Here is a 268,528-nt window from a genome sequence, read left to right as displayed (position 1 = left end):
GAATAAATCACAGACTAGATTACCAGAGTAATTAAATTCAGCAGCCACAAGGCCAAGAATAAAATTCCAATAAATTCTCTCCTGAACACAAAAAGAGTGAAAACAATTCCCGATTGGTTTCTGTTTGTGCCCTTGCCTCCGTGTTTCAACCGAGCTCTTAGGATCACTTAACCTTCAGGAGGGCAACTGCTCCTGGAGTAGCATCCATAGACCTCGGAAATTATAGATCCCTTAAGTAGCAGTGAAAGCGCTGACCCTAATTTATCAAATCACATTTTATCTTGCTCTCTCCATTTATCATATAGACATGGCAAAATTAAACCACAGTATTGATTGCTTGCAAAAAGTAAAGAGATGATAAGCTCAAGTATTGAGATGTACTACTACTCTGTTACTGTTCTAGGTGCATCATAGCTGTTGGATGGGACAGAAGAATAAATGTGTATTTTGTAAGTGAAATGTACAAAATGAGCTATTCAAAACCCTGCTTCAGATTGCTATCCTCACCCCACCAACCCTACCCTTGATTCTTTTCACACTAAAATCAGTTTGTAGTAGTTCTTTAGACTTCTGCTCTCTCTACAAGTGAAGCCATGATAGAGACAGAAGAATTTCCTCCCTCCCTCTCTTCCTCCCTTTTAGAAACCTTTTTTACTTTGGTTTTTGTTTCTGTTTCTTCCCTCTAGTTTTCTTTTTTTTAAGTTTATTTATTTATTTTTAAGATAGACATAGTGGGGCAGGGGCAGAGAAAGAGGAGCACAAAGGATCTGAAGCGCGCTCTGTACTGACATCAGAAAGCCCGATGTGGGGCTCCAACTCATGAATCATGAGATCATGACCTGAACCGAAGGCAGATGCTTAACTGACTGAGCCACCCAGGCACCCCTCTAGCTCTCTTTTATGGGAGGAAGTATAATGACTCTTCACCTAACTCTGGGAGGGCGCTGGTTCCCACATCAACAATCAATTCTCTGACACCAGCTGGTGTCCTGCAATTCAGCTCAATCCTGGCCCATCTACCCGGGGATAGCATCAGATCCACAGGTTACAGGCTCAGTCCCACAAGCCCGGTCTTCATGCCCCCCCACCAACTTCAGACACCCTCCATGCTCTCAGCACTTAGGGAATTCCAAGGGTTTTAGGAGCTATCTGCCAGAAGTGGGGACAGAGACCAAATACCTATTTCTTATCGTAAGTCGCAGTATCACGAAGCGTTAGCTAGAAGAGCTATCAGAGGCACAGAGGGCATCCCTGGGAATTCAAAGCAGACCGTGCCTGGAACGTGGAGCTCTCCACACTTTGCCATGTATTCTTACCCCTCGTACCCGGGCTGTCATGCTCCCTCCTCCCCGGGCACGCTGGGGCGTCAGCATATCTCGCATATCCTTGCCCCTAAGTGAGGGCTAACCACTCTGTCAATTGTCCAGCACTTACTTTCTCCCTTCTTCCTCCCACCTTGTCTTTATGCCCTGGTCCCTCTGTAAGTGGGAAGAGGAGATGAAATGCCGTCTATAAGCATCTCTGGGGGGAAAAAGTATTTTTTTATTGCTTAGAGATGGAGAAAGGATTCAGGGACAGGAGAAGTTGAAAATGCTGACTGAAACTAAGTTTTAAATCTACCTGTGACATTTTATTTCCCCTGCTCACTATGCTGGATGGTCATGGATTTCTGAAGGTCTTTAAACATTGTAAGTTCTTTATTCGTTTGAAGGTGAGCCGTATTTCACAGCCTAAGCCTTGCATCCCCAGATGATTTGAGAGACGACTACCTGAGAAGCTCTGGTGTTGAATCCATCCTTTGGTATTATAGGTTCCTGAGCTGACGGCTTTTGTTTTAACACATGCAGCGGCTATGGCTTCTTATTATGAAGGCAAAGCTATGCAGACCATCCAAGGAGAGTTTGTCAGTTGACATATGATTTGTTGAAATGCAATCACCCAAACGTCAGAAGTGGATTGCTTTTTATTCCCACTAGCACTAGAGGAATTTGCTTTGACATTTCGAAAAACTACATCACTGGTGGGGTGAGGGGTAGGGTTATAAAATGTGCCAACACCTTCTCTCTGAAGTTGTGAGTGTGTTGGCAGCTCATTTTACTGCTTATACAACGTCTCTTCCTTGGCTTTGCATACAGGATGCACCATGTGACTTTCATCACTTCTGGAAGCCGCAGCCACACTGGCAGGATGACCTGGTGAGCCCTGGTCCACACAGTCTGGCTCTCAACCCAAACAGTGGCACATGTTGAGGATATATGTCACTCAGAGGCTCACCCTGACTCTCCTGGGCCTGCCTAGGGTTGTCACAAGGACCTCAAAAGCCTCTGCTGTGGCAGGAATCATGACTGGGGTCCAGGCAGAGCCAGAAGTACTGGGCTCCAGGCAGCTGCTTCCCCTCCAGGAAGAGTGATGGCCTTGTGTTCAGATTGGGGCATGGGGCTACAGAAGCCAATCCATGCAGCTCTCCATGAGCTCAGCCAGGATTCGTGTAATACAGGAATGCCAGCCCAAGATGTGGTGGGTGTGACTTTCCTCAAAGAAGCATGTACTTCCTGTTTCTGCTTGGCACGCAAAATTGTATGCATTTGCTGTGTCACCTTTGGGCAGCCAGGGAGCCGAAGAGATGACATTCCTGCCCTGTGGCTTGTTGGGGGCCCATAACCGGGAGACTTCTTGTGATTCTCATTAGCAAAGTGCCCCAACTTTCTACAGCCTCCTATGGTTGAATGACCTCCCTCAAAATTGTCTGGATGCCAAGCCAATAAGACAAGTGCTAAGAAAGCAAAGTCACTGTGCCCAACCGTGTGCTATAGCTCAACCCTACCTTAAACCCCCATAAACATTCCAAAAGGTACAAGTCACTAGAATACAAACTCCATGAGGCCAGGCCTTGTCTGCCTTCACCATGGTATTCCCAGGACCTAGCCCACTGCCCACTTTATAGCAATGCCTAATTGATTTGATTCCATTCAACTAGCATATGCCAAGTGCAGATTGTGGACCAAGTGTGCTTTGTTCACTGAAGATGAAGTTATGATCAAAAGGGTCATCTCATGATCTCTGCCTTCCCGGAGTTCGCAGATTAGTGATTATTGAGTGAAAGAACAAAGTCATGCAGAAAATGCCTGGAAGTGAAGGCCATTACAAGGAGGCATTGTCAGACAAGTCAGTGAAGTGTTAGTGCATTCAAATATTTATTTATTCAACTATTAACTCACTCAACACGTATTTTTGGGCACTTTTATAGTGTCATGCTTAATGGATAGGCCCAGGAGATACAACGTGAATAAAATGTGATTCCTGGGGTGCCTGGGTGGCCCAGTCGGTTGAGCGTCCGACTTCGGCTCAGGTCATGATCTCATGGTTCGTGGGTTCAAGCCCCATGTCGATCTCTGTGCTGATAGCTCAGAGCCTGGAGACTGCTTCAGATTCTGTGTCTCCCTTTCTCTTTGCCCCTTCCCTGCTCATGCTCTGTCTCTCAAGGATAAATAAACGTTAAAAAAATATTTTTAAAAAACAATGTGATTCTTGGCCCAGAATCTCACAGCCTGGTGAGGAGATAAACTACGGAAATAATAATCATGCGATGTGACAAATGATATAATAACGTAAAAGATGTGGGAGAAGCCTAGAGGTGGAAACTACTAACTTTGCTCTAACATCACACAGGAGATCGAAAGATTACTAAGATTTTCCCAGGAGGCTGAGGTGAGGAAAGCAATGTAGATGATGGGAAGGGGGAAAGCATGAAAACATGAGCCAAGTCAGGAAGCATGCATGAAAAGCATGTTGTCTGGAGGGCTATGAAAAGTTTGAGGGGCTGGGGCATCAGACACAGGAGGGAAATGAGGTTGAAAAGTTAGAGCTTGACAGTCATGCTAAGGCATGTACACTTCATGGTGTGGGCAGTGGGGGATCACAGGAGGAGGAGGATCCCAGACATACATGGTCACAAGTCACAGAAGGAGACAGGATTTGGCAGAAAATTGTGGGAAAGAGAGAGCCATTGACCTTCTCTTTTCCAACTGTCTTATACCACCACCTTCCCAGCCACTTTCAGGCAGAAGGGACATCTTAGATGACATGGACAGGTCCCCAGGGGACACTCTGTGGAAAGTATGTGAGGGCAAGGGAGAAATGATGCCTCTACGGCACCAGGAGAAGCCAATTTTCTTCACATGGAAACTGTACCCCAGTGAGGATTTTTTTTTAAGCTCTCTGCAGCACTGCCCTCAAAAAACTCCATTTTGGTTTCTCATCTTTCTTAAGGATCCATATCCAAATCCTCCTTTCAAGGAGAGTAGGTGATCTAAATTCCTAACTGCATGTGTAAGCCGCAGATGGGAGCCCTGTAGGAATCAAGTCAAGGGACAGCACACTCTGGAGCTTAGAACTGAGCTGTTGGGAAGCCAAACCACCTTGGCCCAGAGCTGGTTTCCATTATCCCATTACCATCACCATTTCAGCCCCAAACAGGGCTCCTTGCAAACGCTCCATTTGCCCGCTGTGTGGGGAGGTCAGGAAGCTGCTAGGATTATCACTTCCCTGGGGAAGGTAGTAGAACTGACCCAAGGAGAGGCAGCACCTCTCTGGCTGACCTGTACACAGACTCCTGCCTGGAAGGATGCCCTGATCCTTGGGGCTGGGTCATGAGGTTCTAGGTGAGTCTCCATCGTGGGCAAGCACAGGAGGAGGAACCCGTCTGCATCCTCTGTCTTAGGGATCAGATGAAGGAGAACTAGCTATGGGTGATTGGGAATTTGATTTCTTACCCTGTCCCTCTCCATCTGTCTCCTTCTCAGAACCATGGGCACAAAGAGGACATCCTCTGTGTGGCTCAATGCCCACCTTTTCTTCTCATGACTTCCAGTTATGATGGAGAGGTCATCATTTGGAACGTCATCTCAGGCCACATTTACTGCAAGCTGAACACTCCCAGCCCCTCTCATGGTTGCAGAAGAAAGAAAAGGTAGGTGAGGGGCAGGCTCCATGGCCGTTCTGCACAGGCCCCAGCAGGCTTGGACTCCTGGCTCATCGGCTAAAGAAATCTCAGTTCTGGACAGCATCCAGGTGAGAAGGGATTAGCCTGGTTTCAGGTTTAACCTGTCAAATGGAAATTCCCAAAGCTGGGAGGGAGCTTAAGAGTTTAGCTAGCTCAGTCCATATCCCAGGCACTCATCCATCAGAGCCTATCTCACAGCCTTGCCCACTACCTTTGGGAGCCTTGTCTCATCCACTGTCCACATGAAGGATTGTCTCTCCTGCTGAGCCCCTTGGTCTCTGCTACAGTGCTGATTTTAGCCCTGTGTCTTTAACACCACTCTTTATGGGCTCCTTTTCCCAGCTATCACTCCTGTCCCCCATCCCACCTCAGACATCATCTCCTGATGTGTCACTCAGCTGTGTGCCCTCAAGCTTAATGCCACTCTCACCACACGCATTAGCCCTTCGGGTGCCCCCAGGGTCCCATGATCCCCCACACGCCCCCACATGGGTCAGTCCTTACTACTTGTATATTTTATTGCAAAACTTTTCCTCATTCTCCCACCCCATTCTCTCTAATTTCTCTGCCCTGGTTCCATTTCTTCAAGACCCCCTCTCTCTGCTAATGTGATCACGGGCCCATTCTTTCACATCTTCATTCAAAACATATTGATGAGCTCCTGCTATGCGCAGGTCCAGGGCTGGGTCCTGGGGCTGGTAACTACACCCCTCTCCCTCTAAGTCATGAACCATTTGAAACACACACTAATCTATCAGTTTCATGGCTGGCTGTGCTGGATGGAAAACCGTGGGAACCCACAGCCGCCAAAGGCTTCCTACCAGTCCTTGCCCTACCTCCAGAGTCCAGGCTTATTTTTCCCAAGTCGCAGTCTGCAGCCACTCATCTGCCAACAGCCAGGGGACCCACTACCTCATACCCATGGAGCCCCAACAGGGGAGACACAGGGCACTGGTGATTTTGCATAAAACTGGTAAGTTCTTGCATTTCCTGAAGCCCAAGCAGCAAACCCTCAGACAACCCTACCCTGCAATCCCTGCTTTTGGCATTTGATAACTTACTAGCCAAGGAAAAGTTCTAATGACTTACTTGATCAGAAAATATCTTTGAACCATTCCCATGGGTATAACCCTGAGGGAGATACATAGAAAAGATGAGAGAGAGATGCGAGGCCTGACCCTGCCTTCAGGGGGCTCACAGTCTAAATTCAGAGACAAGATATGAATGCCCAGTAAGTAAAATAATGGTAAAGCAATGTGATCAGCCTCTGGACTGCGAGAGAGACACTCCGGAAGGCAGCGGCTAGCAACGGAAACCACTAAGCACCATGAGATTAAAAAGAAATTCTTACCTATAGACTTATTATTCCTACCCCCTTTACTATAACAAAAAAGATTCTTCTATGAAGCTCTTTCCCAGAGTGCCTAAAAGTTTTAAAAACCTTTGGGGAAAAAGTGATGGCATTTCCTTCTGAAAGATTATTTTCATTGCCATTAAAATGAAAATAAAGTCACTGGCCAAGAATGCGATGTTGACCTTTCAGCCAGCAGCTCTAATTTAAAACCCTGTTTGCAGCAGCATTTATTGCTTCAAGTTATGTGACTGTTGGCTTTGAGAAACTCCTTTTCTGCTCCCCAAATGCAAAGCCAGCCATCGTTACCAATAATTCACATTTCTACATTGCAAAAAATGAGGTGAAAGTATGTGAAAGTTCCCCACCCTTCCAGGAAAGAGCCAAGAGCCAGTCCTGGCTCCTCTGGAAGGTCAAAGAACCCAGTGGTCTTTTTCACATGGGATTGGTTAAGAGGTCATCATCTTATTTGGAAAACTGTCTGGACAATTCTTCTGAAGTCGTTCTTAGTAGAGAGGGGAGCTGAGAGAGCAGGCAAAGCCAAATGAGCTGCAAACACATCCTTTCTGCTGACTTTCCAACATTTTAGCTTCGTTCTTCCTTATATTCGGGATCGTTACATCTTCCTTCACAACAAAGAGAAAGAATTTGAGAGTGAAAGAGAGAGGCAGATTTCAACCAGGCTAAAATCCAGGAAAGCAGTGAGCTCACTGGGAGACTAAGGCTTTTTCTCTCTGCTCCTCCGCTTCCCTTTCCTCCCCCTCCCTCCCCTCTGCCTCCTTTCCTCCTCCTCTTTGTTTATTGTGGTAAAACACACACACCAAAACTTAAAGATGGGTGGTATTAAACACAATCACGTGGCTGCGCACCATCACCACTTCCTGTCCGCAGAACCTTTCATCATCCCCAACCGAAACCGTCACCCCTAAACACTAACTCCCTATTCTCCCCTCCCGCATCCCCTGCAACCACTATGATACTTTCTATTTTTACGATTTTGACTACCGTAGGTCCTTCGTGTAAGTGGAATCATACGATATTTGTCTTTTTTGTGACTGCCTTATTTGACTTAATGTAATGTCCTCAAGTTTCACCCTGCTGTAGCATATCACAGAACTTCCTTCCTTTTTAAGGCTGAATAATATTCCATTGTGGATGTACCACAGTCTGCTTATCCCTTCTCCCATTAGTAGCCGCTTGGGTTGCTTCTGCATTTTAGCCACTGTGAATAGCGTTGCCGTGAGCATGGGTGTGCCGGTATCTCTTCAAGACCCTGCTTTTCAGTTCTTTTGGGTATACATCCAGAAGTAGAATTACTGGATCGTGTGGCAGTTTTATTTTAGATTTTTGAGGAACCTCTGTACCGTTTTCCACAGTGGTTCTGTCATTCTACATGGCCACCGACAGTGCACAGGTTTCCAAGTTCTCCACGTTCTCACCAACCCTTGTTATTTCATTTGTTTGTTTGTTTGTTTGTCTTAATAGTCATCTCAATGGGTATGAGGGGGTATCTCATTATGATTTTGATTTGCACTGCCCTAAAGATCAGTGATGTTGAGCATCTTTTCACGTGCATATCAGCCACTTGTATATCTTTATTGGAAAAACATCTGTTCAAGTCCTTTGCCCATTTTTGAATCAGGTTGTTTGGGGTTTTTTCGTTGTTGTTGAGTTTTAGAAGTTCTCTATATATTCTGGATATGAATCCCTTACCAGATATGTGATTTGCAAATATTTTCTCTCATTCTATAGGTTGCCCTTTTACTCTGGGTAGTGTCTTCTGATGTACATTTTTCAAAATTTTCACAAAGTCCAAATTGTCTATTTTTAATTTTGTCCCTGTGCCTTTAGTGTCATAGCCCAGAAATCATTGCCACATTCAATGTCATGAAATTTTTGGCCTGTGTTTTCTTCCAAGAGTTTTTCTCGTTTAGGTTTTACGTTTAGTCCTTTGATCTATTTTGAGTTAATTTTTGTATGTGGCGTTAGCTAAGGGTCCAACTTCATCCTTTTGCATGTGGATATTCCAGTTTCCCCACACCATTTGTTGAAAAGACTCTCCTTTCCCCATTGAACAATCTGGGCACCCTTGTCAAATATCATTTGACCATAAACGTCAGGGTTCATTTTGGGGATCTTTATTCTATTCCATTCATCTACATGTCTGTCTTTATACCAGTACCACACTGTTTTGATTACCATGGTTTTACAGTAAATGTTAAAATCAAAAAGTGTGAGTCTTTCAATTTTGCTCTTTTTTCTTTCAAGATTAGAAAAATCTTGAAAAATTTTTGGCTGTCCGGGGTCCTTGAGATCCCATACAAATTTTAGGATAGGTATTCTATTTCTGCAAAAATCATCATTGGGATTTTGATAGAGATTGCATTGAGTCTGTAGATCACTTTGGGTAGTATTCACAATATTAAGTCTGCCAATCCATGAACATGGATATGTTTCCATTTATTTAGGTTATCAATTTCTTTCATAACATAAATAAATGTTTTGAATTTATTTGTCGTTTTCGTTGTACAAGTCTTTCACTTCCTTAGTGAATTCCTAAGTGTTTTATTCTTTTTTATTCTACTGGGGTTGTTTTTGCAATTTCCTTTTCAGAGTGTTTCTTGTCTGTGTATAGAAATGCACAGATTTTTGTGTGTTGACTGTACCCTGCTATTATGCTGAATTCATTTATTAGTTCTTAGATACTAAGGCTTTTTAACTAGGAAAACAATATAATAATATTTTCTTGTTTGTAAATAATATTTGTCTATTATAACAATATTTCAGAAATATAATATAATATTTATTATATTAATATATATTATATATATTATAATCATAATAAATATAATATAATAATTATAATAATATTTCATAAATATAACTTAAATACTATCTACTATTTAATAATAGAATTATAATTAATATAACAATATACAAATATTATATAAATAATATATTTAATCCTGTATGTATTTTCCTGAGTGTTTTTAATATTTTACCTCATTTAGCATTCACATTAACCCTAAGAGATAGGTGCTATTGTACCCGTTTTCACAGATGAGGAAACTGAAGCCAGAGAGTTCAGTAACAATGATTATGAAAGCTACCATTTGTTGAGCGTCTCTGTGCCATGAACTGTAGGTTCATCGTCCCCATTCAGCTATCACTGCAAGGTCATGTAGCACAATTCACATAGTGTCTCACTTACTCCTGGCCAAACTCTATGAAATAGGAAGTATTGTCTCCATATCACAGATGAAGAAGATTGAGGTTTAGGGAAGTGAAATGCTCCCTGAGGAAAGTAGGGAAGTGACATGCAGACCCATTTCTTGGGACTGCAGGCCCTCTGCAGGACAAATGTGGGCAAAGTGAAGGGACTTTATCTTTGCTGCATATCCCCCTCTTTTACCTGCCCCCCCCTTGCCCCCCCCCCTTGTGTCAATAATCCCAAGGACCTGATAAACTGAGAGTAAGGTAACACTTAGCCTAATCATTATAGGTATATTCCAGGCATTGGGTACGGGCAAGAGCCATACCGCCATGTGGGTGGACCCTCCATCCTGCTTCTAAGAATCCTCAGCCTTCCAAAGACAACTACAACATCCAATATCAAGGGCATGGGCTTTGGATGTGAACACATCTGGGTTTGAATCTCAGCCCTTCTATGTGTTAATTTGTGTGCCTTAGGCAATGTAATTCTTTCTAAAACAGTCTCACCACCTGTCAAATCAGAAACATAATGTCTACCTAAGATTGTTGTGATGATTAAAGTACAGGAATGTTGAGAACATGCCTAGCTCAGTGCCTGGCACATGGAAAGTGTCCATTAAATAGATAATCCTAATTACAATCATTTTCTGCTTGAGGGCGTGGCCTGAGTCTATCATGTCCACTGTGGTGAGCTCAGAGGCCAAAATAAGTATTGCTGAATGATTAGCAGCCTGGTTCATGGGTACCCCCATGGTAGTGAGACAGCACCCCTTGTCTTTAACTTCAGCACCAGCCCCATTATTTATATAGCCCCTTATTTACATGAGACCATTCATGGCACCTTCAGTCTGGGCCACGTACCCCGATGCCCACAGACTCAAGGAGAAAAACGTAAGGAGAGCTCCTTGCCCACAACCTCAAGTAGCAACGTTCTTTGTGGTTCTCACAGGCTTCATCTAAGTCAGTTTGCAGGATTTTTATTTAACAGCAAATATTTGAGTTCTATGTAGTAAGCATGGTGAGAGGATTGACAGATAAGTGGCTTAAAAAAAAAAAGACAGATGTGGCTCCTGTGTCGATGGTGCTTAAAGTATAGCAGGGGGAGTGGAAGACCAGGAGGAAGCAGGGAGGTGGACTTAGAACGTATTCCAACCCTTGGCTGTACAGAGAAGATAGAGTTTGACGACTTTTCCTAGAGAGCCCTCTCTGCCCAGTGGCCGAGACATCTTTCAAGATTCCAGATTCAATGCCGCTTCCCCTCAGACGCCTTCTCTGACCTCTCCCTTCTCCATACACAACAAGCCCTGTCCTGCATGTGCCAGCAGCGTCCTGTTCGTTCCTGGGAGTAGTTCTTTTGCCTCAATGTGGCCTTCTGCCTCTCCTTCTATCCACTGCTGTCAGCACAATGTCAGGGCTGTACCAGAGATTTAACACATGTTGATCAAAAACAAGTGAATGAAAGAATGGACATATTTTTGGACTTGAGCAAGGCTTTTGACTTTTCTAAGTCTCCACTTTCTCTCTGACCATGGGACTAATAATCCAGTACCATAGGATTTCACATGGTTTTATACCTTGGTAAATGTAAGAGGTGACATAATGGTTAATTCATATTATTTCAATCCAAGAATTTCTAGGGAGTGGGGACTTCTTGAGAAGCACCTGTAAAGTCCTGGGCAAAGCCTCCCAAATCCTTGTTTCTCTCCAAAAGTCCTAGGGTCCTGGGCGATGGCAGGGCCATCTGCCTTCACACCTGACTTTACCTGGGTTGGTTCTTTTTATTTTAAAATTTTTTTAATGTTTATTGTTGACAGAGAAAGAGAGAGAGAGAGAGAGAGAGAGAGAGAGAGACAGAGCATGAGGGGGGAGGGGCAGAGAGAGAGGGAGACACAGAATCCGAAGCAGGCTCCAGGCTCTGAGCTGTCAGCACAGAGCCCGATGCAGGGCTCGAACTCATGGACTGTGAGATCATGACCGAGCTGAAGTCGGACGCTCAACAGACGGAGCCATCCAGGCGCCCCCACCTGGGTTGGTTCTTAACCAGCGAGGACGCCAGCATGTCCACGCCCCTGTGTGCACAGCTCCTGCTTCAGGCCCATGGTGCGGGAGGGGGTGTGCTGGGGGGCAGAGCTACAGAAGAAGGTGGGAGAAAGGGCTGTGAGCACACCCAAACTCTCCCTGGTGACCAGGCCCAGATCGGAGCGTTTCCTGTCTTGCCCTCTTGAAGACTCGAGCAGCCAAGTTTGAATCAGTGGCCACTTCCTTAATCACCAATGGGCCCCAAGGTAAGAATAGTTTCCCGCAGGGGCTGTGCTGCTCTTTTCTAATATTTGGCCACTGCAGGCCTGGATCTGGAAAGGGAGGGTCCCTAAGCACTCACTACTCCCCTCCACAACCTCTGCTATCTCTCCTTCCAGCCGCTCTGTCCTTGGAGCCCAGGCTGACTAAGCCCCTTACCCTACCTTCTCTGGCCCCGGTCCTGCCAGCCAGGGAGGTGATCACCCAGGGAGTGAGGGCCTGACTCCCACTTCCTCCAAATCAAGTTTCCTCGCCTCAGCTGCCCACTCAGAGGCCTCTACAAGTGAAGTGGGTCACCAAGGACATCATGTAGTCAGGCTAAATGAACACCAAGCACAGCCTTTTAAGGGGAGAGCCACGAGTAAGCACAGGCAGCCTGACGGAAGAGCCTTAAGAAGAACAAAGCATCCTAAGTGTAGATCATCTATGTATCCTGCTCGTTTTAGGAGGAAGAAGCCAGGGCTCCCCTGAGAGCCTGAGGATGAGCTTCTGAATCCAGATCTGCCACTAACTAGCAAGGCGACGTTACACAAATGACATGACCCTCAGGCTTTAGTAAAATGTAACAAGTGGGCCACAGTCCTGCTCCAAAGCTCCAGGATTTTAATTAAAATTATGAGTTGAAAACAGCCAGCCACCTGTGTTCCGGTTGCAAAGGGGAGGCTCAAGTTGTGTGTACGGATCCCGGGGTGGTCGTTCGCGTTCTCGTTAGGTAGTAAGGGAGGCTATGTCCTCTGGACTTTGGACCCATGGTGAATGAATCTTAATTTTCTTTCAGAAAGTTTCTATGCATATATATATACAGGGGCACCTATATCCCACTACATAATTTCCAGAACTTGTTTTTTACCTTTGCATCCCTTAGACAACTTTCCAAAAAAGCACATTTAACTCTGTTCAGCATATTTAGAATCTAACATATTTAAATAGCTATATAGAATCCCAACAAACACGTTTCTGGAAGGCCAATATAGAGGTAAATACAGACTTCCATTTAGTCACCTTTTCCTGTTCCCCACAGAAGTTTAAACGCTACAGCAAGAGAAATTGGAATTCAGAAGTAAGAGCCACCTGCCTAGCCTCCATCTTCTATTCCAAGTACTGGGTGCATAGCACTTGCCAGGCTACTTTACAAATCACTTTTGATTACTGGTCTACTCCTGCGTGCTTTCCAAACCCTAAGCACTGAGGGAAGCCATAGCATAAGCAGCTTGCAAGGGACCCATTTTATATGTCTTTGGACCTGGCATGGGGTCTTTCACATAGTTAGGTGCTCAATAAACACTTAGCAGTTAGTGTAGCAAAACCAATGACTGCCACACCGGTACCTCTCCCTTGCTGGACACTCATCCGGATCTGACCCCATCCCATGAAACTGCTGTATGGCATCTAGCATTGTGGTGATTAACTCTCCCACTGTACTCAGGTGTATTCTTCCTTTTGATTTAGATGTGACCTTCCGCACGGCCCATGTCAGTGTTGTGACGTCATGAGTACCATCTATTTTAGAGTTCAAGAACTTGTAAGAGTTAAAATACTTCCCATTGCTTTGATCAAATCAACCCTCTCAAAAGAGCTCTGAATTAGTCAAAATAGGAAAACCGGATTGTAATCCCGAATCCTACTGGTGGGGAAAACAAGATGTATGTACTGCCTGCACAGGACTAAAGGAAGCGATTGGAAGTCTTCATTTTTCTTGTAAATGGATCATCGTCTTCCGTGAATTGGTCTGGTATTTTCCTTTAAGTTTAGACACTTAGTAAATTTAATCTTTTTATTACTTTTTAAATTTTAATTTATTTTTTAATTTTTTGAGAGAGAGAGAGAGAGAGAGAGCACAGGTGAGAGGGGCAGAGGGAGAGAGAGAGAATCTTAAGCAGTCTTCACGCTTAGCGCAGAGCCTGATACGGAGTTTGATCCCACGAACCTGACTTGACTGTGACTTGATCTGAAATCAAGAGTCAGACACTCAACCTACTGAGCCACCCAGGTGCAGGTGTCCCCCCACCTTTTTTTCTTACTGAATTGAAAGGAGTCAGTGCTAAGGGCACAACCTGAACTCTGGTGGGGCTGTTCTTTACAATATCTTGATCTTTCCCCCAGACCCATCATCCATAAGATGGTTTTCGGTGTATCTTGTTTGATATCCTGGGACTGGCGCTGGAGAACTTGGAGGGTGTGATGTGGTAGGAGGTAGGGAGAGAATGGTACCAAGGATAATTCAGAAGATTGACCTGCCTTCTATATTCCAACCATCATTAATGGAGCATTCACATATTGATTCAATGTCCCTTTCATGCTGGAACAGCTTTGGAGCATCTTTCCTCCCTTTTTATCTCATTAGTTTAGAGCTGATAGAAGAACAGTTTCTGCTCTCATCCTCCCTTGACTGCACCATCTGCCTATGGAGCAGAGATGGGGCATACATAGGTATGGAATATCCTACCTGGCTGCCTCCTCAGTCTCAGTTCAGGGCTACATATGTTCTCTAAGGCCAAGTGTATTAGTCAGCTCAAGCTGCCTAACAAATACTGTTGACTGGGTGACTGAAACAATAGGCATTTCTTTTCCTACATCAGAATGGTTCTGGAGACTGGAAGTCTGAGATCAGGGTGCTGACATGGTCGGGTTCTGGAGAGAACTCTCTTCCTGGCTTACAGAGGGCCATCTTATTGTATCCTTGCGTGGCAGAGAGATGGCTCTGGTGTCTCTTCTTATCAGATCGCTGCCAGATCAGGGTCCAACCCTCATGAGCTCGTTTTAACCTTAACTACTTCCATACAGGCTTTATCTCCAAATATAGTTACACTGGGGGGTGGGGCTTTAACATGTGAGTTTTGCAGGAAACAAAATTCAGTCTATACCTTAACGTCAGCCTACGTTCACAAAGAATTGGCAAAATTAAAGACATTTAAACTTAGAGAGCTCACCTAGACTCAATGCAGTGAGTTTGGTAAGAAAATGTGTTATCATAGGGTCATATCTTGGTTGGAACAATTCAGAACACAGGGAAGGGCCTAGCCTGAGTGGGCTAAAGTAAGGAGATTCACCTGACTCACGATGTACAGAGACTCTGAACCTATTTCAGCAGGTCAGCTTGTCTCCCTAGCGGATATTCCTTGAAGCAAGTGCTAAAACTAGAATTTATCCTGTCTGTCCTTAGTTTAGTACTGAGTAACTTATGCACCCATGTGATGCATTCTGTAGGAGGCATTCCAGGCTCAAGTCTCCAGAGCCAACTGCCCTGGAGTTGTTTCTTACGGAACCACAGAAGCAGAACTAAATTTGATTAGGTTGACCTAACAACCTTAGCAGTAAGCTTTGCTCTGATTAGAAGATAGGTTAGCTTCCGTACTATGCTTATTTGTCTCTATTCCTCCAGGAACCTTTGGGCAGCATAGCCCCTGGGATATTTTCATTCCTGCCTCCCGGAGCCACCCTAGAGTGCCCTATGAAATTTTGACAGATCCCCAGAGCATGCCTGCTCCCCCAGTGGTGGAAGGGGATGTTGCTGCTATGCACAAAGGAAAGGAGGAGCGAGACAATGTGGTGGAGGAAAAGGCTAAGGTTGGTCCTGGTCCATCCAATTCGCCTGCATTTTCGGATTTTGTGGCTTCCAGGCAGATCAGCATGGAATACAAACTGCAGACTGAAAGAGTCAGGGGATGACCCAGAGAACAAGTAAACATAGAGATTTAAAGTGTGTCCCGAGATCGTGCTTCCGACCAGGTAGGGTGGGGGAGGGGGTGGTTGTGGGTGCATCTGTGGGAATGATTGAAGCTCATCCCCCTAGCGTGGCTTGACTTTGTCCTCCTTTGACTGATAAAAAGGCAATTATTCATGGCCTTGGAATGTAAGGAGACCCGGGATCATGCTCAGCCCGGCTGTCACATCTGAGAAGGACAGACACTGCAAATTCAGCCCAGGGCACACACTCTCTATTAAGAAATACACACAGAAGCTTGGCTTCCAAGTGAAAGGAAGAAATGAATGGGTTAGTGCCCCAGTCTATGAAAGTCAAAACTGGAGGAAGAGATTTTAAGAGGGCCCTGGTAGATGCAGTCTTGATTTAGAGCTTAGTGAAAATATATGGATTTCCAAGAAATGCTTGCCCTTTAATAAATTGAAAAGAAGGTCATTTCATGAGCTATTGCTCACTGGTTATGTTACAACTCAAAGCAGAACACCTGCTCTGCCAGCAAAATAATGTGTCTCGGGTTTTTCCTTGGCAGCCTCCTAGAATACTGATCACACGGTATGACCTCGTCGCTGACTTTTGTGTAGAGCCCCAAACACGTTCAAAATAGGAAATAAAGGGACTGGGCAGGCATAGATCAAGAAAACCTTCTGTCTTGTCAGAGGCCTCTCACATTTCCACGATCCTGTTCTCATAAGCATTCCCAAGGTAACAAAGAGGTGCGGTGGTAGCCCTCAGGAGATCAGAATGTGTCTACCCAGCACCATTGGGCTATTCAGAAATACAATAATTTCAGTGTGCATTTGATACGGAGCAAATAAATGCGTTCATTAATTTTGATAGGCCCGCCATTTGAAAACAAAAGCCCAGAGGGAGGAGGGAAGAGAGGAGGGCGAGAGGAAGGGAAAAATGCTGATGTGCTCAGAAGCCAGGCCAGTGCTTGGCTGGAAGGCAGTCTTAGAGAGAAATCCCACTGCAAATGTAATGTAGGAACAGGAAGGGAGCGGAGGGAGGGCAAGGCAGGAGGAAGAGGGAGAAGAGGAGGAAAAGGAAGAGGCAGGGTGGGGAGGAAGCCGCTCAGTTTCAGAAATCAAAACAGATCATTGACATGATGTTGGTTCTCTGAGGGTGAAAGAGAGTGGGGCAGTCGGTTCCAGGATGGATTTTGGTTTTCACTGGTAGACCATTAGGTGCATCTGTGTTTATTTTTCTGTCCAATTTGACTGCTGGTACCTCAGGAAACAGTCTGCAAATTCTTTCCCGGAGAAATACACAGGGCAAAAGGAAAGAACCTGAGCCCTTATATAGTGTATGTGGGTCATTCGATGGGACCCCAAACTGTGAAATTGCAGAATAAAGTGTTTATGAGGTAGGGTCGCCTGAGTTCTGTTGTTAAATTCACCTTCATTAGTTGCGTGACCTCCAGCAATCACTTCCATTAATCTGTGAAATGAGAGGCAGGATTAGCTGATCTGTGAGTTTTATTCCAGCTCTAAAAATGTTATGTTTCTCTGAACGTCTGTTTTGCAAAACTGAATGTGTTGATTGGATTCTGGGTGTCAGTAGCGATTCTTCCCGAATACCAGCATATCAAACACAACCACAACTGAAGTAAGTTGATGGACTGCAGAAAATCACTCACCTGGAAAATATCACATAGGAGTTGGTGGTTTCAAATTTGAGTAAAAGCTCGGGGGAAAATGCTCTTGTTTTGTAACGGATTCAGCCAGCCTGTGTCTTGTTCCAACACAGAAAAATGCATGTAACTGACAAGCTATCTCTGTTCCCTGTCACCATTATGATCCTGGGTTCCCATTCCCACAAGTGTTCCTTCTTCCAGCCTGAAAAAACCCCTAACCCTTGCTCTCCAGAAGACTCCATCCTTGAAGTTGAACTGAAACAAGACATAAATCAATGGTATGCATTTTGCAACGGCAGGTGAGCCGAACAGGAACAGCCAGGTCAAAGCGAGGGCCCCCTTGAAGTAAGGCAGCCTTTCCTGGCTGAGGCATCCTGGGCTACTCTGCCATCAGCATGAGTCACTTGTCCCTAAGCCCCGCAGCCTGTGAATATAATGAGGTCACCATTCAAATCTCACCAGTTTAACATCCTGCTTGAATGATTTAGATCTAGGCCGTGGGGCCATGTGAGTGACGACACCATCCCGACATGCCCAGTTCCTTGGTGCAGTGGCTCTAGGTCATCAGGAGCCCAGACCCCTTCTTCATACTTCTACCCACTATCTTGGCTCCGGTTTCTGTCTTCCCTATCACCTTATAGCTGCCAGGGCCTCCCACCTTCCAGACAGTGTGAAGAAACAGAGGCATGGCGAACAGAGGTCCAAGACAAAGGGGAGGCACCTCCCAGCCAGATCAGCAACCTTTATGGACTTTTCTAGGAGGTCCCATACACTGCTGCTTACATCCTGTTAGCCAGAATGCAGTCACGTGGGCCACACCTAGCTGCAAGAGGAGTTCAGAGTTCTGTAACCAAGGAGGAAAGGAACAAAGGATTTTTGGTAGACAACTAGCAATCTCTGTTTCAGGGGGTCACATAGGAACATGCCTCAGATGCTATCAAAATTGGAGAGCATCACACACAGAAACACCATCCATCATGGGCATCATTTAGCCACGAATCTAAAGTTGGCCTTGGGAGAATTTTTGGCCAGTTAGAAAATGACACGGACTAGGATTAGAGTTACAGGTCTGTCTTTGAAAACAGTGTGACCTCAGGCAAGTCACTTAAACTTCCTGTTATACACATGGAGATCTCCCACGTGGGTCTACGATCCAACGAGCTGGTGAGCGTGACAGTGTGTAGGTCCGGAGAGGGAAAGGGAGGGGATCCTCTGTCCTCAGACACGTGGGGTTTGACATCACCAGCGTCTTCGTCACTGTCATCGTGGGCAGCAGCAGAATCGGTGTCATTCTTTATTCACCTTCGCAGAACCTGCTTGGGTTTTAGTTTCCCCTCCTGGGAGCATTAGTCTGCTCAGGCTGCTGTCACAAAATATCAGACTGAGCGGCTTAAGCCACAGGCATTCATTCACATAGCTCTGGAGGGTGGAAGTCTGAGATCAAGGTTCTGGACAATCCAGTTCCAGGTGAGGGCCTTCTTGCTGGCTTGCAGTTGCCGCTTTCTCACCTCGTCCTCATGGGGTGAAACACGAACAATGTCTCTTCCTCTTCTTGTGAAGGCACTGATCCTATGACCTCATCAACCCTAATTACCTCCCAAAGACCCCGTGTCCAAATACCATCACACTGGGGATTAGGGCTCCAACATCTGAGCTTTGAGGGACACCTTGCAGTCTATCCCTGGAGACTGTTATGGGTGTGGGGCAGGGCAAGGCTTCCAAACAGCATAAGCCAGCAGTAAGAAGCCACCGACACTCGCTCCGTCCACTCCAAGTGGGGTGGCATGGAAGCTGGCTCTGGACACAGAGCTGATTCTCTACCTTTTTCTGCTGACTGGCCTCAAGAATGGAATGCAAAGGGGGAGCTGTGAACAGTGAAGGAAAGAGGCCAGAGCGGGGCTGCCTCGCAGGTCCCAACCAGGAAGGGAACCAGTGGAAATACTCTCATCCAACTGGATCAACACCTGTGGTTGTTGGGCTACTGAAAAATGTATGTTTTCTAAGGCAGGGAACCGACGTATGTACAGTAAATGTTTTATTTCAACTTGCAACAGTGAAATGTACACCCATTCCCCAATCTTTGGATGTTGGGCCAAGGCTTTTTCTTCAACTAAGAGATGAGTTCAGCACAGTCTTCCTTAAATCCATTACATATGACTTTCAGGTTTTGCTTTTTTTTTTTTTTAATGTTTATTTTTGAAGCAGAGAGACAGAACATGAGCGGGAGAGTGGCAGAGACAGAGGGAGGCACAGAATCCGAAGCAGGCTCCGGGCTCTGAGCTGTCAGCACAGAGCCTGACATGGAGCTCGAACTCACAATCTGTGAGACCATGACCTGAGTGGAGTCAGTTGCACAACAGTCTGAGCCGCCCAGGTGCCCCTTTTTTGCTTTTTTTAAGTACAGCAAGAACCTGAAGGTGTTTGCAAAACAATATGAGCACAGTGGACTCCTAGATTTTTTAGAATTTTCCGCCAAGCTTTAAAAGTTGTCCCATCTATCCTCAATTCAATATCACCCTTCCTCTAGTCTTTCCAAAGAATTCATCTCAGTTCTTACAAGGTTTTGGGCACATTTTCATCTCACTTAAATAAATATATAATTGCAGTAAAATGTCCCACTGGCATAAACAGGTCTGGGAACACACACAGCAGGTCCTTGTTAAGTGTACAACTCAACCCTCGACCATTGGGAGCAGACGTGCCATCTGCCAGATGTGATCGTTGGGAGGCTGCGGGCATCTGGCAGGTGTTTACAGAGTCAGTCAGTCAATCCGCGAGTTCCGTCAGGAGGGCGTCTGTTATATGTGAGCCTTGGAGCGGCAAGGATTCCCCTACAAATCACACTGACGCTTTCCCTGGACAGCTTGGCTGTAGCACTGAGGACAAGAAGGAGAGACCACGAGCAGCAAGGAGGAGGGAGAAGATCCTGTCACTGCTCTACCCGCGTTGGTGCTACCTCACCTACATTCTCTGAGTGGGGCCCGGCCTTCTCCAATAGCACACGCCTTACTCAACGCCAAAAAATGTTGAGGGTCTTCTGTCCGGGGCCACCTCTGACAGTCAGGTGGGAATCACGAAATTATTTTGTTTGGTCCTCACAACATCCTGGAGAGGTACGACGTGTTATCCACACTTACGGATAAGGAAACCGAGGCTTCGAGTTTGCCCAAAGTCAGACCACTGTTCGGTGGTGAGGCAGGCGCGTGGTGCCACTGCTCTGTGAAAGGCCATGCCACAGAGAAGGGCTCGGGTCTGAGCGCAGAAAGGAAAGCGTAATTGTAAAATGCTCCAGACGCTACGTATAAGCTGTTGGCTGGGGGCAGATTATCGTGGAATCAAGCGTCCTCCCCCGAATGCGGGCCCGAGTGACGGCGCTAGTGTTAACTTGCTGAAACACACGCTGGCTGGAGTTCACTTACACGGAGAGGGGTGGCCAAGTGGCCAAGAGTAGATGGCTCCCAGGCTGTGTAGGGCGAAGTGAGGCTGGGAGAGGCAGACTGGGAAATCATCTCCAGAGACACGGTACCAGGAAGGCGAGCGGATGACCCAGTGGCTGTGCATGGAGCGGAGAGAGGGAAAGGGTACCTTTGGGCTCTCAGAGACGTGGAGGGGGTGCCACCCGAGGCCACGGAATCCAGTAGAGAGACAGAGAATCGCCCCACAGAGACAACCATGCTCCAGCAAAGGGTAGGTGAGTGTACCTCCTGTCCCTGGTAGATCAAGAACATTCAGGCTTGGTCTCGAGATTTTTGCTGAAAGTCGTCAGTGAGTACTTCCAAGGAGTTTGTTCAGCATTCATGCTGCACTATTCGTTGAGCACCGCTCTGTGTGGGACACGGTGGGAGTAGGAGGGAGTCTGTGACCCGAAGGAGTCCACAATCAGGGAAGCAGCAGGTAGTCTCCAGGCTCCCCCACCCTTCACCGCTTAGCTGCCCCTTGACAGCAGGGGTGCACAGCATTGTGGGAACATCAGTGTGGGGGGCCCATGGAGGGGAGGGCTTCCTGGAGGAAAGGCATTCACACCCCGGCCTGAAAGTTGAATAGAACTCAGCCAATTGAAAGAGAACTTTTAGAAAAGGAATTGCCGCTACAGCACGGATGCACCTTGAGGACATTCAGCTGAGTGAAATCAGCCAGACCCAGGAGGACGAAGACTGTACGACTGCCCTTACATGAGGGACTGAGAGGAGTCAGATTCATAGGGACAGAGAGTAGGACGGTGGGTGCAGGGGCTGGGGGAAGAGGGGAGTACAGAGCTGTTGTCTAATGGGGATCGAGTTTCCATTTTACGAGATGCAAGAGCTCCAGTCATGGGTGGTGGTGAACGGGCTTAATGCCACCCAACTGTCCTGCAGTTAACGAAGGCTAAAATGGTCAATTTTGTGTTATGCGAGTCTTACCGCAATTAAAAGTGAAAGGCAGGGTGGAGGGAGGGAGGGAGGAGCATGAGGCAAGGCCCAGGGCAAGAGAGAAAGGTGGAGGAGTTCTCGGAGTGTGAGAAGCTCCATGTGCTGGCACAGAGTCTGGGGGGAGGTGACCGTGGGAAGGACTTGACCACGGAAGGAAGGATTTTGAGGGGCGGAAGTAGAAGGCTTTCCAAGGTGTTTCAAATTCAGCAGGAGGGAGAAGAGCTGGTGATAGAGAGTCAAATCGAAGAGAGGAGCATGCGCATGTTTTTGCTAATGGAAGCGGTGCTGTGATGGGAAGGACCACCGTGCTGAAGGGGGGGCTTCCGGTTAAGCGGGAGGCAGCAGGTGCCTGAGGAATCCGCACGCTCATCTGGTCCTTTTCCTGCAAGCTGCCGCTGGAGCGGAACCAGCCTTCCCGGAGAACGCCTGAGCTGGGGTGGCCCGGCATCTACCAGACCCTCCGGTGCCACCAGGTCGCCTGCATGTCGGCTGTCCGGGAGAAGCCAGACTTGCCTATTATCGGCTCGGATTTGTTGAATTTAAATTGTCCTGCACAGGAAAAAGAAGGAAGCGAAGCCGCCCAGAAGGAGCACTGATCACATAGCAGTTTCCGTGTCTGGGCTCTGAAGAGACCAGGGTGCTCTTTTCTTGGCAAATTCTTCTTCCCCAGTTAATCCAGTTGACTGACTCAGAGTAAGCTTTGCCCGACGGGGGCCAAGAAGAACAAAACAAGAAATGATGTCTGCCAATGTGGGCTTCCTCCCAAAACAATTAGAGCTTGAAGTGAAGCCCACGGGTCAGATTCGAGGTTTTTCTTCCTCGGAAGCCTCGATTTCACTGAGTGCAGACAGCACAGAGCCGATGGGCTGCAGCTCTGTCACGACCCAGGTGTCCCCGACACCTCCTGCCCCCAGGTGGGGCGGAACCATGGAGAGGAAAGGGACGCTGTTGGTAAGAAAAAATAACTAACAATTTTGAAAGTCTGTTTTGTGCCAGGCAAGCCTCAGTTAAGACCTTGGACGTATTATCTCCTTTATTCCTAAAAACACCCCTATGGATTATCCCATTTCACCAACAAGGAAAGTGAGGTTCTGGGAGTTTAAATGACGGCTGATGGTTATCAGTTAAGTAAACGGCACAAGAAAATTCAGAGGCCACAAGTTCTAACCAACAACGCAGACTCTCAGGGTAGAGAAGAGCAAGTTTCAGGAATAATATCAGAAGGCCAATTGCCGGGTCCTTTCCAAGCGTGGCTCTAAAGCAGCCATTTGAAAGCTCTCAGCCCCCTCAGAGATCCTAACAGCGGTAGAGAAAGAATAATGATGTGACTACAAGTTACAGAGCACTTGCTAGGCTGATCTCTTCATGGGCATCATTTAACCTTGAAGCAGCCTAGGGAAGGTGCATCCCTCCTTGTTAGATGAGGAAACTGGTCCTCAGAGAGATTACATTTTTTTTTTTTCATAAAGGCACCCAAGCCAAAATATCCCAACTTCAAACCTTAGTTTGGCCCCAGTCACTGGGCTATAAATCTCCACCCTTAATCCAAAGCCATCATTTTGCAAATGAGGACAGTAAGGGACAGAGTCCGTGACTGCAAACACAGGAAGTCTCTTGACCCTCCAGTCCGGTACTTGCCAGTACTGCTCACCTGCTCTTTGGTCAGCCCATGACCTTCTTCACACTGGGGCAAGCGGGGCGCTGTCCTGGCCGTGCCCCTCCCCGTAGGGCAAGGGGTCTGCGGGACGAAGGAGAAGCGTCCCTCTTCTGGACCATGCTGCAGGTCCTGGACCCTGGAGATGTCGTGCCCAGATGGCCCTGCGTCCGTGTCCAGAGCCATGAATGCCGTGTCCTCGGGGATTCATCCATCCATGGAGAGACCACACAGTCCCAGCCCAGCAAGGGGGCAAAGAGGTGGGTGTTTGCTGGGGTGCGGACACACATTGGGCATGCTTGGCTGGGGGTGCCATCCACGCCCCTCACGGTGCAGGAGGAAGCTAAGGATGGAGGGAGAAAGCGGGTGAGCTGGGGGCTGGGAGCCAGGGGCTGCCCTCCCTGCATTGTCACATAACCACGGAGCCACGAGGACTCCAAAATTTTACGTCCGTACTGGCCTTCTGGGGCCTTACGCACCGCCAAGGTGGGAGGATAGAACATTTGTCACCTGCTGAACATTTTATTGGACACTTTGTTAACTTGATATTTAACTTTTCAAGACTGAGCCTCCATCTGTACTCTTGCCCTGGACTCCCAATTAGAGGTGAGCCTGTGCCTACTTCTCTTTCACTTCTCCGACTCCTCCACTCCCAGACCTCAAGGCCCCCGTGGCCTTGTTCCCTATTCCACCTTGGCCAAGAATGCTGGATCCTCACTCGGCACGTTTTAGGAGCCCCGTCCCGTCCCCCACCATGACTGGCATTTCACACGTGTCTATGTCCAGCCACTCCCGGGAAGAGGCTGCTCTTTCCGGTTAAGTTGAATGATCGTTCCCTGGGATTTTTCTGACCCAACCACACAGGAACCTCCAGCTGGTGCCGGTGGAGAACCCTCACATCAGTGAAGACTCCTGGCTACCCGTTAGGCAATCCAAGCTTAGGCAAAATGAGAAATTTATTGGTTTGTAGAACCATGGGAAACATTATGACCAAGAACTTAAAAACCCCATCAGGGCTAACGTCCCATCCTTGTCCCTGTGATATTGTCTGTTCTCTCTCTGTCTGTCTCTCTCTCTGCAGACCAGTTCTGTCCACGGTGCAGGAAACATGGCCACAACAGTCTCTGGGTTTAATTTGTAGCCTGAACTCCACAGAGAGACTGACGTCAGGTTCTCTTGGGGTTCTAAGTCTCACATCCCTAGCAAAGGGACTTGCTGACATATCTTGAGTCGGCACTTACCTTGGCTCAGACCGAGTGAGGGCCGCAGCCTGGTTCCTTTAAAAATGGCTGGTCTCGTAGAGCCACAGTGATGCCAAGGACTGTTCCCTGGAGAAGAGGAGGGTGCTGAGTAGACAAACAATCCTCTCCGTGTCTCCGAAAGCTAGACAATTGATTCCCACTGCCTCAGACTAGCAAACTATGCCTATCTGCCTGCCTTTCCCCCACCTTCCCTCTCTCCTTCCCTCCTTCCTTCCCTTCTTCCTGACATGGATTTAAATCCCGAGTTTTCTCCTTCCTACTGAACCCAGGCTCCAGAGGCACAGAGAGGACCCACTCTCAGCTTTATCACCAGCTTGCGGATGGGCCAGAGTATATTACTACTTATCCCTTAAGCCTGAATATCTTCAGCTGCTACAAAGGGCAGGGGGAACTGTGTGCACCCCCACCCCCGGATTTTGCCCTTCTGTGTTGGAATCTTTGAGCCTCCTAAGCAACCAACCCACCTTGGCCGGACCCCTTTCCCCATCCTGCTTTATGTAAACCTTCAAACACTGGATCTCTCCCCATTTTAATGAAGTACTCATTTTTAATCCTTTATTTTTGGACCATAACATTTCGAGTTTAATCCTCAGGGTTCTAGCCTGCCTACTTGGTACTATTTTAAATTGAGAGCTCTGCATTAATGCTGTTTTGCTGAGGGCAGTGTTCCCTCCATTAACTAATCCCTTGAGGAAATAATGCCATTATATGAAGTCAGCGGCGTTCAAAACAAAACCCTATCTTATAAATCATGTCAAGCGGGGTTCCAGATACCTCCAGGTGCAACTTCCAGTGGGTCTGGACTTGTTGGAAGAAAATGGGGCAAAGCAGTGGAAGACATCTGCCCTTTTTTCTGACCCGGTTCTTCTTTCCCCCCTTCCCACTCTTCCTACCTCTGCAGCCAGAATCCTGCTTTCTCACCTGTCCACTGGCGGTCGCAACGGGAGCGGAGATAAGCCAGCCATTACCCACCAGTCCTTGCCGACATAAGTTTGGGAAATGCTGGATTCATGATCGTTAAGCAGATTTGTTTACCTCTGACCCCACATCAAGCCAATCACCTCCAAAAGGCAGCACCTCCCACCACCCCCACAGGGCAGCCAGGGCTTCAGCCTATGGATGTGGGAGTGTTACCAACACTCAGTCCATAACAGAGAGGCGACTTGCTCAGGATAATAAGCAAGAAGGTGGCAAGAGCCAGGTCTGGGACCGATGATGTCTCTAGATTCCTACATCTGTCCTCTTCCCTTTGTAAGTAAAGGACAGCGTGAGGCATTGTGGACCAGCAGGTGGGGTGGGCAGCTGGTAGGAAGGATGAGACTCGATCTGAGATGCTGATGATGCCTGGCATTCTCGAGCAGGGGCCCGAGGGGATCCAACCTCGGGGGAGGTTACCAGAAGTAACCCCCCCTTCTGGTGAGATCCCAGAGGGAGACCCACAACAGGCAATAATGGAAGATGGAAACAAGGGCCATTTTATTGCTAGCCGAGACGACTGGTTTTAGCCGAGACGACTGGTTTTAGCCGAGACGACTGGTTTTAGCCAAGATGACTGGTTTTAGCCGAGACGACTGGTAGTCCCTCAGACGGACTCTTCCAGGAAGCAGAGCTGGGATTATGACAGGCTCAGAGCCTGAGCGGTCTTCCCTTCTCCTGCCCAAGTCTTACCACCAGGTTTCAGGGAGCTGAGGACTCTGGACTGAGGGACCCACCGTGAGTGTGAAGCCCAGTCAGGACCCCAGTCTCTAACCAGCGGTATTAGAATAGCAGCACTGTCTTCTCTCCTCTGTTTGGGACAACTCAGCGTAGCACCACTTGGCTGAGCCTGGGAGCACAATCTGTCTGTCTTCTCAGGATGCTCTGGTAGAAGGTAGGGGACCATCAAAGAGGAACCGGGGTCTTTTCTCCACTCCAGGCGCTCACTCAGGGGAGGCCAGCTACAGCTCCTAGATACTTGGCCAGATGCCCGTGAGATTCAGGACGGGGACAGGAATATTCCTCCAAACCCTGGAAGCCACTCTGTCCTGCCTGAGTCCTGACTACTCCCAGGTCCCTCCCTGAGGCCAGCCTCTACCCTCCATCCCTCAAACCACCTCTTGCCCTTTCTGCTCAGATTAAACCTGGGCCTGCCCTCCCCTTCCCGTCAGTTCCAGGATCCCAAAGAGAATATTCTATAGATGCTAGTCTGAAATAATTTGTCTGGCTCAATGTGTCACGCCTTCCCGTACCTCCCATCCCGAAACACACTTTCCAGTCTCCCCTTTCATTTCTGCCTCCTGTTGTGGTGACTGTCATGAAGAAAGATGTCATTTGCGGACATCCTTATAACCATCAGAGGTATTTCTAAAGGCTTACAAATTTTAATTACCGGCTTCATATTCCTACACAACAACAAAGCAGGCACATTTCATCTGGGAGATTTCTCTCTGGTGTAACACAGACAGGAAAATATTGCAAGAAAGACATAGGCAATATTTTTTCTCCTCCACCGTGGGGCACGGTAGTGGGCTGAATGATGGCCACCCAGAGCTGGCAAGTTCTAATCCCCAGAGCCTGTGGATGTGACCTTATTGGGAAGTGGGTCTTTGCAGATGTGATCAAACTCGGTATCATGAGAGGAGATGACCCCAGATTATTCGGGTGGGCCCTAAATGCCATCACAAGTGTCCTTGAAGAGAGGTAAAAGAGATCAAGGGACACATGTGGGAAAGACGATGTGAAAAAGGGAGAGAGATGTGGCCACAAGCCAATGGAGCCCTGGAGCCACCAGAAGCTGGGAGAGGAAAGGAAGGATCTTCCCCCCCCCCCCCCACCAGAGCCCTCGGAGGGAGGGGGCGCCCACCCCCAGCCTGATTTCAGACTGCTGGCTTCCAGGCCAGTGAGAGGGGAGCAACAGATGGGGGACACTGAGTGCCACAGGGCCACCAGCAGAGAGGAGGCCCGAAAGATCACTCGACTTAGCCCCAGAAAGTTCACTAGTGATTTCTGAGAGCAGAGCGGTTGTAGCAAATGTAAGGAAACGACGGACATTGCGTTTGCAGAACGTTCTCCCACACGTAAACTTAGGAAAGTGAGCAGTAAACTGGAACCCTAAATTACCTCTAGTGACATGTATGCGTCCCACGAGAGCCTGCAGGCAGAGGTCCAGCGGTGAGCGTCCTGTGGATCAAAGGAAGTTGGGTTTCTCCTTGTTCGACCCAGGTCAGCCTTAACATACGTATCTTTTGTCCCACTGAGGACACAGGCCCTGGAAATCAGAAGCACCTGTTTCAGCCACGACCATGAAAACCAGAACGAACCCCGAGCATCCTGGGTGCTCCCTTCTGTCCATGTGGTGCCTCCCGGTCCTTGCCCCATTGCCTCCACCTGTTTCCTACTTGGGACCTTCCTGAATCTCAAGTGCAGCCAAGCATTGACTCTTTTCCCTTTCACGTGCTATCCAGAGTTTTAGCCAAGAGTGGATTTCAAACCCCGTTCCTCACAGAAACTGTTGTATGACACAAAGACCTCTTCGGAATAACAGGGTTGGGAGTGGAAATCCACACGCGCCAGTCCTGGCTTTGCTTTGTTTCATAGTGTCGGGGGGAGGGCACGTGCGGGGCGGGGGCTGCCACCAGCCCCCGGAAACGAGCCTACAAAGGGGTCTGTTGGGCCACTGAGAACAACCCCAAGCTGAAGCCCACACAGACCATGTTCCTGACAGGGCTCCTCATTTCTTACATAAGCTAATAAATCTTCACTTGCTTTTAAAAGGAGAGGTCAAGGGTGCCTGGGTGGCTCAGTCGGTTAAATGTCCGACTTTGGCTCAGGTCATGATCTCATGGTTCTTGAGTTTGAGCCCCGCGCCCCTCCCCGGCTCATGCTCTGTCTCTGTCTCTCTCTCTCTAAGAATAAATAAACATTAAAAAGAGAGGTCAGGATGTCATAGCCAGTTTGGGCAACCAAGGAGAGGAGTCTGAGGCTCTTCTCCTCCTCATGTCCCCCAGCTCTCCTCACGCCCCCCTCAGGTCCCCTCGTGCCCCCCTCAGGTCCCCCCACACCCCCCTCAGCTCTCCTCACATCCCCCTCAGCTCTTCTCACGCCCCCCTCAGCTCTCCTTTCGTCCCCCTCAGCTCTCCTCACACCCCCCTCAGGTCCCCTCATGCCCCCCTCAGCTCTCCTCTCATCCCCCTCAGCTCTCTTTCGTCCCCATCAGCTTTCATCACGCCCCCCTCAGCTCTCCTCACATCCCCCTCAGCTCTCCTCATGTCCCCCTCAGCTCTCCCCCACGCCCTCCTCACCTTTCCTCACATCCCTCAGGTTTCCTCACGCCCCCCTCAGCTCTCCTCACACCCCCCTCAGGTCCCCCCACACCCCCTTCAGCTCTCCTCATGTCCCACAGCTCTCCTCAGGCCCCCCTCCGCTCTCCTCTCGTCCCCTCAGCTCTTCTCACGCCCCCCTCAGGTCCCCCCAAACCCCCCTCAGCTCTCCTCACGCCCCCCTCAGCTCTCCTCATGCCCCCCTCCGCTCTCCTCACGCCCCCCTCAGCTCTCCTCACATCCCTCAGCTCTCTTCATGCCCCCCTCAGCTCTCCTCACATCCCTCAGCTCTCCCCACGTCCCTCAGCTCTCCTCACACCCCCCTCAGGTCCCCCCACACCCCCCTCCGCTCTCCTCATGTCCCACAGCTCTCCTCATGCCCCCGTCAGCTCTCCTCACGCCCCCCTCCGCTCTCCTCACGTCCCTCAGCTCTCCTCACGCCCCCCTCCGCTCTCCTCACGTCCCTCAGCTCTCCTCACGCCCCCCTCCGCTCTCCTCACGCCCCCCTCCGCTCTCCTCTCGCCCCCCTCCGCTCTCCTCACGCCCCCCTCCGCTCTCCTCTCGCCCCCTCCGCTCTCCTCTGGCCCCCCTCAGCTCTCCTCTCGCCCCCCTCCGCTCTCCTCACGCCCCCCTCCGCTCTCCTCTCGCCCCCCTCCGCTCTCCTCACGCCCCCCTCCGCTCTCCTCACGCCCCCCTCCGCTCTCCTCACGTCCCTCAGCTCTCCTCACGCCCCCCTCCGCTCTCCTCACGTCCCTCAGCTCTCCTCACGCCCCCCTCCGCTCTCCTCACGCCCCCCTCCACTCTCCTCTCGCCCCCCTCCGCTCTCCTCACGCCCCCCTCCGCTCTCCTCTCGCCCCCTCCGCTCTCCTCTGGCCCCCCTCAGCTCTCCTCACGCCCCCCTCCGCTCTCCTCTCGCCCCCCTCCGCTCTCCTCTCGCCCCCTCCGCTCTCCTCTGGCCCCCCTCAGCTCTCCTCACGTCCCTCAGCTCTCCTCACGCCCCCCTCCGCTCTCCTCTCGCCCCCCTCCGCTCTCCTCTCGCCCCCTCCGCTCTCCTCTGGCCCCCCTCAGCTCTCCTCACATCCCTCAGCTCTCCTCACGCCCCCTCCGCTCTCCTCTCGCCCCCTCCGCTCTCCTCTGGCCCCCCTCAGCTCTCCTCACGCCCCCCTCAGCTCTCCTCACGTCCCTCCGCTCTCCTCACGCCCCCCTCCGCTCTCCTCTGGCCCCCCTCAGCTCTCCTCACGTCCCTCAGCTCTCCTCACGCCCCCCTCCGCTCTCCTCTCGCCCCCCTCCGCTCTCCTCACGCCCCCCTCCGCTCTCCCCACGTCCCCCTCAGCTCTCCTCACGTCCCCCTCAGCTCTCCTCACGCCCCCCTCCGCTCTCCTCACGCCCCCCTCCGCTCTCCTCTCGCCCCCCTCAGCTCTCCTCACGCCCCCCTCAGCTCTCCTCACGTCCCTCAGCTCTCCTCACGCCCCCCTCCGCTCTCCTCTGGCCCCCCTCCGCTCTCCTCACGCCCCCCTCCGCTCTCCTCTCGCCCCCCTCAGCTCTCCTCACGCCCCCCTCAGCTCTCCTCACGTCCCTCAGCTCTCCTCACGCCCCCCTCCGCTCTCCTCTCGCCCCCCTCAGCTCTCCTCTCGCCCCCCTCAGCTCTCCTCACGCCCCCCTCAGCTCTCCTCACGTCCCTCAGCTCTCCTCTCGCCCCCCTCCGCTCTCCTCTCGCCCCCCTCAGCTCTCCTCTCACCCCCCTCAGCTCTCCTCTCGTCCCCTTCAGCTCTCCTCTCGCCCCCCTCAGCTCTCCTCTCGCCCCCCTCAGCTCTCCTCTCGTCCCCTTCAGCTCTCCGGCCTCCTCCTGTGGGCTCCATTTTGAGGCATGGCACCCTTTTTCCCTCTGATACCGAAGTCAGAGACCTGGGAGTCGGCCTGTCCCCGTCCCTGCCGTTCGCCGGGAGCGCACGGCACACGAGGGCCCAGAGGCGCTGAAGTGGCCCCGTGAGCGCGCCGAGATCTCAGGGGAGGCGCTCCTTCCGGGGCAAAGCGCAAGGGCCGAGTCCGCAGAAGGGGGTCCGTGAATCGCTCAGGTCGTTTGTGACGCTTCCCAGCACGGCCTGCTTCCCTGTCGGCACCCCGGGCCGGCCTCACTGTGTGGCAACCGGGGGGCCGTCGCTGCCAGGTGGACCCCACAGGCCCCGGCCCGCCAGGCGCTGAAGAAGCCCCCTGGCCAGGGCCCGTCCTGCCCCGTCAGGGTGACGCATCCGCTCGGAGGTGCGGGGAGAGCCCAGGGAGGAGGTAGGAGCCGGCAGCCCCCCGCGGGGCCGGGGGTGCCACACCTCCTTCCATTCCTTCTGGAGCAGCAGCCCCTGCCCCAGCAGCGCTCCTCCCTCCACTCCGCCCCTGGCTTGAACGTCAGGGCTCCCTCGTGGGCACCGTTCGGTCCCCGCCAAACTCCTCACGGAGAGGGTGCCCACCCCGACTCCTGGACACGGGGAGGCGCGGCTCTGCGTGCCCCCCTGCTCTCCTGGGTTTTATCTTCGTGGCTGTGGAGCAGTAGGGCCGTTTCGCCTCGCATGCGCATTATCGACTCATGGAGGAATGTTATGACCCTCGTCGCAAGATTAGGTAGCTGTTACTAAGACACACTTGGGACCAGCGGATGCAAGAACCTCATGAGAATTCTTTGACTCATAAAGAACCACCTTCTAAATTCCTCGAGAAAGCTCTCCTTCAGGCAAAACATTTACGTATAGCGTTGCTATAGAATGTCCGGAATCCTCAAACAACACTTAACATCGTTTAGAAACGGTCGGGCTGCTTATGACAACCAGATGAAGTGATGAGGCACGTCATCCTCGATCGGACGCTGGATCCAAACAACAGCCGTAAAGGACGTTTGGGGGACCGAGGTACCCGGTCGGGCTCTTGTGCCGACGAGGGGTTCCTTGGGCGCGACGGTGGACTTGAGGGGTGGGAGGACGAGGTCCCCGTTCCGAGAAGGTGTGGGCGGGAGAGGTGACTGTCGCTGTGACCGGTCAAGGGTTCACGGCACTGTTCTGCCAATTTTTCTAAATAAAAAGGGAGGGGCGTTAAAAAAAAAAAAAGCTGCTCTGGTATTTGTCATTTTGTGGGAAAGGGATAGTGTTAAGGCAACTCTCTCGGAGGTTTTTAGTGCCAGTAAACAGGACGATTCACTAATTTTGACAATCACCCCTTCTTTGGCCCTGGGCAAATAGTGTCCTTGGCCTATGGATTATAAAGTCATGGTCCCTCAGAGCCTTTTTTTGGCGCCATCTGGCTTCTAGAACATTCCCAAACCTGGAAGTGGTTAGCAAAGAGGTAGCCCTGGGCACCCAGTGATGATAAATGACTGAATTTCCACTCACCCCACAGCGGCTGGTTGGTTCACCGAGCAGGAAGACAGGCATGCGTTGACTGCCCATGTCTATTTCAAAAGCCACGCTTTTCAGAGAAAACATGAAAGAAATTAAAAAATATCGTGTGTGTGTGTGTGTGTGTGTACACGCACGCGTGTGTGCAGTGATAGCTGGTAGGAGTAAACAGTATATGCTGATGTTGGGAAAGAAACCTAGCAAAGAGGAAGCCCCTCCCTCCTCTTGGTGTCGCGAGCCTTCACCGCATACCTGCTCTGTGCCAAGATCCCCAAACACGTCGTCGTGTAGACCAACTCCTTTCGTCCTCAAGGACGACCACTTTGTAGAGGGAGAAACCGAGCTTACGGAGGAAATTGGCTGGGGGAGGTCAATGTCAAAGCCAAGCTGATTGTAAAATGTGGAGCCGGGATGGAACCCCCAGTATGTTTGACTTAAAAGCTATGGAAGCACTTAATTTGTCACCCAGTGCTATCCCCAACTGAGCTGGAGCCAGTACGGGGGATGTAGGGGGTTGTTTCCTGATTCTCTCCACTTTATTTGTTTTGTTTTTAATAATAAAAGACGAAAGCATTTAAAAGGGAGCACATTTGTTGGAAATCTCTGGGCTGCAGTATGTGTGCAGAGGATGTTGGGGTGAGGGGTGGTGGTGATGCAGGGGAGGAGCCCCTACGAGGACCAGAGTAAATAACTGCTACCATTCATTCAGTTGGCTGCACAGGGGGCTCATTCTCCATATGCCTCAAGCCTTAAGTGAGGAAAACAGAAACCATTAAAACGATACACACAGACCTACGGAAAGGTGCCGGTAACCACATCACATCAATCCCCAAGTCCCCCTAGGGGGAAGCGACAGGAGAGGAGGAGTGAGGAAGTTGGGTAGCTTAAGGGAGAATTGAACATCCATAGCCAAGGAGAAAAGGCTAAGTATAGAAAAATGTAAATGGATGGGCATATATCAGTTTATAGAATATAGCGTCACTGCTCAGAAAACGGAACTTCAGATACCTTGGCTGAAATATCAGCTATCACATACATCCTATGTATAGTCAATAGCTCAATGGTTCTTGAGTTTGCAGGTTACACTCACCTGGGAAGCCTTGCAAATCCTGATGCCCAGGCCCCATCCCAATCAGAATCTCTGTGGGTGTTTTCGTTTTTTGGTTTTTGGGTTTTTTTTGGTTTTTGTTTTTTGTTTTTTTAAAACTTCTGGCATCTTTTAACTTGTGGCCTGCGTTGCAAATCACTGTTTCTGGGTCAGCGTTTAATGGAGAGGCAAGCTCGTTTTTCGGTTTTTGTTAAATTGTCTTGTTGTTTTAATGAACACTTGTAATGGTCTAACAGAACCGGTCCTCATCTTGATTCTTTTTATACACAGATATCTTGCTTAATCTTTCTCTCTCTTCTCTTCCTTTCTCTCTCTGCCTCTCTGTTTCTGTCTCGGTCGCAACCGGGGATGCAAACACTGGATTAAGAGACTGTATTTGGTGGTGAAAAGTTTTGGTGTGTCAAAGAAGCATGGGCTTAGAAAGCTCTCTACAGCCTGGTGAGAAAATAACACATCTTAATACGGTTGCATTCAATGGATGATTGCAGAGAACAGATTCGGAGGCCTCTCACGGAGCGTTTGCAATGATGATAAAAGTGTATTTTCACCGCGCTGACCAACTTTTACCCCTGGGTGAGTACATGCTAACTTTTATCCCTCTGCTGCCATAGGGAGAACACTACCTTTGGAGTCAGTCAGATCGAAGTTCTGATGAACCTCTCAACTTGGTCGGACTGTCCTTCACCCCATTTCCCCACTGGTAAAATGGGAAACATACCCTCGGAGGATTGTGAAGCCCGAGTAGGAGCACCTAGCAGAGGGCTGAGGCACTCAGAGGCGGGTAAGTGCCAATATCCCCCCTTCTCTTTGTGTGCGATTTGGAAGGTCGTCGCTTTCCCTAGAGAGGCTCTCAAGGGGCAGGGGTCCTCTCTGGTTGTCACAACAGGAGCCCTAGTGGCACCTAGTGGGTAGAGATGAAGGATGCTGTTGAACACTGTATGAGGTGCCAGGCGGTCCCCGTAACACAGTGCCACCTGCCTTAAGTAGATTAAGAATCGTTAAGGGACCCATGCTGTACTACAGTTCTGAGAAAATGAAACCGCCAGAGACTGGAACAGCTAATTATTCTGAAGCTTTCAAATATGTCACACATGCTCATATTATTTACAAAACACATGCAAATACAGACTCAAAAATAACCAATTTCGACTGGTTGTCTTTTAGGAAGTACCCAATGCTAGCGAAGCTAGGCCACGGAGAGAAAACCATAGCACATTTGCCACAGCTAGCTGGAATGGCACGGGGGTAACTTTCTCCTCACCCTGCCCACTGGAGGGGCGGAACCACACCCACAGTACATAGTACTTTGGGAAAGTGAATCTCTCTCTCCAAATATCATTAGAAGACTCCATCTCCCCAGAAAAGCATGACAGGGTTGTTTTGTGTGGATTACATAGAGAGAGTGACGTATTCCTGCACAGCAAATACCATAGTCTGGATAGAAGTCTGGATGGAAGTGGTAATGTAAAAAAAAAAAAATTATATATATATATATATACACACACAAATGCCGCTGATAAAAGCGAGTCATTGGCAACAACCAAAGTTTATTTTTTGGACTTTCTGAAAGTAACTCTTGAAAGGCTTTTGAAACGAGGCATATTACATTTTTTTGATGGGGAATCAAGGACAATAAAAAGTAAACATTGGGGATTTGACCCAAGAAAGCTAATCATTGCTCAGACTTCACCAATGTTCATGATGAACTAGACTCCAGGGGTCTACAAGAGTAGACATTTTTTCCAAGTTTTTATTTAAATCCCAGTTGGTTAACACATAGTGTAATATTAGTTTTAGGTGTACAGTATAGCGATTCATCACTTATATACAATACCCAGTATATGATTACTAGTGCCCTCCTTAACCCATTACCCATTTAACCCATCCCAGGCCCACCTCCCTGCCAGTAACTCTCTATTCTTTATACGTGAAGAGTCTGTTTCCTAGTTTGCTCCTCTTTTTCACATGTTCATCTGTTTTCTTAAATCCCACATGTGAGTGTAATCATGATGTTTGTCTTTCTCTTATTTTGCTTAGCATAATACTCTATAGCTCCATACACATCATTGCAAATGGCAAGGTTTCATTCTTTTTGATGGCTTATATTTCACTGTATGTATGTATGTATGGGGGGTGTAATGTGAACTTTATTACATATATACATATACATGTGAGATATGTATCTCCCATCTTTATCCATCACTTGCTGGACATTTGGGCTCTCCATAATTTGGATACTGTTGATAATGCTGCTATAAACACTGAGGTTCATGTATCTCTTTGAATCAGTATTTTTGTGTCCTTTGGATAAATATTTATAGTGCAATTGCTGGATCATGGGGTAGTTCTATTTTTAAGTTTTTGAGGAACCTCCATACGGTTTTCCAGAGTGGCTGCACCAGTTTGCATTCCCACCAACAGTGCAAAAGGGTTCCTCTTTCTCCACATCCTCACCGACATCTGTTACCTGTGTTAATTTTAGATACTCTGACTGGTGTGAGGTGGTATCTCATTGTGGTTTTGATTTAGGTTTCCCTGATGATGAGTGATGTTGAACGTCTTTTCATGTGTCTGTTGGCCATCTGTAGGTCTTCTTTGGGAAAAATGCCTATTCGTGTCTCCTGACCATTTTTTAACTGATTACTTTTTTGGGGGGCAGGGGTGTTGAGTTTGGTAAGTCCTTTATGTATTTTGGACACTAACCCTTTATCAGATACGTCATTTGCAAATATATTCTCCCATTCTGTAGCTTGCCTTTTGTTTCCTTTGTTGTGCAGCTTTTTATCTTGATAAAGTCCCAATAGTTTATTTTTGCCTTTGTTTCTCTTGCCTCAGGAGACATATATAGTAAGAAGTTGCCACAGCCAATGTCAGGTTACTGCCCATGTTCTCCAGTGAGTAGATATTTTTAGGAATAATTGTCAGAAAGTGACCATTTAAGTTAAATATAAAATTCCATGTTTTGTTAAATAGAGCATTTATCCAAACTACTCCATGCCTTGAGGATTCTAAGTGATTGCTAGATAAATCATAATTGTGTGATATTATGATATATATTAGAATATTAACATGTATTATGAAGTAGTCAACATTGACAATGTTGTTTTCCGATATCCACAAATGCAATCTTGAGGTCTGCAAACTATAGCTAGTTGAGCCATTTAAAAAAAAAAAAACTTCAGCTTTACAGAAAAGTGATACTACAGAAAACTTCCCATCTTTAATACTGATTTAGGACAGGCTGATCGTTCCTGTCATCAGGTACTATTTGGGGATGGAAGAAAAAAGTTTTCCCATTCTTGTATTTTAAAATCTTTCATCTTTTATGAGCTTCCCAATTGTACACAGAACACTAACCTACCTTCACCTGTCAATGGGGAACTGTACAATGAGTATGTATTAGTGTGCATTAAGAGAACAGAAGAAAAACCACGAGATCAACTCTACATGGAAAAACAAAGTTAAAAGAAATTGCAAAGTGGGAAAATGTTTGAATGTTGGCAAATGGTTAAGATCCTCAATAGTAACATGGAAAATCAATAAACACTACAAATAAGAACGAGTAAAACCTTTATGAAACACACGTAGGCAAACAAATTCATCATGTCGGAAGTACAAGCCACACGTAACAAAGACAAGTTACTTAGTGCAGAATGACTGTCGAGTGTGGGATTTAAGATTGGGGTAGCTGGAGTGCCAGGGCTGTTTTAAGGACTAAACTCTGAAAAGCCTGACACACAGTAGCTAAATAGATTATTGTAACAGACTGGCAACACATAAAAGATGAATTCCGCCCCTTGGTGAGGGGAAAATTGGTCCTCATTAAAAGAGCATAAAACTGCTGCCCTTAGTGGGTATAGCGTGGTTGTCATCTATCCTAAATGAGCATGTCTTCCCCACCCCACCCCCGACACTTCTTGTCCTTAGAAAATACGCAGATAGAGACAGGATTCACCGCGGGATTGATTAGATTAAAAGACCCAGACAAACCGCTCTCCACCGGCACTGGGACTGGTTAAAGTAGTTTTACGTATGTCTTCACATTGGAACTCAGTAGAGCAGTAAAGTTACAACACCTAACTGTATTTCTCTCCTTGGTCACAGTTTTAGAAAACATCCTACACAACAGTGGAACACGTATACCCGTCCCCACACACACCCGTCATCAGGAGGAAAAGGCTCGAAAGATACGCAACAGGTTAATGTTTTCTTCTGGGTGTTGGGAGTTACATTCAACTTTATATTAAAGACAATGTTTAATATAATAAACATAGGCTACTTTTCTATCGGGAGAAAGCATATGTAAGGGGTATCAGAAAAGGGAAAATTGGGATTTTTCATACGAAAGAACTTCATTTCTGCTACAGTTTACATGCTTTTCCTCTCCCTCAGTCCCATTTAAGTTAGTGACAAAACCGTTTAGAAATGACACCATAAGATGAACTTTATTTTAAAGCTCATAAAGGCTTCACAATATCAGTGACAAACAGAATCCACATTTCTTCCAATTTACACCTTCACATGACAAATGTGCTGTATAACAAGAGATAGAGTTGAAAGTTTTTGTTCTGCATGCTGCTAACACATTTCACTAGCTTTTGCTTTACTCATTGGATTTTTTTAATATCAAAGCAAAAAGTCATATTCTATTGGACAGAATTAATATTAGAAAGCCCTTATGAAATCAGACTTAGTCTTGTTTATAAACATCCACACCCACACACGTGCTGAAATGGAGAGCAAAATGCAAGAAAACTACCTTGGCAGGAACAAATGCTTCAAGATTTTAATCACAGCCCTCTTGAACAAGCAGTACAGTTTATTTTCTCCAAAAGACAAAAGTCAAATTCATCCTCAGTGATGCAAATGGGAATACTGCACAGAAGCTTAGTATGAATTCACAATTCCACAGGAATCTGAGAGTTACCAAGGCAATTTTCCCTTTTAGGATCATAAAGACTACAGACTGAAGCTTTTTTCTCTTTCCATATAATACACAAAATTTCTAAACATCCTTAAAAAAGAAAATATAAATAGTCTCAGTATGTTATGTAGAGTCACATACTGTGGCAGAAACATCTACTGACTGAAGGACGAAGCCGACGTAGTGTGCTCTAGTCCAAGTCCATGTTAACGGGCCTCTTCTCGTGAGGGTAACACTCCCCGTTCTGACGTGGAGGCTCGGCACCCAGATTTTCTGTGCCTTCTAAATCTTCTTCCTTTTTATCAGTATTTGGGCCATTTGGAGTTCTTTCCAGTTTGGGTGACTCGATCTTTGGTTTGGGTTGTGTTACGACGGGTTCACAGGTGTTATTCAACTCCTAAGCAAGGAAAACAAAACTGGTCGTCAGGGTAACTCAGATCCATCCAGTCATTTTCAATTACTTTCATAACACACGTGAACGGGTACATTTCTACCAACTCCAATTATATACAGCTCAAGGAATTCATTTTCTCATTACACTTGCCCAAAACTATAGCCTGAGGCCTGATCAAGAGAGAAGAGAATATTCTTGTAGGATGTGTCAGGAACTTGCAAAAAAGTACTCCTATATCATATTACCCCACTTAATCCTCACAACAGTATTAGAAAGTAGGAATTATGATCCCCATCTAGGTCGGAGAGAGAAGATGGTTCAGAGAGGCTGGATAATTTAACCTCAAGATCAGGAAAACCAGCGAGTGAAGAGCTGGGATTCAAGTTTACAGCCCCCTGACTTCAAAGGCTCACGATTCTTTAACCTTCACTGTGTTTAAACATTCTTGCAGATGCAAAGCATTCTTTGGTTTTCTTCTCAGCTTTCTTTAAAGCCTCACACACTTGGCAAGTCCTTCCCTGACACGATACCAATCTGGGTCCTTCTCCAGTGCCCGGAATCCTAACACTCTACTTTCATTTGTGCCCGCAGCACCTGACACCATCTGATACACTTCCTTCCGCACTTGTAAGCTGTGAAGCCTTCCTCGAACCAGCAGGTGGACTGTGACAGGGCGGGGACTGCCTCTGTACACTCAGTTTCACCTGTGACCAATGGTTGCCACATGGTAGGCGCTCAACAAATGTATTTATTGAAGTAAATGAATAATGAAGAAAAGGAAATTGTACAGAAACATAAGGTCTTCTGTATTTTGAAGTATCAACAGCGAACTAATAAGAAATCTGGTTTCAGTCAGAATGAGGTAAAGACTGATCAAAGAAAGAATTGTCTCAAGTTCACAGGATTACAACTGGAGTCCCGAAGAAAACACAGGGGTAAACGTTAGACAGTAATGCTTACCTTTATTTTTGCTTTAATTTCCTGAGCACGTACAACTGGATCCTGGTCAAGACTCTTTTTAGCCTGAGCATTCATGAGGTTGTTCATCCACTCCATCACTTCATTAACAGACTTCTCAACCTTTTTCATCTCAGACTCATCGATATGATTGTATTTCTCATCCTGAATGGAAAAAAAGCAGTTATCCTGTGAAACGAAGTATTTAACAGTAACATCTCACCTGACCCAATTTTCCATGAAGTTCATACCTACCTCTGGTCTCAAACACGAAAACAAAGGTCTCACTTAGGAAGATGTGTTCACAACGAAGGTTCCTCAACTTAGTATTAGTTTATTAAAATCTAGGTTAACTTCCTTGCGATGTATAAAAAGACTTACATTATTTCTGAAGTCCGCGGCTATCTTGGCATAGTGCTGCAGTCTCTGTCCCAGTTCTTCAAACATTTTTGGTCGTTCCTCAGCTTCTTGAAACCGAACTTTAACTGGAGTGCCAATTTTCTAAAACAAAATGTAATAAATTAGCATTTGTCCAGCTGCATCTCAGAAGTCTGTAGTCTAGGGGGAGAGAAGGGCTTACCATTAACTCTTCCAACTTGTCAACATATGCTTGTTTAGCTTGGTCCTCTCCCTCTTCATAGAGCCAGTTTTCGGTCTCCGTGAGCAATCTCAAAAACTTTTGGTGATCCTGTACAGGAAACAGAAGAGAATCCGTATCAGTTGCAACTTGACTGCAAAAATTTTCACAGCAGAACAGTCATCCTCAGAAGTGTTAAACGCTAAGTAACCAATCTTACTTCTAGGAAGGCACTCTGATTAGCTGGATTCTCTTTACTGAAAAGTTATCAAGGAGCAATGAACACTATCCGTGCCATACGTTTTACATGAGGGATGAACAGTAATTCTTTGGCTTCTCTTTTACACAGGGACATCTGAGAATTTTTGGTAAGCTGCTTACTGACTTAATGATGTATCTCAGAAGTCCAGTGTTGGACAATCTCTACACTGAAATGTGGTTATGGAAGAGCAGTTCTCTTCCCGTTCTCCAAAGCAACTGGGCCCTGACTAAGGAACTTTCTATTCACTCCCACAACTACCGAATACTGAAAGGGAGATGTCAGACAAGTTGACAACAATTCAATCACTGAACCTAAATCATTTCCGAACCAATTCATGTAATTATTTCTACTCTAGCCTGAGGAGGTCTACCCTATTTTGGGTCATCTCTCCTTCAGGATCCAAACCATCTAAGAAATTCAGGAAGTGTCGGGGCAGAGCCAAAAACCAAACGTTTATTACAAGGTAGCTCAAGGATCTTAGAACAAAACAGACTCCTCCAAGTTTAAATTCTTGTAACTTCAGGATTAATCCCTAAACCATCCCAAATTTCTATCTAGCCAATTTTTTTCCAAGTCCCATCTTTCATAGTTGGGCTTCTGGGATTTACTCAGAGCCACACTGACTTTGGGAGCTTAGAAAAGGGCTAAGGGGAATAATGTGCTCAATAAACTTTGGAACAACTGCATGAACAAGTCTTATGGGATAAAACAATGACCACAGAGCAGGCAAGGGAACCAGTCATTAAAAAAAAAAAAAAAAAGGTCTGAGGTCTTTAAAAGCAAGGTTTTCTCCTCTTATTTATCCCTCTAGCCCCCATACCTTTAGTGTCACAGACTCTGAGTAAATGTTTGATAGGTTCTTTCTTGTGGATGGTAACAACTAAAGGGTCACTGGGATAAGTTAGAATGTAAAATTGCACATCACTAACGGGCCTCTTTCCGAGATTTTGTTTATACAATTTCTATTTCAAGTTTTCCGTTTTCAAAAAGCGTGTTACATAATCTAGTAGAGATTTAAATGTCAGACTTGAGATGAAACACTTGATGAGATTATCTGAATAAAAACAGAGCGTGGGGCACCTGGGTGGCTCGGTTAGTTAAGCATCCAAGTCTTGATTTCAGCTCAGGTCATGATCTCACGGTTTGTGAGACTGAGCCCAGCATCAGGCTCTGTGCGGACAGCACGGAGCCTGCTTGGGATTCTCTCTCTCCCTCTGCTCCTCCCCATCTTGTGAGCGTGCATGTGCGCTTTCTCTCAAAATAAACTCAGAAAAAGAAAACAACAACGCTCTACACATACCTGCTCACATATAAATTTTTCATATGGTCCACACAACTTGTCCCTGAACTCATACACATATTCCTCCACCGCATTTTTAGCATCGTTTCTTTCCTTTTCCAATTTATCTTGCATTATCATCTTACCCTGTCAGAAAACAGAAAAGGTCAATTCCAGTCTTCTGTTAACCGTAACTAAATTTTAACTAGACTCTGGTGTTAAAATCAACAATTATATACCCCGCCCCCAAAAGTGTTAACAGTTCTAACGTACACTTCATGAATCTTCCAATAAATCTTACAAAGTTCTTCATTTACTATGTACACATAGTAGGTTGGGATTTAAAAAAAAAAAAAAAAAAAAAAAAAATTAGGTAATAAATTACACAGCTTCCGCATCTCAGGTTTAATACCAAGGGGGGGGGGAAACCCAATCCGCTGTAATTATTTTTTTTAGGTAGTTATACGATCGTCTCATATTAGGATTAATATCGGCAAGCGTGTAATGGTCACACCATTCTGCCACCATATTTGAAATTAAGGACTATAAATTTATTTACCCACTTATGAAATATAAGTGAGGTATAATTATTAAATTTCTAAGCACAATGTTGCCATCTCAGCAAAATAAAACGGAATCTCAATTATGTTCACATATTCTAGACTACAAAGAAGCACAACATACTTTAACAGAAAAATGTAGTGTGGCCTGAAATACCAATTGTATTGTGTTCTGTACTAGGACATACTGGCATCCAATTTCTTCCAAGAACTTGGGCAATCAATTATATACCTGGCAGAATGATCTACGGTACAGATTTCTTTCAAAAGGATGCAAAACTATAAATCAAGCTTGTTAAAAACATTAAATTGGAAAACCATTAGTTATGGACTCATCCTATTCCTAAAACTGTATAGAACTTGGGAGTATGGGAAAGAAGTGTACGTATTTATCTATTAGAAATAAGGGTAACAGGGCCAAACAACTAAATACACAGCAGAATGAAAACTATTTACCTGAAGCACTTACCTCTGTCTCAATATACATGTTAAGAAGGTCTTTCCCTAACTGCCAGACCAAGTTGGCTTCAACAGGCAGCTCAACATTCACCACCTTTATTTTGGGTTTTTTAGCTTCTGGAGGCTGGTCAACTTTCTTTTCATTGACCTTAGGGAAGGGGTAAAAAAGAAGTGGAAAAATTCTTACATAATCCTTGAAACAATGACAACGGTATCTCCCTATCATACTTACTGATGACTTAGGCAAAAATAAAGTCCCTAAACTTTAGAAGAATGTCGAAGACCGTCTAATTCCCACCACACATTTTACACTGGGCTGCAGTTACAAGTTAAACATGTCATACTTTCCTTCAAGAATTCACCAGGATATTTTTCTCTTTGCATGGTAAATTTAATCTCTCCTGCTAAAGCTTTTCTTCATAGTTCTCTAATTTTTAACCCCCTTCAACAATATTTCAGACTCCAGAAGTCAAAAATATTATTAAATTGCCACATCTTTAAATCATAGTCTAGAACCTTAATAGTAACAAGATAGATTATGACCAATGCTAAGCATGTTAGGACCAATCTACTCCTGTAATATATACTTAAATCCCTGTATCCCACTATTATACCTGTTGCAATTATAATTAGCACTATACTGATGAGTGCCTTTTAAAGTTTCCTGCTGAATGCGGGGATTATATACATACACACACACCCATACATATATGTAAGTATATGTATAAGTATCCTTATTCCTATTATCTGTTTTTGAATGATCCCACTTTTCACAAGCAACTCTGTAAGGTAAAAACAGACAAAGAGCCTTAATATAGAAAGTGAAATGATGCAGCAAACACTAACAATTTACTGCAGTTTTTAAAAATATGTAAATACAGGGCTAAAGAAGTAAGTATCTCTCCTATTGCCTTTAATTTTCCAGGACTTTTCTGTGTTTCCATTTCTATAGGCTCCTACTAGCTGAGATGGTAAAGAACACAATTTAGGAAACTCAGCTGTGGAACAGATTAGAAAAACCAAGGGGTATAAAACATATACCCTGACTGGCTGGGATGGCCAAATAGGAAAGAATAGCCCATCGATACGGCAAACACCACCGGTGGATAATTCTGGGGAGTTAAAAAAAAAAAGGTTGAAGCTCTAGGCACTTCATAGAAGAAACTGGGACTTGAAAAAGGTTCAGCGGCTTGCCTAAAATGATGAAGACAGAGACGGGACTAGAACTCCTGTTTCCCAGACTTATTTCAGTATTCCTGAGTCACAGGTCTCAGTGCGGCCAGCTGCCTCACCCACAATGATCTTGCCAATCAGCCCGCAGTCCCCATGCCTTCTTCACTCTAGCGCACAGACCCCCCAACAGACTACGCATGCTCCGGGGCCACGAACCACAAGGAAAATGAATTAGATGACATCTACACCTAGCAAAACACAGGAGTACGACAGATATTTGGGAAACGAATGGATGACAGCACATGTGTGGCAGTGAAGTCAGCATAAGACTCTCTGACGGTCCAACATTAAACCAACTACTGACTAAACCAATACATCACAAAATGGCACTCGACAAGGCACGGATGAAGAATCTCCAAAGTAGTATGTGACAGTGTTCCAGAGGGTCTGCTGCTATCAGTCCCACCTACAACTAAGAATATGAGATGGTGCCCCATGTCATGTTCCAGACAGGTACTGAGACCATCAGCACAAGTCAGTTCATGCTCAACGCTACGTGAAGGGGAAGGATGGGGACGGCAGGGAGCTGTTGTGGCAAAGAAAGCAAAGCTGCTTCACCACCACCTCCACCACCACGCAACTCTGGAAGAGAAGAAAAAGGCGGCTTTCAGAGAGTCAGGAACTAAAGCTCATAGTAGGACCCCCCCGCCAGGACCAATCAGGGCATGAGATTAAAAACTGAAAGCTTTTACCAAGTGTATAATGTATTTTTGCCAATGAACAATTCTAGAATTCATCGGAGGGTAAGAGAAAACCAAATCACTAATGAAAGATTAATAATTTACATGCAACTTGCACAAAAAGTGGAAGTTCTGCAAAGCACAGAATGATCTGGAGTCACAATGGAAACTTCGCGGTATCTATCGGACCATGAATTTTAAAGGTTTGCTTATTAGGAGCTGTCATTTATTCAAGGGACACCACACAACTCATTTAGCTTCCAATACATACTGTGGAAGCATGGCAAAGAAAAATTACTTCGAGGTACGATCTGGTTGTTCCCAGATCATAGTTAATTTGACAGGTCACTTGAGAGGAGAAAAAAGTTTACTAGACTCCTATAGCCCGTGTATTTATCATCAGACTAATGCAAGCAAGAACTCATCACACAGCACTGGGATGTAGCTCTTTCTGCTCCTCACATTAGCAGATACGTCTGGCACCAGAGAAGACAAGAAATGCCATGCATTCATCTCTCGTTGCTCGGAGCAGCAGTTCATCAAGAGAAGCTGTCATGTTTAAAGCAGGATATTCAGTTTCCTCATTTTAATTGAAAAACACATAAAAAATTAACAGAAGAAAAATCCTACCCAGAATAAGATAACTTGGTGCTTGCTCTTGAAACTGCAGATTTAATGATATCATTAATGATCACATGTTGCAACATTGTCTAAAGGAATGAACTAGAAGAGTCACTCACTTTGTCAGCATCTGGGATTTTGTTTTCTTCTGAGGTAAGTTCAGGTGAAGGGGGAGACTGTGAGGTTTGTTGACCATCAGTTTGTACCTGGGGCTGTGTTCCAGCTTCACTGTTGTCTTGCTGGATATTTTTCTGAAATGAAAGCCCAGGCACAAAGGATGTAGAAAGCAGGTGTACTTGTATAACTTTAATAGGTTATAGGGCACCAAAGACAGTACACTCAATTTCTGAAATCTTAATAAGTGGGGGAAAAAAGAGACTGGATAAAAGCAAAATAAACACATGAAAACTCCTTACAAATCTTAAACCTGTAAGAAATTCTTTCAACGATAGCAGTTAATATAGTTAAATAACCAAGTAGTAGGCATTTTGATTGATGTGATGAGTCAAGAACTCTCCTTTAAGAAACTTTCACCTAGCTTTGTACAGCTCTTAAGCTCTCAAAAGCACAAAAAGTAGGTTGACTCCAGGCCTCTCTCCCAAAAACAAGATTCCAAAACTTAAATTTCACCAGCAGCTGTGAGCATCTCAACACAGCTCCATTTCAATGAAATGAACAGTTGCATAAAATAGCCAACTATCAGTCCTTCAGGGATGCATCATTTCAGCTTACAGATACCCAAGACCGCATCCGTCCCCACCTTCTTTTTGGGATCCAGCCATTTCCACCTCAGAAGATCTCAGGATAAAGAATATACGCTACATGTTAGTAGAACTCAATCCCCAATAATCAGTGCTTGCTACGCTCTTTTCCCATCTTCGGGAAAAGCCCAAAACATTCTAATTTAACTACTTTCTATCCACCCTGAAGCCTCTTAAAATTTTCTTTCAGAACTTCAAGATTCTAAGGCAGACACTGAAGTATTCAAAAACAAGGCACTCATGATGTAAATATACCCAAAAGGCACTAAGAGATTGATACAACAGGTATTAGAATAATGGTATCTGTCGCCAAATGGCAAAGTATATGGCACTGGTCATTTAACTCATTATTTTGAAATTTTTCTAAATGAGAAAATGAAGGCTCAGATGTAAATGTTCTCTAAACATTCTAGAAATGGTAACAGTGTTAACAGAGTTGTGTGGCCACAGGATACCATACTTTCTCACATGTTAACTAAAACATCACACCACCTGCCTCTTCACGTAAGCTATTTGTGATTATTATCCAAAAGGAAACTCTAACAGTTAATTTATCTTGAAGTTTCTTAAAATTCTTCTGCACTCATGCTAACAAAAGTCTAAATTAAGAACGTGAACAATAACAACTTTCTATTCTCTATGTAGATACTTCTCTTCCCTCCTCCCACAATACAGCAAGCCATGTAAACAAAAGTGCAAACCATGTAAATAAAAGCAAGTCCTGAAATACCAAAGTCAACTTCACAATTTTTAAAAATAATCTTTAATATTTGGTATATATTCCACCACATTAACTTTTTTAAGTCTTTTTTCTTAATCATCAGTTAACACCGCCTTCTCAATATGTGGTCGATGCCTTTAAAAAAATAATTCAGAGAAACTTTATGACTCTAGTTATATTGTAATGTGCCAGTTCAAATTAAGCGATATAGAGTTTAATCGATTATAAGTCATCAAATTCTGGGCTGTATATTATCATCACCTAGCAATTGCTATTATCACCCTTACCCAAAATTCTAATCAAAATTAAGAAACATGTATTTTAACCTTTCCCTACCCTTCTCCTATAGAATTAAATCAACTATATATTCAAACACAAAGGGTGATCCAGAAACTTACCTCGGTGTCTGAGTTTTCTGCTGGTCTTTGATTTGGACACTCCATGTCTGTTTCAACAGAAGATACTTCATTCTCCTCAGTTGGGACTTTCTCCACCATAGATGCTGTAGAGATGGTGAAAATGCCATGGGTATTGACTCGCACTTTCACTTTCACTCTAGATTTTTCTCCATCTTTCTGCGCAGAAACATTCTGAACTACGAAGCGGCCTGGAACAAAAAGAAATTGGCAATTTTAGAAGTGCATCTAAAGCTCCGTAAAGAAGTCAAAGGCCCGAAAATACAGCTTGAAAGTACACTAGTCCTAAATCTCCCCAATTTTCTCTACCAACTGAATTAAGAATCTTTTTCACTACAAACATAAAATAAACTTAGTTATATGGTATACTTCAGTGCTTTGAGATTAGTCTTAATATGCCATAAAACTTTCAAAAGCAAGGGCACTCTTGTGATCGGGTGTATTTAACATAGATATTGCACTGCTGACAAGCAGTCCCTGCCTCCTCCTACCCTGTTTCTCCAGATTGGTGGTAAGGGACAAACTAGACTGGAAAATCTGTTACCAAGTGTAAGGTAGACGGCTCTCAAGCGATATCAAGCACCAGATGCATTTTAATCCCACAGGGGCTTTAGGGAATACGGTTTTTCTGACTGAATAATCAAAACATTTCCCTAGGTCTTAAATACGAGAGGTTTTCATAACACCTGTTTATCAAAGTCTGAAATTACTATGCAAAATACAGTAGTTCCAGAGCCATTACTCAGGGGGGGTTAAGAGTGTGGACTCTGGCCTGGGCTTGAACCCAGGCTAAGTGTCCTAATTCAAGTTATTTAACCTATGTTTCCATGGACAGAGTTGCAAGAGTTTACAGTGAGCATGTAAAACTACAGAACCAAGTGCTAAGTGTTAGCTATCATCTCCACCAATAGCCTTATTCCAGAGATCACTAAACCAAAATTAAGTATTTTGAACCTCATATGTGCAAAGCACTATATGGGATTTAACAGCCCTATATTTAAGGTGCTGTCTACACAAACACAGAAAGTTACATATTTAATTACCAGGTCAGTGAAAGATGTTGGAATTGACATTCAATAATTATCAGATCACTAGAGGTCAGGAAATAATTACCCTAAGACCCATTTAAAGAAACAGCATTTACTATGGGGCATCCAAGACAAGTCACAGGAGAAAGAGAAATTCAAGACCATTCTTTAAGTATGTCTAAGCTTTTTGGTTTTGGTGGTAACATGTTAACTTGATGACATACTAAAAAACCTGGATTATACCCTGTGCATGATGGGGAATTAATGCATAGAATCCAACCTATTAAAAGTTCAGTCTCTATTCAACAATTTCTTAGCAATAAATTCGTAAAAACTGTTTAAAAACAAAACCAAACAATCTGTGCCAGTACACTTTTAGTCTTAAATAAGAAGAAAGAAGACACAACTGGTCAGGTCAGACTCCTTCAAACAACTTCATTACAAAAAGGTATGGGGCAAGGGTGAGTCCGGAACACATCTAGCGATGCTGGCGAATTTCGCCCTCAGCCTGGGAAAGAGACATGGCCACGCAGGAAGATGTATCTGTAGCTCTCCAACAGACTTCCAGTAACTAGGAGTCAAAACAGACAGCGCCAAACCTCTCCAAGAAAAGTGTACCAAAAAAGATGTACTTTTTTCACTGGGTTCTGAGGCAGGTTTTAAGTTGGAAGTAATGTTCCATCCAGAAGAAAGGTTAACAGTAAAAGTAGGTGCTGATGCTTTAAATAGAGACTGTATCAGAAGAGAAAAAACACTGAAGAGTCCCTAAGCACAAATATGTGGAAGTAACAGTGGCACCAGCAAGTCATTTCATCTCTACTGGCCAATTTCTTCATCCATAGAAGGAAAAGATTTCTCCATCACCATTATTCTAAATCAACGATGTCTTTACGTGGAATTCTACTCCACTCAACATCAAGAAAAATTTTTACATTTGTACACTAAGTCTTTAAAAGCATAAACACACAAAATTAACGGCTCACCTATTTTTGCTTCTGGATATGGAACTCCTTGAGGGTCAGAATAGAAAGCTTCTAGCTCAAAAGGTCCCCTTCTCAAGAAAGTGAGAACTTTGGAGAAAGGAGCAGCATGGTTTCGACTAAATACTTCATGCACACTAGAGGAAAGGAAAAAGCATTCAGTATTGCAAACATGTAAACTTACTGTGCTACACAAACTGAATCAACACTCTGAGATCTCTACCAATTCTAGCCCACCATTTATTAACACCAAAATGAGAGAAATATTTTGATCAGTTTGGTTGTTCAAAGATCCCAGTAATCAGACTCTCAACTGTAAAAGTCATTTGTTAATTTTCCTTGATATTAAAATACAGTATTTGAATAGTTATCTTCTGCTACCTACCCTTCAGTATCTTCTGAATCATGGTTCCACACCAGAGATATTGGAAAAGGAACTGCATCCGTGATGGAAAATTCTCTAACTTTGAATGCTGGGGAAAGAATTGCACACTTAAAAGGAAAAAAGAAAAAGGATTATCAGGAGGCTATGAATAAATAATTGCATTCACCCTTTAATTAAAATCGGATATCAAGTTTAAATTCAAAATCAAAACTGCTTACGGTACACACTGTCTTAAGTGCAAAGGATTTTCATCTAAATACTATGCCAATCACTAAATATAAAGACAGATAATACAATGAATCTTAGGATGGCAAAAGTTAACTAACAGCAAGTTTCATAGGAGCTTGGGAAAAAACATGGACCTTTCCAGAAATGTCCTGACAGCAACTTCAATTACAAGCTGTACCACTTTTGAACCTGTGTATATATCCACAAACAGCTCTGTCCACATCATCTTTCGAATGTCTAAGAAACTGAAAAAAGATAAAACCCCAAATATTCATATTTTCAAGGAATTTTATGAAGGAGGTGATGGTAAATTCACATTTGGGGTAGATGACACCCAACAGACAGGTGGATTTAGAGTAGTTACATAAAAATGACTAAATATGTGACTACGCTAAAAGTCAGTTTCTGATTAGCATAGGACCCTTCAAAAGAGAGACCAAAAGTGAGCTCTTCCTCTAAAGAAATGATACGCTTCCGATGTTCTGGGGAGTTGGGAGACTTCTTAGGTAAGGGGGCATACTCCATTATCAAGGAAAAAAGCAAAAGCAAAAACAAAAACCCCATGACAAATCATGATGATACAACAGATAATTAACAATGAGTACCTACATGTTCTTCTTTAAGTATTAAGTATAGTCCTTCTAAGTATCTTTGTGTATAGAATCTCTTACTTTGTTTTATATCAAAAATAACTGTACGAACTAGAATAAAATTTAAGGATTGTTAACTTGAAACTTAGTCAAAACTACTTACATCAAGACTGTGATATCCTAACTACAGATGCTGCTTTTCTTATCAACAACTTCTAGTTTTGGTGCTTTTGCTCCGCCAAACACACTTGAGCCTCTGAGCCACCTTCTTACTTGATAAGCAAGTTAAAATCAATTAGGGGGAAGGGGGTCAGCTATTTTCTAAAATCACTTGTTAACTAATACTCCTAGCCCAGGAAATTTCCCCCAAATCAATTCCTTATTGCACCACATTGTTATTCTAATCCCCCTGTGTGCTTTGTAACAACTGTCAACACCACACAACTGATTCATGCTTTACAGTTGTGTTTCCCGTGTCTCCTCAGAATCATGCCTATTCCTAATCCGCAGTTCAAGAAACATCAGCTGCAAATTTCTTTTAATCAGGAATTTCCTAGATGTTCCGGATCTGAAAATCCTGGTCTCCCCACAGCCTTAACAGATGTTTTTGGAAGTGTGCTCCCTTGTGATATCTATTAGACACAAGGCTCTCCTTACTGTATGACCCCACCACAATGAAACAAAGCAGAAATGGCTTAAGGAACGAGCAGCAAGAGAAAGGAGGGCTGAGAACGTAATACCTGCAGTGCACATCCTCTAGCTACTGCTTCATCCGCATTGAGTGTCGTGCTAATATCTTTTCCAAAGAATCGGGCAATTTTTTCTTTCACGGCTGGAATTCGTGTAGTGCCTCCAACAATCTCAACCGCACTCACATCTTCAACTCTGAGCTGAGTCTGTTCCAGAAGGGAATGAAGGGGAGCTTCTATCTTTTGCAGGAGGTCAGCACAGAGTTCTTCAAATTGTGCCCTTGGCAAATAAGAGGAACACTATAAATTTTTAGAAAAAGCATCTGAAAGCCAATACTGTGTTCTATTTTTTTTGAAAATAATATTAACCCAATGAATTTGTTTTTCCTCAGACAACCTCCATTCCGTATGGGCCAAATTTAACTGTACTGTAATTTGTTAACTTAAAAAAAAAAAAAAAAAAAAAAACATATATATACACATATATATATATATATATACACATATATATATATAGAGAGAGAGAGAACAGGTACAGAAAAGAAATGGGAGAAAAATTAGCTCTACCAGCATTAATAGGAAAAAAATCACTATTCAGACTGCCGTTTTACTCCTAAATGGTTTTTGTGAAACCATTATTCAATTACTAGCCCAGAAACACCGAGAGTTGATAAACACTAAAAAGATTTCATCATGAGGACACTTAGCAAAGATCTTTTTAAAAAACCTCTTTGTAGGGGCACCTGGGTGGCTCAGCTGGTTAAGTGTCCAACTTCCGCTCAGGTCATGATCTCGCGGTTCATGAGTTGAAGTCCCGCGTCAGGCTCTCTGATGTCAGCACAGAACCTGCTTCAGATCCTCTGTCCTCACCCCCCACCCCACTCTCTCTCTCAAAAATAAACATTAAAAAAAACCCAACAAAACCTATTCTTTAAAAAAATAAAAAACCTTTTTGCACAAGTGACCCTAATTCTAATGGTGTGAACAGTCCTAGTATATAGCATATAATCTTGAAAATGTGGACCAAGACTCTCAACACCACAGCTAGACTGACACCTGGGCTATAGTTTCAGCAAGAAGTTTCTTGTGTTTAATCTAGCAGAATTCAAGACGCACCTGTTCATCTTTCCGGAAACATCTTTGTCATTCATAAAGCACTCGATATTCAGTGGTAGGTCTGTGCTATTAGAGCTCATTAGCTTTTTCAATTTTTCACATTCTTGATACAGACGAAGCAGTGCTCGAATCTTGGATTTTGCATCCAACTTGTACTTAGTTTTAAATTCTGCACAAAAATGTTCCACCAACTTTTCATCAAAGTTTTTCCCTCCTAAGAAAGGATCAAAAGCTGTTCCCAGTACCTAATTTAGTTAAAACAACAAATAATCTGGTTATTTTCAATCATATTTTTAATCAGAATCTTAAATATTACTACACAAACAACTAAAGACTAATAAGATCAAAACTTTTATTTAAATTATAGTAACATGAAATCTAAGAAAAATGTTACTACCAAATCCAAATGAAATGCTGAATCTCTAATTTACTTTTAATGATTACATAGAAGATAATCTTAAAATGCTTCTCCTTCCTAAGCAAGAACACTTAAGGGTCTCCTAAAATAATCACGTCATCTTTATGGGGAGCAGTGTTAGGAATAAGTCCTTGTTACTATAGTACCCAAAATTCTGCTTCCTAAGAAGCACAAAGTCAAGAAGGCTCAGTAGCTTAAAGTAATGACAACTACAACACATTTAATATGTTTTGGTCATTTAGTTCAAATTTATGACTTTACCTTCAATTTTCCCTTGTTAAAGGCACAGGCAGACACTTGAAAAGCTGAGTGTCCCATATCAACAAAAACCACTATCCGAGGTTTCTCATCCAGGCTTGGGAGATCCTGCTTATAAATTCCGTAATTCAAAGCAACTACAAAAAAACAACTGTTTCAATTCCTTGTTTCACATTTTCTTAGGAATTTCATCATTACCGAAAGAATTATACATGCAGGAAACTTGGTGAACACGTTTCTTTCACACCTGACTTCATACTAATTTTCATGGCATAATTTTTTCCCTTTCCGATTTTAGAACAATGCTCTATTACTTTTCAATGAAGAGATGTGACAAAGAAAATGTACAAGGTGCAAATACAATGAAATGTAACCACAAACATTAGCAGGCTAATTACACCATACTTACATTTTAACCACAACCTGCCAGGAGAATGCTTATCCAAAAAAATTAAGAATTTAATATACAACTATAGCAATGGCAGTTCCTACCAATTTCTTTTTAGAGCCAAGGCAAATAACTGATGTACCTTAAGGAGACTGGGTCAGCTTTTTCTGAACTTTGAAGCCACCATATTTCTAAACATGTATAGCCTAAGAATACACCTTTATTGATACTTGAATTAAGAGTTTTAAAGAATACACATATTAGAAATATTCTGGAATAAAGTCTTACTTGCTTTGTCTGAATACACTAAATTGTAACTTGACTTTTTGTTCACCTGTAATCATAAAAAACTAGTAAAGGCTCTAGGAGGAAGGAACAGTGACTGGTCCGCTCACCACCCTATCCGTACCTAACACAACGTCTGGCAAATGGTACAGCTTAAATCAATATTTGATAGAAAATGAGTGATCAATGACTAAGGGGGAAAAATTTTTTTAACCTCATTAATACTCGTAGCCATGGTAGCTGTGAAACCCAAAATCCCAAGGTTTGGGGAAAATTTAACTATAAAAACCATGTGAGGAAATAAAAAACTAAATCTAACACACATAATACAAAGGACTGAAATATATACCTAGAAGTACTTCCTAATGACAACAGATTCATAAACTGACACAGTGACCATTTCTCATTAAACATAAGCATCTGAAAAAAAACAGAATTCCTGCTTTCAAATCTAACCCATGTCTTTTAATAGGCTATGTTTCTACGGGTACATGAACAAATGTTTGGCTAGGATATCTGACTTGTCTTAACTCAGTTTTGATAGTATATTCACTTCTACACAGAAGTAGCTTTTTTTTCTTACCAGCTGTCATGTCATTCATAAGTCGTAGGCAGTTTAGGCCAACTATTTGTGCAGCATCTAATACAGATCGCCTCTCAGCATCTGTGAAGAAAGAGGGGACCTACCAACAAGAAAACAAAGAACCTTAAGTTGTCTAGAGCACACACAAATTCCTCACGACCACTTATGACACATTAACAACAGTCTAGATAAATATGTGCCTATCAAAGTTATAAAACAGAAACAGACATTTACACTTAGTTTCTAGCAAGTTCCGTAACTTTCAGAAGAGTAGCTGTTTAAAAAAAAAAATGCCCCGAAACGGTATTATCAAAGTAATCTTTACTATAACCAAATTTTAACCCAAAATAAAAATTAATCAGGAGTCTTCACTAAGACATAGTGACAACTGCCTCTACCTAATAAAAGAAAGCTTTAAATCTAAGTGTATGAAATACCATTTCCAAGCCAGTCTGAAATTTCTTATTTGGAAACCACAATGCTAAGTCAACATTTAATGTTAAACGTAACTAAACTACAGACAATACTACAGGTACCTAAAGGTAACGCACAGCTAATTCTCGTATACACCACCGCCCTGCAGTTTGCTATTCACTGTATTCAAGCATTAATAGATGACGGGGTACCTTCTAATTCTGTAGACCTGTTAAGATCACAAAAACATTTTTTGGCAAAGCCTGTTGATATTCCTAAAAAGAAGAGCAAAAACAGCTCAAGGGATGGGATGAAATTTCTTATGGTGCTGACCTGTGCTTTAGCTAGGTTAATTCTTTTGATCACTTTCTAGGACAGCACTTTAACTAGGACACTCTTCAGGAGAATCTAACAATACATTCATAGCATCACTTAACTAGAAAGTACCTAAGAGAAAACTTAGTACAGTGGCTTTCATTTTTTTCCCCAAAGTATTTGTAGCTGCTTCAGAAAGAGAGGCAAGAGCAAAAGTGGGTCTCTGCTCACTTTTCCAATCAGGAACACTGCTTTCAGCAGTTTTTCCATATTAGCTTACTTAGGGAAAAAAAAAAAAAAAAAAGGAAAAATTACTGACATGTAACTTAATTCTTAATTTTACCAGAGATTATTATTTCTCCATGCAACAGCCAAATACTCCTTTTTAGTAGAACATATTCTGTCTTGCAAGGGCAAGACAGGGCTCTCTGCCTCATCCTTTCACATCCTAGGACACACAGTCACCAAAGCTTCTGACTGGTCTGGGCAGGCCACCCTGCTCATGTTGTAATGCAAAGACCACGCGTGATGTAGTCCGTTACAGACAGTCTTAGTGCGGAGCATAACCAGAGCAGACCAAAAGGTGACCCTACACATTTGGGAAAGCAGAATTTACAGCTGCTTTTTTGGCGTCCAAATAAAAGACTGACTTCTGTCCTTTTCAAATACCCCTAGATAACTTATCAACCGTCCACTGATAGTGGATTTTCCAGTGCTAAAAATCTTTTAAGTTTTGTCACTACTGGTAGGTTACATCGTAAAACTTCTAGTGAACTGGTTCACAACGGACAGAATTCTGAAAATCCCCGTTAAGCGTACAGGTTGTCTAACAGTGTTGTTAACGGACAGCATTAGAACATCTTCCATTTCAACCGACCAATTCAGTCTTTTCAAAGAGTCCCGCAAGAGATTGATTTGCACCTCCAGTCAGGAACTCCTGCAACTTCTTGCTAAAAATACCACTCAAACATACTCTGAATGCTCCTGAACACTCTGTTAATACAGTCCAGTAGGATTTTGATCCCTAGTAATAACACTTAAAGGGTAGGAAGAAAGGCAAATTAAAAGAAAACACACTGCCTTGTTGAATTCTACTTACTGAAATAACACAATCTGTTACTGGTTTCTTGAGGTTGTTTTCGGCGGTTTCCTTTAACTTCGTCAACAGCATGGCTGTTATCTGCTCCACACTAAACAGATGTTCTTCGTCCATGTACATTACCTGTATGAGGGAAAGAAAACATTTTAAACGTTGTAGTACTTAATGTTTATATGCTAATACTGACTTCCATATATTATTACATATCCTCTTCTAGAAAATCTTTATTGTTGCAGCTGTCATTAGAGAAGAAAGGAACAGGACACCAAAAACCAAACCAACCAAACCCAAAATGCAACAAAGAACTTTTCTCTAGAGATGAAGAGAAAACAAATCTAGGGTAAATTTTCCCCCTACCCAAAGTACTAGTGAAAACATTATACAAAGTAGTAAATTTCCATTCTAACTGAAGAGATGAATCACTGTGACAAATATCATTTTGTGTAGGTCATAACACAGGAATGCCTCCGCTGGTTTAAGAACAGATCTCTGGTTGCATTACACGAGTGCTCTTCAAACAATTGCAACTGGGCTGTAATGGAACAGACTTTTGTAACACAATGGAGAACTTTTTAAGCACCACTAAGTAAACCTAAATTTTAACAATTATAAAGAAGTCATAAGATATTAATTAAGTTATAGCAATATATGCCACTTAAACACTTTTTGGCCATTAAAACATATACCTACAGTTTAAAAGAACTTGACAAAAAAAAAAGATCATCTAATTAAGAAATTTGAGGTAAACATTTATTAAGAACTAGGCGTTTTTTTCTATAGGTGAATTTCATTTCCTATTAAGCACATTAAAGTTAGTCAGTTAGATTACCTTTATTCCAACTCCACCATTTTTCATGGGAACCAAATCGTAACTTAAGTTTCCCTTCTCCTTTTGAATGAAGGGGTCATTGAATGCTCGGCCATGAAACCTTTTGAAGTTAGACACTGTGTTGTTTGCATGAGTGATTTGCTGAAAAAGAAACGAGAAGTTAGGTTTTTTTTCTAATTGGAACATCGGTAATTATAATTTTATAAAAAGTCAATTGTACGACTCAAACCATAATATAAGTAACTTTCTCCGCAACCCTGGGAAATGCCAAAAGGTAGGAAATGAGAAGAAACAGGAGGCAATGCTGTCACTACAGACTTTTAAAAAGATTTCAAACCCTGCAAGATAAAATCAAAGATTGGGAAACGACCTCTAAAGCCCTGAACAAATCAAGAACTGCATCCCTTTATTTCATTCCTTTTTCCCCACTAAACTTAAGTTTTATATCCACCGAATACACGAATAAGGAGATCTAAAAGCACTACAAGTCAAATTACATTTTTTAAAAAAGTTAACGTTAATTGGTCAGGATAAACATTTTGTGCCATAAAATACACGGGCTGCTATAATCACGGAATGTCAATTATCGGTACCAAAAAGCAGAAGAAGCAAGGATCATTCAAAATTTCTAAGTGACTTTTAACTGCATATTTCTGATGATTAGACTCCGGATTAAAAAGTCCCACTTCATAGTATATTTCACTCAAAGCACTCAACAGTGAAAACTGTATTTAAAATACAGAAACAATTAAAATAAAAGATTAAAAACAGACTTCTAAAGTAATGAAAATACCAGAACAGTTTCCTATTTACCATTTTCTCTGGTCTACTTCTTTTAAAGGGAGGAATACAGCCTGGCAGTAGTAGTTTTTCAAACATGGAATTTAAGCATGTTTATGTACTAAAATTCCCTGTGATTCTGAAATGGAGTTGAAGTGTATCTAGTAATCTACAGGCTACATCTGAGCCTCCACTGAGTCTCCTCACAGAACCACAAAAAAACTGCAACAGCATTTTAAGGTCTGGCATATCAATATTCTAAATAGCCATATTGAGGGAGACAGTTCCTCCACTGATGTGTCCCTTTTCTTTTAAGTACACCATTTTGAGTGTGCATAGCTATTTTTCTCTCCTTTGCCTTGTATCTCTTCCAACTTGCCTTATTATAGCATTCCAGGGTTTAGAGTTTTGCTTCTTTTTCAGCAGTACTATTTTCTGTGTTTAAAAGAATTTTTTCAATCTCTTTCTTACAGCCTCTCCAAACAGATTTCAAATTTCATGTTCTTTTCCTTTATTTTTTTCCTCCCCAACCCTAAGGGTTCCTGGTTATAATGTGAGCCCTAAATGGAAGGGGCATACATAAATGTTCTAGTCACATTAATAACAAGTGAAGTTAATTTCAGTGATTTAGTCTAACAGATCCAAAATACTGTCATTCAACATGTACTCATGTTGAATATCGATGAGATACTTTACTTCCTTGTAAGACTTCAAAAGCTCATGTGTATGTCCTACTTACTTCCCATTTCAATGCAGAGGAGGCAAATTCAAGTGTATCTAACAGCTACCCTGAAGACGGCACACATCTAGACACAGTTCTCCCAGTCTTACCTAAGTAACCTGAACATGCTTTTAAAATATAGAACTTCTAGAAGAAATCTTCCTTAACTCTTAAATGAGTATCACAATTCCACATGAAAGAACTTCAGGTGTCTCATTTATAATTTTTAAAAATTAGATAAATTAGAAGGTAGCAAAATCACTAAAAATTAAGGTTGGCAGATTAGAAAGTTAAGACAGATCTTACTCACTGAAAGAGGAAGGGAACAAAGAAAAAAATAACCATCTAAGGGCTCTTAAGGAATACGTACATTACATTTCTAAAACTCAAACATAAACAGGCTTCAATATTTCATAACCTCTCCCTTAAAAACGTGACCAGAATGGTCTTAAAGAACATACCTGATTTTTGGCTGCAACTCCAATGGTTCTGTTTTTGGATCCAAATGATATGACTGATCTAGAAAATATACAAACCACAGGTCTCAAAATGTTGAAAAGCATAGACGAGAAAATAATACACCAGTTTCCTACCCATGGTCGGGGTGCTGGTGGGCGGCACAAGTACAGCACAATGTTGTAGTCTAAAGCTTTAGTCAGATACTTAGTAGAAGCCCACTTAATTGTTACTCTGAGAATGTAATCTAACGGGCAGTTAGCCAAAAAAGTCTGCTCATGGCTCAGGGGGCATTTTCCATTACTTCAAATACCCGTGTAATTCTCCAGGTCCCCAATTATTAGCAAAATGGACATTAACTCTGAAAATACTTTGAATGAAGGGAATAATTTTGGCCCTAGCCACATGATCAGCAAAATATATGGAGTGAATTCCACTCTCAGTTGGCAACTCTGTACAAATCTAAATATCACTGTCATACCGATTACTGTCCCGATGTACCTCCACCCCTTCAGGATCAACAGATTTATATGAATCCAAACAACTTGGCCTAAGTCAGGTTTCTGCAGTTTAAAAGCACAAAAGGGTCCTACGGGGAACTCTACTTAAGGAGGCCAAGTAAGTATGATGCAGAGCAAGTACCACAGCAAACAGAGTGTAATTGTTGAGGGAAAAGCATGAATAATTAGTTCCATTAATTAAGTCAGCTTTGAAGAGATGAAAGATGACCTCTGTGAGACAGCCTTCTCAGCAATGGAAACGGAACGGTAGCACAGAGCACAGATAAACTCAAGTCTTGTCAGGAGGAGCGCAAATCAGATTTTCAATCAAGGCGCAGGTAGGTGAACAAAGTGGAAATATGCTGAGGGCACTCAACACGGGGCTGCATCAAGTTTAAGGTTGCTCTGATACCGTAGACCCAAATTATCTGTGCAGGTGCTCTAAACAGCATCCTAAAAGCCGCAGAAGTGTTCAAAGGCTAGAACCTTCTGAAAACAAAGTAACATTCTAGGACTAGAGTAACCATTCACTTGCAGAACGACTTTACTCATTTTCCACTTGGAAATTAATAGTGGCCAATGCAAGTAGCCAAATATCTATTGTATCAACAAGATCACAGGGAACGCCAATGCTGCCCTCTGTTTACCTTTTCTAGGGACATACCTGCTGTCTTCAGTTTCACAGTGGTCACCACAGCCACGTATACAGTATTTTCCTAGTCTCATCTGAACAGCTTTTCTTTTTTATTGGATCAAAGAGAACAAAGATGTGAATTGTACCTAAGCATGAAAGCCTGACATACTGTCTTTCTTACCGTACTCCAATTATACAGACCTTTACATATCGAAAGAACAGACTGTAAATTTGCAAAGAGGTAGAATCGTGGAATAAGTCTTTCCAATGGTACTACCAATGTCAAACATTTGCTAATTTTCTGATTTTCCATTCACCTTCACAAATGGCCATCTGCACTCAAGCAGTGATACAAACAGGGTCATCCTACCTTTGAGCTCAAGGTATCATTCTAGGCTTTTTATCTTGGGTTTCAGACGTTGAAAAAATTACTACCTACATTAATTTTCCTGAGAAGGAATCAGTTGTTTCCATCAATGTACATGCAGGCGTGTTTGCATGATGATCTTCAGAAAACAAGCCCCTTGAAAAAGTTGCTTTAATAAAATGTTGCCCTTGCCCACCCCACGCTGCTGTGGAATAGAACATTCTAATTCTGACCACATCCATCCCCGAATTCTAGCACAAAAGTGTGCAATTTTCATCTTATCTCCTTTATTTAAACTGTGCAAAATTAATAAACTAGAACATGATTTAGGATTCCTCCTGAATGGCTCTCCTAAAACGAGCAAAAGGCCCTTTACATCTTCACAAACGATCCCAGGCACGAAGTCTGCTAGCGTTAGCAACCGAAAGTGCGCAAGAAAAGGCATCTATCAAAGGAGTGATTCTGCGGTCGCTAACAACAATCCGCCCGCTCACTGGACAAGCAGCAGTATCCAGGCTCTGGAAGCTTCTAGTTCATTTCGGAGACTCGATGCGGAAGAAAAAGCTCAGCAGCCCCGCATCTGCGGTGCGCAGAGGCATGCTCGGAAGGAGGGGGACAAGCTGGGGGCGGTTCAGTCAGCTCAGAAGCCGCGTGGGGAAACGGGGGCGGCCGCGGAAGCAGCGAACTGAGGCTTGCCAAGAAAAGGGAACGAAATCGCGGGCTTGGCCTTAGCTCTCCCATCAGTAGGAAGCCCGCCCCAGAAGCGACGACCCTGGGACTCTCCGCTCTGAGACTCTTCTTGGCCTCCGGATCGCCAAAACGACCTCCCCCCCCCCCCCCTCCAGTCCTGCCGGCAAGCCCCCACCCCTGTCGGGCAAGCATCCTGCCGGGCCGGGCCGCCGGTTCCCAACCTTCCCCAGGGGCGCACCGCTACCCACATCGCCCTCCGTTCGGCCCGGCGCGCCGCAGCCCGCCCGCGAGCCCCGGGTCCCCACGGTCCCCAGCCCCGGCCCCCGCTCTCTCTCCGCACTCCAGAACCTCCCCTGGCGCCCCCGCAGGCTCCCACTTACGGGGTGCAGCGGTCGCTGAACTCGTTGGCGATGGTCTCGATGCCCCCAGCCCGGGCCACCGCAATGTAACAGCTCTGCGAGCCCACGTCCAGCCCCACCACCGACATGGCCGGGTCGCGGTCCGCCTCCGCCTCCGCCTCGGCTCTGGGTCTGGGTCTGCGTCCTCCTGCCGCCCTCCCGCTGCTTCGGCAGGCGCTTCCTGCCCCGGCCGCGCGCGGCTCCCGCGGGGTCCGACCGCTCCTCTGTCACTCGGACGGAAACACGAACGGCCCGCCTGCCGGCGCCTCCGGCTTCCCGGGGACAGTGGCAGCACTCGGCGGACTAAGCACGGGAGAAAGCGGCGCTCGGTCTCCGCGGGGCGCTCCTCAAGCTCGGGAGGACTGTCTCGATCTGCACCCGCTGCTCACCGGCGCGGCGCTCAACTACCGACCCAAAAGGGGAGGTCCCAATTCCTCAGCCTTATGTATCGCACTGATCAGAACTTTCCAGAATCTGCGGCATTTACTCACCGGCGCCTCCACCGGCCCCTCCACGTGCCACTTCCGCTTCCTTCTTCTCGAGCCTTCTCGAAAGATTCTACCCAATGGGTGGCTGGTCCCTCTGGGGAGCGCCGCGGTTGCCATAGTGGCAGAAGAGCCGCTCCGGCGCTATTGGCTCAAGCCGGCCAGACTGACCCACCTACGTCCCCGCCCGCCCTAGCCACAGCTCTTTGCTCTCCGAATAAAACGGACAATGAAGACGGACCCCAAAAATCGTAATCTTCACAGTTTACTAGTGGGTGATGGTGTGCGACCTCGAGGGGCTGAGAGCGGGGAAACAAACCCCACTTCTGCGGAGACCCTAGACCCCTACACCCTGAGGAGGCCGACCAGCTGTCAACAGAGCATGTCGGGAACCGTAGTCCGGCCGGGAGACTGTGTGCGCCTTGTATGCTGGGATATGTAGTTCCGGCCGCAGTGCGTGCCGGGACCCGGCTTTGTTTTAGGGAGTTCGCGGGAGAGGCCCGGTTCCCCGTACTGTGTTTGCGCGCCTTCTCCAGCAGTGGCATCTTGTTTGCTGTTTGGTTTGTAGTAGCTTCTGTTGTTGTACAGATCACCCCACAGTGAATTATGAATTAGAAGAAGGAATTTCCGTTGATGCGGCTAATAATAGGCACAGGGTGTGTGTTAAAAGTTCTTGTATTCATCAGCCGGCAGGATATTCTTTTGTGGAATAAACTATAAGAGGTTGTTGTTGTTGTTACTGTTTTCTTTGTAAAGGAAGCCCTTTTAAATGTGGCGTAATTTGGAAGGTTGTCTGTAGTATCCCTTGCTGCTTATTTTTGAAGTCTGACTTGAGCAGACCTCGTTTTACCCTGCCCCTCCTGGCCATAAATTATTAAGTTTTGCTTCTTGTTTGATCTTGTTTCTTTCCCTGAACAGTGGTGTTGCTGTCAGCTTGTTTTCGGTAAAGAGACAAGGACGAAAAGGAAAAAAAAAAGGTGGAATTCTGCTGCTATTACGTCTTTTACACACTTCTGTGTCTTTCAAGTTGTCCCGATAACTCCTTGCTCCCTCTCCCCCCGGGCACGTAGAAATATAAGCACAGTTCACATGTGTGTAACTGGATAAGGTAGTAGTAGTGAGCTGGAGATACAAAAATATGTCTCCTGAAGAGTATGGCAATTCTTAGAAGGTTATAATAGAAGCCTGGGAGGCCGGCTTTTATTACATACAAAGTAAATTGCATGTGCGTTTCGATGGTCGGCCCGCATTTAGACGAACTACTTAACTTTTAATTGCTTCAGTAGCTATCTAAAGGTGATTGTATTCTTACCTTTGAAAATTGTTTAGCTGTACTGATTTTTTGTTTCGCCTTCCAAAAACTTCTCTCACCCCCACTTTGTTTGCATAACAAAACCTTGTATTAAAATCACCGGAATGGTAGCACCTTTGAACAGAAAGAAGGGAACAGTTCTTGCCTTTAGAGCTAGACAGTTTCAAGTCAGATTCAAATCCTGGTCTATACTAAGATACTTTATAGCACAGCTTGTAGGAGTACCAGCCTTCCAGAGTTAGACTTTATGGGCTTTGATTCTGGCTCTAGATACTTATGAATTTGCCAGCTGTGAGGCCTTGAGATAATTACTAAACCTGCTTGAGTTCCACCTCGCAGGTTGTATGTAATAACTGAGGATGTATATAAACCACCAAACGTATGTCCTTATTATGTGATATCTGGGTAATCTTCAAATTGTTATTGGGGCTTTGGTGTCATTTGTAAAAATGGAGGTAACTATCTTTGTTGGGAGTTTGGAAGGATTACATATAAATACAACATCTACATGGTAGTAGGCATTCAACAAATTATAGTGGTAGTAATATTATTCAAGAAAAGCCAACACCACAACTGCTATCTCAGCTCACGCTTCCATGAATGCTGAGTTGTACATGTTCGTAGCCCCCTTTTATTTAATCAGTTCACTTTAATTATTGGGACAGGTGAGGGAGTAGGGGCCATATGAACTATCACATTATCTAATTAGATGATACTATGCTTATTATTCAATTAGAATCCTTGTTTATATTACTTTATCCTATTTTACTATTTTATTTTGATTTATTACATTTTTATTTTTTTACATTTATTTATTTTTGAGAGACAGAGGGAGACAGAGCATGAGCAGGGGAGGGGCAGAGAGAGAGGGAGACACAGAAGTAGAAGCAGGCTCCAGGCTCCGAGCTGTCAGTACAGAGCCTGACGCGGGGCTCGAACCCACAAACCGCCAGATCACGACCTGAGCCAAAGTCGGACGTTTAACCGACTGAGCCACCCAGGCGCCCCGATATATTACATTTTTAATACACATAACTTCTCACACTATTTCTGTCATAGCGTCAGAAATTTTAGGATCAAATAAAGAACAGACACAGATCCCAACACATCATTGCTAATTATGGAGCCAAAGGTAAACAAGGAATTAAGGTGACTTTATCCTAAATCTGCTAGCAGGTATCCTTGCAGTTACTAGGGGTTTTCCCCCATATTTGATGAACAAGAGAGTCATCAACATTGGAAACAGAAACAGCTCCCAAAGAATAATAAAACAAAAATGCAAAGATGAAAGAAAAGCCCAAACAAAAATGCCATTCCGAGAGATCATGTGCAGTAAATATAAACAAAAGTTGTGATGGGCTTCCTTAAAAGGAAGGAAGAGATGGGCAAAACAGTGGTCATGTAGGTAGAATAATGGACACGAAAGTGCCCATGATCTTCAACTTCTGGTGTGAGTCACTATTGTGGCTGTCTCTGTATTCAGCCTGTGCCAGGTGCGGGGGGTTACAGAAGCAAAGAAAATTTGTTCCAAATCAGGAGGAGTTTTGCATAGCTTCCCTATAGTCCCTGTGCATCTGAATGCTCAAACACCTCAAATCTTGTCCAGTTGAGTCTTTTCCAACATTTGCTTTCTAAAAGATTTTTTCTTCTCATATATTAACTTGAAAATTGTTCTTTGACAATTAATTCTGATAAAACCTATTCTGTCTTCATTTTAAGTGATACTAGAAAGAATGATTACCTAAAAGTAATCATGGAATGCATGGAAAAATCCTGAAGGAAATAAAGACTGGTGGGTTGTTTTTTTTTTCCCTCCCAACTTAAAAAGAATCACCATATAACAAATGTGGTTAGCAAAAACTCAAATTATAGGATAAAGTTCATATCTGCCCCTCCAAGCTTAGTGTGAACCATTTTCTCCTTGGAGGGCCAATGACCTCCTTTCGCCACCTCAAAGCTTTTGTGCACCCCGCCACCCCCAAGCTCTTCCTTGGGCTCTTGGCTAGGCCAGCTCCTTGTCAGTCTCCAAAACTGAGTTTGAATCTCATGTACAGAGAAAGTTTCTGAGTGCCCCCCAGTTAGGACATCACTCTTCCCCAAGAAACACCCAAGGGATTGTTTAGTTATTAAGGAGAAGCTGATGCCAGACCTTGCAGCCAAGGGTGGTCACTGTTTGGTTTAAGCCAATCAGCACATTCCATTCTTCTTGGCCACAGTCATTGGTTTAGGGATGGGCACGTGACCTACATAGTCCACTCAGGTGATTCTCAGTGTTCTTGCTTAGAAGGCTGAGATGTGAGTGTTCTATGTGTGCCCCATTCCATCTCCTTGCCTTCCCGTAGGCACCCTTAAGTGAGGTTATGAGACCAACAATTGTTATGATGGACCTTACTGCCATGCTGGAAAGGAAGTTGGAATAGACACTTGGATAGATATTGGAGCCTGGGCATTAAGTCAACCCTGAGATCCATCCTACCTCTGGAGTTAGGTGAAACCATATTTTTCTTCACTGTTTAGGCCAGCTTGACTTGGGAGTTTCTGTTATTTGCTGCTAAAAACATCCTAATTTCCTCGGCAAGGTAGGTCTTCCTTGACTATACTATCGAAAACATCCTCTAGTTATTCTCTATTGTTATCCATTTATTTCCTTAACAATATGCACCACACTCTGAAATTAAATTGTTTACTTAGTTATTTATTTGCTTATTTGCTTATTTCCTCTCTTCAAATTGTGTGGCTCAGGAAAGCAGTGACCTTGTTTTTCTTCTTCACAGTGCCATAATGGATACTCAATAAATATTTGGTGAATTATCGGGAGACAGAAATACATCACAAACTTACTGGGAAAAAAGAGACATGTGTCAGCTTTCCTCTAACACCAGGTTTCTCAACCTTGGTGCCGTTGACATTTTAGGCCAGATGATTCTTTGTTGTGTATGGGCTGTCCTAGAGTGTTTCGCAGTACCACAGGTCTTTACCCACTAGCCACCAGCAGTAGGAAAATAAATGTCCCTGATTGAGAACCATTGCTATCATATCTATAAGATTTTCACTTCAGCTTACCTGGCACAAAGATGCATAGATGTTTTTGAGAGAAAATAGACTAACGTTTGATTCTGAACCTGGAGGCTAAGTCAGACTATGAATAAGTCAGACAGTTCCATCCAGTAGGCGAGGAGGGATCGTGTGTCTCCCATTTTGCTACAGGACATGCCTTGCTGTTGTGAAAAGGGGCCCTGCCCATTCTGAGTGGTTGATTTTGCCTGTGATTGAGAAGTCTTTTTGTGATTATAAATTATTTCAGACAAATGTATGTGACTCACCACTCTTCTTTGCTTTAGTTTCCTTACTTATGACCTAATAATTAGAATTCCTGCACTGTTACTGAAAATTATTAAGCAATTCTTATATCTATGGTTACCTTAACCATTCTACTGTGGTAGAAATAAGAGATTTCATATTTGGATAACTGGGATCATTGCTGCCCTACATAATATTCTGATTTTTCATCCTGAAATCTAAATTTGTAGGCCAGAAACAGATTCCTCTTTTTTTTTTTTTCTTTTCTTTGTTTCTTCAGCACATGTGAGAAAAAGGAAAGGAAGAAGAATTGGTACCCTATGTCTTCTCTTTTCTGAACTATAATGGGGTAAATTCAAAGTCCTTGTAAATAAAGATGAGTCATTTCCCCGCCACTATTTGGATTTGCCCTGTTGGAAGAAGTGCCTTCATTTTAGTGGGAAACAATCACCGAAGTGTTGGTGTTTTCCTGTGGTCGTTTATGTTTTTTTGTTTTTTGTTTTTTTTTTTTAATGCATCAGGTAGATTCTGAGACCAGGATGTGTCTGAGTTCCAGAAATGTTAGCATCTTTACAGATGCTGTTGTTAGATGGCACGTTAGGTTTATGGAACCCACGTATATTCAGTTTCCCGAATGAATTAATAATCCACTCAGGAGGGTGGGTTGTTTTCACTGGGCAAGTCAGACCGTTATTTCATTTGTGCCCAGTGAAATGAAATCCCTCTTTCTAGAGACTTCAGGAGAACCGGCTGCCTGATTACAAAGTCAGATCTCGGCAGAGATGGATGTAATGACAAAAGGTCTGTTGTCTTGCGGTGGACAACTGGAATAATTGGAAAAGAGAGGGACATGAGAACTAAGAGTCATGCAAATTAAAGTTGCTTCTTAAAATTCACCAACAAAAAGAAGAAATAGCAAAAAGGCAGCAAAAAATGCTGCCAATTCTGAACGATGAGGCACTCCAAAATAATAGCACATGCCTTCCAACTGCTTTCTATATCAACAAACATAAGGTTTAAGGTATGTTAGGAGTAAAGCATTGGAGAAGATGTATCCCTCCAACCTCCCAGAGACAGAAAAACACAATTACTGGTAGGAACCTGAAACCGGCTATTTAGATTGTGAAATATTAAGTCTGTTTTTCCTGAGGAAGTTTGTGTGTCGTTTTCTTCTCATTAAAAAAAAAAAGCACACTCCCCGAGTCTGTTATTGCGCTTTATTTTGCCCTTGCAAAGTCTCCCTTCTGAGGAGTTCACCCTTTCTCAACTGTTTTTAATTTTTTGACAGGTCAGTTTCTTCTCTTTGGTCTCTAAGGGAAGCAACAGGGTTAGCCCAGAACAAAAGGTCGGGAATGTCTGTAGTGCCTGACCCTGCCTTTTCATACCCGCCTCCAGCCTCCTCATTTACTATTGGTTGTGTCTCATACGTGGCCAAATGCAAGTCCCTGACCTGCCTCTGCTAAGGTTCTTAACATATGCATGCTCTTTTCCTACTTGATTTCTCTTTGGCCTTCCAAAGGCTGAGAGACCTACCAGCAGAAGGCAGCCTCAGTCCTGCTCAGTCCTGCGAGGCCGTCAGAAAAGGGCCTCTTTCTCCCAGAACAAACCAGTACAGAACTTTATTTCGTCCGGCCCCACGCTGGCCGCGTTTGATCTTCCAATGGTCAGGACACCTCCTAAGGAAGAGGAAGGACCAACTATGCTTGTTACCCCTGGGGGACAGAGATGAAAGCAAAGGACATTTTTGTTCCTTGGGAGTACAGGAAGCCCCACCCTTACTACTGTGATCTATGACCTATCCTTGGGGATCACATTTGTCCTTGAACAGAACTCTTCCCTGAGGGAGAGTTTATAAGTCAGAGAGTGTGAGGATGCTTGGCAGGGATGGTGGGAGAAAGACAGTAATATTGAGGAGCACGGGGCTGTTTCCAAAACGGACAGCGAGGACCTTGTTGACTTTTTTCAATAGTAGTGGGTCTCTAGGAAATTAATCACAATAAAATAAAACCAAAATGGCCAAAACCTTTGTGCTTTAAATATGTCCTTCCAGTTTACATAATTAAAATGCCTCTAAGCCTTCAGCTTGAAATGCTTTTTCTGCTAACTGGTCAACTTTGCACCTCACTGATTACAGAGTAGCCCTTGGCTTCACCTACGAGTGGATGAGCACCTTCAGGGTGCAAGGCCTTCGCTTTGTACGGAGGCCATGATGGTGATCAGCCCACGTCCTTAGCAAACTGAAGGCGTTGCGGCTCTTGGAACCGAGCGTGGTAGGGTTCAGGGCCCCAGCAGTGGGGCTGTGGATTTGCCTTTACGGTGAGAGTCACAAGACAACCCAGCAGCATCCGTGTCTGGAGTCAGATGGACCTGGGTGTCAGTCTTTGCATCTGCAACATCTCTTGGGCAAACTGCTATACCTCACCTCTCCGAAAACGTTACCTGTGAAATGTGGGTAAGAAATCCTACCGCTTCGTGTATCGTGGGGGCCAGTTAATTCAGTAATGTAACATAAGCAAAGTGCCTGCCACAGAAAGGGAACATAACAGACAGCAGCTATGGCTGTCACTGCTTTGATTATTTAATTTCCTGGTCACCCGCAATGCTTCCAATTAGCTTCATTTCCCTCGTAACCCTTCCCCAGTAAGAGAACCTGAAATTCTTTACTTGTCCTCACCGGTCACAGTGCACTCCTCATACCGCATGGCTGCTCAGACAAGTAACCGTCCACAGATTTCAAAATGTTAGATCTGTGTTCATATCTTTGCAGATAATTCAAAACCAGAGAAGCAGATTTTAGCAGGGAGGCTAAAAATGCCTCCTCTCCGCTGTCAGAGATTCTTAAGAACATTCTATCACAGATTTTAACTTTGTCACTGTCTTGGAAAGATTAACTTTATTTTCTTTACGTTTACTTTTGTTACATTGTTCTTAGAGCCCTTTACCCACGGTTATTTTATCATGCATTTTGCTTCTGCTTAATGGATCGCTATAGTGATATTGTACGTCTTCTAAAGGAGTCGTCTAATACCACCCACTAATTGGACTTCTGTCAGCCACCCGTGTTTGCTCCGCACTGGAAGTTTCCCCCAGCCTATTCACTCACCCATTCAACCACCAACTATTTGTGGAATTCTTCCCATGGAAAGTCGTTATGTAAAAGTGTTACCGTTGATTTGGAAGATCACGATCAACAGAAAAAAAATTGCCTGCCTGCTGCGGTGAGGTGTTAAATGGAAGGCTACGGGGAGGCCAGGGCTTGGGGACCAGACAGAGCTTTATTCAAATCTTAGCTCTCTCAGTGTAACTCTGTGACTTCAGGAAGTAGCTGAAGCTCTCGGACCCTCAGCTTTCCTCTTCAGAATGTGAATCTGCCATCCTTCACTCAATATGCATGTGCACTTTGTGCTAGGTATGTCTCCAGGCCATTTATCTATGCTCGCTTGTTACCTTCTTACCCCAGTGCCATAGGGCATCTGGCCAGCGGGTCCTCAACAAACGCCATTTTGTCTTCTTCTATCCTTCTAATTCATATATTCATTTAATAAACCTTGGGCGAAGCCCTGTGCTAGGAAGCACTTTTTAAAGAAAAAAAAAAAAAAAAAAGATAAAGACCACGCTTCAATCATCCGATGCAATCACTGTAACGACAGCACTGTGCATAGAAGCAGAAGCAGACTTGGGCCAAGGGCATGGAATGGGGCGATAAGGTAGACACACCTGAGCCGAGGTGAGGCGGCTGGGAGAAGGGTACTCTGTTTCTCTCCCAGGGTATGCAAATACACAGAAGGTGAATGACACCCGTGGGGACAAGCAGGGTAGTATTTCTGAACTGCCAGGGTCGCAGTGAGGAACGAGCGACAATTATGTAAAAAACATAAGCACAACAGAGTGGTACGTACCAAAGATGTGTTTCCAGATGGTGCGTGGGTACGAAAAGGTCAGGAAGGGTTCCAAGGACCTCGTTGATGTTTGTAATAGCAATGGCTATCCAGGAAATTGATCGTGATAAAATAAAATCCATATGGCCGAACCTTTGTGTGTTTAAATACGCCTTTACAAATTGCATGATGACAATGGCTATCAGCTTGTTCTTTTTTCAATTCTACACTTTCCTCATTCAAAGTGATTTGGATGAGGCCAATTCACAAGGCCGGGGCTTTTTAGAACATGCTAGAACCTGGGCTGGTTCACACAATTGGTTGGTGAAACCCGTAATGATACCAAAGTGGTGCTTTGGGTCCCGACTGCTTCTGGAGGAGGGTGACCCTCTGCTCCCCTGACTGGGGTCATTCACTACGCATCTGATCCAACCCCAGTGGCTACCCCAAATAGGACCAGTGAGGGGCTTCGACTGGCTCACTTCAGACACAGCACCACCACAGCGAGGTGAGTGGGTGGATCACGAAAAGGAATTCTCTGGCAAAGCACCTGTGGGCTAAGAGCAAACCCCAATACATCTGAGACTAGGGGCGTCAAAGTGTGAATAAATTGTAGAAATGAAAATGCCCGTGTAGAAAGTAGGAATCCTAGAAATGTGAATTTATTCTCTTTGCCACCCAGGGGAGCCAGAGGCTCATGAAAATCTTACACGAAGCTGCCTAAGTGAAGAGCCACGGCATAGAAAAGGAGTATTTTAGTTTGAGCTTTTGCGGGCAATGCGGATCCAACCAGCCAACAAGCTAAAACTAAAAACGGGAATTTGGTGATGCACGTAACTTGGAAGTCTCGGGGTGCATATCTCACCCCATCTCCACTTCAGGCTCGGCCATATCCAGGGCCTCCAGTGAGCTTATCAGGACTTGCTCTGTCTTTGTACATCCGTCTCTCGGCTGAGCTCTGCTATGTGTTCCTTTTCTTCTGTGATGGGGATGAAGTCAGGCCCTGAAACTCCGGGTTGACATGGTACTTACAGCTCAGGAGAGGGGAGCCAGGGGCGGGGGGCACACGTGTTTTCCAGAGAAGCTTCCAGGGCCCCTCTGAGACAGGTACCTTCTATTTCATCCTCATTTTACAGATGCAAGTACAACTCTGCTGGATTCAGTGACTTCCCAAAGGACAGCTGGTAACTGGTGGAGCCAGGTGTTAAATACGGAAGTCCTCGCTTGGTACAAAGGGGTGGGAAAGTGCAGGGGGAGGAGGCGCGGGGTGTGGGGCCAGCACTGGCTGGCAGGCTTGGGTGATAGAGGTAGTGGGTGTGGGTGCAGGCAACACGAGGAAATAGACCAAAGGGCTCCTGAGTAATTCCTTCCCTTCTCTTCAAGCGCCGCCTAAGGCACAAAATCCCTACCAGGCGAGTCCCAGAGAATGGAATCATGTTCATCCTGTTAGAGGCACAGTTAATATCGCTGGTGCTGAGCAATTTGTGGGGATGGGATGGGGTGAAGCTTCCGGAGTGTAGGCGGGGCTGTACTCCCGTCTGATCTCACACAGAGCAGATCCTAACCTCCCCTGGGGAAGGGGCACAGAGGGTCCCTGTTAATTGAGACCAAGTGGCTAAATCTTGCCAGGAAGGTTCCCTGGAGTCCAGTAGGGGTGAGAACAGCCCATAGAAGTGTATCTCAGAGCCAGTGAGGGCAGGGGAGGGGGCTGACTGGAAGAACTGGGGATTAACTGTGTTTTAGAGAAACCATAAACTGTGAAGTGAGGTCTCTGGCAAACAAAGATTTGTGGCACGAAGTCAGTGTTCCAGGGTCTCCCTGAATTGAGGGCAATGTTCAGGAGTGTACTAGGTAATGGGGACATGAGGTAACACCCAGAGCACATATGATCTGGAGACAGATGAAAGCCGAAACCAGAGGAAGCCAGGCCTTGCCCTTGAAAATTTAATCAGTCTGTGACTTGACTGTAGTTATTGTAGGATCACAGCCCAAGCCCTACAGTAATTGGTTTTATGCTATTTGGATTTCTTAGCTTCCTTTTCATTTTGTCTAATAATTTTAAAATACCGTATTATGGGGGCGCCTGGGTGGCTCAGCTGGTTGAGTGACTTCAGCTGGTTGAGTGACTTCTGCTCAGGTCATGGTTTCACAGTTCCTGAGTTCGAGGTCTGTATCAGGCTCACTGATGTCGGCAAGGAGCCTGCTTCAGATCCTCTGTCCCCCTCTCTCTCTGCCCCTCCCTGCTTGCGCTCTCTCTCTGAAAAATAGATAAACCTTAAAAAAATCACTGTATTCTGTTTTAGTTGTGTTTAAAGGAAAAGGAAAGGAAAAAAGGACACACACCCACACGTAAGAGAGATTTTTTGTGGCTGTGTTAGGGTTGATAACATTTGGATGGCACCTAGTATCCCCAGGTCCTGTCCTGTCCTTGAGTTTCTACAGAGAACAAAGTCAGGCAGAGACGATACCATTATTAGATTTTTGCTTCAAACCCTGTTGTAGAAATCTATCGGTGGTGAAGGAGATCCTTTTATGTGGCTAGTGGCAAACCTCAGGGTCATCCTGAGCTTTCCCGCACGGATGCCCACACATTTACTGCTCGATATTCATCCATTCAACATTGATTCTTTAAGTATCTCCTACGTGCCAGGCACTGTTCTAGGCACTTGGTCTTTAGCAGTAAATAACACACAAAAAGCCTTGCCCTCATGGATCTTACTTTCTAACAGAGGGAGACAGAAAAAAAAAGACAAAATGATGGCTTATGGTAAGCAGTGAGGAAAACTTAAACAGAATAAGGAGGGAACAGGTGGTTCAGGGGACTGTGTGTGTGTGCGTGTGTGTGTGTGTGTGTATGTGCACGCATGCACATTTCTCCTTAAAACGGGGTGATAAAAGCACAGACCTGAAGGAAGTGAGGTAATGACATACAAATATCTGGGGAAAGGGATTCTAAGCAGAGGGAAAAACAGATGCAAAGACCCTGGGATAGAAGCATGGTTAGCATGTGTACCAAGTAGCAAGAAGACCAGTGTGTCCTAAACGGAGTTGCAAAGGCAAAAGTGGTAGGAGAGGGGGTCAGAGAGGTCACTGGGATCATCTATGATGACATAAGACCTTATCGCTCACAATGAGATCTGTTATTTGCCTCTGAGTGAAATGCAAAAAGCTTTGGAGGGTTTTTTTGTTTTGTTTTGTTTTTTTTAATTTTTTTTTTCAACGTTTTTTTATTTATTTTGGGACAGAGAGAGACAGAGCATGAATGGGGGAGGGGCAGAGAGAGAGGGAGACACAGAATTGGAAACAGGCTCCAGGCTCCGAGCCATCAGCCCAGAGCCTGACGCGGGGCTCGAACTCACGGACCGCGAGATCATGACCTGGCTGAAGTCGGACGCTTAACCGACTGCGCCACCCAGGCGCCCCACTTTGGAGGGTTTTGAGTAGAGGAGAAACATGATATTCATGATTCCCAAAGGATCACTCTAGGTGCTGCAACATTCTAGAGCAACGTTGTCTGATAGAAATACAATATGAGTCGCAAAAATGAGTCATAAATGATTTTTAAAAATTTTCTCGCTGCCACATTAAAAAGTAAAAAGAAACAAGTGAAAATAATTTTAGTATATTTAACTTAACCTGATGTCTAAATTATTAATAGTATTAATAGTATAACGTATCAATATAAAATTATTAAGATAGTATGTACGTCTTTTAAAAAATATTAAATCTTTGAAATCTGGTATATATTTTACTCTTACAGCACCTCTTAATTCAGCAGAGTCACATTTCAAGGGCTTAGTAGCCATTGAATACATGGCTTGTGGTTACCACTATGTGTAACACAGGTCTGCACTACAGAGGGCAAGGGTGGAAACATGGCCTCCAGTTTGGACGTCCTTATGGTGCAGATGGGAGATAATGGTGAGGTGGCTGATACTAAGGACAAAAGTGCACCAAGGATGAGCAATCCTGAGAAATAATAACTTGGCCTCAAAGCATAGGCTAGAACTTGTGGACTAGCTCACTCCCACCCCCTGTAGAGAGAATGAAGAACCACATTGGGGAACAACCCCAGGCCAGACATATGACAAGACTTGGAAAGAGAAGAATCCAGAAATAGACTTTATTCTCTGGCTTAGCATTGTAATACTTGCCACATCACACTCTGTCATCCAGCAAATCTCCACCATGTCTTGATCCCCAAATTATTATGTAGACCTTGGACATCCTTTTTAGCACTCTTCTATATGATGTGCCCTGGGATGGGGAGCAGGGGAGGCCATATTTTCCCCCTCGAGGCCAGAAGTTCCTCATTTGAGTTCTTGGCTTATTAATCCCAACGTATTCAATGATCAGGCTGAGTCGACCATATTTCTATTGTTCTCCAGAGAGAAGGTTGGGGGAGAATCCGGAGTTCATGGGTCTTAGGGACTTTTGTCTTCATAAGCCCCTTGCCCCATAATAAAATAAAAAGTATAGTTTACTAAAGCATTGGTAAAAAGATGACTATATCAATATTATATGTGAAAACATTTTCTTCAGCATGAAAGTTCTTTTTTTCTTCTGATATTAAAAGAATATGCTGAAAGGTTTTTGACCCCAGACCCTATGCCTGCTGTGCCTAATGGAGAACTTTACTCTGGCCCCTTCCTGAAATTATCCTATCTTTTCTGAAAATCCCCCCAAATGTGAGTATTTGAGCCCCTCAGGCCTTTATGAGGTGGCTCCCACTTTCCTCTAAACTGGATCAAGGTGAGATGTTGTTCTATCCAGGGTCATACTCTATAATAGGTTGAGAGCCATCCATAATTTATTTCCATGGCCAACTAAGTTTGTCTGGCAGGTTTATATAGTGAGCTCAGACAGGAACCCAGCCCAGATAATACAATGCTAGTATATAAAATAACTCAACATTTGCATCAACGTATGAAACTTTAACTCTTTTATTTCTCCCCATGAAGAAATTAAAGTTGAAGAGACAGACAGAAGATGTACTTTTTTTCATTCCCCTCTATTCTGTCCAATCCGGCCAGAGCAGTCACAGAGGGTTGGTGGATTCTGGATTCTTACTCAATTGCTCAGCCTAGGCCATCTTCAATATATTCTGTGGTAGTCGTTGGGTGGTTGCACTGTGGTTTGGTTCTCCTCCCTCCAAGCACATCATGGGATAGTGCTTTCCCTTTACATTTGGGCATGGCCATGTGATCTACTTTGGTCAACAGAATGGGAGTAGAAGTGTCATGTGTTACCTCTTGGTGAAAGTCTTTAAGACAAAGTATGCAAATTATTATGTTCTCTTTCCCTGCCATGGGTCCACCATGTTGCAGATGAAGGGGCGGAGGCCCGTGTCTCTGGGTGTGGACACTGTAGAACACCACAGATCAGAGGCCCCTGACATAGACATATATTGTAAGCAAAAATAAGCCTTTTTTTTTTTTTTTTTTAGAGTATTTGACAATAAACCGTAACTGGGGCTGGAATGCGTCCATAGTTGTATTTCTCCATTTCTAGATCTCCTTTGTGTCTCACTTTTCTAAAGTTCCCTGGGGTCAATATAAAACATAGGAATGTAACAACACACATTAATTGTAATATAGTTTAATCATATTCAGTGGCCCACTTGTGGTGACCTTTCCTCGGAAGGATGACACAACCCCTCCCTCATATGTGGCTGTGCAACTTACTTTGCCCAATGAAATGTGAGCATAAGTGATGTATAGTTTGCCATATTTTTTCCTCTTCTGCTACGGCAACTGCCAATGTCCCAGGCAAAAGCTGTTCTATCACCTTGGGTCCCAGGGTCAAAATGACATAGAGCAGAGGTACAGCTGACCTTTGATAGGCGTGTAGAGTGAGGGAAAAATAAATCTTTATTATGTAAGCCTCTGAGAGTTTGGGGTCATTTGTTACTGCAGCATAATATGGCATAACTCAACAGATACTTAACTTCAAACCCATGAAATTTAGAAAACACCAGCAAATCATAGAACTGAATATTATCATTATTGGAGAAGAGGAATTTTCAGACCTTCTCATCATACTAGGCCTCCTTCCCCATAGCAGATGGTAACCCACATTTATTCTTATACTCAACTCTATTTTTTTTTTTTTTATTTTTTGTTTGAGAGAGAGAGAAAGAGAGCATGAGAGAGGGGGGAGGAGGGCAGAGAGAGAGGGAAATAGAGAGAATCCCAAGCAGCTTCTGCACTGCCAGGGCAGAGCCCAATGTGGGGCTTGACCTCACAACCATGAGATCATGACCTGAGCCGAAATCCAAGAGTCAGGTGCTTAACCGACTGAGCCACCCAGGCGTCCCCCAACTCTGCTTTATTAGAACTTCAAAAGAATGAGGACGTGTTGATCTGGTTGACTGGAATTCAAGGCATCCTCCGGCCTATGCTTTGCAAGTGAGTTGTGTTACTGGTCTTAAGGTCAGGATGGACAAAAGGAACTTCCTCTTCGACGTTTTGCCTCCACAGAACTTTGCTCCCGAGGGAGTATATCAATCCTTCCCATTTGATTGCCTGGGCCACATGCACCCAGCTTCATGATAGCCCCACAATGGGATTCTTGTTTAAGCAGTACTTTGGCTACTATTTCTCCAGTGTGGGACAGTTAGGAATAAATCCCCAGAGGAAAGGAGGAGTGCGTGGTTTATTATCCCAAACACCAACTCAAACACCAAACAATTCCTTTAATTTTAAACCTACTCTCAATCTCTTATCTGTAGGGTGTCCCAAATAAAAGCAGTTGCCAACAGCTTATTGCCATATTATTGTTTCCAAATAGCCCTTAGCAGAAATTTAATGTTGTCTTGAGGGAGATGTACACAGAAACAAAATAAAGAGTAAGTGCTCAGTCAAGACTCTGTACAGACCTATTTCAAATGAGTTTTGTTTTTTTTTAAGGGCTATTTTGGAACAGAGATGGTTATTGGAAGGATGCTGGGAAATGAAACCATAGAACATCATGTGGAGTCAACACGCACTCACTGAGCCACCTTCCTATCAGGCAGGAGTTTGCTGGCTTTCCTCATAGCACTCATTTAATTATTAACACATTAGTATGTTGCCTACATAGCTCAGCCATCAGCATGTAATTTAAGCAAGTAGAACGAACGTTGTAGAGGACCACAACATAATAGTATTCTTTAAAGATTCTATTTTTTTAGCAAGTATTTCACAGTCAGATAATTCTCATAAGAAAAAGCACTGAGCCTTGAATGCCCAAAATGAATAGAATTTTCAGAAATGGGAATTGTGGCTATTTAAAGTATATTCCTATTTGACTTTTTTCTTTGCCTCAAGTGTTGCATGAATAATGGGCTTTTGGCTTGTTTGGGGAGACTTTCATATTTGCAGATTAATGACCCAGTCCTAGCTGCGACGGCAGTGTCCAAATACTTCATTTCGAAAACAAACCCAGATCTGGAATTTTTAATATCTCCAGATCTGGGATCGGATTGTCATTTATTGGGGCTCTAAAGCATAAATCCAGGACTGACAGAAAGAAAATCTAACTGAGCACAAGATCAGGGCAGTTTAAATGAAGGAAAGCGATTCACCTGACTTTAAACTGCCGTTGTTGGGATAACTCAGTCAACATAGCAATTTCTTCAATCTGTCATCACTGAGAAATTATGGGAACTTGAAACTATTTATAAAAAATGATTTCTAATGTTATTAGGCTAATTCAACAGCTGTATATAAGCACCTAGTTTATGTGCAGATACAAAGGCTAATTCAACGGGGTATTGACATAGAATTACAATAGAATGCAATAAATGCTATCAACATGATAGAGTTATGTACAAAGGAGGGGCACCCTGTGCTGGGGGTGGGGGTAGGGACAAGAAAAAATAGTCAAATTTGATTTGATGTTTTTTTATCTCATACTTTAAATTTTTCTGTTTTTATGTGCTTTTAGATATATATAATTGGTATAGTGACACCCTTGTAATTTATAGATACAGGTCGATACAGGGCATAATCAATTGTTTAGAGAGCAGTGCTAAAGGAGAACAGAAACAGAAACCATTTGATCTGAGGTGTGGCAGGACAACTTCACCGAAGAAGCAATATTCGATCTGAATCATACAGGAAAAGCGTGTGGTTTTGCCAGGCAGGAACGTGGGGGGAACCATCTTAGTCAGAAGGAAAATATTGCGGTGTTTTCTCCTATGTGTGAAAGAACGTGTCACTTTTACGAACGCAGTGTGGTCCTAGAGAGTCCTGCATCTATGGTGGGACACGTGAGGGAAGACAGCTATAGAGCTGATGGTAGAAAGGTCAAGGCTAGAGTGTGAAGGACTGAGGATGCCAAGTTCGTGAACCTGTTTTACCCCACAGGAAGGAGAGGTAGGGAGGGAAGAGAAGGATACTCCCACTATTCTACTGCGCCATTCTATCAATCTGTGCGATTCTCTTCTTGGCTCTGATGCTAACAGTGGGTCTCCCTCTGTTGGTGGGAGAAGGAAGAAGAATCGAAACCCTCTCCGGCCTCACCTGACACCTAAAACGCAAGACGAGGTCTCAGACTTTCAACACCTGGACGGTAATGATTTCTCCAGAATTTTATAACCAAGTGGATATTGTTGGTTAGCACAACATCGATCTTAGACGTGTGGTCAGGTTAAGTATGATCTTTGAACTCACTCTTTTTTCCCCTCTTAACGCTACTCTATTCCCATGACTAGATATCTGTCTGAAAATCTCAAATAACCAAATCATGAAATTAAATGCAATAATCTGCCATGCTTGACATTGTTCGCAACGTTTTGTGTTAGTCATGGGTCATAACCGCAAGCTACAGAAGTCACTCCGGCGGACTTAAGAAGAAAGGGGACAGAGAGGTTATTGGCTAGCTCAAATAATCTGAAGGGTTGGCGGATGAACATGAAGGAGGGGCAGGGGACCAGGCTTGGAGGCCAGGAAGCCAAGAATAAGCCCCCCGGTCGTGCCGGAGATTGACCCATCAAATGTGCCGCCAGCCCCAGATGCTGCTGCTCACACTGTTGGTGGCACCAACACCGGCAGGACCTGTCGCCGATGCCATGGTTCACCGCAGAGTGTACCCTGCAGCCTGGGGTGTCTGATGGGCGGAGTCTAGGTGTGGCCCCTGCTTCCTAGCAGCAATGAAGGCTGGGAGACTGATCAGGCTCTGCCTACAGTAAGACGAGGAATTTCCCAAATGTAGCAAAGCGACTCGGTTTTCCTTGGTTCCCGGCACAGAGGTCCTAAAACCCTTGAGATTTCCTGATAAGAATGACAGCAGTTTCTTTTGTTGAGGTGTTTCTTAGGGATCCCCTAGACGGCTTCAGGACAGAAGTCTGGTTGCCAGAAAGATCAAGCCTTGATTAGAAGCCCCAATCCTCACTGCCTCTCCCCCCTACCTCTCAGCCCATCCTCTGGGGAGAAAAGAGATTGAGGCGAGAGGCTGGAGATCGAGTTAATCACCAAATGGCCAGTGATTTAATCAATCATGCCTGCGAGATGAAACCCCCGTTAAGCCCCCGAATGATGGTATTTGGAATGCTTCCGAGTGAGTGAATACATCCATGTGCTGGGGGGGGGGGGCAGGGCGCCCCAGCTCCACGAGGACAGAAGCTCCGTGCTTGGCATCCTTTTGTACCTCACCTCTTCAGCTGGTTGTTCATTTGTATCCTTTACAAGAGACTGGTAAACCTAAGTGAAGTGCCTTTCTGGGTTCTGTGAGTTCTATCAAATTATTGAAAGGGAGGAGGAGACTGTAGCAACCCCAGATTTGTGGCCTATCCGCCAGAAATAGGGTGACCCTGTACTTGCAACTGGCATCTGAAGTGGGGGCAGTCTGTGGGAGCCTTTTAACCTACAGGTGGATGGCGGGTGGTGTCAGAATGGAATGGGACTGTTGGACACCCAGCTGTTGTCAGAGAGCTGGAAGGTGGTGTCGCAAAAGACACCCACCGTTTGCTCTCAAGATGGGAAAAAACAGCCCCCAGGGTGGTGTCCCTAGCTCGGGGTCCTACCGTTTGCCACTCACCCTCTTTTCTTATTGGCTCCTGCAATTGTTCTTTTCTTCCAATTCTTTTGTGGATCCTTTCAAATCTGTGTTTCAGCCACTCCCCCTTCTCTGGGTTCCAGTCCACCCGTCTATCTGCTTACAGAACATTTCTCTTTAGACGGCCCACCCTCGCCTCAAATACAACTTGCCAGAAAACTGAAATCTTTTAAATCGATGCATTCTTTTCCCTCGTTTATCTCACCATGGTACTTAGCTGCGAGGTTTCCAAACTTCGGAATCATGTTTCATTCCTTCTGGCTAATCCTGAATCTTTCTGACTTATCCTTCACGATAACTCTTGCATTCACGTTCCATTCGAATTCTGCAGTCCCAGTTCTAGTTCAGCTCTTTATTGACTTATGCATGGACTGTTGCCATGGCCTTCAACCTACCTCACTGCCATCTGTCTGTACTCTCTCCGGTGTATCCTAGAATCTGCCACCAGAGACTTCTTCATGGGCTACCTCCACGAATGTCAGCCTCTCCACAACGCCATGGTTTCCTCTTGACTATTGGAGAAAGGACACTTTTGCAAGCCTGCCATTCAAGGCCTCAACCATCTTGCTTCAACTTCTTACTCTGTTCTAGCGTTATACACTCTATGATTTTATCTCAAACATTAAATGAACTAAGAAATGTTATCATGCAGGGAGCACGGAAAGGAGAATGTGTTGACTTCAATCTTTCAGAGGTCCTTTAAATTTGATGCCTGCAATGTGTCTCCTCGTAATCCCTTCTCTTCCATTACTACTGTACCTCTTGAGTTTCTTCCCGCTCTCAGCTAACCCCCGAGGGCCTCGGTGAGTCCGGACAGCTCCCCTGAGCAGACATCGCACGCACCTCAAGATCTGGCGTTTCCTTCTTTCCTCTCTTCCATTTTATATCCCTCTAAAAGTAGATGCCAGTAGATGTTACAAAGCGGGAAAACACAAAAACGGAGGACCTGCCTACCTCTGAAAGCCATGACAATTTAATTTCAGCAAGATATTCCAACATCCGCTTGACTTAACGCTGCTGAAATGCTATTTCTGAAAGTTGTATTTTCATTTGCGGATGGCATTATCATGCCACAGCTATTTTATCGTTCTAGAAGTTGGGCAATTACAAAGGAAGTACATCTTTAGCAAAAAGAGAGACAAATATTTGACTCTATTTTGGTTCTAGCTTTTTTGATTAAAATAAATGTTGTCTGTATCTTTAAGCCTAACGTTTTCCTTGTTGATGGATGAGAAGTCCTCGGGGCCCTGTGACCTCCCTCCTTGGGTTCTTGGCAGCTTTATCCTCTCTTCCCAGGGACTTGAGCCCTCACTGGGGCCAGTGCCCCCCTCCTGGGCTTGCTACAGCTTCCTGTCTACTCACCGCTGGTACCGTCTTTGTATGTTACCAATACATCTTCGGACATTATCCACCATTGCCACCGCATTAGTCTCTTGGCCCTCTTGCAAATACGTCTCTGATTTCACTGAACTTTATGTCTTTTTCTCCCCCACCCCTTTTCCAGTTCTACCAGTTTGGATCCTTCCCTCATTTCATGACCTCTATTCAAATCCTACCTTCTCCCTGCAATTATCCTTGATCACCCGAGCCAGAGCTTTCTTTTTTCCCCGAGAGCACTCAAAACTGTTCGATTCATCTGGACTCCTCCTCCAGCTGCCTTGTTCAGCGATTATTTTCGTGGTTACTCGATAAAAACTCAAGAACGGTACACAGGTCAGCTACGGAGACATACGTGTAGTCTTCATCTTTCCTTTCTAGAGTAAATTGTGAGTTTCTGAAGGGCAGAGGCTAAATTCTGAAAACTGACCCTTGCTCATGCCCCCTAGCATCTCCTCAGAGCAGACACTGGGGTGGTGGAGGATGGGGGGCACACAGGGTGTTGATGCTGGACAGTAATCAACAGCATCCAGCTCTACTCTGTTCCAGCCATGAGGACAGCACCTGCCCCACCCTGCAGGGAAACCTGAGCCGAGATGTCTGTTCACTGTTGCTGGAAGCCTTTGACTTGGGGTGTGTGTGTGTGGGGGGGGTGGCTTTCCAGTAGGTGCCTGTACTGCAACAATGACCCTGAAGGAGAACTTGATTTGAGACGGCAGGCAGCTTGAGATCACTGACAATGGAGCACAGCTGGCCTGGAGGGTCACCTGGGCCAGTAGTGGACTTGGCAGGACCTTTGTAATTGTAAGCCAGTGAGGTTTTCAGGTTGTTTGGTACCACGACGTAACTTGGCCCATCTACCTGATGCTTATTTTAAGTGCCTGATGATTAGAGGTTTAATTAGGTAACTGAAAGCCAAAATGGGATCCTTGGAAATTTGGGACTTCAAATGCAATAAATCTAAAACCAAATAGCGAGCAATTCAGGGTAAGAGACAGGGTTTTAGAGTCACCCCCTGGTTTGAGTACTGGCACCCCGTTTACAAGTTGTATGTCCTGACCTGGCAGTTTGCAACCTTTTTGGTCTCAGGACCCCTGTGTAGTCTTAAAAATTATTAATGACCCTGAAGAACTTTTGTTTACGTGGGTCATATCTATAAGTACTATTTTAGATATAAGAGCAAGGAAGTGAAACATATTAATAGGTAAAAAATAACAACACTTAACCCGTCATCTGTTCATATACATTTTTTTTGTGATAAATAACTATATTTTCCAAAAGAAAAAAAATAAAAAGAAGAATGTCATTATTTCACATTTTTGTACATTCTTTGATGTCTGAAGATGAGTGGATTATTTACATATTTGCTTATTTATTTTATCTGGTGGGACACATTGTTTTGGATGAAGTAAGTGAAGAAAACCCAGCTTCACAGATACATAGTTGGAAAACGAAGGGATTTTAAGTGATTTATTTATTTTAAAATTTATTTATTTATTTTGAGAAAGAGAGAGAGAGAACAAGCAGGGGAGGGGCAGTGAGAGGGAGAGAGAGAGAATCCCAAGCATCCTCCATGCTGTCAGTGCAGAGCCCAGCAGGAATCAAACTCACCAAATGTGAGTTCCTGACTTGAGCTGAAATGAAGAATTGAGTGCTTAACTGACTGAGCCACCCGGGTGCCCCAATAATCTTTCCATTTAATTGCATTCTTAATATGCTTATTTATTTACTGATTTATTTTTTGAGAGACAGAGAGAGCATGTGTGCACATGAGGGAGGGGCAGAGAATGAGAGAGAGAGAGAGAGAGAGAGAGAGAGAGAGAGAGAGAGAGAGAGAGAGAATCCGAAGCAGGCTCCACGGCCCGGAGCCTGATGCGGGGCTCGAACTCATGAACCATGAAATCATGACCTGAGCTGAAGTCACACGCTTAACCGACTGGGCCACCCAGGTGCCCCAGACATTCAAACACCAAAACTCGAGATAATTGGGAGTTTCTCAAACATTAGTTGCAGCATGGAATCTGAAGCCATATCAGTGAATTTTGTACTGTGTTACGTTAAAACTCATTGGTCTTTTACTTTGAATAGCACTTTCTAAAACCCATTCATGATTTTGTAACATCATACACAAGTCATTTGGAAAACGCTGTCTCACGGAAGTAGGCGCGTCTTCCCAACGTTGACATGCGTCAGTATAGGATATCAGAAAGAAAATTACATTTCTTAATACCACCTTTGATCTCATGGAAAAGTCTTTAAGGATCGGGAGGCTACTAGGATCATGGTAGCAGACACGAGTTTTCCAAAATTCAAGTTTCATGTCAAAGCCTGAATTTTCTCGTTGGCAACGGATGCCATCCGTTATTTTTTCCTGGGAGTGACAGGCTCACTTTGTTTCTTTTTGAGAAAATGTGTGCCCGGTCCCCGAGGTTGAAGAGCCATGGTTTGTCAGTCTATCAACTAACAATGGTGTTGTGCAGGGGGAAAAAAACAAGCATCCGGTTCAGTGATCACACGAGTGCTTTTTCTTGAGAGGATGTCAGAGTTTGATATATAGAAGTCCTTTGACGCCACACCTCAGTTTCGCCACACAAAATATCAAAAAGGCATGTACTCAGGGCGTCATTTAATAAGATTAGTAATTCGTACTGTTCCGTTACGCGGTAACTTGGCTTTTGTGTTGCCGTTACCACTGCCTTGATTAGCGCCGAGCCAACACAATAGCACTTTGACCCGTGCTGCTTTTCACCATTGGTGGAAATTCAACACAGAGAAAAAAGCAAATAACATGTTAGTGTTGTCACAGAAAGTTTTGAGAGCTGCGTGAAATAATCGTCTTGAGAATTGAACAAAATGTTATTTAACGGGAAGGAATGCCTGTAAAGCCCTTGGCTGAGTACCTGGTGTATACGTGTCTATTAAATATTAGCTATGACTATTAGGCTGTTGATTCTGTGAGGGTGCAGCTCTCAGTAATAATGGTAGTAATGATGAACTTCCGTTTGTTTCTCTACCAATTCGCTCCTCTGGCCGATCTCTGTTTTAGTTCATTGCTCCGTCCGTCTCCTTCTGTGGTCTCTTCGCTCCAGCCAATAGCTGTTCCCCCACGAGAACTGGATGGTTGATCTGCCCTCTGTCACGTCTTCACAGTGATCCTTTCTCTTCCTGCTGCTGCCACCCTGGTTAAAGAGCACAACTTTGTGGAAAGAAACTGCCACCAAAGGCAGTTCCGGCTGTTGGGGTTTGACCTGCTTGAGATTCACTTTACCGCTCTGCAAAGCGAGAAGAATAGCCCTTTTACGTATATTTTTTGTGAGGGTTAAATGAAGTCACATAGTTGAAAGTAATTATATTAGTTTCGGGTGTGCTGTTTCGTTTTTTTTTTTAACCATTCTTTCTGCTTTGCTTCCTCTCGCCAATTCATCCAAAATGTTACCGTTGAATTAATTTTTTCACAGCATAGCCCTTTCATGAAATCAGGACACAACACACATGAACAGGGAACATTACGTACCGGGCTTTCTGACAGCGGTTGCAGACTTAGGACACAAGACAGGCCTCAGGCGCTACGGTGTCATGGTGGAGGGTTTTGTCATTACCACTGAAACACCTTTCCCATCTCTCCACTGCCCTTCCTGCGACACTCAACGGAAGGTCAATCTCCTTAGCATGGCATTTAACGTCCTCCTCAAGGCAGCCCGAACTGGCTTCTCCTTCATATTTCCTATGTGCCGGCCAAACTGAACTCCTCAGTCTTTGAACTCGTAGCTCCCAGCTTCCGTGTTACTGCCCGCCCTGTTCTCTCTGTTGCAATGCCCTTCTCACCTTCTCTCGCTGCAGACAGCCCCTTTGACCCTTAACCTGCAGTTCAACTCCCCGTGTGCGAGACCTTCTTCCGCCCCGCAGGTGGATGTGCTAACCTTCTCCCTGCATTTCTGTCATACTTTGTTCAGATGCTTCTTAGAGTGCTTTCCATATTCTACACAAGCTCATGGCTACTCATGTGCATCTCGGTCCTCTCCACCAGACTGTGATCTCCCCAGGAAACGTGTTTCTCTTCCCAACCTCAGCAGGTCCTGTGGGGGCCTCCTACCTGCCGTTACTCTCTGACATGTTTATTGATGGATAAGTGAAAAAGAATTGTGTTCGTTTTGTTGAATTTATTAACCAGGATCCTACACCTGAAAGCAGCTGTTGTAAAAGAAATGACTACTTATTGGCAACAGCACCCAAAACACCAACACATTTCATGTAAGCTGCTGTGCATTTATGACCCACACCTTCTGTTCTTAATAAAAGTCTTAATAAAAGCACCACATAGCTATTATTTATTTGTTTGTTTATTTATTTATTTATGTTTTCTTCATTTTCTTTCATTAATTTCTGGTAATTTCTAACAAATAGGGTTGTGTCTCCTTGGTTACATTTATTACTAGGTATTTTATTCTTTTTGATGCAATTGTAAACGGGATTGTTTCTCTTTCTGATGGTTAATTATTAGTATATAGAAACCCAACAGATTTTTGTAGACATATTTTATATCCTGCAACTTTACTGAATTTTTTTTATTAGTTCTAAGCTTTCTGATGGAGTCTTCAGCGTTTTCTACATTTAATATCCGGTCGTCTAGAAATAGTGTGGATCCCACTGTCGGTGGGAATGTAAGCTGGCACAGCCACTATGGAAAACAGTATAAGGGTTCCTCAAAAAAGTAAAAATACAACTACCATAGGATTCAGCAACTCTACTTCTGGGTATTTATCCAAAGGAAACGAAAACCAATTGGAAAAGGTATCTGCACCCCAATGTTCATTGCAGCATTATTTACAATAGCCAAGCTATGGAAAAAACCTGTGTCCATTGATAGATGAATGGGTAATGAAAAAAGAATAAAAAATATTATTCAGCCACACAAAGGAATAACATCTTGCTATTTGCAACAACATGGATGGACTTTGAGTAAGTCAGACAAAGACAAATACTGTATGATCTCTTTTATATGCAGAGACTAAAATATATATATATATATATATAAAATAAACAAGCTCATAGATGCAGAGAACAGATTGGTTTCCAGAGGTAATGGGTGGGGGATAGGAGACATGGGTGAATTATTATTATTATTTTAGTTTAAATACATTGACTATTAAGAATGGATCCTAGAGGGGTGCCTGGGTGGCTCAGTCGGTTGTGTCCGACTTTGGCTCAGGTCATGATCTTGCGGTTCACGGGTTCGAGCCCCAAGTTGGGCTCTGTGCAGACAGCTCAGAACCTGGAGCCTGCTTTGTGGATTCTGTCTCCCTCTCTCTCTGCCCCTCCCCCACTCGTACTCTGTCTCTCTCTCTCTCTCTCTCTCTCAAGGAAAAAAAAAAAGAATGGATCACAGAGGAGATAAAATATACTTAAATTGCTTCAAAAAAACTCAAACGCAGACACTTCCCGTTGCTCATGTTGATACAGCTATCAGGAGCAATCCCTAATCTTACTGAAAACTGGAGGATATGTGATTCCAGAAAGAAGAACAAAAGCAGATGATCTACTTCTGTTCAGAAGTTTCTAGGAGGTGGCTTTTTTTTTTTTTTTTCCTTCAGAGAAGTGTTTGTACCACACGGTATCTTCAAAAGAACAGAAAATCAAATGGTAATAGCCTTGGATTGGTGGGCTTGTCCTGGGGGCCTGCTGAGACCGTAACTTTTATTTCCTGGATCTTGGTTCAGGGCTGTTGGTTTAAGAATCCTGCGGTTAAGCCTCTTGGGCTAAAAGTCTTGTTTGAAAGTCGGGCTTGATAGGTTTCACCTATGGCTTTTGAATAGCTTTGGAAGCAAAGTGAGACCAGCTCCTCTAGGGCTTTGGAGAGGCCCCCTTATTTGTGTTATCAGGGTGTTCCTCTTGAGCACCTGCTGCAGGGGGAGGTTGTGGCCACTGGATCTACTCTGAACCATGAAGTTTCTTGCTGTGTGTCTCTTCTTCCTGTCTTACACTTCTCCCACAGGGAATAAAGATTCTCTTGCTTCCCTAAAGCTTAAAGCATCAGGTGAAGTGACGCATTGCTCTCCTGTTACCAGGTGTGCACGGATTCCGGGGACGACTGGCATGACTGGCCAGGTGGTTACATCATGGGTCTGATTTACAATGACCTTATGTCCTAGAGATCCAGTTTTGGACATTCCAGTCCACTGTCAGACCCTAGGCTTGATTTTAGGTTTTTGAAAAGAATTCCTAAGGCCACTTCTCTGTGTGCGAAGAAAATGGCTCTCCTGAAGGTGAGAGGGCCCTAGAGCGGAGAGCTGGAATCTGTCCCTTGGTCTTTGCTGCTATGAGAACTTGCAAGCCGTGGGAGAGAGGTAGCAGACGGGGAGAGGGCTGGGCACGAAGCCTGGGCCACCCTATGGCCGCTTCACAGCCCACCAAACTTCTTTAGACTGATCTGCTTTGTGCGTGTTGTGTCTCTGCCTGGGACGCCTTTCCTCCTTTTCTCAGCCCAGGATCCTAGGTCTCCTTTAAGACCCTGCACAAGTCACTTTGGCCTTACTGATGGATTCCCATGGCCACCATTTTGTTTCCCCCCCTGTATGTTCCAAAGTGTTTCCATCCACCTGTACTGTAGCATTTATCACAGGGCAAAAAAATTACTTAGGAACATTTTTATCTCCCTAACTGGACTGTGAGTTTGTGCTCAATGCCATGTTTTATGCTTTGCATCCAAAGCCTTAGCCGTGGACACGTGGGCTAGAAACCATTCACTATCAGTTAAATGAATGGATTCTGGCATCTGGGTCTATAGTTAGTATAAGCTCAGAAACCATCTGTTTGGAGCTTGCTTATTAGATTATTTGGCTATCTATGGTTTTATGCATAGGTCTTTATATTCTTCTGTGGAATTTAGAAAATTCTTTTAAAAATTACCAGACTGTTTTAATTACGTTGTAACAGGCACTCCTCCCCAGAAAGAGGGGACTCCTTGCTTCATTCCCGCACAGGGGAGGGGCATACTTTCAGGGGTCAGTATGGGGGTGGCATCTGGAATTAAGATGCGTGACCCCCAGGAAGACAGAGATAAGGCAGGCTCTTTTTTCACATCACAATCTTAGAGTTTACGAGATTTACGCGTTTGCATGGAGAGTGGTCCCCTTACAGTTGGTGTTTCAAATAGCAGAAGAGGCACTGAGGCAAGGGGTGTCTAACCACGTATCTGTTAGTGTCCTCATGAGCACATTTTGTTTCAGTTAATTTTCAACTTGTTTTTGGGAGAGGGAACTCCCAGGAAGTCCATTTATCATATGACCAGAGTAAGTGAAAGGTAATCCTTTTTAAAATGTGAGTTATGGAGCTTTGTAATGTGCCATTTATCTATGTCTACTGTGGAACGGAAGAACGCTGGGGCAGATTTGTTACTTAAACAGAGTGTGCTCCCTGGTGTCTTTGGGGCTCCATTTCCCACACCTTGTTCCCGCACACAAAATACTCTCACGTGGTGCATTTTGACGAGAACGTTGATTGAGCACTTAAGAGTTGCCTGTTACGAAACGTGGAGTAGGTATTTGAACACATACCTGGTAAGTAAGCTGCTTAATTATCAGGCTTCTGTTCTTTTTAAACACATCTTGTTTTGATACTCAATATCAAATACATGTGGCGGGATGTTTTCTCGGAAGAACGCTGAACAGCTTTGGACGCTGGAAACCTTCTAGAACTTTTAACCAGGCAGGCAGGTTTTAGAAGATAAAAGGGATCGAGGCAGTCAACCATGAATTTGAAAAGAAGTTTCACTTAAAAAAAAAAAAAATGAAAGGAAGGAGTCTTACATGTCTCTTTTTGTAAAAATAGTTATCGACATGTAGCCACAAACCCTGGCTGAATAACAAGATCGCGCCATTTGCATTCACGCAAAATGGACGACACACAAAGTATTCAGCTTCCAGTTTCAAGAAGTCGGTACAAACCAGAGAGAAAACGCACAGTCTCTAGACGTCCTTGTTAAAGCACTGGCAGCAGGTGTTGCACGCTGGGCAAACAACAATATTATCCTAACACATTCAAGGCTAAGCCCCTCGATGGTCTCCACTTTTATAAGGCTCAACACAACAAGCATTTATTCAGCACCTGCTTCGCTATCCTAACACCTTACTTGTATTCCCACCACCTGGCACCGGTCTTCATTTAACGTTTAGCGAGTGGGTGAACGTGGCCCGTCCGTGTGGAAGGTGCTGGTGTGCTTAGCACCGTTGCAGGCACAGAGTAGGCATCCAACAAATACCATGAGGTATGAATGAAAACACCCACACAGGCTTCAGGAGGTCGTGGTCTAATCTCAGGTGGGTGATGGGCACTTGGTCCTGTATGCTTTCTAGGAGAGAGAAAGGAGTCAAGGCTTGGGGGAGGCACAAAGCAGTGAAGAACCATTAGAGGGGATTCAGAGTCCTCCGTTATTGCTTTCCTCCTCTGCCCACCACACAGCACAAGGGGGCCAGACCTGGCCAGGGCTTCCACGTCTCCTGGCTGGGGAGGGAAGCCCCTGAACAGTCCCATGGGGACAAGAGGGTCACTCCACTTCTCTGTATATCAATTTTTATCATACGTTTTGAAAAAAACTACACCCTCCCTCTTCCATTATGGTGAACCGCTTAAAATGACATTTACATTAAATTACATTTACACAAACTTCTGTTGAAAGCCAAATTCCAGGCCTAAGCTCTTGGCCAAAGCCCATTAAAGGGGGGATATTAAGTAAATTAGTTGAGCTGATTAAAAACACCTTCATCAAAGTAGAACACTGGTGCCAACAATATTAAGAGTTGAATTATTGATTTTTTTTTTTTTTTTAATGGCCGATGGTACGTTAGCAGGGAGGAAAAAGTCCTTCTCCTTTCCTTCCTGTCCTCCCACCCCCCCCACTTCTCCCGTCCCCCACTTTGGGAGCGAGAAGGGGAACTACTGACCTACTCCTGGAGATCCCGGAAAGGGAGGTGACAGAGAAGTGGGGGGGGGGGGACAGGAAGGCAGAAGATGGGGTCCAGGTAAGGGAGAAGAGGGAGAAAAGGAGGGGAGACTAACGGCCGGACGGAGCAGAAGCTAGGGTCGCTGCGGAGGTGCAGCCACCTCTACCCACACCGCGTGGCGGGACCCCGGGCACAGCCGCGGGCCAGGCAGGCGCTGGAACGGGCACGGGGACGCTCCCCAAGCCGGCCGCCAGAGGGCGCGACCGGAGCCGGCGCGGCGGAGCCCGAGGAGGGAGGAGGGGAGCCGGCGGAGAAGGGTCAGCCGCGGCGGCAGGGGCGGCAGCGGTAGCGGCGCAGCTCCGCTCCCCGCGCGTCTCCCGTCCCCGCGCTCCAGCAGGGCGCACGGTCCCCGCCGCCGGGATGCTGCCGCCCGCCGGCCGCGGCCGCCGCCGCCTCGCACTCCCGGCGCTGCTCTCGCTCCTCACCTGCTCCCTGGGTAAGTAGCGGGCGGCCCGGGCGCGCACCGGAGAGGCGTGGGCTTTCCGGGCGCTGCCGCCCGCGCCCCGCGTCCGCGCGCGGGAGGAGGCGGCGGGCGGCCCAGCCCTGCCCCGCGGGCGCCCGCGTCCCGCCGTCCCGTCCCCGCCGCGCCGGCGGCAGCGCCCCCTCGCGGCGTCCGGGTGGGGGGGGGGGGAGACCCAGCTCTCCGGGACCCCGGGGCGCGCCGCGCCCGGCCCCTTTCAGCTCGCTGGGTCCCGCCGCCGCCCCGGCCCCGCTCGCGTCTGCCCGCCTCCTTCCGCCGGGAGCTGGCGGCCGGCCGAGCCGGGAGGGCGAGGCGCTCACCCCCACAGGAAGCGCTGAGTAAATGTGCAACTGCGAGAAACTTTGAGAGGAGGGAAGCGGCGGCCGCGGTCCCGCCCCCCTGCCTTCCGCCCGCGTCCCGCCTGCCCCGCGCGCCCCGCTCGCCCCGCGCGGGCGCCGCCGGCTGGAGGCGAGCGGGTGGCCCGGGGTCCGGGCCGCTCGCTCGTCGCGCACCCCCGCGCCCCGCGGGCGGGGGCGAGGGACGGTGTCCTCCCCACGTCCGCGGGGTCTTCCGGCCGTGCCCTGGTCTCCCGGGCTGAGACGCCAACTTGGCACCAGCCCCTTCTACGGAGTCCTGGGCCAGCAAGGGAGGATCGGGGTGCCCGGCTGGGCCCTCAGTGTGTGCGGTCGTGGCGTGGGGGAGGCGGTGGGGACGCTCCCCAATCTTGGGTCGCTATGGGGGAAAATCAGAGAACACTTCTGGAGACAATGCTTGTCGGGGCTGCTGCTGCCGTAATGCCCCTTCCCTTTTTTCCTCCCGTTCTCCTCGCAAGAGTATTTTCTCCACCGTATCGTAAAAGGATGGGGCAGAAGTTAAAAAAAAAAAAAAATCACCGTAATGGACGTTTATGATGAGACTCGTTCAAGGTTGAAAGCTTGGGGGAAGAATTGCTCCCTTTTCAGTGTTCTCAGGGTTCTTGTCCTCTAACCCGGACTTTTGGGTTTCCAGTCGGTTAAAAGGCAGTAATTTCAGATTTTTAGAAATGGCAGAAGGGTGCAACTTAGGAAAAGACGTAGCGTTATTGCACATTGCTTTTTGGTAGCCCACTGGAACCTTTACAGCACGTTTTTTTAATTTGGATTTAAACTCTTCGAATAGGGGCCTTATTTGCGTCCCCGCCCCCGGCATTTCTATAGGTGCTCACTACGTGTGGGAAAATCGAGTGAGATTAATTGTTAATTAATTGTTCACATGCATGATTAAGTAAGCAACAATGCAATTAAAAGCATTCGGGCACCTTGGGCAGAGAAAGCTGTAATTGACGGTGGTGAGCAACTGAACTTGGAGATCTGCTTCAGTGGAAAAATGCATTGCCGGCCAGGGCAGCCCTGGGGGAAGGGGAGGTTGGAGGGGTGGGAGGTTGACTAGGTGACTCTTGGCTGCATCACTTGGCTTGCTGCCTGGGAGTTTTGCACCTAAGCAAATGGGGTGGGTGGTAGCCGAAATTGGCATTCTATTTATAGCACTGCACTTTATAATGCTGTACTGGGGATATAGTATTTGTATATAATGTATTCAGTCTATGGGCTGAAACACATTTAAATGTATTGCTACATGTATCTATTTTGTACTGCACTTAAGGGAATAGCTGCACTGCCCAAACTTGATAGTACGTTAAAGGACAGTCAGAATGAACCAGAATGTCAACACGTTTTTAGAGATGTCTATTAACATTGCGAAGTTGTCAGATAAGCACAATAAATAAGACGTAAAACCTATTAAAAGGTCCCTGGGAGACATTTGGCTCTGTGAACTGGCTTTCATGGATTTCAAGAATACAGGAAGCTGTGTTCTTCGAGGTCTGAAGTAAATCACGGGTTCAGTTTATTGAGCTCTGCTTTGGTGGCGTTGGGGGAGCACCAAGACGTGAAAAGATGCGGTGCCCGCTCTGTAAATCTCGAAATCAGGAATCTTGGAATCTTGCTAAAACGAGAGATTATGACAGGAGTTCTGACGCATGTGAACAATCCTGATGGGTGAAAAATACTCTAAATATCCCCTTAGAAGTTTGGCCTGGGTATATATAGTTTAGTTTTCCCACAAACTGTAGCATATTCATTTGAGTTTTCAGAGAAGAGTCAATATAGAAAATTTATTTTAAATCCATATGATTATACAGATCAAATTCACTGTAACTTCAATTCTGAAGTCCAGTGCCAGTTCTAGAATCAGATTTATTCACACCTCTGCGCCAGCCGCTGTGTGGCTTCTAGTGAGTTTGAGCTCCGTTTTCTCCTAGAAAACAGGAGGCATAGACTAGATAAAATACCAGAACTTTGCCATTTCTTACAGTTTTAACAGACCGATCTATTGTGGCAGAGACTGCTCTCTGCTTACCCAGTAACCCCTAGTTCCTTCTTTTCCAGACTAAGAAGGCCCGTTAGATAATCAGGAGTGTCACCTGACTGCATTTGGAGCTAGGGTCTTCAAGGAGTATAATTAAGGTTAAAAGATGTCATAAGGGTGGGGCCCAAATCCAACAGGGCCTGTGTCCTTATCGTCCTTATCCTTCTTGGAAGAGGAAGGGACACCAGGGATGCATACAGAGAAAAGGCCATGTAAGGACACCGTAAGAAGACTGCTACCTACAAGCCAGGGAAAGGGGTCTCCGCAGAAACAACCCCGTTGGCACCTTGATTTGGGACTTCTAGCTTCCAGAACTGTGAGGAGTAAATTTCTGCCGTTCGAACCACCCAGTCTGTGGTTTCTGTTATGGCAGCTCTAGCTGACTAATAATACAGGGAGTGAGGGAAAGGGTGGAGGAATGTGGTGGCGGGGGCGGCAGTGGCAGTGTGGCGAAAACCCATTTCTCAGTGGCCCTTGCAAAGCAGGGTTAGCCACTGAGTTATCTATTGAGATTTTTGGGTGGGTCTCTTGGTAATGGCGGCTGACCCAGCTCGGATGCTGGCTTTTTTTAAGTTGCATTTTTTTTTTTTTTTTTTTGCCTTTGTTTCATCTTCCTTCCCATTGTCTGTAAATCTGATGGCTGGAGCCGTGGTGGCCATCTTGTGACCATGAGGTGACCTTGAAGACAGAAGCGAGTAGTAAGGACAGTAGAGCAGAAAGGATAACACCACCTGGGTGCGAGATGGATGTGGGACACCATGCCAGTCCTGGGTCACTTATTTCCGGACTTGTTGGGCATGATATTAAAAATAAACCCCTGTCTTCTTGAAGCCTCAGTTGTTTGGGTTTTCGATTACACGCAGCCAGCCTAATCCTAATCGATAACATCTGTGAAGAAGCTCATTTGAACCAATGGTAAAATAAGATACTTTTATCTTTCTTTTTTTTAAATGTTTGTTTATTTTTGACAGAGAGAGAGAGAGAGAGAGAGAGACAGAGCATGAGCAGGGAGTTGGACACTCAACCGACTGAGCCGCCCAGGCGCCCCTAACTTTTATCTTTCTTATCCCTGTTTCTCCTCTTTATGATTCAGGATTGTATTTCTTAACATCTGCCAAAGTTAGGGATGATTTTTCATTCTGGTCCAGTTCTTGCATCAGATTCTTTTCACTGCAGTGAATTAGACATTTTGGGACACCAAGAATCAGACCTGATCCCAGGTGTTTTTATTGTTATTTTCATTTTTATATATTTTTAAACCCTCTTATTTCTTATAACAGATATGACTGATACAGGTTTTACCCATCTGGATGGGTAGTCTGGGCCTCAAGTTGGTGCAGCCCCCTTGGTCACAGACTTGACCCAAGGGCATTTGCCTAGAGCCAATAGTCAAGCTCTTTAACTGGGGGCATATAAGGAGGGGGGGGGGGGAAGAGCAACTGTTTCAGGTGGGATGGCCAGGGTGGGGAAGAGCTGTCCTGACCCTTCTGTCAACTTCTGTTAACTTGCTCTGAGGCAAGCCTTGTAGGCCCAGTACTTGAGCAAGTCCTGGTAATTGACCTCATTCGGACCAGGAAGGGCCAGGTGGTTTGTTTTTCTTTTCATTAGAAACATTATAAATCAGGCATAATTTCTAGGCACAAAGGGATTATTTATGGGGAATTTGCAAATGTTCTAGATTTTGCCCCTTTGTAACATATGGGTGATCCGTCTTTGGTGTTGCCAGATTCTTGCTTAAGAACAGTGTACAGGAGCATTCATTCCATCTTTCCCAACAAAGGAAAAATTCTAGGGAGTGTCAGAGGTTCATCAGATCTATTACTGATTGAGAGTCGCCCTTGGTTCCATATTTCAAAGCTCTCTTCACAAGGCCACTCCCAGAGAAACCCGATTCGGTGTAGGTGCTGATTTGCACTACTAGAAAATGTCAACAGCAGTATTGAAAGAAAGACCTGTCCTCGAAATTTTTGTTCGTTTATTCAAAAACTGTCGAGTATCTCCATATGTCAGGCACTGAGGATATTGCAGGAAGGAGACAGATCTGGTCTGCTTTCCCCCCGTGGAACTTGCAGTCTCGAGGGGAAGGAACATTATACGGAAACAAATTGCACTGCGCTCAGTGTGGCAGAGGAGTTCGGGGTGCTGTGGGAACGCGTGTCTCAGGAGGGTCTTTAGCCTAGAGTTTGGAGTCCTGTTTCTCAACAGAGGGCGATCTTGCCCCTGGGAGAACACTTGTCAAGGGCTAGAGACTATCTGGTGGTCACAGGGATGATTTGGCAGGAGGGGTTAGGGTCACTGGCCTCTGAGCTCGCGGTGTGGCTGAGCAATCCTAGTGCCCGGGACCACCTCCCCCTGCCCAGAATCAGCGATCGGTCTAGTGTCAACGGTGCCAGGTGCCAGGTTGGGGAACCTTGGAGCTGGGGCTCAAGGAGAGCTTCCTGGAGGAGGGGACATCAGAGCTCAGACTGGAAGGGGAAGCAGAAATCTTGTTGCCCAGAGAAACACAGTGCAGAAAGGACTGGGGCTGGAGAGATCGGGAGAGGGGCTGGGAAGATCAGTAGGGGGTCACACAATGCAGGCTCTTGCAGATGAGGGTAAGGACTTGGGACTTTGTCCTTAGAGCAGTGGGAAGTGACTGAAGGGCTGTCCTAGGAGAGTGACATGATTTAACTTCGCAGTTTGAGAAACTCACTCCGGTTTTCCTATGGAACAGGAATTAAGAGGCGGCCAGCGGGGACGTGTGGGACCAGTGAGGAGGCTGTTGGAATCAACCACGGGAGGGATGATTAACACTCTCTAAGACACGGCGATTGATGGGTACAGTGGGCTGAGAGGAAGGCGGGGGTCACGCATGAATCAGGTTTCTGTCATGAGCTGTGGGCGGCTCCTGGTGCTGTTTACTGATACAGGCGCTAATGGAGAAGGACCAGATTTAAACAGTTTTTTTTCTTTTTATTGTAGCTAAATAACATGAAATTTCTCTTAACCATTTATAAGTGTACAATTCTGTGGCATTAAGTACCCAGACGTTTTTCTAAAATTTAATTTTAGAGGGAGGTGAGGATGACGAGTTTAGTTTGGACAAGTTGAGTTTGGGGTGCATGTGAGATAGTCAGGTTCCATGTCAGGTGGGCAGTTAGATTTGTGGGTTTGGAGCTCATAGGAGAGCTTGGCTGTGGAGAGATATGGCAGCAGTTGGAGTATATATATAATATATATGATATAATATACATAATATATGTATATGTAATATACATATATAATGTATATAATATGTACATATATAATATATATATTATATATATAATGTATATATGTATATATACCTATATGTATATATTATATATGTAATATATACATATAATATATATAATATACATATACACACATGTTTTATATATGTATATAATATACATAATATATATATGTAATATACATATAATATATGTACATATATAATATGTACATATATAATATGTATATTATATATAATGTATATACGTATATAATACATATATGTATATATTATATATAATATATATGTAATATATACATATAACATATATAATATACATATTCATACACACATATTTTATATATGTATATAATATATGTATATAATATACATAATATATATGTAATATACATATAATGTATATAATATGTACATATATATAATGTATATTATATATATAATGTCTATATGTATATATACATATATGTATATATGTATATACATAATATATATGTAATATATACATATAATATATATAATACACATATTCATACACACATTTTTTTAATTTTTTTAAATTTTTTTAAATTTTTATTTATTTTAAAAAAAAAATTTTTTTTAACGTTTATTTATTTTTGAGACAGAGAGAGACAGAGCATGAACAGGGGAGGGGCAGAGAGAGAGGGAGTCACAGAATCCGAAACAGGCTCCAGGCTCTGAGCTGTCAGCACAGAGCCCGACGCGGGGCTGGAACTCACGGACCGTGAGATCATGACCTGAGCCGAAGTCGGACGCTTAACCGACCAAGCCACCCAGGCGCCCCTATTTTTTTTTTTTTTTTTTTTTTTAAAGAGGAGAGTCTTAATTGGTAAAATAAATCCATTTAAGCTTTTACTCAAAATGTGTGGATATCCAAGATTTGGTAGAAGCTGGGGAAGAAAATAGTCTTTATCTGTGTGATGTAAAGCTGCAGGGTTATCCAAAAAAAAGAAAAGAAAATGAGTGAAAGTATCATCAAATAAGATTTGAATGTATCTCAATTATAGCAGTGCCTTTTTCTCCTAGGGATAGGACTTCTTTTCACTCCTAAAAGAATATTTTATGATCTGAAAAGGTGATGTGTTTTAGTTTACATCATTGCTTGCCGTAAGAAGCCCAAGGCTCTTTACATGTCATGCTGAATTTATCTTCTCCAAATCCTTGAGGGCGGATATGCTGGAGCTTGTGCTTCGTTGATGAGGTGAAGGGAGTGAAGGAAGGTACGTGGCCAAGGCCTGTTGGAAAAATTGCCCCTTTCCATCCCTTGGTGTCTGTCCACCTGTGCACCCCAGTGTGTCAGACTTCACACAGGACAATCACCTCAGGGTCTTGACGAGTTCCCTTTCTGAAGGGCTTTTTTGTTAAAATGCAGCTTATGGGGTCCTGGCTCCAGATTTTTCTGATATCAGAAGACCTGAGGTGAGGCCTCTGGATTTGCAGTTTTATCCAGGCCCCAGATAAGTTGTATGTGTTGGCGGGTGCAGGAACCCTGCCTGGCCCACCCCAGGACCAGGTACAAACTGGGGACTCTTACTGGGTGGCTTTCTTGCGTATCTGCAGCATGTAAAGTTGATGTCTAGTTGCTTTGTCTTTAAAATGAAATAAGGAGCTGCTTTGGAGAAAGTGCAGCGTGGAATCGAGGCCCGTATGCCCTGGTCAGGTATTTCTTCTCCTTGGGAAAGGAACCAGAAACCCCAGAATTCAAACTGAGCTGTCTTTCTCTGGTTCCGCCATCATTTGGCAGGTTTCCAAGGGCTACTGGGGCGGTCGGGGGGGGGGGGGGGGCTGTAGTGTGGGGGAGTGTGAGTCTCAAACACTAGAGCAGTGCATTGTTAGAACAAAGGCTTTTGGACAATTGACAAGTTTCTAAGGTGTTAGAACCTCTCAGACTGTAGGTACCATGGATTCAGTGGTACAGACAGGAAGGGCTTCAACTTTTTGTGTTACGAAAATAAGATACCCCACGTTTAAGCTTACGTTGTGTTTCTGTAAGTTAGCCACACGGTTAACCGTTCACCACTGCTCTTACAATGTGAAGGAATCCTACGAGGTGCTGATTTTTCGGTGGTTGAGTTTATTCTGGAGTGGGTGGTATGACCAGAGATCCTTCTGCCCCTTACCTGTGACTCAGCCCGTGAAACATGCTTTTTGAGGGTGGTGGTTTGAGTCTCTCTCCCAAAACTCTGTCTGAATTGGAATTTTCTTATTTTCACATCCTGAGTGGCATATGCATTTTCACATTATTTCACATCCTGAGTGGCATATGCATTTTCACATTATTTGTTTAAATGAGATATGAATCAAAGAAGCAAATGATCTTTTCTTTCCTAAAATATACAGTTACTTCCTCTTTTCTTCCCTTCTGGTTAACTGTCCTTCCTATAAATATGTTTACCCTTTGGCACAGAGAGTATATTGGCCCTTGGCCAACTTTGGTGCCAAGGGAAGAAAAATTTGTATCCCAAACTCCATTTTCCCATTGACTTCTTTGATAAAACAGAAGATGTGTTTCAGATGGAGCAGTGTCGAATGGGGGTAGGTGGTGGCTCAAAAGAGGACTGTCGCGCCTCTGTGCTCACTGCCACACTCGGGGGGGGGGGTGCCAGGCCCCCTCCTCCATCACTTCTCTCAACTGGCTGATCACCTTGTAAGAGGTGCAGAACCCATGGAAGGGGGCACAGGGGTTCCCTGCCCCTGAGTGTTGTCCACCTGTCTGCTTGCAGAATTGTGCTTGGCATCCTCCAGTGCTGTGTGTCTCTTTTCCTGAGTTTGCTACTTGGCATCTGAGCAAAAGGCTCCATAGCTCTTCCCATAGGTCAGGTAATATCCTGAACCTGTGCATGCACCGACTTATTTTCATTCTTGTTTAGTTTCCTCCCTTTTACAGGGACGGAGGCAGGGGCTCCGAGACGCCAAGTCTCTGGCCCTGTGTTGCTTAGCTACTAAGCGGCAGAGCCTGGATGCCTCGAGGTGCGAGTCTAGATTCTGTGTAGCTCTGACCAGCGTGCCGTGCTATTCTTTACAGTGGAGCCGGCCCGGAGCCCCGGTCTCCTGCACTGCAAGCTCTTTCCCTTGTGCTTTGAAACTTTAAGGCGAGAACAGTTTAAAAGAACACCTTGTAAATCCTTGAACTACTGCCTTCTGTCTAGCTTCTCGTCTGTGCCTGGCCATTCCTTTTTGTCGTCTTTAGTTTTGTCCCTGAAATGTTGGCGTTGCCTCGCTCCCGTCTTTCCCATCCAGGCTTGTGGCTTTGGTTCCTTTGTACAGGGGGGACGCTGCCGGTGCCTCTCCTCTTGACCCCTGTGCCCGGCTCCACACCTGGCTATGGGCCGCTGCTGGGTAGATCACGGAGTGTCCTCAGCGCCTCAGGATATTGGGAACCGCACTGTTTTCCCACACATCTGCTTCCCTGCCTTATTCTCTAGCTTGTGAATGGCACCCCAGTGGACTCGGCCACTCCATCCGAATCGAATCCCGGACTCACCTCCGCTCCTTTCTCTCACTCACCAACCCCTCCGGACTCTCCCTTCCCCACCCATTCCATTGGTAGGATCTGTCTCAGCCTGTGCATTCTGCTTCGATATCTCCAACACCTGCTTTTGCTCACAACCTGCTGTGCCCAGACACTGCCTCGTCTGAATTCTGTCCCGTATCGTATCTCTCATTGCCTGCTCCATTAGCTTCTTAGCTGGCACGTCTGTGCCTTTTTTTGGTCCCCGCACAGCCCACCCAATAGGTTCCTCCAGAAACCTGTCTAAGGCACACATTTCAGTGTGGCACATGCCTTTCTTAGAAGCTTCTCATAGCACTTAGGATAGAAGCAGACTCCCTAACGCTGACCCCTTTAATGATATGGCCCCTCCCCCTCCCAGATGTCCCTGCCCCAGCACTTCCATCCCCTAGGTGTCCCTGCCCCAGTCACCCCCCCCTCCCCCAGGGTGTCCCTGCCCCGGTCACCCCCCCCTCCCCCAGGGTGGCCCTGCCCCGGTCACCCCCCCCTCCCCCAGGGTGGCCCTGCCCCGGTCACCCCCCCCTCCCCCAGGGTGTCCCTGCCCCGGTCACCCCCCCCCACTCCCCCAGGGTGGCCCTGCCCCGGTCACCCCCCCCTCCCCCAGGGTGGCCCTGCCCCGGTCACCCCCCCCTCCCCCAGGGTGGCCCTGCCCCGGTCACCCCCCCCCCCCAGGGTGGCCCTGCCCCGGTCACCCCCCCCCCCCCCCCCAGGGTGGCCCTGCCCCGGTCACCCCCCCCCTCCCCCAGGGTGGCCCTGCCCCGGTCACCCCCCCCCCCCAGGGTGGCCCTGCCCCGGTCCACCCCCCCCTCCCCCAGGGTGGCCCTGCCCCGGTCACCCCCCCCCCCCAGGGTGGCCCTGCCCCCGGTCACCCCCCCCCCCCCAGGGTGGCCCTGCCCCGGTCACCCCCCCCTCCCCAGGGTGGCCCTGCCCCGGTCACCCCCCCCTCCCCCAGGGTGGCCCTGCCCCGGTCACCCCCCCCCTCCCCCAGGGTGGCCCTACCCCGGTCACCCCCCCCTCCCCCAGGGTGGCCCTGCCCCGGTCACCCCCCCCCCCCAGGGTGGCCCTGCCCCGGTCACCCCCCCCTCCCCAGGGTGGCCCTGCCCCGGTCACCCCCCCCTCCCCCAGGGTGTCCCTGCCCCGGTCACCCCCCCCCCCCCAGGGTGGCCCTGCCCCGGTCACCCCCCCCCTCCCCCAGGGTGGCCCTGCCCCGGTCACCCCCCCCTCCCCCAGGGTGGCCCTGCCCCGGTCACCCCCCCCTCCCCCAGGGTGGCCCTGCCCCGGTCACCCCCCCTCCCCCAGGGTGGCCCTGCCCCGGTCCACCCCCCCCCTCCCCCAGGGTGGCCCTGCCCCGGTCACCCCCCCTCCCCCAGGGTGGCCCTGCCCCGGTCACCCCCCCTCCCCCAGGGTGGCCATGCCCTAGTATTTCCCTCCCCCAGGGTGTCTCTGCCCCAGTCACCCCCCCTCCCCCAGGGTGTCCCTGCCCCAGTCACCCCCCCTCCCCCAGGGTGTCCCTGCCCCAGTCACCCCCCCCCTCCCCCAGGGTGTCCCTGCCCCAGTCACCCCCCCCTCCCCAGGGTGTCCCTGCCCCAGTCACCCCCCCCTCCCCCAGGGTGTCCCTGCCCCGGTCACCCCCCCCTCCCCCGGGGTGTCCCTGTCCCGGTCACCCCCCACCTCCCCCGGGGTGCCCCTGTCCGGTCACCCCCCCTCCCCCAGGGTGTCCCTGCCCCAGTCACCCTAGCTTTGATGCAGAAGCCTGTTTCCAGGCCTCCTGGCTCTTGTAATTTGAAATTTCTGCTGCCTGGAATTTACTTCCTCAGGCACTGTGTCGAGCTCGCCCTAAGCAGTGCTTTCCTCCCTTTAAGCCTCCCCTTCCCTCTGCTGCCCTGCCTTGGGTGAGCTGCCCTCTGTCTCCACCCCAGGGGCTCCCTTGGGGACTCCCGTCAGAACGACAGCCATTGGAGTGGACACTTGTATGCTTGGCTGTTGACCGAGGGACTCCTCTCTCAAATGAGCTCCTTGGGCAGCTGCTTATTCGTCTTCCCCAGCTCCTGGCATATTGTGTGGCAGTCATACACTCTCTGATTTTCTGTTTAACAAATGAAAATATGAATTCATACTGCTAATGAGCTGCGAAGGCCCAAAGCACTCGGCATGTGCCAGGCCCCGTTGCGGAAACATAACGCTTGTTAAACCGTTGATCTTTGGCCACATGCCTGGGCTGGTTCTGTCCTCTGCCCATGGGGAGTGCCTGGGGCCCTTCATCCTCAGGCTGGGCGCTGGTGCCTCCAGGTGGGCGGATGGCGCTGCGGCCCAGTGTGGCCACGACCCCCAGGGACAGCAGATTGGTCTGAAAAGGGCAGGCCCTGCCCCCCTGTTGCTGGGCTGGGGTGCGATCGTTTCTGTCCCCTCTGCTGGCATGGATTATCTTCAAAGCAGGTAATTGGAACCAAGTAAATTGGCTGTGGGCTGTGTACCCTGGGGCTTAAGGCCTCCTCTCGAGGACCTGGAATTAAACCTGGAAAGCTCCGGGAAGCTGGAGCCACTGGGGGAGGAGCCGCCCTGGGTGAAGCGTTTTGTAAGTAGGTCACGGCAAAGAAAGTGAAGCCCCGCCGGCTCCCTCCCACAGCCCGGCGGAAGAAAAAGTGGGGCAGAGCCCGTGTGAGACCCTGAGCCCGCAGGGCCACCAGCTGCAAGCTTCCCGTGAGCACTGTGGCTTCGGCCCGGATGGCGGGGAGGGCCACGCGGTTTCAGTCCCTCCCTCCAGGCTCCTGGGTAGGGCCGCGACCACCCACCGCCTAGACGCCGCCCAGACTGGCCCTAAGCGTGGTGCCACCGGCAGCTTTATGGCCCCGTCCGCTGAGTTTGCAACACGTGGAACCGCACACTAAACGCTTTACGCAGTATCTCACTCGATCCCCGCGTCTTAGTGTTTTTTGTTTTCGTTTTTGTATTTAATCCGGTTTTCTGTGATTGCCGTTCTTGGGAGAGTCTGGGAGGACAGTCCAGGGAACAGGAACAAAACGGAGTTAGGAGGTGCAGTCATCTTTCCTGCAGGGGCGTGGGGTCCCTGACTCCCAACCAGGAACAAGATAAGATAGTTGATTAGTGTTGCTTAAATGCCTTGCAATGAATTCCTCTCCAGTTTTCCGGCACTCCAGGGCTTAGGCTGGCCTATAAATCTTAGTCCCAGGTTAGTTGTAAAATCTTGATTTATCTCTCAGAATAGGTGTGCTAACACATTAGTTGGCTTGAATTATTTAAAGTTATCACGGGAAGGTCTTATTTCTATTGCCCGTCCCGATTTGCACTTTAAATATAGTTCCCTGCAGCAATTCACAGGAATTCATGTTGAAAATAGAAAAGGGAAAATTACTTTTAAACAGCAGTTTGGCATATAAGAGCGTGATTTACCTTGGAATAGTTCTCGAACTGCACATTAAGGCCAAGCTTTCAAGAATATTTTTTCCCCGCTGAATCTGGAAATTAGTATGAAACCAAACAGCCAACATCCAGCCTCCCGCGGCCACTCCCTTTGGCAGAGCAGGGGGGGATCCCTTCCTCCCTCCCCGCTCCCCGCTCCCCTCTCCCCTCCTTTGGCTCCCAGTGTTACAGTCCCACTGTAGGGACTGTATCCTGTTAGGGTTGTTGGAGGTGACAGGCAAATCCTTGCCTTACTTGCCCGGTTTTCTAACTTTTCTTCTCAAATTTCACCATTTCTCCTTCTTCATGTGCTTGAAGCGTGAAAGCCCGGATTTTGTTGGCAGGAATTTTAGAAAGGATCCGTTGTTTTAAGATTGGATTTATTAGCGGTCTAGCATATGCTGTGCCTTCAGAACGCATTTGGTTCCCCGGTGATTTGTTTAGATTATGGAAACATAAAGGTAAAACCAGAAGGCAAAAAGACACTTGCTTATATTCATTTAATGAGGATGATCTTGCCCTGTGATTTGCTCTTATACCTGAGAGTGACTCTGATGCATGTCTTATGTTAGTGCTGTACTTATTTATTTATTTTTTTTAAGTAAGCTCTGTGCCCAGCGTGGGACTTGAACTCACAACCCCAAGATCGAGTCACGTGCTCTACTGAGCCAGCCACGTGCCCTTATGTTACTGCTTTAAATATTACATAATTTATTTCTATCGGGGAAATTTCACAGCAGAATGTCATAGGGACCAATGATGGTTTTGTGTGTGTGTGTTTTTTTTAAAGAATATCTTAACTCCAGGCCTTTGTATTTTTGGAGGGAACTAAAATCTAGTTTACTCTTAACTTCAGTTAAGCCTCGCCTGAATAAAGGTATGCTGTCTAGATTACGACAAAGAGGATTTGTAGAATTCACTTGATTTATTGGGAATGTCTTCCTTCCATGTAATTCCTTCATTAAACGTACTCAAATGACATTAGTTGCTGGCTTATGAAAGGTGATGTGTTCGTACCTTTCAGAACCAATACCAAATAAAGGCATGTTTTCTTCAATATAGAGTCTGCATTCTAAAGGACTTTTGTGTTGACATACTCTTCCTTTTCACATAGCCATCTGGCCTGCAAAAAAAGTGAGGTAAGACTAAATCCTGTTTATTAGATGAGTCACTGAACGTGTTAAGCTGAGAAGGTTTTTTTTTTTTTTTTTTATCTTGACAAAAGAGGGAATTCTAGCCCAGGGAGCTTTGACTGTCTGTGCTTGGAATTAAGAATTGATGGAGTCGGCAGGGACGGATTTTGGACTCAGAGTCGAGTCTTAGATTGACCACGGCTGTTACATCCTGCAAGTTGTTGGAATGTTCTATTTCCTGCAATTCTGTGGTGCTAAGTGGTATTAACATGTTGTGACTTCCTTACATGATGTTCGTTAATAATTCTATTTCTGATATCTTCTCGAGGGCTTTCACTGTGCTTGCTAGTTTGGAGGTTAATAAAATAAGACCAAACCAAAGAATTAAATACCCAGAAGCAGAATTTAAAATGGTGTTTGGGCTTAAATCTTTCTTTTTAGAAGTTAATGAATGATTGGGGTTTTTTGGTTGCCGCCTGTGTGTGTGTGTGTGTGTGTGTGTGTGCGCGCGCGCGTGTGTGTGTATAAAATGAAAAAGTAGATCAGATCCTGGTGAAAATAAATTGGTTGTGTGGGGGGGACACAGTGAATTCCTTCATTTTGCTGGTGGATATTCCCTAGCATAAGGAGTAGACAGCCTGTAAGTGATGTGATCCCAGGGCCATCGCAAAGACTTGCATTCACTCATTCATTCATTTGATCAATATTTGTTGACCTTCTCCTATGTGCTGGCTGTGTTTTGGGTGTGGGGCACCACCTTCCTGCCTTCACAGAGCTTACAATAAACGAATATGTCAGGCGAGCAATAAATAAATAAATAAATAAATAAATAAATAAATAAATAAGTGTTACATCGGTGGTGGTAAGTGCTGTGCAGAAGAATAAAGCAGAATGAGGAACGTAAGGAGGGGTGGTGTTGGGGATTTATTATTTATATGAGGTAGTCTCAGTGGGGCCTCCCATAACATCTGCTGTTACCTAAATTTCACATGTAGAGGTTCATTTGGCTTACGGTTCAGGCTCACCCTGCCTTTTGAGATGCCATCTTGGAAATGGAAGTGATTAAACCACGTTCATTTTACGTCTTAGTGTGAATACGTTTTAGGTTATTTCCTTGGAGCAAATGTTGATGGGAGAGGACTTGAGGCAGTGCATGTCTGCGGGTGGGGGGTAGGGAGGGGTCAGAGGCATCCGAATGGGAAAGGTCTTCTCCCGCCTCTCAGGAGGGCCTCCTCTGTTACCCCAGGAGACCTACCACCGAAGCTTCTTGTACCACATTACAGCTCCGTGGAATCGGCCGTCCGGCCCTTTGAGTCCATTACTGCTCTGTGGCATTGCCCATTTTCTCCGGGGGATGCTAATTGGAGAAAGCAAACTCTAGGAGACGCTTTCCTCTTAGCTCCTCAGGGGAAGTGCACTATAACATTAAAGCATATTATTTTTGTCTAGTTAACCTGCCTGCCTGTTGGGTTTATTATTTTGCTTTATATTTTCAAAGTGTTACTGTCATGTTGTTGTTGTTCCAAATGTGGAGCCTAGATGTGTCTCTAGGGTACAGGGATGCCTTTATCTGTGGGCTCCAACTTGAAACCTTACATCGTTCCAAATAGGGAATGATCTTCGCTCCTCTTGCTGTCTTGGCCCCACTGCATTAGTGGGTTCTGTGAACGGCCCTGCGTGAGGCAGCATTATCTGCACCACACTTCCAGCCTGGGAGCCTCTGAGACGGAAAGCTTGCCCCAGATTCAGCTCTGTTGCCTGCCAGGCTCTGGCAGTGATCGTGCGAGGAGGGAGTTGAACTGCTTCCCGCTGGATTCTCAGGAATCCCCCTTTGCTTTGGAAGGCACCGTCGAGTTGCTAAGAAGTTGTATTTTGTACACATCAATTTCGTAGTTTATATCCATAGACACACGTGGTATGTGCACAGGTTCCAATTCCTTTGAGGTTTATTTCTTCAGCTTGGTAGCCTAAGCACGTTGGCTGTGCACCGATGAATAATTTCAGGTCCGGAGATGAACGCGGCCAGTGGTACTAGTTTGCAGCAAATGCAGCTGGTTTTAAAAATGAGCAAAAAAATGTCTTCTTCAAGCACCCTTCCCCCCCCCCCCCCCCCCCCCCCCCCCCGTTTTAAGCGAGACTGTTAAATACGAGGATGAATCTTAACTGGTGATCTTAATGTAAAAATGTTTTCTTTTTTCCAGCTTTTGCTTTGGTTTCTGAAGATACAAAGAAAGAGGTCAAGCAATCTAAGGTACTAACTCTAATGATCAAATCTATTCTTCCTGTCTGAGATTCACTTATATTTTCTTTAATGGCAGCTGTAATGATTTCATCTTACGATAGTTCTCAGGTTTCTTTTCACGAATTAATGAGATATTGGTCCACTCAGACTTTTAATCTCTAGTGGCAACCTGCAGATAAACTTGCTTTATTTATTTTTTATTTTATTTTTTTGAATTTAAATCCAAGTTAGTTAACATACAGTGTAACAATAATTTCAGGAATAGAATTTAGTGATTCATCACTTACATGTAACACCCAGCGCTCATCCCAACAAGTGCCTGCCTTAATGCCCATCATCCATTTAGCCCATCCGCCCACCCCACATCCCTCCAGCAGCCCTCGGTTTGTTCTCCGCAGTTAAGAGTCTCTTATGGTTTGTTCCCTCTCTGTTTTTTTTATCTTATTTTTTAGATAAGCTTGCTTTAAAAAAAAATCCCTTAGTAGTTACAGCAGACCAAGTAGGTTTCAAAAAAAGTATTTTGATATGGATTTAGACATCATAGAAGTCTTGCTGGGATGCCTTAGTTTTCTCTAGTCTGACCACATCTTAACTTGGGCTGCATTTTCCCAGTCTGAGAGAGAGAAGTAGTATGCTGTCCCTGGGGTCACAAGAGCCTGAGTCTCCCTCACTTTGTAGGTGGCACTGTGTGGCAGTACTGAAGGTGACTGCCAGGCTTTTTGCACAGTTGGGACCAGGAACCGAGACCCCGGGACTTGATGGAGATGGGATAAAACTCAGCCAAAAATCTGAGCGGCTGCTTTCCCACAATTGTTTGCGTTCAAGAACCTCATCTAAAGTTTACCATTTCGGCTTTGCGCTAGATGAGTTTAGCAGATGAGAAAGAGAAACCATATTTGAAGAATGTGAGTTGTCATATTCGCTAAGGTTCAGTCGACTTCATTTTTTTTTTATCTCACGATTAGAGTAACAGCATTTTTTATTTTTATTTTTTGTAATGTTTGTTTATTCTTGAGACAGAGCATGAGCAGGGGAGGGGCAGAGAGAGAGGGAGACACAGAATCTGAAGCAGGCTCCAGGGTCTGAGCTGTCAGCACAGAGCCCGACACGGGGCTCAAACCCATGAATTGTGAGATCATGACCTGAGCCGAAGTCGGATGCTTAACCAACTGAGCCACCCAGGCGCCCCAAAACATTTTTTTTTTAATAGAATGTTTCTTTTGTCAACACAGTGTTGTCTTTTCTAACTATACTGTGGGTTTCCTACACAGGAACAATAATAATACTTTCCTTTGGTTTTAAGATCCTTTATGGTTAATAAAACATTTTCAGACATTTCACTTAAAACTTGATCTTCTCAATGATCCTGTTATTGCCAAGCAAAAGAGATATTCCCATGTCCAGGCACACCTCAGGGAGGATGTGGGTTTGGTTCCACCGCAGTAAAGAGAGTTAAATGCCTTTTTTTGGTTTTCAGTGCATAATAAAAGTCCTATTTAAACTATATTGTTGTCTGTTAAGTGTGCGATAGCATTATGTCTAAAAAATATACATACCTCAGTTGCAAAGTACTTTATTGCTACAAAATGCTAACCATCATCCGTGCTTTCAGTGACTCAGAATCTTTTAGCTGGCGGAGGGTCTTGCCTCAATGTTGATGGCCGCTGACCGATCAGGGTGGGCTTCCTGGAGGCTGGGGTGGCCGGGGCAGTTTCTTAAGACGACAGTGAATTTTGCCTCCTTGCTGGACTCTTCCTTTCACGAACGACTGCTCTGTAGCCTGTGATGCTGTTTGATAGCATTTCACCTACAGTAGAACTTCTTTCAGAACTGGAGTTAGTCCTCTCAAATCCTGCTGCTGCTTTATCTACCAAGTTTGTGTAATATTCCAAATCCCTTGTCGCTTCAATAAGCTTCACAGCATCTTCGGCAGGAGCAGAGTCCATCTCGAGAAACCACGATTCTTAGCCTCGAGAAGCAGTCCTCACCCGATCACGTCCTATCATGAGATCGCGGCAGTGCCGTCTACGTTCAGGCCCCGCTTCTAGTTCTGGTTCTCTCGCTGTTTCCACCACATCCGCAGCGACTGCCTCCACTGACGTCCTGAACCCCCCAAAGTCATCCCGAGGGTGGGAATCAACTTCTTCCAAATGCCTGTGCATGTTGATATTTTGGCCTCTTCCCATGAATCATGAATGTCCTGAATGGCCTCTAGAATGCTGAATCCTTTCCAGAAGGTTTTCAATTTGCTTTTCTCAGATCCATCAGAGAATCGCTGTGAGAACCGTAGCCTTACGAATGTGTTTCTTTTTCTTTTTTTGTTTTTAATGGAAACATTTTAATTCTAGTGTAGTTAATATACAGTGTTGTATTAGTTTCAAGTGTATAGTATGGCAATTCAACGATTCCATGTATTAGAGTTCATCAAGATAAGTGTGCTCTTAATTCCCTCAGCCTGTTTTACTCACCTCCCCCGCCCCCTATGGCAACCCTCTATTCTCTATATTTAAGAGTCTTGCTTTGTCTCTTTTTTCCTTTGTTCATTTATTTCTTAAATTCCACATATGCATGTAATCATACGGTATTTGTCTTTCTCTGACTAGCTTATTTTGCTTAGCATTATACTTTCTAGCTCCATCCATGTTGTTGCAAATGACAAGATATTATTTTTATGACTGAATAATATTCCATTGTGTGTGTGTGTGTGTGAGTGTGTGTGTGTGTGTGTGTATCTTCTTTATCCATTCATCTAATGTTAGACACTTTGGCAGCTTCCATAATTTGGCTCTTGTAAACAATATTGCAAGAAACCCAGGGGTGCACATATCCTTTTGAATTAGTGTTTTTGTATTCTTTGGGTAAATACCCAGTAGTGTGATTGCTGGATCACAAGGCAATTTTTTTGAAGAACCTCCATACTGTTTTACACAGTGGCTGTACCAGTTTGCATTCCCACCAACAGTACACGAGGGTTCCCCTTTCGCCACATCCCCACCAACACCTGTTGTTTCTTGAAGATTTTAGCCATGAAATGTGTTTCTTAAATAAGAAGACTTGAGAGTCAAAGTGACTCCCTGATTCATAGGCTGCCGAATGAATGAATGCTGTGTCAGCAGGCATGAAAGCAACATTCATCTCATTGTATGTCACCTCAGAGCTCTTGGGTGACCAGGTGCCTTATCATTGAACAGTAATATTTCCAAAGTAATTTTTTTTTTTTCTGAGCAGGCGGTCTCAAAAGTGGTCTTTGAATATTTAATAAACCTTACTGTAAATGATGTGCTGTCCTCCAGGCTTTCTTGTTCCATTTATAGAGCACAGAGTAGGGTTAGCATAATTCTTAAGGGCCCTAGGATTTTTGCAATGGTCGATGTGCATTGACTTCAACTTTAAGTATCAGCTGCACTGGCCCCTAGCAAGAGAGTCAGCCTGTCCTTTGAAGCTTTGTAGCCAGGCATTGACTTCCCCTCTCTAGCTCTGAAAGTCCTCGATGGCATCTTCTGCCAACAGAAGGCTCTTTCATCTACACTGAAAACCTGTTGTGCAGTGTAGCCACCTTCCTGAATTTTCTTAGCCAGACCTTCTGGGTAACTTGCTGCAGCCTCTACACCGACACTTGCTGCTTCACCTTGAACTTTTATGTTATGGAGACGCCTTCTTTCCACAAACCTCATGAACCCATTTCTGTTAGCCTCACACTTTTCCTCTGAGGCTTCCTCACCTCTCTCAGCCCTCACAGAATTGAAGAGAGTTAGGGCCTTGCTCCGGTTTAGGCTTTGGTTTAAGGGAATGCTGTGGCGGGTCTGATCTTCTAACCAGATCACTTAGACTTTCTCCACATCAGCGAGGCTGTTTCTCTTTCTTGCCACCTGTGTGTTCACTGGAGTAGCACTTTTAATGTCCTTCAAGAACTTTTCCTTCACACTCACAGCACGGCTAATGGTCGGCACAGGAGACCTCGCTTTCAGCCTGTCTCGGCTTTCAACATGCGTTTCTCACGAAGCTTCATCATTTCTAGCTTTTGACTTAAAAGTGAGAGGCATGAAGCTCTTCCTTTCACTCGAGCACTTGGAGGCCGCTGTAGGGTGACTCAACTGGCCTAATTTCAATATTGTTGCGTCTCAGGGAACAGGGAGCCCAGAGAAGAGGGAGAGAGATGGGAAACAGAACACGCACAACATTCATCCTCGAAGTTCACCATTTACATGGTGTTCCTGGCTTCCCAAAACCATTACAATAGGGACGCCAAAGATGACTGATCACAGATCATCCTAAGAAGTGTAATAATAATGAAAAAAATGGAAATATCGCGAGGATCACCAAAATGTGACACAGAGACACAAAGTGAGCAAATACTCTTGGAGAAATGGTGCCAATGGACATGCTCAATGCAGGGTTGCTACAGACCTTCAATTTGTAAAAAAAAAAAAAAAAAAAAAAAACAACACAGTGTCTGCAAAGCATGATAGAGGAAAGTGCAATAAACCGCAGAATGCTGTATAGCAGAGAAAACTTACCCTCAAAGAAGTTACGTGATTTAACTGAGGTCACGTGGCAACTCAAAGGTGAAGTCAGAATCTAATTTTCCTGAATCCTTGAATTCTTGCACACTGCACACAGCTGTGTGCATTAGAACGTGTGTGTGTGTGTGTGTGTGTGTGTGTGTGGCAATAATCAAGCTCATTTGTAATGAACTTAAAGTGCTACCTAAGGAATATTACTAGGGAATTAAAATTTTGTGTAATGAATTTAGAATTCTAGCATATACTTTCAAATATAGGTTTTTAACTCCTGTTTCCAAATGAGGAAATGTATGTATCCCTCTTCTTAAATGCGTATATAAATATAGGTAGAAAATAAGGTGACTCTTATATCGTAGTGTCATTTTTCATCCAAAGGTATTAAAGCCCTTGAAAAATGTCATTAACCCCATCTGTGCTTAGGCTGTGAAGCCAAAAAAGCCATTAATCCCCTGAGGAGAGGCAGTGATAAAATGTCTACTGTAGACCATACCCGAGACTGGGAGAGAAGAATTAATTTGTCCAAGGTCACCCAAAGTCTGTAGATGAACCTGGAGATAGGAGTGAAGGCTCTTCACAACAGCCACGTTCATTTGGGATCATGAGTTTATCACCATCTGCAGAATTGATGGGGACCTGCCCTGCCTTGCTGCTCAGAGGCGGCTGCCTTCCATCCCCCCCCCTCACCGCACGGCTTGCTTTCGTCAGGGCCCCAGACAGGGCTCTCTAGAATGCAGGCAGCCCCACTCAGGGCTGGGGGCCTGCCCCACACAATGTTCGGACTCACTGGTTGGCATCAGGTGGCTTGCCATCCAAATTCTGGGTGCTGCCGGTGCCCTGCTGTACCTCCCGGGAGCTGACCTCTGGGCCCAGGCTCCTCTTTTGGATTCCTGGTCCCTGGCATTGACCCGGATTCTGACCTCCCTCAGCTTTCAGGGGAGCCTGCCCACCCAGGCTTGTGCTCCAGGCCACGGTACCCGCCTCAACCACGGCCTTGTCCCGGCTTCAACCCACAGTTTCACCCACTTATGCCCTGTGGTGGCTTGTGATGTTGTGTCCTGTATGATGTAGGGTTAGAGTTGAGCGCTGTGGTTCACATCCCTTCTCCAACACTGATACGCAGTGGAGACCCTCTCTGTGTCTCAGCTTCCTCATCTGTAAGATGGGGCAGTAAGACCTATATCAAAAAGCTGTTTGGAGGAGGAGGAGGAGGAGGAGGGGGATGGTGTGTGTGTGCGTGTGTGTGTGTGTGTGTGTGTGTGTGTCCGTCCACCACTTAAAACAGTGCCAGACCCTACCTGATGTGACAGCAAGAAATATTTTACGCAGCTTTTTGAGCTGAACCTAAACAAATCAAAGTAAGAAGAGGAACCATAGGGCTTACTGCTTTTATCAGTGAGATTTCTTTTTTTTTTTAATTTTTTTTTTTAACATTTATTTATTTTTGAGACAGAGAGAGAGAGAGCATGAACAGGGGAGGGTCAGAGAAAGAGGGAGACACAGAATCTGAAACAGGCTCCAGGCTCTGAGCTGTCAGCACAGAGCCCGATGCGGGGCTCGAACCCACGGACCGCGAGATCATGACCTGAGCCAAAGTCAGACGCTTAACCGACTGAGCCACCCAGGCGCCCCAAGTGAGATTTCCTTTATGGCATAAGTTGACTTCACGTGAAATAGATGAAGGTGATGATGAAAAGAGTAGTTAGGTGACAACTATTGAACATTTTCTTCAGGCAGATGCCATGCTCAGCAGTATATTACCTAATGAAACTCCCACAACAACCCTGTGCTGCAGGTCTTGTAATTTCCATTCCTGTTTTACAGATGAGAAACTGAGGCCTGAGCTAGTAAGTGGTGGGGGCAGAATTCAAACACAGGACCGGCTTCCGGCCGAGTCCACTGATGGGCACATCCTGATCAGTTCATTTATTCAAAAGACCAAGGGGGTGGCGGTTGGTGGTGACCAGGTACAGGATGCCATTTTACTTCCCTTTCTTCCGAAAAGATTCGATAGATGTGAAGGATTTTGAGGAGGTTTTATCGTCTTTTCACGAAGGATTTGTAAACTAGGCGTTACGGGCGTGGATTGCAAGTGTTCTAACGTATTGTGACTTAACAAATAAAACCTGTGTCAGGGGGTAACTTGGATTTGTCTTTTCCCGGCTAGGATAGGAGCTGTCTGTGGGGTAGATGCATTAGTAACAAATCCCTTTCCTATCTGAATAGCAATTCAGTTGACTTCTAAAACTCTGACAGTGAACCCATTTTGACTGATATTGGTAGTGTTAAAGAAATGTGGGGCAGCAGAGATACTAAAACGAACCATGTGTTTCTTCCTAGAAAGAGCTAAGGCTTTTCAGGAGGGGAAACTGGAGACAGAATTCTAAATGTCCTGTCAGTTCGTTCATTTAGTCTAATTTTCTTTCTCAGAGGGGAAATTGCTCAAGACCATTTTGGATCCATTCAGTTCACTTAATTCGACCGTTCTTGGATGTTTTCTTCTTACAGTTTACAAATTGAGCCATTCGAAATGGTTAATCACGTCCGATCTATTGTTTTCAGCCAGTTGGAGCTGCGGTGTTTAATAGCAAATGGAAAGATGTGTCATTTTGGTCGATTTTCTTTGATTTCACAAAGAGATGTGGTGGGATGTCCAGTTGGTTTCCAGCGTTAAGTTATTCATTTGGGAAATACTGAGTTCAGGGTTTTTTTGTTTTGTTTTTTAATCTTTCAGTTTATTGTTAAAGGTGACTCTTGTCGTGAGTGTCATGGTGCTTTCACCTGGTGCGTGTTTCTTTTTTTTTTCAATATATGAAATTTATTGTCAAATTGGTTTCCATGCAACACCCAGCGCTCATCCCAAAAGGGGCCCTCCTCAATACCCATCACCCTCCCTTTCCTCCCTCCCACCCCCCATCCACCCTCAGTTTGTTCTCAGTTTTTAAGAGTCTCTTATGCTTTGGCTCTCTCCCACTCTAACCTCTTTTTTTTTTTTCCCTTCCCCTCCCCCATGGGTTTCTGTTAAGTTTCTCAGGATCCACATAAGAGTGAAACCATATGGTATCTGTCTTTCTCTGTATGGCTTATTTCACTTAGCGTAACACTCTCCAGTTCCATCCACGTTGCTACAAAGAGCCATATTTCATTCTTTCTCATTGCCACGTAGTACTCCGTTGTGTATAGAAACCACCATTTCTTTATCCATTCATCAGTTGATGGACATTTAGGCTCTTTCCATCATTTGGCTATTGTTGAGAGTGCTGCTGTAAACATTGGGGTACAAGTGCCCCTATGCATCAGCACTCCTGTATCCTTTGGGTAAATTTCTAGAAGTGCTATTGCTGGGTCATAGGGTAGATCTATTTTTAATTTTTTGAGGAACCTCCACACTGTTTTCCAGAGTGGCTTCCTGGTGCATGTTTCTTGAAGAAACACCTCTGGAGGAAGACAGGGTGTGCATCATAACGTGGGTGTAAGAAATGAACGTTGGAAAGAACTCAGAAGACCGACCTGGGTTTTCATCCTGGTTCTGTGGCTCTGTTGTCTCATTTCTAAAAGGGGAGCATTGGATTGGATCATCTCTAATGCTCTCTTTTTTAAAAAATTATGGTAGGGGCATGGGTGGCTCAGTCGGTTAAGCGTCTGACTCTTGGTTTCAGTTCAGGTCCTGTTCTCACGGTTCGTGTGATTGAGCCCCAAGTTGGGCTCTGCACTGACAGCGTGGGGCCTGCTTGGAATTCTCTCTCTCTCCTCCTTTCTCTGTCCCTCCCTTGCTTTCTGTCTCTCTCAAAAGTAAATAAATAAACATTAAAAATTATGGCAAAATACATCTAACGTAAAAGTTACGATCTTAACCATCTCTAAGTGTACAGCTGAGTATCGTGAAGTGTATTCATGGTGTTTGTGCAAACGCCCTTCAGGTCTCTTTTCACCTCACGAAACTGAAACCGTCCCCATTAAACAGCTCTCTGTTCTCCTCCCCCGGCCCCTGGCAACCACCCTTCTAACGTCCGTTTCTGTGAATCGGACTACGCCATAAGTGGAATCGTACAGTACTTGGCTTTTTTGTGTCTGGCTTATGTCACGAAGCATGATGTCCTCAAGGTACATTGGTGTTGTAGCATGTGACGGAACTCCCTTCCTTTCTAAAGCTGGATAATATTCCGTGGTGCGTCTACGCCATATTTTCTTTACCCACTCCAGTGCTACTTTTAGATCGAAACTTTCGAATTTTCGGTGATCCTCATCTGCCAGCCAAAGCTGTGGAGCAGGCAGTGTGGCCGAGGGGTGGGCAGCAGGTTAAGGGTGAAAGCCGGGTAGCATGTCCGGTTCTCAGGCGGGTGCTGCTTCTCCAAGGGCGGGCTGTTGTCCTGGCCAACGGTGGCATTTAGAGCGTGTGGAAGATGCAGTGAGTCTATACCTGCTGGCTTATGATAACCCGGCTTTGGTTCAGCACAGGTAGAGAAATGCCTTAAGTGTTCCAGCACTTTTTAGGGTTTTCCCCCCAAAAAGTCTGTATTTTATCAAGGTTAAGTGACGTGTCACTGGATCCCGAGGCATAACAAATGAGTCCATAATAAGTATGGGGTTCTTCTCCACTCAGTGGTATTTCTATTCTTGAGACAAAGATCGTTTCAGGAAATGCTGCCAAAGGTAGACACTCTCCTGTGTTTTGCTCTCTCTCCTCCCTGTCTCTTGTCATGGTCCCTTTGGCGTTTTGAGAGGATACCTCTCTGTGTGGCTGTATCTTGGCTTTTAAACTGTTCCCGGTTTTGTTGGCAAAGGCTTACAAGTACGTTTCTTGTTGCAGTCTGTGAAGAAAATTGAAGGATGTCTGCCGCTGTCCAATTGTTATAATTATAGCAAATGGCAGTCGAAAGCAGAAAAGGGCAATTAGAAAATTCCTTCCTGTCTGCTGGAGAAGACAAGGAAAATGGCAGATTTAGCTGCTTACGCTTTGCACTTTGTCAGAGAAATATTTTTTTTAATGTTTATTTGAGAGAGAGAGAGAGAGAGAGAGAGAGAGTGAGTGTGTGTGTGTGTGTGTGTGTGTGTGTGTGTGTTGGGGGAGCAGGGGAGGGGCAGAGAGAGTGGGAGAAAGAATCCCAAGCATGCTCCCCGCCGTCAGCGCGGAGCCTGATGTGGGGCTCCATTTCATGAGCCATGAGATCATGACCTGAGCTGAAATCAAGAGTCCGACACTTAACCGACTGAGCCACCCAGGAGCCCCACCAGAGAAATCTTTCAGGAACCCCTCCCCTGATCTACCCGGGATCGGGAACAGGTATTTCTTTGCTCATGTCCAGAGCTCTGCTCTAAGAAGCCCCTTCCGTGCTCCTGAAGTCTCATGAACCAAAGGCTGAGTGCCTCCTGGGGCCTTGCTTAGGCCCCCGGTGCTCCTCCTCAGGTGGGAGAGAACATGGCAGTGATGTTCTGGATGACAGTATGTCTGAGCCCACGAGATGATAAGTACCATAGTTAGTGGAGGTCCTCTTCATGGGAAACACACACTCGCGGCATCGATACGGTCTCCGTTCGGTTTGCCATGCTTTTGACTTTACGGGGTTTTAAGTGAACTCTCCCAAGACCAGTGGGAACCAGTTAAGTGTTAGCTCCATTTGACACAGGAGGCGAGAGGCCCAGTGACTTGCCCAAAATCACGTAGGAAAGGGGTAGCCCCGTAGGAGGCTCCCACCAGGAGGCAGAAGTACGTCGTTGCTGTTCCCTCCCTCCTAAGTTTTCGTCTGTTTCGTTAGGGAGCATTGTCAAGCTCTCGTCGTCCGCGTTGTCACCAAATGTTGCTGCGTGCCGTTCATATGTATTTGGTGTTTTGCTAGCTATGGTATACGACGAGACTTAACCTGACTTACCTTCTTCTCTTTTGTCTAAAATACAGAATTTGGAGAAAGGTGGTATCTCAAGGAAGAGTGACGTAGGTAAGTAATGACTTTTTTTTTTTTTTTTTTTAACTTACGAGTGTGTGCCCAGGTACGTTTCTTATAAATTATATTTCAGTGAAGTGAATTTCTCCTTCTGATTTTATTTATGAGGTGAAGATCGCTGTGCAAATGTTCTGGTCTCTCCCGAAGACACGGGGAGAACACTTTTCAGATTGACATAGTGGCTCGTGATTTGTATTGGAAACGACAACTCGTATGTTAGATTTGATGTCCTTGGCCACCATTTGGTGAGTTTCCAATGAGGGCAGACGGCTATGCGTGGTGGCGGCTGTGGGGGCCGCGGAGGTGAGCAGGGCGCAGTGTCTGATGTGAGAGGCCCGCTGACCTCGGCCTGGAGCCAGAGTCACTTGTTGACGGGCAGACACTGTTTCCCCTACAGGTTAGCTTGCCAATCACTTCTGTCAAACCCATCCCGAGAACCCTGGCGCAGAAGCAGCGACTTGTGACTTTGTGGACACCCCTACACTTCCATCCCGGCCCGTGTTCACCCTATTTTGTCCTCCCTTCCAGGATATTGTAAGCATCTTCAGAAATGTAACCACGACATCAGTTTCTCCTTCTTCTTCTTCTCCCTCCTCCTTCTCCTCCTCCTCCTCCTCCTCCTCCTCCTCCTCCTCCTCCTCCTCCTCCTCCTTCTTCTTCTTCTTCTTCAGCTGTGAGAAATATGCCTCAGTGTGAGAGCATAAGACTGATGTCTGCATGTTGGGTCTCTTCCCAAAGGGTGTGAACTTTGTCGACGTCAGTCATCCTAGGGTAGGCCATGGAGACCCACAAGGTGGGCCTTGGACAGGAGGGGAAGGGTACACTTTCCTCTCTAGGCCTGTCTTGTGTGGGGCTGGGCTCTGCAGGGTCTAGATGGCAGGAGAGGCTCCCTGGGTGGAAGGGGCAGGATGGCCTGTACTGGGGCCCGGGCATGCAGGGGACCACGGGGGCATGGGTCGGAGACTTCCGCTCTGAGACTGCGTATTTAAGGAGCGACGTTGGGTCATTGCCTTTTCTTCTTTGTATCACGACACCCTGTATGGCTCAGCCACTCCTCCCCACGTGGAGATGTTCTGTCAGCTGTCAACCCTTGTGGGTTGGGCATTGGTTTATTCTATGGGAGCTGATAGGGCTCCTTATAGAAAATGGTTATTAAATGAACTAATGATGCTAGTCTGGAACATGGGCTTGAAAGTGCCAAGGGGAAGTTGCCTGGATAAGTAAGTCAACATCCTTGCTCTGACAAGTGGTCAAATCTAGTGATACGTACCTTGGTATCAGCATGTCCGAACAAGACCCAGGAGGCTTATTTGCCCACAGGGTTAACATGGGTCTGCAGGCCCCGGGTGGGGGGCCTATAAAAGCAGCCCTCCCAGAAGGATCAGAGTCGCGGCCGACTCCCAGGGCCTCCTCCCAGGGCAAGGAGGCCTGCTTTCTGTTTGGGCTCACTGCCTCGTCAGTAGATTCATGGGCGAATGTCGTTCTCACCAAGTAAAACACAATTGGAGTGGCTCTGCACGTGTGTGTGTGTGTGTGTGCGTGCGTATTTAAGGTCTCTAGCGCTTTTGCTTTTATCAGAAGAACCCCACGCTATTTCCTGTCACGATGAAATCCGTGTTTCTAGATGACGTCTGACCAGGAAAGACTGGCTATTCGTAGAGCGGTTGGCACGTGATAGGTGCTCAGCAGCTGAAGAATAGAGAACATTTGTTTGCTTTTTCTTCGAAGAATGTTTCTCCCTCAGGGATCTTCTCTGACCACCTCCTTGGTTCTGTCACCTTTCCTTAATGCTCTGCAGCTCACCCTTGGTCTCAGAACCGCAACGGTCATTTCCTAGCCTTGACTGACTTCCTTTTCTTCCTTTCTAGACCACTATGCCCCTCATTATTGTCAGGCACTTAGTGGGCAACCTGTTTCTTCTGCCTTCCTGGAGGAGAGCAAGGGCAGTCCGTCTTGAGTTGTGACGGTGTTTGCTGATGGCAGATGGCAGTGAGTTCAGAGTAGTTCAAGGGAAGTGATGAGGAACTAGTAGGATCGTCTTACTTAGCTCCACTGACTGGGCAGTGGGAGCTCAGGAGTCAGAGAGTGGGGGCAGCACAGGAAGAGAAGATGGCGGCCAAGGTGGGCCCTGGGGTCTGGACTCAGCCAGAATGTGACCCAGTTTGGGGGGCTTAGGATCTCTGTCAGCAAAATAGTTCTTGCAGCTGCTGTAAAGAACATCAGTAAATTAAGCGTACAAGTGATTTTCAGCACCTAACTGTGCTAGCCTGTTTGTTTGTTTGTTTGTTTGCTTGTTTTTCCTGGAATGGAGGTGGGGCTGAATGGCGTGTCATTGATTTTCTGTCATTCATTATTAACAGGGCTTTAGGAACTGGGTTGGGTAGACCCTTACTTTTTTGTCTCCTTGCTAGTAACTGCCCCATGTGCATCCGACTTCCTAGCCATACCCGTTACTGTGTTCAGGGCCATAATTCCCCTTGCTGTCCCCTCTGTCGGGAAGGTCCTTCCATCCCTTCTTGGGGCATGCCCAGGACACAGTGTCCCTGTCCCTTCTTCTCTGGGATCCCGGATGGCTCCGTGGCCCTTCCCCAGTTCGAAAGCTGCTAATCTCTAGCTCCACCCTCTTAGTGTGGCACTTGTCCTTCGTGCTCAGATCTGGCTGAGCCAGCCTCCCTCTCTAGACCCAGCTTCCCTCTCTAACTTTATCGTGGACTGTTCCCTTCATCTTTTTCTCAGAAATGCTTGACAGATTCACCTACTCCTGATGCTGCAGAGATAAGGCGGGCCGTGGGCTCTGTGATAACCCCACTTCCTTCTCTGCCACTGGTCTGCTACCCTCTGTGCCCGAGTCTGCAGAAAATCGCTGCATTTTATTTATTTATTTTAAATTTAAAAACATTTTTAAAAATTATTTTCTTATTTTGAGAAAGAGTGCAAGTGGGGGCGGGAGGGGGGAAGGGGGAGAGAGAGAGAGAGAGAGAGAGAGAGAGAGAGAGAGAGAGAATATCCCAAGCAGTTTCCACACGGTCAGTGCACAGAGCCTGACACGGGGCTTGAACCCGTGAAACCGTCAGATCATGACTTGAGCTGAAGTTGGATGGTTAACCGACTGAGCCACCCAGGTGCTCTGAAAATTGCTGCATTTTAAAGGGAACTCAGGAAAGGCCCCTTTCCAGGAGCTCTGCTTGCACATGTCCCCCCTCTGTGCTCCCTCAGTTTTGCACTTGGCTCCATATTGGAATGGCTGCCTTCTGCCTCCTGCACTAGACTCAGGCCCGGATGTGATGGGACTGTGCTTGCTCACCTCTGTGTGCCAGAGCCTTGCACTCAGCACAGGCTTCGAGATGTTTGCTGGGTGAGTGCACCTAGCGTGCGTGATCAAGGCATGAGCAAAAGGAAGGTGATGGTTTCTTAGATGCAGAAAAAACAAATACAGCTCATAGCACACGACTCGGGCATAAGCAGAGGGGAATAACTCCCTTTTTTTCTTCTTGCAAAGCCTCTTCTCCACATGGAGGAACTGTTGTCTTTGTGGGAACAGTGGGAGTTTTGCTGATCTGGTAGAAGAAATGGCAGGAGTTGATTACTGCAGGATTAACGTTTTGGCAGATGGATTTGCTCTTTTAAAACCTCTGTTATGAATTATTGTGAACATACAGGAAGCTACAAAGAGTAATACAGTGATATCCAGGTAGTTACCACCTAGTTTAAGGAATAAAATACTCCTAACACAGCTGAAGCTTTTTTACTATTATCTTGATATGGTGTTTATAGCATTCTCATGTAATCTTTTATATTTTTACATCATACATGATATATATGCATCCATATAGTATATATCCGTCTTCTATATGTTTGTGTTTATTGTGTTATAAATCAAACGATTGATTTATATAGTTGTGCCTTTGTGGCTTTTTTTTTTTTTCAGTCTATACGACTCATCTATAATATCCATCTGGATCGATGCAGTTTTTATTGCTGTATAGTATTCTAATTTGTGTATCTTGTTAGCGGGTTTTGAGTTCCCTCAGATTTTTTCCTTTTACACCGTCCTGCTGTGAGCTCTCCTGTCCTATATCCTTGTTTTTACACCTATGCAAGTTTCTCAAGGATGATTAGTAGGAGTGGAGTTTCTGGGTCATTGGGAATGTGCATCTTCAGCTCTATTAAATTTTGCAAAAATCATTCTCTGAAGTTTATTCCATTTTTAACAAAAGCAAGCCTTGATCACCCCTTTTTTGATATGTCACTTACATTAATGTTTCAGATGTAGTAGATTGAAAATTACATTTCAGTTGAAATATAAGACACCTGTTTAAGGCTTATCTGTGTGTCCTATTTATAGAGCCAAGAAGCTGATTTGAAATAGAGGGAGGTATGTGGAATGTTCATATGTATATAAATTCCTAAAGGAAAAGAATTAGGTCATATTCAGTAGGTTGTTGAGCATTTCCTTTTTAAATTTTTTATTGAGTCTTAACCAAAGAGCATTTTGGCTTATTTTTAGGATCTAGATGGCTCATTGTGGAGCTATTTGTTGTATGAATATCGGAGTGAGTGAATAAATGAGCGGAACTATAGAACTGAACAGAAGAGCAATAAAATATAATGGAATAAAATTAAAACCAGATTATGTCCCTGAGTCGAGCTGTTAAAGGGAAAGGCACATGGCGGGGGTCAGGTCACCCCGTTCGTTGCTGTAAACCTGGCTGGAGGCAGCAGTTTACGTGAAGTCTGCCTTCTGCCAACACACGATGGCCGTTTCTATGTGTTGCTTTATTGCAAGCTCAGAACCTCATGTGCTTCTCCGCCGTGGGGACTGAGCAACCCTCTTCACTGGCAAGACCTCCGATAGTCGTCCCCGGTCAGGTGGGCCTAGCGTGCGAGGTTTCCTACTTTGCTAGCCGTTGCAAGAAAGTTGGCCGCCCTGAGGTGAGTCTCTAGACGGCTGGCAAATATTTCCAGTGTTGTTGGAGACGGACTTTTATGCCACGCTTCTTGCTAACACCCTGCTGCTGTGGAATTGTGGCTGTTTTCCTGGAGATAACACTTCATTCGGGCTAGGTGCCTCGGGAAGCAGGGTAGGGATTATTGAGGTATTTATTTGCAAGCTCTTGTGAGCTCATGGGACAGAAGCAGCCACTGGTGAATGTCACCTTGAAGAGTCATCCAGAATATTCTTGAGGTAGTGCGTACGTCTGCGAGGGCTGCTGAATCGAGGTACCGCCAGTTGTGTGGCTTAAACAGCAGAAATCTGCCTCACAGTTTCAAAGGGTAGAAGTCTCCGATCAAGGGGCGGGCAGGGGTTGCTTTGTTCTGAGGAACTTTCTCCTCGGCTTGTAGATGGCTGTCTTCTCCCTGTGGCTTTGTATCATCTTCCTTCCGTGCGTCTGTGTCCACATTTTCTCTTTTCACCAAATATGATCAGGTGAGCACCTCCACTAACGACCTCACTTTACCTCAATTACCTTTGTGAAGACCTGGGTCCAAATAAGGTCACATTCTGAGGTCCTGGGCATCAGGACTCCAGCATACGCGGTTTGGGAGACACGCTTCAACCCATAACAGCAACAGTACAATGGAGGATAATGTGGACATTTTTGGAAGGCTCGTGGCAGACAAGATTCTCAGCTGCTGGGGAGGCTAGTGTTCTAGACATTCTCATACTTTCTCACGTTCATAGTCATTCTTTGGACAGATGCAGGTGTGGACTCACGGTTTGTTACCACGGGTTTGATCTAGGACAGCGAACTCATTTACCTGCTCACTTCTTTTTTTTTTTTTTTTTTTTTTTTTAACCTGCTCACTTCTAAGGGAGGATGTTTCAGAGATCATTGTAAAAAGAGGTTTTGTCACTGTGATTACATTTAAATCGATTTTTCCCCCCTAAGAGTTTATAGCCTGAAGGCTTGCCTTGTTTTTAAGTTTATTTCAGTTGCTGAAAAATAAATACCTGAAAAAAAATTTGTTTTTTCCTTTGGTTCTAGATTTAAAAGGAATTGTATTTGTCATCCAGAGTCAAAGTAATTCTTTTCATGCAAAGAGAGCAGAACAGTTAAAACAAAGCATCTTAAAGCAAGCGGCAAATCTTACACAGGTAGGTAGCGATGGCTGGGATGTCTGCTCCTTACTTCTTTGTTGATACATTTGTGTTTTCCAAAGTACTCCATCTATAGAGAATCAGTTTCATTCAGATGAAAATAACTCGTCTGACTTGTTTTGCCTATTTTATATTGACTGGTGTTTAAAATGCCCTAGTTAATTCCTAATGCTCCAAGCATCATCTTCTAAATTTTTCTGATTTTGTTAAATTTAAGAGACTTATGTAATTGTGTAGGACTGTTGTGGTTTTGCCATATAGTATGAGAAAAAGAAGGGGAAGGAGTAACATTTTAAAAGCAGGGCTTAAAATAGCAGAGATAATTAATGTTCAAAATTTTAGTACCAGGTTCTAAGGCAATTTTCATGTTGAAATAACATTTTCATTAACCTTAGTGTGATGTTTCCTCCGTGAGTCTCTTAATCTCTTTTTTTAATTGGATATCATTAATTGAGCCTTTGAGTTGATTTGTAATGTAATATCCAAGAAGGATTAAGAAGAGAAAGATCGACCCATGCAGGTACATTTTAATAATATTTAAAATAGGCATGAACTGAATCTAAAGCTGTTATGAGTAATGCTGGTAGGTTGAGTAAAGGAAGACCTACCTTCTTCTCTTCCCACAGAAGTGCTTTCTTCTTTAGCCGAGCAAAAAAAAAAAAAAAAGAAAAAAAAATTCCTCCAAGCCTACTCGCCACACTGCATTACCATGGCCTTCAAGACAGAAGTGCTTGTCTGTAGATAAATGCCATCCCTCAGCTCTCTCGGCATCGCTTTGACGGGAAATGTGCTTTCTTTCTGTTGGTGGGTGCTGGGATAAATAAAGGATTGGAAATATCAATGGAAAAATTAGCAGCCTTAATGGGATTCAAGGCAGAGACGCTGCTGAGAATAAGGTTTAGTTGTGCTTAATCTTTAAATGTTTTACGTATACAATTCATCCAACCTCCCAGCATCCTCGTGAGGACGGGTCCTTTGTTTCCCTACTTGGAGCATTGTACCTTCTCGAGGGAGACAAAGACTTACGTGCCAAAAGCAGATTTTTTTTTTTTTTTTTTTTTTTTGGTAACTGGCTCTAGGAGCAGCTTGATGCGTTTAAAATTCTTCCTTGTCTGGAAACCCAACTTTTGGAGATTGTCTTCTACTAAACCTTGTCTGATTTCATCAGAGAGGCAGACGTGCGGCAACCTCGACTGGTCTTCCGTTCGCTCTGGTAAAGGCACTAGTGGAGCTGCTAAGCCAAGGCCGTGGCGGGGAGGATGGGGAATCGGTAGCCTGAATAATCCCTCACTTGGGTCCAGGCAGGCGTTAATGGAATTTTGCTCAGTCGGGCCTTGGCAGTTACCCCAAATCGTGGAAGCAGTGATGACATCAGGACAGAGTTATGTGTGGCTTACTCATATATGAATTAAGAGCATGTGTATCCCTACGTGCCCGTAGGTGTCCTTGCTCTCAGAAATACCTTCCCTCTTACAGAGGCAGAGTCATGTGGTTTAGATTCTGTGTCTCCCCCATTTACTCCGGGTGACTCGGCTTTTGCTTCCTCCGTCGCACCTTAAACCTAGAGGGCAGGTCAACATATGGCAGTTGAATCGAATCCAGAGGAAATTGAACAAATTAAGATTAAAACTTACTTTAAGTAGATTATGTTACCCATTTGAACATTTTTTTGTTAATTCTTAAATTGATAGTGGTCAAAACCCCTCTCCTATTAACTAGAATACCTATTTGACCTCTCCCAGTGGAACTAGAGTGTAGGGAAATGAGTAAAAAGAAATTGAGTCTGAGTTGGGGCTAGGGAAATGTGATCTCATGGGTGAGTGAGTCTTTGAGGGACCATGTGGAAAAGAAGAAGAAAATTCACTGGACTGCTTTAACACAGACAACATGGCCATGACTTAAGGAAGGTGGAGATGCACTTCCCCTCACGAATGGTTGAGTTAGTGGGTGGGCTGGGGGTGGGCAGCTCAGCTCCAGATTCCTTCTGTTTTCTTATTTTCCCATGGGGCTGAGGTGTCTTGTCCTCCCTGGCATGGTTGGAACTGGTTTACCCCCACTACATTCACATTCCAGGGTGTGGAGGACAACCGGTTTCCTTTTAGGGATGTGACCGTGAAGTTGTACACATCATTTCCCCTGCATACCGTTGTCCAGGACATAATCACATGGCACACTGAGGCTGGAAAGGGTAATATCTAGTCGGTGGCCTTTGGATCCACTCAGAACTCAAGGAGCTCTAATCACTAAAAGGAAGAAGAGACAAAGTGACATCTCCGCTAAAGTCAGGATTTTGTTTACACATCAAGGACTCGCATTCCAGCATCGTGCCTACAGCTGGCAGTACTCCGTCCTACGCTTAAGAGTTGTAAGAGCCCAGAGCCCGTGTTAAGTGTTCTTACCACAGCATGATAAAAACAGGTAAATGAAAAATTAGGTACTAGTGTGGTTAAGGAGGGGTAGAGGGAGCCGGGAGGCTTTCTCTGTCGACAGCCAGGTCAAGGCAGCAGCGTGTTGTGCAGGAGGTGGGCAGTGTGGGTGCCAACCTGGAAGGTCAGGTAGGGACCTGACCACAGAGGAGCTGTGTGTCCTGTTAAGGACCCAGACCTTTCTCAGGACCTCTCAGGATGCCCTCTGGGCATTTGAGAAGTGTTTCTTAGAGATCCAAGACATGGCAGTACACGCGGGAGGAGCCCGTAGTCACTGTTACTGAAAGCACCCCCCCGGGGCAAACATGACTGGTAGGGAGAGCCATTAGGCTCAACCCGTTGGGTGTGCGTTTAAAGCCGTCACTCTGGTGGTTGTGAGGAAGGCAGCTGAGCAGACCCAAGACCGGGGCAAGGAGCCTAATCTAAGGTCCTTGGACCCATCCAAGCTAACGTGGCCCGAAATGGGGGTGTAGACCGCTGCTGGTGCTTTGTCACAGGCAGTTTGGGAAGTGCCGGGCCGGGGGTGAGGAGTGGAGCTGGGGGGAGTGGGGGCAGTTGGGGGTGATTTGAAGCCACACCCGGGGAGTTTGGGCGAAGGCCTCGGGAGGCGTCAGGACCAGTGCCCCGCTAGGTCTGGTGTGGAGGGACGGGGCTACCATCTGAGGTGGAGGATGGGATTGGCAGGTTTGCAGGGTGCAGATGACTTCCGGTTGCTATAGATGAAGTCTCAGGTGGAGGTGTCAGCTGCCCGAGCCTGGATTTTGTTCGCTTTAAACTCAGGAGAAACCTTTGACCCGAAGGTGGTGGATTTGGAATCGGGAACGTACCCAGGTAGTAGCTGAAAGCCCGAAGGTGCTGCTTTCAGGGGAGCAGTGGGAGCCTGGGAAAAACCAGGATCTGGGGGCCTGGCAGAGTGGGAGCAGTTTCTGGGGAGACAGAAGGAGTGCGTGAAACACAGAAGGTGCGTTGTCTGATGTCAGGGAACCTGAAGGAATAGCCTTTCAAACAGCGATCAATACTACCCTGTTCCCAAGACAGAGCTTGTAAGAGGGGGTCTCAAAACGTCCATTTCACTGGGTTCGTCTTGTGCGCCTGTCCTTCCTGCGCACTTACCTCGAGGGAGGCATCCACACCCAGAGTGCTTTGCTGGCGCAGACGCTGTTGTTATTGTTATTCTTCATTGTGGTAAGAAAAAAAAATAACATAAAATTTGCCCGCAAACGTTTTTAAGTACTGTAAAGTACATTCACGTTGTGTAACCAACTTCCAGAACTTTTGTCTTTCCAACGGAGACTTCATACCCGTTAAACAACAATTGTACATTTCCTTTTCCCTCACCTCTTGGCAACCACCTACTTCCGCTTTGTCTCTGTGAATCTGACTGCTCTATGTACCTCCTATAAGTGGCATCTTACAGTATTTGTCTTTTTTTTTTTTTTTTTTTTTTTTTTTACCGGCTTATTGTACTTAATGTGGTAATGTTGTCAAGAGGTTCATCCATGTTGTAGCCTGTGACAGGGCCTCCTCCCTTTTAAGTTGCAGGCTCCACGCTCGGTGCGGAGCCCGACTTGGGGCTTGACCTCACGACTGTGAGATCACGAACTGAGCCAAAATCAGGAGTCAGGTGCTCGACCGACTGAGCCCCCCGGGTGCCCCTGCCTCCTTTTTAAGGCGGAATATTATTATTGTTACTTTGACAGCCTCTCCTCCGTGTCTTCTCTGGTAACCTTGGTCTACCATGACGGCTGTTTTCATCCACGGGCACTACTTTCTGGGGTGCTCTTTTGGTATTCCGCATGGGCTCCCCCACAGTGCCCTTTCTCCTCTTGGGCATCTGTCCTGCCTTCAGAATCTGGAGGGAGGCAAGACCACTGTACCTCTTCTTGTCTCCCCCTGCGGCACCTAGCGTAATGCCACACACCGACAGTGTTAGGAACGGTTATTTTCACGGATACGTTTTTCTCAGCTTTTAAAGCTTAGAAAGCAGTTCCATTTCACTGAAGTATATACCTCTTCTAGCACTTTAATTTATGCTTGTGTTTTCAGTTTGCTTATACTTAATTTTTATTGTCCTTTACGTTTACAGTTTGCAGTTTAGACATGTTTAGTAGGTGCCTTCGATTGCCACTAGGTGGCAATGTTGGTTTTACGTTTAAAGACCCGTAATTAAGCAACATCATTAAGCAAACCCTTCTTTTCCAGCATTTGATTTCTGTGATAATAAATGGAGTCTAGACTAAAGCAATAAAGAAGCTTCCCTTTAATTGTAAGGTAGTCTATTTTTCTTATTCTGAAACTCTTTCCTAGGATGGAAGTCAGCTACGAATACTGAGGTAGTTTTGACAAAACTTTTAACACTTGGATTTAGTTTGCTCCTAAGATCCAGCCTTTTCGTAGTTGAAATGGCCAGAAAGATTTTAGAGTCTGCAACTGGACCTGATATTGGTTCATTTTTTTCTCCTTATAGGGTTTTTTTTTTTTTATGCCACGTATGTGATTAAAAGCTGAATTTTAGGGGCGCCTGGGTGGCGCAGTCGGTTAAGCGTCCGACTTCAGCCAGGTCACGATCTCGCTGTCCGTGAGTTCGAGCCCCGCGTCAGGCTCTGGGCTGATGGCTCGGAGCCTGGAGCCTGTTTCTGATTCTGTGTCTCCCTCTCTCTCTGACCCTCCCCCGTTCATGCTCTGTCTCTCTCTGTCCCAAAAATAAATAAAAAACGTTGAAAAAAAAAAAAGCTGAATTTTAAAGATCCAAAGACTTGTTGACAGCTAACATAGGGTCTACAGACAATACTTGGGGCAATGGCGAGCTCGCCTGATCTAGAACTACATGAACACTGAGCAATAAGGTTAAATTCAGAGAATTAAATGTTGAGATGCACAAATCACGGGGGGGTGGGGCAAAGCCCCTTTAAGAGGCAGGTATGGTTCCCTGCTTAAAATTGATCTGGGACTTGTTCTTCGAAATTGACATATTCTTGAGAAAGAATTGGCAGCTAATTCATCAGCCATGGGAGGGGAGAAAAGGAGAGTCTAAGACAGAGGTTGTCAGGACCTCCCCAGCACTGTGATGGGGAGCTTGCTCGCTCCTTCGTGGAGGGGTCAGTCCCACGGTTTGGCAGGCGTGCGCCGTGCCTCTAACTGAACAGCATGTCTGGGGCCCTCGTGGCACTTGGGATCTGGACCGTGCAGTGTTCAGGTTCCCCAGAGATTTGCCCACCATGAGCATTCACAAAAGTTGCTTGCCGAGGGAGGGATCAACAGTAAGTTTTATCATTTGAATATTTATCTGATAGCCCAAAATATCTATTCCTCCCACACTACCAGATGTCTAGAACTGCTGTTTATTCATTACCCTTGTCAGGTTGCACTTGACTGCAAAATCTGCCAAAAATTAAGGTGCAAAAATTTAATGGTTTCTGTGATTATGCATCTGCTTCTAGCTGTTCTCTTTGCTTTGGCAAGTCATTACCTGCGCCTGTTTTGCCTCAAGGGGCTAAAATGAGGTCTTATTAAAAACACAAACATTTTTCATTCATCTAAATGTGAATATAAAACCAGGAGCCTAAACTGACTTTCCGTCTGAAACTTAGTGCTGTACTGGGGGTTGCGGCTAAAATAATTCGAGTCGTCGTGGGTTATCATTCCCGTCTCCAGTGTTGACGCTTACGATGCAGCTTATCATGGCTCTGTGGTTTATAGCTATGTGTTTCTCCTAATCGCTGAGACTGCAGACTTCACCAAGTGCTCGTCTCTGAGCAGAGTGCCGTTCTTGATTGCCGCGGAGTGAAGGGTTCCAGAAGGTACGCTAGCTCTTTGCGGCACTCACGAGGTAGATGGTACCTGTTTCGTGGTAGAAACGACTGTATCATTAAGTAGGTAAGAGAAGTCCAAGATAAGCATTTAAAAATATCTGACAACTATTAATTGGACATCTGTGGTTGTATTGGGTACTTATGAATGTAACAGGACATCTCTAGACAATACGCAGGGCCCTTTCGAACGATGGTGCCTGTTTGAGGCCATCAAAGCCGTAGAGCAGTATGTAAAAAGCACACGTTAATAATGTTTTCCTTGTACACGTGAAGCCTGAGAGGACAAAGATGGAAGGTGTGTCCAGTCACGTGAGAGGAAAGTGAGAAAGGGGAAAGTGAGCCGGAGGGATGTCCGTGCAGAGCATGGAAGCTGGAACTGGAAGACAAAGACAACTTGTCAGGAAGGCTTACTTTTAGTATTATTATTTTTAAGTGTATTTATTTTGAGAGCGAGAGAGAGGAAAAACGTGAGTGGGGGAGGGGCAGAGAGAGAGGGAGAAAGAGAGACTCTGAAGCAGGCTTCTCACTGTCAGCGCAGAGCCCGACGTGAGGCTCCCTCCCCCCCGCACCACGAGATCATGACCTGAGCCAACGTGGGACGCTTTACCCACTGAGCCTCGCTGGCGCCCCAGGAAGGCTTACTTTTAAGATGCCAGGTGGCAGCTGGGATTTTTGGAGCAGTTTGGGTGATGCGTAAAGATGTGTTCACAGGGGGACGTGTAGCGAGTGGTCTTTTTAGATTGGAAATAAAGTCAGTGAGAAGGGGGATGTGGTTGAATAGGGGGTTCCTAAATGCAGATCTGTAGATACGAGGGTACAGACTTTGAAGAAGTGCTCTTTTCTTTCCTTAGATTTTTTTTTTCCTCCTTGCATTACAGATGGAAGGATAATGTGAAGTTACCCAAAGATTGGCTCTCTAAAGAGGTGCCCAGTCAAAAAGCCACGTGGAGGTGAGGCTGACAGAAACCCATACGGAGAGTCTGTGCAACAGTCTGTGAATCGGGAAGTTAATTAATCAGGAAATCTCTTAATCAGGAGACGAAACCAGTATTTCCTGTTAAATGCCTACTATGTGCATAGCATCTGTGTTGTGTGTGTGTTATGATTTGACTTCTGTTTTTTGAACCTAAGAAACTTCCTTTTTGAATGGACATTTGTGTGAAAATACTTGTGGGTGTGCGCGCGCGCGCACACACACACACACACACACACACACATTTGTTACTTGAAGTGGGAACATATCCTAGCCTCTGATGAAGACACTCTGGGAGTACCTTGTGTTTATGTTTTGGTGGAGAGGCGGTCCTCTGAAAGTCATCTTTTCCCTTCTGGGACCTGGGATCCAGGAAACCCAGGGGATCCTGGACCATGATCATTTTTACAGTAGCTTCAGAAGCCTTAGGTGTTAACACTTGCCTAAAGTTACAGAAACCAGTATTGTTCTCCAAAGGAATTTCCAAAATAAGATTAGATTGGAAACAATAAAGGACAGAATACAAAGCATCATCATGGCGTTTTTAGTAGGTTCTAGTAAAACGAAGATTCAGACACTGCTTTGAAGACTGTGAAGTGTGAGCTCAGCCACACATAGCACAGGGCAAGGGTCGTGCTTGGTTGGGGAACCACTTTGAGTGGGGAGTGGGGAAGTCAGCCCCTGTAGGGGTGAGTGCAGGAGACAGGGGAGTCCCGAGTTCTCACAGAGACAAATATGGGCAGAAGTACAGGTACGTTATTTTTCTGTTTTTAAGGCAACCCGCAGATACAGAAAAGAAAGTTCAGAGGTGGGACACGCTTATGAGTTTTTTCTGGGGGTGGGGTGGGGGAATGTTGAAGCTGTATACATTACATTTGGCAGATGCTGGGTTATATTTTCTGCTTTGGGACAAATGGAGCCGAAGCAGCTGCTTAGAAACCTCTCTGCTCTCCCCACCCCCAACTAAATAGCTTTCGAAAAGAACAGACCCTTCTAATTTTATTGCCTTCTTTTACCGTACAAACTTTATTTAAAACCTGGATGAATCTCAACCTGAATGAATACATGATATCTTTTCCTTGTTCGTGGAAAGTTTTATAAGTCACTATTTTCTTTTTTCTTTTTTTAATAATTTTTTTAATGTTTATTTCCGAAGGAGAGAGAGACAGAGCATGAGTGGAGGAGGGGCAGAGAGAGAGAGACAGACAGACAGACAGAATCTGAAGCAGGCTCCAGGCTCTGCCCTGTCAGCACAGAGCCTGACGCGGGGCTCGAACCCACAAACCGTGAGATCATGACCTGAGCCGAAGTCGGACGCTCAACCGACTGAGCCACCCAGGTGCCCCTGTAGGTCACTATTTTCTTGAGGAGAGTTAGTCTCTTTGGTTCATTAGTTTAGAAAAACCTCATTTCCGTGAGATAAGGCAGGAAAGCCAGAGCAAAACCTCTCATAGATCAGTGTGAGGAAGTTTGAGTACAACGGTTTTGCGTTTCCTGCTTTTAGAAATGTTTTTATTGCCCAGGAGACAGCATGAGGTCCTTCATTGAAAGGCTAGCTTTGGGAGTGTCACTGGCTACCACTAAAGTTCTCTTTTGAGGAGAGAGCGGTTGGATGCTTAATTACCTACTAAAGGTTCATTTCTTGTACTAACTGATAGGTGGTAAGACATCACATTAATTATTAAACTGGAGACTTTATGACGTTGCCGTCGAGTAAGAATTTATTCATCCGTTCATTTACTGAATCCTCATTGAAAACTTACTTTAAGCCAGGACCTGGGCAAGACGCCCCAGGAAAAAATAGGACAGTGAGACTCCCATTGCCTCAGGGGCAGTTCCTGAGCAGCTATGAATTCATAGCACTGTGGAGGAGGCCATGTTGGGAGCATCTGTCTCCTTTTGGCTGCGTAGCATCTGAACCCCTTCCCTGTCTTGGAGAACACTGTCCCGTGTGCATCGGTGGGAGGCGGGGGCTTGGCCCAGCAAGAACATCAGAGGCCAGATGCTGGGTCTCCCCAGCTCAGGGGAGGGCAGCCCGTGATGGAGTGTGGCCAGTCAGATGTGGCCACGCGGGACTGAGTCTGGAGCCAGGGGCCCACAGTCGGTCGCTTTAGAGCTCGCTGACTTGGTAGTGACGTTGGTACACAGTGGCTAGAGCTGTACGGTGGGGACCAAGTTAAGGGCCAGCACCTGCAAGTGTGCAGAGAAGGTAAGTGCTGCTTGGGGACGGGGTGCTAGAGGTGGGCGATGCTGAGCAGGGTGGCCTCTTGTGGGTGAGTCGGTGTAGACGGCAGGCCTGTGCCCCCCCCCAACCCCCACCTCCCGGAGGCTCATTCTAGTAGGGGAGACGCTGCATGTGGCCCTGTGAAGCAGTAACGGTACCACACTCCCAGAACACCGGCAAGGAGGCCCCCGGCCCCGCCTGGAAATGTCAGCGAAGGCTTTGTTGTGGCATTTGAACTGAGCCTCGAACAAACAGTGAAGAGTTTGCTAGACTCCTGCCTGCAGCAACGGGGGGCGGGGGGGACCCCCGTTGAGGGTGGCCGGTAATCGTGGGTCTCACCGGGTGTCCGGGAAAGAGGGAATAAAAGGAAAAGGGAGCCCCTCTGGGAGCTAACGGGTGAGTTTATGTTTAGAGAGGTGGGGTTGCAGGGACTGGTGAGATCTCCGATACGATACGTGGGGCCAGGGTCTGGGTACCAGATGGAGACAAGAGTTGGGCAGCGCAGCAGTGAGCACAGCCAACTTTCCCTGAGCGCACTCTCTCTCTCAAAATAAATAAAGAAAAAGAACAGTGCTTGGCACATAGTAGTTGTGCAACAAATATTGTCAAATCAATGCTTATATTAACCATCACGTGCACAGCACGTGCCAAATGTGTGGCATGTATTAACTTCCTTGGTACCCAGGACCGTGGCTGTCCCCACACGAACGATGAGATAACAGAGTCACAGACAGGGCAAACAAGTTGCTCAAGGTTGCACGTCTCAGAGGAGCCAGAGCAAGAACTCTGATGCAAGTACCTTGGCTCTAGAAATCAGGTCCTTAAATACTCAGCTGTACTGCCTTTCGTGAATGAATGATTAGTTAACACAGATTTATTTGAGCTATAAAAATGTATTTAGTAATGTATTTCAAAGTAAAGAGTTAATAAAAATAAATTTTATAAATAACGAGGTAATATTTTTCTCTTGTGAGGAAAAGATAGCGATTAAGACAGGTACCTGGAAAAAAAATATATATGTTTTTTAAATATAGGCTCAGGTTCCTGGAAGACACGTTATTACAGCATCACATATAATCTACTGGTTCATAAATGAATACCGGATTTTTAAAGACTAGTAAATCTGTCTGATATGTGTTCCAACCAGCATATCATACACCTTTATCAGCATCCTATAAGATATACCTCCTTCTCATAACAATAAACAGATGTTAATTTTCATCATAATTCGTGTGTTTGTCTAAAAGCTCAGTTCAGTGCCTAAGGGCTATATAATAGTTGGAATTTGGAAGTGCAGTTGAACTGGAATCAGTCTTAAAACAGGATTCAGTCTTTCAGAACGATTGCCTAATACTGAACAAAAGCCTTGGCTTTTGCTTTCAGATTTAGTACTTGGTCTGAATGTTGAGACCGAATTGGACCATGAACTCCTGTTCTGCTAGGTTTATACTCTGAATTAAGGTAGGGGCAAGTTACAAATATTGGGAAACAGTCCGTAGAGAAGGGAAAAGGCTGGTGGCATGAACTTAAATTTGTTGAATTCTTTCCAGACACAGGCTCGAAGAGTAAAGTGATTCAAGACCAACTTTGCCTAGTGAAGTTATTTATGATGGTTAAAGTATTGAGCTGTTTTCGTCCATGTTTAAATGTTGGTTCTTTCATACTATTCGTGTTTCTAGACATACATTTTCGTGATTTTGCTTCCATATCAAGAATGAAGGGCCATCTCCATTCACAGATCACTGTCAGGATGCTCAGCCGTGGAATCGAACCCCTTTGCCAAACGAAGGCAATGGGTTTGTGTCAGAGCCAGGGAACAAATGGGAGCGTTGGTTTTGAAGGTGTTTGTTTGCTCTTCTTAAATGTTAGGGGCTTTAAGTGCGAACGTATGCCTTGATCCAAAACGCGTTCAAAGGAAGCACTGACGGCATGTCCAGTGGGCTTTCTGACCTCAAAGCACTGGTTAGGGGACCGGTAGATGCTGGAAGCAATGGCAGACGGGTTCAATGACACGAGTAGAGTTGATATAAGCAGTTTAGGTGAACTGTGGTCAGTTTTTTCATTTTCTTTCCCTTTTCTGTCATTTGCCCACAGTAGGCCCTGTTTGTAGCCCGTTTATGCCTGCCTCTCTTATGGCATTATCTCTTTTTTTTTTTTTTTTTTTTTAATTAAAGAGGTTATTTTGAAGTAATCTCTACACCCAACGTGGGGCTTGAACCTACAGCCCTGAGATCAAGAGTCGCACGCTCCACTGACTGAGCCAGCCAGGCACCCCTCATTGTCTCATTATTGACACAATTTTGCCTTACCTTTTAGGTTTGAAATAGTAGCACTGTTTGGTGAACAGGCATCCTTTAGGTTGACGGCAGGCAGTGCTGCACGCGTGGGCGCCTTTACTGTAGCTTTTATTCCAAATGGCTCTGCTGATGCAGCATTTTCTTATTTTCTTTCCCCTTGATATTTCACTTGAAAACTCTCGTAGTCATCCACCCAGTTACATATTAAAAAACTTGCATTGCGTACGAAAGTGCTGTAAGCTGGTGATATGGCACCTGTAAGGAGGTCTAAATCTGGTGGTGGTGTTATTTGTAACAGACAAATAGAGCATAAATTATTACAATTCTGAGTAGTCAAAACTGAGAGAAGATCATTTGGTGGAAAATTTTATTGTGACCTTTTAAATTATTTTTTCTTAAAAAAATTATTTTTTCTTAGAAGTGCTAACACACGTGAACATGTGTGCATCCGTATTCACACACAGGATATATGTATATGTGTGTGTATATATATATATATATATACACACACACACACATGTGCATGTACGTTGTATATAGATACACACATATACACATATGTGTGTATAAAAAACAAGAATAAAAGCTCTTGGGCCTTTTTGGGGGTTAGTGGATGAAGATTTGTTTATAATTGAAATGGTCTTGGGTTAATCAAGAGGTAAGACCAGGTTTCTTTTTTTTTTTTTTTTAAATATAATTTATTGACAAATTGGTTTCCATACAATGCCCCGTGCTCATCCCAACAAGTGCCCTCCTCAATGCCCATCACCTTCTCTCCCCTTCCCCACCCCCCATCAACCCTCAGTTTGTTCTCAGTATCCAAGAGTCTCTTATGGTTTGCGTCCCTCCCTCTCTGTGACTTTTTTTCCCCCCTTCCCCTCCCCCATGGTCTTCTGTTAAGTTTCTCAAGATCCACCTATGAGTGAAAATATATGGTATCTGCCTTTCTCTGTATGACTTATTTCACTTAGCATAATACCCTCCAGTTCCATCCACGTTGCTGCAAATGGCCAGATTTCATTCTTTCTCATTGCCAAGTAGTATTCCATTGTGTATATAAACCACACTTTCTTTATCCATTCGTCAGTTGATGGACATTTAGGCTCTTTCCATAATTTGGCTATTGTTGAAAGTGCTGCTATAAACATTGGGGTACAAGTGCCCCTATGCATCAGCACTCCTGTATCCCTTGGGTCAATTCCTAGCAATGCTATTGCTGGGTCATAGGGTAGATCTATTTTTAATTTTTTGAGGAGCCTCCACAGTGTTTTCCAGAGCAGCTGCACGAGTTTGCATTCCCACCAACAGTGCAAGAGGGTTCCCGTTTCTCCACATCCTCTCCAGCATCTATAGTCTCCTGATTTGTTCATTTTAGCCACTCTGACTGGCATGAGGTGATATCTGTGTGGTTTTGATTTGTATTTCCCTGATGAGGAGCGACGTTGAGCATCTTTTCATGTGCCTGTTGGCCATCTGGATGTCTTCTTTGGAAAAGTGTCTATTCACGTCTTCTGCCCATTTCTTCACTGGATTATTTGTTTTTTTGGTGTGGAGTTTGGTGAGTTCTTTATAGATTTTGGATACTAGCCCTTTGTCCGATATGTCATCTGCAAACATCTTTTCCCATTCCATTGGTGGTCTTTTAGTTTTGTTGATTGTTTCCTTGGCAGTGCAGAAGCTTTTTATCCTCATGAGGTCCCAATAGTTCGTTTTTGCTTTTAATTCCCTTGCCTTTGGAGATGTGTCAAATAAGAGATTGCTGCAGCTGAGGTCAAAGAGGTTGTTGCCTGCTTTCTCCTCTAGGGTTTTGATGGTTTCCTGTCTCACATTCAGGTCCTTCATCCATTTTGAGTTTATTTTTGTGCGTGGTGTGAGAAAGTGGTCTAGTTTCATCCTTCTGCATGTGGCTGAGACCAGGTTTCTGAATGTCATGGTAGACATATTTTTGAGACAAGGGCATTCACACACCTTTGGAGACAGGTATCGACATAGCCCCCTAGGTTTTGGAATGTTTCTATTTGGAGGTGGGATGGGTACAGAAAGCTGAATTGCCGTTTTTGTGTTCACTGACTGAAACAGATCTGAAACCCAGGCATACGATTCAGTAAACAAAAAAGAATGGAGACAGGGATGATTATAATTCGCTAGTGTAATCCACTAGTAATCCATAGAGTTCATTTTAGAGTAGAATTTAGCTCCTTTGTGCTAAGACTTTGCCTTTTCACTTTTATTGTTGTGACAGAGGTTATTCATAAGTCTGTCTTTGCATCCTTGCCGGGAAGGTGCCCTTTTACAGCCTTTTTGTGATACCCGGTGACATCACCTATATTATTTCCCATAACTGGGAAGGATAGGACTTGTATGGAAGAATTTGGAGGTGTATTCATTTTTCCTCAAGAAATTTTTAAAACTAAACTGTGTTTTAACTCCATTAAAGGATTTTAAAAGCATCGATGTAATACTTTGGTCATCTTGACACAAATGTTTTCATTTTTCTGGTTCCTTCCTAGTCTCTGTTCGTATGTGAATTTATTTTACGTATTTAGAATCATGTCTGTTTTTCCATTTAACATAAAGACGTTTCCATTGTTTCGAAGTCTTTATTATTACACTTTCAGTTGTTACACAATAGCTCATTCGCTACTTATTTTCTTATAAAGCCTTTTAAAGTATTTGCTATGTTTCTTTTCTGGCTGGTTCGTATTCACATGCTGCCATCGTTATTTGAAAGTTTTATGCAACTATTAATAATATTAGTTCTCTTCACACATGATTTCTGTTCTTATATAATCCCTCATGAATATACATGTGGTATAAATATATATAATACATATATAGCCATTTCTTAAAAGTCACTGGAAACGACTGCATAATTCATAATCAACAGCAGGAAAGCCCTGAATTTTACTGAGTAATTAACTGCTAATTCAGCCTTTCGGGTGTTTTTTTCTCTCTGACATGCCATATTGTTAGTCTGACTTAACCTTTCATTACTGTTCTTGCATTTCATATTTGTACCTGAAAGTTAAAATAAATACTACATAAAATAAGTGAAGCTTTGTTTGATAATTCCAAGTATTTATATTGAAAACCATTCTTTATATGAACTTAAAGGCTGGTGTGGAATCTACATTAGTGTTGTAATAGTTCCAATATTTAGGCATTTATTCTTAATAATTCTTTTCTACATAAGTCTTTTGTCTGCAACAGTTACCAGGAAATAGAATAAAACACAGAATATACTAAAGTTTGTTGGGAGGGTGGTGTTCAAGCGTATTATATAGCTGACTTTGGGCTTGTGATAACGTGAAATATATTGAATAGTGCTTTACTTCAAAGCTGACATTCATAGCCTGAATCCTATTAATCTCTCTTGGTGTTTATGCATATTTAACCATAGTTGTGTCTTATTTCTGAATCTTAGTTCCTCCTATGTTTGTAAGTTTTAAAATTCTATCGTTACTATCATTGACTGAGTACTTAAGGATTATATTTCTAGTATTTACACCCCAAACTCTTCCTTACCATGGTGTTTTAGCTTTTTTTAGGGCACTTAAATTTTTTTTTTTTTCCATGAGATAAACGGGATATTATATATACTCTTTTGTTCAGCTGAAGGGTTTTATTTTCCATCTGCTACCTGTGATGTCTACACGGTGAAATCTGTTTCTGTGCCTCTGCGTTATGCCTGGTTGCTTCTGGGCTCTTCCCTCCCGGTCGCCTTTGCGAGTCTGCAAATTTCAGGTCAGCTCCGGTACCAGTGGAGACCCTTCTTCGAGGCCCTCTGCACTGTTTTATGCCTGGATGACAGAGATTGTGTGGATCCAGCCAACATCCTTCGTTTCTAGTAGCTCCTGAAGAGAAGAAAAAAGAAAGTAGTTAGGGGAGTAAAATGTCAGGTCTCTAAAAATAACCTGCATGTAGAAATTGAGTGTTTTCTTTTTTTAATCAGAGTGATCATATCGTACTTTTATTTATTTCTTCTCTTTGATAATGTTTCTTCAGGAACTCCCAAGAGTCCTCCTTCTTCATCAGATGTCTAAGCAGGAGGGTGCATGGACCATACTTCCGTTGTTACCACAGTATGTTTAATTTGAAATGTGTGAAGTTTGACGTTTCCACCTGAACGTTCACTCCTCTTATTGAGTGTGTTTTTCCTCGGAGTCAAGAGAATTTGAACTCTGTTTTTTTATGACTACTACGTTACCCAGATTTCTTGATTCTTTTAACCGTGAATGGCTTCTATTTTTAAATATATTGCTTTCTTAAAAGATAAAATGTTGATATATTTGATAGTTACATTTGAAAATTGTCTCCCTTCTGGACTGGTGGTGTTACAGAGAGAATTTAAGAATTCTAGCTGTTTGATAAACTATTAGTATCTGGCTTTTGAAACTATACATTGAAGGAAAATACAGGGGAAAAATCTAGATTTCTTGCCATTTTGTGTCTTTCATCCTGCTTGTCAGTTTTAAACTTTATTATAAACTCATTTTATAGAAGTGATTATCATAACCTATTTCTCTTTGTCAGCTTTTCTGTAACGTATAGCAGAAATTCATCATGGATTTTCTTCTGTGAAGAAGAGACAAGAATACAAATTCCAGAACTCTTAGAAACACTCAGAAGATATGACCCATCCAAGGTGAATACAATTTCAATACCAGTATTTATCTATTGGAAGAAATGCTTAAGAGAAGATTTAATTTTAAGAGGTTTGCCAATCTAATAAAACCACTTAGTTTAAAATGAGAAAGAATGAAATAACAGTTGACTGTCTCGAAGCAGTGTTGAATCATTTCTCTTTGAGGTTTCTGTCGCTTTCAGAGGGATAGAACTTATAAGGAGCCCTTTTTAAATGAAACCAATCTATTTATAGGTGTTAGCAATTTCAGAGAGTTAAAAAGCTATAACCCAGAGTTAAGAAATAAGTTTAAATTGCTTATTTCTCTTTGCCAACGATGACCACGTATTATTTTAGATGGGAGTATTTCTTGGTTGCCAACTGTGTGTCAAGCACCATGACAGCAGGGGCTAGGACAGATGTACATCCTGATGACATGGCTGGTACAGAATGACAGGGAGAAAAGCCATTAAAGAAGCAATGAAAAGGGAGATGGCTTATAGTCAGGGAAGCCTAGGGTGCTGTTAGAAGCATATAGCAGGGCATCCAGCCTAATCTGGAAGGGTCACGACAGGAGGTGAACTTTAATCTGAGTCCTGTAGGACGAGTAAGAGTTAACAGGAGAGAAAGAGAGTGTTTTAAGCAGAGGGAACAAAAATTGCGAAGGTCTGGAGGTAACGGGGGCATCTTGTGTTAGTAGTTCAGTGCGACTTTCCATATCCGTATCTTTCATATTGTCAGGTTTTGTTTTATTCTGGGCAGATACGACGTAGCAAGTGGATCTTGTTTATTTCTAAGTCGCTAGCACTGAGCAGAGCATTTGACACGTAATGGGTGGTCAGTGAGTATTTGTGAATGGCTGAATAACCCCGTGATGGCCGCCTTCCTGATGGCCCACGTTCCGTCTCAGGAGGATGTCCTGGAGACATGGCGAGAGTCCTCAGGTCTGCAGTTCTCTTGGAGAAGCCCGGGTTATACCCTGATCACCACGTGGAATCTTTAAACTTGGAATAAACAGAAGTGGGCCCTTGGGGTACCACTGGATGCCTGCCCCACCCCTCTTCTGGTGCCCACTCCCGAACTAAATCAGGCTTAATGAGAGTGTGGGGAAGGAAAAGTGGCTTCTTGGGTGTCTGCTTGGTTTGTTGATGTAGACGAATGATGTTGGGCACCAGTGACCATTCTCCAACACCGGAAAGTTTGTTACCTTAACAGAACCACTGGTTTCGATGTTCTTTAAAAGCCGCAAGGGTCCAATATGGTTCCTTTTTGTGCTTTTGCTTTCTGGGAAGATACAGACATAATTGAATGAGCAGGTTGTCGGGTTAAAAAGAAAAATCCTTCGAAGGAGAAGAGAATTACGAATGCGTCTCATCCCGTCTTTTCAGATGATGCTAACCAGCATCCATGTACTTTGGCCATGTTGCGTGTAAAACATTTGTTAGGCTGCTGTGTTTCCTTCTGACTCGAGAAAAACTCCCAAATGTTTTTTAGGATATAGGAGTTTTAATCTCCTCCTAGTGTTCATTTCACCTGGAGATTATTTTTCCATTATCCATAGCTCTAATTCTGTGCAGAAGATGGTGACTCACTGTGCTTTTTAATGAAAATTGGAAGGATAAATTTAAAAGTTCAAAGCAAGTTCATGAAAAGCAAGTACAGAACAGAGGTAAAATGAGATGCTTTCCTCCTCTCTTCTGAACTCAGCCTTTAAAAAAGAAATCTAGGATGCTTTATTTCTTTTGAAACTAGCATTAGGAAATAAAGATTACATAATGTTTAAGTTAGCTCAAACCAGTGTGCTTTTTCCCCCTACCATTTGAAATTTTAGAAACAAAGCCATAAAGCCAACCTGGCTTTGCTAGTGACACAAATAAACTCTATTAAAATAATAATTATGTCGTGTGTTAGAGCATCAGCCTTTTTTTTTTTTTTTTTTTTTTTTGGATTCTGATGTCTTTTCCCCTTCCATATCTTTGTCATTCTTATGCAAATTTATGCTGTTATACAATATTTTAAATGAGAAATTTTGATCTTTATTAAAGTAATTAATCTTTGTTAAATTGCCTTTCCAGGTGATTTCTATAAATTTCTGTGTCTTGCTGGATTCTTTTCTTTTTTTCCCTGCCGTATGCTTTTAATGTGAGCATGCATTTGCTGAAATGTCTTGACATTTTTTTTAATAGAGGTGAAACCAGGGTGCTGGTAAAGAGTAATTCTCTGATACTTATAGAACATTCTCTGAGTTATTCTTTTACAGTTTATCTTGATTATAATTGTCTTTATTATGAAACTATTAAGAAAATCATTAAGAAGGATAGGGGAAGTGCCCTTTCCAACAGATTCCATATTAATTTCTCCCTTAAATTAGTTTACAGTATCTCCTCCCTTTCCAAATATTGGAAAACAACCTTATATACTAGATAATAGCTGGACACTGCCATTAGGAGTTAAAACATAGAAACATGTTCTGCATAAAATTGTATTTGCAACAGGAGATTATAACAGTGAAGGGTTCGTGAGAAAGGTGCTGAAAATCTCCTGGAGTGTTTTATTTTCTTTAAACAAGCTATATCGACAGGGTAGGTTAAATGTGATGATTTTCACGTTGGGTAACATTTAGCAGTTTGATAAAGTGCTACAGTATTGATTTTTTAAAAAAGGATCACGAATTTTCTATCTTAAGCCAAAGCCATTTGCCTTATAATTATCCCTCTTGCCTAGTGATGACTTAAAATCTCCATAAAGCATCGGGAAGAAGCTCATGATGTAGTTCTGTAACCTTCACACACAGTTTTGTTGATGGCTTACATGTGTTCAGTTAGGACCTGTTGCTGAATTGACTGAAACCAAGAGCCTGGGAGGTACTGGGGACACACCCATAAGCAGAAGAAACAATACCGTGTCCCTCCTGCTCTCGTTTTTCTGATAAGGAGCCGAGAGTGAGGTGGTGATGGTTGAAATAGAGAAAATATGCAAAGCATTTAGGATTTAGGGTGTTTGGTTTAATTACTTTCGCTTCTTTAATAGGGTAGTTGCCTTTTGAAGCTTTCTTGGGCTTGCTCCATTCATTTAACAAAAACTGGTGAGCACTTATTACGCATTAGGTATGCTGGTGGGGATACAGCAGTGAGCAAAATGGACAGCTTCCGTGTCCACAAGGAGGGGAATAATCTTGTGGCAGGGGAGATGGGCAAGGAGCGAAAGTGCAGACAGCGTGTCAGGTGGTAATAAGAACTGCGGAGAAGAAGAAAGCAGAATGAGAGCGATACGGGATAGAATGGGGTTGGGCTGACCTATTCTGTATGGGATGTTCAGGGAATACCTTGCTGATCAGGTCACTTTTGAACAGCATATGAAGGAACCAAGGGAGTGAGCCATGCGTGGCCTGCTCCTGTGTCAGACTGCCTGCTTCATACCTCCGCTTGTCTCATCGGAATCTCAAATCCAACATGTGCAAAACTGAACTCTTAATGCCCCTTTTAAACCTCTCCCACCTTCAGTCTCCCTCACCTCAGAAATGGCATCATGGTCCATCCAGGTGGCTCCTGTAAAAAAAAAACCTAGGACTCGTGATTGATTCCTCTGTTTCCCTCAACCCCGTGTTGGCATATTCCATTGAGTCTGCCTCCAAAATACATTTTCTTTCCTCCTCTCTCCGAGAATATTTAATACTACTTCTCTGGTCCAGGCTATCATCCTCTCTTGCCTCGACAATTATTAGGGCCTCCTCACTGACCTCTTGGTTTCTACTCTTGCCATCCTAATAAACTAGCATCTCAATAATCTAGCCTAATAATCCTGATAATCTCGCCTCTCATTCAGATCATACCACGCACCTGTTCAAAAGCCTCCACCTCCAGCTGAGATGGTTTCACTTGATACAGCATTTTAGGGTGGCAGTGATTTTCCTCTCTCACTGTAAAGACGTTGTTCTATTGTCCTTCACATTCTGTTGTTTCTCTTACAAATTCAACCATATGCCTTGTTTTAGTTCCTTTAAAAGAAATGTGTCCACCCTTTTCCCCTCAAGCTACTTTTAAGATTTTCTCTATCTTTGGTTTTTTTGACCACGTGCTTCTGTGGCCTCCTCTGTACTTATCTTTATTGGTGTTTAGGGAGCTTCTTGAATCTACGGCTTGATGACTCTTGCTAGTTTTAGAAGATTCTAAGGCTGTATTCCTTCAAATGTTGACTCAGTTTCATTCTATTTCTCCCCCTATTCTGGTCTTCCAATTTTTCATGGGTTTTAGACCTTCTTACTCTGTCCCATATTGCTTTTATGCTCTTTTCTGTATTGTTCTCCTTTTGTTTTCTTTTTTATACACCAATCTGGATATTTTTTACTGACTTACCTTCCAGGTCACTAATCCTACCTTCTCTTATGTCTAATATCCTCTGAATTCCTAATTTCAGTTGCAGTGTTCAGTTTTAGAATTTCCATTTGACTTTTGTTTCTTATTCTAGCTCTTTGGTAAAATTCTTTATCTTTTCATCTATTTCCTTAAATATGTGAATACTACTTATTTTTTGATAACTGAAGAATTTGATTTATCTGTGCATCTCATTTCTCTCTGTTTTTTTGGCACATGTGGTAGTTTTTCCCTAAATGCTAGATACCGTATGTGAAAAATTGAAGAGGCTGTGGATGATATTCCTTTCTATACGAGCAATATTTTTCCGGGTTGTAGACCGTGTTTAGGTAGGTCTATTTACAGACTGCCCTTACTCCTAGATCCATTTCTTCCAGCAGATCCTGCACCTGAGCTTTTGGTCAGCAGTTAGGCCCTCTACTGCTGCTTTCCACTTGGTTCTTCTCTTGGTTTTTGTTTGTTTATGTTTTTTGTTGTTGTTGTTTTTCTTTTTTTTCTTAGCCTAGGAGTTGAAGGGAAATCATATGCAGAATTTGGGACTCCTTTCTCTGGATCCACTTAAATCTCTACCTTGTTGGCAGCCTCCAGCCCCAACCTCTGTCTCAGTCCAGCAGGCTGCACGGTCCCAGCTGCTGCCTTCTGTTGTGTGCCATTGGCTGCTATGGGAACCAGCAAATTCCTTGCGGGGAGTGACTATGGGGTTCCCATGGATGGGCTTCCCTTCTTTCTCGGATATTTTTCTTCATCTACTCTCTGTCTTTGTTTTCCGATGCCCGTGATTATTTGGTTTGTTTTCTCCAGCTTTAATACTTGCTCTCAGTGGGAGAGCAGGTCTGATCCAGGCTATTCTGTTGTGGCCAGAAGTGTAAGTCTTCTACCGCACTTTGAGTAAAGTCTGTGTTGCTTTCCATGGGCGTCTAAAATGCACCCTCGGCTGTCCCCTGACTTTGTCTTTCATACCATATTTCCCCATACCCACTGTATTCCAGCCACATTGGACTTCCTTTTTTATCTAAGGTATCAAGCTTTTCTCACCTTGGGACTGTGTATTAACTGCCTTGATGGCTCTTCCCTGGATTTGTGCATAGCTGGCCCTTTGGTATTATTTACTCTCAGTTCAGATGTTAGCTCATGAGAGGTTTCCCTTTCTTTGCAGGGAAGTCCCTGGGTACTGTGTTTTCATCATAGCACATCGCAGTCACCAAATGAACCTGCTTTATTTACTTATTTTCTGTGTCCCCACTATTGCATAAGCTGCGTTCTCACGTGATGTGGAATAAATGTTAAATGTTAATTGAATGAATAAACGAATAAAATAGGCACTGATTCTGGAAGGAATTTTTCAGATTCTCCTTTGCAGACCTCAGTATAGCATAAAGGAACACTGTTTTCTTTGCCTTAATAGTATTTTGATGTGGAATTTTCTATAAAATACCACTTCTACATGTTTATGGCATAAAGATGCCATTTCGTTGATCCTGTTAATATACTAAGCTACTCTCTTTGTAAAGATTATGCCATCTTGCTTATCATAGAGTATTGCATTTTTGTTAAAATGCTTTAGAAAGTAATAATCTGTGCTAATTCTCTATCGCCCAGAGGATTTAATTAGCTAAAACTAATGACGTGACTTTGTTTTTGGTCCTATATGAAATGGCTTTTTAAGAAAATGACATTTTATATCTTTATTTGACAGGAATGGTTTTTAGGAAAAGCATTACATGATGAAGAATCTACAATAATTCACCATTATGCCTTTTCTGAAAATCCTACCGTTTTTAAATATCCAGACTTCGCTGCTGGCTGGGCTCTTAGTATTCCACTTGTAAACAAGTAAGGATTTACTAGACTTTGTGTGTGTGTGTGTGTGTGTGTGTGTGTATGTGCGATTCAACTTCTGTTTCACTGAGTCCTGTAACTGATGGATCCCAAGTGAGTTTTGCAGCCCGAGACAGTGTGTGGTGGGGCGGGAGGACCTGGAACAGGAGCCTGAGGAACCTTGAGGTTCTTGCTTCTGCTCTGTCACTTACTAGTGCCCTCAGACTGATGACTCACCCCTTCCTTATTTCCTCTTCCTCACCTGCAAAATAAGGTGAATAGTAAATTGTGGGACCAAGGGAGGGCACATAAGTACTCTGAGAACTCTACACCCAGAGGGGTTATTACTATTATTAATGGACCTGGTTAGCTACAGATGTGATTTTGATTGTCAGGAAGAAGATGAATCAGTAACATTGCCTGGGGTGGGAGCTGATGACAGATTATGTGCATGGGTACACACGTTTAAACATGGGCCAGGCAAGAGGGACACTTAATCAGAGGCTCCATAGCTATTCGGGCCCAGATATTTGTGTGTATAATCACAATAATGCTTTTTTTCAAGGTGAAAAGGAAAGATAATTAAGTTGTAATTCAGGAGAACCATGACTGTTGACAGGCTTTTAATTTGAATGCTTCAGATTAATTATTATGTGTTTTTTGTTCTTTAGGGAAGAGAAAGTTGGTAAAGCGGTTGTGGCCTTTGTATCTTCAAAGATGGAGGGTTTCTGTTATTTCTTACGTTGGGCGTGTTGTTTCTAGGGTTCAGAGTCTCAGAAACCTTTTGAGCCCGTGGTGGATTTGGGCTGGGTAGGCACGGTAGTCCTACCTTCTCATTTGTGTCTGGCCAACGCTTGGTGACTCCTCCCTTGACATTGGAAAGTGTTTTTGTTTTTGTTTTTTTTTTTTTAAACGATGTAAGACCCTCCTTCCCAATGTAGAATCTGCAAAGGGACAGTAACAACGAAACTTCCATGTTGTGTAGCCTTCCTTGCTGCTAGAGAGCAGCCAAGTGAGATGGGCTCCATTAGGCAGATGCACTCGGTCATATGGGGAAGGAGACGGTGCCTGGTGGTCCATTTGGCTTGAGAGGTCATGACAGAGGAGGAGTCCTTTGGGGGCTGGCAGCCGAGACGGTACTTCCTGACGGTGGCAGAGGCCCCAGCTCCTTGACGACCCATTTCTGGAGTATAAATCTGGAGGTTGTTCTGGGGATCTCAGCCTGGAGCCTCTCTATTCAGACTGTCCAGTAATTCAGCCAACTATATGCATTAATAAGTGCACTTTGTGCCCAAACTGGCCAGAGTGGATTCTGTTATCTCCGACTAAAACGTGTGACCCATAGACCCGTCCTGAGATTCCCAGGCGAGGACACCCTGCCCCCAGCCTGTGCCAGGCATGCCTAGGAGGGCTCATACGTTTTCCCGGCCCCATTCTTGGAGGGCCTGGGCAGGAGGGGAGGGGCAACGAGAAGAGAGAGTTGTCATTTCCTTCTCACCCTGCACTGGTTGGCCTGGCTCTGCTCTGTGCTCTCTGCAGGGGTGAGGGGAAAATATTGCGTTTCAGCGGCCCAGGGTCATCTTTATTCTCAAATTCATTCAGCTTGGGTTTGCTGCCGCTCGAAGAGCGGGAGCCCCCAGGACACTCTTCTCCCAGTATGTCCTGCAGCCCTGTGTTTGGGCCCAGTTCAGCTCCCTGTGTTCTGTCTGGACTCTCTGGAGCCACGAGTGGCACACCGCAGCCCCTCGGCCGTTCCTTGGGCCTTCGGGACTCTTCGCCCCGGTGGTTGCCTTCCCCTGGGTCTGTCCTCACCCTGTGGCTTCAGAGCCTGGAATTACGGGGGCTGCCTTCTCTCCAGAAGTTCTGGTGGCTGTGGTTTCTCCGACTTGTGACTCAGAAGCTCTTTGTCAGTCTGTCGTCTTCTGTTTCCCCGAGGACCAAGTCCCCCGAGAGAGGGACAAGTACAGCTGACCCTGTCCTGTGCGGTGCACTGTTCCGAGCACAGACGCCACACTCTTCTCCCAGGGCTGGAGAGAAACCCAGAGACCTGTGACCCTGGGCAGCAAGCCCGGGCTGTAACCATCTCTCTGAACCCCGTATAACCCTCTCCTCATATCTCCCTTCCGATCCAGGAAGCCACTCATCTGGGAAACAAATCTGGTAGTTTATCGTTTCACTTTCTTTCCCGCCCCCATCGAGCCAGGACCTTGGTCCAGGACCTTGGTGGTGCCTTGATGCGGAATGCACTTCACCTTTTCCTGAGTTAGATGTAATCAATAACTGTTAAGTACTGCTTTCCTTTTTTCTTTTTTCTTAAATTTTTTAATTTCTTTTAACGTTTATTTATTATTGAGAGAGAGAGAGAGAGCATGAACATGGAAGGGGCAGACATGGAATCTGAAGCAGGCTCCAGGCTCTGAGCTGTCAGCACAGAGCCCGACGCGGGGCCTGAACCCGCAACCTGCGAGATCATGAGCCGAGCCGAAGTCGGACGCTTAACCGACTGAGCCACCCAGGCGCCCCAAGTATTGCTTTCCTTTTGACTTACTTTTAAACCACGTGAGTGAAAGTAGTCTCTGTTGTGCACCATATTTGACTCCTAGAATCCTCTTAAAGGACCGTTTAGCCCAACTCCTTGCTTGCCCTGCAGGCAATAAAGCATAACCTGTTCTTCAAAACCTCTTGGGTCTGTGAATTCTGCCGTCCGGCTTCACTGCTTATAAGATGTAGAGGCAGCCAAAGCCCTGGCAGGTTCTGTTGGCTCTGGCTTACGCTCATAAGTACCTCATGCTCACCACTGACTCACTGCCAGGGCCTTTGCGAACCGGTGCTCCAGTTTCTGCACTAGCCAAGATACTGGTCTTATTAAGGAGAGACTATGTTATGGATGACCTGGTGTTCTGTGGAGGTGGTCCCACGGGCACGTGCTTCTCTCGTCCTCTTGATGAAGTCGCTGAAAACATCTATGGGCAAGTGGCAGCTTACTCTGAGTACCGAGGGCCCCACTGCAGTGGGGTATGTAAGGAACTGCAGCTAAGGGAATTGGGGCCAAAAGGCTGGTCTTTTGTTCAAGTTCAGGAAATGTCCAGCCCTTCCCCCGTAACTCTGGCATGATAGAGGAGTAAGGCACCAGTCAGCCTTCTGCATTCCGTGTCGTCTGCTTTTACAACGCTGGACGATTGCCAACAAGCTGCACAGTGTTTGTGGTTATTTAACATCCATGGTCTTTGGTGTGCCTCCCCTCCCTTTCCCCTGCCAACAAAAACAAAACAAAAATGTGGGCTCTGCCATAGTGGTGTCTTCTACCATACTTCCTTTCTCTTGGGGTGCAGGCAAGTAATCAAACAAAATATAATGTAACCCATCTAGCATAGCAACTGTCTTGTGGCCAAGATCTATTTAGAAATGGTTTTCTCATAGGAGATTCTATACATTCTTTAAGAACCCGGTATTATTCTTAGAACTAAAAGAGGCATAAAGTATCAACGAGCCCCACTGGCTGCAAAATTGGATCTTCCCAGTTGTTTTCTCCCAGTTCCAAAGCTAATGTGCTGCTTCTCCCTGTTATTAGAAACTGTATTAGTTAGCATGCTGGATTAAGAAGATATCATTACTGTAACTGGAAGGTGAGGTCTATGTTGGCCGATGTAGGGGTTCTGCCCTGTTATTGAGGACGCTGGTTCTGTCTCTCTCATGCTTAGTACACAGCATCCTAAAACCACATACATCATCAGTTCATCCTAAATCTGGTTCCCTTTGTTGATTTTCAAGGCAAAGAGGGCTTTCTGTATATATATCTTATGTTCGGCAGTGAAGAAGCTCTCTAACCATGGAATGTAAGTGCTTATCTTCAGTCTCTAGTTGGATCTTGTCTGCTCGCAGTTGGTGGGGTCAACTTTAGGCATGTACCAACTCCTGGACCATTAATGGTTGCAGGGAATTTCAGTGCTTCGGTTGGGATCAAACGAATTCTGACCCTGGAGCCCATTTATAGGGCTCAATAATTTAATCAAAATGAGAAGTCTCTTAGGAAGAAGGAAGAGGAAGCTCCTATATTGTGTAGGCAATCAACAGTGCCCGCTACAGGAGTCTCCTTTTTTTAAATTTTAATTTTTAAGGTTTATTTATTTTTGAGAGAGAAAGAGAAAGAGAGCAGGAGAGAGGCAGAGGGAGAAGGAGACGCACAATCTGAAGTAGGCTCTAGGCCCTGAGCTGTCAGCACAGACCCTGACACGGGGCTCAAACCCACAAACCATGAGATCATGGTCTGAGCTGAAGTCAGACGCTTAACTGAAGTCGCCCCCCCCCCCCCCCCCACACCTTTTGTCTCCTTTTCTTGACTTTATGGCCCACTCGGTAGGTAAGGCAACTGTTAACCGTTGCTTAAGTATTTCTTCTGCTCCAGTCATCAGAAAAACTGGTTACTTAAAAACATTTTACGACACACACTTTTATAGACTATTTCCCACCAAAAACATTTGCCCTAGTAATCCCACGTTAGTGAGTTTTGGATTAACACTGCCTAACATTTCCTGGTAATCCGTCTGTGTGATCTTCTCACAATAGCATCGATAAAAAAGTACTTGCGGTTTTGGAGACATTTACAATAAGACAATCTTTTCAAATAGGTGTTTTTACAGAACACTGTTACTGTTTTCTTCTGTTGTTTTTCCACCAGTAAAACTTACCTAGATTTCCTTCAATAGTTTGCTCTTTTGACTAGCTCACGAATGGGACTGTAAAAGTCAGCTAGGAACTTGAAGTTGAAGAGGCCCTCTGTCTGTTGCAAATTTCAAGTCTAGGTGGTTGTGTCTTTAGAGCTGTATTATTGGGACATGACTTAATGCCTTCTAAAAATAGGCAAGCTGAATATCAAATGTCCTATTTTCCAGGAACTGAATATTTAATGAGGAAGTATTTTATCAAAGTAATTGGAATTTCTGCCCTTGTTTTTTTTCCCTGGTATTGTTGGTCACTGCACTAAGCGTTTGGAAAACCCTTGTGCTGTCTTGTATAGAAAAGTGAAACCTAGTTCCCATTTTAGGACTTGCCTTTTAAGTTAGGTGAATGCCTTGCACACTTTTAGGACTTGACCATATTTTCAAGGTGACCGACCGACTTAGGCTCACGAGACCGACTCATTGACATGAAGTTGGTGATGTTGAGGTAACCATCACTTAAGGTTATGGTAGACTCCACGGGCTGCTGGACGTAGCCACAGAATGTCAGTATACAGGGTGCCTGGGTGGCTTAGTAGGTTGAGCGTCCGGCTCTTGGTTTTGGCTCAGGTCATAATCTTGTCATTGCGGAGCCTGCTGGGGATTCTCTCTTCGCCCTCTCTCTCTGCGCCTCCCCTGCTCGTGCTCTTTCTCTCTAAATAAATAAACAAACAAGCAAAAAAACAAAAAAAATGTATATATATCTGTTTACCCTCAGATTAGTCAGTGTTCATCTTAAAGAAATTCTATCAGTGGCCTTCAAGTTTTGCCTCTCTGAGATTTCCCCCAAATACAGATTTTCAAGAATGGAATGAGAAAGAGACTTGAAAAGCCAAAACAGTAGAGAGCATGTTGAGGGTAACAAGTCGGAGGTACTTATTGTCTAGTAAAAAGGGGCCTGTCATGCATGGCCATCTAACAATGGATGTCACATGCCATTTGGTTCCTATCACAATTCTGTGTCCCTTGCCTGTGGCAGTAAGCCCAGGTATGAAGGTGATCTGATCAGAGTTTGGAGGCACTTAGCAGGAGTCCAGATTCCAAAGTCAAAAACTGGCTCGAACTGAGCAGAAATCAGACTGGACAAGATCCCAGGCCAGGGCAGAATTTTGTCTCTCACTGTCTATCGGGAGTATATCTGAGAATGCTGTCTCTGTACGTGTCCTCACCCACTCCTATGGACAAGTCTGTGGGCAGGAATTGCACAGGAATGTGACCGAGATTCCGTGGGCTGCTTTTGGAGCTATCTGCTGCCGAGCTGCATTAGTATCCACCCTGAGACAAATGCTTTAATACTAAACATAAATTATAACCTGTGTCCTTCTTTATCTTTCCTCGAATTAGAAGTAAATGTTTAAAGAAATCTTTGTGGCTCAATGAGGCTGAAAACTCAGTAAAGAGTTTTGACACTTATTACTACTTTTCCTTTAAAAATCACTATGATTTGTCTCCAGTTAAAATATGTGTTAGGGGGGTTGTAATTGAGACTGATGGTCTAGTCTCTAGCCCTGTCACAAATACAGAACCGTATGTATTTCAGCGGTCTGGTTACGTACGGAATTCCGTCCCACCAGCTTGGAATCAAAGCATATCTTGCCCTCATTCATTCAGGCAGCTCCCCGAGTGCTCCTTTTGGCCAGGCATGGTGGGCGGGCGGTGCTGGCCATACAAAGAAGCTGTGGCACAGAAGGGGACTTATACACAACAGGATGTCGCACATGTGATCAAAGTAATGGAGCTTCCTTCCTATTCTGGGAGCAAAGGAAGTTTCCACTTATGCTGGTGGGCAAGTCTGGCAAAGTTCTGCAGAGAAAGTGCCCTTGAGTTTGATCTGGAAGAAAGGTTTGCCAGGTAAGGTTTGGGTGTGGGTGTGCTAGGCAGATGTTCAGCAGGAGAGGCGTGGGCAGGTGTGCACTGGGGGGGGGGGGGTACAGTGCTGGGTCGGTACTGGGAAGCTGGGCACTGGTGGTGCTCTCACCTGCACCGAAAGGACTGCTGAAGATTTCTTTAACCCTTTAACCAAGAAAGGGACTTGAAATGGTTTTTTTTTTTTCTTCTTTCCTGAAACCACATTCTCTCTCCCCCCTAAAAACTCCACAGACTGTAGTTTCTTTGGGTTATTAAAAGAAGGAGACTGAAAAGTAGCAACTTTTGTTTCTCTGTCATGCAAGTTTTTTTTTTTTCTTTTTTGTTCTCTTTCTCTGTCAGTATTTGGTGTAAAGATTATCAGGAGTCACCAAACTTTGTGGCTTTGTTTTTAAGGCATTTAGTTTATTATAGTGTATTTTACGTTATTTGCCAGATGTTGAAACAATGAATGTTCCATTTGCAAAAAGGCTTGTGTTGGTTTCCTGGTCAACAAATAATTCCATTTCCACAAGTGCTTTGCCTCAAGGGAATGTGAAACTCTTAACTTTATGTTACAGTGTGTACTTGTATCTGTTTTCAAACCTTAGAAGGTCTCGAGAATGTGTTACTCTTGTTCGATGCTTCTTCTGATTACAAAAAAGAAAACGGCCTCAAATTGTATCTGTTTTCTAGGCTTACCAAGAGGTTAAGGAGTGAATCCCTGAAATCCGACTTCACGATAGATTTAAAACATGAGGTACGTCTTGTTTTCTTTTTTAAAAGTTGTAGCAACTGAGAATTCACGTGTTTTGCTATAAAAGGTGTTTTTGATTCCCTACCAGCGCATCCCTTCCCAATGCTTTTATACATTTTCTCCCCACCAAGGTAATTCTTCTCCAGCAAATTAGGTCTTTCTCTTTAAACTCACTTTCATCACGTAGGTGGAGAAGGAACAGTGGAAAAGGTTGCATCTGTGATTCTTGATTTTTTTTTTTTTTTTTTTTAAAGCTAGGTGGATGAGTGCAGAGGCGGATTTCTAAAAACATGCACAAATGTCGCAAAAGTACCTTTGGTCTTATTCGGTGCTTTGGTCGTACATATGCCTCGGTCGTGTCCCTGTCCTTGGCCCTCTGGGGCAGAACTGAGGCAGTTGGCCCTAAGCAGGCAGCTGCGGCATGCCAGCCTGGATGGACCCCAGCACCCCTGGCATCTAGTGGACATCTGTGACCCGTCGTCCTAGATGCAGGGGTCCCATCATGAATCATTCCTGAATCATTGTTAAGAAGGTTTCTTTGTGGGTTTCATTCACAGGCGCATCTCACTGCCTAAAATGGCCCCACCTTTCTCTCTGCAGGAATCTGTACTTGGGACGGTTGGGTCAACCTTGACATGTGCTGCTGGCAAGCTGCCAGGAGCAAATAAGGGCACTCGCAGCACCTTACCTTCTCAGGTGTTGGAATGTGATGAAATAGCCTATTTGAGGAGAAACATACATGTAAAAAATCATTCTTCTCTCCCATAGAAAGGAAAGAACGATTAATTGAAAGTGCAGGCCTGCCTAGATATTTTTAATGAAAAGTCAACTTTGGTATAGATACCCAGGTTCAGGAATCTATTAAAAATTAAGTACACACAGAAAATATGTCTAACCCATGTGAAAGGTATGAAGATCAGTCACAATATCTAAAAGCCCACCACCTGGCTTAAGAGCTAGCCCATCATCAGTCGCTTTGAGACTACCTGAATGCAGCTTTCCTGTGTCCCCTTCATTCTCACTAGTTAAACACTTTCTTGAATTCTCTCTTCCTTTTCTTCATAGTTTTCATCATATGACTGTATCTCTGAATAACATTATGCAGTTTTTTTAATGTTTATTTTTGAGAGAGAGAGAGAGAGATGGAGTGTGAGAGAGGGAGGGGCAGAGAGAGAGGGAGACCCAGAATCCCAAGCAGGTTCCAGGCTCTGAGCTGTCAGCACAGGGCCTGATGCGGGGCTTGAACTCAAGAACTGGGAGATCGTGACCTGAGCTGAAGTCGGGCGCTTAACTGACTGAGCCACCCGGGTGCCCCCATATCATGCAGTTTTGTATCCTTCTGGACTTCATGTAAACAGAATTGCACCATGAGTATTGTTCTGACTTGAAACTCATCCGTGTTGCTGCGTGCAGCCCTAATGACCTTATTTTCACTTCCTGCAGTAGTCTCTCCTATGACTCTATCAGTTTACTTATCCATTCTCCTGGTGGTGGGCTTCTGGATTGCCATGACTTTTCTGCTACTATAATCATTACTTCTATGAGCATTTTGGATGTGTGTCAGGACAATCCTCTGCAGGTGTTTCTCTAGGGCAGAGGCCTTTTAACTATTTTTTTTTTTTTTGACTGTGACCCACTTTAAAAAATACATTGTTCATTGTGACCCAACATATCAGTGTGTGTTGTTATTGTGTCTTGTTACTGATCTCTAACGTGGTATTGTTGTGGTCTATAGAAATATTTTTAGGTTTGCTTTATGGCCTAGTTCATGTTTCCTTTTCGTAAGTGAAGTAAAAGGTGTATATGCTATAATTTGGGGGGGGGTGTAATATTCTCTTTATTAGATTAAAGGAGAAGTAGGTTTAATCTAATAGGTTAATCTTCCTTCCTCCTTTCCTTCTTTCTACTTTTCTCTGCTTCATCTGTCATTTATTAAGGGAGGAATGAGAAAATCTTCCATAATAATGGTGGATTTGCCAGTGTCTCCTCTTGTAACTGCCAGCTTTTGCCTTTTATATTCTGAGAGTCTGTTAACTCAATGCATACAGGCTTACAATCATTATGTCTTCTTACGAATTTACTTTTATCTCTTGTGATGCTCTTTGCCCTAATGTGAATTAAATGTGTATTTAATGTTATGAATATTTCTTTACCAGCTTTCTTTTGGTGTGTGGTTCATAATTCTCTCATCTTTTTCTTACAGCCCCTTTATGTCCTTATTGATTGATTGAGAGAGACAGAGCATGTGCACATGTGAGCTGAAAAGGGGCAGAGGGAGAGAGAGAGAATGTTAAGCAGGCTCTATGCTCAGCATAGATGTCTTTTTCTTTTTCTTAAAAAGGACATATCTTGTTTTTTTTTTCCTCTCTTCCAGTTTGCCAGTCTTTGTCTTTAAACCGGGTAGCAAATTTACATTTACACTGAACATGATTACCATTATATTTGAATTGATTCCCAACACTTCGTTTTATCCCTTGCCCCTCATTTTATCTGGCTCATTTTAAAAACTTCCTTACTTTCTGGGGCACCTGGCTGGCTCAGTCAGTTGTTTCCGACTTCAGGTCACGTTCTCACAGTTCGTGAGTTCGAACCCCGCATCGGGCTCTATGCTGTCAGCACAGAGCCTGCTTCAGATCCTCTGTGCCCCCCCTCTCCCTGCCCTTCACTTGCTTGTGCTCTCTCTCTCAAAAATAAACATTAAAAAAATTAAAATGTCTGTTTTTTGTTGTTTCTTTTCCCATTTTGTCCTTCTCTGCTATTTTGGAAGTTCAGTCTCTGTACCTTACTGGTACTTACCTTGCCTTACTGTACCTTCATTTAAATATTTTAACATGCATTCTTAATAATGGCTAGTTAATTGATCATCTAAAAAAAAATTCAGGGGACTTAGAATAATTGAACTCTGATTATCCCCCTCACGATTTATATACGTTTTGTTGTCTAGCATCTTTTTAACCCCTCAAATATTATCTTTACGTAGTTAACATTTGTATGAGCTTAATTATGTATTTGCTGGGATCATTTTTATTCTTGCTGAGGCATGTCCTTCAGAATTTCTAATAGTGAGGTCATAAATTCTCATTTTTTTTCCCTTAAAAACACTTCCATTGGGGCACCTGGGCGGTTCAGTTGGCATCTGACTCTTGATCTCAGCTCAGGTCTTGATCCCAGGGTTGTGAGTTCAAGCCCTGCGTTGGGCTCCACGCTGGGTTTGAAGCCTACTTAACAACAAATGAACGAAACGTTTATGTCAGCTTTGTTCTTGAAACATAGTTACCTTGTGTTTACCATCGTAGGTTGTCTGTCATTTTCTCTCATCACAGTGGGGTCACTGCACTGTGTTCTGGCTTTTCTGTTATTGCTGTGGCAATTGCTGTGGGAAATAAACATCAGTCTCATGTGGCTTCTTTGTAGGTAATCTGCCTTTGTCTTTGCCTGCTTTTAAGATTGTTTCTTTGTCTTTGGCGTTCTGCAGTTTCATTATGAGATGTCTAGATGTAGACTTAAAAAAAAAAAAAAATCTCGCTTGGGATTCTTTCACCCTTACGTAATTTTGGAGATTCGTAGCCATTGTCTTTTCAAGTATGTTCTTATCCTCATTCTGTCTGCTGTCTCCTCCTGGATCTGGGCTAGCTCTCTGAACTTTTGTCTTATGTTCCCCCGCCCCCCCCCCCCCTCTGTTTCTGCTGTGCTATTTCAGATAATTTGGGGACCTTCATCTTTTAGTTCCTTAATTTTTTAAAATTTATTTTGAGAGAGAGAGCACAAGCAGGGTAGGGGCAGAGAGGAGAGAAACAGAGAATCCCAAGCAGGCTCTGCACCGTCAGCACAGAGCCTGATGCCAAGTTCGAACCCACGAGCCGCCAGGTCATGACCCGAGCCAAAGGCCTATGCTTAACTTACTGAGCCACCCAGGTGCCCCTAATTCCCTAATTTTTTTATTTACCTGTGTTTAATATACTACTTATCCTAACCATTACATCTTTCATTTCAATTGTTTTTTTATTTTTAAAAGTTTTAGTCCTTTCTTTTTCAAATTTGCTTATTTTATATGATCGTTAAACACATTTTTTGCTGACGTGTGAAAGTTTTTACTTCTTTATGAAAATATATTCACAGTAATTTTGTAATCTATGTTTGGTAATTCCAAGACTTGCACTCTTTTTGGTCTGATTAAGGTTTGTCTCCTGGCTTTGGGTCATCAGCTCATGTCTTTGTGCTTTTTATGATTTTCCTCTGAGCAGTCTTGCTTGGAACCGTATCTGTGGTAATCCTTGGAGTCCTACGTTAAGGGTGTGGGTTCCCCGGGAAGCATTTGCATTTGCTTTTCCTGCTGCTAGAGGGTTCTACTGACCGCTGTAAATTACTGTTTGAAGTGTTTTGGCCCACACTGGTGGCACAAATTAAGGAAGCTTGGGATTTGATGACAGGATCTCAAAGGAGATCTGGAAATGGTTTTTCCCCTCCATCTAGCTCCAAAGTCCTAGCTTTATAGTGGGGTTTGCTCTCAGATACCTCCCACCTTAGCTGCATCATAGTCTTTATTTTTTTAACTCCTACCAGAAACAGCATCACCGGAGTCCTCTACCTACTGAGGAAAATTACCCTTCTTGTCCTTATCCCCAAGCTCTTCCTTTTGCATGTTTGTCCTCACAAGTTCCATACTTTTGTGGCAATTTAGCAATCCATTTAAAATCATTTTGAAGATATCTTATCCAACAGTTTTAGATGTTTTCAACAAGTTGGTTAGTCAAGGTATATAATTACCATACTGTAGAAAAACAGACTCCCGGTTATATTTTCTTTCATCTTTCACGGCAGTATTTCACAGACCCTAAAATAGCTTCCCTGCAGTTGCTTATGACGACTTTGGCATTGTTTGGTGGTCAGAGTATGGATTCCTGTCAATAAAAGATTAGATTGGCCCACCTGAGATTACTATTTTTATAAGTAAAAAAAAGAAATCTGTTGAATATTGACGGATTGATATGGTTCAGTCTAAATGCTCTGTAGAAGAGGTGGTCTGTTTTCCCTTGAGAGATTTTGTGCTAACAGTCGTGGTGTTCGCGGAGTTCCTTCATTCATTGCTGTCTCCTGTCCTGACAGATTGCCCTCTACATCTGGGACAAAGGGGATGGGCGTCCCCTCACTTCAGTGCCCGAGTTTTGTACAGATGCTGTGAATGCCTACTGTGCTACCACGTTCCATTCTTTCCTACCGCTTTGTGTAAGTAATAGAAGAAAGACTTTCTTGCGTATCAAAGGAAAATCTACATGCTGTGCGTGATGTTGTCTAGCACTTTACCTGTGTATTGAAAAAACCCCAACATTTGTTATGTGCCAGGTAAAAACTACATATCATGTTTCTACTAATAACAGCCCTGTAAGGTAAGCACTGTTGTTACCCTGTTTTACGCACGAGAAGAGAAACGTACTGAGAAGTACTTGTTCAAGGTCACGCAGCGCGTCTTGGGGAGGGGGAGTGGGAACTGTGACCGCACGGACTCATTCCGGAGCCTTTGTGCAGAACTGCCTGCCACGGCTCTTTCGAGTTAGTGCGCCTGGAGTCATTTCTCTTGATGATACAGCATGTGTCTACTGGAATATCTACTAGAATATTCCTAGAAGGGTGATTTCCAACATTTCCTGTTAATACCTAAGCCTTTTCCTCAAGCCCATCTCCTCTCGGCTGGAGACCTTGATTTGATCTCACCTGAGACTGTTCAGAACTTTCAGAATGAACTGACTTGTTATGGACATACCCTTGGTTCAGTCCCCAGGATGAGCCTGAAGACCCCTGAAATTCACTAGGTTGTTGAATTCTTCCTCATAAAGGAAAATATATGCATCATCCTCAATTGTTGTCTGTTCTTCCCAAGTCAGTCATATGGAAGTCTGTGTGTTACATTTTCAAAGATGACTTATAGGTACACACACACACACACACACACACACTGCAGTAATGGGGAAGAATCTGTAATGTTTGTTCAGTCCCTGAGGGGGAAAGCCTATCTTTCTAGACATGATGTTTGCTTGTTCTTTAATGCTCTTTTAGGTAATTTGGTGGGGTCAGCCTCCTAGTGCCTTGAGTGACATGCCAAAGCTGTGCTTAGATGTCACTCTAAACCCTCAAATGATGTTTGAGTCATGACTGAATATTATTAAAGGCCTAAGAGAGATAATAAAGGGCTCAGAAGACCCCCACGAAGCAGTCCCTGGCCTTGAGTGTAGGCTGGCCACAGTCTGCCTGTGTGCTCCCTTTCATTTGAGTGGTCAGCTTGGGCTGGGCCAGCTCAGGGCTCTGTTATTGCCCTCCCCCCACCCCCCCAAGTGTTTGAAGTAGTCCTGCCTTTGGCAGAGGACAGGATGTTGCTGTAGCCTAGACTTGGGTGGATAATACAGGGCCCATAAAAATACTTCCAACATCAAAGTAAGACCAGCCCACAGAAGGGAGTCAGCTTCTATTTTACACTAACACATCCTCCTGCTTCTCTCCCTTTGTCAAAATCTTCACCAGCTGGGAAGAGGAAAGGGAAGGTGACTAACATTTATTGGGCAGCTATAATGTGCTTAATAAATGGAGTAATAAAAGCAGCTTGACTGGTAGCTATTCTGACCATTTTCTAAATGAGCCGACTGAGTTGAGAGCTGAAGGCTGTTGTCTGGGTGACACAGTGTGTATAGGGCAGTCTGGGATTTGGGCCCAGGTCTGGCTGACGTCAGAGGCCTTGTCAGCTCAACTACAGTTCCTGGTTTTCCCTAAAACTGAACCCTGGAAACAGGTTTGATATCCTTGACGTCGGTGAATTTCACCTCCATAGCATGTGATATCTGACATGGGTGTGAATGTGGATGTTCATATAACATAGACTCATATGTGCATATATGTTTTCTTGTCTTTTAGGGACATCCAGTGAAGAAAGAGGATATATTTTTCGCAGTAAAAACATGCAAGAAATTTCATGGTGATAGAAGTAGGTTTTGTGTCATTCATTTTTATTGAACTTTTAAAATCCAAGCTGCCTTTAAAAAAAAGTACAGACCAGATACAAACTCAAGAAAGGGAGAATGAACACATATATAGAAGTGAAAAGCAGTTATTTAATTAGTACTCCTCATCATACCACTTCAGTCACCAAGATCAATTAGAAAGGATAGTTTTGTATTGAAACATGAGTGTCCCTAGCCCTTCTGAATACTGTTCAGAGCAGTGTTTTAAATTGGAAATGGGAAATCTCAGCTGTGGTAATCTCGGACACAATGTGTGAATAACAATCCATTTTGCAGAACAACGTCCTATTTTGTCCATGCACCGTCTATGAACTGTACGAAGAATGTTAGAGGGGACTTCAAGGTGAGAGAATGCCAGTGAAGGATGTTTTCTTGGAGACTAATCCTTCTTTTTACATTTCTGTTGGATGCACACATTGGAACTTTCAAAGTAAGATACGTATGTGCTCACGAGAAGATTATGTTACGGAAAAGACAGCAGGTGGCTTATACACAGTGGTCCCTTCTTAAGGAAATCTTGGCATGCAGACGAATGTTGTTTTTATTCAAGTTTTTGGTGTCATTACAGAATTCTACTAAGTTATGGTGATAATGTAAAAGAAAAAGCCCACCCTAAATATAAGTAGACATAATTTTTTTCTTTTTTCGCCTTATTTCAAGCTGCACTTTTCTGAAATTGAAAATTAGACAGTCTTTTGCATTTTCTAATTTTAGCATATATTTTAATTTTTTTCCATGAAAAGACTGTCGATTTCATGAAGAGTGTGATATTTATGTAGAAGAGATTTCTAAACCAGCTGTCGTTTTCATGGGATTGGAACGATGGGGGAAGTTCATTTATATAATTTATTTGATAATATGATTCTTACAAATTATGTTTTAAAGGGGAACATTTCCCAAATAAAAGAATATTATTATTTGGAATTCAAGTATTGTTTAAGATATTGACATTAATTAAAATCTGGTTATGATGAACAGTTTCTTAAAAGTACATAAGTATAAACATTCGTATTTACCTAAAATAGCCACATAAAGTGCCAGGTCCTATTAAATCAGCCTAATATATGCACTCATTATGCAAGGAGTCCTAAAGGCTATTAAAAATCAACATAGTGTCAACATTGTCATGATTCACAAATTTAACCTAGATTTAATACCCTTTTTCCTTTTTGAAAATCAGGAAGGGCTTTTGGGGACAATTTTTGACATATCTTACAAAAAATTATCAAAGGAAATGAATGAGGTGACTGCTTTGTTTATTTATTTTTTTTAAGCCAGCAGAAATGTTCAAATTGATATTATTTGATCTTGAAGCTGCACTTGGGAGTAGTGACTGCTTTCATAATATTGATGTTAAGGACGGTGGCATAGTCTCTTTTGAGACATTTTTCAACGGACAGTAAAGCAGTAAAATTAGGGACCATCCCTGTTGTAGTTTTCATATTCTACAGAAATGAAAAAAAAAGTGTGCTAACTTAATAGTTTTGAATAATCTAGTTTATTGCCTTCTTGTTGGCATAAGCTTGAGGTCATCTTTTCAGGTCTCCGTCAAACGCTTTTATGTTTGAATTTTAAGTCAAAGGTCTTTAAAAATGACAAGTCTTCAAAGCCTGTTAGGAGCATTGAAACCAAACCTCCTAAAGCTGGATGCGTTGATTGGCTGCTATGAATTTGGATCCGAGGACACTGCAGCCTGAGACTTAAAAGGTAGCATGAGGCTTTCACAGTTGGCTTTCCGTGGCAAGCCATCTTTAAACTTGGATGTTTGTTTGAAAAGGTGGTCTAAGGCAGCAGGATTCTAGGGACTTTGATGTCCATATTGCCTGATGGAAGTGAGCCTGCTAGGCCACGGGGCTCCTTTCCTTCTTTTGGGCGGCTAGTCTAGCCACCAGTGGGTCCAGAGAATTATGCAGTAATCGTATTAGTTACATTGAGAACACCATAGTAGCTGCTTCTGCTGACCTCTTCTGCATTTTCTGACGTGTTTTTTACGTACGTTCTGTCGTCTGCGTTCATATTGACAATTCCACATGATGTGGTAATTAATGTTGTTATTCCTTTGATACCGTAGAGAAATCAGAGTGTGGGACAAGACGCAACTGGCCCACGTTCTTGTAGACTATTGAGTAGGAGAGCTGGGACTCGGGTTTTCTGGCTCCAAATCCCAAATTCTTTCTGCCAGAGCACAGCTATAGTGTAATCTCCTTGGAGGTATTACAGTCTTAACACTTGATAAATAGCATTTGATATTCATTTTGACATTCTGCTAGGCCCAAGGTCATTTTTGACTTGGCCAGAAGGTGGGAAAGTAGGCTTTTTATTTTCAGTAGCAACGGGGATAGCCAGGAACTGAAATCCACAGACGATCTCAAAGATAAACCAAGCTGCTCAGACAGGGATGAGAGTCTACAGTAAAGCAGAATATATAGACTGGGGTGGGTTTTTTTCTTTTTTCTTTCCCTGTGCACTTTGTGGTAGAAACAGTGAAGTTACAAAGGCCAAAAGACAAGGGGAAGAAAAACATAGATAAGACTGTGTATTTATCTTTGGAAAGCTGAGAGTCGGCTATACTGTTAGTGACGTATCTGGTGGCCGGTTCTCACTTGTGGGTGCCCTGCCCCTGGATGCAGCAGACCCTAGCGACGCCCCCCACCCCAGCTCCTTATAACGTTGGCCACATCCAGGATGAGGGATGGAACTTTCTCTTCAAGGCTCCAGTCAAGGCAAGGGAAATATACACTGAACTCATTTTTTATATTCTCAATGGAGAATGGATAATAAAGGCAAGTCCCAAAATTAAAAAGAAATTATTTTACATCTTGTACCTTTTTGGCCTAACAGTGAAACCAACGTTTATGTAACTGCTTTGTGCCTGGATTTTGATTTAAATGAAATAAAGCATTCTTAGGACACAGCAAAAAATATATTCTATCTTTTGGCTTAAGAAAGAAATACATATTGACACCATCGAAATAGCAACACGCTCTTGAGACGCACGCAGTTAGTGGGGTTTGAAAGAAAGTTTAAAAGTATTATATAAAGCAAATTAGGCATAGCCTGTAAAATTATGTTTAAGCAAGGAAAAGGCCTCTGGAGTTTTAATATTCTGCTTGTTCACTTCCTCTTGGGTTATGTGTGTTTCCACTGGGTGACGTGAGCTGTCAGAAAACGCAAGGAACTTTCTTTGCACCATTTGGCCCTGCCGTTCCTGTGCGTGTCTTGAGTGTCTCGTGGCAGCCACTGTTTTGTTCATCAGGTGGTGGGTCGTGAGATGCTCTCCTCCTGCAGCCTCCTCTGATTAAAGAGGTAAAATTGCTATTTGCTCAGCCTTTAGTTCCTTTGCACAGCTTCGTGAGCACCTCAAAATAAACTTTTTTCCTTTCAGACTGGAAAACACAAAACAGCCACCCACCCTATTATCTTTACTGCAGTCATCTTGTCTAGAAGAGGCGAGTCTGAACAAACTTATCGAAAGGAGCGTATGGTAGCTGGCCGTTGCGAGTAGAGAGGCTTCCGGGTACTGCGGTACCCTCTGCTCATTTAAAACACGAGGCTTGAATGAAAATGCAGCCAGACAGAAGGCTACGCCGCGCCGAATGATGTGATTCGATTAATTATGAAAGAGAGGACGGGAGTCAGGTGCTGCCTTCCCCCTCCCCCGGCCCTCCCCCTGGCTGTTGAACAGATAGCGAGGTTCTGGGCTGTTTTAGATGTTGTTGTTTGAGAGCAGCCGGGAGGCTTGCTTTTCAGTTCTGCGTGTATCTCCTCTTTCAAAGCAAGAATGATAACACACCCTTGGGGGGTGTGTCTCTAGCCCTCCCCTGAGGAGAGAGGAGCAGTCAGGGTCTTGTCATGGACGTGCATACAGAGAAGAAAGGTCCATTTGTCCGTTGAAACTAGCAGATTTCCTAAAATCAGGAGTCCTTCACGTTTGATTGTGTAGTAGTTCTCGCACGGGGTTTCAGTGTCTCGTTCATTTTTCACTTGGGATCGGAGTTTTGCAAGTAAATTCACCGGGGGTAAAAATGTGTGTTCTGTGCCTCGTAGCGAGACACATCTCCTCCTGCTTCGAGTCTGTAAAGCCATGTGGAAGATTTATGCCATCTGTGCAGTGGGGTTTTTTTTAATAGTAAAGTTTTACTTTGCTCCAATTTTAAGTTATCTTGTGGCAAACCTTCTTGAAAGAGGCATTCACTAGTGTTTTATTAGGTGGTAGAAAGCAGGCTTCTCTGTATCGAAAACGAGATAATGGATCGCGTGACTATATTCAACTATTTTCTCTAAGTTCAATGTCTTTAGGAATATAGCACCTCAAAATAGAATATCTTATAAATAGAACGAATTCAGCCTAGAATTCAAACAATGCCCAATATTTTAGAATAGAGCAGTATTTTAGAAGTTTTAGGTAATTCGGAATCAGCCCCAGTTGAAAATAAAGGCTTTACCTGCGGTTGCAGGAGACTTAGCCTTAGTTTTAAATTCTTTACCAGATACGACAAATGCCTCAGGAGTTATAATGATCAGGGGACAGGCGATAACAATTGTTGAATGCTTTAGGGATAATAGAACCGTAACACCTTACTGTGTTAAAATGGTGGCAACGGTCTTGTGCCAAATGATGCCTTGCCTTTTTGAGTGAAACCTTCCTTTAACGCTAGTTCCACAAATGGCCCTAAGCCTTTTGTTGGAACGTCTACAAAATTCAGTCCTCATTCAACTATTTATCGAGCACCTGCTACATCCCGGCCACCGTGCTAGGTGTTGGAGAGTGAGGTAATTCTTACCTTCAGTGAAATTTCTGTTCCAGCAGTTTCTAACAAAACCTGAAAGCAGGTAGTTGGGTGCAGCAAAGGACTCGCTCTTGATTTGAATAGCCTTTAAATCAGCCAAGAAGAAACACCTGTGCTGTTTAATAAAGCTACTGGAGCAGACAGGAGCCGAGGGCTAAAGGCTGAGGACCGTGAAAGCAGACTTTGCACAGCTTGCAGCACTGAGTGCTGGGGACTGAGGAAAATTCTTGACCTTTCCTCACAGCTTCTTCCAGAGTCATGCAAGGGAGGACATTTTACCCAAGCGTGAACATTTAGCGGCTGCAAGCTGCAGGGAGCCCTTTTCCGGGGTAAGTCCTCTGCTTGTGACATGCACACTGCCACTGCAGTGCCAAGGTGAAGATTCTTATTGTGCTGGAACTTGAAAGTAGAACGGAAGAGGATTTTTTTCTACCCGCCCCCCTCCACCCAAGCAGCCGCATCTATTATTATGCATCTTCTCTATTATTATGTTATCTATTATTTATGCATCGTTGTCTATTTTGACAGGAACAAATCTCTGCCTTTCTGATTGCAGAAGAATTACATTTTAAGATCTAAAAGTTATTTAGTGGGTTGCAATAGGTAATAACAAATTGCAAATAACAAATAACAAATGTCCCGAATTCACAGGTCTTTCTTAAAAGCTGGCGAATAATGAATAAAATGGCGTGCTTTGGTATTTTATATACAACGGCTGTCTGAGTTTGAGTTTGTTGACACGCATAGCCAGATACTTAGATTTGGCATTGCGTTGGGAGTTTTTGCATATGTTTTTATTTGGGCTGGGAAAAAGGAAAAAGAAAAATGATCTGATAAAAGTCTCAAAATACTGACCTGAAGATTTAAATTCTTTGCGGTGGAGAGTCTTAATAAATTACCAGGGTTTAAAATCTAGATATGATGATTTTTTTTTCTATTAAAAAACAGAAACCTCTTCTCAAAATTTAAAGATGCACAGCCAGTAACTAAAACACAAGTATCTAAGAAAATAATTACTTATATATTGGGCCAAGTGAATTAATGTCACATAATCAGGCAGAATTCCATCAAGGGTGGAGACAGGAGATGATTAAAGTTCGCTCTGAATTACAGACAACCTGGAAAGTTTTCTGTGTTCTTTTAAAAATTTTATTAGAAATTTATCTGTTAATGATAGAGGTCAAAAATACAGTAGTGGTTCTCAATATTACTTCTTCCGCACTTTTCAAAAGTGCAACACAAGCCTGTTGGCTATTCAGTGCAGTGACTCTCAGTGGTAGGGTCGTGCCCTCCATTGGATTGCGTGGTTCTGTTAGTGTGTAGTTTGAGAAGCCTCCTACCCTCATTGTAAGGGAGAGAGCTTTGCATCTCAGCCAGAAACAAAGAATATTCCCATCCCGTAGAGGTAATTTTATTCCTCACCCCTCTGCCCCTCTGAGAAGCATTTTAAAAATCCAGTTGTGAATAGTAAATGAAATAGCCTATGGGGAAAAGAGGAAAATTAAACACAACAGTATTATCAGACTAGAAAATGTATCATTACATGGACGTGAGAAATGTGGAGTCACCAGGAGTGAGAAGTATTGGGCTCTAAGGTACACTAAAAATGTCTCAAGAAGAGGGTTCTATCCACCTGCTGCCCTTGACAAACAACCTGATATTTCTCAGGGTGGGAAAAGCAAGCACGTTAGAATACCTGAAGAACAACAAATAATGGTTCTCTTCCTTTATAGGTGGTAATGCTGCCCTTCTGAGATTCTAAGCTTCCTTATGTAACTGTGCCAGTGACTGTCACTCTCTCATTTCAGTCCCCATTGTAAAGCAGACCTGGGCAGGACAGGCAAGTCTCATTGAATACTACAGTGATCACGCAGAAAGTTCTATTCCTACGGTAGATCTGGGGATTCCTAACACAGATAGAGGTGAGTCCTTAATTCTCACTACTCTTATTCAGAATGTCCATTCTGGAAAGAGAGTAAATTAGGATGAAAATGAAATATCTTAGAATTACTATGATTTTTGCCTTACATAAGTTTCACTTCCTTCCCTCCCAACGTCTTTGCCCAGGGATATGGACCAATTCTCTCAGATTAAGAGCTGCTTTATAAGTACTAAGAAAGGTTGGAAGTTGTTGGGCCATATCAATACGGAGCACATGACAATTAGGATTACTTAACAGATTTTTTTTTATACCTTCATAATTCATTGTGACCATAATGGAGTGTCCCCAGTTAATTTATCATCTTTCCACACAAAGCTTCTCTGCATTGAATTTAGCAGCTTAACCCGCCAGGATTGTTCTATGCCTGCTATTTGCCAGCCCCAGAAGCTGGGAGAATAGGAACGAAGCCGATGGTTTCTGTCCTCATGAAGCTTATGGTCTAGCTCACGTTTTGTGTGTAATTGTCGCGTAGTGTTTACCCACGTTTTGCACTGGTTATGTGTGGCGTAAGCTCTGTGATATTCATGTATTTTGTTAATATTTTAATTAGTGATGATTGGTAGTGCACCGGGTTTTCTCTTCAGATTCTGGCTTCAAATTAAAAACATTTTTTATTTCAAAAAAATGCAAGTAGAAAGCTGGCCACTTTACCTGCAGATGCTCTTTGTTCATCTCACTTTTTATCTAGTGTTCCTGTCACACTCTTTTCTTCAGTTTCTGGTTCCCCATACCCTTTTAGGAGTAGAAAAAGAAGTAGTAAGTTGATTTTCTTGTTCTAAAGAGTAATTTATCTGGATTATTTCATGGTCATGTCTCTCATAATGCCTTGATTGATAATGCACAGAGTAGAATCAGATAAGCCATTCCTGTAGTTATCAATTCTTCTGACAAGGTTACATATATTACTGAGTCTGTCTGTTGCTTTGTTTCAGAAAAATGATTTTAGACTGAGGTTTTTTTTGGTTAAGCTTGCTTTTTAGATTGCAATTTAGGTTGCCTTTAATATTCACTTACTCGTGTATTTCTTATTCGATTTCTTCTTTTGTGTTTAGTCTGACATTATTATTGCTATTCCTATTTTGCCTTGCTCCAAAAGGAATTTGAGATGGCCTTCAAATAATGGTTAAAAATACATTAAGCGACTAAGAAAAATGAAAACAAAGGTCACATTGAGTGGTTTACTATTAGTTAACATTAGCTTGTTCTCTCTTGTGTCACCAAATATTTTGTTGCAATCTGGGGTAGATTGCTGTTTACTGATTTGAGTTCTCTTCCCAAGCATTTTATTCTTAGCTTGGGCCCCAGCATTTTCCATTAAAGCAGTGACGTTTGTCTGTTGGCATCTGAAGAACTGTAACTTAGTCCACACTGTACTTTTAGGGCAGAACCTGCCACATGAGGCTTACATGAGGCTTACAACTTTGTCTGGAGTGGAGATAACTGGCCCCGCCTCCGATCGGCTCAGTGACCTTGTGTTATTCCTGTCTTTGGGTCCCCTGATTTCCCATGTGTGAAGTACATGGCTTAGACTTCATGATCTCTAAAGCTCCCACATTGGTTCACGAGGCCTATGCAAATTACAGAAAGCTAATTTTTTAAGTTTCTAATTATTCCTGTGTATGTCAGCAGTTAAGCTTTTACTTTTAAAACCTTGAAACTATAAACATGTTTAAAATGAGTTCTATATGTATTTTAAAGAAAATATTACATTGTAAGTTCTCTTTTTGCCTTTCCTAGGTCATTGTGGAAAGACATTTGCCATTTTGGAAAGATTTTTGAATCACAGCCATGACAAAATAGCATGGTTAGTCATTGTGGATGATGACACGTTAATAAGGTAAGGAGCCCTCATCATCCTAGGGTGACTTTATATTCTACATATATTCAGAAGCTAGGATGGGTACTTCTGCTTCTGGCCAAGATGGAGTAACAGGGACTAGATTTACCCTCATGTTTGAAACAATGCCCCAAAAAGGACAAAATATATGAAACGAGGGTTTTTAAGACCCTGGACATTAGGCAACAAAGGACAGTAACCCATGAGACATATGAGACGTATGAAGTAAGTTCTATGACAGCCCCAGCTAACTGCCTTAAGAGAATGTAAATAGCTGCTGAGGGAAGGGAACCCAGTTGGAACGTGGCCAGCTCCTTGAGTTGAAGAGATGATGCTGAGAGCCTAGGGTGACCGAGACCCATTAGCTTGCAGGACAGAGCACTGGAGAGGGAGAGCTGCACAGAAAGAACACTGGAGATCTGTGGGGGCTCCCCTCAAATATTCAGTTGAGTATTGATCAGTGCATACATGTGAGGAAACTACTGGACGCTGGGGAGAGAACCAGCCAAGATGATGAGAGGGGATGGCGCCCAACACTCACACAGGGCTGAGTAGGGTACCTATTTCCACCAGCCAGACTGGGAGACCCTGGACTCATAGGGTGTTGGGTAGAGTAGATAGCTATTTCCCACTATTAAAGCAAGATACTTCTATATCTAAGTATTGCTTCAGTCCTGCCTAAGAGATCTTAAAAGACCAAACTGTTTCCAGGTAACTAGTCTGCATCCAAGAACAAAGCTCAAGATTTAGAGAAGTACCAAAATATCCATCACCCAACAAGGAATCACAATGCTTGGCATTCAATCAAAAGTTCCCAGACATGGAAAGCAGCAGGAAAACGTACCCATGCTGAGAAAAATCAGTTGATTGAAATTACCCCAGAAATGACAGCGTTAACTAGTTATTTATAACTACAAGTTCTGTTAGTTACAGCTTAGTAACTCTTACATTTATTCAAAAAGGGACATGGAAGGTATAACCAAACTGAACTTCTAGAGATGAAAACTACTTTGTCTGAGGTGAAAAATCCATTGGATAAGATTAACAGCTAATTAGAACTTGGAGAAGAACGTATCGGTGAACTTGTAGATATTGCGATGGTAACTGTCCACAGGAAACACAAAGATAAATAATTCAAAACCAGTGAACAGAACATCACTGCGGTGTGGGACAACGTCAGGTGGCTTTGTATGTATGCAATTTGGAGTCCCCAGAAGGGGCATCTGACAAATATTTAAAGAAAGATTTTCAAATTTGATGAAAACTATAAACCAACTGATCCAGACACTGATTCCAGATCCGTGAACCCCAGACACTACTGTGAGTGTCCAAATGGAGCACAATCACCTCCAAGAATGGACTCTTTCAGTAACATCGTGTGTAGCATTTGTTAAATCTCTACTTCACTTGTGTCATCAGTCCTCAGTACAGTCATGTTTTGCCACATGTTCATTTAGAGTTTCTTTTTTTGTTCATCTTTACCAGCAATAATATCTAATTGCCTAGTGAGGTCTTAAACGTGTTTTAGTTTGAGCTTGTCACCTTTTCCTTGCGAGACTCTCAAATCATCCTCAGTTGCGTGAACTCTTCTGGCTTCTCCTAAGTCATGAAGCTGAATAATTATAAGACTGAGAGGTCAAAAATTCAAAAACTAAAAAAAAAAAAAAAAAGAGGACAAGAAAGGGAAAAAGCAAAACTAGAATTTTAGACTCAGGCAAGAAAGAAAAAGGCAAATTCATCTCTGAAGTTATGACCAAAATATCCAGAAGTAAACAAATTCAAATGAGAATTTAATAAGAGACATGGATAAAAACTAGGAAAGCCTTCTAGAAAATGAAAATGGGGTCTGTTAGTTAAAAGGGTGAGAAAAAAAGTGGTTAAAATGAACACGTACTGAAGTCCAACACCTGTATAATTGCAGTTCCTGATTGAAGAAAATAAAACATAGAAATAACACTTAAATTACCAGAATAAAAGAGGACCTTAATGTATATATTAAAAGGGCCTACCTGGTGGGTGCCATGGAAAATTGACCTGGGATCATCCACCTCTTCCCATAGCTTGACAAATCCAATAGATTTTGATAACGTCCTCTGAGTCTTGTGGCAAAATGATGAAAGAGCAAGAAAGTAAGCCTGGCATGGGAAACAGTAGAGGAACATGTTAAACTCAAAAATGGTGAATCATAAATTTTATATACAGCTAAGATGCTCTTCAGTATCAGTGGGAAATTTCTTAATGTCCACCAACTAAATGAGTAGTGTGCACATGCATCCTTCGTGGGGAATGTATTAGAGAAAGAACTTCATGCAGACAAGAGAGATGAAATTTGGGCAAGAGGACTGATGGTGAATATTTCATATATTTAACTGTAAAGTTAAAACAGGGTTGGGGAATAGGTATATAGGTAGGGGAATGGTATATAAATATAATATGTTTTGACAAAGTAGAAAGTATGTAACTTTAAAAAAATGGAAAGAAAAAGGAAAGTAGGATAAGATCATGGCTTATTGTATAGCTAGTAGATGGGATTCAAAGGATACCGTGTAAAACTGACAGATCTTAATACTATTAAATAGGAAAAACACAATAGGCATAAAAAGTTAAACACAAGATAATGGGGGGAAAACTTCCAACACCAAGAATATTTTTTAAAGCAAAAAGTAAAGAAACACAGTAAATAGTACATGTATAATTCAAACCCAAAGTAATTTCAGTGTAGAGACCAACTATTATGAGTTGTGTCACTAAATGTGAATGGGTTTAACTCACCTAAGAACTTTCAGATTGGTTCATAAAACAAACCCCAACTCTATACTTTTATAGAAAAGACATACATAAAACAGTCCTTCAAAAGTGTAAAAGGGATGGATAAAGAATTGCCAAGCCAATGAGAATTAAAAAAATTCAATTCTCAACTCAAAAAAAACGAGAAAAGAATAAAAAAGCCAACCCAAAAAAGCATATGGAGGGAAATAAGAAAGATACATGTGGAAATGATGAGGTAGAGAAAAAGACCAAATTAATGAATGAGAATTTTGTTTCTTTGAAAAAATTGTATTGAATGCTTTTCTCATTTAATGGTATCTATCGCCTGGAAATCAAAGTGCACAAGAATATATTTAGGAACAAAGGGGAAATAAACATGCCTGTGTCTCCTTATCTTTCCATAAACAAAATGAGGGATGGTTGAACCATGAGGTTGGTTTCTAAAAGGACTGGGTGGAAGAAGAGGATAGATGGAGTAGGGGAGGGTATGACCCTACTGAATTTATCTTTTACTTTAGTTGATTGGGAAAGCATGCTCATATTTTACAAATTTGAAAATAAATCAGTAAGGACAGGATTAAAGTCAGTAAGGACGGAGAGCAAGCTGAAACAAATGGACCTGACTGTGTTTCGAATGAAAACATAATCCCACTGAAGGAAAACTATGACTGATGCAAGTAACAGTGGAAGACCATATTTATAAGCGTACCTTACGTGTGGGAAGAGGTGAGGAATGGCAGGCAAATCCTGAATTTGCAGTTAGTCTGATTTTTGTAGTGGTATTTTAGGTACACTGGAGGATTGAGCAAATGGTGTTGGAACCTAGGGTTGTGCAAGAAGGAAATTGTGCAAGAAAGAAAATACGGATATGGAATCAGGCAGGTCAGGAGGTCTATGAGAGGAGATTGCAAGTGGAGACATTTCTCACAACTCATAAGTTTTGTCAGACCCATGATTTCTAACGTATGTGTATGTGTACATGTGAGCTTCCTAGTTCTTTCTAGAAAAGAAGACTAGAAGCAGATATCCCAGTAGCACTGACCAACTAGGGGGCACTGTGGTGCCGTCTGCCCCACTGAAAGGAACCAGGCCTTCCCAGAGAAAGTGTGGATTCTAATGCTGAGGCAAGAACATTTGGAACATTCTTCACCCCCCGCCCTTACTTTCTGGTATAAAAAGAAAAGTGCGTTTTAGGAGGACAAAGAAGCAGGCTAGAGTGGTTTCCCATTGGCCAAATTTTGGATAAGCATCATATAATTAAGGACAATAATAAATTATGAACCATTAAAATTAGGAATCCATGAGTTCATGCTTATAAGAAATAGAAAATAGGTAAATAGGTAAAAATAAATCGGGGAGAAAGGTGGTATCTTAGAGTGGGCACCATAACAGAATACCATAGGCTGGGTAGCTTAAAACAATAGAAATCTATTTCTCACAGTTGTGGATGCGGGGAGGGTCCAAGATCAAGATACTGGCAAGGTAGGTGTCTGAGGCCTCTTCTCTTGGGTCTCTGTGTCCTCACATGACCTCTTCTTTGTGCTCCACGGAGAGAGAGCTCTCCAGCGTCTCTTCTTACAAGGACATTAATTCTATTGGATCAGAGTCCTACCCTTAGGACCTTATTTAACTTTAATTACCTCCTTAGAGGTCCCATTTCCAAATATAACCACACTGGGGGCTCTGGCTTCAACATACAAATTTGGTGTGGGCACAATTCCATGCCTAGCAGGTGGGCTCTTGCTTGCAGGATAATGAAGAGTTGTGACTCATAAATGTGGAGGTCGTGATGGGGTGGGAAAAGCCATCACTTTGTAACCATCATAGTAAAGATTAAAGTAACAATCATTAATTGACGCTGAACGACGGGTACATTTTAATGAGGACAGGATATTTGCTGGTGTTAAAGCGTCTGCCCGGAGACTCTCGGAAATAGCAATGGAAAAGTGTAAGATGTGCGGATGACATAGGACCCTCAGCTCACCTTGTGGCATGGATACACCTAGATACCACCCACGTCCATGTAAATAACCCAGAAAAGGACCCAACGGCTGACAGAACAGAATCTTCACAGCTAAACATAAAGAGGCCACAACAAAAATGGTCGGAAGGGCAGAGATGCAGTCAGGACCCAAGCTGACCAATGGAGCTGTCCATGGGAGGGCCACTACAAGCATGGAGAAGGGAGAGGAACGGACCCCACCCTGGGCACCCCAGTATGAAACTACCTGCACTGGGAAGATGAATCCCCAGAACACTTAGCTTTGAAGACTAGAAGGGATCAACATCGCCTGTCTTTACAGTCAATGGGGCTTAACACCTGGCCCTTTAAATTTCAGAGGCTCAGCCCTGGGAGAGCTGGAGGGCTATTCATAGGGAACCGAGTCCCCACCCTTAAGAGACAGCATAGCAGCCCCACTGAGATACAGCATAGAAGCAGCAGTGTGAAAAACACCTGGGAGAGAGAGATTTATTAATCTCAGGATGTGTGCTGGAGGGGCAGGGATCTTTAGGAGACTTCTCTAAGAACAAAAGAGTTGGCAGTCACCATATCCCTCCCTGCCCCCCACCCCACCAGCCTAGACCCATGGACGTGTGCAGAAACCAGCACAGTGCTAACACTCTCTGTGTAGTTTGCTAACCATCTGCCAGCCCTGTGCTTTTGTGCAGACTGTCCCTCTAACCAGGCCTTGGCAGGAGTTCTCTAAAACAGCACCAGGTCTCCTCCCATGGCAAACTGGAGTAGACCTTGCTAGCAGTGTGGACGCACCCCCTCCACCCAGCCCACGGCAAGTCCATCCAAAGTGGTGCCACAAGCCTGGAAGTGTGCGAGCAGCCCCAGTGGGGGCCGGCACCACTCCAAGGTGACTCCTGCCCCTGGGAGAGGGTAAGATAAAAACACACCAGTTCTACTGTGGTCCCAGCAGTGGCCTGGGGACAGACAAATGGTCTGACTGTGGGCCCCACCCACCAACAGCTTCCCAGGGGACGATACAGGGAGAGTGCCCTGTAGCTCAGTGCTACTGCATCTCTGGCAAATCCCTGGTCTGACCCAAGTCATGCCTAAGGCAGCCCCAGGCTAGCCCATTAACAACTGAGGGACCAAACCCTGCCCACAACAAACAGACAACTGGGCTGAAGGCAAAAGCAGCTCAGCCACAACAATACGGTGCATACAACACACAGAAGAGACAGCCCTGAAGTTCAAGGTTCTGCTGAATAGGGGCACTGCACTACAGGGTGCCACAGGACCTAGTCTTCATAAGGCAACTACTTTCAAGATCAGGAGATATAACTGTATTTCCTAGTACACAGAGATCGACACAGAGAGTTAGACAAAATGACACAGGAATATCTCCCAAACCAAAGAACAAAATCCTAGCAAGAGAGCTAAATAAAATGGAGATAAGTAATATGCCTAGAGAATTTAAAGTAACGGCCATAAATATATCCACCGGACTAGAGAAAAGAATGGAGGAGCCCACCAAGACCCTCCACAGAAAGAAAACAAAAAACCAGAGATGAAGAATTCAATAACAAAGTGACAATACACTAAATGGAATAGTAGACTAGAGGAAGCAGAAGAATGGATCAGCAACCTGGAGGACAGAGTAATGGAAACCAGCAAGTTGAACAGGAGAGAGGAAAAAATAATAAAATAAATGAAGGTAGCTCAGTGACACCATCAAGTGTAATATTCACATTATAGGGATCCCAGAGGGAGAAGAGAGTAAAGAGGGCAGAAAATTTATTTGAAGAAAGAATAGCTGAAAACTTCCGTAATCTAGGAAACAAATCCAGAGGTACAGAGAGCCCCCCCTAAAGTCAGCCCAAGGAGGTCCACACCAAGACACGTAAAAACTAAAATGGCAAAAAAGAGAATTTTAAGAGCAAGAGAAAAGAGTGACTATATCATGCCACTCCCTTCTGGCCTGCAAAGTGTTACAAGAAAACAACAACAAACCTTCAGCCAAGAATACTCTATCCAGCATGGCTATCTTTCAGAATAGAAGGACAGATAAAGAGTTTCCCAGACAAAAGTTAAATGAATTCATCACCATTAAACCAGCCCTATAAGAAATGTTAAAGGGGATTCTGAGTAGGAAGCAAAGACCATAAGCAGGAGTAAGAAAAGTAGGAAACACAAAAGTAGTAAAATTAAGTGTGTATATTAAAAAGAAAAAGTCAAGAGATTAACAACAACAACAAAAATGGATATTAAGTATTATACTATAGGCCTGAAATTGGGGAGGGGGGGGAGTAAAGATTTAGTGCTTCTAGAATGTGTTCAAACTTAAGTGACCCTCAATATAGACTGTTATATGCATAAAATGTTATACATAAACCTAATCAAATAAATTAGTAATGGATGCAAATGCAAAAAATAAAAGGAATCCAGGTGTATCACTAAAGAAAGCTAGCAAAATGATAGAAGAGTACAAGAAAGGAACAGAGAAGAACTACAAAAACAACTATAAAACAAAATGGCAGGAAGTATATATCAATAATTACTTTGAATGTAAATGGACTAAATGCTCCAATCAAAAGACACAGGGTGACAGAATGGATAAAAAAACAACACCCACTGATCTGCTGCCTACAGGAGACTCATTTCAGACCTAAAGATACATGCAGATTCATAGGGAAGGGCTGGAAAAGCATTTATCATGAAAATGGAAGTGAAAAGAAAGCCATGGTAGCAATATTTATGTCAGAAAAAAAGACTTTGAAACAAGGACTGTAACAAGAGACCAAGAAGGATACTACATGATCATAAAGGGAACAATCCAACAAGAAGATGTAACAGTTGTCAATAGTTATGCATCTAACATGGGAGCACTCAAATATATAAAACACCTAGTAACAAAGGAAGTAATTGATAGCAATACAATGATAATAAGGACTTAAACACCCCACTTACATCAGTGGGTAGACCATCCCAACAGAAAGTCAGTAAGTAATCAGTGGCTTTGAATGACACATGGACCAGATGGAACTGATATATTTACAACATACTATCCTAAACCAGTGGAATATGCATTCTCCAAGTGCAGATGGAACATTCTCCAGGATAGCTCACGTTAGGCCAGAAAATAAGCCTCAACAAGTTCACAAAGATTCTAATCCTATTCATCTTTTCCAACCATAACACTATGAAACTAGAAGTCAACCACAAGAAAACAAAATCTGGAAAGAACACAAATACATGGAGGTCAAATAACATGCTACTAAACAATAAACAGGTTAACAACAACAAAAAAAGTAAAAATATACATGGAGACCATTGAAAACGAAAATGGTTGGGGTACCTGGGTGGCTTGGTTGGTTAAGCATCCGACTTTGGCTCAGGTCATGATCTCAGTCCATGAGTTCAAGCCCTGTGTCAGGCTCTGTGCTGACAGCTCAGAGCCTGGAGCCTGCTTCGGATTCTGTCTCTCTCTCTTTTTCTCTGTCCCTCCCCCACTCGTGCTCTCTCTCTCTCTCTCTCTCTCAAAAATAAACAAACATTTAAAAAAAAAAAAGAAAATGGTGGTCCAAAATCTTTGGGATGCATACAAAAGCTGTTCTAAGAGGGAAATTTATAGCTATATTGGCCTAACTCAAGAAGAAGAATCTCAAACAATCTAACCTTATAGCTAAAGGGGCAAGAAAAAGCAAAATTAAACCCCAAATTGGTAGAAGGAAATAATAAAAATTAGATCAGAAATTAACAAAATAGAAACTAAAAACATAGAGCAGATTATCAATGAAACCCAGGAGATGGTTCTTTGAAAAGAATAAAATTGATAAACCTTTAGCCAGACACATGGAAACAAACAAAAAATCAGACTCAAAATCAAAAATGAAAGAGAAATAACAGACTATAGAAATACAAAGTATTATAAGAGACTATTATGAAAAACCATATGCCATGCTGAACAACCTAGAAGAAATAAATTCCTAGAAACATACAACCTCCCAGAACTGAATTGGAAAGAAATCGAAAATTTGAACAAAGTGATTACCGGCAAGGAAATTGAATCCCAACAAACAAAAGTCCAGACCCAAATGTTGAATTCTACCAAACATTTAAAGAAAAGTTAACACCTATTCTTCTCAAACTATTCCAAAAAATAGAAGAGGAAGAAAAGCTTCCAAATTCATTCTATGAGGCCAGCATTACCCTGATACCAAAACAGATAAACATGCTAGAAAAAAGGAGAACTACAAGCCAATATCCTGATGAACATAGATGCAAAAATTGTCAATAAAATATTAGCAGACTGAGGGGGCGCCTGGGTGGCGCAGTCGGTTAAGCGTCCGACTTCAGCCAGGTCACGATCTCACGGTCTGTGAGTTCGAGCCCCGCGTCGGGCTCTGGGCTGATGGCTCGGAGCCTGGAGCCTGTTTCCGATTCTGTGTCTCCCTCTCTCTCTGTCCCTCCCCCGTTCATGCTCTGTCTCTCTCTCTGTCCCAAAAATAAATGAAAAACGTTGAAAAAAAAATTAAAAAAAAAAAAAATATTAGCAGACTGAATCCAACAATACATTAAAATCATTCACCACGATCAAGTGGGATTTATTCCCAGGATGCAAGAGTGGTTTGTATTTGCAAATTGGTAGGATATATCACATTAAGGGAAAGGATAAAAACCATATGATCATTTCAATAGATGCAGAAAAACCATTTGACAAAGTACAACATCCACTCACGATAAAAACCCTCAACAACATAGGTTTAGAGGGACCATATCTCAGCATAATAAAGGCCATATATGAAAAATCCACAACATCATACTCAACGATGCAAAACAGCTTTTCCTATAGGATCAGAAATAAGACAAGGATGTCTACTCTTGCCACTTTTATTTAACATAGTACTGGAAGTTCTAACCACAGAAATCAGACAAGAAATAAAAGGCATTCATATTGGTGAGGAAGAAGTAGAACTTCCACTATATGTAGAGGACATAATACCCTATATAGAAAACCCTAAGACTCCCAAGAAAAAACTACTAGAACTGATAAATGAATTCAGTGAGGTCACAGGTTACAAAAATCAATGTACAGAAATCAGTTGCATTTCTAGACATTAATGATGAAGTAGAAATTAATGCCATTTATAATTGCACCAAAAACAACAACAAAAAAACAAACACCTTGGAATGAACTTAACCAAAGAGGTGAAAGACCTGAACTCTGAAAACCATAAACCACTGATGAAAGAAATTGAGGACACAAACAAATAGAAAGATATTACATGCTCAGGGATTGGGGGAACAAATATTATTTAAAGGTCCATACTACTCAAAGCAATTTATAGATCCAGTGCAATCCCTATCAAAATACCAACAGCAGTTTTCACAGAACTAGAACAAATAATCCTAAAATTTGTATGGAACCACAAAATACCCCTAATAGCCAAAGCAATCCTAAGAGGAAACTAGAGCTATCACAATCCCAGGTTAAGATATACTGCAAAGCCATAACAATTAAAACCTGTAAGGTACTGGCACAAAAATAGACACAAAGATCAACAGATGAGAGAGCCCAGAAAGAAACCCACAATTATATGGTCCATTAATCTACAACAAAGGCAAGAATATGCAATGGGAAAAAGTCTCTTCAAAAAACGATGCTAGGAAAACTGGACAGTTAAAATAATGCTAATAATGAAATAATGCAAAAATAATGAAGCTGAACCACTGTCTTACGCCATACACAAAAATAAACTCTAAATTAAAGGCCTAAATGAAAGACCTGAAACCATAAAAATCCTAGAAGAGAGCATAGGTAGTAACTTTTATGACATTGGCTATTGCAACATTTTTCTAGATAGGTCTCCTGAGGCAAGGGAGACGAAAGCAAACATAAACTATTGGCGACTTTATATCAAAATTAAAAGCTTCTGCCTAGCAAAGGAACAATCAACAAAATGAAAAGACAACCTACTGAATGGGGGAAGGTATGTGCAAATGACGTATCTAAAAAGGCGTAGTATCCAAAACATGTAGAGAAGTTTTACAACTTAAAACCAAAACCACAAGTAATCCAGTTAAAAACTGGGCAGAAGACATGAACAGACATTTCTCCAAAGAAGACAGATGGCCAGCAGACACGTTGAAAAGGTGTTCAATGTCACTAATCAGAGACATGCAAATCAAAACCACAGTGAGTTATTACCTTATATGTGTCAGAATGGCTAGAATCCAACATACAAGAAGCAACAAGTATTGGTGATGATTTAGAAAAAAAGGAACAATCATACACTGTTGGTGGGAGTGCAAACTGGTGCAGCTTTTGTGGATAACACTGTGGAGGTTCCTTAAAAAATTAAAAATAGAATTGCTATATGATCGAGTAGTTCCACTACTGGGTTTTTTACCCAAAGAATATGAAAACATTATTTCAAATACATATGTGCACTCCTGTGTTTCTTGAAAGTATTTGCAAGAGCCCAAATATGAAAGCAACCTCAGTATCCATTGTGTCCACTGATAAATGAATGGATAAAGAGGTAGTGTGTACACACACACACACACACACACACACACACACAGGAATATTAACCATAAAAAAGAATGCAATCTTGCCATGTGCAATAACATGCATGGATCTAAAGGGTAAAATGCTAAGTGAAATAAATCAGAGAATGACAAATACCATATACTTTCACTCCTGTGTGGAATTTAAGAAACAGAATGAACAAAGAAAAATAGACAAAACCCCCAGACTCTTAAATCTAGAATATAAACTGGTGGTTTGGGTAGAACTAAACTGGTGGGATTGGGAAGGGGAATGGATGAAACAGATGATAAGCACTGAGTAATGTATAGGATTGTTCCATCACTATATCATATGCCTAAAACTAATAGGACACTGTACATTAATTATACTGGGGTTAAAAAAATAGCAATGGAAAAAGTAACTGTCCGGTGGAGAAGTGAGATAACAACTTGACTGGAATATCACCAGTGAAGAACAGAAGGGCCAGACACAGTGTCAGACATACATAATACTGTGACTGGGAACATATATGCTAGACTTTTGTCATGAGGGAACACCAGACAAACCCAATATGAGGATCATTCTGTTAAAAATAGGGGAGGTGCATTTATTATTAAAAATACCAGTGTCATGAAAGACAAAGAGAAGCTGAATAACTATTATAGATGAAGGGGGAATAAAGGGATATGATAAATGCAATAAGGGATCCTGGGGTTCATCCTGTACTGGAGGGAAAATGTGCCACAATGAACATCGGGTCAAGTGATAACCTTGGAATATGGGTGGTAGCTTAGATGAAAGCATTTGTTTTCAGGTTTGGAATTCTAATTAAGGCAGCTGTGAACCTTTGCGTACATATCTTTGTATAGATACCTATTTATCTTGGCTAAATATCTATGAGTGGAATGCCTGGGACATATAGTAGCTATATGTTTTAACTTTTTAAGAAATTTACTGAATGAATGTTAAAGTTTTTGAACTCTTAATTTTTCCCATTTTAAGGAAATACACAATGATGTATTTCATGTTCTTAGGGGGAAAGGGACATAATGTATGAGGTTTACTCCCAAATACTTTAGAAAAGAGAACATGTATCTATATATACACACACACGTACACACATAATGCACATGTATACACACATGCCTACATGTATATATACACAGATGAATATCTGTCTACAAAGATTGAGAGAGAACGATAAAGCAAATGGGGTAGAGCTAACCACTGGCTAATTTAGGTAAAGGATATATAAAAGAGTTCTTTCCACTGTACTACCCTTGGAATTCTTCTGTAATCTTGAAGTTTTTCCAAATAAAATGTTAAAAAACAAAAGCCATAATAGGTTAGAGTGGAATATTATCTGGATTCCAAAAAATCGGATAGCAGCTAACAAAATGAAGCATAAAAATCATATGATCATCTCAATAGATGTGTGAAAAGCACTTGACAAGATTCAACATCCATTTAGGATAAAAACTCTCAACAAAAGTGGTGTGTTCCCACTAAACCAAACATAATCAAGTCCGTATGTGAAAAACCGATAGCCAAGATCATCCTCAGTGATGAAAAACAGAACTTTTCCCCTATGATTGGAAAAAAGATGGGGTGTCTGGGTGGCTCAGTCAGCTAAGCATTTGACCCTTGATCTCAGGTCATGAGCTCAAACTCTGCATTGGGTTCCACACTGGGCGTGGAGTCTACTCAAAAAAAAAACGAGGTCTTCTCTCACCACTATATTCAACATAGTACTAGAAGTCCTAGCCATGGTAGTCTAACAAGAAATAAGAGGCATTCATACTGGTAAAGAAGAAGTTTAACTCACTATTTGTAGATGACATGATACTATACTTGAAAATCTTAAAGATTCCACCAAAAAACTACTAGAGGTAATAAATGAATTCACTAAAGTTGCAAGATTCAAAATTTATGCCCAGAAATCGGTAGTGTTTCTATACACTAACAAGAAAGTCACAGAAATTAAGAACATAGCGTTTACAATTGTACCAAAAAAAATAAAACACCTACAAATAAACTTAACCAGAGGTGAAAAAAGACAACCTACTTAATGGGAGGAGAAGATATTTGGAAATGATATCGAATAAGGGGTTAATATCCAAAATATATAAAGAACTCCTACAACTCAACACCAAAAAAAAAAAAAAAAAAAAAAAAAAATCCAGTTAAAAAATGGGCAGAGGAGGAGTGCCTGGGTGGCTTAGTCGGTTAAGCATCCGACTTCAGCTCAGGTCATGATCTCACAGCTTGTGTGTCCTAGCCCTGTGTTGGGCTCTGTGCTGACAGCTCGGAGCCTGGATCCTGCTTCGGATTCTGTCTCCAGCTCTCTCTGTCCCTCCTTTACTTGCTCTCTCTGTCTCTCTCTCTCAAATATAAATAAAAACATTAAAAAATTAAAAAAAAATAAAAAATGGGCAGAGGACCTGAATAGATATTTCTCCAAAGACGACCTACAGGTGGCCAACAGACACATGAAAAGATGCTCAATATCAATAATTTTGAAGGCACTTCAAATAAAAACCACAATGAGATATCATTGCACAACTGTCAGAATGGCTAAAATCAAACACAAGAAACAAGTGTTGACAAAGATGTAGAGAAAAAGGAACCCTTTTGCCCTGCTGGTGCAAATGCAAACTGGTGCAGCCACTGTGGAAAACAGTATGGAGGTTCCTCACAAAGTTAAAAATAGTAATACCATATGATCTGATAATTCTATTATTGGGTATTTATGCGGGGAAAAGGAAAACACTAATTTGAAAAGATATATGCACCCCTATGTTTATTACAGTATTATTTACAAAAGCCCAGACATGGAAGCAACCCAAGTGTCCATCGATAGGTAAATGGATAAACATGTGGTGTATATATCTATAGTGGAATATTACTCAGCCATAAAAAAAGATCTATCTTGCAATTAGGACAACATGGGTGGACCTAGAGGGTATGAAGTGAAATAAGGTATTCGTCTTTCTCAGGCTGACTTATGATTCCACTAATAAGCATAATGCAAAAAGATAAAAAGTAGAATCAGAACTATAAATACAGAGAACTGATGGTTGCCAGAGTGGGGCGCTGGGCAAAATGTGTGAAGGGTAGGGGAGATACAGACCTCCAGTTATGGAATGAGTCAGTCATGGGAATGAAAAACAGAGCATGAGGAATACAGTAAATGTAACAGCAATGTAATGGGACAGATGGTAGCTATACTTGGGGTGAGCATAACATAATGTATAAACTTGTCAAATCACTAAGTTGTACACCTGAAACTTTGGTAGTATTGTGTGTCCAGTATATGCAGAATCAGTATTATGCTGTTAAAATCTATATGCAGCCACTGTGTTCATATAAATTTGATAGCACTTAGTAATCTAAAGTGTTGCTGTACTATTTTTCTTCATTTCTGTGCCTCAGAATTGCCTGAAATGGTAACAGATTGTGAATAAAGTTCCTTTCCTGGATTAATAGCCAATCCATTTGGATAGAATTAGATATCTGTCTGTTTTAGCCACATTTACAGTTTTTAGCAAAATAAAGTATATGAGGGTTGTCAGACTCCGTTTATGACTCCTCAGCTTTAAAATGATATTGTGAGTAGGGAAAGGGTTGAGGTAATAAGAAACCCAGATGAGATGTTAAATCCCAGTTATTTTAACCAAAGAAATTACAAGTTGTGGACTGAATTGGTATTTTTATAATATGCAGGAGAAAGAGAAATACGTTTCTTCTTAGGTCAAGAAGTAGATATAAATTTGCCCTAGAGGTCTTTGAAGTTTTGTTTGTTTTTTGTTGGTGTTTTGTTTTTTTTAAACACAAACTTTTACCAGCCAAAGGCCAGTTTCCTTAGAGAGCTATAAGAATAAATTCTCTATAACCAAATGGCATCTTACTAGGTATCTGCATATTTACTTACCTTTCTCCGCAGAGTTATTAGCTGATTTCCTAAGGATGGATTCCAAACTGGGTGCCCAGAATGTTTACCTTGTGTGCCCAAAACAGGATAGTTTTAAGGATAACGTTTTCTGGCCACTCAGAAACTGTCAGTATTGTCAGAGGCCTTGACCTGCAGACACATATAAACATGATCAGCAAACTGGTCAACTCTTAGCACCACATTTTAAGGCAATTTTTTCATGCATTAAATTGGTTTTCTTCGCTTCAGTTTATTGGCTGGGGTATTTGTGTAAGATGCACGAGTGTGGATTGAAGTGATGTCCTTCTTTCCACTTTGTGCATCTCCACTTGGGTTTAAGACCCCACCTGTCCCCCAAAAGAAGAAAAGTGAAATCCTAGAACACTAGTGTTCTAGATGTTAATACTTCTTTGTAAGAATTTATGATTAATAACGTAGAGAAGTCCTCGATATCCTATCTCCCTCTTGGAGATACACCATGCTCATCAGGCTTGAGAAACATTGGAATTTACTTAGCTAATTAAAAAATTTTAATCCAAAACTGATCACGGAACATCTTTTTGGGGGGGAACACTGATTAATATCACGAGAGAACCTAGGATTTGGTGGTGTGTGACCCAGAAAGCTCTAGTTTAGAACAAATAGTGGAAGGACTTTAGAAGGCGTTTGTAAGCGGTACAAGTTCTTAAAACATGGGAAAACTAGCCCTTCTTAATATTAGCCTTTGTCTCACCTTTGAAAGGTTACTTCTAGATTTTATTTTCCTATGAAATCTTTTTCTTCACCCTCATGGCAGCTATAGCTACAGGCATTTCTCTGACCAGCTCCTGAATATTCTCACTGCCCTTTTAAAGCTATCTTGTAGACATAGGACAAAGAAATACAGGTGCCAGAAGGTATACATAAGTAGACGTAAAAAGACAACTTATGTGGCCTTACTCGGGGGAAACAGATGTGTGGTTGTGCACCATAATTGAAGGGTTTCCTGGAACGTCTAAGAAAATCCATTTGCCCACCTGCCAGCCACGCGCCTGACATGGACCTCATTTGTATCTCGAAAATTCTGTTTGGGGGCCATTAAAATTTCAAAAGTACTAAGTGTTAGAAAGGGGCGGAGGTTTATAATGTATCCTCCAAACCAGGAAGGTACATTAATACCGAAACATGAAGCAAAGCTGTTCTATACCGTTCGCAGTGTTTTCTTCAGGGTAACTTACCGACAGGCAGTCGGGTGGGCCAACGGACAGAAGATTCAGGCGGTAATATGCTCCTAATCTCCGCCCCTATTCCCAGCCTTTATCTGGACCTTCCCCCAGCTCTTATGGAGTGAGGGGCGTGGTGGGGAGGTCATGGGTAGTTATCTTAAGTGGCACCATCTGTGCACCCGATAGCCGCCAGTTTTCCAAAGTGGTGCCACCTGTGCAAGATGGCGTCCCACAGATGGAGTCAATGTTGTTAGCACTCCCACATTCCACCTCTGGCATCTTTTTAGCCCGTTGCATCTTTGCCCGCCATTCTTTCACAATGGCCTTAGAGCCAGATGTCAGGAAGGGACTTGTACCCCCCTGCCACAGCAGCAGTATAAATAGCAACGCGCATTGAACCAGTACCACCCCTGGTTTTTCACCATTCCTCATTCTTTTTTTTTTTTTTTTAATGTGTATTTAAGAGAGAGAGAGAGAGTGCACATGCAAGGGTGGGGGGGTGCAGAGAGAGACAGAAAGACTCCTAAGCAGGCTCTATGCTGTCAGCGCAGAGCCTGACTCAGGGCTCCATCCCGTGAACCGTGAGATCATGGCCTGAGCCAAAGTCAAGAGTCAGATGCTTAACCCACTGGGCCACCCAGGCGCCCTGAACCATTCCTCATTCTTGAGGGGTAGGGGTAACGACCCCTCTAGCTGCTTCCTGCTGGAAAAGGGTGTAGAGCAGGATTTCACAAATTAAGTTGCCATTGCATCCCACTGCAGATATTCCCTAGAGCTCAGCTGAGCTCCCATCCTTTGTAACCACTGTTTTGGAAGTCTTGTATATAGTCTTAGCATCTCATTCTACATTTTATTTTTTTATTTTATTTATTTATTTATTTAAATTTTTCTTTTTTTAACGTTTATTTATTTTTGAGACAGATAGAGCATGAACGGGGCGGGGCAGAGAGAGGGAGGGAGACACAGAATGGGAAGCAGGCTCCAGGCTCTGAGCCATCAGCCCAGAGCCCGACGCGGGGCTCGAACTCACAGACCGCGAGATCGAACTCACAGACCGCGAGATCGTGACCTGAACTGAAGTCGGATGCTTAACTGACTGAGCCACCCAGGCGCCCCTCATTCTACATTTTATAACAAGGTCAGTTAGGTCCATTCAAACAGTGGTCTCTTTTCAGGAGGTGGTCCTGCCAATGTGATTTCAAAGTCAGGTTTGTAGAGTGCAAGCAGTCAGGTAGTAAGTGAGCCACATATGCACGGAAGCCAGAAGAATTCGGGATCTAGCCCCTGGTTTTATAGGTAAACAATAAACAGTCAACCAGAAATAGAATCTAACACCCATAAAAGTGTGTTACTGAAATATTTTTTTCTAAAATCACCCTCATTTCTATCAAAGGTAGTCAAATTAAGACTAAGTTGTTTGTGAAACAAGTCCACTTTTAACAAACTTGGCCTAAATATTTACATGCGTGCAACAAGAATGGTGATGGGCCATTTGGGTTCTTTTAAGTCTGCTTTTCTGGAACTTCTCATAGGGAATTTCAGTTTGAGCCTTTTACAGCCTTTGGAGGCCAGAAGCCAAGTCAAATACTTGCCATCAGACCCACCTGCAATACCTTTAATTTGAATTAATTCCTGTCTTCTTGAGGTCCCCAAGTGACCTTCCTGACTTGCACGGTAGGGCTCTCAGGAACCTGTAAGCAAGGTAGCAGGCCATTTTTTCCCCAAGGAATTTCCTTGGCTCTATAAAGTCAACCTTAGTTCCTTACGGCTGTTTGGCCATATTTGAGTCTATACGTGTCTCTTTCAAATGTGACATTCCAGTCAAAGCCTTGGTAATCAAGGTTTCCAATGGTGTCCTGTTATAAGAACATATTGTTATTGAACTTATGCAAATAACCGTAATTGATTTGCCATTTTATTGTTACCACAAGCCCCAGCCAAACCCTTCTGGATGTGCACTTACATCCAATTCACCACTAACACCTGGCATTAATACCCCCGAGGCCTAGTTATTTTACTACCATTTTTGCCTTTATTTCTCCCCCCCCTCCAAATTTTGAGGCATTTCCATAGATAAATGTGCATATAGCCAGTGAATATTAGAGCTAGCACAGTCTGATGGTTAGTGAAAGACAAATAAATAGTTAATAATGGGGCCTCCAGTTGTCCACTCTTGCATGCACTAGAGGGAAACGCTGGCCTAACCCTTAGTTTCTAGGAATAGTCTGTCCACCCCGAAATTTTTCCATTAGCAGAGGGGCACTGGGCAACACACCCAGCTTTTTTAGCCTGCCTTCAAGGAAGTAAACTGCTTTCCATCAGGCGATGCCTTCTGGAGGCTCAGCAAGACCAACTTGGGTTGTCTATATTTTCTCTCGGGGTCCCAGATAATATTCGGTATTGCTACCATTGTTTACAAATCTTGATAGGCCCCCTTTCTGCCATTTTCTCATCAGTGGGATCGTTTTTCCCTCTTTTTTAATCTATTTCCCTCATAAGGGATTCTCTGAATTTCACTTAAGTCTGCCACCATAGTAGCTACCGTAGCAATGGGCCATTTAGCCACAGGGGCAAGAACAACCTCTAAAATCCCATACCATGCTCCTGGGGCTGAGATATGGTCATTCATACAAGAGGAAAGTCATTCTTCATTTGGGCCACCAAAATGCTGCGTGTAAATAGCACACTTCGTCCCTAGTTCTTCCACAGAGGTCTGCTGCAACAGAAGGGAGGGAACAGCCTCCTTGTTAGGCCAGGTTTTCTTAATGCTAGCATTTATCCAGTCAGCTTAGCAAAGTGCCTGCAGTTCTCGACCACGCCTGCCGTATATAATCTTTCATCACCAGGCAGGTTCAGCAGTGGCTGAGGCCACGTTTTCATCTCGAATCCATTCAGCATAATACCATCTCCTCCACAGTTCTAAGACCCAAGCTGCCACCCCTTCTTGGCCCTTTTGCTTCACCACCATTTCAGACTCGTGTCGGTTAGGGCGTTTCTGTACTCACACGCCAGTCTGAAACGCTCACGAGACCTGGCCGAATCTCCTGGCTAGCAAGCTTGGGATTTCCCCCAAGGGACCACAGGCTTTCCCTGCGTGGACTGTGGGCTTCTCCTGGCATCGCCCCCTTTACCCCTCCCTGGCTTGTTTCATTTTCAGTCTCCTGTCCGCTACGCCAAGTATTAGAAGCTGGAGGAGGGTCAGTAATGGATCCTCCAGACTGAGAAGGCACTTTAATGCTGAAAAAGGAAGCAAGCCACTCCAAGCTGTTTACGGTTTTATTCAGGGAAACTTACTGATGGTCAGTCTATCAGCCAGGACGGTAATATGCAGCTATTCTCTGCCACTCTCCAGGTTTTATGGAGCTAGGGGCATGGGGGTGCCCTCACAGGGTAGCTATCTAAAGTGGCACCACCTGGGCAGAGGCTCTCTGCTATTATCTAAAGTGGCGCATTCAGTGCGCCAGAGGCGAGGACAAGATGGAGGGCCAAGATGGAGTCAGTGTTGTCAGCGCTCCTATGCCAAGTACATCTGAAGAGATGTGAGAGTTCACGCTCACTGGGAAACAGGACTGGTAGACGTGAGCTAAACAGTACACTGGCCACCTCAACTTCGTTAACCTGCCACCCTACCCACCCAGTGGAGGCAGCCATGTTCTGGCAGGGGCTTATTAAAACCGGGGAGTAAGCCCCTTTTTAGTTTCTCTTCTGTTTCCAGGGATCTACAGTGTCCATTTTCTTCTTCTTCTTTTTAAGTGAATTTCTTCCGTAAATCACTTGAATTTCATCTCTAAGCGATTTCCGTACAGTAGTATATAACGTGACCGGTGGGATGTGAGAATCGTCAACTTTTTACCTTGGAAACCCATTTAAGTAATTATTGCTTATGTTCTCTTTGGAATCTTAGCATCTCCAGGCTCCAGCACTTGCTTAGCTGTTACGACTCCAGCGAACCGCTGTTTCTGGGAGAGCGTTACGGCTACGGCCTGGGCACTGGAGGCTACAGCTACGTCACGGGAGGAGGAGGGTAACTATGAACAGAGCTTTCTGCAAATACTCTCAGCACTCACTTCTGTTTCTGTGATCCAGGGCTGGGCATGTGGCAGCGGGACCAATCCTGATACATAAGTGCTCTGTAAATGGTAGCTGTGACTGTAATAGGAAAGTAAACATGAAATTTCCTAAATACGAGAACGGTTCACCACAAAGAATATTTTACCCCTTGGAGAAATATAAATGGATGTTGAGGGACTTGGTAGAAATTTCCCTAGAGGAATGATTGCCTCTAGGTAGACAATTAGCTTTGCTTGTTTTAATGAGAAAGAAATTTGGATACAGATTTTATTCCAGAAAACAAGTCACTAGACTTTTAAATGATCTATTGCTAATAAATCACATTTAGGAAAAGAGTAGTATAGAATATCACTTAAGCAGTTAAGTGATATTTGTGTCGGATTTATAGATTTTAAATGACAGTGAAAAGTTAACGTTTTTCATGTTTATTTATTTTTTGAGAGAGAGAATGAGAGAGAGCAAGCCGGGGAGGGACAGGGACAGGGAGAGAGAAATCCCAAGGCACTGACGTGGGGCTCGAATTCACAAACTGTGACGTCATGACCTGAGCTGAAACCAAGAGTCGGATGCTCAACTGACTGAGCCACCCAGGTGCCCCCAAAGTCAGTGTTTTTAAATGAAGCATCTGCCTATGCCAGATCTCTTACAGGGGACGATTCTGATTTGATTTATATGGCTACGTCACTTGAGCAGTTAGTCTATTATTTCCACAGTTTTTGCTATTGATCGATTTCGGGAGAATCTGAACTCGTGAAATACAGTGATTTAAATTCATTCAACAGGTATTTGTTGAATGTCCACTATGTGCTTGGCAACATTCTTGGCACTGGTTTATAAAGCTCTGAGAGTCATGAGCATAAGGGGCGGCAGCTTGGGTATTAGGACTGTGCAATACTGGAGGAAATGGTATTATGTTGAATGGATTCAAGCTGGAAAAAATGGCCCCAGCCACTGTTCAACCCGCCTTGTGATAAAGACTATCTACTGGGCCTGGGCAGGAGTACTGATCTTCGTTGGGCAGTGGCATGCTTCCACCTGAGGTCATTAGCAACAGGAGATGGGGGTCCAGGTAGGCCTTGGAAAAGACGCCAAAGGGTAAAGGCCAACGACTGTTGACTTCTTAATTAAAAAAAAAAAAAAAAAAGGCTCAAGCTATTTGAAGCTTTATAGTAATGCATTTAGTTTTCTGGGTGAGGTGGTGAAGCCAGTGAAGGATCAGGGTACGGTATCCCTTGAGTCAGAACTTTCTGCCTTTGAACGGGGTCTTATTATTTGCATATGGGTTTCTATATTTTGTGGCACATGTGGGCTAACATACTTTTAACACGGAAGTGATGGCCAAGAACACTGTTTGGTTTCCTTCTTTGCCTGTTGGATTTCACTGTTATCTCTGAGACTGGCCCTTGAAGCCTGAAATGGCACTTGACCTCACCTAGCCAGTGTGGCCTTTCGTTGCTCCAGCTGGTTGCTCTTTCACTCCACAAGCCTGGTGGGCATAGGCACTGGGGATGCAAACGGAAGCCACAGTTCCTTCCCTACAGGAGCTCACAGGGCAGTGCCAGACTGGCATCTACACTGCATGGGTGTCACCGCTCCCCTTCCCAGGCCCATGGCAGGCACTGTAACCACCAGGACGGCACTGTTAACTCTTAACGTGTTCAGCGTCTACCTTCTTACTGTGGACTTCCTCCCACCTCCAGTTTGCCATCTTAAAACTCCTTCCTGCCACTGCACCCTCCCTCTTTTCCCCTTCAAGTCATCGTAAGAACCCAGGACTCATGATCTCTGCTCTCCAGCTCCTACTTCCGTGTGACTGCCACGCTTGGCTTCCCACCTCAGCTGTCTTGCCGAAGTTTCTGGCAGCATCCACGTAGCCAAATCCAGGGGCGGACTCCCGATCTTCCTCTTGTTTGACCTCTTAGCTGACTTTGACAAAGGTGACCGCTTACTCCTTGAAATGCTCCTTTCTCTTGCTTTCTGGAACAGTGTCCTGTCGTTGTGTATTCCTGCCTTTCTGATCATTCCTTCTCAGTTCCTTCTTCCTGTTCCTTCAGTGGCTGTGTTCTCCGGGCATCTTTTCTGGTGTCCTCTTCTCACTCTGTATTCTCCTTGGTGATTTTATCCACCCCCGTGGCTGTGCTGAAAACACCCGAAGCTCTATCCCCAGCCTGCAACTCTCCCCAGACCTCCCGATTGCTACATCCACCCACTGGAGGCCCTATCCACTGGCGTGATTCCCAGGACATGAGACCCAGCACTGCCATCCTGACCTTGCCTCTGACCCTGGCCCCTGCTTTAGTGTTTTCCCAGTGGTGTTCCCTCAGGGAAGACGTGGCATGAGTGAGTTCCTGCCCCAGAGACCTCTGAGTCTGCTTTGCCCTTTCTCTTCCTCGTTCCCCAGGACTTTGCAGCTGACCCGGTCACCGAGTCGTGTCATTTCTGTGTCCTAAATATCACTTGTCTCCACCTCCCCAGTTCTGATCTAGGTCACACCATCTCCCACGTGCGTGCTGCTGCCATGGCTCCCCATCTCCTCCACTCCTTGCTGTTGACCACCCTGTAGCCACAGAGACCTTTCTACAACCACATCTGATCCTGGTGCCCTCCTGCTCAGAGGCCTTCACATGCTTCTCTGGCTTTTATTCTTCCCCAAGAGCGCGAGCCCTTCCCTACCTTTGGCATCTAAGACTAGGAGACGGTCGTTCAGATGCCGACAGGAGTCAGGCTGGTCTGGGATTAGGCCTCGTTTTAATCACCTTCAGTTTTCCGGGTCCACAGCCTCCGTGGGTGCTGCTGAGGCCACTGACTTGGGGCTAATGTCTCTAGCTGGTCTTTTCTCCCCGCCTCCTGCCCCCCAGCTTGCCATCTGTCTGGGAAGGATTCCTGTCTCTAGAAATGAGTTCATCTGCGCTTCATACCCCCCATCTCTGCAACAGTGCCATAGGTTACTGTGATTTTAATTTTATTTGGAGTTTTTTTTTTCATTACCATGAGAATGAAAGTCTTTGCGCTCCTTTATAACCTCCGGTGACCTTTAGGATAAAGTCGAAATTCCTGGTCAAGGCTTACCTGGCCTCTCATGATCTTGGCAGATGCTGTTTTGCTGTTCTAGGCTCCTTCACCTGCACTGTCATCTTAAAGAATTCCTGGACTTATTTCAAGTCCTCAGAGGCCTTTTTTCTTTCCTCTTCCCCCAGACTGGCGTCTGCTGGTCTCCACACAGCACTGTTTCCCCTCCCCAGCTTTCTGTCTTTGTCCCCCGGCTCATCCTTCTCATTTCTTTGGACATGATATAGCTATAATTTATTCCTGGAAGCCTTTGGCCTAGTCTGGCCTCTCAAATCTGGGTTTGATGCCTTTCAAATGTACTTTCATAGCATATTATGCAACCCATTATCATTTAATTGCCTATTTACCTTTCTGTTTTCCACCTAAATGATGAATTGTTTGAAGGCAGCACCTGTGTCTCATTTCTCATTATATCTTTACTTCCTAGCAGAGGGACTCATTTTTTACAAGGTACAGTGAATAAATGAGTAAACAAATGCATGAACACTGAGCCTTGATCTTTATATAACTAACGACTGGTATAATACTCTGTTTCTAATGGTACTTTTACAAAGATACAGAAGCATTCATCACAAGACTGTCTCGTATCAACCTTTGAAAAAAGCTGCAGACAGAATGTTAAATGATTTCTCAGTAGACTTTCTGATGATCGAGCTTAAGAACCAACATGATTTTTCTTAAATAGCAAGTCAGGATCAGTTAAGGGCTTGAAACACCAATGAATGGATCATAGTCGTCATTTAAAAACAGTGTAATATAAAATGGAATAGAATAAAATTGAAATATCTTAGTCTATCACACGTAGTAAGGGCAGGTATTGTCTTGTGAAATTTTGTTTTTCGTTTTGTGCACACACAACACATATAAATGGTTGTAGTATGAAAAGCGTTTCTTGTTTTCTCATTGGTTTATAGTCAGTAAGTCTGTGAAAACCCTTGCCTTCAACTGTCTCTGTTAAGCCCCACAAAGCAGAGCTGAATCAGGAGTGTGGACTCCAGTGATTGGTGTGGAGGTATTGTGTATTTGCAAAATGAGACCTTTGCACTCTTTGAATCCAAGTGTCTGGTTTTCACTTTGTTGCTTACTCCTTGAACATTCAGGTATCTGGAGACAGTTTATTCAATAAGCAACCATTTTCTTTTTTGAAATACTTACCTCTGTTTGGGTAGGAAGCTGTGATCAGGATGTCACCATTCTCTTTGGCAGCCATACTGGAAAGGGGCTGAGGGCCAGTGTTACCCAGAGATAGCCCTGACCCGTCCGTCTGCTAGAAGAGCAGGAGGGGTGGGCACGTTTCTGATGCACTTTATCTTCTGTATGTGCTCTTGATTTGCGTGCACGGCCTTCTGCAAGCCCTTGCCTCCCATTTCAGTTTTCCTTATGCTTAAAATTGGTATGCTCTATATGAAAAGAAATCACATCTTTTTAATATTTAAAAGTTGGAGGATAGAGCAGATATACCATGATATGTTTGGTAGTTTTCCATTTTGGGGGGCAACTTCTTTTTGAAATAACCCATCAGCATGCTAATAAACAAGTGTAATTAAGGACTCATGTGTACTTAGTTTATATGACTAATTAATGTAAGACTGTTCTGTGTGAGTAGGGAAACATAGAAAAAAAATACTAATACAGATTTTTCAGAGAGTAGGCCAGGAGAAAAGAGTGGGTTTCCCTTTTCTTTCTCGTTCTACTAGATGCTGGGAAAAGAAAAAAATAAAGTGTTTTGACTTAAATTGGGTTTAAGATACACACGATTATAGCTAGGATTGGGATACAAGTACAATTGGCTTTTAAACAATATGGGTTTGAATTGGGCATGTTCCCTTGTATGTGATTTTTTTTCCCGATAAATACAGTACAGTGCTATAAATGTATTTTCTCTTCCTTATGATTTTCTTTTTTTTCTTTTTATTTTTTTTAATGTTTTATTTATTTTTGAGACAGAGAGAGACAGAGCACGAGCAGGGGAGGGGCACAGAGAGAGAGGGAGACACAGAATCTGAAGCAGGCTCCAGGCTCTGAGCTGTCAGCACAGAGCCCGATGTGGGGCTCGAACTCACGAACCGTGAGATCATGACCTGAGCCGAAGTCTGAGGCTCAACCGACTGAGCCACCCAGGCACCCCATTATGATTTTCTTAATGACATTTTCTTTTCCATAGCTTACTTTGTTGTAAGAAAACAATGTATAACACATATACACTGTGTTTATTGTTCATGTTATCAGTAAGGGTTCTGGTCAATACTAGGCTATTAGTAGGTAACTTTTGGGGGGAGTTAAAAGTTATCATCAGAGTTTAACCTGGACATGGGACTGGCCCCCAAACACTGCATTGTCCAAAGCCAAGTGCAGTTTACTTAGGAAATTCCCTTTGACATAGCATCAGATAGATGTTTTAAGGAAGTGTTTGTTTATAGCTGATGCATGTTCCCTCACATAGACCCTTTTCCTGGGGTCAGGTAGGTGAGCGGGAGATTGACTTAGCATGTAGATGCTACCCCAGTCACTGGGGGGCACTGGACTCTGAGAGAAAGAGGACTTCTGGTGAGTTTTTATATGTACAGTTTTCCTTTTGGTACAGTTCACAAGAACTGTGTGTCTTCTTCTTTTTGTTTCTTAAGTTTATTTATTTTGAGAGAAAGAGAGCAGGGGAGGGGCAGAAAGGGAGGGAACTAGAGAGAATCCCAAGCAGGCTCTGCACTGTCAGCACAGAGCCCCATGTGGGGCTCCGACTCACAAACTTGTGAGATCGTGACCCGAGCTGAAATCAAGAGTCTGACGCTTACCTGACCGAGCCCCAGAACTGCGTTTCTTCTTCTTTTTAAATGTTTAATCATTTTTGAGAGGGAGAGACAGAGCATGAGCAGGGGAGAGGCAGAGAGAGAGAGAGAGAGACAGACACAGGTTCCAGGCTCTGAGCTGTCAGCACAGAGCCTGACGCGGGGCTCAAACTCACAAACCATGAGATCGTGACCTGAGCCCTAGTTGGACATTTAACCGACTGAGCCCCGCAGGCGCCCCCAGAACTGTTTCTTCTAGTTGTGTAGTCCGATTTCCTTGTATCGTCTTCATTGAAGAGCTGCTTTTTCCTCTTGTCTGGTCTTGTCTCATCGTGCCTTCTGGCCTCTTCGCCGGGGCAGAGAGAATGTCCTGTGTGCCATTGCATTGCCAGCACATGGTCACTGGTGTTAAGCTACATTGGACTGAGCCCAGCTGAGTTTCGCATCAGGGATTGTTTTCAAGGTCTTTGTCCTGTTTTCCTTCCTACTAGACTGGTCCACAGAGCTCCCTCCTCCCTGGGAAAAAGGTCTTTGTAAAGGCAGCTTCGTTCCCACTTGTTTGACACGTCCGATTTTGCTGAATGCTTAACTGTGTGCGACGCCCTGTGTTTGGGCTCTGGGAATATATGGATAAGTTTGAGACAGTTTTGCCTTCAAGGAAGTCATTGCCTCTTGGGAATGAATTTGTGAACCATATTAGCCCCTTCAGCCCTATCAGCTATTGGATTATTCATAATATGAGAAAATTCATTACTACTGTAGGACCAGGTGGTCCTATATTTGGGGACCAATCTATGTTTTAAAAAGAGGAGGATTTATTGCAGGAACTTGTTACAGATGTGCTGGAAAGGGCTGGAGGGAGAAAACAGAGGAGGTGGCCTTACCTAGAGCTTGGTAACTACAGAAAGCTGCTACTGCCCCAAAGGCTAAAGGAACAAAGCAAAGGCTGTCTTCTGGAGCCTGTTCTTGTGGGGTGCTGTGGCCGGCCCTGCTGTTGGGTCACAACACTACATCTGAGCCAGTCCCGGGCCTGGCCCCCCACTGTTGCTGTGGGACCACAATCACCGCTCTGCTGCCCTGGGCCTGCTCTGCTGGAGCCTGTAGCTGCCCACCAACACCTGCGTCTGTCACAGGGATGGCCGGAGCCAGAAGCAGATGCCCCCGGCTCCCCCACACCCCCTTAGGATTGTGTCCCTCATTGTCAGGTTGGAGCCGGGTCTTAGATGGCAAGGGAAACTGGAAAATGTTGTTTTACAGTTTCTAGCCTTACGCAACATCTGAGGAGGGCACAGAAAGGCAGGACTGGGCATGAGTTCCGCTGGAAAGCACCCAACGTACCGGGTCAAGTAGCATCCTGGCACTATTTGGGGCAAATCTCTCTCTCTCTCTCTCTGTTCCTTCTCTTTCTCAAAATCACCTTAAGGACGCTTCTGCAGACTTGGAATCACTTGGACAATGCATGGTTGTTCCAGGTAGATTTGATATTATTGTCAGTCAGCACCTGTACGAGTAAGGTGCTTGGGCCCATCTACTTGCTGGGAATGTTGGTGGATTTTGTTACTGATCTCACTCAGAGTGTTCCAACTAAAGAACTACTCTAATTTCCAATGGCATATTAAGAAAAAACCATTGTATAGTGTTTGTTTTCAAGAAATCTATGAAGACATACAGTTGCCTATTAGATAGGTAAACACCTCTTCAAAGTAAAATTTCCTTTTGTAGAAAGCACCAAACATTTCCCCCAGAACAACTATTAGATATAAAACACTGCTGAGGTCTGCGTCTTTTTAAGAGTGTGGCCTCTCAACTATATTTCTTTATTTAGATTAACGGTCTCCAGGAGCTGCTCTAACCCCTTTCTCTGTCTGCTCTGGCTTCCCACTAGAATGGTCTTCAGCAGAGAAGCAATCAGGAGACTTCTCGCCAGTAAGTGTCGCTGCTACAGCAATGATGCCCCCGATGATATGGTCCTGGGAATGTGCTTTAGTGGGTTGGGAATCCCTGTGACACACAGCCCTCTCTTCCATCAGGTGAGAACAACATTTTTATTTCTACCTCAGAGGGAGAGAGGGGGATTTTCTTCTCACTTAAGGATCCTACTTCATTCCCTTCCTATATTCTTTTGGAGACAGTCTTAAGAACTGTGGATGGGCTCCGGATCTCTCTGTCCAGAGGGCTGATGCTGTTCCATCTATGGCAGGAAAATGGAAAACAGAAAGCTCTGGAAAACAGAATGGTGTTTGACCAGTGTCCTTGAATATAGAACGAGGGAAAAGCTACTCTTTTTTCCCCCTCTGTTTTTGAGTTAAAACATTGGTGGCATTTAAAATTATTAAATGCTATCTAGAAATACGCACGGACGACCTAATATTTCTGCTGTGTGTATGCCACCAAGTGAATGTAAATCTGTCCTGTCCTCAGGTTTTACGCTGTCCACCAGCTGCTTTTTTATTGGGCTTTCTCCTTTCATTGCTCTTAAGCTGAGTGGCTAAACTCTGTTACACTTCAGCATAGTATCTCAATAAGCATATATACTGGGGGTATATATTTTTGTTGTCTGCGACGATGTTTGCCAAGGATAGTTGGTGCTATAGTGGCTTCACCATACTGCAATTTGGGTTGGGAGAAGGGAATCTGCATTATGTTTGGTAGTTTTTTTTGTTTTTTGTTTTTTGTTTTTTTCAGGAATCAGGTCAGCGAATGTTCTGATGGTGTAATAATACAAATGTTGTCATATTTAGTAACCAATAGCAAATGCTATCATACCAATATAGAAAATTGAACATGACAGAAATAGCACTATAGGAAATAACTTGAACAAGGCAAAGAAAATGTTTGCATTATCAAGAAAGGCAGAATCCATTTTGGCATCCTTGAGGACCGCAATGGAGAATAGAAATAGACGTTTCGTAATAAGAAATGTATGAGAAATCTCTTTCTTGGTACCAGTCAGTACTTCTCCAATCTTTTAAAACCTTGAGAGCCCTTACCCATTTTAAGCCTATGTATTGTGTTATGGGGTGACTTAGAGAAGCAAATTATTTTCTCTTGCTCTTTCTCTCACCCCGTGTCATAGTGTTTCACTTCTAGAAAAGGAAGGGTAATTAAAACTGTTGGTTTAAGGGGAATAATTTGTCACCGTTAATAGGACAGTCTTGGGTTTTTATAGCACCAAGGGAGGAATATGCTAGTAAAGAAAATGATAAAGAGAAAAGAAAGAAGGAAAATAATCCTTAAGCAAAAAATCCTTTGAAGATAATTAAAAATAAAAAAAAATTGTCATTTCCCAGACTTTAGGACTCTTGATTTCTCTAATCCACATAATAAATGGTAAATCTTTCCAAAAGTGTAAAATATGCTTAAAGCCTATCCTCCCCAACAGATACCACTATATCTTCTAATTCTTAAGCCTCTTTTAGAGAGTTTGCTATGATTTGGAAATTATTTCACGTTTATAATGCTTGAATACTGATCGAAACAGTGCATTGGTTCATACTGAGAAACACATAGGAGGCACAGAGATAAAAATCTAAGATTCCTGATGAGTTAGAGATAGAGTGGGCTTTAGGAAAATAGTCTCAGAGACAAAGTAGCCTGGGCCACTCTCCTTCTCTTTTTAGTCAGTTTATTGTGAAATCATAGGCTTAGAAGGGGGCTTCAAGGAATATGTAGTATATTCTTTTATTAAAAACAAAGGGTCTAGAGCATATGGTTTTTTGTTCTTCTAAAATTATATGCCACCAATGGGTATGGCAGCATGCAGTGGCCAGCCAGTGAAACCTCTGCGCAAAATTGTCAAAATACTCATTTCAGGACTCTGGAAATCAAACAAACAAAAGAGTGGGAAGCATTCATTCCTGAAAAATTGTGATGGCTTCAGTAAGACCAACGGAATATGAGGCCTTCTGAGGCCTTTCTGCCTGAAGACCCCTCAGCCTCCACCTCCCCATGCACCCCACCTTGGTTGGAGAGAGCAAGAACGGTTTGACCAGTATGGGCCTAGCTGGAAAAAAACAGCAGCTTTGCTGTCAGAGGGGGTGGACTTGGTTTTGGGGGGAGAGATATTAAAGGTTAGAGCAAAATCAACAGAAAAACAGCAGAAAAAATTAGTTATATTGGAAAGATCAGCTGATTTGGTAAACCTTTAGCTAGGTTGCCCAAGAGAAAAAGAAGACAGAGATTACCAAAAGGAATTAAAGAGGGGACATCATTACAAACCCTACCAAAATTGTGCCAACAAGTTAGACAATTTGAGTGAAAGGGGAGAAATTTCTAGAATCACACTCATTAGCCAAACTGGCTTAAAAAGAAACAGAGAAAGTATTTGAACCTACATACATTGATGGAATTAAAGGAGTGAGAATACTTTCTGATTCATTTTATGAGGCCAATATTAACCTAGTATGTCAAAGATGCATATTGTTATCCTTCGAGCAAGCACTTAGAAGATCACTCCAAAAATAAACAAGGGGATTAAAATGGTATATCACAAAAAGAAACGGCAAGCCAATATTACTCTGGAGCATAGATAGAAAAATCCTTAACAAAATATTAGCAGACTGAATCCAGCAATATATAAATGGGATTATATGCCATGGCCCAGTGGGATTTACCACAGGAATGAAAGCTTGGTTTACCATCCAAAATCAATTATTTTTACATACCATATGAATAGAATAATGAATAAAAGCCACATGATCCTCTGATTAGACACCGAAAAATATTTGACAAAATCTAACACCCCTTCATGATTAAATACATTGCAATCCAAGCCTATCTCAAAAAACAAGAAAAATCTCGAATACAAAATCTAACAGCACACCTAAAGGAAACAGAAGTAGAACAGCAAAGACATCCCAAACCCAGCAGAAGAAGAGAAATAATAAAGATCAGAGCAGAAGTAAAAAATATAGAATCTAAAAAAACTGTAGAGCAGATCAGTGAAACCAACAGTTGGTTTTTTTTGAAAAAATAAACAAAATTGATAAACCTCTAGCCAGGCTTCTCAAAAAGAAAAAGGAGATGACCCAAACAGATAAAATCATGAATGAAAATGGAATTATTACAACGAATCCCTCATAAATACAAGCAATTATTAGGGAATACGATGAAAAACTATATGTCAACAAACTGGGCAACCTGGAAGAAATGGACACATTCCTAAGCACCCACACATTTCCAAAACTCAAACAGGAAGAAATAGAAAATTTGAACAGACCCATACCCAGCGAAGAAATTGAATCGGTTATCAAAAATCTCCCAACAAATAAGAGTCCAGGACCAGATGGCTTCCCTGGGGAATTCTACCAGACATTTAAAGCAGAGATAATACCTATCCTTCTCAAGCTGTTCCAAAAAATAGAAAGGGAAGGAAAACTTCCAGACTCATCCTATGAAGCCAGCATTACTTTGATTCCCAAACCAGACAGAGACCCAGCAAAGAAAGAGAACTACAGGCCAATATCCCTGATGAATATGGATGCAAAAATTCTCAACAAGATACTAGCAAATCGAATTCAACAGCATGTAAAAAGAATTATTCACCATGATCAAGTGGGATTCATTCCTGGGATGCAGGGCTGGTTCAATATTCGTAAATCGATCAATGTGATACATCACACTAATAAAAGAAAAGATAAGGACCATATGATCCTGTCAATCGATGCAGAAAAAGCATTTGACAAAATTCAGCATCCTTTCTTAAGAAAAACCCTCGAGAAAGTCGGGATAGAAGGAATGTACTTAAACATCATAAAAGCCATTTATGAAAAGCCCACAGCTAATATCATCCTCAATGGGGAAAAACTGAAAGCTTTCCCCCTGAGGTCAGGAATACTACAGGGGTGTCCACTCTCACCACTGTTGTTTACCATAGTGTTGGAAGTGCCAGCATCAGCAATCAGACAACACAAGGCAATCAAAGGTATCCAAATTGGCAAAGATGAAGTCAAGCTTTCACTTTTTGCAGATGACCTGATATGATACATGGAAAACCCGATAGACTCCACCAAAAGTCTGCTAGAACTGATACATGAATTCAGCAAAGTCACAGGATACAAAATTAACGTACAGAAATCAGGTGCATTCTTATACACTAAGAATGAAGCAACAGAAAGAAAGACAAAGAAACTGATCCCATTCACAATTGCACCAAGAATCATGAAATACTTAGGAATAAACCTAACCAAAGATGTACAAGATCTGTATGCTGAGAACTATAGGAAGCTTATGAAGGAAACTGAAGAAGATACAAAGAAATGGAAAAACATTCCATGCTCATGGATTGGAAGAATAAATATTGTTAAAATGTCAATAATACCCAAAGCAATCTACACATTCAATGCAATCCCAATCAAAATTGCAGCAACATTCTTCTCGAAGCTAGAACAAGCAATCCTAAAATTTGTATGGAACCACAAAAGACCCCAAATAGCCAAAGTAATATTGAAGAAGAAGACCAAAGCAGGAGGCATCACAATCCCAGACTGTAGCCTCTACTACAAAGCTGTAATCATCAAGACAGAACGGTATTGGCACAAAAAACAGACACATAGACCAATGGAATAGAATAGAGACTCCAGAACTGGACCCACAAAAGTATGGCCAACTAATCTTTGACAAAGCAGGAAAGAATATCCAATGGAAAAAAGACAGTCTTTGTAATAAATGGTGCTGGGAGAACTGGACAGCAACAGGCAGAAGAATAAAACTAGACCACTTTCTTACACCATTCACAAAAATAAACTCAAAATGGATGAAGGACCTGAATGTGAGACAGGAAACCATCAAAACTCTAGAGGAGAAAGCAGGCAAAAACCTCTCTGACCTCAGCTGCAGCAATTTCTTACTTGACACATCTCCAAAGGCAAGGGAATTAAAAGCAAAAACGAACTATTGGGACCTCATGAAGATAAAAAGCCTCCCCACTGCAAAGGAAACAATCAACAAAACTAAAAGGCAACCAACGGAATGGGAAAAGATATTTGCAGATGAGATATCGGACAAAGGGCTAGTATCCAAAATCTATAAAGACCTCACCAAAATCCACACCCAAAAAAACAAATAATTCAGTGAAGAAATGGGCAGAAGACGTGAATAGACACTTTTCCAAAGAAGACATCCAGATGGCCAACAGGCACATGAAAAGATGCTCAATGTCACTCCTCATCAGGGAAATACAAATCAAAACCACACAGATATCACCTCATGCCAGTCAGAGTGGCCAAAATGAACAAATCAGGAGACTATAGATGCTGGAGAGGATGTGGAGAAACGGGAACCCTCTTGCACTGTTGGTGGGAATGCAAATTGGTGCAGCCACTCTGGAAAACAGTGTGGAGGTTCCTCAAAAAATTAAAAATAGATCTACCCTATGACCCAATAATAACACTGCTAGGAATTGACCCAAGGGATACAGGAGTGCTGATGCTTAGGGGCACTTGTACCCCAATGTTTATAGCAGCACTCTCAACAATAGCCAAATTATGGAAAGAGCCTAAATGTCCATCAACTGACGAATGGATAAAGAAATTGTGGTTTATATACACAATAGAATACTTCTTGGCAATGAGAAGAATGAAATCTGGCCATTTGCAGTAACGTGGATGGAACTGGAGAGTGTGATGCTAAGTGAAATAAGTCATACAGAGAAAGACAGATACCGTATGTTTTCACTTTTATGTGGATCCTGAGAAACTTACCAGAAGACCATGGCGGAGGGGAAAGGGAAAAAAAAAAGAGAGGGAGGGAGGAAAACCAGAAGAGACTCTTAAAAACTGAGAATAGACTGAGGGTTGATGGGGGGTGGGAGGGAGGGGAAAGTGGGTGTAGGGCATTGAGGAGGGCACCTGTTGGGATGAGCACTGGGTGTTGTATGAAAACCAATTTGATAATGAATTTCATATTAAAAAAATAGAAAAGTGAAAAACAAATAGAAGAGAAAGCCTTCTCAACAAACTAGAAGAGAAAGCCTCAATCTGATAAAGTGAATCTATAACGTACCAAAACTGGGAACAAGGCAGGGATGTCTGTCTCACCGCTTTTATTCAGCACTATACTCAGAGGTTCTAACCAGTGCAATAAGGTGCAAAATATACATGTAAGGATACAGATTGGAAGGGAGGAAGTAAAACTGTCTGTATCCATAGACCATATGATCTTGTATGTGGAAAAGCCTCCCTATCCACCTGTCCACCAAAGGTGGCGGTGGAGGGCGGAGGCGGGGCCAAACTTCTAGAACCAATAGATGAGTTTAGCAACGTTGCAGGCTACGAGGCCAATGTACAAAAGCATTTGTACCGTTTTGGCAACAAAAAATCCAAAAATGAAGAAAACAATGTCATTCACAATAACATCCAAATGAATAAAAATACTCAGGCATAAACCTTCGAGGAAGTTACATTGTATACTGTACAACAAAATTCTGAGAAAAATTAAGATCTAGTTAAGCGAAGAGACAGAGACCATATTTATGGATTGGAAGACTCAATACCTAGTATGATGGCAATTTACTCTGCTGATGTTTTAATACTTAAATTTTATTATTTCATCTTACTTAAAATTAACTTATTCTGAATGCCTAAATGAAGTGTTCTGGATCAGAGAGAGATTTTTAAATTAAACAAGTCACAGTAAATAAGAGCCTATCTTGTGCCCACCCCCACCCCATCTCCACTGCCTCTTTGACCTAGTTTCACCTCCAGGGCACTGCGCGAAGGGCCAGCTCAGTTGTCCCACATGAGTGGCCCGATACCCCACGGGCAAGTTACAAAGAAAAAATTGTTTTCTCTGCTTCTAAAGAGGAACCCTTCCTTTACGTCAGCATTTTGGTGTGCAAATACCTCATTTGTCCTTGAAATGTAAATGTATCCCAGAGTGAAAGCGTACAGGTTTTCCTGGCACTTCGGGGCTTACCCTCTAGACCTAGTTCAGGGATATAACCGTTGGTCTTCTCAAGAGATAAGGGAAGTTTTGGGGAGCCTGGGTGGCTCAGTCGGTTGAGCGTCCGACTTCGGCTCAGGTCATGATCTCACAGTTCGCGGGTTTGAGCCCCACGTCGGGCTCTGTGCTGACAGCTCAGAGCCTGGAGCCCGTTTCGGATTCTGTGTCTCCTATCTCTCTGCCCCTCCCCTGTTCATGCTCTGTCTCTGTCTCAAAAATAAAAAATAAACAGTAAAAAAAAATTAAAAAAAAATATAAGGGAAGTTTTACTTTCCTTTGGGATCAGAGCAGTTGACTAGACAAATGGACTGTGAGATGTTTCTTGGGGCTTTTTTGCAGGAGCACAGAAATTCAGGGAGATTTTATTGCCCCACATTCCCCAAATTCATCTATAAATTCAGTGTGATCCATATCAAAATCATAGCAGTCTTCTTTTGTAAAAAATTGACAAGCTGATCCTAAAATGTATATGGAAATACAGAACAATTCTTAAGGAGATCAAAATTGGAGAATTTACCCTTCAACGATTTCATAACTCACTATAAAGCTATGACACAAGGTACAAGTTGTATAAATATTTTATATATAATTATATATAATATATATATAAATATCAATGAATATATATATAAATATCAATGAAAAAAATAGATATATATATATAAAATATATCAAAGAACAGGATAGAGATTCTAGAAATAAACCCTCTCATTTATGGTAAACTAATTTTTCACAAAGATGCCAAGGCACTTCAGTGGGGACGTGGAACCAGTCGTGCTGGACCAATTATATATTTCCACCCACGAAAAGTGAACTTGGAACTTTCCCTCATACCTCACGCAAAAATTAACTCAAATGTATCACAGTACAAAATATAAGAGCTAAAACTGTAAACTGCTGGAAAAAAACGTAGGGGTAATTCTTTGTGACCCTAATTTAGGCAAGGATATATGGCATCGAAAGCATGCTCCACAGAAGGAAAAATTCATAAATTGGACTTTATGAAAACTTAAAAAAAAACAACCTTTGCTCTTTAAAAGATATCATGAAGAGAAAGAAAAAAAATCATAACTGAGAGAAACGTTTCTAAATTACGTATCTGGTAAAGGACTTGAATCCAGAATTATATAATCATCTTTTGCAAGTCAACAAGAAAATAAACTGCTGAGTTTAAGATGGGCCAGTGGTTGAACAGACATTTCACTAACGAAGATACATGAATGGCTAATAAGCACGTGGAAAGATGCTCCACCTTGTTAGTCACGAGGGAAATGCAGACTAAAATCACATCGCCTAGAATGGCCCTAAGCCGAACGACAGACTCTTCCCGGTGTTGGTGGGGCTGTGGAAAAGCTGGACCTCTACTGGGAATATAAAATACACTCATTTTGGAAACGTCTTGATGGTCTTTAAGAAGTTAAACATATATGTGGTAGGCAATTTATGACATACAGTCTCACTGGTCCCCTCCTGCTGGCATTCATACGCCGTGTATTCCCCTCTCTGGCGTGTGGGCCCATTGCGTATGGAAAAGGTGATGGGGGGGTCTCTTCTGTAATTCGGTTACAAGGGATTGTGACCTCCAACTTTCTTGTGGACTCTCCCTACTTCCTTCTTGGCTTGCAAGTTTTGTTGCAGCAAGCTGCAGGGGGCTGGGCGTGGCAGTGAAGCCCTCAGTTCACTAGTGGATCTTCTCCTAGTCGAGGCTTCCAATGAGATCGTAGAGCCTGGGCTGGCATCCTGATTACAATCTTGTGACAGCCCATGAAGCAGAGGTCCCAGCTAAGCTGTGCCCAGACTCCTGACCCGTGAAAGCTGTGTGATAATCACTGCGTGTTGTTTGTGTGGTTGTGTGGTATATACACTCAGTGTACTATTGCTCACAATAAAAGTAATGAACTATGATACATGCAGCAGTGCTAAGTGAAGGAAGCCAGGCCCAACACATTCGTGGTATATGATTCCACTGATAAGAAATTTCTAGAAAAGGCAGTACTATAAAGAAAAAGCAAATCAGTGGTTTCTTGCGGCTGCCAGTAGGGGTGAGGATTGACTTAAAATGAATGCCAGGGAATTTGGGAGAATGACTGTAGCCTTCTAAAACTGGATTTGTGGTTGCCTAAATATGGACGTTAACTAAAAATTTTCAAGCTACTGTTACTGTGCATGAATTGTAGGATATGTAAATCATAGGTCAATATAGCCATAAAAATGTGTTTGAAGAAATACAGTTTTAATCTCCATTTATTGCTGTTCAGTGTGCTCTAATATTTACAGATTAAATTTTGATTTCACCCAAAGTTTGTCCTTCTCATGCAGTTTAAGCCATCTCTCTCCCTGTGCACAGCTTCCCGTCATGTTCCATGTCTGTTCTTAAGGCCTCCTCCCACACTCCTGACCCTGGCTGTTTGGTACTTCCTTTTGGCATTTTGAGCAACGAGATGTGATTCTCAGAGTCCATCTAGACTTCTTGGTGTTGCAGATGCCTCTTTTCACTTTTCTAGTTTTGTTTTGTTGTTTTTCATAACTGCATTTTCCAGAAATGATTAGCCCATTCTAATAACTTTGTAAGCCAGCCCTTCACTCGTCTCCATGGCCCCTAAGATACAAATGCAATCACTTCTGGAATCTGCATGAATACAGGGAAAGATATTATGGATTAATTTTTTTTTCCTATGAGATGCATTTGTGTCTCTAACAGTTCATTTTTAAATGTGAAAAACGAGCCAAGAGTTGTTTCCACTGTTTTTCTTTCTTTCTTCTGGGACCATCAACAACTGTGGAGTTATCTGAGAATTGAACTGAGAGTATGTTTTTCCTGAGTTTTCTTCCACGCCAGTAAACTCTCAGAAGGCCTTGCAAGTAAACATCATATATGAATCCCCTCAGCTAATATTCAAAACTTTCTCACCTCTGTTAGACTTTATTCCAGTATGTATATTTGGTCTTTGTTTTCCCTCTTCCTTTAAAATTTCCTTCTTAGATTTTTAAAACCATGAGCACTTAGAATTTTTAAAGCACAATAAATGGCTGGTATGGAAGTTCTCCCCGTACATTATTTTGTTTTTTTTTAACGTTTATTTATTTTTGAGACAGAGAGAGACAGAGCATGAACGGGGGAGGGGCAGAGAGAGAGGGAGACACAGAATCGGAAGCAGGCTCCAGGCTCCGAGCCATCAGCCCAGAGCCCGACGCGGGGCTCGAACTCACGGACCGCGAGATCGTGACCTGAGCTGAAGTCGGACGCTCAACCGACTGAGCCACCCAGGCGCCCCTCCCCCTTCACATTATTTCGAAGGCTTCTTTGCAGATACTATTGTTTGAACCCTCACGTGAGTGGAATATTTGTGCCATTCCTGGATAAAGCCTCCCAAGGAGGCCAGGGCAGTAAAGGCACTGTTGATGTGCCCAGCCTGTGGCACAATGGAATGAGGACCAGCCGCACTGCCCTGGGAGGATGCTGGACTAGGGTCTGAGCCGGGGACCTGCTCCCCCGTTCCGTTCCTGGCTTGTCATGTTACCCTAAGAAAGTTACAATCTCTGTGAGCTCTGTTTTCTCATCTATAAATTGGTGACAAATCCCTGATCATCTCACAAGGTTGTCTCAAGGGTTGAATGAATGAGATAAAATTTAATGAGGGTATTCTGTAAACCATTTAAGAGAGTTTATTTAAGTATTCATATCAGGCATTTTAAGCAGAATATAATAAAATTTTAGCCTAGAGAAGACTTGTTTTTAAAATGTATCTTAGGGGCACCTCTGGGTGGCTTAGTTGGTTGAGTATCTGACTTTGGCTCAGGTCGTGATCTCACAGTCCGTGAGTTGGAGCCCAGCATGAGACTCTCTGCTCTCAGTGCAGAGCCTGCTTCAGATCCTCTGCCCGCGCCCCCACCCCCCCCACCCCCGCAGCCTCTACCCCACCCCTCTTGCTGTGCTCTCTCAAAAATAAAAAAATGAAACATTTTAAAAGTGTATCCTATCTGGGTTTAATAAAGCCAAGACTGTTTCAGTATTGATAACCCAGTGAGTGAGTGTATAACACAGATGGGCGATATAAATCTGTAAACAAGCCTTGAGAGCAGGTGCATACTTTGTTTAGAGAAAATGAAATAGTATCTGGTTTCAGTTTCCTTCCGTAGCTGCTAGGTTACTTCAATCTCAGTCATTCTAGGCTATGTCTGATTCTGCTTAAACATCATTTTGTTAAGTTCTAGAGGATACTGAAATGATGACAATGCAAAAAGTTTTTTTGGCTCTCTTGCAAACTGTTTCCAGTTATTCAATGTGTCTCTTCACATTTCTGCAGTCAGACGAGACATCTAGATAGGAAGAGAGCATTGAGATACTTTATCCTTCTCCCTGATTCCCTGATGAGCTCCACATTTTCCTACTCTGAGAGACTTACGCCTAATTACACATCAGGTCAGTGGACAGGCCAGGGGAACCCTGAGAACTCTTCACCCTGCCCTACCACACACACACACACACACACACACACACCACATATAGCCAGAATTTCTTTCGAGAGGCCTGGGAAATAGCAGTTTTTCTGCTTTTGTTTTGTTTTGTTTTTTTTTTTTTGCACGTTATAATAGTGACTTAAATGACTTACCAAGGAAAGATTTTTATATTTATCATGGTTGAGGGATCTCCTAGAGGTCTGTGGAACACAGAAGCAAAAAGTGGTGCATTTGGAATATTTAAGTAATCGGAGATACAAAAGCAGGGAGCCTGGAGTCAGAGGGAGGGTGGTGGAAAAGATTTTCTTGCTTGCTTTTAGATTCTCATAGCCAATATCAAATATTGAAGAAAAGCAGTCACTTCATGAATTCAAATGCTATTCTGACGCAAAATTGTTTTCGGTGCTAAGAGAGCATAAACCTCTGTTCCTCTTCTCGCAGGCCCGGCCCGTGGATTATCCTAGGGACTACCTTTCTCACCAAATTCCCATATCTTTTCATAAACACTGGAACATCGATCCGGTAAAGGTATATTTCACGTGGTTGGCACCCAGTGAGGAAGACAAAGCCAGGCAGGAGACACAGAAAGGCTTTAAGGAAGAGTTATAAAGCGTGCTGGCCTATGAGCACAGTTTGGTTACGAGACCGGAGTGGAGGCTGGCATCGTCCTGCGAGCTGTGACCACATTGCTTCCATGTGCCACATGGCATTGGGAGACTCTGACTTTAGGTGGAAATTATGTATATGGTATTTTTTGAAGGGGGGGGGAGGAAACAGAGTCGTAGGGGAAACAGATTTTTTTTTTTTTTTCTGGGAAAAATCACTTGCTTTTTGCATTATGCGGTTATTGTAATATACAGTGATTACTGTGTATTTTTCAAGCTGTGATACAGCAGCTTTATTACTGTCACAGAAAAATAAATGGTACCAGAAGTCTCCTTCCTGTTTTCTCTCTTCATTATAAAGTGTCAGATGGGCATGAGACTGGCAAGACATGACTGTGTGTATATATATATATATATATATATATATACACACACACCCACTCTACAGTGTGTGTGTGTGTGTGTGTATATATATATATATATATATATATATATAAGAGGCAACATCCGTTGACATGGGTATTACCATGATGTGAACTTTTTAACCATATTATTAATGATGAAAATTATTTTCTGGTTATTCAGTAGGAATAATGCTGTATTAAATATTCATCAAACATCATAAAAGTCGAGATACGAAGTCCCCCGTAGTCTATAATCAGGGTTGTTATGTTTTATCTGTTTTTCTGTTGGTGCCTCATAAAAAGAATAAGAAGTCTTCTGCTAGAGCTTTCTATCTCTTTCTTTAGAGGTTCATCTCTGTTCTATTTCTCCCCGAAGCCCTATCTTTATGACCTACTTGTAACACAAAAGTGTGCTGGATTCCGCCAGAGAATAGTGTTCTCAATATTTAAAAACAACGTTGTCGGGCTTTATTCAAGTCTGTGAGCTCTGTAGAAGTCTCAGGAAGTGAATTAAATTAATTTGTACCTGATGTTTTACTCTTATTTTTCTTTGAATGTTACTTAACGACTCTCTCCTGGCTCATAATAGACCCCCCCCCCCCCAGTGTACCGTGGAACCCTAGTGGAAAGGCACCATGGTGATTTAGTAATTTCCCTGGGTTCTTACAAAATGAGATTTGAATATAGTATTTTGAAACAGCTCTAGTTTTCAAATCATATCTTTAGTATCTAGTAATTTAACACATTCATTATTAATTTGTAAAAAGTACTCTGTATGTTAACATTTTAATTATGTAATTCAGTTTTTCTGAGGGCATTTGCATAAAATTTGATTTTGATATGTCTTAAACTAATTTCGGTCTAGTAAAATACTTTCCTCTTTTTTAAAAAAAAAAAAAATTGCTATTCATTAACTTTGCTTGTAAGGCTTTTTATGGCCAAGCACAGGGTTTTAAAGCCATACCACTAAAAGTACCCATGTGTGTTTTTTAACAATACATTTTCTTGTAGCTTAGCTTGGACTCATTTCCAAAATGATGCAATAGTATTTTTTACTGGTTTCCAAATTAGCAAAAACCAGAACTGGTGTGTTTTCGGTGGTGACCGAATGCATTAGATTCATTTTTGTGAAAGTGGATGTGGTGGCCTGTCCAAGGACTGGATTGGGGACGAGCAGATGTTTGAGAAGCACCCCAAGGGTCTATAGATCCTGTCAGACTGGTGGTGACATCAGCATCGTTGTCAGAGCTGGGATGGCTGTCCTTGCTATCGTCACAGTCACCTTCCTGTTATCTGTGATCAGTACCCCCCCGGGGAGCCTGGCTGCCTGACCCAGTGGAAAAGAGGCTTTGGTTCTTCCTGCTCTGGCCTCCCAATTGTCATACTCCCAATATGGCAGATTCATTTGACAGGATTGAACAGGCATCTATCTGTACACGAAGATCCACGTCAAGCTTTCAGTGCCTTCTACTGATGCCAGAGTACCTCCTCTGGTACTTGTTGGTGTTTCATTGATTGTGTTTACTTTTTGGAACTATGTCAGCCTAACCACAAATAAAAGATGTTTGCCTCAGTTACTCATTTCTCCAGTGTATCCATTAGTCCGACCTAAAGTGGGAGGGGTAAGGGGAGAAAGAATTAATGAAGCCCGGGGAAAAAGTTGGTGGCTCAGAAAACACAGTTCTCAGGGAGCAAAGTTAATAAAAAGCTATCCTTGTAAGAGAAAGCCATCAGATATTGAAGATCTATTTATACAAAGTCTATGAAACCATTTTCTATCTTCTATAACAAATGGAGATGTTATTTTGGGACGGATTCCCATACAGTTCCTACCTTAAGAAACACATTTTGAATCTGAACTTCCCAGGACAGATACTGTCCTATTCACATTTCTTCTGCCTTTTTCATAGGAATTCACTTCCAGATAGTTCTTTTCATCCTAGGGATGCCAACATCAAGGGATGACTGGAATGCTATTGTTGCTTTTAAGTCACTTCTGATAGAACTAAAGCAAGTTGTCTCTGTAGAATTTTTATATCTTACAGCTAAATCAGAAATTCAGGTGCAAACACACCCTTTATGGAATGTTTGGGAACATAGAACCATAGCACAAAGTGATAACATGCACACGTATATACGTGTCAGTACTCTCTCAGTTTCCTGGTTACCGGATACCTTTAGTGTGTCCACATCCATATCCACTAATTGTGTACTTTTCCTCAGAAACTGGTAAAACAAGAACACTAGAAGAATCTTTAGAATGTTTCTGTTGTCTTTCGTTCATCAGCTGTAATTTCTATGGACAAAAATGATTCATTCAGCAGCTGTTTATTAAACACCTACTACGTGCCAGATGTTCCAGGATGCCCCTTATCTGTCCTACTCATCACTCTGTCCCCGGGATCTTTGAATGCCTGGCACATTGTTTTATGTTCCCAAGCATTATATAAACTTGTCACCTGTAAAATGTGTCTTCCTCCTATCTGTGGAAAGTGAAGGCTTTGTATCTCATGCTGTCTCACAGCACACGCTTTCCCCTAAAAGGCACTTTCCTAGTGGGAGTAGAGGTGGGTGCAAGGAGAATCAACCTAAAGCAGTAAACAAATGAAGAAACGAGATGATTTCTAATAATGACAAATGTTTAAAGGCACTAAGAACAGGATACTGTGATAGATCGAGGGGCTACTTTGGATGGGAGTGATCAGAGAGGGCCTGATGAGAAGGTGATGTTTGAGCAAAGGTACAAATGACTAGGAGAGGTCAGGAATGCAAGGGGTATTCATAGGGTATTCTAGGCAGAGGGAACAGAAAGTGTGAAGGCTCTAAGGTGGGAGCAAGTTTGTCATGTCTAAAAAAAGAAAGCAAGCCTGCGTGACTGTCGCTTGGCTGTCATTGTTATTAGACATCCAGATGACGTCCGATAAATAGGTGATGTTAGCGAGTCTGGAACTCAACCGAGGAGTCAGGACTGGAGATTCCGGTGCTCATCAGCATGTGAAAAGTTTTGAAAAACACAAGACTACACAGAATCATCTAGGGAGAGAATGCAGGAAGAGAAGAGAGCAGGGTCAGCCTGAGCAGGACAGTCAATAAGGTGGGAGGGACGCCAATGACGTGTAATGGAGGCCAAGTAAAGAGCATTTCAAGAAGCAGGTGTCACATCCAAGAGGTCCATTAGGAGAGGATGGAGACGTCTGTGGGATTCAACAGCATAGACGTGACCTTGGTAAGACCACTCCTAGTGAATGCTGCAGCGTGGGGGAAGATACAGAGATTGCAGAGAGCAATTATGAACAATTTTTTTTTTTTGGCCTACAGTTAATTCTTTTTATGAGTTAAAGACAAGGGGAAGTAGCTTAAGGTTGGGGGGACGTGGAGACTAGGGAGTTTGCATTTTAAGAGAAGAAGATTCCAGGGAATGTCCACGTGTGATGAGAACGGTCACATGGACAGTGAGATTAGTAAGATGACTGCATTGGCAGTTCTGGGGAAGCAGGATGGAATCCGGAGCTCCGTGGGAGGGTCTAATTTGATAGGAGGATCTGCTGTCACACGGGAGCGAAGGGTAGGCACAGGGAAAGAGTTTTCGATTTGCTGACATGAAAACGTGAGTGCTTGAATCTGATCACTTCCGTTCGGTGGGAGGCAGTAACCTGCTGAGAGTGTTTGACTTTTTTTGCGTATGTTTGTTCTCTGGGAGAACAGCAGTGTGAACGCCAGCAACCTGCCAACCACCTACGTAGAGCTTAGTCTGCTTGGCGCTCTTCTAAGTGTTTCACACATCGACCTATTTCATCCTTACAACATCTCTTTGAAGTGAGTGCTGCTGTTTTCCCCAGCTTACACTTGGGGTGACTGAGGCACAGAGAGATTGACCCTCTCAAAGTCACACGGCTAGTAAGTGGCGCAGCTGGGCGTTGAGCCCAGACATTTTGGTTCCAGAGTCTAGTCATTGAATACCTGAGCTCTTTCCCCTCTACCAAGAAGAGCATGGAAGACCAGCACAGATAAAGATGACCAAGAACCCAAGAGTTAGTCATAAGTATCCCCTATGCCAGAGAGATTAAAGGCAAATATGCTTAGGTATCAGATGGATTATAGAAGCAATCTACGTTGGGAGGTTAAAAGATGAAGAAGCCGGCTACATGAGAATGAATTTCAAGTTCTTGTACCAGCACTTTGGACAGCAATCCGTCTGGTAAGAGCGAGGTACTCGTGCACCATGACTCAGTAGTTCTACTCTGAGGCATATACCCTAGTAAACCTCTTACACCTGTGTACCAAGAAGCATGTACAACAATGTTCATAGCAGCACACACAGTTCAGGAGAGCCTGGAGCTGGAAGCAGTCTACATACCTGTCGCTTAAAGAATTAACAAGTGCTAGTATATCTTTATAATATCACATTATGCAGCAGTCAGTATGAATGGACTACAGCTGCACGAAGCATCTTGATGTTAAGCAAATAAAAAAAGTCATAGAACAAAACTTCTAGGAGGATTTTCTTTGTACAATTTAAAACCATGCAAAATAAAAAGCAAACACAGAGCTACACCCACATCTAAAAAAAAAAGAAGAGAATGACCGACACTGAATTCAACAGAGTAATTACCTCCGGGGGAAAGTAAGGGGGTGATGCTCTCAGATGCACGGGGGACTCAAAGGTAATGTCAATTTCTGTTTCTTAAACTGGTTGGTGGGTACATGGGTGTTTCTTTCATAAGTAGTCTTTATGCCTGATACATCATAATAAAATACATATATTATAAATACTCCCCATCTGACATTTCATTTTGATGTAATTAATGCTAAACTTAATTAAAAAACCCAAAAACGTCTTGTTGAGCACCTAATGTGTATTACTTTCCTATGGCTGCTGCAACAATTTATCAGAAACGGGGTGCCTTAACAAAAGAAAACTGTATTACCCTGCCTGTGGAATTTTGGGAGTCTAGCAGCCTTCTTTCATTGTGTCCTGCTTGTGTCCCTTGGGGTCAAACAGGCATCATTTCTGCTTGTGTAATCTAAAAATTCTGAGTCTCCGCTGTATATCAAGGGGACTCATGCCGTTGGACAAGATGCTCCTCCATAGATCCTTCCTGATGATCTCATCTCTACCCCTGGTTTCTGCTCCAGGGTTGAGGGGATCCACGAATCATACACTTCATATCTTCAAGGGACCCTTTGTGCGAGAGAATACTCTGACCTTTCCATCCTTCCATGGCACTAGCCAAAGACTATTCTGGCTACACCCTTGGTTTTCTCTTCATGGCTTTCTTTCCTCAGAGTCAATCTCCTAATTTGGGCATCCTTTACAGTTTGGATTGGATAAAAATCTCCCAAATGCATCAAGTCCAGTTTCGGTTTTGCTTAGCAGTTTTCCTCTCAATTTCTCTTTCCTCTCAAATGTTATTACAAGTTACAAGAAGAAACCAGGTTGCATATTCAATACTTTGCTTGGAAATTTCAGCCCAATATCCAAGTTCATTGCTTACTAAGTTCTGCTTTCCATGTAACTAAACTACAGGACATAATTCAGCCAGACTTTCTGCCATTACAGATCAAGGATCTTCTTTCCTTCAGTTTCCAAAAATATTTTCTTCATTTCCTTCGGAGTCCTCACCAGCGGGGCCTTTAAAGCTCAAGTTTCTGCCAACGTTATGTTTACAATAACGTATGTATTCTCTAACATGACGTAGTCTTTCTCTCCCACGCTCCTTACTTTCTCCTGAGTCCTCACCAGCAGCACCTTTAACATCCATTTCTACCAACAGACTGTTTTAAGATAATGTAAGCTTTTTCTATGATGCGTGTCAAAATTCTTCCAGCTTCTATCCATTACCCAGTCCAAAGCCATTTCCACATTTTTGGCTATGTATTCCAGCAGCATCTCACTTCCCAGGACCAAAATGTGTACTTGTGGTTGCTGTAATAAATGACCACAAACTCGGTGGCATCAAACAACTGAAATTTATATACTCACGGTCCTGGAGTCCAGAAAGCTGAAATCAATATCGTTGGGTGAAAATCAAGGTGCTGGCAGGACAATGCTTCCTCCAGAGGGGAGCAATCCATTTTTTGCCTCTTCCAGGTTTTGCTGGCTGCTGTATTCCTTGGTTTGTGGCCACACCACTCCAGTTTCTGCCTCTTTGGTCACACTGACTTCTCTTCTGCCTGTAGGTCAAATATCCTTGTCTCTGCCTCCCTCTCATAAGGGTACATGTGATTGCATCGAGAGCCCACCTACATAATCCAGGATACTCTCCCCATGATTTGTCACATCTGCAAAATCCCATCCTTGCCATATCAGGTAACATTCACAGGTTCCCGGAATTAGGACATGGATATCTTTTGGAGGGAGAGCATCATCCAGGCTACTGCAGGGTGCTACCATTCACCGATACGCGATCTTCAGACATGAGCAAGCAAGTGGGGGAATTGGGGGAGTCTAAGGATGAGATGCCCACTCATTCATTCATTCTCTCATTACTCCTTTGAAAAATATTTTGAGCAACTATATTGTGCCAGCCATTGTTGCTAGATGCTAGAAGGCACGGGGCTCTCGATGGTGCCACTTAGATCATCCCACATCAGGAAACACGAACACACACACACACACACACACACACGGATTTTTCTTTTTCAAAAAGGCATTCTTTATACGGAGAAGAAATTAAGCTAGAGACCTGTATACGAGTCTACTGGACATTTTCAGACATTCCCCTGTATCTAGAATTTCTTTTTGTTATTTTACCTTCCTGTTTTATTCCTCTGAGTTTCCTCTGATTTCACAACTGGAACTGGGAGTTATTCTCCTTTATGGTTAGGTGAAATACCCTTCACTATGCAACCTTGGGTGATTCACTGGGTGCCTCTGGGCTTCAGCTTTGCAATGAAATGAAGGAGTTTGAACTTGAAAATGTTACGATTCTACTGTCTAAATATAGGGCCTGTATTACTAAACATTCCATTACTAAATATTCCCAGTAGGTCCTACTTCCACATTTATGCTCCATTATGAAAAGAACTTAATTTCAAGACTTCAAGGTTTTCTAATTAAAATGAATTATCTGCTCTATCAGTCTGGAAAATTTTGTCATACTGAATTTAATCAACTTGAAATATACTTGGCTTTCATTCATGGATTCAGAAACATAGGAAAACTCTGCAAAAAGACAGTTTTACGGTAATATATTTTTTTTCTGGATGTGAAAATTAACTTTGGCTCATTCAAAAAATATTTATTACATTTCTATTATGTTCCAGATTCTGGAGATGCAATGGCGAGCAAAAGCTGACAAATTCTATCTTTATAGACTTTATCATCTAGGGCACAGATTACTACTGAAACAACATGCATAAGCTTTAACAAATGCTGAGAGGGAGTGGTCTTTGATTTGAGACATAAAAATGAAAAACCAGATGAAGGGGTCAAAAGGAGAGCATTTTAGGAAGAAGAAACTGTGTATGCAAGGGCCCTGTGGTGGAGGCATTATGACTTCTTTAAGAAACTGGAAAAAGCTGGAATGTTCTAGCATCATAAAGGGCAACCCTTTGTAACCTGCCTTCCTCACGTACTATATCATAGACATCTTGCCTACTGTTCATATTCGGTAACAAAATCCCCACGTAGTATTTCACTGCATAATTACACTTGAATTTATCCAAAAAATTCTCTAGTATTGGTTATTTTGCTTACTTGCCGTTTTCACGCTTTCACTTAGTTCTTAGAGGAGATTAAATGAAGCCAGAGAAGTAGGATGAATTGGCTCAGATTAGACATTAAGACAATGAGTCTGTGTTAGATCAGTTATTATACTGGTCATCTCGGGTGGGTGGGTTGCGGGACTTTAACTTTTTAAATTAAAAGTGTTACGTTGATGGAAATGAAAGGACAATACTAACAACCATCTCCAAAGCAATTCCCAACTCTCTCTCCATCCCTCCTTCCCTCCTTTCTCCCTTCTTTCTCCTGTTTCTCTAATTCTATATACATCTGTAGCCCCCGATTCCATCTTTGTGCCCTTTACAGAGCCCGGCCGGAGCTCATGCTCGACAAATATTTGTTGAATCGCACTAACCTGTGGTCGAGTCAAGAATGGTTGACACAGGATTGACCATCCTGATTCTTCTGCTCAAGAGGCTGCTCTCCTCACCCTGCGCTTTAACTTTTTAGTTGATGCACAAGGTTTCTTTCTTCACGTATTTCTGCAGTGTATGATCTGAAGACTCTCTGATTTCCAGATCCTAAAGGCATTATGAATTTCAAAAGGTAATGTATACGAGTACTTTCTAAGAGTAAGCAGAGAAGAATTTTGTTTTTTATTGTTCTTTGTAACAAAAGGTCCTTGTGCCGGCACACGGTGGGTCTGATTCATTGGCCGAGGCCAGTGTGACAGCGGGAAGGTTGGCGCGGGAGGATCCTGTTCTCTTCCGCTCTGCTGTCATTACCTGCTCTGGACAGACCAGCTGCTCCCTGTCTTTCGTCAACTGTTGGGCTCCTTTCAGGTTTTTATAACCTGTGGTGTGGTGAGATAAACAGATAGGGCAGAGGAGATAGCCTGCTGTCCACTGATCTCCTTCAAGGCTGTTGCCCACTGTGACAGCTTTGGTCTCTCTTCGCCTGTGGGCCCTGTGCTCCCTCTTTCTGTGACTCTTCAGGCGTGCTGGGTAGTTTACATACAGCTTTCCCCTTTGGTCCTTACCCACTCTGGATGCCTGGATCATCAGGAGACAGAGTTATCTGTCTTAATCAAGAAAGAATTCTGCCTCTAATCTCCCGGCAACATTATCTGCCTTGGATTAGATAAAACCTGCACATTTCATTACTACCATTTGTTGGGGTATTCCAGCTCAGACAACACAGCCTGGCCTGCAATTCGGGCTCGGTGAATGCTTTTAAGGAGGGTATAAAATGAGGGACTGAGTCTCTGGGGCTCCTATTTCACATTTCACCTTAGCAAAAAGAGAGACAAAGAGAGCCTCGAGTCCTGTACCATCAAACACACTTTTGGCTTCGCCGCAGACCAAGGCAGTGTGGTTGCAGCACAGACCCAGGTGGAAGGAGCAAAGAAACCCTCCTGCCATCCGTGGGCTTCACCGAGGAGGGGACACATCCTTCCCCGCACAGAACAAACCACACGGAGGAGCAACTTGATTGGTTTCCATGTCCTCCCACGCTTCCGGGTATCTTTAATGCCCATGGCAGTCAGGAACCTTCCATAACACGCCACATCCTAGCGTACAGATTCCTGGTCATCGTCTTGGCAGTCTGGGGGTTCTCTGTGGTAAGTTTTTGAGTGTTCTTTCCGATAATATGATAGGAAGTAATCTCAGCATTTTGGCGACCAGCTGTCACCTTTGTGTCTATGATCGTGTTGGCACCAAGGAGTCACCCATGTCAAAGTGACAGCCATCATCATATTCTCAGACCAGCTATCAAAGTCAAACTTTCCTTTTTCAGAGAAGAGCAACCAGGGAAAGCCACTTTCACAACAACTTAATAAATTAAAGCTTTGATCTGATGTGAAGACAACAGTTTGGGGCAGATGATGTGCTACTTTATCACTGAGTCAGGAAAGACTGGAGACAGCTGGTTCACAGGTGGCACCTTTGTGCCTCGCAAAGGCCAAATGACGTCATGGCACACTAGGAAAATAAACTGGGTGTGTTTATGTAACCCGCATTGAAGGCAGAGTGGAAGCAGTAACAATAACCTTGATTTATTCGTCAAAATGGAGTGAATAAGCTGTTTCCCTTATGACTGTTTTCCCTTTCAGAGTCTGAACGTCTTTCTTTATCTGCCGGCTTGCAAATGACTTTCAGATAGTTTCAGGTTCTAATTCCAGCCATAATTGGATTAGATGTCCATTTAAAGTAGATTTCAACAATGCCATAATATTAACCTTGCCTTCAAAAGACCACACCGAGGGGCGTCTGGGTGGTTCTGTCTGTTGAGCGTCCGACTTCAGCTCAGGTCATGATCGCATGGTTCACGAGTTCAAGCCCCGCATTGGGTTCTATGCTGGCAGCTCAGGGCCTGGAGCCTGCTTTGGATCCTGTGTCTCCCTTGCTCTCTGTTCCTCCCTCACTAGCACTCGGTCTCTCTCTCTCTCTCAAAAATAAAAACATTAAAAAAAAAAAAAACACCCAAAAGACCACACTGATATAAGTGTGTTGCCATATTATACTATTAGCATTGCTTTGGTCACCTAATTGATTTCATTATCATGAACCAGGCAAGTGTTTGTGGATAGACAAATGGGATCGTCAGCACGACCTCAGAGGCTCTGTCCAGGTTGTGGACAAGTACGCTGCATGTTTTCCCTTTGTCTCTCAGATCTGTTCTCCACCCTTCTGCATGATGTGGGAGGTTGACTGGCCCTCTGGCTTCCAGTCTGGGTTGGCCAACTGGAGACACCTGCAGGAGTCTGGACATGGAGAAGCGTGAGCCATTTGACTTCTGCTCCCCTTCCTGCTGGGCCACCATGGCTTGGGGATCCCCCTCTATCCAAGGCGTCTGCTCCTGCTGGAGAGTCTTTCCCCATGCAGCCCCTCCATGTGGGTGGTCTCAGTAACAGTTCCCTGGCCTTGCCCCTTTAGGCATGGGGGTGGTAAAAGCTTCTCCCAATTCGTAGTGTTGAGGTACGGCTGCAAGATTGCTTTTGGTTTCCCTAAAGCCTACCCACTCCTCTGTAAATAGTCCCCTTTTAAACTCTTCTCCATTCCCCAATTTGAGTGTGAGATCTGGGTCCTGTCAGAGCTGAGTGACAGTCCTGGCAGAATTGGCTCTGGGTTAGTTGGGACCAGGTGCTCCCACCCCTCAGGATAGGGGGTGACAGGGGAGGGCAGCCTCCCTCTCCTGGAGCACAGGCTCACAGTGGTAAAGCATCCACTTGTGTCCTGCCCAAGCACGTGTCCCATGTGCGCCAGGAGAGTAGGGAAGGACGTATGGGCCTACAACCCTGCCTGTGATTTCCAGCCAGCACGTTGGGACAGTCATTGGTGTCTCTATGAGCAAGAATATTAGGCAATAGGGTTACTGAAGTCAGAATACAGGTAGAGTCAAAATAGAACCAGACCTCAGGTTCCATTTTTCTAGTATTGAACCTAATACCAGCAATTTAGTTTTTAGGGAACAAAAAGACATCACACTAAATTAATGAGTTTTCTTGGCTTGGGAACATTGTATTTACTTTGCTTTTATGTTGGTATAAGAGCTATTAAGAAGAAATTGTTACGGACTGCATAGTGTCCCCACCAAATTCATATGTAAAGCCCTAACCCTCCATGTGACTGTATTTGGGGACAGGGCCTCCAGGGAGGTAAGTAAGCTTAAATGAGGTCATTAGGGTTAGCCCTTAATCTGATAGGACAGGTATCCTTACAAGAGAAGAGACACAAAAGATCTCTTTCACTCTCCACATTCATGGAGGAAAGGCTACGTGGAGAGGCGGTGAGAAGGTGGCTGTTTACAGGCCAGGAAGAGAGGCCACCACCAGAAACTGAATTTGCTGGCACCTTGATCATGGACACCTACCTTCCAGAACTGTGAGGAAAAAAAAAATTCCGTCCTCTTAGCCACCCAGACGGTGGCATTTTGTCACGGTAGCCGGCACAGACTAACACAGAAACGTACCATCAGTTTGATGTTTGTACACGCTTAAACAACATTATGAAGCTGATGGCCAGATTCCGAGAGCAATGTTACCTGGAAAAGGGGTTTTATGTTCTTCAAATTCAATGAACAGGGCTTTGTAGTTAAAATAGGAGAGTGCTGGAGTCATGATACCTGGATTTTAATCCTGGCTCTACAATTTACCGTGTGATGTTAGACAATTAACCATTCTATACTTCATTTTTCTCTCCTGTAAAGTGAGTGTGACATTATATCCTACCTTTTATGGTTGTTGTGAGGAATAAATGAGTTAGATAACATAATGCATCAAACTATCTAGTACTGTACATATGAGCCTACATTCAAGCCGTGTCTTGTGTTTTAAAATTATTCATGGCATTTTGATCCTAAGCTTCCTAATTTTGATAAAATTTCATGGCCAAACAAAAAATTACTGATAGAGCCATGTATCTGGCTCATAACCTTTGTGTGCTATGAGTAAATAGCTCTTATTATTGAAAAACTTTTAAGCAGAAATAAAGGACTTGGGCCATTTTAAAATTCCTAAGCAAAGGGGACTTAGTAATATTGCCACTAAGTAAGAAATCCCAAAATAATAAGAAATCCTGAAAAAAAAAGGCAGTAGGAGATATTCTGGGCAAGATTCAGCTTGGGCTGCTGATTCTTTACAAAGGCATAAATTATTCCCTTCCACAAGTGCATGTTCCTTAGGTATGGACGAGGTGCCCTGGGCATTGTTTAACTGATGAGTTTCCCAAGGATCCAAAGGATAAATTAACAGTTCAGATTTCTTTTCATATTAGGCAACAGAATCATGAAACTCTCTGAAAGCATAACATTTAATGATTAATGCTTAGACCTTTTGGGCACCTGGTATGCGCCCAATTTCTGATAGGGAGGAACATGAGACAGAATATGGAAGCTTTCCACCTGGGCAGGGATTTCCATATGCCTTCTGGAATAGTTTCCTTTGGTCGTTGTAAACAAATTACCACAATCTAGTGGCTTTACACAACACAGATTTATTCTCTCATAGTTCTGGGGGTTAGAGATCTGCAGTGGACCTCACCAGGTTAATAGCTAAGGAGTCAGTAGTGGCAGAGTCTCTAGAAAAATCTATTCCCTGGCAGCTTCTGGAGGCTTGCTGCTTTCTTTGGTCCTGGGTCCTGTTGTCAGCTTCAGAGACAGCAGCAAGTGATCTTCAAATCTCACTCTGACTCTGCCCTCCCGCCTCTCTCTTATAAGGACCCTTGTGATTACATTGGACCAACCGGAATAATCCAGGATAATCTCCCCATCTCAAAATCTTTAATCGTATCTGCGTGCCTTTTGCCATGCAAGGTAAACGTAGTCACAGGTTCTGAGGATTAGGACACAGACATCTCTGGGGACCATTACTCTGCCTACCATACCCCCCTCGGCTCTATTTTACCTGGCTGGAAGTCAAATTCGCCTGGGTGTGCTTCTACCGAGTACTACTTTGGGCTACATGTGTGAGTACACTAAATGTGTGATCGGGACTTTCTCTGCCAAATCAATTCCACACGCATTTATGTACACCTTGAATGTAACTGGCATCGTCCTGAAACTGACAGCTGTACGCATTCCTCCCTGTCACCACACAGAACATTTAAAATCTACAGACTAGAGGCCCATTGACATATGGATGTGATTATCAGTCCCTGGTGTTCTCACACCCCATCACGGGAAGCAGAGCACAACTTGGGGAAATGAGCAACTCAGGGAAACGTCGCGCAACGATCTGAAGTAGGTAGTTCTTGGTGATGGAGCTGGAAGCCAGCCCTTTTCATCGTGTTAGTGCTTTTTCCTACTTTCAAACGATAAGATCGCTGCGTTGACCCTGCAAAGACTCAGCATCTGCCAATTTAGAGGATGTCCACAGGGGTTCTTGAGAAAGCAAAGGCAAGGGAAAATAACCTCATGGGTGAAGGTGCAGCAAAATTTAAGTGAAGTGTCGACCAATGGTTTTCGAGGCCTGTGGAAACTTGAGTTCGTTGCTGCTTTCGAGAGCGGTCGTATTCCAAGAAATGAATCCAACTGCATTTATTTGCCTCAGAGCGCGAAAGGTGGATTATGAGTTGAACAGGAGCCTTCCGCAAAGCGCAAATGGATCCAGTTCTGCTTTTACAGCACGTGTCATTCAGGACACACGCCCTGCGTCCAGGACCAATTAGTACATTTCCCTGGAAGGAAACCCTGCGGCCTCTGAAGAGGAAGATCTCAAATGATCCTGTGTTAAGTTGTATCGTTTGCACCGTGAGAGAGCAGAGAACCAAAGACACTTTAAAGAAACTGACAAGCTTACGTGGGCAATGTGGCACTCCGCATCACATCAAACAAGACTGCAGAGAGCAAGGAAGGTGTGGTCCAGAACAATGGACAGTTGGGGGGGGGGGGCGGGTACAGGTCAGAAAACACTGAAACAACAAAGAACCACTCCTTGGAGGTACCAGTTCTGTATAAAATTGGGGACCTGTGATCTCACGATAACTAGGCGGAAAGAAGGGAGGGGATCAGGACGGCTAATTATAGTGGAACACAAACACAATCACCCCTGAAAGAGGGAGTCTCAAGTGGCAAACACTAAGAAGGACCAAGGCCTGGTATATGTAAGTACTGACTGCTGGGGAACTAAAAACATTTTTCTGTCTTTTTACCGAGATCGTGTTAAATGTCTTCCACTTCTACTCTATGCCAAAGTATGAGATAGGCAGGGTTCCTTATGGTCTCTGGGGTAGGGTGGTGGGACTTCTGCTTTACACTTACACGGAGGGTATAGCTCTTTGTGGTCCCAGAGAGAGAGAGAGACAGAGGGACAGAGGGACAGAGTGCAAGGAGGGGAGGGGCAGAGAAAGAGGGAGACACAGAATCTGAAGCAGGTTCCAGGCTCCAAGCTGTGAGCACAGAGCCCAATGTGGGGCTGGAACCCACGAACTGTGAGATCATGACCCGATCCCAAGTCAGGTGCTTCACCAACTGAGCCACCCAGGTGCCCTGTGGCCCCCGCTTTATTTGGGGAGGGCTCTTATTAGATCTCCCAGTCTGGGCCCTGGCATTTGTCTCCTGGACCCTTCACCCAGGACGCCATGACAGCTAGCTTCAACTTAGACCAATTTGGCCAACACCTTCAACGTGAAACAAGACTTCACCATTCCATCTACTTCTTGGGTTCCCATCTCAATTTTCTTTTCCCCTTATGTGTTCTTATTTCCAGTTCAGCTTTCTGTTTAAGGCTATTTTAAAATATTTGATCCATTCTTTTTTAGTTGTTTTCAGCAATAGGGTTGATATCAACCAGTCCACCACACTTCTGAAAACAGAAAACCTGATATTCTGAAATATTTCAAAGACCTTCAGTAACAAACACAAAATGATTTGCAGAATGGTTCTAAAATGTAAACAGAAGGTATATTGTGGCTTTAATTTACTTCGTAGTTTTACAATTATTAGCATAGCTTCTTGGTGGGACAATGACATTTATAGAACCGAGGGAAGCAGATTGCCATCATGGGCTCACTGAACTTACTCTATCAGAGGTTAAGGACTGATAGCCGATTACTTAACTCTCACAGGTTCAAGATTGAGACACAAGAATTATATGAGCATCAGGTGAACATTCCGAGTTAGTCATGCCTCCTGTGTCAATGAGGAACCCCAAACAGGCAAATAAATGTCTTTCTTCTTGGATAAGTTTTGCCCCTAGTGTATCCTGCTTTTGTGAGTTTCAACCTCATTCAGTTTTACTGTAATCTCTTTCAACTTTTTTATCTCTTGATTTGGGTAGATAAAATTCCGTAGTCTGCACTCAGATTTCAGCCACTCTTTTTGATATGTAGTTAGAGGAAATGATTTCTGTATATCCTATTGAATACTGGCCCTCTTCATATTTTGTCATTATTTTTCCAAGCCAGATGGGGAGAAAATATTCACAATACATGTATCTGACAAATGACCTCTATCTACAATATGTGAAAACTCCTATAAATCAATAAGAAGACAATTTGTAAATGGACAAAAGACGTGAACAGACGTATGAACAGACATTTCCCAAAGAATATATATAAATAGCCAATAAGCACATAAAAAGATGCTCAATGTAATTAGTAATCAGTGTTAAACTCTCAAGTCAGGGACTGTGAAAGCTCTGATTTTATTCTCTGTGCAAGCTGAGCCTGTCACAGTTCCATGGATACTGGCAGAAAAACATGAGGCATCTGGGTCAGAAAAAAAAAGAATTATTACTTTTAGCAATAGCTGTAGCCAGAGTAACATTTTGTCTCTGTTCCACAAGCCTCAACTCTCACAAGCCCATGTGGCCAAAGTCAGGTGTTTCCTGCACATAGAGGCATTCTGGGAGTAAAACACAGAGGTTAGGAAACTTCTTGTGGTCTTACAGAGGGGCTACTGGAAAACTTGCTCATCCTCTCCTCCGCAGACAGACATTTTGTTACCCTGGATTGTAAGCAAATCGCTCTCTGGAGAAGAGGGAGACATCTATATCTTTACTATACTGTAATAGTAAGGTATGTAAGGAATATAAATAAATCTGCTCTAGAAGGAGTCACTGTCTCTTTCCAAGGATCTTTGTTTATACAAATATTCTTGCAAAGATTGCTTCAAGCAAATTGCCTCTTAACGCCTACATGTTTAGAAATGTAAGATTCGAGAACCGCCTCACAGAAAAAATAATTTTTGATCACTAAATAGGCTGGTGTTGCACACCAAGTGCGTCTAGTTTGGGTCATAGGAGGAGCCAGATTCCAACAATGTATTCCTTACCTTCAAGGGATACCCTGACATGGTCCCCATCACTGGACCCCCTAGAAATATCGCAGAGGTGGAAGGCCTCCAAAAATTTGTAAGATTTATTTTCCACCTTCTGACATGCAAGTGTCTTACCAATATATCTAGGATAGTTGCTACTTCCTGATTGCCAGGCACAATCAGCATAATGTCATCAATGTAATGGGCCAGCATGATATCTTGTGGAAGGGAAAGGTGGATCCCTTTCCCTGGGATAAATCCCTGGGATAGGACAGTGCAATTGAATTGGCCTTGACGGCTAAAAGCAAACTGCTTCTGGTGGTCTTTAATGACAGGAACAGAGATAAGACACCTGCCAGAGCAATAGCTGCATACTAGGTACCAGGGTATGTGTTAATTTGCTCAAGCAATAAATTCACATGTGGAACCGCAGCTACAGTTGGGAGTGACCACCTGAGAAGCCACTGTCCTTCTTCAAGATCCATGTGTCTATTACACAGGCCAAACAGGCAAGTTGAATATGGATGTGGCGGAAATCACCACCCCTGCGTCTTTGGAGTATAATGGTATTGATATCTGCAGTCCCTTCAGAAATGCGGTACTGTTTTGGATTTACTCTTTGTGTAAACAGAAGCAGTTCTAGGGACTTCTGTTTGGCCTTTCCTATCGTAACAATGCTTACTCTGTGGGCCAGGTTAGCCAGGAGGTTGATTTTGCCAGTTCCGAAGTAGGTCTACTCCAATTGTGTGTTGTGGAACTGGGTGGGTTTGAGGACCTCCAGAAGCCCCTGTTTTGATTGGTGGACCACAATGGCATCTCGGCTCCCTAGGAATTAGCATCAGTTCAAAGCCAGTGTCAAGTAATCCCTGAGAAATTTAATAATTTCCTTTTCCCCAGTTCACAGTTACCATAGGTCCCTTTGGGGACGACTAAGAGAAAGACAGTACAAATTTTAGGCAGTTGCTTTCAAAAGTTGGGTTGCTTTCTTAAAGGGAGTCACCCCTCCCCCCACCTTCATCCAAGGTCTGGGTTTGAAGACTGGAATTAAGTGAGTGACTATTTTGGTGATTCCAGTCAGACTTCTATTTGCCAGGCCCAGGATGATTTCACTTACGCAGATCAGGTAAGAATTTAGTAGGTTTTCCATCTATTTCTTTTCTAGAGACACTGAGATGAACTAGCCAATGCCATAGCTCTTGGCCAGTTAGACAATCTTGTTTACTGTTTTGGTCCCAGTGCCTATTACAGTAACCATGCCCACATTAGTTTTGGTAGTTAAGTGCCACTTCTTAGCCCCTGCCAACCAGGGATACCATAATTTACATTGCATTTAGAGACCTCAGCTTGGAGGTAGCAGCTCCCCCCGTAATTTCTGAGCTACAGAGAAGGTCAACCATAGAACTCTTCAAGGTTGCTGGGGCTCCCCTCCCAAATCTATTTCTCACAATCATGGTAAAAAAAAGTGTTCTCTGGTCCCTTCCAAGGTGGGCGAGCAGGATTTATCTGATAAGCCCACATTAACATGTTAATGTCCCTAAATCTTTGAGTACCTTCCTCTACAACATATCAAGGCAGATCTGGCATTTAGCTACTTTGGTCCACAGTTCGGTCCATCAACCAAAGAGCTCCTCCTAACCCCTCAAGCTCAAGCACTGAATTCAGAATTCTGCTTAGTGATCCCATGTAATAATTTTAGCCTCATCCAACTTTATATTCCTTCCAACTTCATCCCACACCCTTAAGCTCCATTCCCTCCCATACTCCCACTTTCTACCTATGTAAATTAGATCACACAGTCCTTTTGCTAAGTATCACACCTCCTCACATTTTGGACTCCAGGTAAGAAAAAAAAATAGGTTTATAAAGGATTATGCTGGGAGAGTTGATCACATGTGAGTGTGAATTGTGGATTAGCTCTCAGAATTCTATGTTAAATTTTCTGAATTGGACCTTTGTGCTACAATTATTTGTGTTCTTGTTGTTAGCAAACACATTCAAATCTGGGCCAAAATAGCCCACAGCCAATGGTGAATTTCATTCTCCTGCTTCAATCGTAACATCAACGTTTATGTAGCTCCTCATTTTTTTGGAAAAGTTATGTGTTTTTTCTTACCTTTTAAAGCTGACATTTAAAATGCTTCATCATAAGTTTTACTGAGAAGAATTATCCAAAGCTGATAAATAAGATGAAAAGATGATTATGTGGGCTTTAAATGTCCTGCTAAGAGCACTTTCTAACAGTCCAGTAGCAGGCTAATCTGACTCAGGGAATAGAAGTTTGACTTAGGTTTGTGTTTGATTAGGGCCCAGTCATTTTGTAATTCTGTCAAGTTACAGGTTAGCTGGTAGAAAAATGATAAGGTGTGCTGATTTTTCTAGTCTGTCTGCTAGAGCAGATAAACTCGAGGGCAAGCTTATTGCCCCACAGCACGTTAGCCAATTTTATTTCTAATTTACCTATACTGTTTAAGTGTTCCTTCTTTCACTGACCACATAAAATCTTATTTCCTGTTTAAAACAGACTTGTCTTTTGCTGGTTCCTTCTGTAATGGGTTACCTAAAACTTTGACTCACCTATTTGTATGATTTTTAACTTCTAATTGTACAATTATATATTTAACATTTTGTGAGTTATACTTTGATGGTTCAAGTAGTTGGAAAATATGTAATTATAGTATATTGTAAAAAAATTAAAGTAAAACTGCTACATTCCTCTTTGGATCTAGCAGATGAATCCAAATACGATGGAAATTGAGTATCTACCATCAGTCATTTAAAAAACACAGGAATGAGCTCTTCTTCAACAATCAGAAGCTTTAAATCACTGCTTTTCCTCCTTAAACTCCTGTCCAGAATTCTTGAAAGTCATTTATTAATAATTAATCACATTCCTTGGCAAAAAAGGTGTGTGTGTGTGTGTGCACGTGTGTGTGTGTGTGTATAAATTATTGTTTAAAAAATGTTTCCTCTGACTCTGAGGCTTTAAATTAAAAACAATCTGACTTGGTTTGGCATTATAATCACTATAAAGACACGAGTGATCAAAACAACGGTTACATAGATTTTTAAGTAAGTATTAGGTATAAGAAACTATTTGATTGGAAATGCAGCTTTTAGTGAGATTGGTGGAGGTTTATATGACTTTTATATATTCATGAATTAATATTACTCATTGCCATTTTAATTTCTATTGATCAATAAGTATTTGGAAATGGAGGGAATATTATTATGGCATTATCATTTAATTCTTTGAAATTCTGAGTCACATGCCAAAAATTACATAGTAATTGATTCTTCCAAAATAATGTTTAGGGATTTACCACCTAATAATTCCACTGTATGATCTTAAAATTTTGTTGAGAGCAAAGTACTAGAAATCACCTCACTTGCATAAGGACTTTTACTTAGTCATTTCCCATTGTGGACACCAAGATTTTGGGTGGATCCTTCGTTTTGCACTTGGGAGATCTGCTTACCCAGAGCAACATATGATAGTGAAATTAGGGATGGGACAGTGATAGGCCTTGCTTTTATAGAGTGGAAGGGAAGATGGGCAAGGAGAAGCTGAATCTGCTGTACCACGTTCAGAGTTCATATGCAAGTGCAGATCCGGAAAATGATTCTGTTCAACATCATAACAACTTGATATAGTTTGAAGGCCGCTACTCTAGATAATTTGGCTCATGACTCTCTGTGATGCCGCAAAGTAGGACTCCCTCAGGCACCAGCACCAACCTTTCATTGGGTTTAAATGACTTCCCCGTACAGGGGCACTGAACCCACCATATTGGTTGTGTAATTAACCCAATCATACCTGCCAATATAATTGCAAAGAGAAATTCACAAACTGAAGAAAATACAACCTAGAAGTTATTTGTATCAGAATTTGACACATTTTTTTTTTCAGGGAAAATCAATTTAAGAAAGATGAACAATATCCCCTGTCATCAGAAGCCAACAGTGATATTTTATTCTGCCATATTAACGCAGAAAGTTGCACTGACTCACTTGCCTGGAATTGAGATGGAGAAATATCCTTTTATGCCCCCAGTGATATGAAGAAAGGCGGATCAACCACAGAAAGTTTAAATAGTCTAATCAGAGATATCGTTATTTGCTGACAAATCAGTTCAAACAACACACAAGGGGAAAAACATATTTTCCCCTTATCCCAATAAGCCTTCAAGGAATTTATACTTAAATTTCAGCAAGTGATCAGTTTGTAACCCCCTCTTCAAAAATGTAAAAACACAGGCTTTTCCAAATCATTTCCAAATCATTTCATTCTATATCCTCACTTAGAAGTCAGGGCTAATTAATTGGGGGCAAAAAAAGCAAATATATACAAAAAATATATAAAGCTCCCTAAATTCATTCTAAAGCGTGCTATGTTAACTTGTAGACTAGTCCTTGCTAATGAGGTAATATATATATTGCAGTATTTCAGATTATAAGATTTACTTGCCCATTGATTTTATCAGGTTTATTTTAATGCAGGATGATTATGAGGTTCCCCCAGCCTGGAACAGGGTTTACTGCCAATCACATACAGCAGTCTTCATCTATGAGGGGTTAATGGTCAATATACTCTCACTTCCTTCTCTTATTTTATGATTCCCTGGGTGGTACTTCAGCCCAGTGGAGAGAGAAATGAGGCAATGACCCCCCCTGTGGCCTCTTTGCTGGGGACTGATGAGCAGTGAAGGTGCAGGGGGCCTAATGATGGCTTCTGGTGCTCTTGGCAGGGGTGAGGCAGAACTATCACCATGGCTGGGAGTCCATGTTGAAACACTCCACTCATCCTTACCTCTGACCCAGGGAGCAAGCAAGTAGGGAGCCTAGGTTTAACTTCTCAAGTCTGTAGAAACGGGTTCAGGGGAAGAAGAAGACAGCTTGTTCTTGTAACTCTTGTCTTTTGCCACTTTCAGAAGAGACTAGTAAGGGAAATGGGTCATTATATACAAGCTTTTATTCTTCTAAGGAAACAAATGGCTTAGCCCGGGGAAGAGAATAATGGAGGCTAAAAAAAGAAAATCACAACCAAACAATTTGCCCCCAAAACATTTTCCCAAATGCTTTGGAAATTCAGTGTTAAAGAGAAGGGCTCAAGTGAGGAAAGAGAAGGTTTCTTTTCTCCCCCCAAACACTTGTTTTGTTCATTTCATCTAGCATTCTGAATCTGATGACTCAGAAGGATCATAGAAGAGGTTATATGAAAAGAGCAGAAGCAGTTGGCCGAGGATACAACTTCAACTTGAAGAATACCCTCCTCGGTTTAGTTAAAAGATTCTTTTCATGCTTCTTCAAATGAGAGCTTTGACTCCCCAGCTCTCAATGATCATAAGGATTTCCTGGATGGCTTTGAAATTATACAGATGCCCAAGCTCTGTCCCTGGAGCTCTAAGACAATAGTTATGAGATGGGGTTGGGGGCACTATTACAAAAAAGATTGTCCCTAGCATAGCAAGGCAGAGAGAAATGCCAAGTCCCTTTCGTACTCTCCCAGATATGGCTTGGATGACAGGTGCAAATACCTCTGGTCCACTCCTGGGAAAGTGGGTTGGTGCCCTGACATCATATGGGCTGTATGATTTATTTTGGTGGGATTCTGTTAAACTTAATAGTAAGAAAACCTCTCTCTTCCTCTTCTGGAGTAGCTCCCTGTTATGCCAGGAATAGTAATTATTGCTTCTAAGGTCATAACTTAGGAAATATTTTGCTTTTGTTTTTATAAATTAGAAGCATCTTGTATTTATTTCTTCTGACCATAAAAGTTCATGTTCATTGTTAAAAATTCAAGGAATGAAGACTATATAAAGAAGAAAAAATATAAAGAAGGTAAAAATCACATGTTATATCTGTACCTGGAGAAACCACAGTTCACGTACATAATGCAAGCAAGGTATTATTTTCTGTCTGATCACAATATTGGGATTATATGGTACAAACTGGCTTATTATTTGATTCTTTAACCTATTTCAATATTCTTTTATGTATTTCAACAAGATATCAGGAATATGCTGAAGGTCAACAAATGCATATATACTCACAAGTATGTTTGTGTGTATGTTTAATGACAGTGTAATATTCCATAGTGGGGATATACTACAATTTATTCAACCTATATCCTGTTGGATATTTTGATTATTTCTTAATTTTTTTTAACTTTTACTTATTTTTGAGAGACAGAGAGACACAGAGCATGAATGAGGGAGGGGCAGAGAGAGAGGGAGACACAGAATCCGAAGCAGGCTCCAGGCTCCAAGCTGTCAGCCCACAGCCCAACACGGGGCTCAGACCCACGAACTGTGAGATCATGACCTGAGCCAAAGTTGTTTGCTTAACCGACTGAGCCACCCAGGCACCCCATATTTTGATTATTTCTAATGATAGCCCATAGTTTTGCACAGCTGTCTGATTATTTTCTCAGAGTAAATTCATAGGTGTTAGGATGGCTTGTGATATATATATGGCTAAATTGCTCTCCAGAGAGAATACCAATTTGGACTCCCAGTAGCATTTTATGGGTGTACTCATTTACCCAGAGATCTCATGATTTGAGTATTGTAACACTTCTTTATATGGGGTACATATTCTGATCAATGAAATCAGTGATGGCTTATTTACTGATTACTTGCATTTCTTGTTTGTGAATTATCTTTTCATGTCCTTTGCAATTTTCTATTGGAGCATATATTCTTATTAATTTGTGATTAATAATATCCTTTGTATATTCTGGGTATAAATTCATTTGGTCTGTATATATGTTACAAGCATTTTTTTTTATTAGCTCAATGTTTAACTTTACAGGATCCATTTGGCTTTATTTTGCCATGAAGAAATTTTGTTTATAGTTGGACCTATGGATATTTTTTTCCCTGTAGCTCCATCTTTGCTTTATTTTTGAAGAGCCCATAGTTACCCTAGAATATAAAAGTACTCACCTATTTCCTTATCCTCCTCCCACTTTTATCAGTTCATTTACATAGTCAGGTAGGTATCTCTTAGCTTTCAACCATCCTCTGTTCTCTCGGCCAAGCCCCCTCCACATCCCTCTGCAACTTTCAGTCTCCTGTATTGCAGTAATTCTGATGGGGGTGTGGGAATATCTCAATGTGGTTTAAACTTGCGTTTCCATGCATATTAACGAGGTTGAAAACATTTATTGGCTCTTTGGTGAAGTGCCTGATTAAATCTTTCACCCATTTTTGAAAAACTGATTGATCTATTTTCTTCTTATTGGTTTGTAGAAGTTTGTAATGTGTTCTGCATATGAGTCCTTGTCGACTCATCATTAACCTTGTGTGTATTCACCTTGTTAAATCCACGTTAATTCTAAAATTATTACCAAAGATTTTTTTTTTTAATCTGTCACATAGATAATCATGTCATTTTCACTTGAGTATTATTTCTTCAAATACTTTTCCTTTTGTTGCCTTACTGTATGTGTATGGGCTAAGACCTCCAACCCAATATTGAACAGAAGGAATAACAGTACATAGGATTGCCTCTTTCCTGATTTCAGGGGCAAAAAAAGCTTTCACAGTTTTATAATTAAAAAAAATTTTTTTTAACATTTATTTATTTTTGAGACAGAGAGAGACAGAGCATGAACGGGGAAGGGTCAGAGAGAGGGAGACACAAAATCCGAAGCAGGCTCCAGGCTCCAAGCTGTCAGCACAGAGCCTGACGTGGGGCTCGAACTCACGGACCGTGAGATCATGACCTGAGCCGAAGTCGGATGCTTTACTGACTGAGCCACCCAGGCGCCCCTCACGGTTTTATAATTATACATCTGATGTTTGCTATAGTGTGTGTGTGTGTGTCTGTGTGTGTGTGCACGAGCCCTCTATTAGATTAAGAGATTCCCCTTCTATTCTTAGTTTGCTGGGAGTTATTTTTATTAGTATAAACTGACATTGAATTTTATCAAATGAATTTTCTGCATCTTTTGAGATCACTGCTTTTTTCTCTTTTTGTATAGTGATAAATTACGTTGATTCTTCTTGAATGTTAAACAGCCTTGAATTTTTAAAATAAACCCAAATGGTTGAGATGTACTATCATTTCTTTCCATCACTGGATTCAATGTATCAGTATTTTGTTCAGCATTTTTCAATTTATGTTCATGAGAGATTAATTTATAATTTTCTTTTCTTTTTCTAATTTATAATCTTTCTTTTTATGAAATGTTCTTGTCAGGTTCTGGTGTTAAGGTTATACTGGTTTTATAAAACAACTTGAGGTGTGTTTCCAACTTTTCTATTTGAAGACAGCAATTCGTTTAAAATTGGCATTATTCCTTCCTTAAATGTTTGGAAGAAGTCACTGGTGAAGCAATCTGGCCTGGCATTCTCTTTATGAGGCGGTTTTAAATTATGGATTCAATTTCTTTGATATGTTCGGATATTTCTATTCCTGGGCCAGTTTTGGTAAACTGTACTTGTTCAAGAGATTTCCTCATTTTACCCCCAAATTTAAATTTATTGACATAGCATTGTGCTCATCATCTTTTCAATGTCTTATCCTTTCAAAGTCTACAAAATCTGTCGTTAACACCCACTTTCTCAATCCTGATAATAGTCAATTAGGTCTTTTCTCTTTTTTCATTATAAGTCTTGCCTCGGCTTTTCAAAGAACCAGCTTTGATTTCATTGTTTTTCTCTATTGTACCTTTATTTCCTATTTAATTATTTCCTTCCCTGTTCTTAATGATTTCCTTCTCTTATTTTCTTGGGATTTATTTTGCTATTTTGTTTTTTTCCTCAAAAGTGAATGCTTAGATCAGATCTTAATTTTTAGCCTTTCTTATTTTTCTAATACATACTTTCTAATATATACATATGCATTTTAAATTCCCTATAGGGCACAATTTTAATTGCGTCCCACAAGCCTTCGTATATGGTATTTATTATTCTTTAGTTCAAACTATTTCAAAGCTTCCATTGTAATTTATCCTTTTATCTATGGATTATTTAGAAATCTGTTAAAATTTCAAGGTTTCAAAGTTTTTTACTCCTTTCTACATTATTGTGATTCCACTGGGATAATTTCCTTTTACTTTTCCATTTACCATCTATACAATTTTGATTTTTTTTTGCATGGGTTATCTGGCGACAAATTCTCTTCCTTCACTTTTTTTGAGATATAATTGACATATGACATTATATTAGTTTCAGGTACACAACATAATGATTCAATATATGTATATATTGCGAAATTAGTACCACAATATGTCTAGTTAACATCCATCAACATACAGAATTACGAATTTTTTCTTCGGATGACAACTTTTAAGATCTACTCTATTAGTGACTACCAAAGGTATATATAATATGGTATTATTAACTATAATCACCATGCTGTACGTTACATCCCCATGACTTATTTATTTTATAACTAGAAGTTTTTACTTTCTGTATCCTTTCACTCATTTCGCCCACCCCATCCCCCACCTCTGGCAACCACCAGCCTGTTCTCTGTATCTATGAGGTTTTTTTTTTAATTTCTACATATCAGTGAGACCATACTGTATTGATTTTTTTTTTCTGACTTATTTCACTTAGCGTAATGCCCTCAAGGTCCATCTTTGTTGTGGTTGAACAAGGCTCCATTGTATATATGCCACAATTTCTTTATCCGCTCATCCATTAATGAATACTTAGGTTGTTTCCATGTTTTGGCTGATGTAAATAATGCTGTAATGAATGTGAGGATGCAGAAATGTTTGCAAATTACTGTTTTCATTTCCCTTAACTAAGTACCAAAAGGTTGAATTGCTGGATAATATCGTGGTTCTATTTAAAATTTTGAGGATCCTTCATACTATTTTACATAGTGGCTACACCAATTTACATCTTCACCACCAGTGCACAAGGGTTCCTTTTTCTCCATGTCCTCACCGACACTTATTATCTCTTGTCTTTTTTTAAAAAAAATTGTTAATGTTTATTTATTTTTGAGAGAGAGAGAGACAGACAGAGTGTAAGTAGGGGAGGGGCAGAGAGAGAGGGAGACACAATCCGAAGCAGGCTCCAGGCTCTGAGCTGTCATCACAGAGCCCGACACAGGGCTCAAACTCACGGACCTTGAGATCAATGACCTGAGCAGAAGTCAGATGCTCAACCAACTGAGCCATCTAAGTGCCCCTCTCTTGTCTTTTTGATAACAGTCATTCCAGCAGATGTGAGGTGATACATCACTGTAGTTTTGATTTGCATTTCCCTGATGCTTACAGAAGTTAGAGCACTTTTTCACGTACCTGTTGTCTATCTATATTTTTTATTTGGGAAAATGCCGATTTGGGTCTTAGGCCCATTTTTTAAATGGATTTGTTGTTATTGAGTTGTGTGAGTTCTTTATGTATTTTGGATACTAATCCTTTACCAGATATACGGTTTGCAAATATCTTCTCCCAATCAGTAGGTTGCTTTGTCATTTTGATGGTTTTCCTTGCTATGAAGCTTTTTAGTTTGATGCACTCTCCCTCCATTTATTTTTATTCTTGTTGCTTTTACTGTCAGATTGAAAAAATCATCACCAAGACCCAGGTCAAGTTTTGGTGCTTTGCCACCTGTGTTTTCTTCTAGTTTTATGGTTTCAGGTTTTACATTTGAGTCTTTAATCCATTTTGAATAAATTTTTGTGTATGGTGAAAGACAGTGGTCCAGTTTCATTCTTTTGTATGTACTTGTCCAGTTTCCCAAACACCATTTACTGAAGAGACTGTCCTTTCCCTGTTGTATATTCTTGGCTTTTTTGTTGTGGTTTAATTAACTATATATATGTGAGTTTATTTCTGGGTTCTTTATTCTATTCAATTGATCTATGTGTCTGTTTTTATGTCAATATCATACTGTTTTGACTACTGTAGATTTATAATATTGTTTGAAATCAAGGATCATGATGCCTTCAGCTTTGTTCTTCTTTCTCAAGATTTCTTTGGCTTTTCAGGGTCTTTTGTAGTTCCATACAAATTTTAGGATTGTTTGTTCTATTTCTGTGAAAAATGCCATTGGAATTTTGATAAGGATTACACTAATCTGTAGATTGCTTTGGGGAGTATGGACATTTTAACAATATTAATTCTTCTAATCTGTGAACATGGAACATTTTCCCAGTTTTTTGTGTCATCTTCAATTTCTTTCATTAATGTAGCTTGCAGAGTATAGTTCTTTTACCTCCTTAATTTAGTTTATTCCTAGATATTTTATTCTTTTTTGAGCCCATTGTAAACAGGATTGTTTTTCTTAATTTCTCTGATAGTTTATTGTTAGTGTATATAAACAACAGATTTTTGTGTACTTATTTTGTATCTTGCTATTTTATTGAATTCTTTTATTAAAATAATTTTTTTAGGGTTTTCTATATATAGTATCATGTCATCTGCAAATAGTGACAGTTTTATTTTTTCCTTTCCAGTTTGGATGACTTTTCTTTTTCTTGCCTCATCGGTCTTGCTAGGACTTCCAGTACTATGTCGAATGAAAGTGGCACAAATGGACATTCTTGTCTTATTCCTGAGCATGGAGGAAAAGCTTTCAGCTTTTCACCATTGGGTATAATGTTAGGTGTGAGCTTATCATTTATTATGTCGAGGTACATTCTACACTATACCCACTTTGCTCAGAGTTTTTACCATAAATGAATGTTTCTTTACATTTAAAATTAGAAATGGTCTATATTTCACCTCTCCTTTTGAAAGACTTTGATTTTTTTCTTATATAATTTCCGGCTATTTTTATTTCATCACTCCTTAAGATGCATTTCATTGTCTTCTGGCTTCATAATTTCTGTCGGTAAGTGAATATTTCTTTTTTTTTTCTTCCTGGAAATTAATACATATTTTTTTCTGTTTTTAAAATTTACCTTTATCCTTGGTTTTCAGCAATGTTATTATAGTGCGTCTAGTTGTGGTTTTACTAATTTTTTAAGGTCTTGTGTTCATAGAGAGTCTTGAATCTGTGGCTAATATCTTTCATCAGTTTTAGAAAATTATCAGTTATTCGTCCCTTCAAATATATTTCTATTCCGTTCTCTCTTTTCTCTCCTTCTGAGACACATATAGCATTCACTCCACTACTTAGTTTATTTTTGTATTTTTGTAGGTTTGAGAGAGAAAAGAGAGAACAAGCAGGGTAGGGGCAGAGAGACAGGGAGAGAGAGTATCCCAAGCAGGCTCTGAACTGTCAGTGTGAAGCCTGATGTGGGGCTTGAACTCACGAACTGTGAGATGGTGCTCTGAGCCGAAACCAAGAGTCCAATGCTTAACTGACTGAGCTACCCAGGTGCCCCTATTTTTCTATTTTCCATCCTCTTTCTTCTTTTTGTGGTTTGTCTGAATTGTTTCAAATGACTTGATGTCCCCATTCACTCTTTTTTCTGCTGTGAATTTTCTCTTAAATTTATTTTGTTCTTAAAGTCAGTAATAGGAATTTTAACATATAGAATTTCCATTTGACTTTAAATAGATTCCAGTATTATGGCAAAATTCTCTATCATTTCATCTATCTTCCAGATTATCTATTTCTGTTGCTTGTTTTATCTTTCGATAATAAGTTATTTTTCTTGTCTCATGCCATGCCTGGTATTTTTTTTTTATTTAAAAATTTTTTTAACATTTTTATTTATTATTGACAGAGAGAGACAGAGCATGAGCATGGGAGGGGTAGAGAGAGAGGGAGACACAGAATCTGAAGCAGGTTCCAGGCTCTGAGTTGTCAGCACAGAGCCTGACGCAGGGCTCAAACTCACAAACTGCGAGATCATGACTTGAGCCCAACTCAGATGCTTTACCGACTGAGCCACCCAGGCACCCCTGGTATTTTTTATTGAATGCTGGATACTTTGTATGAAATATATCAGCTGTGGGTGATTTTATCTCTCTCAGAGATTATTTAATTTCCTTTTAGGAAATAGTTAGACTAGTGCCAAAAAAATGTGATCAAATCAGGGTTTGACATGATTCAAGTGGGACTTCAGGCTTTCTAAGATCTGGTTGTTCCACTTTGTCCTTTCATCTAGGCCTTGGCACTTTAGGGATCTCAGCTGAAAATCTGAAATATTTATGAAGGTCCTTCCTCCTTCTCTTATCCTGATCTGCAATTTTACTTCCCCCAGGTCTGGTAGAGTGTGTAAACTCTGTTTCATCATGTAGCCATTTAGTAACTATTTTCTGCTTAATTTCTTGGCCTCTTGACCCAGAATAGTTTATGATACAGCAAACTCTTTGAGGATAAATGCAGTATAGAATGATGCAGAATGTTGGACTCACATTTCTGTGGTTTCCTTTACTTTAGGATCTTAGTACTTCAAGTCTGGCACCCTACATTCAGTAGAAAAATCCCAAGTAGAAAAATCTCTAGGCAGCTATATTCTGCTTAGCCTCAATCTTTTGCACTAAAAGCAAGCAATTCCTTCAGAGGAAAGGGGACAAAGATGGTCCAGCTCATCTAATATATTGTCCTTTATTCTGTGCTCTTACCTCTTTATATTATTTATTGATTTTAACAAACTATCATAAACTTAGAGACTCAAAACAACACAAATTATTATTTCACAGTTATTAGGGTCAGGATTCCAGACACAGCTTAGCTGAGTCTTCTTCTTCCAGTTCTCTTATGAGGCTGCCACTAAGGTGTCAGCTAGAACTAAGATTTCATTTTAAGGTTAGACCAAGAAAGAATCTACTTCCAAGCTCACTCAGTGGTTGTTAGCAGGTTTCAGTTCCTTCAGTTCCAGGCTGTTAGACTGAGGGCTTCATTTACTGACTAGCTTTTGGTCATAGGCTGTCCTCAGTTCCTTACCATACAGGCTATTCCAACATGCATGCTTTCTTCATCAAAGTATACTAGCTGAGAGCTCAGTAGAGTCAGTTAGCAAGATGGAGGTTGTGGGGGATAAGCTCAGGAATCCCCCGGGTTTACACCAATGGGTTAACAAGGCATAAAGAAAAACAAAGCCATAAAATGCTCACATCCGAGTTTGGGTAAACCAGATTGGCACTCCAAGAATAGGGGGGTGCAAAGGCACCCTGAGAATAGGGAGGCACAAAGGTGCCAGAAATAGGGAGGTGCAAAGGCATCCCAAAATAGAGAGGGGGTGCAGAGACCCCAGAATAGAGAGGGAGAGGCAAAGGCCTAATGTAGGAATGGCGCAAAGGTACCCAATACATAGGTATATGAAATAAACAAGATTAGATGTTCAGGGTAGAAGCACCCCCAATTTAGTATTATAGCAGCTTTCACAGAGGATAGGGCCAGGTTAAGTAAATGTGTGAATGGGACTATGGACAGCTGCACTGCAGGCAAAGCAGCCCAAAGTGGAGATGGTTAACAAAAGAAAAGGTGCCATGTCAATCCCGAGGTTACTCCTCCTATCTGTCTCATCCCCTAGGCTGGCAAAGATAAACAGGCACAGCGCCTCCTGTCTGCTGTTAACAACTACCCACCCATCTGCCTGGTGCCCGGATTTTGTTTTATATTGACCCAAACCCCAAACACTGTATATCTTCAATATCCCCCTTTTCCCTCATGTCCGCAAGTTAATGTTCACAATTTCTTTGTCTCTTTGTGTATGCCCATCATGTTTGTAAGCCTTCTGATCTTAATAAATAAAAAAAAAATAAATAAATAAACCCTTATTCAGGGCTCTTGTCTTCTCCCAGACATTAGCCATCTCTCACTTTTCATCCTACATCCTGCTGTCTGGCTAGACAAGAGACAACTTTAGATCCAGAGTCTACGACAGGAGGTTACAGTTCTATGTATTGGAATCCAGAAGTGACAGCCCATTGCCTTTGCAATATACTTGTTAGAGGCAAATCACAAGTCACACCTACACCCAGGAGAAGAGGATTACTCAGACTCATGAATACCATGAGACAAGGATCATTGGGGTCCATCTGAAAGTCCGAGTATCATAACCTCCCTCATGTTCTGTCTGCCTTGGCCAGTTTTTGATAACTAGATTCAAAAGCTTTCCCCCCACACCCCCTAAATTTTATGCTGTTTATATAGTTTTTCTCAGTGGAAAGTCTGGTCTTTTCCCCCCCTCCTCAGCAACATTTTGTTTATTGTATTTTCATCCCCAGTATCATTTCACATGTTCATTTCCCAGTGCTAATTTAAAAGAAAATTTACCCACATTAGGAATTAATTTAATAATTAATTAGGGTTGGTGTTCACAGCAGCCTTTAAATATATTTATTAGAATAGAAATTTACCTGTTCCACCAAAAAACTGCTAGAACTGATACATGAATTCAGCAAAGTCACAGGTACAGAAATCAGATGCATTTCTATACACCAATAATGAAGCAGCAGAAGGAGATACCAAGGAATCAATCCCATTTACAATTGCACTAAAAACCATAAAATACCTAGGAATAAACTAACCAAAGAGGCAAAAGATCTGTACACTGAAAGCTATAGAAAGCTTATGAAAGAAATTGAAGAAGACACAAAGAAACAGAAAAACATTCCATGCTCATGGATCAGGAGAACAAATATTGTTAAAATGTTGATACTACCCAAAGCAATTTACACATTCAATGCAACCCCTATCAAAATAACACCAGCATTCTTCATAGACCTAGAACAAACAATTCTGAAATTTGTATGGAAACAGAAAAGACCCCGAGTAGCCAAAGCAACCCTGAAAAGAAAACCAAAGCTGGAGGTATCATAATTCTGGACTTTAAGCTGTAATACAAAGATGAAATAATCAAGACAGTATAGTACTGGGTGCAAAAACGACACATAGATCAATGGAACAGAATAGAGAACCCAGAAATGGACACAAAAATGTATGGTGAACTAATCTTTGACAAATCAGGAAAGAATATCCAATGGAAAAAAGATAGTATCCAGCACATGGTGTTGGTAAAACAGGACAAACTGAGGGTTGGTGGAGGTGGGAGGTTGGGGAGAGGGTTAAATGGGTGATGGGCATTAAGGAGGGCACTTGGGAGGAGCACTGGGTATTATACATAAACAATGAATCACTGGGTTCTACTCCTGAAGCAAACACTATATTGCATGTTAACTAACTTGAGAATAATAAAAAAAGAACTTATCAAACTCAACACCCAAAAAACAAATAATCCAGTGAAGAAATGGGCGAAAGACATGAATAGACACTTTTCCAAAGAAGACATCTAGATGACTGACACATGAAAGGATGCTCAACATCACTCATCATCAAGAAAATACAAATCAAAACCACAATGAGATACCACCTCACACCTGTCAGAATAGCTAAAATTAACAACACAGGAAACAACAGGTATTGGCGAGAATGAGGAGTAAGGGGGACACTGTTGTACTGCTGGTGGGAATGCAAACTGGTGCAGCCACTCTGGAAAACAGTATGGAGGTTCCTCAAAAAAATTAAAAATAGAGCTACGCTACAACCCAGCAATTGCACTACTAGGTATTTATCCAAAGGATACAAAAATATCGATTCGAAGGGGCACATGCATGCCAATGATAGCAGCACTATCAACAAGAGCCAAATTATGGAAAGAGCTCAAATGTCCATTGACTGACAAATGGATAAAGAAGTGGTATATATATGCAATGGAATACCATTTGGCGATGAAAAAGAATGGCGTCTTGCCATTTGCAACAATGTGGATGGAACTGGAAGGTATTATGCTAAATGAAATGAGTCAGTCAGAGAAAGATAAATATCATATGATTTCACTCATATGTGGAATTTAAGAAACAAAACAGATGAACATGGGGGGGGGAAGGAAAAATAAGATGAAAACAGAGAGGGAGGCGAATAATAAGAGACTTAAATACAGAGAACAAACTGAGGGTTGCTGGAGGGGTTTTAGGTGGGGAGATGGGCTAAATGGGTGATGGGGATTAAGGAGAGCACTTGTTGAGATGAGCACTGGATGTTATATGTATGTAAGATGAATCACTAAATTCTACTTCTGAAGCCATTATTACACTATATTTACTAACTTAGATTTAAATAAAATTTTCAAAAAAGGAAAGTTTGGTCTAATCTAAGTTATCCCATCAATGCTACAAGTGGAAAAACAATATGCAGGTACTTTTTTTTTTATTATGGGAAGATACAGACAACACAAAATTTACCATTTTAACCATGTTATGTTATATGCAATCCAATAGCAGTCAGTGCATTCAGGTGGTTGTGCAACCATCGTTGCTACCTAATTCTAGAACATTTTCATCACCCTATATCCAGATTTTATACCAGAATATATAACAGAATATATACCAGAAACCCGATATCCATTAATCAGTCACTCTGATTCCCTCTCCTCTAGGCCTTGGAAATGGCAAATCTTTCTGTGTCTATGAATTTGCCTATTCTGAACATTTCATATGAATTGAATTATATGATATGTGGCTTTTTGTGTCTGGCTTATTTCACTTTGCATAATTGAATACAAGGCTCATCCATGTTGTAGCATCGGTCAGTACTTCTTTTCTATTTACGGATGAATGGTAGTCAATTTATGAATGTGCTGTAGTAACTTTTAATTTACACACCCGTATCATGCTGTAGATATCATTATGCTTCTCACTCTGTTTTGACTCAGTACCTTTCTTAAAAGTTATTTTCCTTGAGGTTTAATGTGCCTCAAGTCACCTTGAGGCACAAAATCTTCCAATAGTAAGTGTAAAACTGGAAGAACTTTGACAAATATATGCATTTGTGAACCTACAATCACCATTTTATAAAACATTTTCATCTCTTAAACCGTTCCCTCATATTCCCCTGTTGTCAATCCCGTCCACCGGTCAGAGGCCCTGGGTGGTCAGTGATCTCCTTTTTTGTCATCATAGTTTTGCTTTTTCTAGAATTTCATATAAATGAAGTCATTAAGTACAGCATCCAATGAATGGGGTTTCCATAGATAATAGAGAAATTGGAGAGCAGAAATTGTCCAAGAAATATTTTTCTCCAATCTTCTAATTAAAAGATTCTATTCTATGTCTAGCACAATCTCTGTCTCTCAAAAATAAATAAACATAAAAAGTTAAAAAAAATTCTTCAAGACCTTACCATCACCTAGGACAAAATCTAACTTCTATTTACAATCCACCAAATTCTTCATAAATCTGAACCTTAGTTTTCAAATCAGCAACAAAGCAAAACATAAAAACCTCCCACACTTACTTACACACAACAAAGTGAAATTTAATAGAACTAAGGATAAAAGGACAATCTAAAAGATCCATGAAGGAAACCATAGGACTCTTACATGAAAGGGAGAATAAGAGACAGAGCATCAAGCAATTCTAAATGTCTGAATCAGATGGATCGACGTCTTCAATGTGCTGAGAGAAAGTGATTTAGAACTTGGGGTGGTATATAAGCCACACTATCAGTCAAGTGTGATGAGCCAGTAAATACATTATTAAATATGCCAAGATGCAGAAATTTTATTTCTCATGCACTATGCACTACCTTTTAGGAAATTATTCATGTTCCAGCCAAATGAGTAAACAAAGGAAGGGGTCCAGAAAACAAAGGCTCCTACTCTGTTGAACAGTAAACGTCCCAGAGTGACAGAATGCAGCAGGCCTAGAGAACAATCAGTCCAGATGGCAGCAGGAAGATGGACAGCCCAGGAGGGAGATCTTGTGGAGAAAAAGAGAATACACAGACCACAGTACCATAGAGATGCTGGATGAACGTAAGAATATAATGGGAGGAAATTCTGGGAAGGCAGTTAGTGTTTCAGAAAGTAAAAGCTGTAAAGGCAAGAAACATCATCAAAACACACAAGTTCTGCGGCGAACGCTATTTAACGGGCATGATAATGTCAGTATGTCATCGATATGTAAAACTTGAACAATCCACCTACAGAAAAAGAACAGAAAATTGTTACAGAACAGCATGTACAAACTGTGAAAGTAAAAGCACAGTTGACAACATTTAGGAAGGGGTGTGGAGTGGGAAGAAGAGGTGAAGGAAAGGGTAGGAAAGCTATTATCCTTATATTACAATCTGAAGGGCGGAAAGGCAATATATTGAATTGATTCTATAAGAAATAGAAGTTTAACTATATTATTTGAAGTTTAAAAAGGTAGAGAGATACATAGGTGATATAAATGTATTAGGAGGTAGGGAATGTGGGTAACGGAATCCCTAAAGCTGCTAAGGAAAAAATGATAGTAAAGGTGTATTTTCTTTCTTTTTTAAAAAATTTTTAAATGTTTATTTCTTTTTGATAGACAGAGACAGAGAGTGAGCGGGGGAGGGGCAGAGAGAGACAGAGACACAGAATCTGAAGCAGGCTACAGGCTCTCAGCCGTCAGCACAGAGCTCGACGCGGGGCTTGAACTCACGGACTGTGAGATCATGACCTAAGCCAAAGTCAGATGCTTAACTGACTGAGTTACCCAGGTGCCCCATAAAGTCTATTTTCCAAACATACACTGATGAACACCAGAAGAATTAGAAACGAGTGCTGAAAAGTGCTTGCCCTGGGGATCTGGACTGGGGGAGGACAGGATCAGGGAAGGAACATTTGCTTTTAGTTACAGACCTTTGGTACTACTTTTTAAAACTATATATATGTGTTATTTTGATCAAATGTGAAGGAACAAACAACTCAAAAGCAGTGCAGTTAAGAAGATGGTGCTGATTTGAGAACTTGGGTTCATTGTTATGAAGAATTTGATGGATTGTAAATAGAAGTTAGATTTTGTTCTAGGTGATGGTAAGATCTTGAAGAATTTTTTTTTTAAGTTTTCTTAAATGTTTATTTATTTTTGAGAGACAGAGACAGAGCATGAGCAGGGGAGGAGCAGAGAAAGAGGGAGACACAGAATCCGAAGCAGGCTCCAGACTGAGCTGTCTGCACAGAGCCCGATGCGGGACTTGAACTCAGGAACTGTGAGATCATGACCTTAGCCGAGGTCAGATGCTTAACCAACCGAGCCACCCATGTGCCCTTGAAGAATTTTTATGAGGGGAAAAGTTTACAATAATTTGCCTACTAGAGAAAGATTTTGCGGGGTCGATTATGTGGTATGTAAGAAGAGAGACAGGCAATAGTAAGGGTACCATTGCACTAGATCAAGTAAGAGGTGATGAGGGCCTGAGCCAGAGGGGTGGGAATAGGAGGCGAGGAAGAAGGTTGGCTTGGGAATGGGTGTGTGGTGGAGCCATTCCCAGAGGTGAAGGAGAAAGGAAGCCAAGCTGATTTAGGGAGGAGGAAGGTAAAGAGTTTAGATTTGGTCATATTGCACTGGAAGGCCACTGAACCAGTTAGGAACACGGGTGGGCAGCTCTCCACGCATGTTTGGGGCAAAAACACAAACCTACCTACTATCCATAGAAGCCATGATTGTGGGCTAAAGCACTCCCAGATTACAGAAGGAGGAGCCACGGGCCAGGAAAGCATTGCAAAAAACATGAAAGTTAACGCGGTAGGCAGAGGAACAGGAGCGTCCCGGGGACGGGGTGCCTCAGAGGACATCTGGCCCATCCTGATTAGGACACATCTCAGCCTAAGCACCACTGTCAAGGTTCAGATTTACTCTTTATTTCAGAACTCCTGGGGGTAGTCACTGCTTGAAACACACTTGATTTTCACATTCTCTATCACAATTGTCTTGTTACATGGCAAAAACCCGGCAGTCATTCAGTGACAAACATAATATCCAGGCTGTAGAAAATAACCAGAAAACCGAATGAACTTTTCATCTTTTCACTTGTTATGTAGCATACCATTTTAGTTGCATAAGAGCAGTTGGCTTTCAGTCAGCACATTTACTGGTACTTATTTTTCAGGTAGTGTTGGGCTATATTCTCTTGGTTATCTATTTCAGTACAGGCAAGTTACCTCCTTTCCTTTTCTAACATTAAAAGCAACCGCAGTGTGTGTGTGTGTGTGTGGGGGGGGGTGGTTGCTGGTGCCTGGGTGGCTCAGTCGGTTAAGCGTCGGACTTTGGCCCAGGTCGTGATCTCATGATTTGTGGGTTCGAGCCCCATGTTGGGCCCGGTGCTGACGGCTCGGAGCCTGGAGCCTGATTTGATTCTGTGTCTCCCTCTCTCTCTGCTCCTCCCCCACTTGCACTCAGTCTTTGTCTCACTCCCTCAAAAATCAACATTAAAAAACAACAACTAGGTATTTGGAAAAAGTAATATCAGTCTGGACATGAAATCCACCTGGGAAAAGGTAATCTGAACAATTTATTGATACATTTAAACATGAAAACAAGTAGAATGAACGTATACAGCTGTACTACAACATGCCAAGAGTATAATGTCTCCATGGAAACCAATTATGCTTCCCTTTCTCATGGCCACCAAGATTGGGAGAACTGGGAACATAAAAACTAAAGCAAACTCTTGAGTTGACAGATGGGTCATAAATATCAAGTGTGTTCTCTCAGTGGAGGCATGACGTCTCCTGCAAGATGATCTATACCACAAACACTTGGGCACACGGCTTCCATATGTCGCATATGTTATAAGATGGCTCTATTTCTCTTAACCCAGACTCAGCATCCAGCCTCATTACTATAGACCAACAGTGTGATGAATGATGTTTCTTTTATTATTTCATAGCATTTGACTTACATGTTTTCATCTTAAATGGGTCCACAGAGATAGCAATTTAAATCATTTTGTTGACCTGAGGTTGAATGATAGGTCGTTCAGTCAACACACATACATATGCACACACACACACACAAGGGGGGAGAGAGGGAGAGAGGGAGGGAGGGAGAGAAACTTGTAAGAATAACGGCAATATGAGAATCCATAGCCAGCATGACCATCAACAAAGAAAGTACACTAGATGTTCACTGGCATTTAACTAAGCCAAATTTTCCGAGAATGAACTATTTCTTTCCAAATCAACACATACAGCAAGAAAGAAATATCCCGACTCTGCAGTTTTAAGTGGCAAAACCAGATGTGGAAGTCCATGGAAGAGACAGTGGGAGGTACAATCGTGTTATAGAACTTGACCTTCTTCAGAGCTCATTTAGGAGTCTCCCTTGGGCTGAACAGGTTAGCCAATGAATTCTGAAGAATGTAAACTAGACAGTAGGAGGGTTCTCTAAGACTGAATTTTAAACACTTCATAACTCTGCAAGTATGAGGACAACTGATCTGTGTCATGGTCTGGAACAGAAAGTGACAACTTTGTTTAGATAGTAGAACCACTCAAAATCAAAGAATTCATTTTAGAGATCCACAAATATTGAGTTTATTGCGTCATGAAGCTAGGAACCATTTCAGATATGTGAAATGATGTATTTGGGGGAAAAAAAACATGTGAAAGATTTAGCAAGATAACCAGATTCTGAATTTTCTGTAAATACCTGTTTGACATTGACCCACTAAATTTGGTCATCTGCTGCTCTTTGTTAACAGATAAGCAACAATAGCTTCACATGCATGAACACTATGGCAGAGAAATCTTAAGATCAAGAATAGTTTAGTTCATGTATTTCTCCCCCTCCACCCCCAGGTAATTGGGAAAATACTATTGTTAAAATTTGAGCACTAGAATACATTAGCCCATCTCATTGGGAAACTATTCTGTAGGAGTACCTTTTTGAGATTCACTGTTTTAGCCAAACAGAAAGCAATTCCAAGGCATCAGAAGAGCGTAACGCACATTTTCCCTTCATTACTGAAGTAAATATTTGCTTAGCTCATTTAAAAAAAAAAAGGAACTGAGTCCTCGATTTGTCATGTTGATTCAAAAGCCAGCAAATCCTTCTGTCTGTATTAAATGGTGAATTAATAAAACAATACTTCACCTTACTCTAGAAATTCAAGGCCTTTAAACTATTGCTGCAATTTAAAGTAAATAAGTAAAAATTGCTGTCATTCTCTTCAGGCCGGTTTGCAGTATCTAAAATTCAGCTAAGAAAAGAATTATTGCAAATGTCAATAGTCAGGATAATGCTGTGGACTTCAGGCAAAATCCCAAAGAAAGCCTGCAAAGTGAAAAGCAAAAGGAGAAAAGGATGGGAAGAATACTAAGAGAGCAGAAGAGAACAAAAATGAACAAGAGACACTGAGTTTTGGACAGAGATAATGGTAATTAGAAAAAAACATTTTTTTTTATAAGAATGGCCTTTTTGGTCTCCCCTCCAAATCTGTCAGGGCAAGGAAAGGCAGGTAATGGTTTTGAATCTAAAAATTGTTAAGAGTCACTACATTGAGAATCAAATCCACAGGAAGTGTAGATTGAGGGAAGCTTATAAAATTCATGTTAAGGGAGAGATGCAAATTAAAAACATCCTTCCGACTGCATCACCATCATAAATCTGATACCCGGGCCTTTTTCTTGTACTTCCAGTGTTGGCTTTGCAGTGGAAGTCGAGGGGCTCCAACATTCCTACTACTCAGGGCTAGCCACCATCTATACCCATACCTGTTCATTCAAGGGAGAAACTTTTAGCTCCATTCAGGGATACAGATTGGCATGGAAATAGGTCCCGTATTCTTGTTCTGATGGAAAAAGGTCTCTAAATCTGAACTTACTCCCACTGGCTAACCTTTCCTGAAGGCTTAGCTGTCTCTTTGGCTCACCTCGCTGAATACATTTCAACTCTGGAGCTGGAGAGGAATACCCAGACCTGTTGTGAACTGGGGGCACTCACACTAATTTTATTCCTCTATTCTATCCCCTCTTCCTTCAATATAGCTGTTCTGAGTGTCCAATATATGCCAGACCACTGTTCTTGGCACTGAAGTTGGTGTTGTCAACTTTTAAAGAGTATACATCTAAGAGAAGGAAAAAAGAAAATGAAGACAAAATTTATGTTTCGGATGTTTATATTACCTGTGAAGGAAATAAGATGATGTGGTAGAGAATAACTTATAGGGAAGTTCAGGAAAGACCTTTATGGTGAAGTGACAAGAATAAAAGTGGCCCCACTCTTCCCGTGAGAATGGGAAACTTCTTTGTCTTCTTGACTTAGCCTGCTATGGTTTCATGGGTACTGACAGAAGACACAAGATGCGGGGTCAGGGACAAAGCACTTTATTTCTCATGACACAGAAAGCCACAGGAATGTTCACTCAGTTCCTCCTGCCCCCAAATCCAATGGGGATGATATACAGATATTGCAGATGAAGGACTCAGAGCTTTGGGAACCTCCATCTTTTTAATAGGTTCCAAGCAAACGTGCTTATCTATAGCCTCAGAAACACATTATCATACGGAACAGTAAACAAAACATGATTCACAATGAGGCACAACTTTTATCCTTTATGGCTTTTTGCTATACAGACATCCTTGTAAAGGTGGTCTGGAACAAAAGCTTTCAATACCTCTACTTGTAGGATAAGCAAAAACAGGAGAGACCTGTGGAGAAATGCCTTCTAAAAATGGGATTCTGATTAGTGATGTTCATCAGTGGGGCTACATTTCAGAGCTCTCTTATGGTTGGGTGGGCCATGTGACTACTTCCAGCCAATAAGTTGTGAGCCACCACTGCTGATGTAGAACATTCCAGAACCCTTGTTTCACTTACTCTGGCATAGTGGCTGTCTTGTTTGAGATAGATGTTGGCTGTTCAACTAGCCTGAGTCTGGAGTCACTAAAATGGGCAGAACCCTCAGCAGACCCATGATTAAGATGGAACATAAGCAAGAATTAAACCTTTGTTGTTTAAGTCAGGGATTGCCGAACGATAGCCCATAGGCCAAACCTTGCCTGTTGTCTTTGTGTTGCCCATGAACTAAGAATGATTTTTAACATTCTTAAGTGTTGTTTTAAAAAAAGTCCCAAATAAGCAGAAAAGAACATGGGGCAGAATCCTATGTGGCCTTCAAAGCCTAAAATTTTTACTATTTGGAAACTAGAAAATATTTCCCAATCCCTGGTGTATGTAGCCAGTTTGGCTGATATGAAGGAAAACCAAGAAAATATACTATAAGGGAAACTAAGATAGGAAAAGTGTTTGAAAAAGTAGCCAAATTAAAGCTACCAAATTAAGTGAACAAGGTAAGTTTCTGATAATAAGCCACTGGATTTGAAAATGTAGAAGTTACTGGGGACTTGACTAGTTCAGTTTCATTTGGAGACTCGGGGACAAAAGTGAACCAGCGTGGGTGAGCACGTCAAGTGACAAAATGAACACAACCTGTTCCAGAAGGTTTGCTGTGGATGAGAACAGAGCAACGAGGGGACGCCTGAGTGGCTCAGTGGGTGAAGCGTCTGACTCTTGATTTTGGCTCTGGTCGTGATCTCACGGTTCGTGAGTTCAAGCCCTGTGTTGGGCTCTGAGCTGACCATGTGGAGCCTGCTTAGGATTCTCTCTCTGCCCCTCCCTGCCTTGTGCACTCTCTCTCAAAATAAATAAATAAACTTAAAAAAAAAAAAAAGGAACAGAGCAATGAGAGGACAGCGGAAATGGGCTGTCAAAAAAATAGTCTCCTTATAAAGACAGGAAATGCGAGAGCACATGAATATACTATGGGACCAACTAAGTAGAAAGGGAGCATTGTAACAGGAGCACAGGAAAGAGAAGGAAGGTGGAAGGAATAAACTGGCATAGCAGAGAGAGAAAACGACCCGAGTACAGTGAAAGTATCCGCCATTGTTAGAAGGCCTTTCTCCCCCTGCAATAGGAAGAAAAGGTGTCTGTAAATGCAGGAGGGCTTGTGGATTCCACTGTGGGAAGATGAGACTTTTATCTAATGACTTCTACTTTCCAGTTAAATATGAGGCAAGGTAGGGAGGAAGAGGCCTGTTGAGAAGAATGTGGGAGATTTTCAGGGATAAAGATAAAGTTGGAGCGCCTCAGAATGTTGGCAACATGAGGTTATGATGAGGGAAACAGAATCAGCAGATGGTTCAGTGTCCCTTTGAGACTAATGATCATGAGTTGAAATTCTGTAAGACAGTCTGGCTTTGTGACCTCTCTAGCAACCTCTACTGTTTGGATGCCAAGTGAAGAAAGTGAGTTCAAACAGGTTTGGGGGATAGTGTAGTAGTTATGCTCTTATGTTGTTTTTTTTTTATATATTTTTTAAGGGCTGTCTTGAGGGATTCCCTCCAAAGACACTCTAAGCTTGACCACCAAGTACGTTACTTTAGTTAGCAGAGTGGTTAAGAGTTAAGAGTTCTGGAGACAGAATGTCCTGGTTGAAATCTAAGCTCTGCCTCTTCTAGACCCCAAGCAAGTTTTTTAACCTCATTTAGAACAAGGCTAATAGTTGGGACTTTTCTCACCTGGTTGTGATGAGAATGGAATGGCTACTCTAGCCATCTTTAAAACAGTGTCTTGTACACAGAAAGTGTCCCTAACTGACCTTGGCATCTAGATATAGGCCCGAATCTTCAGGTATCTGACGAGCCAGATTCATATCCCATTTGCCAAGCTCTGCCTTGGCAACATGTGCCACCCTACCTTCATTTCTCCTCTTTCTTCCTCTGGGGAATAAAAGTATTTAGAAACATGTTTAGAAACATAAGCCCTATGAGCCCTAAGGCTCATTTCTGATGTTCACTTCTTAAACCGTTTGCAGAATGAAAATGTTCACAATGAGTGCGGTTAAGATTGGCATTAGAAAATGAGCATTTCCTGGCATTTTTTTGGGAAAGTGAACTCTGACAAAGGAGAATGAGCTAGGGGAAGCCTGTAGTAGGAAGGTGTCCCACCAGAGGCATTCTGATGCATAGCTTTCTGAGGTAGGTCGGGGGTGGGGGAGATGCCCACTGAAAGGTGCCACATGTTGCTGGCCCATTGAGTACAGCAGAAAAGATCATAAGCATGCAATTGTCTAATGAGATGAACACACTGGCACCGGGAAGAGAAGCCCCTTCCTTCTGCAATGTCCCTCTACAGTAACTGACTGACAAAGCTTAACATCATGCTTGCTACAAAGGAGAAATATTTCGACGGTTCCGCTCCAATATGGTAGAGCAGGTAACAGAGGATAGACAGGAGCTTAAAGGTAATCAACTGATAACTGGCACTGTATCCAAAGACTTTTGGGCACCAGAAACACTGATTGCACCAGTCCAGTTAAGGCCTACAAATGACTCACTAAGAACTGTCTGGATGCTTTTTCAGTTGCATCCGTCTTACAAGATGAGAAACAGAAAAACAGGCCTTAGCAGCCTACTCTACAGTTGAACCATCCAGATCAAGGTTAGGGGCTATTTATAGAGCAATGAATAAGTAACAAAACACCTGACAGGTGATCAGTGCTGAAGATTAATTAACTTTAAGGCTTCAGATTCAATTTCATGTACTGTCCTTAGTGCTACCTACAAGAAACAAAGATATAGAAAGGTTCTGAACCGCTCTTCCCTTTTCCTAAGATTAATATTTTAGCTGCCAGGATTCCCCCTTCTGGAGACCTCCTCACTATGAATTCTTATCTACTTTGACTCCTCCAACTATATCTTAGCCAGATATAGTTTCAGACAAAATGTAAACTAGATATACCTCTTTCTAGGGTTACCCCAGGGTGCATGAGGTATGGTAAAATTTTTCCTAAGTTGCCTGTCGATATAAGCAGTTTAATTCAAATTAGAAATTACAAAATTCATGGCCCCATGTGAGTTATATTTATTGACGGAGACTTAAAATTATAGGTAGAGAAGAGGTACTTGTTTATCTTCCAATCAGTGCATGCGAAGAGTCTTTGTCTTTTGTCCTATGTGAAGGAGAGTCACCACAAATTCAGTGTCTCGGCACTATTCTGGTGGCCCAATCCCATGTGATCCTGTAAAAGAATCACTTGGTGGCCAGTGGTAGTAACCTGTTGCTCTTTAAACTGCCCTTCTGGGACTTGGTGCCTCTCTGAGGCCCCAGGCTGGCTCTAAGCAGGAGTTCCAGAGCTCCATAGGGCTTCTGGTTTACCCAACATGTGAGGTAGAGGGCCGGAAAGTGCTCCTGGGAAAAGAAAATGAGGGCTGGGACCAATATAAAGTCATAATCTGCGCACCAAGTGCAGATGGCATGGCTAGCCCCAAGAGTCAGGCTTCAGAGGGGGGATTTTCTTCAAGGAAGTCACTCCAGAGCACTGTGTCCTGAGGCATAGGACCAGTGGGATGGCTCTGCTTCCCTAATCTAAGAGCTATACTGCCTCTTTCCACGTTTACCTCATTATATGTTTGACTGCAGAGATCTCTCATTTGCTCTTTTCATTTTAACTGAAGATACGCAAAATGGTTAAACCACAGCTCATGGCAAGCAAGTTGGTGGTGAGGCCTGGACCAGAACTCTTGGCCCCAAGCCAGTGACCATGCCTTCATGCCGCATGGCTTCTGTATGTTTTTTTCTTGGTCCTTGCCTTCGATATCCGGTATTTCATTTTGTTCCTTGGTGTCATGGACTGCATGTTGAGCCCGCCCCAATATTCATACGTTGAAGCTCTAACACCCAGCATGGCTGTTTTTGGAGATGGGGCCTCTAACGAAGCAGTTAAGGTTAAATGAGGTCATAAAGGTGGGGCCCTGATCCAAGAGGGTTAGTGTCCTTATAAGAAGAGACACCAGAGAGCCTGCTCTCTGTCTCCCCCAAAGCACAGACACCAAGGAAAGACCATGTGAGGACACAGTGACAGGGTGGCCATCTACAAGCCAGGAAGAGAGGTCCCACTAGAAACTGAATTTGCTGGTACCTTGATCATGGACTTCCAACCTCCGCAACTGGAAGCAAATAAATGTCTGTCATTTAAGCCACCCAGTCTGTGGTATTTTGTTATGGCAGCCAGTGGAGACAAGTACACTTGGCTCCCCAGGGAAGCCCTTAGCACACTGCCTTCCACACTTCTCTTCGCAAACCTCTTTCAAATGCTACCTCTTTTGTCACCTCAACCCTTCAGAGGCTTACTTTCAGCTAGCAGCACCCTGGCACACAAACCAACAATGACGATTATTCATGTTACACCTTCTGGCTCACGTGTATCCCAGGACCACTCTGGGATAATTCTCTAACTCCAAAGAAAAATTTTAACAATGGGCTTTTTTTTTTAAAACATGCAGGCTAAGGAATCGAACTTTGCTTACGCAGATGTTTAGGAACTCTTAAATCTCTCCATGAGAGCGGCTGCCTTTCACTTGTGAATGCTATCAACCTCAAACCTTAGACTGAAGCAGTCCTCTACCGTTCAATATCCAGGCAAGGAATATTTATTTTCCCACTGGAATAGAGAAAATCATTATATTTACAAATATCAGTTGGTCATCATCATCTCATTTATTTGAAATGGGATGGTTATGTATCATGTGTTCATTTTTAAATATTTACTGATCTAGTTCTGTATTTACTTTGAAAGACAGTATAATTCTTCAAGTAGGAGTCATGTTGTGAACTCCTTGTAATACTTTATGAAACAAAAGCATAACAGAACCATAGCGTATACAACAAGTATTCAACAAATCTATGTTAGTTTATTGAATACCTGAAGCGGAATGAAAATATCTGTCAGCCATGCATCGAGTTACAAGTAACAACAACAAAAAAAACCTCTCAGAATCTTAATAGGGGTTTGTTTTTCTCACATATAAGTCACTTTTGAAGTAGGTAGTTTCTGGCTTTGGTTTAGCTGCTCAAAAATGCCATCAGAGACTTATTTTCTTTACATATTTTTTTGGCCTCTCATCCGTAGCATGTTGCCTTTGTTCTCATGCCTGTGCCCCATGATCAAGACGGACTGCCACACACAGAGAATCAGAACTGTGTCCAGGGGCAACTATGAGTTTCTGAGAAGGCTTGGAAGATGGGTATTGTCTATGGCAGGGTTGACTAGCTATGACAGAATGTTTGGCTTGCAAAACCTAAAATATTTATTAGCTGGTTCTTTACAGAAAAAGTTTGCTGACAACTGGTCTGCCCTATATCTAAGCAATTGCTTTCCTAAGTTCCACAGAATGAAATGTTTGAGAGAGTTCATATATGTTTTATTATAGTAGCTGCAAACTGTTAAAAACAATTCTCACCAAGAAGAGAATGGAGACACTGTAATATATGCATACAGTGGAATACTTCACAGCACTTCAAAGGAGTAAATTATTGGTAGATAGAACATGAATGATTCTCACAGGTATCTTGAGCAAAAGACACCAGACACAAAAGAGAACATAACTGTGTGGTTCCATTTCTGTGAAATTCAAGAACCGGTAAAAATTGCTGAAAGAAGGTGGAATAGTGGAAACTTTCAGTGGTGGCGTAGAAACTGGGAAGTCGCCTAGGGGAAACTTCGATGGTCCTAGAAATGTTCACTGTGTTGCCCAGTGTATACATACAAGTAAGAAATCAAGTGGTATACTTTACGTACCTTATTACGATGTCCCTCAACTAAAATATTCACATTTATTATAGAATACCTGGAAAGTATAGCAAAAACTTGACAAAACCTTAAAAAAAAAAACCAGGAATAATCTTGGCATTCAGAGGGCAACTACTCTTACCATTTTGCTTTTCTTCCAGCCTTTTGTTTTTAATAAGGTTTCACATGTACCAAAAACTCGCAAGAACAAAACAAAGAACTTCCTCCTCCCTTAAGCCCAGATTTCCCCTTACCACTAAATATTCCGGGATACACTTCTCCCAAACAAGAATATTCCCCTACGTTGCCACTCTGCAAACCTCTGAAAATCAGGAAATCAACACTGGCACATTACCATCTCATCCATAAACCCCATTCAAATTTTAGCAACTGTCCCACCAAATGTCTTATTTCCCAGCATCCTACCTAGGAGCGTGTGTTGTATTTAGTCACATTAATTTCCTTCAGTCTGGAACGGTTCCTCAGTCTCTTCTTGCCCTCAAGTCTTCGCATAGCTTCAAGAATACAGGTGGCCTGTAGAATGGCCACCACTTGGAGTTGGTCTTATGTTTTCTACTGACCAGATGTGAGCCACATATTCTTGGCAGAAATAGCACAGAAATGATGCTCGACTCCTCACAGTGTATCGTGTCAGTGGCCACACGGTATCTTCTGGTGCCACTAAGATGTTGGTAGCCATCACCCGAGCAAGCTGGTGTCTGCCAGGCTTCCTCAGGTTAAGCTGCCATCTCCTCCTTTGTATTTGACCCCCAATCTTTTGTGAAGAGATGTTCTGAAGTTACCCTATTCCTCAAACCTCCATCCACCAACCCTCCCATCCATTGACAACTCCTGGTGACATCGGTTGCTGCGTGATGATTTGAATGTCAAGTAGGGATTCTTTCATTTTCACCATTCCCTTCTGCACATGTTGGGTGGCATTCTATTTCAAGGAAGAGCTTTCTCTTCTCCCCTTTGCATTTATTAACTTGTTGAGATTAACAATGGACTCCCGGTTATGAAATCCATTTGAATTACTTCAACTGGCACCACACTTTTCTCCACTTATCAGTGAAAGAGGCCAGAAAACAACTTCAAGAACAGCACAGGGCAGACAAAGTTCCTTGACAGCCACAGTCCCATCTATGGTGCCTCGAAGTTCCATCCGTTTTCGTACGTCACAATAAGTTTCGTAAAATACTGGGCCCCCTCACGGAGACAAAAGGCAATTTTCAAAAAAGGAATAGGAGTTATTAAGTGACACATTTACTCCATTATTTCCTAATGGCACCACATGGGGATCATGTTTTCCATGAATGGGAAGTGGAATAAGCAATGCATCCATACTCCTCTGCTCAAGGGCTGTCCGCCGGTTAATGAAAAACAAGACCAAAGAACACCTGCTCCATGCATCCCCTCAAAGGAAAAAGAAAAAAACGAAAACAAAAGAGTTCACTAACATGTACCAAATTCCTCTCCGGAATGTAACCAGGAAGCAGTTTCAACAGTCTGAGCCAAGAATTTATCACAGAGTTATTACAAGCATGCCTTCCTTTTCAACGGACACGATTGTTTGAAATAAACAAAGGCCAAAAAATGGTACTGGTCAGTCTTCTCACAACGCATAGCATTTTACGTTACCTAGTATTTAAATTGAGTCAGACCACACCTACGGGCCTTGTCTCGCAAGAGTACGTATGGGCGGATGCAGGATATTTCTCATTATTGCAAAAGCATATTTTAATTTTTAATCTTTAGTTCAAATTACACATTGCTTTTGGTAGCATGTGGGCGCCACTGGTGCAGAAAGGGCTCTAGAGGGAGGCTTCCTGCAGCTCACACCTACGGATTTTCTCTCCCGGAAGCTGTAGGGCAACTAATAAATAGCGTTTTGTCAAATGCACTCTTTTGGGCTTTCCATCTGAGGGCAAAACGTTCCACACACTTGGAGCCTTCAGGCCTTCGGCCTGCTTTTCAGCAGCCTCCAGGGTCATCGGCTTTTGTTTGTTCCCGGCAAGTGTCTCAGTAGACGGACCATTTGAAGCTAATGCCGGTCCCGACGACAAGAAAGAAAGGAGACATTGGACAGTGGTGTCTCAAGTACCCACTTTTCTTTCATGTTTTCTTCTGTTTTAAAGAATGTTTTAAATGTTTGTTTATTTTGGAGAGAGAGGGAGAGACAGAGTGCGAGCAGGGGAGGGACCGAGAGAGAGGGAGACGCAGAATCAGAAGCAGGCTCCAGGCTCTGAGCCTGATGCGGGGCTCGAACTCCCAAAGTGGGAGATCACACCCTCAGCCGAAGTCAGGTGTTCAACTGACTGAGCCACTCGGGTGCCCCTCTTCCATAGTTTCAAATGAGGACAGAGAGAGCACTGAACAACAGGCTAGGGATGCATCTGTTGTGGACTGGTGACAGATCATACTTTGTCATCATCGTCTTGCACCATAGTATCAAAAAGTTCGAGAACGTATGGCTCTCTCTCTTTACCTTAACTGCCTGCACAACTGTCAGCCACGGCTGCTATATATTCGGCTGGGAATCTGCTTGTTGGATAGGCTGTCAGATGACCTGTGCTTACCAAAACCTCTTTCACTGACAATACAACTATTTATGTTGCCAAAGTGTTTGGGCACCTACGTCACATATTTCAAATTGAATGTTGGCCTCAAATTCTCTATCAGGCACTGGCAGAACCATGCGGGGTCTCCACAGTTGCTATGGACAGTCCATCACGTATTTAAAGGCTAAAATTTTTCTGGATTTGGTCCGTGGGGGCCCCTTCAAGCTGGCTCTTCCTCTTGTTCTGGAAGATCTTTCGAATAGGTTTGTATATTCTGGAAAGAAATAACAAAGGGGGTGCGTTCTTTCTAAACCAGATAGGGAATCAGCTGTTTCACCGAGGAGCTCTGGTTCCTTGTAGTGAAAAGTGACATTTAGCAACTAAGTTTGATTTGAGCACTCAATTTGCTCATTTCTACTGGGCTGTCATTGCCCCCCGGCCACTTCAGCACATGAAGCTGAACCTGTCTGTATGTATACACGTATACGTACATATATATTAATATACACACGTATACAACCTCTATAGTTATTCCCATGTCTGTGTGTGTATGTATTAAAAGTTCCCACCTTAGCACCAATGCATCTAATTCTTTTTTTTTTTTAATTTTTTTTTGACATTTATTTATTTTTGAGACAGAGACAGAGCATGAACGGGGAGGGTCAGAGAAAGAGGGAGACACAGAATCTGAAACAGGCTCCAGGCTCTGAGCTGTCAGCACAGAGCCTGACGCGGGGCTCCAACCCATGGGCCGCGAGATCATGACCTGAGCCGAAGGCGGACACTTAACCGACTGAGCCACCCAGGCGCCCCCAATGCATCTAATTCTAATTCAGTACTAGAATTATTTCGAGCCTTTCCCTTTGCCATGCTGGTAAATTCCTCCTCAGACCTAATCAGAAGGTTTTTCTCAACTGGGATTTAAGCTGGAGGAAGAAAAGTCAAGATTGCAAACCTGGATATCATAGCTGCAGTAAATACCACATGGCAATAAATCGTTATTGGCTTTCTGTAACTTATTTATGTCCGGATCACCGTCTCTTAGTACTTGCGTGAGATCATAGTGACTCAAGAGTCGCACTGTTGTGCAGAATAAAGCAGGGTATGCTAGAATGTTGACATAAGACAGAGATTGGCAACAGCATGCCAGGATCCAAAGTATAATGAGAGGCAGAGGTACCCCCAAGGAAGAGATTCTTTATGCCCAATCTCTCGCTTAACCTTGGAATGTTCTAGACTGCATGCACCTAGAAGGGGCATCCTCTTTCTGGCATTTTGGACATTGTCAGCGTACCAGCACCTGCCTTTGTTTCAAAGGCAGGTTTGTCAAAACTGCTTCTTCTGAATGCATTTCCCCCCTGCCCCCATTTCCCTTCTTTCTTAGAATGCTGGTGATTCAAGAGTGCCAGAGACTGAGCTCCTCAGATCTCAATGAGCGGTATAAGGGTGAGGAGGTTATGAGTCCCTAGAGTTGCCCTGCGGAATCCCGAGACAGAAAATGGTTAGCTTGTTGGCTGAATCTGGCCCACAGATATTTTGTTTGACCATTTTATTTTCAATTCTGAGTTTTCAAGTAAAAATCCAGATTTCTGACTTTTCTTGAAAAATGTGAAGATCAGGCAACAAGGGGTCCCTATTCCCAAGCACTGACACTCAGCTAGGAGTTTAGGAGGGGCAAGTATTCTCCAGGGGACCCACCGTTCCCTGCCTGCCCTACTCATTGACATTTACTATGTGATAGCCTTCCCCGGAACTGTCAGCATGAATGCAAGGGATTTTCTGTTGCTCTGTATTTGCTTTGATCCTATAATCACTTCTCTTATTTCAGGGACAGCTTAGGGCCACCGGTCTCCTTGGAAGTAGGCAGTCCAGCACTATAGGTAGAGGCCAACTCTGGGCCAGTCAGGCGACATGAGGCAGGAGAGGATGGCAACCTATACCAGGATTGGACGTCAAGGTCATTTTTTAAGTAAAAGTGGAAAAGAAACAAGGGTCTCTAAGCATCCAAACCTCTTCATTCTACCATATAGCTAGAAAGCAGAGGAAGAACAGAATGGTAGCAGAGGAGCTCAGAGAGAGAGGCTAAAGGTGTGCTCTTGCTTTTCTTGCTGGGACCACATCTCTACCCCATTTCCCGTAATGCCCCTCTTGTCAGAACGGGGTTGTATGAACATGTGATAGCTGAACACACGTGGATGTATGTGATGTATATCACTCCTAGCCTATTCATTACTTATGTCTTCCTCCCCCATCTTTCACTCAGAAGCCCTTTCCTGGTCTAAAGAGTCATGGATTGGGTAGAGGACTCTGAGGTCTTAAAAGATGGACCGCCCACATGCTAGGAGCCTAGGTCCCTGAATGACTACGTAGAGCACAGTGCTCTTCCCGCGCAAACTTCACTGGACCATGATGACAGCAAGAAATCCACTTCTTCCCGTTAACCATACTCTGCTTCCTAAAACTCTTTCTTCCTCCACCTTGCGGGCAGGGGTAGGGGGGGTAACTTCCCCATCTCTACATATGGGCTCTAGGGATAAACTGTTTCTTATTCTACTCTACCACCACTTACTAGCTGTGTGACTTTGGGCAATTCCTTAACTTCGGTGAGCTCATTCAGGGGCTCTTGTGAAGAGTCGGTAACATTATGTCAAGGTCACTGAATGATTGCCGTGCATACATACAGAAGCTCACTGAATGTTAGCCACTGTTACTGCTATTGCTAATTCAGTGTCTTGATTTTCTTCTTTCTCCTCTGGCTTCTCTATAGTATATTTTTGGCTCTTCTTTCTCTGCCTGCTCATTGTTGGTTTTTCCAAAGGTTATTGTCTGGGGACTTTTCACATCTCATTCTTCCTCCGTGACTTGACAAACCTGTCAAGTTCTGAACATTCTATCAGGATACCTCTTCCCTCCCATATCATCAAAGCAATCATATATACGTAAGACTAGACCGACTGAGCTCTTTCCTGTGGGGTTTTGTGGTAGACCCAGTCGCACGGCATCAAAAAGGAAGAATTCCTCAAGGACGTGAATTACGTCCAGTGTTCTGCTTACTAGAACCAAGTGACTAAGCCACAGCACATCTCAGTGACTCAGAGATTTCTTGAAGGGATCACACTCACTTCTGAGGTCTTATAAAGGCCTTTAAAGTTCAAGAAGTAAGATCCTTCACTCATGGTCCTTCTAGTCTTTTAAAGCTTTTTACTGTTAGAGAGAGAGCAAGAGAGAGAGAGAGTGTGCGTGTGGATGGGGGGAGGGGCAGAGAGAGGGAGAGAGAGAGAATCCCAAGCAGGCTTCATGTTCCGCATGGAGCCCGACACAGGGCTCGATCCCATGAATCATGAGATCGTGACCTGAGCCGAAATCAAGAGTCAGATGCTCAACCAACTGAACTACCCAGGCGTCCCTTAGTCTTCTGTCCTAAATACAGTCCAATCTAGGATTATTCAGTGGGTTTAGTTTTCTTTAAAGTGGGCTTCCAGGATGTGATCCACAGAAAATTTGACCTTTAACATATTCAGAAGGAGACTTTCAGAGTTAAGTCATTTTTAAAAACCCTGTTAGAAATTCTCAGAGCATGTTAGTATATTAAAAATCATAGGAAGCCCTGCTCTAAAGAAAGACGAAACTTCAGTCAGGCTAGCATCTTGGAAGTTTATTTATCCAGAGCCCTACTGACATTGCTCTTTGGGTTCAGTCTAGTTTGTGGGGGTCCTTCAGCTGTGCAAGTGGGCTCAGCAGGGACACAGAAAGTTCTAAGAGCCCCAATTGCCTAATGGCTACTTTCTAAAGGGTAACTGAGAGCAAATAGGCCAGAGAGGGAGGAGCCAGCACTGTGAGAAGCAAGGAGATATGCACTGTGTTCCAGAAGTCAAGGCATCAGAGAGATTAAAAAAAGATGGTATGGTCAACTACATAAAATAACAAAATGTCAAAGAATTTGTTCACTCCTACATTGAGTCATTCTAAAATAAATTTTTGGATCACTAGCGCCTACCTAGGGGTTTGTGTTGGATGCCTGACCAAGGTTAGGTTAGTAGCAGTGAACAAGACAGACGTGTTCCAGCTCTTGTGATGATGATGACTGGTGCGGCAGCTAAGATTGAGGTGAGCCACTGAACTGAGTAGTCCTCGGAACTCCAGAAATGCAGCATCATAGAACAGAAGCTAGCATGAAATTAGGTTGTTCTGGGCCTTTAATGATAGTTTCCAAAGCAGAAAAAGAATGTCAGAGAAATAGGTGACGACCAAAGAACCAGGCACATTGGGTAGACTTCAGAGCAATCTTGCCTTTTGATTCAATTGGTTCAAGGGAGTGACTGGGAAACAGTTATGCAATGCACTGTTTATTTCCTCTCACTCAGACTCCACAGGAAAAAATAAGGCTGGCACTTCTAAAGAAGTCCTTTCAAAATGTTTTGAAAGAAATTCCAGAGAGGAAAAAAGAGATCTCTGTGCCAACTGCAGCTCAGCAGAGGGAGCAGGACTTGTACATTGGAGCCCGTGAGAGGAATCTCAGTTTCTTAAAAGGACACTCCCTCTGTGGCTGTGGACATCCAAGATGTGGGAGAGACCAGCAGACGTGCTTTGTTAAACTACACAATGTTATGAAAAAATGAATTAGTTGCAAGCATTTCAAAATGGGGAGATTGAGCATAAAATATGGATTTCTAGCGTCTCTTGAAAAAAGTGAAAATTTGAGTAAACTGGTTGGATCTGAGAAGCTGATTCCTCACTTATATGGAGCAGACACTGTATTTCTAGACTCATCCACCTACATCACCTGTCTCCTGTCTGGTCCTTGAAGAGATCTGACTTGGTGACCTTTGCTCTAAAGCATTGTTGGAATTGACGGTAAGATATTAAGTTTAATCGTGTTTTCGGGCAACATGATGAAATCTGGGTTTCTTAAATCCCAAGGACCCATAACACAAATGAATAGGCTAATCTCGCTCCTTCAAGTTCTCCCCAGATATATTTGGGATACCTTTGGGGCTGTGTCTCACGTTTGTATGACTTACTGCATTCACTGTTCCCCTCATTTTTGTTCTGACTGATAGGGCCCAGTGCTATAGTGGCTACTAATACGCAATGAAATGAGTATTATGAGTATTATGAAATGGCCGAAAAGCCCCATATGAAGAGGAGATTAATATGTACTTCACAGAGTCATTAGAACAGTTAAAGGAATATTTGTAAAGGGTTTCAAACAGGACGCAGTAAAATGGTAAGTATTGCAGCCGTACTTCCTACATTAAAAAAAAAAAAATGAATGCGGTCAAGATTTAGCTGGGTTGCCAATTCATATATGCTTTTTCCTACTGTTCTCTCTGAAGCCTGGGTTCATGCAGAAAAAATGACATTCCTCAGGTTACTATGTCTTTCTTGGTCCGAATGAGAAAAGGAGGGGGTCTTCCCCCCTTGTCTGTTCCATTCTCTCTGTTCATAAGCTGCATAAGACGACACCCCTGAGTCCTCAAAGCCTATAAGGTTTTTAGCGAAAGCGATCCTTTTAGTCTTACCCTCTCCTTCTGCCCTACCTACCCCACATGTGAGGACATGGTGCTTGGACAGAAATAAACTCAATCACAGAAGTTGGGTAACATTCAAATTTATCTCTCTCCTCCCAATGTAGAAGCTTCATGCCCCACCTTTCTCTTCCTGCAGGAAGGGTTTTATGGCTTTGCTACTAGAACCTGAAGCTAGCCCAGGGTGCTTCCGAAAGCCTGGCTCTGCAGAATCCAGTGATGAGCACAATTTAGGGCCCTACGATAGCTTTCAGCCACTTGGGGTTCAAATGAGGAGTCATCTTCCAGCGGTTTCTGGGCCCTAGTCATCCTCACAGCCAAAGCTTCACCCATTTCTGACTGTCAGGGCAGTAATTCTTTTCGGGGGGTCGTGGCCATTTCTACATTTGAGTGCCAGTTACTAAAGTGGGAAGAATCTTTAAGCAAGGAAATTTAGTATAAGCTCTATCTTCTGTCAGCCCCCTCCTTGCCATCCCTACCCCCAAAATCGCAATCAACAATGACCAAATACAAAAAAAAAATTTCATCAGTACTCATCAAATACTGAAGAAGTGAAGAGGCTACTGAATAGGCTATATAAAATATTAACCACTCACATGGTATCTCTACTTTCAGGCACTAAAAAGTTTCATAGTTTTTCTTTTTGTTTTGTTTTCTTTTTCTTTTTTTTCTTTCTTTCTTCCTTCCTTCCTTCCTTCCTTCCTTCCTTCCTTCCTTTCTTTCTTTCTTTCTTTCCTGAGAAAATGGGTTCTCTCTTTTTTACATTCTTGGTAGAATTTCTTGGGAGATTATTCATTGCTTTCCTTAAAGTATCATATTCGATGACTACTTTAGACATCACCGCAATGAAAGGATATATATGTACTATGTAATAAACATTATTTATGTATAACTGATTTCATATAACACAGGGTGTCTACGTAATGCTCTTAAAGAAATCTACCTGTCACCTTGTGCACATGCACAGGTGGTCCTGTGTCAAATCCAGTCATCATCAACACAGCTGTGATGAAATGAGTGCCCACAAGGTAGGTAGGTATTTTATGTAATTGGGATACTCTCCCTATGAAACAGATAACAAAATTTCCCTTTTACAGGTGAAGAAGCTTCGGCAAACTTAGTGACTTGCTCAAGGTCACACTATCGTATTAGTTAAGGACAGAGTGCAAATCCAGCCTCTGGTCTGTCAGGTCCCAAGTTCTTACACTTCCAACTCTTTTGTTCTCAACCCCGAAGAGATCAAAGGCTCTGAGACAGAAGATGGTCTTTACCAAGCACAGTTTAGGCTGAGTCTTTACAAAACCCAGAGATTTTATGGGCTGAGCCTCTGCTTTATCCCCGGACAATTACAGGGGAAACTACATTGTCAGATGATAGGAAGGATCAGTTGACAGTGATGCGATAAAGCAGTTGATATCAGAGGCAGAAAATATATACTTGCTAGTTCTTTTGGGATTAGAGATAGGGATTTTTATAGAATTTGACAAAATGAAAGCATTTTCAAGAGAACCTGGGCCCATGATATTCTTTAAAAAAGTCAGTTGACTTTCAACGTTTTGAGTGGTTTATGCGGAAGCTCGCTGGGTGAGGTCAAGAACGCAGTTACAGACTCTGGGGCAGGATGGGCCAAGGGTCCCAGCCATTGATAAGACAATTATGCAGGTCTTGGCTAGGGAAGAAACTTTGCCACATTTAAGGCATTACAAAGATTGTTATGAGTAGCTATTATTGTGGGAAAGGAAATCAGGGTCTCCAAGATGTCCTAATGATGTTAGAACACCACACTGTTTCAACTTAAATATCAGGAGACAGCTCAGAAATCCTCTGGAATAGGTTTCTGAACAAAAATGGCCCGCGCACTGCTTGCCTATGTCAGTTTATGGCAACTTTGGGACACTGCAATTTTGATTTTCTACATAGATCTTATATAGGAGACAGCAAACTAAATAATGCCCTTGATATTAGTGATGTATACATTCAATAACAAACATAGCAGTGGTATTCATACTGTGTTTCTTCTAATGACCGATAATAAAATGTTATATTAAATGAATTCATAATGAAGACAGTTTCGGGAGGGAGCTAATCTAAGATGGTTCAAACACATAAATTTCTGAAGGCCTCACTGGATTACATTTCATCACTTTCATCACATTACTTTATCTCCTTTAAACCAAAATAATTCTAACTTAGCCCTCTCCTATAAGGCAGAAAACTTAATGCTCATAATTATTGGGGTTCCCTGCAGGATCGTGCAAGGGTTCTCTTACCCCCTTACACAAAACAGAATGTTCAGGGTAGCCATTGTGTCTTTTTATCCGCACTGATCCCTTGTCATAGCCAGAGCCTCTGTTGCTTTCTGTGATGGTTTTGCCATGTGCCCACTTGGCTAAGCTGAATTGCATTTCCCAGAATTCCCTTTCCTCTGTGTTTCCTGTTAGCATGGGCTACCGGAGAGATTCTCTTGACAGTTGGAGGATGTAAGGAAGGCAGCGGCCATTTTGCGGTACATGCCATTGTTGATCTTTTGATTCATTTTACTGGCATGAAGCAGCAACTTGGCCAGCCATTGTTGTCTCTTCCCCGACTGGATCTTCTTTCAGTTTTTCTGACTCCTACTCAGGTGTATGCGTGGCTAGGTCCTCAACAAAGGATCTTGGCCTCTACAAGATACTCTTGTCACCAAGGTCAGAGGCAACAAGAACTGATGAGCATTAGCCTAGCCTCTTGGCATTCCAGCTCATGCTTCTGGGGTTCCGGCCTGTTCGTGACCTTTCTTCCTAATTGCCAGCCTGTGGGTTCTGGGTTCCAGCATTAGATGTGGAGACAACTTTGCTGGGACTGCTTAGTAAACTCCCATGAGTGCTTAAGCCAATTCCCTTTAATAAGTCCATATATTTTAATCTCCTACTGTTTCTGCTTCTCTGTGTGAACGCTGACTAGTACACTTCCACGCTGCTCACTGAGGACGCAAACCTTTGTCAATGTTGGAATCCCACAGTCTAGGTTAGGTGCTGCCTACATATATGCCTACAGCCTCTCCTTACTGAGACCCTGTCACTCTCCCTCCCAGAGATGTCCTGTGCGGTTCAGCATAGTTCTCTACCACGGTAGGATCATTTTTAGTCTGTATGACTTTGCTTCATCATCTTCCTCTGGAGTAGCTAATGACATTTCTTCAGTGGATTTAGGCTTTCACAAAAGACAGGGTTTGACTTCAGGCCATTTCTGCTTTCAACCCCAGTAAAAACTTAGTGGGGCAAACCAATACAAAACTTGACTTTTTTGGAGTTGGAGAGCTTAGCATGGGAGAAAAACTAACGGAAAACAAACATAGCACTTTAATAATGATCCCACCACAGGAGGGCATAGCTAAAGATGTAGATAGAGATATATCTCTGGTTCTAAAAGCCAGCTGTTCCCAAACTCTCTGCCTGCCAAATCAGAAACTTCTAGGGTGGGGTACAGGGAATTTGTATTTTTAATTAAAATTCTCTCAAGTGGTTCTTATGTATAGCCAAATTAAGAGTTGTCTTATGCCAGCTTCTTTACATTGAATGTCAGTTTTCCGAGTGGAGCATTTGATGGTGGTGGATAGCAAATAGTAATAATCCTCCTATATAAGGATCTGGTGTGTAGGCTACTCCATATGGCTAAACATGCATTTGTGTTTTTAAGCTAGAAAGGCAAAGATAGGGTTGACATTCTATTATAAAAGTTAAGAAATTTTCTTATTTACCATTCTTATGCAATTGGTAGAAACCCCATCTGCGAGAGAACACGAACAGGGTGATTATAGTCAAATAAAAACACATGTTTTGGGATCGGGACTGGACAGTCAGTGCGGCTGCAGCTCACGGACTGGAGGATGAGCAGGTCTGAGATGGGTGCACTC

At 43.2% G+C, this 268,528-nt stretch overlaps 2 protein-coding genes and 4 long non-coding RNA genes across 15 annotated transcripts; 3 read left to right on the top strand and 3 right to left on the bottom strand.

The window, feature by feature from the left end:
- Positions 1-16,749: 16,749 nt before the first annotated feature.
- On the bottom strand, positions 16,750-25,812 carry LOC109266079 (uncharacterized). 3 transcript variants are annotated; one of them, XR_002079528.2, is made up of 3 exons: positions 24,505-24,706; positions 23,261-23,606; positions 16,750-17,004 (listed from the first exon to the last, which is right to left on the bottom strand). It is a non-coding gene; the product is annotated as an uncharacterized LOC109266079 (long non-coding RNA). The 3 variants fall into 3 exon arrangements; XR_002079527.2 differs by lacking the exon at positions 16,750-17,004 and adding an exon at positions 17,025-17,203; XR_002079526.2 differs by lacking the exon at positions 16,750-17,004 and having other exon boundaries at positions 22,799-23,606; positions 24,505-25,812.
- Positions 25,813-30,946: 5,134 nt separating this feature from the next.
- LOC109266080 (uncharacterized) lies at positions 30,947-45,217 on the top strand. Of its 5 annotated transcripts, XR_002079530.2 has the most exons (6): positions 30,947-31,106; positions 31,615-31,720; positions 33,923-34,092; positions 36,147-36,205; positions 37,416-37,509; positions 39,221-40,462. It is a non-coding gene; the product is annotated as an uncharacterized LOC109266080 (long non-coding RNA). The 5 variants fall into 5 exon arrangements; XR_002079534.2 differs by lacking the exons at positions 30,947-31,106; positions 39,221-40,462 and adding an exon at positions 43,676-45,217 and having other exon boundaries at positions 31,547-31,720; XR_002079529.2 differs by lacking the exon at positions 30,947-31,106 and having other exon boundaries at positions 31,547-31,720.
- Positions 37,730-61,791, bottom strand: HSPH1 (heat shock protein family H (Hsp110) member 1). Its single transcript, XM_019447842.2, has 18 exons — positions 61,289-61,791; positions 58,723-58,780; positions 56,761-56,901; positions 55,932-56,054; positions 54,104-54,203; positions 52,851-52,984; positions 52,172-52,416; positions 51,107-51,335; positions 49,549-49,655; positions 49,167-49,300; positions 47,138-47,346; positions 45,377-45,508; positions 42,734-42,871; positions 41,726-41,851; positions 40,167-40,274; positions 39,968-40,087; positions 39,590-39,751; positions 37,730-38,632 (listed from the first exon to the last, which is right to left on the bottom strand). Exons 1-18 carry the CDS (start codon positions 61,393-61,395, stop codon positions 38,426-38,428), a joined length of 2,580 nt encoding a protein of 859 aa, XP_019303387.2. The 5' UTR covers positions 61,396-61,791; the 3' UTR covers positions 37,730-38,425.
- On the top strand, positions 45,508-47,506 carry LOC109266081 (uncharacterized). The gene is made up of 2 exons (XR_002079535.2): positions 45,508-46,081; positions 46,209-47,506. It is a non-coding gene; the product is annotated as an uncharacterized LOC109266081 (long non-coding RNA).
- A 21,345-nt stretch (positions 61,792-83,136) lies between the features above and the next one.
- Positions 83,137-91,468, bottom strand: LOC128776222 (uncharacterized). 2 transcript variants are annotated; one of them, XR_008421329.1, is made up of 3 exons: positions 91,121-91,468; positions 89,250-89,465; positions 83,137-84,875 (listed from the first exon to the last, which is right to left on the bottom strand). It is a non-coding gene; the product is annotated as an uncharacterized LOC128776222 (long non-coding RNA). The 2 variants fall into 2 exon arrangements; XR_008421324.1 differs by lacking the exons at positions 83,137-84,875; positions 91,121-91,468 and adding an exon at positions 90,636-90,847 and having other exon boundaries at positions 86,678-89,465.
- On the top strand, positions 90,847-211,450 carry B3GLCT (beta 3-glucosyltransferase). 3 transcript variants are annotated; one of them, XM_053900533.1, is made up of 15 exons: positions 90,847-91,131; positions 107,101-107,150; positions 117,558-117,597; positions 123,591-123,700; positions 139,441-139,517; positions 139,969-140,080; positions 146,129-146,265; positions 153,510-153,573; positions 158,677-158,796; positions 160,474-160,543; positions 167,179-167,292; positions 169,050-169,149; positions 189,445-189,564; positions 197,349-197,493; positions 209,306-211,450. In XM_053900533.1, exons 1-15 carry the CDS (start codon positions 91,056-91,058, stop codon positions 209,471-209,473), a joined length of 1,503 nt encoding a protein of 500 aa, XP_053756508.1. In that variant the 5' UTR covers positions 90,847-91,055; the 3' UTR covers positions 209,474-211,450. The 3 variants fall into 3 exon arrangements, with proteins under 3 accessions (XP_053756508.1, XP_053756512.1, XP_053756515.1); XM_053900537.1 differs by lacking the exon at positions 90,847-91,131 and adding an exon at positions 117,712-117,848 and having other exon boundaries at positions 197,289-197,493; XM_053900540.1 differs by lacking the exons at positions 90,847-91,131; positions 123,591-123,700 and having other exon boundaries at positions 197,289-197,493.
- Positions 211,451-268,528: the final 57,078 nt, after the last annotated feature.

This window comes from Panthera pardus, unplaced genomic scaffold (assembly GCF_024362965.1).
Source record: "Panthera pardus isolate Hobbes unplaced genomic scaffold, ASM2436296v1 HiC_scaffold_1, whole genome shotgun sequence".
NCBI lineage: Eukaryota > Metazoa > Chordata > Mammalia > Carnivora > Felidae > Panthera > Panthera pardus.
The sequence above is the reverse complement of the archived record's forward strand: the minus strand, read 5'-3'. Positions and strand labels throughout refer to the sequence as shown.

Coding starts and splice junctions, on each gene's coding strand:
- B3GLCT (XM_053900533.1), top strand. CDS start 91,056: ATGCTGCCGCCCGCCGGCCGCGGCCGCCGCCGCCTCGCACTCCCGGCG. Junction 140,081..146,128: donor GAAGATATGACCCATCCAAG/GTGAATACAATT, acceptor TTTATTTGACAG/GAATGGTTTTTAGGAAAAGC. Junction 189,565..197,348: donor TACGTCACGGGAGGAGGAGG/GTAACTATGAAC, acceptor GCTTCCCACTAG/AATGGTCTTCAGCAGAGAAG.
- HSPH1 (XM_019447842.2), bottom strand. CDS start 61,395: ATGTCGGTGGTGGGGCTGGACGTGGGCTCGCAGAGCTGTTACATTGCG. Junction 56,055..56,760: donor ATGGTGGAGTTGGAATAAAG/GTAATCTAACTG, acceptor TCCCTCATACAG/GTAATGTACATGGACGAAGA. Junction 52,417..52,850: donor TTAACAAGGGAAAATTGAAG/GTAAAGTCATAA, acceptor TAACTAAATTAG/GTACTGGGAACAGCTTTTGA.